Raw genomic sequence first — 281,738 nt, 5'->3', positions numbered from 1 at the left:
GTGAATCCGGCCTCGCAAGGGAAAAAATTCCATTTGAAAATTTAATTTTTTCTAAATTGTCAGTAAATAAATGTTTTGTTTTTTTTCTTAACCCCTAAGTTACCTTCCCCATCGACTTTGTACGTCCTGGTTTGCTTGGCTTAAATTTCCAAGGATGTAAAAACATGCTGCCTCTGGGGATTAAAGCCCTACAGGTAGTCGACGTGACAGCTCCATGCTGTCGGTTCCCAGGAACCCCCACCCCCCTAGTAACCTGACTGGTGCTATCCAATGGATAACACGGATCTCACAAATGTAAATAAAAGATTAGTTTCAGCTACCATCATGGATCTCATGTCCCGCGGCGATATAGTCCAGAAAGGACCTGGCAGTGCCTTCTGCGCATGCACGCCAGACATAGAACGTCACGCTGAAGCAGAGAAGGCCGGGAGGCTCAGGAGATTTGTAATTTGACTGGGGTTCTAGAACACTGAGAAATTATTTTGAAGTTGATCTCCTGTAATCTAAGGGATATACTCATTTTATGTCTCGGGGCATAAGATTTAGACCAGAGCTCTCTGGGAACAGGTCTCTGCAGTGCCCTTCTCCCATGTCCAAGTCCAGCCGGGTGCGGAGTTCCTCGTCCGCTCCTCCAGCAGAAGTACGTACACCAATGATATCACATGCAGAGGCGCATCCTTTCCGTGCATAAACGTTCAAAAGGTTTGAGGTTTACTTCCAGTTCAGAGTATGGGACAAGTGTAGATATATAGCTGCGCAGTTGGAAGTATAATAGCCAAGATCCCCTAGGCAAACAATGTTCCATTTAGGTCTATGAGAGTTCTCACTCACCTTGCTCCAGTGACCTCTCGCATACAAGGAATTTCCCCCTATTGCATAAACGGGATGAATGTGTGTGACATTGTAGATAAGAATTCGGGTTTCCCCACCAATGGTGTAAATGGCCTCAGTCCAGTTTCCTCTAGTCTATGTAGCAATCCCTATATGAGAGCTGAGGCACCAAGCTTCTGTAAGCCGTGTACCGGGGTGGGCTACCCAGGATACAGTGAAGTCACAGACAAGGAAAACGTCTCTGACACCACTTCAGATGCAAACCGAATTTTACTAAAGCCCTGTGGCCCACGTGACCACAAACAATGGGTAACCCAACAAAACTCACACTCAGCCAGGTGGCTGAAGCCCTTGTGCTGTACAGCGCTGTACTCCCCAAAGGCCAAAGGGCGCTACTAAAATAGACTATGCTTTTACCTAACGGGCAGGTTTAAATAAACCGGTCCCTTGTTACCTATTAATACCGCTACGCAGAACAAAGGAAAGGGAGAGTGATCTGAGTACCGACGGTGCAGCGCAACAGCTTACAGACTTACCCACACTGACTCTATCCCCCCAGACCCAATACAATAAGGAACATGTATAAAGACAGCGGCTATATAGCCAGGTGAATGTTCTCCAGAAGATTCTTACTGACGGCTGGATGTGGCCTGCCAGCCACTATCCCGATCCCGCTGAAGTGTGGCCTGACACGGTCCATAACCCTACCTAAACTAACTACAGGCCAAAACACAGTCCCAAGTAACTTGGTGCCAAAATATCGTGTCTTGCGTGCATGTAGACCGGTCTGCTATATGATCAGCCAAAAAGTCCAGACGGATGAGGGGCTCCTCCAGAAAAGTGAGCGGTACCGCAGAGAGCCGTTACTCACTTCCTCAGCGGCATCCAGTATTGTACACACAATATCCAGTCTCGCTCCCATTGTTCAGCAACATCCCCGACTGCAAGTCTTCTTCCATCCAGAGGGCACTGAATCCGCTGCAGCTCCGGTCCCTTCAGGATACGACCTCCTTCCCTCTTCTGTAGCTCCACTCAAGTTGTGTCTAGCTATGTCCCAGGGGATTGTTTGGAAAATGTATAGGATCTTTTCGGTAAGATATCCATTTCTTGCACGTTGATTCTCCCAAACCATGTAAGTGGTAGGTTCTGCCATTGCTTTAGCTTTGTCTCTAATAGCGAGATGAAGGGTGTGTAGTTTAATTCGAAGGTTGTCTTGGATCGGCTGGAAGCCGTATTCTCAGGTATTTTATGGAAGAATTCCTCCATCTAAAGAGGAAGAGTTCCCCGAGGTGTTCCACCCCCCCCCCCCCCTGCCCGGATGGTTAGATTTAAAATGTCAGATTTTTGAATGTTAATTTTGAAACTACTGATCTTGCTATATCTAGCGAATTCTTGTAGAAGCACAGGGATGTCTACTCTTGGAGATGTGACATAAAGCAGCATATCATCTGCGTATAGATCTAATTTATGAATTTGGTTATTACTATGGATCCCTCTAATGGAAGTTTTTTTTCTGATGGCATTAGCCAGAGACACCATTACCAATAAGTTCATATAGGGGGAGAGGGGGCAACCCTGCCACGTCCCATTTCTAATTTGAAAGGGCTGAGACCGTCGTCCACTTACCCTCACCTGCGCTGAGGGGCCACACTATAGTGCCATAATCCACTCGATCAATCTGGTCCCAAGCCTATTTTCCCTAATATAAAAATGAATTTTAAAAAACTTTTATTAATTATTAGAAAAATAAAAGGAAGTTGAATAAAACCCGCTGCATCCGTAAAAGTCCAATCTATCAAAGTAATGCATTTTTTTCTTCTGCATGTTGAACATCATCAGAAAAAAAAATACAATGCTGCAATTTTCCTTTTTTTTTTTTTTTTTTTTTTTTTGGTCAACCCGTCTACAAGAAAAAATGTAACAAAAATCTATCAAAAAGTTGGAACCACTCCAAAATGGTACCAATAGAAACTACACCACATCCTGCAAAAAATGAGCCCCTAGACAACCATGTTGACAGAGAAACAAATAAGTAATGGCCGTCAGAGGATGATGGCAGACAAATTTTTCCATATATTTTGTTTTTTAATAGTAGCACAGGAAAACCTATTTATAAATTTTTGGAATCGTCGTAATCGTACTCACTCATAGAAGAAAGTTATATCATTTTTGCTGCAGTGTGTAAACTGAAAAAGCAAGAACCCACCCAAAGCTGGTGGAATAGCAACTTTTTCCATTTCATTCTAATTGGAATTTTTAAAAAAGTTTTTCCAGTAAAGAAATTTGGTACATTAAATAGTGCTACTGAAAAATACAACTTGATCCATACCCCCCCCCCCCCCCCAAACAGCTACGTCGATGGAAAAATAAGAGTTTTGATTTTTTTGAAAGTGGAGAAGAAAAACTGGAGTGGTCATGACGAGGTTAATATCCATTCCTGCTTGTTAGAACCCCTTAGGCTGGGTTCACATGGGCAGATTCTCAATGGAAATTTCGCGGTTTGGCCGCAGCGAAAAAACGCGAGATTTCCGCCGGGAGAACCGCTGCTTCAAAACCCGTGGTGGCTTTGAAGCGGACCAGCCACTCGCTCTTCCGCTGCGGCCGGTGCTCCCATAGAGGAGCGCGCGGCCGCAGCAGAAAGAAATTAAAAAATGAACATGCTGCGGCCGGCAAATCCACGCCGCAGCGGCGGCTTCTGCCGTCTTAGCTGCAGCGGATTTGCCGTCCCGTGTGAAAGATTTCTGAGAAATCTCATCCACATGGCTGGCTAATCCCGGGATTAGCGGCCGCATGCGGATTTGCCGCGGCGAAATGCCAGACGGAATTTCCGCGGCAAATCCACCCCGTGTGAACCCAGACTTAGTTGGTGGCCATAAGACTTGTATTCTATTAAGCCACCGTTACATGTACGCTTAGGGGTGTTTCTATTGTATGGTTTAAGGAATTTTCATTTGGTGCTAAAACACTTGTAATACATACAAACTTTCTTGTCAAAGTGTTAATAAAAGGTTGCAGTAGGCTTTTTAAACTTGAAACCTAATTAAACAAATACTTTATTAGATTACATATAGAAGTGGTATTAATAATTCATAAAGGAGCAAAAGGGAAAAAAAGATTACTCTACACCTTCATGTAATATTACTTTTATATAGTCATGTGTAGAATGCAAAGTGACATGATTGCCAAGTAGAGCTGAGCGAACATACTCTGTCGAGCTTGATGCTCGTTTGAGTATTAGCGTACTCGATGGTGCTCGTTACCCGAACGAGCATCAAGCCGTGTCCGACCCGCCCCAGTTTTTGGCTTCTCCCCGCTATGACATGCCTGTTTTGGACCCTCCCTGCTGCGACGCAGCACGCGTCATTGGCAAATTTTTTTGTCTGGTAGGCAGGGGAGAGACAGACAGACAGACAGACAGACACACTGACACGAAGGGGGGGAAAAAAAAACAGCTCGGGACCCGGCGTCCCACATACAAAAATGCTCGAGTCTCCCATTAAAGTCAGTGGGGTTCGTTACTCGAGTAGAGCTCTTGAATTTTACGAAAAGCTCGACTCGAATAACGCGGACCTGAGCATTTGGGTGCTCGCTCATCTCTATTGCCAAACTTTAGGGCACATTCAGCTGGACTATAAAGTGTCAGATCCACCTCGGACATGGATCTCACACTGATCTCCATGCAGATTTAGTGACAGTAATTAGGCCAAATCCACTCCAAAACTAACATGTCCATTTTTCACATGTAACATGGAAAAATCTGCACCATTCATTCTATGCTGTAGATTTTGATAGCGTTGAATAGACTGCTAAAGTGGTGTGGATTTCGCTATAGACTTGGGTGCAAGCACTATTAAGGTTGCCTGACAGATCACAACCTGTACTAGCTTCTTCCCACAGTGGATCCCCCAGTTGCCATCTCCCAGGTAAGTGACACATGTATAAAGCCTTCCACATTATCAATCAGACCAGGCCACCATCGTCCATTGCTCCATGGTCCACTTCTGATGCTCACATCCCCATTGTAAGTGCTTATATGTAGTAGACACTGGTTATATGGCTACTGACTAAGTTGTAGCCACGCTTACTGCCTAAGGGTCCGGCCAAACTGTCTTCTGCACGATCCATTTCACATATGGAGTACAGCAGTTTCTCCTCGTACATATGATGCTTTGAGTTTGGCTCTGGAGACTTCTGGTCCGGTCAGGACTCAGTACGTGAAACGGATGGTGCAGAAGACAGTGTGGTCGGGTCATCGTACATGCCACTGCTAGACCACAGTTTTCGGAATGAGAATCGATGTTACTCACTTTGTCCTTCAGTAGTGTAACTATAGGGGATGCAGTTGCACCCAGGCCCAGGAGCCTAAGGGGGCCCATAAGGCCTTTCTTCTCTATATAGGGAGCCCAGTACTATGAATAAAGTATTATAGTTAGGGGCCCTGTTGCAGGTTTTGCATTGGGACCAAGGAGCTTCAAGTTACACCTCTGTGTTAAGGGGTTAAGAGAAGTTGGGGGCCCCAAGATAAACTTTTGCACCCGGGCCCATGAGCCTTTAGCTACACCCCTTCTTCAGTGGTTTTAATTTTCTGCCTGATTGGTGTATGGCATGAGCTCACTACTCACATATTGTCACACAGTGTACTACGGTATTAAGATAGGAAACGCCAGAGTTGCTGCAACTTTTTCCTTTACCCTTACCCCAGTATGCAGACACAGATTTCAGTACTTACAGTAGCTTAAAAAGTTAAGCAAACTTATATCTTTGTAATTTGACCAATGCGCTTTAGACTGAGGGCTGTATTGAAAATTTATTGTTTTGCATAGAGCATTACATGGTCATAAAATAGTTCAGAATCAAAGTTAAGCACTGCAAATAGTAGAGGCTAACTGCTTAACGCTCACTAGGGGGCACTCTGCACTATTGTTCGCTTGCTTAGATTACTTTGCTTTTTATGTGAAATTTATAAGAGCCTTTTACACTCCGTTTTTTCTGTTTTTATGAAAATACTTTCCGGTTTTCTTTAAAAAAGCAGAGAAAAAAAGTATCAGTGAAGTATCCTATTCTCTAAGGGCCAAGGTGTATAATTTTGACCTCACCTTTCGTGCACTACTCTGTGATATATATTTTTTTAGTATAGATTGTAATGTACTGCTTAATACTATAAATAATCTATGAACTCAGATATGGCATATTTCTGACATGTTTTTTGTACAGTTTCATAAGGCCAATTTCTCCCAGCGGTAAACCCTTGGGGTGCGTTCACACACAGCAGATAGGGTGGGGTTTTCTGCTGCGAAAATTCTGCACCAGGAGCTGCATCATTTGATGTGGATTTTGATGCAGATCTGAAGCAGATTTCAGCCCTTCAAGGTGAAGTATGTTGCAAATCCATAGCAAAATCCACACCAAATTGTGTGGATTTATCCCGTGCCGAAAATCCAAACAAATTCTGCTCCATGTGAAGACACCCTTAAAGGGTTTTTCCTGTTCTTAAAAATCAATGGATGATCTATTTACAATAGCTGATCCTTCCATCTGGCGTCCCACCCAAAATCAGCTGTTTGCCAGGCAGCTATCAGTGGACATGGATAGTTCTGTACATTGTGTAGTGGCCTGGTATGGCAATACAGGCACAGCACCTAATCAATTCAGTGGGAGCTGCGCTTGCAATACCACACTGGACCACTGCACACAGTATGGTGCTATCTGCTTAGTACACAGTGACATCAGCCCAACAAATAACCGATTGGCCAGGGCTCAGGGGGTTGTCCACCGGCAATCAGCTATTACTGATCTATCCTGTAGATAACTTATTAATTTTATTTATTTTTTTTAGAGCTAGAGAACTACTTTAATCATTGAGTGATGATGAACTGGCCAAACAGTTTATTTTCAAATAAAACTTTTCCAAACATAGAACATTGTGGTGTTATGATCCAAAAATTAATGGCAATTACACAAACACAGAATGTCAAATGTCTTGACCACAAAAGAGAGATACTAAGGTTGGCTTTAAACAGGGAGTATTTTGTGCGCAATACACAGAATAAAACCAATCCATTTCAATGGGTTCATTCACATTTCCGTAGTTTAGGCGCACATTTTGGTCACACAAAAAAAAACATGGAACATATTCTATTTTTTTTTACATATTTGCACACTAGAAGTCCCCGTAGAAGTCAATGGAGATGTGCAAATGTGTGCGTAATATGCACGGAGATGCATGAAACACTGCGTAATTCTGTTGGGAAAAGAACACATCTGGAACTCAACTATTTTAATCAGTGTGCTTGTTTGCTGCGCGCAAATGAGCATGCACTGCGGGCAGAAAATGCGCAGTACAATATGCCAATATGCATGCAAAAAAGCCTTATTCAGTGTGCAAATAGGTTGCATTGAGGCGCCTGCAGTTGCGCTTGCACTCATGTAAAGCCAGCCTAAAGCCGCGGTCAGACCACGTTCACGCGCAGAATTCCCTGCATGCAAGGAGCGTGGTTTACACATTGCTTAGCAGTGTGTAAAACACGCTTGTCTGACCGAGCCTTATGGCTGCGTTCACACCTGGCATTTTTGCTGCTTTTTTTTAAATTATTTTTTTTGCACTTTTATTGCATTTTTTTTCTTGCTGTAGTTCCAAAGCGCAGCAAAAACCGCCAAGTGTGACTGTAGCCTTATTGTGGTTTGAAATAAACTTTGAATTACTACAAGCTCAAAAAATTTCAGCATGGCGGACTCCGTGCGGCACGTGACCTTCACCGGGGGACGACACAGGAACAAAGCAGGAGTATAAAAAATGCATCACTCGGCTCCCTGTCACCTTCCCCAACAGCAACGTAACTTACTTTATGGTGTCATACGTAGGTGACAGGTACCCTTTAAAAAAGACGAATTCTCAGTGATGAGGTCTGTTTTAGTAAATAATTGTATTCACCCTAAAATATGAATTCTTAGAACTCTATTCTTCTGTTATTCCTCCTAGAAATGTATGGATGGACTGACAACTTGTCAAAAGGCTGTATCCTATACCGTTGGCATTGACTGAAAAGTGTCATAGTGTGTAGAGATACAACCCAACTACGGTAGTGAACACCCAATGGTCAGTTGATTCATATATTTTTTTTTAGGAAGAATAACAGAGGAACGGCATGATATACATTTATAAGGAAATATAAGAACGGTTATATGATGGGAAATACAAGGTATTTACAGGGATAATACAGACGTTTCAGGAGAGGTGATAGATACTCCTTAATATGAGGCAGGTTGTTTACTTCCTAATCACCTACAGACACACGACAGCTTATTCATATGGACGATAATCCCATGCGATATGGACAAAACTCACAAGAAAATAGAATCCATTCATTTGAATAGGTTCATGCACACCAGTGATTTTTTTTCCCTCGGACCAATGGTCCAAATTAAAAAAATCTCTGGATGTCCTATTCTTGTGGGAGTCTTATACAAGATTGGGACATGTAATGCATCCGGGCCAGCGTGACCGCGTGCTGTCTATGTGAGCTGCGTTGCACCTGAGAATCTTGGACATAACTAGCCCTCGGTTGTGTACATATAACCGATGATAGCCGGTGACCAGTTGTTCCTCCAAACTCCTCTATAAATTGAAACTTGGATCAGCCGAGCGTGCATATTTCATCAAGGGGAAAAGGAAAGGAACTGCTGTCAGCATGCTCTATTTATGTGCGACTCTGCTCACATTACATGGCCAAAATCCGTGAGTCTGAGTCCGCCCATCTTACCCTCCAGTGATATAACGGGTCTTATACGATTCAGGACTTAGTAGATGTCAATGCTAGTAGAGGTTTACTGTACCTGTATACAGATTATATGTACCTGTATAATATATGTCCAATGCATCTGTATACAGATTATTGAGGCCTCATACTAACTGATGAAACATCTGAATACATTTCTAATAGCATTGCTCACAGTGTTCATACTGCCTGCACTCATTTTTTTGGTGTTGAAGCTTCCTCTTTATTTCATTGTATATACTGAGCAATCACATTTTTTTCTTCCCTATAGTGACTGATGTAAAGGCCAGTTGGTGGACGTCGCCGTGAAGTAGGCTCCCAACGCATGAATAGCACTGGGGGCTTCATGAAAAGGCAATATCGGTATAGTCGCCTGCTGCATTTTCCCCAAAGGGGGGTAGAATTGGCCCCGTTAGTGTTTAACAGATTTCTTGGAATTTTCTGGGTTTTGATTGTCATCTTTAAAGTCTGCTTCATTTCTTCATCTCTATGTGCCATAATTTGCTATGGTTTGCCTTTTTTGCTGTTGAGAACAAAAGAACATTATGTGAAGCAAATGACAGCAGGCTGGGCCATCGTGGACCTTCATGTGTCCTATAAATTGCCATAGAAACATGATGTAAATGCCCTCCAAACTGTGGAAAATTGCATGGACTAGTTGTGCTTTACATCCACCAGGTTTGCTCCATGAAGAGCAGACTGATACCGGTGTTTAATAACTTTATAGAATTATATCTGCCATCTGTGTAGAACTTTGATTATAGTCTGTTTTTTCTTTTAGGTCTTCGGATTACTTCCCACAGGATGACACAGAGGAAGACGAGCGGTCTGACTGGTGGCATCTCCTCTGTGAGGGTCTTGACTTCAGAGAGACAGGAAAGCCCCGAAGAACTGGTCCAGCCCTCCACATCGGCTGCAGTGCCCCGCCTGGAAGCAGCAAGCTGCAACTCCGACTCCTGGATTACATCGGCTGCAGTGCCCCACCTGGATGCAGCAAGCTGCAACTCCGACTCCTGGATTACAAGTGGACCAAAACATCCTAGCCTACTTGCAATCGAGGAGAAAGGAAGATTGAGCCAACCTGTACTGCTGCAGTTTGGTGTATCACTTTCATGAGCTGCCGCCCCACAAGGTGCATACTATGCAGGCAGCCGTTATCACCTTATTTGTGGTACACTCACCAGGGATGAGGACGAGTGCTTTGATGTCTTGGCTGTGTGGAGGGCCAATCGGGACTGGGAGGTGCTTTACTTTGGGGAGTCTGTGAGCACAATCTGTAACTACCGTGTCACCCCAAAAAGGGCACAGTGTCTTATTTTCAGGGGTGGGGTGGGGGCCTTGTACTTACCTGGTTCGCGACGTCCTCCTCGTCTCACAGATGCCTTCTGCTGGCAACGGGGCTTTGAATACCCCACCTCCAGCAAAACAAGCGCTGTGATTGGCTAATCGAGTGCTGTCAGCCAATCACAGCCATTCAGTGATGTCATTCATCGCGCACCGGCTGTGATTGACTGCCAGCGCTAGATTAGCCAATCACAGAGCTTGTTTTGCTGGAGGCGGGGTATTCAAAGCCCTATCACCAGCAGAAGGCAGTGTGCAAACGTGTGTGCAATATGAATGGGGGTGCGTTATATTTTACGCAAAACTACAGGGAAAAAGAACACATATGGACCTTATCAGGCAAAATAGCCTTTTAAATCAGGGCACGGGGTGTCGCGCGTGCATATGAACAGACGCTATGTGCACAAAAAAAGTACGGTCCAATGCACTAATACGCATGCAAATCAACCGAGTTCACTGCGCAAATACGTTGCACTGAGGCAAGCGTATTTGTACATACTCTCATTTGAACGAGGTCTAACTCCATACTAGCTTGTGGCAGTTGTGACATTATAAACACAGCAGATAGGGGATAAGGTTTTTAAATTATTTAGTTATGTTATATACAAAAATATATTTATGTAGAAAAAAAATAAAAAAACTAGAAAACAAAAAAATATAAAGCAATAAATTATAAATATAAAAATATATTATAGTATAAAAATATAAAAAGTATCGAAATATATAAAATAGAAAATTAATTGTAATAAAAATGCACCTGTATACAAATTATATGTACAATGTACAGGTATACGGATTATAGGTCTGTATACAGGCGCATTGTACATATTATCTGTATACAAGTGCATTAGTTATATAATCCATATATAGGGGCATTGGACATATAATCCATATACAGATGCATTAGACATATAATGTATTCCTTGGTGCATTGTATGTGTGTGTATGTATATATATGTGCATTGGACATATAATCAGTATACAGGTCCATGCACAAAAAAGAATCTGTAAGGTTGTTTTCATACCTGCGTTCGGGGTTACACTTTTCTGCTCCGTTTGGGGATCAGGAAAGGGGAATCACTGCGCCCAAACAGCTCCGTCTCTAGATGGAACCGAACTGTGCTGGATGGATGCTACTGATTATAATGGGGTCGGCCTGCTTTCCGTCCAGCTGCCCTCGGTTTCTCTGTTATGTTGGAATTGTAGATCCAAATATGGGACATTGTTATGCATTTTTCTGAGTGTTCGATGCGGTCAGACGTGTGATAAATAACCTCTACATTTATGGATTACCCCTTACCTAAATCGCCTGCACCATTCCTGCTGCATCTCAGTGACATACCAATTCCAGTATACAAACATTTGGTGGTCCGCCATCTGGCTAACACAGTGAGGGCTTGTACTCTCACTTTATGGAGGTAGACTTCTCTTACGATAGCGATGTGGTTTAACAAAATAATAGATGCCATGAGGATGTATAGACTGGTGGCCTCAGTTAGGGTTACTCATGCCAAATTTCTAAACTCTTGGTACTTCTGGATTGAGTTTCAGCACTCCTCCAAATATAGGGACCTACTTGAAAGGTGCATGGTTGTATATCAGTCGGGTGGTGCAGTGCCTTTCTCTCCTCTGAGTTTGCTCTCTTGCTTCTCCTTGTTCGCCCTTGCTCTTCTTCTCCCACATTTTTTGGAGTGTTTCGGGTGGTTAAGAGAGATTGTATACATGTAGATTATAGTTGTAGAGATTTTTCATAGTCTGACTATTTCGACCGTGATCCGGCCTGAATGCCACTTTCACAAAGTTTTTTTGCTATATTTTCTAAAATGTTCAATAAGCATGAGAATTAAAAAGAAGAAAATAATCTTTCTTATCATTTGTTTGTGTGAAGAATTAATTATTACTTTGCTCGTTTATTTTTTTTGTAGCATCGTTGTATACAAAATGAAAGCATTGTGAATATTTCCGATTTTTCGAGCTCTCAATCTCTGGACTATGATCTTTGCAATTGGACTCTTTCCTGTCAAATTTTTGCCATAAAATATAGTGAATTAAATATTAATTTTTTCCACATCATGTGGATAAGATTTCCTTAAACCTTAACCACATAGCTGGTACTGTAAATACTGCAGATTATCCAAAGCAAATGCTGATGTGGGTAATCTGCAGCATATGAACATATGCTAAGGGTTATACAGTCTAGCAGAGGTTGCCCTCCATTTTTCAGTATGTTGTAGGGAGGCGAAACTCTTCACAGCAACAAAACAACCCCAACTCATCCCAGCAGAGACCCAGACATAGTCTTCAGTGATACCAGGGTCATACTAGTAGCACTGCACAGAGCTATCAGAAGTTCTTACCTCCTCTTGTTTGCTCCAGTCTACAGGTGTCTCTCACTAGTACTCCTACGCGTATATAAAAAGTCACTCTTCTTACCTGATCAATCAGAGGAATAGCCATAATGAGGGTTGGGTTTGGGAGCCTCTTTACTCTTTCCTAACCAAGTTCCAGGACCATCTCCATGCTCAACTAAGACAGAACACGGTCATACACAATGGAGATTATTTATTAAAGCGACGTGTCCTAGAGAAACAAAGACGGCCACACCATTTCCCTGACTACCTGATGAACACTGTTTATTAGTATGTATCATCATTCTAAGACTCTATGCGGTCCTTTGATTGGTCAGTGCTGCTCAGCCATCTTTTATCTAAACTAAATAACCCCAATTTTGATAACCTCTCTGGGTGTTGTAGTCCATTCCATTTCATTTATTACTTTAGTTGCCCGCTAGTGGCATAACTATAAGGGTCACAGTAGCTATGCCACCCCCAGCGCGCGGCCCTCCACACCGCAACTCCAGTTTATTATCTGCATTGAGGTGATCACATTTTCTGGCCTCACCATCTTGTGCTGCTGCTAAGCAAAAGGCAGCAGTGTATTCTCAGTGTAGGACATGCTGGTGGAGGTGTCGGGAGGTGTCGGGCAGTTACAGGTAACTAGAGATGAGCGAACGTGTTCGGCTCCGCCCCTTTTCGCCCGGACACCGAACTTCGCGAGGAATTCCGTGTTCGGGCGAAAAAAGTTCGGGGGTCGCCGTGGCAGCGCGGGGGGTTGCGGCGGGGAGTGGGGGGGAGAGGGAGAGAGAGAGGGCTCCCCCCTGTTCCCCGCTGCTGCCGCCCGCGCCGCCGCGCCTCTCCCCGCCCCCCGGCGCCCCCCGAATACTTACGCGCGAACACGGAAGTCCTCGGAAAAGCCGGTGTTCGGGTGCGTAAGTGTTCGTTAAGAACACGTTCGCTCATCTCTACAGGTAACCAATTTACTGTATGAGTGCTGGTATCAAAGCACAGTCATTAACAATCACTAAAAGAAGGAAGAATGAGAAGCATTTAAAGAAACCAGGATGGATGAGCACAAAACTTGCACACGCTAAGAAGTAAGAAAAATATGTTTATCAAATGAAAAGAGGGGGAAATATCTAAAGAAGAATATAATGCGGTCTGCAGAAACTGTAGGGCAAGTGTCAGAAAAGCTAAAGCTAATAATGAATTGAGGCTTGCAACAGAGGCCAAAAGCAAAAAAAAAGCATTTTCGAGGTTTGTCAAAAGCAAAAGAAAAGTCAAAGATGACATTGGATGCTTACAACAAGAAAAAAGTGAATTGGTTAAGAATGATGTTGAGAAGGCTGAACTTTTAAATTCTTATTTTGTATCTGCTATCTCTCAGAAAGTAGGTGTAACATCAACTGATCTTCCCTGTGTTATTGGGGAAATAAAAGAATGCAGGCTATCTATAAGCAAAGAGATGGTGAGGGAACACTTAGCTAACTTTAATGAATTAAAGTCTCAAGGTCCAGATGAATTCCAGATGATGACCCAGAAGATTGGAAAAGAGCAAATGGTTGTCCCTATCTTCAAAAAAGGGAAGAAGGTGGATCCAGGAAACTACAGCCCTGTGAGCCTGACTTCTATACCGAAAAGATCTTTGAACAAATTATTAAACAGCATATATGCAAGTACTTGGATAAAAATTGAGTAATTAACCAGAGTCAGCATGGGTTTGTAAGAAACAAGTCGTGCCAGATGAATCTAATTTCCTTCTATGGCAGAATCACCAACTGGATTGATTAGGGAAATGCGGTGGATATAGTTTTTCTTGACTTTAGTAAAGCATTTGACAAAGTATCTCATACCACACTTATTGAAAAAATGACCAAATATGGCATTAACAAGGCAACTGTTAAGTGGATTCACAACTAGTTGAGTGATCAAACTCAAAGAGTGGTCATAAATGGCTGCACATCCAAGTGGAAGAGTGTATCAAGTGGGGTAACACAAGGCTCTGTCCTAGGCCCAGTGTTGTTCAACATTTTTATAAATGATCTGGAAGAGGGAATTGATGGGAAACTGATCAAATTTGCCGATGGCACGAAGCTAGGAGGGATAGAGAGTATCCAAAAAGATCTAGAAAAGCTTGAACAGTGGGCGGCGACTAACAGAATGGTATTTAACAAGGAGAAATGCAAAACCCTACATCTGGGCAAGAAAAATGAAAAAAGCACATACAGAATGGGAGAAATTGAGCTAATCAGCAGCACATGTGAAAAAGACTTGGGTAGACTGATAGATTATTGACTGAACATGAGTCAACAATATGATGCAGCAGCCAAAAGGGCAAACACAATTCTGGGATGTATTAAGAGAAGCATTCGGTCTAGCTCACAAGAGGTAATTATCCCCCTCTACTCTTCCTTAGTCATCTGGAATACTGCGTCCAGTTCTTGGAATCCCACTTTAAAAAAGACATAGACAAACTGGAGCAAGTTCAGAGAAGAGTTACCAAGATGGTGAGCGGTCTAGAAATCATGTCCTATGAGGAATAGTTAAAGGATCTGAGAATGTTTGGTTTGCAAAAAAAAAGGCTGAGAGGAGACTTAATAGCTGTCTACAAATATCTGAGGGGCTGTCACAGTACAGAGGGATCAGCCCTATTCTCATCTATACAAGGAAAGACTAGAAGCAGCTACTGATTGACTGCTGTCTGCATATTACTGTGCATAGAGAGAGCTGCCAATCATTGGCTAGAGGGCAGGGTGCATGTCAGGACTTGAACCCAGGAGCTCTTGTGCTCCAGGGGGCAGCACTACCTGCTAAGCTATCCAGCTCCTTTCCTGACCTTGTCTTTGTCCTTGTTTCCTGCTCCGGACCCAGTTTCCTGTTTGGCTCCACAATGTTCTCTCAGATTGGATCTCCTATAAAAGCCTGGCCCTTCCACTTCCTCATTGTGTGATTATTTGTGCTCCAAGCCTCTAGTCAAGCTCCACCACCTGCCTGCTACTCTGACTTTCAAACTGATACTATCCATGTACCAATCTCTGTCTTTCCCTGACTACGCTATCTGCCTTTTCTTCCGTCCTGCCACTGATACTATCTGTGTACCGACCTCTGGCTTCCTCTGACCATTCTTTGCCCGCATTGGTTACAATACTAAAACTCTGAAGCCAAACTGGACCGTTACGGTGTGTGTTGCTAACCTGCACCTCATGCATATGCAAGTCTAATTCTTTGTCTGGGTGCTACTTATAAAAGGTAAGTTTCTCCAAAACTACAGTACAGATACATACAGCAGACATATCACTGGTGTCCACAAGCCCTCCAGTAATTCATTGCAGTCTGCAGGTTAGACTTTTACTATATACTGTATTGATCCGTCCAATCTACTCTCGCACATACATACCGTGTGAACATCTCCTGCAGTGCAGATGGTACTTTAGTACAGAACACAATAACATTCTTTAATGGAGCTGGTCTGTTCGCTTTGTCGCTGAACTCACAGTTTGTCCATGCAACTTGGAGTCTTCAGCTGAGTACTTAATTGGTTCAGTGAGCGGATATTTTGTTTTCTTTGCACCACACTTTGTTACAGCTTGGAAGATCACATCCAGAAAGCAGCGGCCTGGGCCATCTGTCTAATGTCTAATGTGGGTAAGATGTTTGAAGGGTTTCTAAGAGATGCTATCCTGGAGGACCGCAAGGAAAATAGCTGTATAACTCAGAATCAGCATGGATTTATGAGGGCACTCCTGTCAAACCAACCTGCATCTGGGAGAGTTAATGGATCTTTTATATCTGGATTTTTCCAAAGTGTTTGACACTGCGCCGCATAAAAGATTGGTATATAAAATGAGAATGCTTGGTCTGGGTGAGAATGTGTGTAAGTAGGTAAGTAACTGACTCAGTGATAGAAAGCAGAGGGGGGTTATTAATGGCAAATACTCTGACTGGGTCACCGTTACTAGTGGAGTACCACAGGGGGCAGTATTGGGCCATACATATATAGTAGTGCAGTACACAGAAGAGCCTGTAGATGGCTGCAGACAGGACTTCTGGTGCGAGGGTTAACAAAAAGGGGTGGAGCAGGAAGTAGAAAAAAAGGGCCAGTTCCTGCCAGAATCGAGAGAGAGGGAGAGGACCGACGCAGCAGAGCTGAGGTGCTGCAGGCTGGTGGCCTAGAAAAGGCCAGAGTCCGACAGGGACGACAACCCTGGACTCACCCAAGCAGAGAGAGGACCAGCGCAGCAGAGCAGAGGTGCTGCAGGCTGGTGGCCTAGCAAAGGCCAGAGTCCGACAGGGACGACAACCCTAGACTCACACCGAAGTTGAGAGAGACATTGGCTGAGAGCCAGGTTCGTGGAGCTGCAAGGGCTGCTAGCCCAGGGTCTAGTCCAGACCAGGAGTTTGACAGGGAAGACGACCCTAAACTCTACACCCAGGTGAGGTGCTCACATGAACTGTGTATTTCGTTTTCGTATGATGTGCTGTAAAAATAAAGGCTGGCAGGAGCCAGATAAAGAAATCCACATCTCCTGAGCAGTTTCTATGTGTGGTGCGCCATTTCCATATAAGAGAGGTCAACGATCCGCAGGCAAATGTACTCCGCTTGCTACAATATCTTCTCTATCTATCAATGACCTGGTAGAAGGATTGCACAGTAAAATAGTAACATTTGCAGATGATACAATACTCGTCCGACAGTGCTCTGATAGACTGCAGTTGTGACAAATCACCATTGCAGTTTTTTTGTGGAAGGACCACACACCGGGAAATCTGCAGCGTGGAATTGGCTATCCCAGGGCCTGCCTAGGTAAGAGGCCGGGTCGCTATCGCAACTCCTAGTGGTAGGCCAGTTTGCATAACCTTACACTTATCAGTGTTAAACCTCATTTGTCACTTTTCTGCCCAAGCCTCCAACTTATCCAGACCGGTGCAATGACGTATGTGAGTATATATGTATAGCTGGTATAAGTTACACTATACATATATAATTATATACAGAAGATACTCAGGGAAGACCAGCATGCTCCATATCACTATATACAATGAGATGTTTAACTTATATCAGCTGTATATATACACATATATACACTCATATATAATTATATACAGTGAGTACCCAGGCTATACCAGCATGTATATAGTGATATGAATCATATTGTCCATTCCACGAATAAACAGCGCTCAGGGGCGCACAAATGCACATGTGCTTGTGTGAAGGGGGCCTTAGGAAAAGGCATAACTTAATAGAGTGCCTGTCCATTACTACTTTCATGAGTATATCAGGACATTGTATGAAAGCAGTCCTCCAGTCCTGGACAAATAAAGATGGTCGCATTGCTTCTTTGACTACCTGATGCACACTGTGTATTGGTAATATGTCTGTAGTCTAAGGCTGGGTTCACACGGGGCGGATTTGCCGTGGAAATTCCGTGCGGAGTTTCGCCGTGGCAAATCCGCATGCGGCCGCTAATCCCGGGATTAGCCAGCCATGTGAACGGCAAGTCCGCTGCGGCTAAGCCGGCAGAAGCTGCTGCTGCGGCGCGAATTTGCCAGCCGCAGCATGTTCATTATCTTTTTACCGTTGTGGCCACGCTCGCCTCTATGGGAGCGCCAGCTGCAGAGGAAGAGCGAGTGGCCGGGCTGCTTCAAAGCCGCCGCGGGTTTTGCAGCAGTGGTTCTCCCGGCGAAAATCTCGCGGTTTTTCGCTGCGGCCAAACCGCGAGATTTTCGCCGAGAATCCGCTCTGTGAAAACCCAGCCTAAGAAACTCCATGCTGCTCTGACTGGTCCGTACTGCTCACATGGACAACACTGACCAATCAAAACCCAGATTTTTCAAGGGGTGCTGGAAATATAAGCCCTCCCCCGAAAAGAGGTCCTAGCAACACTAGGTAAAAAAACTCGCCTCGCAACTGGTGTCTGTGTCCCCCCGCTATGTTCTCCCTGGCAGTGCGGCGTGCTGCTCTGTAATCCTCCCTGCTGTTGTCTCTCTCTGGTAAAACAGGGCTTTGAATTCCCCCACCTCCAGCAAGTAAGCGCTGTGATTAGATCGAGCGCCAGCCAATCACAGCTGGCTTTTGATCATTCACAGCCATTCAGTGAATGACATCACTGAATGGCTGTAATTGGTTCATCGAGTGCCAGCTCTGATTGTCTGCGGCTCAATCCAATCACAGTGCTTACTTGCTGGAGGCGGGGGAATAGGAAATAAAATGCAGCTTGCAGTAAGGTCATTCTAGCTTTCTTTTCAAGTTTAGATAGGATCTCATGAATACTGGTGGCTGAGGGAATGGTAGATGTTCAACAAGTCAAGGGCCAATCAAACCTTTTTTGTAAAAGCCTATTTACACACAAAGATAATCGCTCAAAATTTGAACAAAAGATAAGAAGAATGACAGTTTGAGCAATCATTTTGCATAAGATGCTAATGGGCACTAATGCCTATTAGCAGCTTATTACCTTCATTTGCATATAAATAAGCTTCTGGAGCAGTAAGCAGAGAACAGCAGGTGGTCTGTTCTGTCCATACAGTTCCTTTGTTCTGCTGAGGGGCTGCCTGCTGAATACAATTTAATCAGCGCTCCTCATGGAGAACACAGCATGTGGTCCCTGCTATCAGCTCATGGATTTTATGCTCATCCAAAAATCATCCTTCAGCCAAAGAGTAAAAGATGCGAGCATTTGCACACAATGATTATTGCTCAAACGATGGCTTTTGAGTGAATTTTGAGTGATAATCGTTGCGTGTAAATCGTTGCAGAGAATGGCAGCTGTTCTGGAAAGGAAAATGGAAGCATCATGAATATCAATTACATAAATACATTGGAAACCACTCATTACTGACACATAAAAGGTAATCTAGCCTCTATGTCAAGTCCAGGTAGGATTGCCCTGAACCATCACTGGAGCCACGAACATTGCAAAGCATTCCCTTTTGAGCCTCTGTCTTGTGGCTAGCCCAGTGACTACAGTGGTGCTCATGAACTTTGGAGTATAGTAGTTTATGTGTAAGTGAAGGTTCCCTGTCAAATGCTACCATTTCAGTGTCATTGGCTATATGGACTCCCATTCTATGCTCATCAGAGCTCACTGCCACACAGCTCTGGGACCACCTCCACATATGTCAGATTGTAGAGAGTCTCCTCTTTTGGGCTGCGGCCTGTTGGCAGTAGTAGTACAGGACTCCCCGTCGGCTGCTGTTCTGAGAAGTCTGGGTCAGGTGCACAGACAGTGCTATTGCAGTGCGGCCCCAGCCCACACTTTTGCTTTGCAGGCTTGGTTACAGCAGTTACGTGAGGGGCTAGCTGGCAAATTTTAGCCTGGAGGGCAAGCAAACAGCACTGACCCATGACTAGAGGCCAACCCTAAGGTGGAAAAGCACAGTGGGATGATCACATGCATCCAAACCAAGCTCATCCACAGCACACAATGGCAGAACAAATTGGCAAAATTATGCAGCCATTGGCCATGATTTAGCTGCATGTGACCAGAGGACTTCATACATAGCAGAAAATTGTGCAGGTTTTTTACAACAGAAAATCTGTAACAAAATTTGCATCATTCTAGCATCAAAAAACCACATCAAAATCCACACCATGCGAATTTTGATGCTGATCGGCAGCTGATTTCACTACTTCTATTGATAGGAAGGATCAGCACAAGAATCCACTTCAAAATCCACACCACTGGTGCAGATTATGACAGTTTTTGCTAGGAAAAATAGTGTGGATTTCAAAGCAGATTTTCCGCTGCAGAATACTTAACCATTTATTTATCATAATCATGGCACTAGAAATAAATCACAGCAAGCCACATGCTTACCAATTTACTAATACAAAGGGGCAGGTAGAAGCATCACATCCGTCAACATGCAGACAGCCAAAATGCTAAATGGAGGAGCATTGTACAGATGCAAGGTACTGATGAACAACCACTCATACACCTACCTGATGCTGAGGGGGGCAGCTGCTTAGTACTATAATTGCACATAGATAAAGCATACGAAGGGTGTCAGGCCACAGGGTACGTGTAGTGCACCATGCAGGCTTACAACATAGAACAAGGACCCTTGACACTGGCTTGTGAGCTTGTGTATTTTGATTAAAACATTAACCAATACCTCATATTGATCAGTATGTATCAGTAACATGCAGTATGGCTTTTAATGCTGGGGGAAGCCCAGGGTGCCAGTGATAGTGTGCTTAACCTATGAGGTGCAGGGCAGACTAAAATATGCCACCATTAATAGGTTGTAAGTGCCACATAGACAGGCCAAACACCATTAAAGATAAGTGTGGAGGGAGGGAGTAGAGCACAATTAGCTCTGCTAAACTCCTGCTCCCATCGCGGGCCCTCCCCTTGCCGGCATGGAGCGGAGAGGGTGAGGACGTTTAGCACACTAGCTCTGCTAACCTCCTGCCCCCTCTCTTTGTCGGCAGCCAGCAACAGGTGGAGAGGGGGAGAGAAGGGGGAGGAAGTTTAGTAGAGCTGAACTCTCTCCCCCCGGCTGATGTATATACGCTGCAGCTTAGAATACCATCACACCCGGCTGTCTGAATGAGTGAGAAAACAGGAGGTGCAGCTGTGACTTGGTCGTGGCTGCTTCTCGTTCATGCGATTTGCAGTTGCAATTTGGGTGGCAGAAAATCGCAGCGTCCGTATGAAAGTGCCCTCAGAGACAGGATTGTGTAAGAGTAACTTAAGTGTAATGGTTTAACCCTTTCCAATCCAATTTGTATCCTGGTTTTCCTAGTGGGCTTACTCTTTTTCTGACATTATACAACGGCGCTATATGCTGGCTAAAGCCAGTACTGCATGAGGTGGCACATTGGATAGGCTCCAACAGCAGAGAAGCTGGCAATATACAGTAAGAGAACCCCGACGGATGTCTTCCAACATCGGAGCTGTACAGCCTTAAATCATAATGTCTTTAGACGTCAGACAGTGGATTAGAGAGGGTTAAAGTACATAATTTCTACAGTCATTTTTTTTTACACTTCACAAGCAGCAGATCAGCAGTGGAAAAATACAATTAATAATAATAACAATGAATTCTTCTTACAAACAAATGTCCTTGTATTCCTAATCATGCTTCTAGATATTTTGGCATTCATGTGCTAGATATCTTATTTCTAAAGCCCAAAGACCTTGGAAGTGAAACATCATGTAAGAATTTTCAGCTACTGAACATTATAATTTACAACTATGGATATATGCATGTGTACGAATGCATCATTTTGCTATCATTCGCTATGAAATTTTAATTGTATTTTGATTGGATGCTGTCGGGGTGATGGTAGCTCCTGATCCACTCTTGACAAGTGCTAGACATTTTGGCGATATAAACTATGCAATAACAAAGCACTTCGGAAGAGTTTGGAAACTTCACTTGAGTGTTTCTCGTGGTATTCTTTGTCGATGCATCAAATAATAATTAGGCACACCTGATTGATATGGCTACAATACCCATTGAGTAACACCTAAACTAAGTGATTTCTCCAAAAATTGTGTGATGGCACAGATCTGGAGAAGGCTACAAAAAATCTATTTGTGCTCCCAAAAGCACAGCGGTCTCCATAATTCTTAAATGGAAGAAGTTTGGAACAACTAGGATTCCTCCAAAGGCTGGCTGACTAACCAAACTAAGTACTGAGGAGAGTACTGAGGTCACCTTTCTTGGCCTAGCTAAGAAAGGTGACCAAGAAGCCAAGGGTGCTCCAAAAATCCTGTGTGCAGATGGGAGAAACTTCCAGAAGGTCAACCATCATTGCAGCCTCCACCAATCTGGGCTTTATGGCAGAGTGGCCAGGAAGAAGCCTCTCCTCAGTAAAAGACACATGAAAGACCACATGGAGTTTGCCAAAAAGCACCTTAAGGATACTCAGACTGTGATAAACAAGATTCTCTGGTCTGAAGAAACAGAGATGGAACTTTTAGGCATCAATTCTAAGCTGACACTGCGGACATGCCGCGGATTCGCGGGAAAGCAGGAGATGCTAAAAAAGAAACAGAAGCACGGCGCATGCTTGCGGCACACCGGCCGGCGTGCCGAGCGCATCCGCTGTGCAGAAGAAAGAAAATCCAGCCGTGACGGAGGAGACCTGCATAGCGTTCGGACAGGTGAGTAAATGTATTTTTTGATGATCATGCTGCTTCCCAAAAAACTATTACTCCAATAGTAGGGCTTATACACCCAGTTATCACTCTCATGCGCATTATGAAACAACAATGCACAAAGTCTAAGATGCAGGACCAAAATATAAATATGAATATCATCCTTTATTACATATTATCACAAAAAAACAAAAACAAAAGAAACATACATAAAAAGGAGAGACAGTGTCCATACAAAATCTTACAGGCTTTAAGATTTTGGGAGACCCACTTAAAGTTCTTGAGATGAGCGAGTTGAGGAGGTGACGTCTCTATGTAGGTAACGCGGATACATGCGGCATAGGATATATAAATGGAGGGGAGCAGGTGATCTTTGAGATTGATTACAGGTATGTTAATATGTTTTCCATTGGTTGTGTTATCTGATATATACTTATTCATGTATGTATGGCAGTACTCCCAGACAAAGCATATGTGCGGAATGCACGTTGGGGCGCGGCATGCGGGGCAATCTACATTGACCGTCTTTGTATTGATGTTCAGCATATCGTGTGATTAAGGCCGGTCTCACTTCTGTGTTGGAACCTTCAGTCCGAGGTTCCGTTGCAAATCCGGCTCAAAATAAAGTAAGAAAAAGCGCTAGCCAGCCCAGTGGAAACGGAACAGACCCCATTGTAGTCAATGGGTCTGTTCAACGCTGTTTCAGTTCTGTCCTGATATATTTGTACTCATGTATAGCTTTTTGTATGGAAACAGTCCCTCCTTTTTATCTTAATAATAATAATCGTCTATGGGGGTGCGCAAATGTGCGTACAATATGCAAGAAAATGCGCTATATGCTGCACAACTCAGCTAGAAAAAGAACACATCGGGAACTCATTAGACTACATAGCCATTTAAATTACAGTGTGTTTGTCTGCCATTCGCAAAATCAACCTGCCCAGTGGGTGCAGAAAGTACAGTGCCGACACTCGCGCAATAAAACCTCGTTCATAGCGAAAATACGTTGCACTGAGGGGTGTGCAATTGCTAGCATGAAGCTGACCTAACGGTCCATTTACCTCAAACGATTATCGCTTGAACAAGCGAACGGTGTCGGAGTTCGCTCGGGCAGCCTGTTCATAGAGCAGATACATCATCGTCTCGTTCAAACGAGAAATCGTTCACATCTGCTGTACGAGTGACTGAGAATGATCGGTATTTAAATGAATGAACCAACAATGATTTTTATGCTACATAAGATGTGCGATGAATGAAAAGTGCTAAATGATCGTTGGTTGTTGGCTGCATTTACACCCAACGATTATCATTCAGTTTCGCTCGTTTTGAACAGTTTTTTGAAGGATAATCCTTCCGTGTAAAAGGGCCTTTAATCAAAGCCGGTCATTCTGTACTTTCCTGTGGAGTAATCCATGTATAGGATTGCATCCAAGCCGGCTGAAAGTCAAACAAAGCCTGTTTCACTAGCTCATGAGAATGATGGCCACACAATGGAAGCTACTATCATTAAACAAACAGGAACTGTTTGCAAGTACAACAAGCTAAATGAAGGCTCACTAAAAATGCATTTACAGAATACCGCTTTGCTTCGAAGCACAACTGTCAGAAGGAACCGGCCGGCCACATAGAAAGTCCCTGTGACCATATAACATACCATTGTATTGTCTGCAGAAACCACAGAGTGCCGCTCATGCTAACATCCTGCTTAGAGGAAATCATGGAAAGTCAATCTATTGTACATTGTATTTAATGTTGGTATTCTAAGAGTCTTCCTTTGTTTTAGTTCCTTAGACTTCGTGAGAGTAATTACACAGTAGATTATTTAGGGTACTTTGTTTCTTGTTTGCAACCAGCACAAATTCTTCTAAAATCTACAATTGTAGAAATTACCTTTAGGGAGAACTGAGTGTCAATTTTTTGCCCAGACTACCGGCTTTCCACATCCCACACCCCTTTTTTACATGCGGTGACCATGTAGCGATTTGTAAGGCCATTCTCAAACATGTGCTTTTACCCGCAATTACAGCGGCGTTTTGAACGCCATGGTAATCACGGTACAACATCCCACAATATACCATTTTTGAGCGCTTTTTGCTCTATTTTGCCGCATTTTCATGCTTTTTAAGCCACCTCATCACCCATTACAATGATGGGGTGCGTTAAAAAGCGCTGTCGAGCGATGTTTAGTGCATTCAAAAATGCTGTTAAAATCGTGGCGTTTTGCAGACGCCGTGTATGAGAGTGGCCTAACTGGCAAAATCCATAGAGGACGTTAAAAGGGGACTTGATGTCTTTCTAGAGCGGAAGGATATTATAGGTTATAAATCTTAGGTTAATTGTTAATCCGGGTATACAGGCAGGTAGGAACTATTAGGGGTTGATCCAGGAATTAGCCTGATTGCCATTAGGGAGTCGGGAAGGAATTTTGCCCCCAAAAGGGCTAATTGGCTCCTGCCTCTTGGGGTTTTTTGCCTTCCTCTGGATCAACAACATAGGAGGATAATAGGCTGGACTAGATGGACATTGTCTTCATTTGGCCTTACATACTATGTTACTAAGTGCGATGGACGCCTGCTGCAGTGATCAGCTGATTTCCTCCGTCAGACAGAACACTTCTGTAAGAAAACAGTGAATGCCGTAACAGCCACCTGCCACAATTAGGTGCCCTTCACATCTCCATTTGAACTTCTAGTGAAAATCCGACATAAAACTAAAGTTGAAATAATGCAGCATGCTGTGCCATTTCGTCTTGGAAAACTTTGTCCAGCATGATGAAAGTGAGACAGTCCCTATTATAGTCAGTGAGGTCCGTACATTACTGCTCAGATATGGCACGTGCTGATTTCATTGTTCAGCTCCAAGGACAGAGCCGAACAATGGTAATCCCACGGATTCCAAACACATTCATGAAAGCGGTCTTACAGATCAATGATGGGTTTCTAAAGTGACCAATCTATGCAGCACATATACTCACTGTACAAAACTCAGCATGCCGTGAGTGATGAAACTTGACTGCTACGGAGTGGAACCGGGTTGTCTTCAGTGGCGAATCCAGGTTTAGTTTAGGCACGGATGACGGCCGTATTCGTTTTGGAGACCTTGGGGAGAGCGACTCAATCCTGCCTTTGCTGTTGAGCAGCATACTTCCCCCACTGCTGGTGTGATGGTCTGTGGGGGCCATCGCATATGACAGTCGGTCACTCCTAGTAGTGGTACGAGGGACAATGACAACAGCGATATGTTCAGGACATCCTTAAGCCACATATGTGGCAGGGCTTCCAAGAGGCATTTTCCAGCAGGAAATATGTCTTGGACTGACTAGGATGCCAACTTCAATGGACTATGAATTTGCATGATCTAGAGGCTCGGTTACAACAAATGTGGACTGATATGCCACAGGATACCATACAGAATCTGTATGCCTCCATGCCCCCCTGTATCACATCTTGTATCCAAGCTAGAGGCGGTACAATAGGTTACTGTAGCTTCCATGCCCACCTATATCGCATCTTGTATACAAGTTAGAGGCAGTACAACAGGGTACTAGAGCCTCCATGCCCGCCTGTATCACATCTTGTATCCAAGCTAGAGGCAGTAGAACAGGGTACTAGAGCCTCCATGCCCACCCATTTCACATCTTGTATCCAAGCTAGAGGTGGTACAACAGGGTTCTAGAGCCTCCATGATAACCCATATCACATCTTGTATACAAGCTAGAGGCGGTACAATAGGGTACTAGAGCCTCCATACCCGCCTATATCACATCTTGTATACAAGCTAGAGGCGGTACAACAGGGTACTAGAGCCCCCATGCCCACCCGTGTCACATCTTCTATGCAAGCTAAAGGCGGTACAACAGGGTACTAGAGCCTCCATGCCCACCCGTATCACATCTTACATCCAAGCTAGAGGCGGTACAACAGGGTACTAGAGCCCCCATGCCCACCCGTATCACATCTTCTATGCAAGCTAAAGGCGGTACAACAGGTTACTAGAGCTTCCATGCCTGCCCGTATCACATCTTATATACAAGCTAGAGGCCCTACAACAGGGTACTAGAGCCCCCATGCCCACCCATATCACATCTTATATACAAGCTAGAGGCGGTACAACAGGGTACTAGAGCCTCCATGCCCACCCGTATCACATCTTCTATGCAAGCTAAAGGCGGTACAACAGGGTACTAGAGCCTCCATGCCCACCCATATCACATCTTATATACAAGCTAGAGGCGGTACAACAGAGTAGTAGAGCCTCTCTTCAAGTGTTTAGTTTTCCACAATAAATTTTCCTTTTGCTCCAATATTGTAATCACTTACTTATAGCTACATTACAATCGCACAGAGAAAGTTTCATTCCATTGCAACAACTCCTAGGGGAAGGATTTTTTTGACAGTGAGTGTATATAACAGAGACAGCATAAGACAAATGTTATGACATATAGACTAGGAGGGACCGTAAAAATTTGTGGAGGTGCAACTCTCATAAAATAGTATTCAATTAGGTAATTTTACCCTGTTCTTGTTTATTAAATGTTGAAAAGCAGCCAACATTTAACATGTTTCGAGGACGCAGACCCTTCCTCAGAAAAGACTGTAATAAATGCTATATATGCATAACAGATAATAGGTGAAATGAATGGAAAGACAGAAAGAGGAAAAAAAGAATGCAAGGAAAAAGGAAATGACTTTACATCAGACATAAAACAAATACTTAAATTCAGTATTGTGCATGACACAGCTCATATTCCAAATTGTGTGCAGACAATAATAAATCAGAAGATTGTCCATCAAAGTTAATTACAAATATAAAAAACAACAGAGCACCAGCGAAATGAATAATTAATATGAATTATATAGGACATCATAAAATATTTTAGAATGTTTTTTTTTTAAATGCGGAAACTAGAGTCACACCATATAATAGAAAAAATATATAGGATGTTCTTTAAAAAATCATAAAAATACATATAAACACAAGTACACTTTTATATGATAAGGCACGAACCCCATTGGCTACAATGGGAGATTCGAGCATTTTTGTATGTGGGAAGCTGGGTCCCGAGCTTTTTTGTTTTTTGGTTCGTGTGTCTCTCTCTCTCCCAGCCAGCCAAAAAATTGTCGTTGACGTGTGCCGCGTCACAGCGGGGAGGAGCCAAAAACAGGGGCAAGGTCGAACACGGCATGATGCTCGTTCGAGTTACGAGCACCATCGAGTACGCTAATACTCGAACGAGCATCAAGCTCGGCAGAGTATGTTCACTCAACTCTAGTAATGTTCGCTGACTATCACATACAACATCAACAGTGGAGACAAATATAAAGGTCAATGGGGTATTGTGACATTAGACTTTTTTAATGTGTATAGGGTGATGTAATGTGTGCAGAACGGGGAACACCGCTGCACATATATCATATCAGCCTGATAGTTAAGTAGAGCTTGTTGAAGTTTTTGTGAAAGGTTATCATCTTCAGAGCCTTTTCAGAATATAAGCAGATCTTCAATATAATGGAAGTACGCTAGAGGTTGAACCATATAGGTTAGCATATTTTGGAGGCATTTTGCTGTTCATGGTGCTACCATACACTGCAGGTATATGTCTTTCATAAATGAAAAGTAATTGCGATAGAGCTTGATCAGTTGTAGGATTAGCTCTTTGGCTAGATTGTTTTTGAAGGAAGTAATAGCATGTAGTTATGGTGTAAGGCCAAACAAGGACCTTAACAAATATCTCCTTATCTGTGTACATATGTGTTCTGTAAAGCCAAACTGGGACATGAACACTCTGCAGAGTCTTACCGACACGTGAACTGCGGACCTGCGAACTGGACACGAAACTCGCCGGCAGGCAAACTCAGACTGAACCACAGGACAGAGAGATGGACTACATACTCGCAGACAGACACAAACCAACAGCTGATAAACGCCCTAAACGTGCACCAAGCATACCGCATGTAGAAACAGATGGCATAGATACAGGGTATTAGTTCGTATTTTGGTCAAGAAATTTAAGCCCGCGAGCCAACTTCACAGGTCCTCGTTGTCTCACGGGTCTCTATACTAACGAGACAGTTAACCCCAGGAAACCTGCGTGCAAGCAGGGCGATCATCCTATTAGTGACGACCCTGCGCTGGAACTTAAGGATCCACCTTGCTCTAAATGACAAAGGACCCACAGTGAGACACCGTTCACACAACACATACCGAGAGCCGCACAGACACGCAGGAGCATGACACTGTTCACATTGAACATTCTGAACACTGCACAGACACTTCATGTCCAGCCACATGCATAGACAGGCAGGAGCATGACACTGCCCACATTGAACAAGCAGAGAAATGGCCAGCAGCCTCTAGCAGAGGAGCTGGTATATATGAGCAGCAGACCTGGGGGATTAGCTGGCTGGAGAAATCTACACCCAGCCAGCTCAATCAACACCTGTGAATCTATGCTGCTGAAAACCCATGTAGTACAACAGACCCCAGCAGCAAACCTTAACATATGGCCTACTCATGGGAGATGTTAGAGTATAGGGGCTCTATGTCCATAATTAACAATATTGTGCCTCCCCAGCTATATATTTAGGACACCACAGTTTCTGCTATCTTTCAGCCCAAGATCCACTACCAGAGGACCTAGTATTACTTTGTGGGGGCACCATTAGCTTGTGGGGCACAGAGGGAGCACTATTAATTTGTTGGACCCCTATTACTTTGTGGGGCACAAAAGAGGGGCACTAATACTATGGGGGCAGCAAAAGGGGCATGTAGGCTAATAGCAGTACAGAGAGAGTGTACAGCTGGGAGTCGTCTTAAACATGACGACTAATATCTGGACAGTGGAGTCACACAGAACAGAAATAAAGGTATCCAGGGATTCCACTTAACATCATACATTGAATAGTACATTCAGTTTATAGCACAAAACATAGAGAGACTGCCTTTAACAATCTACACCTCCGATTGCAGACAAGGCTGAGGAGTGAGGATCTGTCCGCGGCCAGTTGTCTTACAGCTAGACACAGGATTGTGAAGAATAGGAGAAGGAGGGATATTGTCTGATCTTGGATACGTAGAGTAGATTTCTTTATATATTTCTCAGTTTGTATTTGTAATCTTGAGACCAAATGGGATTCCGCTTAATATCGCACAATGTGCAGTACATTTAGTTTATGGCACAAACAATAGGTGACAGACTCCCTTTAAACCCCAACCCTTTGCCTAATCCCGTCCCTCAACAGTTCACCAGATTAAAAAAAGGAAGTGATGAGTAGCAAAATATTCCTTGTGTTCCCTGCAGGATTTCTGCAAGTTGCTTCTTCCAGGATCATGCAGAAAACCCAGCAGACTTACAATGGCAGCAAGTTTTTCTAACATTAACTTTTATCATTCATTTCTAAATTGTTTAAATTTAATATACCGCGTTTCCCCGAAAATAAGACACTGTCATATTAAATTTTGCCCCAAAAGAGGCACAGTGTCTTATTTTCTGAGAAGGGCGTATACTCACCTTGCAGCCGGCGTCTGTGTCCCCGGGCGATCTCCCAGGCGCTGCGGCAGGCTGCTGTGTAATCCTCCCCGCTGGCAGAGGATTCTCTCTCTGGTAAACGGGGCTTTGAATAAACGATGAGCGATGAGTTTAACTATGACAGTGCAGTGTAAATAGCAGCCGTTCAGAATTAAACGGCCACTATGTTAACTAAATGGAGAGGGGTGGGGGAGGGGTGAAATATCCTCCAGCCGCCCCGCTGTGAGCCAGCGATACAAGCTCCTGTACAGGAGCATGGGAGCGTGTATGTGCGGGGACGAGTGTCGGGCATCCTTTGCCCAACATTCGTCACGTCTAAATGGGGCTTAAGAGAAAAGCTGTCCTTATTGTAACCAGTCACAGTGCAGAGAAACACTGTGACCACTTATCTTTTGGGGTCCCTTCTAAGGAAAGTAGTTTGTTCAGAGTGGACGGCCCCAAAGGAGATTCTCCACTAATTTGTATTTTTACATGGCAGTAGAAGCAATAGAGTAAAGCCTACTTTGAATACTTCCTAGCGTTCTAAGCTTAAAGCCGCCTGCAGACGGGCGGATCGGATCCGGCAGCGAGGATTCTCACCGCGGGACCCGACCCGAGCGCCTGCAGAGAGCAGCGCGTAATCACCCGCGCCAGCGGCTCCGGCTGTTTGATATGCCGGCTTGCTGGGCAGCCGGCGCATGTGCAGACCGGAGCCGGCGGCCGGGCAGTGACGTTTCTGTGTGGGGCTCTGCGAGCCCCGCAGAGAAATAGAACATGCTGCAGTTTGTTTGCCGCGCGAGAGTTCACGTGGACAAACCGCGTACGTCTGCCTAGGATTGCATTTGCTAACGCAATCCTATGGCAGCTTTCAAGGGCGGAAATTCTGCGGGAAATCCCGACGGCCTAAGACCTAATAGTGTGCCAAATTATTTGTAGCAGTTTTTGTTGCAGTTTTTTGTGTGCCAGTCCGTACTTGACTCAAAAGGAATAGGAAATATAAGCAAAGGACTAAAAGCAAGGTCCACAAAAAGGTGTAATATTACACAAGCTTATATTCAGATGGCGCACTAATGGGTTATATTGAATTCATGAATGTTCACAGTAAACTCTGCTACATAGGAATCATCAGTTAGGACTGATAGACCAGCTTGACAAAGACCCTTGTGGTCGAAATGTCGTGTTTCCAGCGCTGCGATTTTCGAGTGCTGTCTGTTCTAGTTTTCACATATAGCGCACCTCATCAATGATGGGGTTACTAAAGCCGCTGTCGGAGATAGGAACGCTGCCTCCGAAAACTAAAGTAAGATTGCGGCGGTTTGCCAGGCCATGTGTGAGAGTGGCTAAGAACACAAGATTGGTAGCTGCGTGTGGCTGAAATCACGCCCGTGGCCACACGATTGTACTGATAATAATGCAGCTTTTACTGTAAAACCACATAGCCGTTAATATGATTATGCATGGCTGCACAATTTGGGGCATTTCATATGTTCTTACCTTAATTGATTTGCTCTGTTGTCAGCTTCAGTAAGGTCTCTCTGCTGCTAATCCTTGGATGTGCTATCATCTCAGTAATATAAGTCACCAAAGTATCCTCCAATGCATGCAATCCATCTGTCACAAATTACTTCACTTTAGCTCATGTTTGATTGCCACTGTATTGCCACTAGAGAGGTGAAAAAGCAGCTGGTTATTAAAGTCAATCTGTTACCATCTTTTTGCAGCCCTTTCTGAGAGCAGCACATGGTAGTGACAGCCACACTAATTACAGTGATGTGTGTGCTATGTGTATCTCTGCAGTAGTTTGGGAGAAACTTACATTATATTAGATCTGCCGCGGGACTTCGCATTGCCCGTGGACAGGGGGCCTCATTCTACAGCATGTGTGATACTTCTATCTCAGTAAAACATAACAAAGGTTATGACAAAGCTGCCTGCTCAGCGTCTGAGACCCTGTTGTGTATGCACTTCTTGCTATGTAGACGACACCACTGCATAAAACATAATGCAATATTTTCACAATATAATTGAATACTTTCACATTATCCCCCACAGTATAAACATCACATGTTGACTGTATTTATGTACCAATGTTACATAGCTGGAAAAGTTCTTCACTGCTTACAGACTACATGCCGACTTCACACACCATTTATTTATAACAATTACAGATTTGTGTTTGCACATTGACAGAAGCCCGAGCCAAGATCGAAATTATGTGTGCTGTGAATTAAACTATTAATTCTTGGAGGACCTGTTAGCCTGATGACAGTTCTGATGCATTACAACTCTGGTGTCAGGCACGCATTGGAGTTCTGTAGAGAACTTGTAGCACAAACAAGAAAACAAAACATATGGAAACCTATGAATGGGAAGTTGGCTGTACATTTTACGGTAGATGCACTCACACAAGTCCAGACTGGTTTTTCTTGGCACAGACCCCACATTGATTCCCTGGCAGCACATAGTATCGCTATAGAGTACCCTATTGTAGTCACTAGTATCCTGCTGGATTGTAATATCTACTGTCAATTTATTTACCTTGTAAACTCGCCTGCTGCAGCACAGGGAGCTCTGAGAGGATACTGTAGCAGAGACCTTTTGTAGCTGTGCAAATATTAGACTGTTAGGAAAGACGGAGACAAAGGACTCTATTACACATGGGCATCGCTCAGCCAAACATGGTTTCACTTAGCAGCTCTTCAGTGTGTCCATAGCAGATGAAAGCCAGATAAAAGTCAGCTATCACAAGGGACCTGTGCTTATATTTACATTCTATCTAACTCGTTACTGAATAACAGACAGTAGAAGACGACCCCCTGTATACTATACACTCATTGTCAAAAAAAGAATGAAGCACCTAGAAGGCATTGTCTTAAGGAGAGCACCTGGAGGGTGTATGAGGAGACTTAAAGGGGTTGTCTCGCGAAACCAAGTGGGGTTATACACTTCCGTATGGCCATATTAATGCACTTTGTAATATACATCGTGCATTAAATATGAGCCATACAGAAGTTATTCCACTTACCTGCTCCGTTGCTAGCGTCCTCGTCTCCATGGTTCCGTCTAAATTCGCCGGCAGCTTGCTTTTTTAGACGCGCTTGCGCAGTCCGGTCTTCTCCTTTCAGCACGAGCCGCTTCAGTGTGCTCCCCGCTACAGCTCTTCTGCGCATGCGCAGACGAGCTGTCACTGCTCGGGAGCGCGCTGGAGCGGCCATTCTGTACCATCCTCTGTTAGAGGAAGGTGCAGAAACTGGAGCTGCCCAGCGGAGAAGCCCAGCCCAGCCCAGCAGCCCCGAGAAGCCGCCCAGGTAAGTGATGGGTCGGGGGGTGATCTTCTCTAACAGGTGAAGGTCCCGGGCCACAGCGCTAGGTTCCGGAGCCCAGCGCTAGGTTCCGGAGCCCAGGTGAAGGCCCCGGAACCTAGCGCTGGGCTCCGGGGCCTTCACCTGGGCTCCGGAACCTAGCGCTAGGCTCCGGAACCTAGCGCTAGGCTCCGGGGCCTAGCGCTGGGCTCCGGAACCTAGCGCTGGGCTCCGGGTGGCCCCGCTTGTCTTCTGCATCCAGCTATTCTCTGCTGAGGGCGCCTGGCTGTTATACAGCCGAGTGCTCCAAGCGGGGGATGAAGAACACAGGTGGACCACTCTGTTCTTCATACCCCGCCTGTCATCAGGGAGTGGGATAAAGCTGAAACAATAGTATCAACTGTATCCCACTGTGAATCCATGATAATTGATCGCTGATCTTTCACAATGCTGAAAAATCAGCGATCAGCAACGGCTTAACGAAAACTGCATAATGTGAGTGCAGTTAGATACAACGATTATCACTCAGAAGATGGCTTTGAGTGATTTTTGAGCGGAAATCATTGTTTCTAAAAGGGCCTTTATAGGAGAGATGATACCCTTCCCGACTCATGTCTAACCAAGCCAGAAACCTACCGCACACTGATGAGGGGCAAAAAACCTGAAATAGCTGTCTGTGTATGGATTCTGGCTTGGTTTTCAATTCCCAAGCATTATTATAAAGACCCGTATAAAGGGTTGGACATTGATTTGCAGGAATTCTGCCATCCAATAGGTGGCGCTGCAGAGGTATTATTCCATCTTCATTATTTAAAAAAAAAAAGTTGAACATGCTCTATTTTCCTTCACATCTGCACTCCAAAGGTCTCCATAGAAGTCTATAGGGGTGCACAAATAGGCAATGAGGTGTGCAATATACTACACTATTCCACTGAAAAAAGAACACATCTAGAATTCATTAGGCTAAATAGCCATTTAAATCGTTTGTCAGCAGCCCAGCGAACAGTTATTTGGCGAGAATCCAAAGTGGAGGACCCCAGCGATCCCGATCAACTATTTGCCTAGTGTATCCTGAGCATATTTCATCAGGGTGCAGAACCCCTTTAATGTTAGGAACTGTTCAGGTTGGAATTCATTGTTGATATTATGAATTTTCTTCTGCTTTTTCGTAAAGACTAAACGCAGAGACAAAGTGCCAAGGTTTTGTGCATTGTGCACTTATTAGTCATTGCCAATTAATACACGGGCATAGAGCTTATTTAAACAAAAAGAAGGTATGCTTTTCAACCCGCAACAATCATGACTGCCAACATTCATCAGTGTGCAGCAGCTCATCTACAGTGCACTTCTATAAAATATTGCTTTAAACACACAGGGTCAAAGAGAAGAAATATGGCTCAAACATTCTTATGCATCTAGGCCTAATGTCCACGGGTGGATCGGATTCTGCATGCGGGAGTCCACAGCGGAATCCAACCCTGCCTGCGGCTGAGGACACTGCAGGTCGTCATTTTCTTCACTGCGGATGTGTGCGGATGTGCCGGCCGGCGCGCTGCCGCACATGCACACTGGAGTTTTTTGTTTTTTTTTTAATCTTCTGCTTTCCTGTGGAATCCGCGGCCCGTCTGCAAATCAATTGCGGATAGCCTGCAGATCAGATGGCTTCTATTGACTTCAATGAAAGCCAACTGTTCGGGATCCGCACTGAAATGAGACATGCTGCAATTTTTTTCTGGAACACAAGGTCCGCAAGTCAAATCCGCATGGTTTATTTCATTTGCGGATGCCCATGTTGATTTGCGGATCTTCTGCGAATCAAACCCATCCGTGGACATTGGGCCTTATACAGCAGTGAACACCATTAAATAGTTAATTTAAAAAATTTGGTACCATGTTAGGGCCCATTTAGACGTCACGATTATTGCTCAAAAGCCGTCTTTTGAGTGAAAATTGCTGTGTCTAAACGCGTGTCCATCGTGCACTTTTTGTGCACTATTCGTTCATCGCTGACTTCAAGCCAGCTGGAACTCAGCAATGAGTCTTATCAGACCGCATGCTGCGTTCTCAGTGGGATAGCGCTGATAGCATTCTTTCATCTGCAGTCCCACTCGAGAACAATGGAGCTGAATGCAGATAACAGACCTTCAGCTGTTATCTGCATTCAGCGAAAGGCTTCCTTTGCCTACTAATAAACTACTAAAGTAGCTGTGTAGTAACTTAGTAGTTTATGCAAAATGATCGCTCAAAACTGCCGTTCAAGTTATCTTTTAAACGAATTTTAAACAATCATCTTTCCGTGTAAATGGGCCTTTAGCCAGTAGAGCAAAATGTGATTGTTCTCAGCAAGAGAAACCAAGTAAACTTGCAGATATGATACCTTTTAATGGCTAACAAAAATACATGATGTTAATGCAAGATTCTGAACCTAAGCAGGGTTCTGCTTCAGGCTTAAATGAAATAGATCCGAAGAGGCATGCATATTTATACACACAGACTTATGACAAGGCACAGACATAGATGTGATTAATGTCCACCTACAACAGAAATACAAACATCTTTAAATGGTCACTGATAAGGAAGTGAAGGTTTCATGGTCCCTGAATTAGTGTTGGGGGGTCACCAGGCTAGTAGTGTTATCTGTGCTAAAGATCTTCCTCATACTTCCCATTTACGTATGAATCCTTCACGTGTAGTCTTCACATGAGCGTGTTGCACTAAGATTTTGCACATGGGAAAAATCCCACAGGCAAAATGCGAAGAAAAGAACACATTGATTTTAATGGGTTCGTTCTATTTTTTTTACGTGCTTTTCATGTGCAAAAAAATAGGTTTATACAGGCAGATCGTCATTTGATTTTTATGCCTGCAGAAACTGAATGACGAATGATAAGTGAATGAATTATCATTCATTGTTCACTCACTACCAGTGTTTATACCAAACTATTACTGTTTAGATTCCCAGCTAGAATCGGAATGATAATTGTTCTGTGCTAGGGCTTCTTCAGATGAGCGTATGCACAAATACACTCGCCTCAGCGCAACGTATTTGCACAGGGAACTAGGTTCATTTGCACGTATATTGGTGCATAGCACTGTATGTGCATGCAGGGCCAGTTCACATGCGCGTGCAAAACACCCCCGCCCTGATTTAAAAGGCTACTTAGCCTAAGGAGGTCCAGATGTCTTTTGATTTTCACGGACTTGTGCAGCACATTACGCATTTGCGCACCTCCAATAGACTTCAATGGGGTCTTTGCTGTGCAATACGCAGAAAGATGAAGCAGGTCCTATTTTTTGGGGCTCTCATGAGATACATGCGTAAAAATGTTAATGAGAACGAACCTAATGACACAATTCTCTGTGCAGTGCATGGGTATATTTTACATGCACAAATACATTTGTTTGAAGAAGCCCTTAGTCTCTATTAACATCATGTTTGAGCATTGGATTTGGTGTATGTCAGGAAAATCTCTTGGTGTGCGCACTAAATGTGTCCGTAGGGCTGTATTCAGCTAACAGAGGACAAAAAAAGTGATCTTCTGCACCATCAGGTTGGTCTACATCAGTATGTAGTTAGATTTTTTGCTGCATAGAAAAGCATAGTCGACTACATTTTTCTATGAGCCTCGTGTGGTGCAGAGTGCTAAGGCAGCAGAAATGCAGTCCTAAGCTCTCTCTCACAACCTGAAGGTTGGGAGTTCATTCCCAGCTTGGGTCATGTAGACAGCACAAAGTCGATTCAGCCTTCCAAGGTCGATAAAATGAGGACCCAGATTGGTGGGGATAATAAATAAATTACCTGAAAGCGATGCGGAATAAGTTGGCGCTATACAAATAAGATTTATTTTATCTATGAGAGGTATCTCACAAAAACCATATACAATGTGCTATTCAGTATGACGGAAGGCTCAGATGTGATGCCAACAGAGCCTAAGGTGTTAAGTATGTATTTGCCAACAAGCTTGTCGATGTATACCCACAGCAGCCAACATAGTTGTATTTACAAGTTTTGGCTATAGTACAGGCTGTAACCAGACAAGATCTCGTTAGACCAGTTGAGCACTGTAAAAAGTTTTGGAAAGGGCAGTATATATGTGTCTCACTCGCCATCATGTACAAATTGTACTACTTTGTCAACGCTTTGGGCAAAACCCTAATACACATTCGCTTTGTAGCAGCAAAATCACCTTGTATGGATGTTGTGTAAGCAATAATGAAGCCGCGCGAATATTAATTCCCTAAAATAATTATTGCTGTTCCCTTTATCCATATGACCATGCTGATAATACTCTATAGGGCTCCAAACTCCCTATGTTCTGCCTTACAGATCTGTAATCAGCCCTGTAAATGCATTGCAGGCTTAGGTTGTTGTGAACTACTTTCAATCAGCCGTAACAATAATATCTAATGACTCATATAAGGTAGGTCCCTGCCAAAATAGGACCGATTGAAGCATGACACCACAAGACCTATAAAGGTGTCCTGTGGTGTTTGATACGAAGATCTTAGCAACAGATTTAAGCCGTGTAAGTTGTGAGATGAACCCTCTATGCATCAGACTTGTTTTCCCCGCACACCCGGCAGATATGCCATATCCTGCTTATGGGTTTACCAGTTGTTCTTCTTTGGACGACTTCTGGTAGCTACCAACCACTACATATCAGGAATACCCCACAAGACCTACTGTTTTGGAGATGCTCTGATCCAGTTGTCTTGCCATCATGATTTGGCTCTGGTCAAAGTTGCCCAGAACTTTAAACTTGCCCATTTTCCTGATTTTAACACATTAACTTCAAGATCTGACAACTTACTTGCTGCCTAATATATCCCACTCCTTCACATGTGCCATTGTCATGAGATAATCAAGGTTATTCACTTCACCTGTCAGTGGATAACGCAAAGAACGGGAATTATCTGTAGATCAGCATGTTCTTATTCGACGACTCATGCAGTTAAAGGTAGAGATCCTCCAATAATATCATGATGTAAGTACATAGAACAGACGGCGATGTGCAATACTTAATGATACCTTACTGTCATCTCAGATCATAATCTAACTTATTTCTAATTACTTATTATGTAAACACATACAGCAAATATCTGTCTCATTTTCAGATGGATCATGAAGACCATTCCGCCCATAAGAGGATGACCTTATACGTCAATATGGTCATTAGTAAGCAAGCATTCACACGGTTCCATTTATCTCAATGAGGTTTGGAGACATTCATATGCTGGCCTACAAAACAGCCCCGTCGGATGAACGGAAGAGATCTTCAATAATCTGTCTCTTGTGAATTTCCCCAACTGCTCCCAAAGAGGTTGTCGCTCACTTTTACTAGACTCCTGAATGTCTGCTCAAGTACTGTACTGATACGTAACTTCCCAGATTTGTCATTCAGGAATTATCACCTCCTTGTTCCATGTACTAAACTTAAAGGGGTTGTCCCGCGGCAGCAAGTGGGGTATACACTTCTGTATGGCCATATTAATGCACTTTATAATATACATCGTGCATTAAATATGAGCCATACAGCAGTTATTCACTTACTTTCCCTGCGCTGGCGTCCCCGTCTCCATGGTGCCGTCTAATTTCAGCGTCTAATCGCCCGATTAGACGCACTTGCGCAGAAGCGTCTTCTCCCTTCTGGTCGGTACGGGCACGAGCGGCATTCTGGCTCCGCTCCCCTTCTACGCGTCATCGCGTAGCTCTGCCCTGTCACGTGTGCCGATTGCAGCCAATCAGGAGGCTGGAATCGGCAATGGACCACACAGAGCCCACGGTGCACCATGGGAGAAGACCCGCGGTGCATCGTGGGTGAAGATCCCGGCGGCCATCTTGGTGGCCATCTGAGGAAAAGAAGGAAGAAGTTGCAGAGAGGGGATTTGGGTAAGTAAAATTTTGTTTTTTAATTTCACCACATCCCTTGGGTTTGTCCTGCGCTGAACGGGGGGGGGGGGCCTATGCAAAAAAAAAACAAACCCGTTTCGGCGCAGGACACCCCTTTAACCCCTTAAAAACCAGGATGTTTTGGTCCTTAAAAGGACCAGACACTTTTTAGCGATTTTACCCATAAGGTGGTTTTATGATCCAATTTTGTTGTTTCTGGCCTCCAAACATTCATTTTGCTGTGTTTTATTTTCTCATCACATACAGGGCTATTTTTTAATAACTTTTCACAGAAATTTTTTTTATTTTATTTTATGTGGGGTAATGTGTACAAAAAAATTATATATATTTTTAAACTTCTTTTTAAACTTATATTTACGTTAAAATAAAGTACGGAACAGGTTCATCATTTTGGATGTTCGGATACATCGTTTGTATAAACTTGGATTGCAGAGCAGATATGGCGACTGTTTATGTTGGCGTCAGCGGTTAGTCGTTTTCTATTTTTCACATTCATATTTTTTATTTCATTCTGTAATTTTTTTTAAACTTATTTTTGTAACTTTTGGCATCATATAAGACCTCTGGAGGACATTCACGCTGTATCTTTTTATTTCACTCTTTTCTACTGTAACCGGGGCATTCAGAAAAGCAGCATTCAGATGAGCCCCGAGCTACAGAAGAAAACAACCCCCCTAGTGTGACGGTAGTCACTGTCAGAGCTGGTAAGAGGTCTGCTAAGACCCTTTAGCTCTGACATGCTGTGGGCCGCCGGCAATCACGTGATCGCCGGGTCCCATACAGGAAATGGCAGTGCTGTTTCCTTAGTTCTCTACATAAGCGCTATGAAGTTTGTAAAGGAGGAGGCAGAATTGGGTAAAAACAACTTCTGTCTTCTCCTTCGGGTCTTTGACTGACATTCAAGAGCCCAACCTGCTCCTGACAGATTGCAAGAGCAGAAGCTTTAATACCACATCATATTTTTACTATTGGCCAGGATTAAGTCCTTTTTCACATGGGCTACAAAATCATTGCTACAAATCGCATGTATGTGAAGCTCATGGTTTCCAATGGGTTCTTTCACATCAGAGATGTTTTGTAGCCTGAAAGAACCCATTGGAAACCATGAGCTTCAGGCCTTGTTCACACGGGCGACAAAGTCGCGCGGTTTTATCGCATTGCTACAATGCTACAAATCGCATGTATGTGAAACCCATGCTTTCATTTGCATTAATTCACACATGCGATGTTTAGTAGCATGCGATATCCCAACACAAAAAAACTTCGCAGGCCCTGCGATATTCCCGCGGCTCACAAGGTTTTGTAGCCCTTGTTGCCCTATTGAGCCTTCCTCTGTGTTGCGTTGCATGAAAACGCGATTTTCGTGCGGTGCGATGCAACCTTGACAGTAGGAGATCCTACTGTCAAAGCCATAACCTAAGCCGTGGCTGCAGGAAAAAAGGAAAATAAAAAGTATACATCACCTTAGAAGCTCTGTCATCTCCGATGCGTCTTCTCCCCGACACTATTCTCTTTATCTCTTCTTGCCAGGGATTGAAAAATCCCTGCCTCCTGGAAGCGCTGCCTCTGATTGGCTGACGCTTAGCCAATTACAGCCATTCATTGAGTGCTGGCTATGATTAGTTAAGTGTCAGCCAATCACAACCAGCGCTTACAGGAGCAGGGATTTTTCAATCCCAGACCAGTAGAGATGAAAAACAGTGTCAGGGACCAGGGAGAAGCTGCAGCGGAGCCCCGGACAGCGCTTCGAAGGTGATGTATACTTTTTTAACAATTTTGTCTGCAGCTCTGGCTTATTTTCAGGGTAGGGCCTATATTTCAAGCCCTCCCCCGAAAATCCTTGCATGTGGTGCTACAAAGTCGCGCATTCCCAGCGGTCCTCTCTATGCAGAGAAAAGTGAGTTTGCTGGCGAACAATGTGTATACAGATAAGAAGTATATCTCTGTATCCACTCCTTAGGTCCCCTTATACTGAACAATTATCTCGCGGGAATCTGAATGATAACATTGTGTTACAAGAATATATTTTCAGTGTTCTTGCCAATATTCAGGGTGCTGAATCCAAATCTGGCAACCAACATGGTCTGTCAGGGAAGATAGTGAAGTTATAGACATAAAGTAGGATATTCAGGATTGTCCAACTTCATTACAGTATATTGGCTATTATAACCATGGGCCTCATTTATCAAAAACTGTCTAATAGTAAACCTGTATTTGTTGCCCACAGCAGCCAATCACAGCTCAGCTTTCATTTATGAAACTGCTAAGGTAAAATGAAAGCTGAACTCTGATTGGTTAAGGGAAACAAAGACAATTTTACTATTAGACAGTTTTGATAAATGAGGCCTCATATTTTCCTAATGAAACAATATGGCAGCCGAAACAAACCAGATAGCTTTTGCTACATATGTGGTGAGTTAACATTTGAGAGACATAAGAAGATGTTGTCTGTAATATGGAAGGCCTACAAACATTATTTTAGACGTGATAGTGGAGATGAGGACAAGACTTGGGACCCGCGTTTCTGATGGAAAGATACCAATACATCAGTGTAATTTGGGTTTATGATCTAGAGAGAATAAAAGAGACATTGTGAGGTGCTATCCTGTTGTTGTTACAGCCTGGATGTCTTCTGAAGGCCCCTAGGGCTGCCATGAGTGATTGGCTATCAAGGTGTGCCTATACTGTATAATGAGCGATCAACTGATTCAAATCTCCTGTGGGAACTGAAGAAAAATGTCAAAATAAATTAAATAAAAATTATTCTGTTTAAAAGAAGAAAAAAAAGGAATATCAAAAGTAAAAAAAAACAAAAAAAAACTTTTCCCACTTATAAAAAATTGGTATGGTTGTGTCCACAAAAGTCCAGATTATTAAAATGTCACATTACTAATCCCACGCAGCAAAGGCTGTCAGAAAGAAATATACAGAACGCCAGATTTGCGCTTTTTCGGTTACCCCTTAGCGAAGAAAAATATGGAATAAAAAGTGATCAAAAAGTTGTTTGTACCCTAATACAGTATTTTTAAAAAAAACTACAGGTCACCATGGAAAAAAAAATGACACTCACATAACTCGATCGATGAAAAAAATGTAAAAAGTTTTGGGGGTCAAAAGATGTCAGCAGGAAGCGTTTTTAAAGAGGTATTTTATTGTTATAGGTTGTACTGCTGAAAAGTTCTTAACATTTTCCAGCCCAATATATGTATTATTGAAACATACAACTCGTCCCGCAAAAGCAAGCAGTGAGACATGTAACTGGAAAAGTCTTGGTGTGGAATCTGGGGACATGATATTCCGCAATGTTTACGTGTGAAGGGTTTTTTTTGCAGCAATTTTTCAATAACTGCCGCAAAGAAGGGTCACAAGACACACTAATTACACCCTAAAAGCAACATACAAGTTCTTTTTTTTTTTCTTCAGCCCTAGATTATAGTTATTCATCAGTTTAAATATTTCTCCCCAATGACGGGCATTGCTATTGTTATTATGGTTGTGTTACGAAAATCGCAGCTAAAGACGCGTTTTGACAGCACTGTGTGAATACAGCCGTACAGGGGGGCTATACATCCCAGTTATCATGTAGTTCATAAGGACATTTAACTACAGAAGGAACCTGCAGGGTCAGAGGCTGGTAGTCAGGTGAGGGTTTGCAGAGAGGCTGCAGTCTGTCCGTGTGTCATATAGTGAGGCGAGTTAGAGGGGTAGAGGTGCCCACCTGCCGTATACCATAGGTGGCATCACCTGCCTAAGTCCTTGCAGGGGCAAGGACTTGTATTTATTACATGATCTCTTTCCATTGCTCCAGCAGTCTTCTTACTGAGGATGATGAGATTTACAAACAGGAGGGAACAGGTACATACATGGAATGCTACCTGAGATCCGCCCCTGGAGAAGGAGGAGGGCAGCAAGACTGCAGCTCCAACTACTCCATTGTATGCTTGTCTCTGGGCATAATTATCCTGGGCAGGAAGCGTTCAGCCCCCGTCTGTTCATTATCTGCACTTTATAACTGAGGTCAGGATTAAGGGGGTGATGTGAGGAACTCTCAACTCCGCTTGGATTTGTGTAGGAGACATGGAAGAGCCAAGACCCCGGTCTAACACTGTGACCACCACCAGCAGCTCCTACAGTGAGGCTTTCTCCACTAGTGCCAGCCTGTCCTATGACAGGAGCTTCCTCAGAAGTGCCCCTGGTGCCCTGCTGCTGGCAGAGATAGTGAGTACCACCTCTCACCTGTGTGTATGACGGCTGCTACACAATCAGATCTCTGTATATCCGTATGATATGTGTTTACTGGTTTAGATTTTATTTTGTTTATACTTTTATGTTAGTCCTATATATTTCTTAGTAGTCCTTATTTCGTGTGTGTTCGTTCTCCTTCCAGATACGTGTATTGCCAACACAATCCAAAATAAGCAGTGTTTTGTATACTACTTTTTTTTGCATTTTTCCTCCATTTGCACACTTAGTAATCTCTGGTTGATTCTGGTTTGACTCAAAACAAATATTTCACTAAATATACTCAGTACTGCTTCTTCAACAGTTGTCAGTAGCAGGATTACAAACATTCCTGAGTTGATGATTCTGGGGGCTGCTTGTCATGTTTTTGGGCTGCTTTCACATTCGCGTCGCAGGTTCCGTTTTCCTACTATGTTATTGGAGCAGGAAAGAGGAGTCCAGAATCAATCTTGATAATGATTATAATGACCGGCATTTCATCAGATGGAAAAGTCCTGACTTTTTCCTCCGGCATTTTATGACAGATCTGTGACGGAACCTCTGAACAAAAGTTTCTAAGACAAATGTGAAAGCTGCCTTTCTCACACATTTTCCTATGTAATTTCTGAAAAGTTATTTATCCCCAAGCTCCTCCGTGCTAAAATACTTTTCAATATTTATAATTTACACTACAAATGATGATTATTTCACATCTCCTACTACACAGCCAGGCTATATGTATATATATATATATATATATATATATATATATATAGTAACCAGGATCCAACAACAGGTATGTTTCCATGTTAGGAACGCAGGCAGCAATAGAGCCAGGTGACGGTAAATCAGGGTGGTTTATTGCCAAACTCTCAGTCATAAACAGGCTTTCTCCAGCAAGATAATGTCCATAAATCAAACAATATAACAGTCCTTGTAACTCTATACAGGGATTCTCACCCAACCCTTCTCCTCAGGGTTTAGCTTGCTTAAAGGGGTTGTCCCGCGGCAGCAAGTGGGTCTATACACTTCTGTATGGCCATATTAATGCACTTTGTAATGTACATTGTGCATTAATTATGAGCCATACAGAAGTTATAAAAAGTTTTTTACTTACCTGCTCCGTTGCTGGCGTCCTCGTTCCCATGGAGCCGACTAATTTTCGCCCTCCGATGGCCAAATTAGCCGCGCTTGCGCAGTCCGGGTCTTCTGCTCTCTTCAATGGAGCCGCTCGTGCAGAATGCCGGCTCCGTGTAGCTCCGCCCCGTCACGTGCCGATTCCAGCCAATCAGGAGGCTGGAATCGGCAATGGACCGCACAGAAGAGCTGCGGTCCACGGAGGAAGAGGATCCCGGCGGCCATCTTCACCGGTAAGTATAGAAGTCACCGGAGCGCGGGGATTCAGGTAAGCGCTCCGGTAAGCTTTCTTTAGGTCCCTGCATCGGGGTTGTCTCGCGCCGACCGGGGGGGGGGGGGGTTGAAAAAAAAAAAAACCGTTTCGGCGCGGGACAACCCCTTTAAGCTCTCCAGGTTACTTTCACTTGGCTTTTCAGGGACTCTGCACAAAGTCTGTCCTCACTTTGCTCTGGCTGACCACACTCTGCAACCATCTCTCTCTTACTGAGGTTTTGCCTGTTCCTTTCCCAATTAGGTTTCAGTGTTCCAGGTTCAGGTACTTCCTGGACCGGAGTGTACGCGTGATCCGGACAGCCCCTGTCTCATGCAAACCCCATATACACACCATCCAGAACTTGACCCCTTACTTCACTACAATATATACATATATATACAGTGGGGAAAAAAAGTATTTAGGCAGATACCAATTGTACAAGTACTCCCACATAAAAAGATGAGAGGCCTGTAATTGACATCATAGGTAAACCTCAACTATGAGAGACAACATGAGAAAACACATCCAGAAAGTCACATTGTCTGATTTTTAACGAATTTATTTGCAAACTATGGTGGAAAATAAGTATTTGGTCAATAACAAAAGTTCATTTCAATACTTTGTTATATATCCTTTATTGACAATAAGAGAGGTCAAACGCTTTCTGCAAGTCCTCACAAGGTTGGCACACACTGTTGCTGGTATGTTGGCCCATTCCTCCATGCAGATCTCCTCAATAGCAGTGATGTTTTGGGGCTGTCGCTGGGCAACACGGACTTTCAACTTCCTCCAAAGGTTTTGTATAGGGTTGAGATCTGGAGACTGGCTAGGCCACTCCAGGACCTTGAAATGCTTCTTACGATGCCACTCCTTCGTTGCCCTGGCGGTGTGCTTGGGATCATTGTCATGCTAAATGAGCAGCCACGTTTCATCTTCAGTGCCCTTGCTGATGGAAGGAGGTTTGCACTCAAAATATCAGTGTATCTTGACGCCACCAGAAGTGTGGGTGGTGACAACATACTAGGTGCTTGACAGGGGGGGGTGACGCCCCCTCTTCATGATAGGCTCTTATCTCTCACCCTCACAGCAGGTCCTGAATCCACAGCAGTCTAGTCAAGTGAGTATAGCAGCGCTTCAGCAGCAGCTTCCATCCTGTGTGGTGTTCTCCATGTCAGTGTTCGCAGCGGCAGCAGCAGCGCTAGCATGACCGTGGCAACAGCTGCACCGGCGGCGCCTTCCCTCCGGCGTTCCTGATGTTCCCCACGCCATCTGCGGCAGTGTGTTCACAGCAGCAGCGCTAGGCTGACTGTGGCCAACACTGCACCTGTGGAAGTGTTCCTGGCGTCGGCGGATTCACCCCCGCCGTCGGCTTCTCCCTGTCACTGTGATAGCACTTACTGTCTCCTGCGGCATCTGTGGCAGCGCCCTCCCTGTTGAAGCGCTGCACTGACTGTGCACTCCTGGGGCCCTGGTGACTATCCCTGGCGGCTGCAGTGTAGAATTTTTTGCCTCCGCTCCTCTGTAGCAAGGAAGCAGAGAGCTGTTGGTGCAAACATTGAACCGGTGAACAGCGCCGGTAAGGGCAAATGTAAAGCACTTGCGCCCTGCACACTAAGTCCCCCAACAGCAATAAGCAGCGTGTTCTCCCTCATAGCAGTGTGTTGACTTTTGGCAGGAGCCTTTGGGATGTTTTGGGGTTAGGCTACACCAATCCCTAGCCGTCCTGCCACGGCAAAAAGCACTACACACTCTTCAGCTAGGACCTTTCTGAAATCACCAATCAGAAGCTAGGGGCGTGACAGGGGCATGCCTGCATCCAAATCCTGTCAAACCCCTAGCTTCCTGGTGGCATCAAGATACACTAAAACCGGTATAGTGTTGGATCTGTCTTTTTGACGCCACCCTGTATATATTAGCTATATGTGTGTATATTCTAAAAACACCCATAAGGCTTCATGTCTTTACCTGATAAAGGCCAAAAGAGTGCCATTTTGGCCTCAGTCAGGGTGGAGTGAGTTGGCATACTTTTTTCAACTGTATAGGAAGCCGCAGCAGACTGCACTTTCTTACATATGAGGGCTGCCATAAAAAGAGCACATGTCGTCAACTTGCATTCTGTGACATGGGTATTTCAGCAGAATACATTCATAGCATACCAAAAGGATCTGACGGGTTGAGGTCCAATCACTGGGCCCTCACTGATGAGTAGAATGAGTGTCCCATGTCCTATGTTTCTGCCATGAAGCCTAAGTAAGCATTAACAGGGGATATGTACCATCCCTCTTCTTAAGGTGTATGCGACAGGGGGAGTCTGAAAGCTCAAATCCCCACTAGTCAAACAATTAAAACCTCTCCTATGGATATGCCATATCTCCTGGAAGCACATATTCTAACCTATGAGGCTATACACATTATTTTTTATACGAGCCAATAGTCCACATGAAAAGACTCAAGGCATCTCCTATTCCTGTCCTTTTCATGGATGAGAAACAAGACATGTCAATGCATGTGAATGTGCCATGTCCATGGATATTGATGCAAGTTGCACCCGAGTCTCTCGGACCAACTCCGTTATGGCTAGTGTGCAACTTATGGGATGACTATTAGTAGCGTCAGTGCCCGACAATCGTCCCAGCAATGATCGCTCCTGTGCTTTCACACAGGGGTGAGGATAAGGGCAGTTTCACACTAACGCGCAATTCAGTGAGACTAAAAGGGCCCATATGTAGAAACATACCCTGACTCCGCTCATATCCTGCCACGTCCGGCACAACACTCACCTATACGTATTTACATAGGATTCTTCACACGGTATTTGCAGTCTGTTCTCGCTCAGCATACTTTGTCCTAAATAAGAGGAAAAAACATGCAGCAGATACAATGGCTGAAGTTATCATTGTATGAGCAAGGTGCGTCTGTATGTCATGCCTGCCCCTGTACACCCTCAGGTGGGACCAAGGTCCGCATTTCGGTCAAATATTGACAAATTACATAAATAGAAAATTTCTAATAATTTTAATATTGAAATCATTACCTGAATTCGGCTCACCTGACATGTCTTTTTACTAAATACTTGCATGTCCCGTGAAATAACAATTCTGGAGCATTTTTTCCTAAGAACTCTGCATTCTGCCAATCCTCTGTTCTTCTTCCTGGACAAGTGTGAATAAATCGACCTCCGGTTATTATAATTTTCCTTTTCAGTTTGCAGGGATGCGCCTCACTTCCTATTGAATGGTGACACCCATAAATTTATAAAATTCCAGTAGGAATAATAGAGGAACAACAATTTTAAGAAACGATGCTCCAGAGTTGATATTGCAAGGGTGATGCAAGCATGTTCTCAAGCAGATATGTCAGAAGGACTGACTGATCCCTATTTAAACAGAAATGTTCCCATTTAGTCTGTTTCAGACAAGTTTATTGGCTCTGTATTTGGTCCGTCTTTTGCGGACCGTAATATAGAGCTGCTGTTCATCTTATATATCTGTTCACATGGCCGTATTTTTCACACAGCATGAACTATATTTACTTTCTGCCTCCGTATTGCTATTCTTTTGGGCGGATTCAGACGAGCGCGAGCGCAACTATGTGCGCCGGCACGGCACGTAGTTGCGCCTAAATGAGGGAATTTCTTCCTCTTCGCTGTTTTTTTAAACTCTGCGCCAAAGAGCAGGAGTCTAAAAATAATGGCAGGAACATAGGTGCTGCCTGATTTTCCCCGCATGATCATCAATTACCCTCCGAGAAAAGAGCTGGTGAAAACGAAACCACTGAAACCCTTTTGAAATCAGTGATTTTGTTTTGACCCGTTATGTGGCCGTGATTATCATAGTCGTGTAATAGGAGAAAAACATGTTTGTCTGAATCCGCCTTTTCTATTAGAAAAACACGGAAAAACATGGAAGTAGCAGCATGTAAAATATCCCAGCTTTCCCTTCTAAGGAAATTACAGAATAGTTTAATCTGCATTCATATCTGCGTCAGGGTTCCATTTTTCTGCTGCAATTGGCTCCGTCTCAAGCCGCTGCACACCACCGGGTTGCATACAGGATCCCGCAGGGGAATCCGACCTTGTGCCCGGCCAGTGACCCTCACGTACCTGTCCGGATTCTTCTCATTCTGCACTGCGGATGTCCTGGCCGTCCCGCCGGTGTACATGCGCCGTACAGATTATGCTGCACCGTCGCTAGGCAATGTGGTTGCGTTTTTATGTGCGGATTTACGCACTTTTGTGATATGGTAGCACTAGATCCTGCTTCTAACATCACACTGGTGAACTTAATCAACAAAACATCCACAAACATGGATTTTTAAGCTCATTCAGAGAGAAGGAGATTTGTAAAATCTCATTAAGCCTTTACAATCCAATTTGTACCCTGGTTTTCCTAGGGGGCTTACTCTTTTTCTGCCGTTATACGACGACGCTATCTGCTGGCTAAAGCTAGTACTGCATGAGGGGACACATTGGATAGGCTCCGACAGCAGAGAGGCTGGCAATATACAGTAAGAGAACCCCGACGGACGTCTTCCAACATCAGAGCTGTACAGCCTTAAATCATAATGTCTTTAGACATCAGACAGTGGATTGGAAAGGGTTAATTGCCTTCTAATGTAAATGCTGTGACAGTTCCGTAGATTTTACTGCGTCTGTGAAGACGGCCTTAATGTATTTCATTGAAAATGCCCATAGCCAGATATCAGAAGCTTAGAAACTAGTATGAAAAGCAGAAACGTCCAACAAATGTCAACACAAGAAGAAAAAAAGGAGTATGAAGCCAAAAAAATTAATTAATTAAGAAAACCCCAAATCGTATCACAAACAACACAAGAAGAGTGAAAGATATGAGGACAAAGACTCCGTTGTGATGCATCTTAATGGGCTCTCTGTCCTCATACCTATCTTTCACTTATTGCATTTATTGTTTTGCTGCATCTTCCTGGATTAATTTCCTCATATTCACCTTTTTTTGTATGTTTATATTACTATTATATATATATTGTTCTCCAATTGGCTAAATATTCTCAGTTTGACAAAACACGTGCGCTAAATAGCGTCCGTTTGTGCGATTGTTGTCTGGCTTCAGTTCTTACTCGGCGCACACCCATGACTGTGGATCTGTGCCTGTTCTGACTATTGAGCACCGAGTATCGCTCGCACTTTCTTCGTGAATTCCTATACATGCGCTGCCTTGTCTCCAGCGCTAGTTTCCTGAGATATGATCATTCGGAGGGGTATACCAGGAGGTGTGGAAGCGTTTGTCACCACTTCAGAAAGGAAACGTGCGTCGCGGAGTCTCCTCACTACATTGGGGGGTACTTTTTCAGTATGTGGTCTTGACTCAACTTGCACTTGGCTCACTCTACTCAATCTGTAGTATTATTTTATGTATGTGTTCCACTAGTCATTGAGACCCATATATTTCTCTGTTAGGCTAAATTCACGCGGGCGAGAATCTCTTGTGTGTTTTGTGCATTGCGAGACACCCAAAACTCATGAGAATATGAAATCTATTCTTTTGAATGGTTATACAGATGGGCGTTTTTTTTTTTTTAATTTTTTTCCCCTCAGAGCGATGCTGCGAGGATAAAAATCGTGGCATGTTCTATCTTTTGGCGTTCCCAAAACACCACGCCCATTGTTTTCAACGAGACCTTAAAAGGCATCGCAAAGCACTCGCTTGCCAGCAATGTGCATGCGAGTGCAATGTGATTTTTCCCATTGAAATTAATGGGAAACACTTGCGATCCTCTAAAATGCGTGAAACATGCACATAGGCAAGCGCAATATCAGGCCAAGTTCTCGGTCCGATATCATGCTCGCCCGTAGCCTTATACTTAGATTTGTTCTGCACTTTAAATTCCCATTCAATGGATGTTTGGTTTTATTTTAGTCTTCTTGTTTGGCTCCATCCTCCTTTTTTCTTGTGTTGACACTGAGCCTTATATTAATCATTACTAGTATATGGGGCATTAAGTTATAGTGCTGAATATACCTTGAACCTTTACTAGAAACTCCTGCATGGTTTTGTATGTGTTCATAATGTATAACACATGTAGCAATACACATAGAAGTACTGATGATGATGATTATCCGTTCAGTCGCACCCGTCCTTCGGTCACTCTGTGGATCAATGTTCTCCACACATTCCTCTCTTCCACCTCTTCTTTCAGTTCGGCGATTATCATGTTGTCGGTGGCCTTGATTATATCTAGCCATCTTGTTCTTTGTCGTCCTGATCTTCTCTTTCCACTGACCTTGCCGAGCTTCAGTACTGTTTCCAGTGAGTTAGCGCGCATCACGTGGCTTTTGTTGCAATGCTAATATCCTTGCTTTTCCAGATCTTTTCCATTCCTTGCATTGTATTCCTACCAAGTGTAATCCGTCTCTTGATCTCGGGTCCAGATTGCCCGCTGCAACCGATTTTGGATCCAAGGAAGATGAAATCTTGGACCGTCTCAACCTCTTCATTGTTGTTGATGTTTATGTTCACTGTACCGTTGCCTACCGTGGTCATGGCTTTCGTTTTATTGCGGTTCAGGTACAGCCCCATGCGTTCGCTTTCTTTATGCCCTCGTTGGATAAGTTATTCTAGGTCCCTCTCACTTTCTGCAAGCAGGGTGGTGTCATCTGCATATCGAAGATTGTTAACATTTCTCCTACGGATTTCTGCATACCGATTGAAAAGGACTGGTGATAGAATACAGCCTCGCCGTACTCCTTTCTCGATTCTGAATCAATCCGTGTTTCCATAAGCCGTCCTGACTGTTGATTCTTGGTTGTTGTAATGCGACCTTATAAGCTGTTCATTATGTTCTGGGACGCCCATTTACTTCAGACACTTCCAAAGCTTGTCATGTTTGACACAATAAGATGCTTTGCTGTAGTCGATGAAACACATGTACACATCCTTTTGATACTCAGGTCTTCTCGGGTACTAGGCATCAATAATACGTTTTCACTAGAAACAGACCCCTGTATAGACTGTATTGACTTTTCCAGAACTTTCCCTTGTACTGCCCTACTTGCTCCATCAAGTGCTGTATGCACGGCGCAATACCTTATTACACACAAAATCCGAAGGCGCGGGACATGATTTTGTTTCCGGCAGACGCATATGAAATTCAACAGGAAAAACTTCTGTATGTCTCCATATGAGATTGGAGGCTTACAAAGGTACAGTAAGGCCCCTTTCACATGAAACGCTGCGTATTTGCAACTACAATGATTATGTGTCATTGAAAAATGTTTCAAATTATTAAAGCTGGCCCTCTAGTCATGGGAAAAAAAATTTGCCCAAGTGTCGGAGAGTGTAGTAATATTAAGGGGGTATTCTGGAGACGGGGCAAAATCTCCCTAACATTTCCACTTACTGCCATTATTCCAAACACCCTTGTAACTCATCAAACTGAACTTCGGTACCTTTTTTTTGCTGACCTGCACCACCGCTGTTTTCCAGAAAGCGTCAGGTTTCCTCATTGTTATTTAAAATAGCTGCCGGGAAATGCAAAAACTACATCCCCCATAATGCCCCATGAGGTGCGCATTCACAACTGTACAAGCTTTCATCATTACAGAATTTGAAGGCACAGATCATGCCTGACCGATAAATCAGAGGAGCGTACAGGTCATAACCACTGGATACCAATGGAGACCTAATATTTCATATTGCTGCATCCCTAAATGCCCGATCTATCGAAGTAACATATTATTTCTCCCGCACAGGGAACGTCGGCCTGAAAAAAATTACACAACGCCAAAATTGTGCTAATTGCACATTTTTTTGTCATCACGTCTCCAAGAAAAAATGTAATAATAAGCAATCACCAAGTGATATGAACTTCAAAATGGTACCAATAAAAACTAAAGGATGTCCCATAAAAATTGAGCGCTAGCACAAGGCAAAAATAAGAAAACCATGGCGATCAGAAGATGGCAGCAGAAAATAATTTTCTGTCCATCCAAAGATACGAGTATTTTATTTTTTTAAATTGATACTGCACAAAAAAGTATATAAATTTGGTATTGTTCCAATCGTACTGATCCATGCAATAAAGCTATCATCTTCCCAAAGATGGTGTAATTTAGTTTTTTTCCATTTCACTCCACTTGGAAATGTTTAAGTTTTTCAGTACATTATACGGTGCATTACATAGAAGTTATGATTTTTTAAAGTGGGGAGGAAAAAACGAAAATGTAAAAAAGACAGCGTCCTTAAGGGGTTAAAGAATACTAAAGCAACTTTTTAGGCAGTTGCATGAACGGACATAAGATGTTGACATATATGAGTCATATTGTAAGGGCAGCTTCACACGGGCAAGAAAAGTTTGTGATTTTTGCATGATGTGAGAGTCAGTAAAAAAGCAGGTTACGAAACCAATGATTTACAATGGTTTCCTTCCCATTAGCGGTTTTCATGCATGCGATGTTGCGTGAGCAAAAAATAGCAGCATGCTCTATCTTTCTGCGTTTTTTTAACATTTTTTTAATCTCCCATATTTCCCTATGGAGCCTCCTTATTATCGCATTGCAACAAAAAGCATTGCGATGCGATTTCAACATTAGAAAGTCCTATTGACGTTCATTTAAAAAAAATCGCATGATAGAAACATGTGGAAAAATAGACGCGATTTTGCTATGATTTTCTTGCGGCAAAACCGCAATTGCCCCTGTAAAATGAGCCTAGATTGGCATTTTTGCCTGCTTGTCTGGTGACTAGCAAGGTTACCCACTCGCATTGTAGTGGAGCCTCCAGCGAAACAGAGACTACAGCGTCGGCTTAGTATTGACAAAATAGAATAAAGTCATTCCAAAACATACAGGCAGTTTTTAAAAGCTCCTCTTCTAATTGCTGCATAAATTACACTTGTATACGGTAGCTGTTGCAAAACTGATGTCATGTGTTGCACAACTCTTGAGAAATATTTGGTTTGAGCCCTTTTTTCTTAATAATGAGGAAGTTCTTATGTAGCATGAGCCGGCGAGGGGGAGGGAAAAAGGAGACAGCTAAGCTGTCTCCCCACACCCAACGCCATTACGGCCTCAGCGTATATGCGCCGGGGCTGTGCTGTCTGAATAAGCGTACAAACATTAGATTTGTGTGCCCATTCACGCGTTTTTACGGCGCTGGCGGGTGCACGTAAAAACGCCTACGGCCGTGTGAAAGCATCCCCAGGCTGTGTTATGGGAACAGGAAAACTGAGTCCCCTTGCTGAATGTATCCATCTCATAAAGGGACCAAAGAGTGCCGAACTGACCCCATTGACTATAATGGGGTCTGTTTAGTTTCTGCACTTCACCTGCATGCACAAGTTTTTTTATCCAGCAATTCACGTTGAATCTGCAACAGATGCTCTTAATGGAGCCTTCAATGCAGATGTGAATAGAGATGCTCTGAACGGAGACCTCTGATGTGTATCTGTGGAAGTGGCCTGTCTACTTCTGGTGACCACTTAGGGCATTAGTGTATCTTGATGCAGCCAGGAAGTCCGGGTGGAGTCAAGATTGACTGGGGGGGAGATGATGGGGGGGGGGGGGGGGGTGACGCCCCCTGGAGCTGATTGGCTGCACAGTAGCCTTGCAAATAGGTCCTGGAAGGGCACTAAAAGTGCAGGCAAAAGACTTTCAGCATGATGAAGCGGCTTTTCCATCACGCCCAACAGCGCACAACAAGAGGCACAGCCACCCAATTTGAGATTCACATACCGGCTGCTGCATGGTCGGGGGGACACAGACTGTTATGCAGGAGCACAGCCTACCCCCCTCCCCCAACCTCTTGCGCCTTTCTTGGCAGCCGCTGCAGCCTCAGTAGGAAAAGACCGTGCTATGCTGGATCACACGCCAGCAACCTTTCCCCCCCACCTCAGCCAGCTTAACCGGAAGCCGACGGGCGCTGCAGGCCCAGTGGAAACAGAGACTGCTATGCAGGAGCAGACACCGGCGGCCTTCACCCCACACCTCAGGCGGATTTCCTGGCACCCAAGCAGTAGCGTTGACGGCTTAGCCTCTCAGCAGAGGACCGGCCGGCAGCGAGCTGACTGTGCCGCCGGCAGAGCACAAGCGGTCAGCGGGGCAGCGGCCTTTACTGAGCAGAGAGCCACGCTGGAGGAGCAGAAGTGCTGGCAGCGGCAGCTGTGAGCGGGCCAGCGGGCAACAGGGAGCACACTGTTCCGGCGGCGGAACAAAAGCAAGAGGGCGGCAGATGTGAGCGGGAGACCTTAGGGTGAGGGCAAGATAACTTGTTAGGCTTACATTATTACATTTTAATGCTGCCATGTTACAGCCCTAACATGGCAGCATTTATGCACAGTGTCCTGCTAGGACCTTTGTGCCTTGACCCAATTGGGAGCTGGGAGTGTGAGAGGGGCGTTTCTCCTGTCAAACCCCTAGCTTCCGGTGGCGTCAAGGTACACTAATACCACCACTTAGTTGGTGTGAAAAGATTTTGACCATGCAATGCTCCTCTGGGTAATATGGTATGCAAATAGTGGATGGAAAATGCCTCTGCAGCGCCACCTATTGAAAAGTAGATTTCCTATCAATCAATTTCTCGCCTTCTAATATTTTTCATTTTTCGAAATGGAAGCGATTAGGAGGGTATTGCTGGGATATATATAATGTGTGAATTGTCTATGTTTAATGTTCATTTAAGATTTGGTACAGTATAAAGTTTTACATCTTAGTCTATAGCAAGAACGGTCAGTAACAGGTTGAATGTAACCGGTATACATTGTACAGTGCGGTGTTCAGGGAATCAGCAACTGAAGAGTGACCATCTGCCGATCAGAGCTCAACAATGCTCCTACAGTTTAAGAACTGCTCTTCTTGTGTATACAGATAAGTTGGTCTCGACGAGTGCTCCTCACTTCTCTGAAAGCATTCTTGTCCACGTGCCCAGTGATAATATCACAGTTTTGCTCATTGGCCCTGTATTGGTCTCTAGTTACTTTCTGAAACTTCTTGTCATCACCTTATAGAAATGACAGCTGCCCTTGTCATGTGAGACCAGTAGTGGTGGCCTCCAAGTTACCTTTGCAGAGGTAAAAAGGTGATACCACAATTTTTTTTATACCTCCTGTTTTCAGTGTCCTAGATTGTACAGCATGTGTCTATATACAGATGGTGACAAAAGTATTGGGACTCCCTCCAATCCTGAGCTGTCAGGCAAAGGGGATCTGAAAATCGGATGTGTGGGTATTTAGGTATAAAGGAGAGTATCACACAGGTATATCCCAGTATAGGAACCATCAGAATGCCACCAGGTGTAGAGCTTACAGACTTCCAATGGGGTATGGTGGTGGGATATCACCTGAGCAACCAATCAGTACGGACATCAGTGTGCTTTTGGACCCTCCAAAGTCATGGAAGTAATGTTATTCGGAAATGGAAAATTTTACGTGTGTGTAGTGCAGCTACATTCGGGGAGAACTTGTAAACGAACGCAATGTGAACAATGAAGCCTTGTATGAGCTGTGAAGGCAAATTATTCTTACTAGCGGATTGGAAAGGTTATGGTCATAAGTTGAGATCATGGAAGTCCCAGGAAAAGGTCAATGCCCTCAAGATAATTAGGACATTTTATTTTTCAAGAAGGAGGGAGCCTGGGGGATACTCTCATAGTGCATTACCACCGCAGGTCAACTGTTCCTGGAGCCTTGGTTGGCCGCTGCCATTCTGGTCTTCCATGTTGGGCTCTGGCTGTTCCCTGTCAAACCTCAGCTTGCTCTCTCTCATAGGACTTGTTTATTTATGCCCCCTCTCTTAAAGGGCCAGCATGCAGTCCCTAAATATGACCACCTCCAATCCTGACCATGTATCTCCTATAGCCATTGTGACAAAGCTCCTGTTTGTGCATATTCTGGTTTCTGACTCCTGCTTGACCCTTGACTACTTCTTTGCTCCCTGACCTCCACTTTGATTACTGGACTATGTTATTGTTTGTTCATACCATCTGGTACTGTGCCTCAGCTCAGTGCAGCTTTAGCAGCCACACAACAGGGACTAAATGTATGATTATCAACTTAGGGACCGTGAGAGAGTGAGGAGTGAAAACCAGGGTTCCCCAAGTGTTGCCTTCTCAGATACCTAAAGTCAAACCAGTATGTGGTAAGTCAGATCCACATCTGTCTGCCTGACAGTTTCCAAGGAGAAGCACCACAGTGGCCCCTGCCGAGGCTGTGAAACATCAGGGGAAGACAAAGGAAGGCCTGCAAAAAAGTGCCCACCGAGGAATGAAGTGCATATGAACTATCATGGCCAAGGACCCCGCAGTGCATGGGGAAAGAAGGATTCTCCCTCCCTGCTGTTATCCTAAGGTTAACTTTACACTGGCGAGTGCAATATGGGACAGTGAATCCCACCCCCATATCGAGCTGTCCACCATGTGAGGATGTGTGGCGTTTTCATGTCAAAACAGCCTTGCATCACTTTGGGGAAGAAGTAATCCTTGCTCTCAATGGGAGACCTCATGATGCTGCCGCCGGCCCCAGTGAAAACAATGGGTGCTGCGATGCAAGAGCACGCAAAAAGATAGAACATGCTGTGATTTGTTTCCTGTATCACATCGCGGTGCCATGCAGGAAAACATTGTTCATGTGCATGACCCCATTCAAAAGAATAGGGTTCATATTTGTGCGAGATTTGAACATCTCGCAACACACAAATCTTGCATAATTTTGACGCTCCTGTGAAGGCAGCCTAAGGCAAAGGGCGCTATATACAAGTCTGTGCAGTGACCGCTGTACAAACGAAGATAACCAGGAGCCATTGTGTAGCAGAAGTCTTCACAAGGACGGTGGTGAATGTACAGTGTATTGTGTAAAATCCCCGGCCAGGGTGGGGTCCTTGGACTTTATGAGAATATCCAATTGGGATTATTATTAGCGAAGAAAGTTAAATATGGCGCCAGTTAGTGCAAGGCCTCGCACAGGGATTTGTTAGGATAATGTAATGTTATATGTGTATGATGTCATGGGAAATGGTAATTATAACTGTTACAGTGCAGTAGATAATCCACGTAATGACTAATAATAAGTGATATTGTATATTTTGAGTTATGGAACATGCTATGATTCATCTAATGTGTGCTATTTGCTAAAAATATGTTACATACAAAAGCTGTTTTGTATTTGTATCTTCTGGAGACGATACAAAATATATGTAAAAGTTAGCAACTGTTAAACTAGAGGAGATCAGAGGGAGCAGCATGTAAAACACAGGGATTTAAGAGATTGACGTTACACCCAAACACTGAGGCTCGGTCTCAAAGTCTACGAACCCTTCTATGGAGTGATACAGTGTAAATGTTTGATCTGTTCAGTACTTTATTTTTCATAAACTTGCAGTTTCAGTTCCGTCTGTCATCACCACTCCATCACGTACTGTCCTCCGACATCCTGGTTTCCCCCAAGCTGTACTACCTACTTAAAGGGGTTGTCCCACGGCAGCAAGTGGGGTTATACACTTCTGTATGGCCATATTAATGCACTTTGTAATGTACATTGTGCATTAATTATGAGCCATACAGAAGTTATAAAAAGTTTTTCACTTACCTGCTCCGTTGCTGGCGTCCTCGTCTCCATGGTTGCCGTCTAATTTTCGCCGTCTAAAATGGTCGAATGGCCAAATTAGACGCGCTTGCGCAGTCCGGGTCTTCTTATCTTCTCAATGGGGCTCCGTGTAGCTCCACCCCGTCATGTGCCGATTCCAGCCAATCAGGAGGCTGGAATCGGCAATGGACCGCACAGAAGAGCTGCGGTCCACGGAGGAAGAAGATCCCGGCGGCCATCTTCAGCCGGTAAGTATAGAAGTCACCGGAGCGCGGGGATTCAGGTAAGCGCTGAGCGTTTTTTTTTTTTAAGTCCCTGCATCGGGGTTGTCTCGCGCCGAACGGGGGGGGGGGGGGGGGGGTTGAAAAAAAAAACAAAAAACGTTTCGGCGCGGGACAACCCCTTTAATTATAGCAGTGCTTTAGCCATTTAACCCTTTCCAATCCAATTTTGGACATTGGAGCTGAACAAGCTTCAATCAATGTAGGAAGATGTCAGACAGTGGATTGGAAAGGGTTAAAGTGGATCTGTCACCTGAGTATGTTGCCCTCTCTAAAGGCTACATATTACTGGGACTAGTCCACTTTTCTGTTAATCAAGTGGCACAAAAAAGTAATGTGCCGTTTGGCTCTTAGGAGCAATCACAGAATACAGTTCTGTAAAATTGGCAATTAATAGTAGATTGGTAGGCCGACTCTCAGCACATCCACTGATTAGTCATTTAAGGGTCTGCATTGCTCTGGCGAAGGATGCATTCCTTTCATTGTTTTACTACAACACTGTCCTGTTTAACTGTAATGTCTGTCATAGTGACTGTTGATGGGAGACATGCGCTGGCTGGCTGGGGTTGGTAGTGGGGGCAACAGTCCGCAGGGCAGGGGTACAGCCAGAGGAACATTATATCCTAGGTTTTTTCGCAATACTTCCTTGGCTGGCCAGGCGTCATCTCTCTGCTCCTCACTGCACCTTTAAAGGGCCAGTAGACCATAACACAAGTTCCAACTGGCGCAATAGACTGCACCCCCTTTACATTGCTACTAAAAGTACAGAGCTGCACCCAGAAAACAATTAAGTGGACTGCCATACTCCAAGCAGATGAACAGCAGGGGTGCCAAGAAATAGATTCCCACTGTTCTATTACTATTGGGCTATCTTGAACATAGGCCATCAATTTTAAAGAAACAGATAATCCCTTTAAGAGCATTCATATTTAGCTGGTTTCCCATCTGTGTCGGACCCTCCAGCCGCAGGTCCCATTGTAAATCTGGCTGAAAATATCAGAAGAAAAAATGCTGCATGCAGCGCTTTTTCTTCTATTCAAAAACCGGGCAACTGGGTGGAAAGTGGGCGCACCCCAATATAGTCAGTGTGGCCCATCGGTGCTGTTGGGTTCCTTCCACAGGTGGAGCCGTTCGGCTGCAAAGATTCCCCTTTCCTTTCCCCTGAACAGAGCAGAAAAGCGGAATCCCCAGCGGAGATGTGCATTCTTTTATGTAACATGCATTTTACTGTTATGTTTCATCTAATGTGTCATATTTACTATAAATGTATATTACATATAACAGCTGTTTTGTATTTGTATCTTTTGGAGAGGATACAAAATATATGTAAAGGTTAGCGACTGTTAAACTAGAGGAGATCAGAGGGAGCAGCATACAAAACACAGTGACAAAGGAAATCAGTGGGATACAGTGAGAAGGAAGTGAGAAGAAAGCTATACTTGGCTCCTAGATGAAAGGCAAATAGGAGCATAAAGTGTATGTTTAGTCTTGCAGAGAAGCAACAGAGAAGAAAGTAACAGAATTTTAAATGGCTTATAGCAAATCTGAAGCTTTTCTGTAAATGTCAGCTTAAAGGAATTTTCTGACATTTTTAACATTAGTGGCAGTGGGGAAACGAGGTGTGTGTAAAGCAAAAAACACACATACTCAACTCCTGCTGCTGGCCGCTACTCCGGTCCTTTCTTTATATCGGCGACAGTGGTCGTATGGGTTCTTTACCCACCTGACCGTTGCAGCCTGCTGGCTGGGTGATATCACCTGTCAGATGCTGCAATGTCGGACTATTGAAAGGGCGGTCCAGCACTGTGGTGAGTATATTTATTTTATATAGTTTTGGGCATGGGGAGCCCAGAACTATATGAAAGAAATAACTTGGAAAACCCCTTTAAAGGGTTTGTACCAGAATTTTAGGTTATCCCATATCCACAAAATAGGGAATAACTTGCATCGCTGAGACCCCCATTGATTTTAAGAATGAGACTCTTGTGTCCCACTTTCCTGTTACTGCAGGGGTTGCTTTTCCACCCCGCAGTGACATCACTGCATTGGTCATTCATAAGCGGTCAGCACTCCATTTATTTTAGTGGGTTTCTCAACAATTTCCCTAGATGAATTAACTCAGCATGCTGTGCTGTCTAGTCCTGTACTTAATGTTGAATTTGCATTGGAGGCTCCAGTTGAAGCCTTGGATACAGATGTGAACATAACCTAACTTGTGATGGAACATTTACATGCAGTCATAGGCATTCTAACCAGAGGTCACTAAATGTTTGAGTTATGAAGATGACAAATGGGGTGATCATATGCAGAGGGTGATATTTACATGTTTGACTTCTCACCTCTATAGTAAAGAAAAAAGGCCCCCTGCCAACAAATGTTAAAGTACATATCCTTCCTCTTTGGTAAGAGGGGTAATACAATTTCTGCATCACCCCCTTGTAGAGGTGGATTGGCCTTAGGCTCTATAGAAAGAAATCCTGGTAGACTGGACAAGTCAGGGGCCAATCTGGTAGGGTTCACTGCAGCTGCATTATGGTTGATACAAGCTGGAGCACTTGTTACAGACCCAGCTCTACTGTTGGCTCAAGGGGCCCAGGGAGCAGCTGCTGGTCGGCTATGCTGGGGCACCTTTAATTAGAAAATACTGTATGAGTGCATAGTGTGGAGGTGGCTTTAGAGCCCGTGTCCTCATCAGGCTGGTGCCTCTTTTAATTAAGACATCCCCCTCTGCTTCCTTTTTGGTGCAATAAAGAGCTGAGCTGGTGCCATTGTGCACTGTCCTCAGCTAATCCACACCCAGACAAGCAGGCAAAAAACAAGTAACATCTCAAAGCACAGATCCAGCATCAGGTAGGGAGAAGAGAAGGGAAAGGGACTTGTTATTTGTATAGCGCCAACTTATTCCAAGGAGCTTTCAGGTAATTTTATGTATTACTCCCCAGCAAGCTGGGTACTGATTTTACCGACCTTGGAAGGATGAGTCTACCTTGAGCCGACTGCCTGAACCTGCAACCTTCAGGTCGTGAGCGAGAGCTTAGGACTGCATTCTGCTACCTTAACACTCTGCGCCACACAATACTTGTGTTGGCCCTTTCTGCTAGTAACTTTGACCCATCTACTACATAAAGTCACTTTTACATTTTTTCCCAGGGCCATCTTAAAGGGGTTGTCCCGAGGCAGCAAGTGGGTCTGTACACTTCTGCATGGCCATAATAATGCACTTTGTAATGTACATTGTGCATTAATTATGAGCCATGCAGAAGTTATAAAAAGTTTTATACTTACCTGTTCCGTTGCTGGCGTCCTCGTCTCCATGGTGCCGACTAATTTTCGCCCTCCGATGGCCAAATTAGCCGCGCTTGCGCAGTCCGGGTCTTCTGCAGTCTTCTATGGGGCTCCGTGTAGCTCCGTGTAGCTCCGCCCCGTCACGTGCCGATTCCAGCCAATCAGGAGGCTGGAATCGGCAGTGGACCGCACAGAAGAGCTGCGGTCCACGGAGGAAGAGGCCATCTTCAGCGGTGAGTAGAGAAGTCACCGGAGCGCGGGGATTCAGGTAAGCGCTCCGGTGAGCTTTCTTTACCTCCCTGCATCGGGGTTGTCTCGCGCCGAACGGGGGGGGGGTTGAAAAAAAAAAAACCCGTTTCGGCGCGGGACAACCCCTTTAAACTCCCAATCCACCTTTGTCCACCCTCGGGTCACTGAAAGACTGTACTGGGGTACTGATTACAGTAAAGGGCTGTGATATTACATGTAGCTTTTCCCTCCCGCTCCTTTCTTACAAATACACAAAGCCAGGAAGTAAAACTAATCATGTTGCTCCTGACTTCGAACAAGTCCTGCACCCCAAATATTGCTCCTAAAGCCTGGCATATTTAAAAGATACATTTTTGAGCTTTAGGCCTGTTTCACAAGGCTGACAAAGTCATGTGATTTTCTCGCATTGTGACAGTGCTACAAATCGGATGTATGTGAAGTCCATGCTTTCCTATTGCTTCCTTCACATTTGTGATGTTTTGTAGCTTGCGACATTGCGAGTAAAAAACCTTGTGGGTTTCACGATATGTCCGCAACTTGAGATTATTTGTAGCCCATATTTCCCCATGGAGCCTTTTTCGTCTGTTACATCTTCCTCTCTCATTGAATCATTGATTATCAGTCATTGGTTCATCAAGCGCTGGCTCTAAATAGCTGAGCCAGCGATCGAGAACCAATCAGAGGCAGAGCTTCCTGGAGGTGGGGATTTTCAAAGTCCCGACCAGGAAGCTCTGCAGGAGGCTTCAAGTAAGTGATTAGGGGCTTCAGGGGAGATGAGTGGGGAGATCACAGCGCTGAAGAGGTGATGTATTCTTTACTTTGACATTTATTTATGCAGCAAGAGCTTATTTTCAGGGTATCTTCCAACGTGGTGCTACAAAGTCGCACAATATCGCATGGACCACTGATTTTCTCGTGGCAATATTGTGTCGCCCATGTGAAACAGGCCTTAATACTATGCGCAGATATAAATTCTAGCCCTATTTCCGACTATATAAAGTCATGATATATTACATATATTCTCGGCAGTGAAAGGGTTAAACTAAATTTTAATATTTGGAAGAGGGTAGAATTTTTATCCTAGTTCCATTTAAACCTTAACCCCGTTCAGTACCAGCTGCCGCCCCCCCCCCCCCCTTTTTTTCTTAACTTTCTTTCGACAATTATAAATTTTTTGTTTTTCCATTGACATTGTTTTTTGCGGGATGAGTGGTATTTTTTTAATCCCACCATTTAATGTACCCTATTATATCAGTAGACTATTAGCTATGTCCCCTTTTCTACATGCTTTTTAAAACTGTCTAGTGAGAGGCTCAAAAGCGATCTGGCATCATGCATGGACACCAGTTTTTTTGTTGCTGACTGAACCAGAATTCTGGTTCTCTACTTAGCAAATCTTCCCCAATGACTCTTGCAATGCTTTCTGGGCTGATTCTGCCTTGTGTTTTTCCTCTTTCATTGTAGTCATTATGAATAGGCATTCCAACATTTGTGCAAATCATTAAGCACCGATGCATTCAGTGTAATTTTTCTTTATACACATTTGTGACTTTTTCTTAAAGTTTGAGGTGTAAAAAAGCACTCCAAAATAAGGACTCTTTTACACAAGCGTATATCAGCCGCCGTTTTCATGTCCGGCCGACAGACGCTACAATCTGATGTATTGGATTCCAATGCATTAGATCACATGGCCGTATTCCCGTGGCGTGAAAGCACCCAGCCGGGCCAATATAGTGCCGAGTGCTTTCAGGCCGGCCCACAAAGATAGTCCTGGAACTATCTTTCCGGCCAGAATACGTTGGCCATTGCATGGCAATGACAGCGGCCGGAGAAGGGAGGTGGGAGGGAGTCTAGCAGCGTGACTGCTCAACTCCCTCGCTCTTCTCTCCTCCTCTCTTGCTGTTTGCAATGGGAGGGGGTGGGACAGGGCGGAGCTAAGAAATGCCCCCCCCCCCCCCATTGCTGGCTGTGGACAAGGGGCAGGGAGGGGGTGGGAGCTTAGCTCCGCCCCCTCCCATTGCACACAGCGGGACGGGAGGAGAGAGGAGGTGAGCCGGCGAGGGGAAGGGGGGGCCCAATGGCATTGTGGGCTCGGCATGTATGTGCTGGGGCCCGTGCCGTCTGAACGGGCGCACAAACATTAGATTTGTGCGCCCGTTCACACGTTTTTACGGTGCCGGTGGGTGCACGTAAAAATGTCTAGGACCGTGTGAGAGAGCCCTAAGCTGCATTGTGGCTCATCTCAAGTCTGCTTGAGATCACCTGGATGTTCTGCCCTGCTTGTGGGAAAATGCCTTACGGACAGAGGAGACAGAATAAGCATTTTTTGCTCAAATGCAATCTGCTCTATTTGAGAAAGAAGAACACGGTGCACCAACACCAAAACCTCATGCCATCTGTAAAGCATGGACGTGGGAGCATCATGGTTTGGGGCTGCTTGTTCCTCAGGGTCCGAACACCGTGTGATCACTGGCGGAACAATGAATTCTAAAGCGTATCAAAAGATTTTAGAGACGAATGTGAGGGCAGCAGTCTATGACCTCAATGCAACAAGACAATGACCCAAAGCATACAAGTACATCAACCAATGAATGGTTGAAAAGAAGAGAATTTGTATTTTGGAAAGGACAAATTAAAGGGGTTGTCTGGTTATCACCAACATTCCTTCGATAGGGCTGACATGTTTCCGAATTCCTAGTATCATAGCACTCAGTATGGGAGCGCCGATGCCAGGAGAAAAAGTGGTGCTGCTGCAGTCTCTGATTCCAGTAATGTCGGCTGCCACAATAAACGCCTGGACCACAGCGGACCTATTGAAACTGGACAACTCCTTTAAAGTTCTGACTTTAACTCTATCAAGACCGTGTGCTGAAAGTATCCCAGAAATACTGATGAGCTGAAAAAACACATTTGCAGCGAGTAATGGTACAAAATTTATACTCAAGATTATGCAAATCTTATTTGCAGCTACGGAAAATGTTTAGGGGAAGCGATTACTGCTAAAGAGGGATTTACAGGTTATTAAATTCAAGGGTTCACTTAATTATTCTCCCTACACTGTGGATGTTTGCTCAACAAAAGACATGAATGATGCAGCTGTTTGTGTGGTATTAGTTTAGCTAGATCGTGTTTGTCTCTAATTGTGACTTGAATAACAATCAAACCACTTTTTTTTTATCAGGAATAAACATAGAAATTCAGGTAATTCCAAAGGTTTCATTTACTTTGATTCCCTGGTGCAGGGGACTTGCCAAAATTTACTCTGGGGCTAAAAACATTTCAAGCCCCCATCCTATTGCCTGGTTGGCCATCCAAAGTGGGGCACAGGAGTCAGGAGTGGCTTCTACTGATCTGCCAGACCACTCACTGGATACAGCGACTGAAACTGAGAATTGGCATCTTGGCTCATGTGCAAGATCTGGGTCATCAATCCAGGGTAACGGGGCATTACAGTTGTAAAGATGGCTGACAACCGCCACCCGGACCCTGTGAGGGCCCATCACCCAGGTGTAAATAACTTATTCACCTGTCATCAGCTAATCAGGCAAGGTTGAATGTTCTAAGCTCCACACAGACATGAAGAGAGCAAAGACTTTATCTTCCTATCCTTTGTCTCTTATGAAACCATAATCCTAGCCAAAATCAAAAGAATTGACAACAACGGAATTGCAGTAAAATCCTTCCGCAGTAGCGGGTATCCAATCCCGTAGTAATCATTGGAGTTGGGCTGCTTGAACGTCCTGTTCCCACTGATAGTCTCTGTAAGCCTAGGTAGAGCTCAGTCCTGATCTTCTTGGGGATGTTCTGGTGAACAGGCACCCTTTGATGGACAGTCAACTTTACAGTTCACTATGCCAGATAGAGGTCGACTGAAGTGAAGGATAGGCTATGTAAAAGATTGCAAAAAGGGTGGAAGAAGGGTCCACACACAGCAATCTCATCTCCGCCTCAGGTCCTCCAAACTCTGTTCAATCTCTGGTCGGTTTCCAGACAAAGAGCAGAGCAAGACAGGCAGCCTAAGCAAGGAGATACTGAAGTTCTACAACTGCGGCCTAGGCCTTACAGGTTACCAGTGCCATTTGTCTTAAAGACACAATTTGCCTGCACACCTGCATTGATAAGAGGGTGATGGCCACAGACACCATCCTTGCTCCCCTTCTGGAACGTCTGGTACCCGGCACCTGTGGATTCTTCTCCATTTTTGCACAGGATCTTGCCGCGGTGCATTTATGTAGAAGGTATCGATTTCTCAGAAAGAGACTCTGCAACTTCACTGGGAAGCTACCAGGTGACTAACTTTATCTATGGTTACAGCACTGCATGCGACTAATTTCTACAGAGCACACAGCCAGAAAGGTCTTTAAACTGAACTGTAAATAGTTATTTACCAAAGTCTTACGGCCAAGTATGACCTTGGAATACCAGGATTCTCCTAGCACTATTACACCTAATCTTTGTTTCTCCACTGGATGTGGACTTTGTTTTGCAATAAGCAGCTTTACTAAAGTTTGTCCAGCATCAGCCAGGGGTGTGACCACAAAGTACCTTTTAGTCATCACACCCCTACTGAGATAGCTGCAGCTTCTAAGGCCCCATGTGTCACCAGTTGCACGCCTTGCAGTAGCTACCCTGGTGGATAGGGACATGTCTCATCCTCTCTCTTGGTTGACCCCTTCACGGACAATCTTGGAACCCTATGTGGTGATCTCAAGCTTATGTGTGGTTGCTTGGCCATGAAAACCCAAACCTTGTATTGTCATTGGTGTGAAAGCCATCTTGCTATGTGAGATCATGTAGCCTCCCTCTTCACAGCCACTTTACAATAATAACATACAAACACATACAACTGACCTACTGGCTGTCTTTTTATATGGAGACTGTATGGCTGTATGTTTCATTTTATGTCCCTATTAGCAGCATCAGACGTAAGTTCTTTGGGCCCAGCCTCCGGTAAAACAGCACTTGCGCACGTCAGTTTTTACTTTCCTTAGAATCTCTGCTCTCATTGCACACACGGGACATATTAGTAAGGTTTATCATTGGACCATGATCTGGTAGTCATTCTACCAAGCCATACCACAAGCATGGCTTAACAGACAATCAGACATGGCAACACTGGGGGCCTTTAGAAGCCACTTAATGGTAGCTTTGTGGCTGGGGCATTCGGGACTCCCAAACTTCGTTGGGGGATTTAAATGCTGTGGTGAGAATTCACAGTGACATTGTAATGGTTAACAGCCGCGACCAGCATTCACACTGGTTGCGGCTGTTGGCGGCGGGTGTCAGCTGTAAGAAATAGCCGGCACCTGCATTGTACGGAGCGGGATCAGCTCCCAATCCTCCTCCATACGAACCCCAAACACACAGGACGTAAGGGGTTAAAGATCAGTCGCTTAAAGTGGTTGTCCCATGAAAGCAAGTTATTCCCTATCCAGTTTGCTGATTGGTGGAGTCTGGCCATTAAGTCACCCACCAGTCCTTGGAACAGGGATCCAGTGCATCCAAGAGTGAACAGAGCAGCAGTCGCACATGCATGCTGCCACTCCATTCACCTCAGTGAGACTGCTGAAAACGCTTGAAATCAGCTATCTCCATTCATTCTTGTATACACCAGACCCCCATTCTTGGGATCAGTGGGGGGTCCCTGCGATCGGACCCCACCAATTAACAAGTTATACCTAATCTGTGGATAGGGAATAACTTGCTTTTGTAGGACAATCTCTTTAATAAGTTAGTCGTTTTGATTGTCTAAATTCAAACTGTTTGACTATTGCTCGCTCCAACGTCAAACCATTTGCATCAGTATCGAAAACAGAATTTAATCAGCATCTGTAAAAATTAGTGTTTTCTTTTCTCTAAAGTATAATGAAGCTTCTTGTATTGCGGGGCACATGCTTAATTACTCAATTTGACTGCTTAATGTTTCAGACAAGCATGTCATTGTGTAACTTCTGTGCAGCACCGAGAAATTAGCACAGCTCGGTAGAGAAATATCACCCACCACAGTTATTGATTTGTTTGAAAAACATTGCAAAAAGTGGCTTCAGTTCATAGGAGTGCAATGTATAACCTGCTGTTACAGGATTAGTACTGAATCAATACAGTCACCCCCAATGGCTTCTATTTCCAGCTTAGCTGCTTTGTGTAAAGGGCAGTTCATTTAATTTCAATTAACACTTTAAGTGGAGTTTCTATACAGAATATATGATAATAAACAGGGACGTAATGTGAAGACTGGGAGGGGCATAGTACCTAAAGTGAAAACCACCTACACCTCCGTCCCAGGCCGCATCAAAACAAAGTTTTCATTGGATGGCAAATTTACGAATCAGAGACTCTCATACTTCGTCCATATAATGCAAGGTAATTCATTCAAAGAATGCTTGGACTGGTCAGCGGCAAAACTAGACTTGGCCACCAAAGAACATGTTGTCTTGATACTATCAAAGCTGACAACATCATGCAAAGGATAGAACTGAAAGAAGCAGAACAATACAGAACTGCATGGAGAGGGCTGGTCCATAAGGTGTCCAAGAGTTGGCCCCGACCGAACGGATGAAGACAGAAGATAGATGAGGATATCCCAAAGCCGCACCAATCTGATAGCTAAGGTGGCGTTTTTAAGAGAAGCAGGTTGATGAGCCAACTGTTGTAGAAGTCACATAGGAATGCTAATATGCTTGCAATCTTTAAATGCCTGAAACCTGTAAGCAGCATGTATGTGTGATGGAGCCGCGGGCAGAACTGCCTGCGGACTCTCTGCACGGAAATTCTGCTGCAATTCCGCCCCATATGAACCCAGCCTAGGGGGTGCAAGGGATACGGTTGCATCCGGGCCCAGGAACTTGTGGTGACCTGTAAGACCTCTCTTCTCTATAGTGCTATCAATGAAGCATTATTGTTGGAGGCTCTATTACAGATTTTGCATTGGGCCAAGAAGCTTAAAGTTATGCCTCTGCCCAGCACTGCCTGGGTATCCCTTAATGTCCTGGCTCTTACCCTCTCTTTTTGAATTCTGGCCTCATGCTCATCTGGGTTCTCTGCAGTAGAGACATAACTTGAACCTGCTGTGTCCCATGCAAAGTCTGTAACAGGACCCCCAACTGTAATGCTCCATCCATAGTACTGGTATCCTTATATTGGGAAGAGAGACCTTATGGGCCCCTAAGGCTCAGGGCCCGAGTGTGACTTTATTCTGTACTTCTATTATAGTTATAATCCTGTTCTGCAGCCCTAGTTGCATTTTCCCACAATACATGAAGTCGGTTCTCACGCTATTCTGTGGTTTCTTAAGCCTTTAATGTCCTAGCTCTTTCCCGCTCCTTCTTAAGTCATTGGTCTCGTTGTTTGCTTGTCTCCCTCGCTCGTAGTAATTTTATTCTATAACTGGACTAGTCCAATAGGTTTCTGTTTTTGTGGAGGAATTCCAGATCCCTCATACATCCATCGCATGGGCCAGAGTGTTAAGGCAGCAGAAATGCAGTCCTAAGCTCGCGCTCACAACCTGAAGGTTGCAAGTTCAATCCCCGCATGGTTCAGTTAGCTGACTCATCCTTTTGAGTTCGGTAAAATGAGCACCAAGCTTGGTGGGAGGGTAATAAATAAATTACCTGAAAGTGCTGCAGAATAAGTTGGCGCTATACAAATAACAAGAATAATTCATTTTATTTTTTTTAATTAATCACCATGCTAAATCACAAAACATCTTATTTTACCATAGGTTATACAATATTTCTCGTTTTTTGAAACTGCACCAAAAACTATTGTACATAGCAACCAATCATCATTCCAACTGCTCTCGTAAATTGAAAGCGTGCTGTCTGTGATTGGTTACTATAAGATGAACGACTGCCCGTGTACACAGACCAATCAGCGTTTGACTTTTATTCTTGCAGAAACTGAACGAATCACCATTCGTCATTCAAGCGTTACCGGCATTTACACTCAACCATTAGTGGTCAGCTTCAGCGAGAATCTCAATGATTATCATAAAGCGGCTGTGAACATGTTTGTGTCTTGATATTGGTTGCACTACATAAACGTGGTAGTCCGGTACCGCCGGGGTACCACATGATTACTCCTACATGGATACTAATAAGGCCATCAGCCCTCGCTCATATATTAGGAAGGAATAATTCATATCCGGATAAAATAATTTTGTGTAGTAATAACTTGGCTCATTGATTAAATATGTTCAGATTGGTTTTAATAGAATAACAATTAGAGTCACACGCTTCTAAAGCGAAGTATAAAAATGATTTTCTGGCAATTAGATTTTTTATTGCAGTTAATAATCCCTCTTGGAGGAGACAGTGGTGGTAAATGACGGGGTACTCCTGTAGTGTTCTCCGGGGTAGGCAGTTAGTTTATTGTATATGTTGCAATTATTGTTTGTTAATGACCTTCCAGGTGCAGGGATGATTATATGGCTGTTATGATGTGCCCTCAGGAGTACAACAAGCCATACACAGCGTGCGCTCATTCGCTTTAGAAAGGCAATAAAACTCATGGCTGGCACACCGGGTATTAAATAAAATGTTCAAGTATTGTAGCAGCTCTGAAATAGAAGTACCACAATAAAAGACAACGTAGAATGGAAAAGTTGGCATGTTTTGGCTACAGTTTGGTTTGGTGCTCAAAAGACATGCAAGATGGTAGGTAGAGTGGATAGATATCACTGTATTTTGTGCCTTAGGGCTCATTCACATGAGCGTATGCGTTTTTTTCCGTTCGCTTTTGCGTGATGTTAATTCGAATAATTGGACAATTTTTTGCAATCAAGTCTTGAGCTTAATTAGTGTTTTCTCATCCATTCACATGGCTGGGTGCGACTTTTTAGCGAAAAAATACGTCGCAGCCCAAGAGTCCCTTGCTCGGCATAAATCCTTGGAATGACTTTAAATGCCTAAATAGAGGCACCTGTAATCTTTTCCCTGCACTGGTTGCTGCTAAACTGCCTCCCCCTCCCTTTTTTTCCAGGTCTCATTGGAGCTGCCAGCATATATTTGTCAAAAGACAGATCCAGAACTATCCTTAATGGCCGTGCGAAAAAGCACCCATCGATTTGGGTCACATATGCTTTTTTTTTTTATGGTGCTATGTTTTTACGTGCACCCAAATTCGCCCATGTGAACGAATGCATTGGAATTAGAGATGAGCGAGCATACTCACTAAGGGCAATTGCTTGAGCGAGCATTGCCCTTAGCGAGTACCTGCCCGCTCGAGAGACAAGGTTCGGGTGCCAACACGGGGGAGCGGTGAGTAGCGACAGTCAGCAGGGGGGAGAGAGGGAGAGAGAGATCTCCCCTCCGTTCCTCCTCACTCTCCCCCGCAGCTCCCTGCCCGCCGCCGGCACCCGAACCTTTCGTCTCGAGCGGGCAGGTACTCGCTAAAGGCAATGTTCGCTCGAACAATTGCCCTTAGCGAGTATGCTCGCTCATCACTAATTGGAATCCAATGCCTCAGATGGTCGTATTTTTCGGTTTAGTGTGAAAACTCAGCTACATAGCCACGTAAAAACACATGAATAAAGCCTTAAGGTGCGTTTGGACAAAAATTTTATTGTTCAAACGAGCGAACGTGAATGACAAATCGTTCAATTTGAACACGAGTCAATGACTGAATGAGAATCGTGCGCTTCGCGTACGCCGTTAAGTTGATGCAGAAATAAAAGTCATCGTTGGCTCCTTCACTTGTCATTTAGTTTAAACACTTCTCGTTCAGTGTTTGACATAGGGAATGTGAACACCAAATGAAAAGTGAACGATTCTCGTTGAACTGGTCAACAATTGAATCTGCCTGTCTAAATTGTTGCTGTGTGGAATCCTACTGCTCATTTGTTCAAATCCTAATCAGAATGTCTTGAGCGTGCGGCGAAAAAAGCAAGAGTATTGCGGATAATGGGCCTACTAAGGGCAATGGCACTTCTGAGAGTTGTGTTGCTAGTACAGTGGTAATCAGGTAACAAAAAGACAAAGAAGAAGAAAAAATGTAAGACTACTTCCCTGGGGACTAAGATGAAGTTGTTGAAGATGATGGCGAAGAAGGTGAACAATAGTGCATGGTTCTAGAGGGTGGGAATTTGTCAAGTTGACTAAAGTAGAACATTCTCGATCTACAAGGGCAAGGTCTAAGCAAAGGGTGAAAGAGATGAGGCAAGCAAGCAGAGAAGACTTGTAGAAGAAGCGGCAAGGTTGTGTACTCTTGCAAAAGAGGTTGACGGGCTATTGGCAGAAGAGAAACCAAACATAGGTCAGAATCAGGAAGCATCGTGAATGAAAAGTTGGCTGCCGTCAAGTCACGAAGTCAGAGGCTGAGATAGCCTTGACGAAGAAGGTAGCCGAGAGTGAGGACCTCAAGAGATTAGCAAAAGATGACACTGATCAATAAAAAGCACTGGAAGGGCGAACTGCACAACACAAGCAAAATATGGAAGAGAAAAGTCTGATATTGCAACAAATCTCTGAGAGGGGAAGGCGAAGGATGGTGAATGAGTCTGTAAGACGCAGGTTATGAATGGTGCATTAGCGGATGTATGGAGGCGACACAAGTTTTTACAGCACACGACAAAACTTTTACAACACCTATGATACACGTGGGGTCACTCCACAGGAAGGTAGAATTACTTTTAACATTGCAAACCATTCCGAACCAGTACAATGAGCCTAGTGTCCATCGACTACAGCTTCTTAACACATGGACAACAGGATATGGTCTCCTATGGTCCTTCAGGGACCTTCTGATACAGGGGCAATGATGGTGACCTCCACTCATGGACCTTTGCTCCTGATCGTCTACTCCGGCTTTGTCTGTAGTGTTTTGTGGCACACGTGGCTCTTCATCCCTCAGGCATGCACTCTTCTGGCTGGACTCTGGACCCTGCTTTCTGTAACCCATTAGGGTATACACCTCAATGTCTGTTCCTCTGTGGCAGTCTGTAACTCGGTCCCACCACGCTGGTTTAACACTATATTCTACATTTTTGTATGGCTTTCTGCAGCTATGCTGGTTCCACAGCTTATCCTTACTTTACTTATGATCCTACGTGGGAACATGTATTTTTAAATATATATATGTATTTTATTGTGAAAGGTGGTTATTATTTCATTGTGATGTTAATTCTTTACTGGTCTGCTAGGGTCATGTAAAATACTGTAATAGAGGAGTTAAGAACATGACCTTTTTTATTCATTTTTCATTTGCCTTCATCACACATGGATGAGATTCTGTTTTAATTATAGTTATTGTGTTTTTCCTGTTAAAATTTTTGGACGAAATAATAGTCTTTAAGTGAACACATTCCTGTAGAAGTGGCTCTGGAAATTTGCATTTCAATTTGGCTAACAATGATATCATCATAGTAGCAGGTCCTTTTAATGTTTTTTTTATATTTGTTTAGTTTCTCTACAAAATATAATCTGTTTGCTCCCCCTAGTGGTAAAACATGGAAGTTTAACTTCTGCAACATCACACTGTAGCTAATGTAAAAATTGATTTCCATTCTGATATAATCATATTCCTATTTTTTTTGTAGGAAAAGTCACTTAACCCCTTAAGGACCAGGCTGTTTTAGTCCAAATGGAACAGGCACCTTTTAGGGATTTTACCTATATGGTGGTTTTGCAGCCCTACTTTTTTTCAGCTACCTAGTTTTATTAGGGGTAAAATGCTAAAGAAATATTTTTTTTAACTTTTATAGTTATTTATTTTTAAAAATTAGCATAAAGTACAGGAATGGGTTCCTCATTTTGTTGTGGACGTTTATATATAACTTGTATAGACTCGGATTACAAGGCACATATGGCTACAGTTTAGGTTGGCATCAGCGGTAGGTAGTTTTCTTTTTTTATATATTGTTTTATTTTATTCTGAATTCTGTTTACCTATTGTTGTAATGGTATTATTGTATCTTGATGCCACCGAAGCTAGGGGTTCAATGGAGGAACGCCCCTGTCACACCCCTAGCTCCTGATTGGCAGATTGCTAAAGGTCCTTGAAGGTCCTAGCAGCATCTGCAGTGATCATAGCCTGTGCTGGAGGGTAAGGGTTAGGGGTCATTTTTGCTGGTAGGCTTACATTATTAGCTCTACATGCTCCCATATCTATTAGTCATCTATTTTAACTTGGGAAAACATTTTAAAGCATTATTCTACTAAGACGGAGATGTGATTGTAGGTAATCTTTATGTTCCCAGCAAGAAAAACCACGTAATCTTGTAGATATGATACTTTTTAATGGCTAACAAAAATATATGATGTTATAGCAAGCTTTTGAACCTCTCAGGTTCTTTGTCAGGCTTTGTAGGTAATCTTTATCAGGCCTTAGTCACACGGGTGTTTTTTCGCGCGATTTGCGGATCGCATGACGGATGCGCATCCGCAAATCGCGTGACCGATGCCCCAAAATTGCCCAAAAATCTGCTCCTAGCCGTGTTTCATTAGAAACGGGCCGGAGCTGTCCAGCGCATTGCATTCAATGGAGCCGGCAATACAGCTGGCTCCATTGAAAGCAATGCGCTGCGGGCGAGTGCGGGATGAATTGTCGGGAAGGGCTTAAATATATAAGCCCTTCCCTGCAATTCATCCAGAAATGTGTTAAAATAAAAAAAAAATATATACTCACCTTGTCCCGGCAGCCGGAGTACAGCGCGGCCGTCCTGCAGTGGGTGTGAAGGGGGTGTGACTCAAAGCTGCCCCTGATTGGCTCAGCCTGAGCCAATCAGAGGCAGGTCTCACTCACACAGATTCATGAATGGGTGTGAGTGAGACCTGCCTCTGATTGGCTCATGGGTGTGAGTGAGACCTGCCTCTGATTGGCTCAGGTTGAGCCAATCAGGGGCAGCTTTGAGTCACACCCCCTTCACACCCACTGCAGGACGGCCGCGCTTTACTCCGGCTGCCGGGACAAGGTGAGTGTATATATTTGTTTTATTTTTACACATTTCTGGATGAATTGCAGGGAAGGGCTTATATATTTAAGCCCTTCCCGACAATTCATCCAGCGCTGTCCGGCAGCCCACTGCTTTCAATGGAGCCGGCTGTATTGCCGGCTCCATTGAATTCAATGGGCAAATATCGTTCTTCTCTGCCACAGCTGTTACAGCTGTGGCAGAGAAGAATGATTTGTCTTCTATATGTTCTCAATGGGGTCGGCGCTGCTGCCACCGGCCCCATTGAGCGCGTATAGAGAAGAGAACAGGAATCGCAGATCGCAGATAGGTGCGATCCGCGATTTCTGTTCTATAATTTATCGGACGAGCGCATAAAAAGCGCTCATGTGTCCGATACCATTGCAAAGCAATAGTTTTTAACAAAATCGCCGGACGCATGCGCAAATCGCGCGAAAAAACGCCCGTGTGACTAAGGCCTCACTCTTGCTCATCTCTTTAAGTTACTTATTGAGACCACCGTGCAGTTCAGGTACACCCCCTGCTGAAGGAAAGCCTTCTCCCACTCAGACTCTCTGAGCTCTCCCTTTAGAAATTGGGAAGAGCGTTCATGAAACACTGATCATAGGGAAAACTGTGTATATGTTATATAAAGGCACAGAAATGGTGCGATTAATTTGCATTTCAAATAATACCAGAACATGATGAGTAGAGGAGTAAATACTTAATTAATCCACTGATAAGGGATGTGAAAGTTTTATGGTCTATGGTGTTGGAGGGTCACCAAACCGGTGTGTTATCTCTGCTCCAGATTTCTCATATTCTCCATGGTAGCGTGAAGCTGCTTGAGATGCATATGCCTACATTGAGAGTGTAAAAGATGGTTATAAAAACTTGTAGTCCCAAATTCTTCTATGACATTGAGATTTGCAGTTGCTTTTAATATAGTAACCTTCATATTCTGTGTTGTGTGAGTGGCTAGAAAAATACTCAGCCACGGGTAATTCTGTCTTACTTAGCGAGGCAGAGGTCTCATCATTACACAATTAAGTTTCTGTCCTGTTTCTCCAACATAGAGCCCCCTCTATTGGACATTTACTGCACAGGATCAGGTACACAACATCAGACATGGAACATGTGAATGTCCCCAGGATCTTATAGTCCTGCTGTGTGTTGGGGATCTGTATCCTGTCCGCGCTCCTTACATTACAGGGATAAGTTCCTTTTTGTGTGTTGGAGGGAAATGCACTCCTGATTATAAAGGTTATCAAATTTGCCTGTAACATAGGAGGGGGGGGGGGATTCAGGAATATGGTTTTCACATGGTCATCCTTGTGTAGGGTATGATGGAGTTTCTTTACAGTTTTCTTCCGTATATCTAGCTGTGAATTGTAGGTCACTACTAGAGGTACACGACCGATTTCTTCCTTCTCTGTGTATTGGAGTAGTTGACTTCTGGGCATCCTGGTGGCTCTGGTGATTTGGTCATCAATTGAGGTGGGATGGTAGCCCTGATTTAAAACTGTCCTTTTAGGATAGTTCATTTTGTCTGTTGGGTTGGAGCAGATCCAGTTGTATCTGATGACCTGGCTGTAGACAATGGAATTTTTAATATGTTTGGAGTTGAAACTGTCCCATCTGAGGTATGTGGGCCAATCAATAGGTTTTCAGTACAGGGATGTCTGTATTGAGCTGTTTAAAATTGTTATGGCGGTGTCCAAAAAGTTGATTTCTGGATACGAGTAGCTCAATGTCAGGTTTATGGTGGGTTGTCATAGAATTTTATTAGTTCCTGTTCAGAGTTGGTCCAGATGATTATGAATCAATGTCATCAATGTAGCAGAAATAGTTTGATGGAGCCGGAGGCCATGAAGTCATTCTTTAGTTCTGATATGAAAAGGCTGGCATATTGCGGTGCCATTTTACTGCCTATGACAGTTCTGATGAGCTGAAAGCTTTGCCTTTGCCAAAGGAGAAGTAGTTGTGTTTGAGGAGGAGTATTGTGAGTTGTTATATCGATTCAGAAGAAATCCCATTGGCCTCAAGGTGTACCTGTGAGGTGGTTAGTCCATGCTTGTGTGGGATGTTAGAATATAAGGATTCCACATCCATGGTGGCCAGGTTGGAGCCATCGGGCAGGGGACCTATGGTTGACAGTTTGTTCAGTAGGTCGGTGTCCTACAATTAGTCTGTTGTATTTCTCACCAATGGTTTAAGGACAACTTCTACCCATCTTGAGATTCTTTAAGTGAGGGTTCCCACACCTGAGACAATTGGCCTCCCTAGGTTGGCAGCTTTGTGTAGTTTGGGAAGCATGTGGATTATTCCAACCCTAGTGTTCCCTGGTATCATGGCCAAATGTTTTGTGGAATCCACAGACAGACTTCTGATGGCTCTTTTCAATTCCCTCATATATTTTTGAGTTGGGTCATGATCCAGTTTGGTGTATTATCTGGTGTCCATCAGCTGTCTGTCTGCTTCTTCCATGCAGTCTGATGTACTGATGAGGACTATAGCACCACCTTTATCTGCAGGCTTAATGTGATGTGTGACCCCCTGCTGTGTAGCTGTTCTAATCAAGCTGCTCAGTCTCCTCTCTATACCCTCCCTAGACTCATCTCATATGCTAGGAGAAGTGATCAGCCTCCAGTTACAGATAGTAGAATACTGGAGCCTGAATGAGTAAGTAATCCACTAATAATCCCTAAATGTAAAAGACTATCATCATTGCTGAGATTAAATGTTTCATTGCCCTAGACCACCAGGGATCCTGGTAGAAACCTCTCATTGATGTAGGCCACCAGGGTTACAGTCTTTATCCATTTAACTACCCTAGACCCATTAACTAACTTAGCTAATTAGTTGCCATTGTATAGCAATATTTACTTGCTACTCTTTAGATTGCCCTGGTTTACGGGCAACATACAGCAGATTCATTGTTGGCTCGTTCAAATGAGAAATCATTCAGAGCCATTTAGTCTTTCACATTCGCTGTATAAGTCAATAAGAAGGACTAAATGAGTGCTGTTTAAATGAACGATAAGTGAACGAGCCAACGATGATTTTCATGCCTGCATAAAATGAGCGACGAGTAGAGATGAGCGAGTATACTCGGTAAAGGCAATTACTCGAGCGAACATTGCCTTTAGCGAGTACCTGCCCGCTTGAGATGAAAGGTTCGGATGCCGTCGCGGGGGAGCGGTGAGTAGCGGCTGTCAGCAAGAGGGAGCGGGGGGGGGGGAGAGATCTCCCCTCCGTTCCTCCCCGCTCTCCCCCGCAATGTTCGCTCGAGCAATTGCCTTTATCGAGTATACTCGCTCATCTCTAACGACGAGCGAATAGTGAAGTTATCGTTTGTTATTCAGTTGTTGGCATGCGTTTAGACTGAACGATTATCGTTCACTTTCGCTTGGTTGAACAATTTTTCAAACAATAATTGCCCCGTCTAAGAGCACCCATAGTCACAGATGAGGACCCGGAGGAGAAGGCAGAAGCAGTTTTTAACTGGTAAGAAAAACGCTGCAAAAATAATCTTGGTACCTGAAGAAAAAAATATAGGGCCATAAAACCACCACATGGGTAAAATCCCTGAAAAGTGTCTGGACCAAAACACCCTAGTCCTTAAGGGGTTAATTTCCAGAAATTTCTGCAACAAATTAACCACGTGTAAATATACCTTAATAGTTATTGATCTGTATAGTCAAAAGCACTGTTTAGGCTGCCTGTCCACGGGCGTTGCGGAATATCACTAGTGATATTCCGCTACCCAGGAGCAAGGGAGAGAACTGTCAGTTCTCCATGGTGAGCCTATCTGACAGATAGGCTCACCACGGAAAATAGTGGCATGTCACGGCATGCCGCGATTTGCTGCCCGCGAGCGGAGAATCGCTAGAATTCTCCGCTCGTGGACAGGGGGGCTGCGCTTTCCATAGCAATGCTATGGAAAGCGTTCACTGCGTTCCCCCTGGCGGGACTATCGCCATGAGGATCGCAGTGCACAATTGCCCGTGTACAGGAGCCCTTAAGGAAAGAAAATTGCTAGCGACCACCATGTTCCCTTCACGTTAAAGGCAGGAATAACAAAGGAACCTCTTTTCTGTAGGAACTGAACAAAAGTCCCCGTCTTAGGAAACTGAAGCACTTATGACTTGAGTGATAACTACATGTAAAATTTTAGTTATGATTTCAATAAGCATTAAGTAGATCCAATATGTTAACATTATTTGCCTATAAATGTGCAGTCAAAAATTCCTAAGAAGTGTCCTTTGAGTGCTTTTGTAGAATAATAATTATCTCAACATTAAGTAAGTAAGAGGCCTGAGCCAAAAAAATGTAAATGATAAATATTTGTTGCGTTGGCTCAATGGCTCACACTAATGTTATGTTCTGGCGTTCATATGCTGATCTTGTATTCACACGGGTTTCCTCCAGATACTCTACATTCATCTCACTTTCTTGATTTAAATAGATGATGTTAGAACAAGCATCTGTTTGTTTGCATGTCTGCAATAATGAAAAGGGAATTGTGAGCTTCACTTTGGACAGTGATGACATTCTATAGAGTGGAGAATAAATGGGTAACAAAGAAAATATTTCTATAGTAGTATTGTGGCTGAAGGATAAAGAATAGAGATGAGCGAGCGTACTCGGGAAAAGCACTACTCGCTCGAGTAATTTGCTTTATCCGAGTATCGCTGTGCTCGTCCCTGAAGATTCGGGTGCCGCTGCGGCTGACAGGTGAGTCGCAGTGGGGAGCAGGGGAGAGCGGGCGGGAGAGAGGGAGAGAAAGATCTCCCCTCCGTTCCTCCCCGCTCTCCCCTGCAGCTCCCCGCTCCGTGCCGGCACCCGAATCTTCAGGGACGAGCACAGCGATACTCGGATAAAGCAAATTACTCGAGCGAGTAGTGCTTTTCCGAGTACGCTCGCTCATCTCTAATAAAGAAGTATAACACTCACCATGTATACTAGTGGTCCAGAAGTGGCATTCAACCCCCTGCTGTGTGGCTCAGCACAGAAATTCTGACTTAACATATTATGTTAGCCTGAATTATATGGACATATGTCTTCTTTAAGCCTATTAGTCCCCCCAATGTTGATCCAGAGGAAGGCAAAAAACCCAATGAAGTCAAAGCCAATTTTACTCAATTAAGGGGAAAAAATCCTTCCTGACTCCAATCCAGCAATCAAAATAATCCCAGAATCACCAACCCTTCTGTAGTAATTAGTGAGTATTATATCCAATATTGTAACACTCAAGAAAAGCATCCAGGCTTTTTTATTGAAGTCCTCAGGCAGAGAGTTCTACAGTCTCAATGCTCTTACAGTAAAAAATCCCCCTCTATGTCAGTGTAGAAACCTTCTTTTCTCTAGACGTAGAAGGTGCCCCCCAGTTACTGTCACAGTCCTGTGTATAAAAAGATTGGGTGGAAGATCCCTCTATTGTCCCCTGTTATATTATACATAGTTATTAGGTTGCCCCTCAGCTGTCTTTTTTCTAAACTAAATAACCCCAATTTTGATAACCTCTCTAGGTATTGTAGTCCACCCATTCAATTTATTACTTTAGTTGCCCGACTCTGAGCCCACTCAAGCTCTGATATATCTTTCTTGAGTACCAATGTCCAAAACACAATATTTCATGTGTGGTTTGACCAGTAATTTATAAAGAGAAAAAACAATGTTCTGGTCATGTGCCCGGAAGGGGCTAGTGGGGCATATGCCCTGGGCGCAGTAAGAGAGAGGGTGCTAGCATTATCACATAATGATACAGGTCTAGCAAGTCCAACCTATAATCCTACTGTGTTAAGCCTGACAGACAAAAACTCCCATGAGGTGGATGTGTATCGCTTCATTTTGGGGGGAAATTCCTTCCTAACTACAATTGGCAATCAGAATAAATCCCTGGCTCAACATCCCATCTCTAGAAATCAAGTTCCCATAAATTGTAATATTATATCTTCCAAGAAAGCAATTCAGACTATTCTTGAACTTGTTCAGTAAATGTACATTTTGTAGCAAAGAGTTAGTAGTCTCCTTGCTCTTACAGAATCCACATATGTTGGTGAAAGTGTCTTGCATGTAGACGTAGAGGATGCTCCCTCTATATGGTTACAGGCCTAGGTGTAAAAAAAAATTATTGAACTGCCCATGCACCTATTTGTACATTGTAGTTACAATAGATTGCCCCAAAGTTGTATTTTTTCCAAACTGAATAAGTTATCTTAATGGTGAAGTCCACCCTTTTCCTTATTTACTATGGTCGCCTCCTCTGCACTCGCTCTACTTCAGCTATGTCTTTCTTATATACAGATGCCCATATGACCACATGAACTGGCAATGTACATTATTGGTTTTATGGTTATCCTAGCCGTGAAACAGTGCCAGTTTGAATAATATCTAGAGATGAGCGAACACCAAAATGTTCGGGTGTTCGTTATTCGTAACGAACTTCCCGTGATGCTCGAGGGTTCGTTTCGAACAACGAACCCCATTGAAGTCAATGGGCGACCCGAGCATTTTTGTATTTCGCCGATGCTCGCTAAGGTTTTCATGTGTGAAAATCTGGGCAATTCAACAAAGTGATGGGAACGACACAGCAACGGATAGGGCAGGCGAGGGGCTACATGTTGGGCTGCATCTCAAGTTCACAGGTCCCACTATTAAGCCACAATACCGGCAAGAGTGGGCCCCCCCCCCTCCCAACAACTTTTACTTCTGAAAAGCCCTCATTAGCATGGCATACCTTTGCTAAGCACCACACTACCTCCAACAAAGCACAATCACTGCCTGCATGACACTCCACTGACACTTCTCCTGGGTTACATGCTGCCCAACCGCCCCCCCTCCCCCCCACAGCGCACACCAAAGTGTCCCTGGCCAGCCTTCAGCTGCCCTCATGCCACACCACGCTCATGTCTATTTAGAATTGCGTCTGCCATGACGAGGGACCGCAGGCACACACTGCAGAGGTTGGCACGGCTAGGCAGCGACCCTCTTTAAAAGTGGCGGAGCGATAGCCCACAATGCTGTACAGAAGCAATGAGAAATAGAATCCTGTGCCACCGCCATCAGGAGCTGCACACGTGGGCATAGCAATGGGGAACCTATGTGCCACACACTATTCATTCTGTCAAGGTGTCTGCATGCCCCAGTCAGACCGGGCTTTTTAATTCATAGACACAGGCAGGTACAACTCCCTATTGTGAAGTCCCTGTCGACCCACAGCATGGGTGGCTCCCTGGAACCCACCGGCGGTACACAGAAATATCCCATTGCATTGCCCAACACAGCTGAGGTAGTAATGTCGTGCTTAATGCAGGTGGGCTTCGGCCCACACTGCATGCCCCAGTCAGACTGGGGTTCTTTACAAGTGGACACATGTAGGTTAAACTCCCTGTGGACCCACTGCCTGGGTGGGTGCCAGGAAGCCACCGGCGGTACATAGAAATATCCCATTGCATTGCCCAACACAGCTGAGGTAGTAATGTCGTGCGTAATACAGGTGGGCTTCGGCCCACACTGCATGCCCCAGTCAGACTGGGGTTCTTTAGAAGTGTACAGATGTATTAAAAACTCCGTGTGCACCTACAGCATGGGTGGCTCCCTGGAACCCACCAGCGGTACATAAAAATATCCCATTGCATTGCCCAACACAGCTGAGGTAACGTCAGCTGTAATGCAGGTGGGCTAAAAATTAATTTGATTACACTGTAGGCGAGGGCCCACAAAAATTGCTGTATCAACAGTACTAATGTACATCCCAAAAATTGGCCATGGCCAGCCAAGAGGGCAGGTGAAACCCATTAATCGCTTTGGTTAATGTGGCTTAAGTGGTAACTAGGCCTGGAGGCAGCCCAGTGTAACGAAAAATTGGTTCAAGTTAAAGTTCCAACGCTTTTAAGCGCATTGAAACTTATAAAAATTGTTCAGAAAAATTATTTGAGTGAGCCTTGTGGCCCTAAGAAAAATTGCCCGTTCAGCGTGATTACGTGAGGTTTCAGGAGGAGGAGCAGGAGGAGGAGGAGGAGGAATATTAGACACAGATTGATGAAGCAGAAATGTCCCCGTTTTGGATGGTGAGAGAGAACGTAGCTTCCATCCGCGGGTGCAGCCTACGTATTGCTTACGTATCGCTGCTGTCCGCTGGTGGAGAACAGAAGTCTGGGGAAATCCAGCCTTTGTTCATCTTGATGAGTGTTAGCCTGTCGGCACTGTCCGTTGACAAGCGGCTACGCTTATCTGTGATGATTCCCCCAGCCGCACTAAACACCCTCTCCGACAAGACGCTAGCCGCAGGACAAGCAAGCACCTCCAGGGCATACAGCGCTAGTTCAGGCCACGTGTCCAGCTTCGACACCCAGTAGTTGTAGGGGGCAGAGGCGTCACCAAGGATGGTCGTGCGATCCGCTACGTACTCCCTCACCATCCTTTTACAGTGCTCCCGCCGACTCAGCCGTGACTGGGGAGCGGTGACACAGTCTTGGTGGGGAGCCATAAAGCTGGCCAGGCCCTTAAAGACTGTTGCACTGCCTGGGATGTACATGCTGCTCGATCTACGCACATCCCCTGCTACCTTGCCCTCGGTACTGCGCCTTCTGCCACTAGCGCTGTTGGCTGGGAATTTTACCATCAGCTTGTCCGCAAGGGTCCTGTGGTATAGCAACACTCTCGAACCCCTTTCCTCTTCGGGAATCAGAGTGGGCAGGTTCTCCTTATACCGTGGATCGAGCAGTGTGTACACCCAGTAATCCGTCGTGGCCAGAATGCGTGCAACGCGAGGGTCACGAGAAAGGCATCCTAACATGAAGTCAGCCATGTGTGCCAGGGTACCTGTACGCAACACATGGCTGTCTTCACTAGGAAGATCACTTTCAGGATCCTCCTCCTCCTCCTCCTCCTCAGGCCATACACGCTGAAAGGATGACAGGCAATCAGCCGGTGTACCGTCAGCAGCGGCCCAAGCTGTCTCTTCCCCCTCCTCCTCATCCTCCTCATGCTCCTCCTCCTCCTCCTGTACGCGCTGAGAAATAGACAGGAGGGTGCCCTGACTATCCAGCGGCATACTGTCTTCCCCCGCCCCCGTTTCCGAGCGCAAAGCAGCTGCCTTTATGGTTTGCAGGGAATTTCTCAAGATGCATAGCAGAGGAATGGTGACGCTAATGATTGTAGCATCGCCGCTCACCACCTGGGTAGACTCCTCAAAATTACCAAGGACATGGCAGATGTCTGCCAACCAGGCCCACTCTTCTGAAAGGAATTGAGGAGGCTGACTCCCACTGCGCCGCCCATGTTGGAGTTGGTATTCGACTATAGCTCTACGCTGTTCATAGAGCCTGGCCAACATGTGGAGCGTAGAGTTCCACCGTGTGGGCACGTCGCACAGCAGTCGGTGCACTGGCAGCTTAAAGTGATGTTGCAGGGTGCGCAGGGTGGCAGCGTCCGTGTGGGACTTGCGAAAATGTGCACAGAGCCGGCGCGCCTTTACGAGCAGGTCTGACAAGCGTGGGTAGCTTTTCAGAAAGCGCTGAACCACCAAATTAAAGACGTGGGCCAGGCATGGCACGTGCGTGAGGCTGCCGAGCTGCAGAGCCGCCACCAGGTTACGGCCGTTGTCACACACGACCATGCCCGGTTGGAGGCTCAGCGGCGCAAGCCAGCGGTCGGTCTGCTGTGTCAGACCCTGCAGCAGTTCGTGGGCCGTGTGCCTCTTATCGCCTAAGCTGAGTAGTTTCAGCACGGCCTGCTGACGCTTGCCCACCGCTGTGCTGCCACACCGCGCGACACCGACTGCTGGCGACATGCTGCTGCTAACACATCTTGATTGCGAGACAGAGGAGGAGGAGGAGGAGGAGGAGGAGGGTGCTTTAGTGGAGGAAGCATACACCTCCGCAGATACCACCACCGAGCTGGGGCCCGCAATTCTGGGGGTGGGTAGGACGTGAGCGGTCCCAGGCTCTGACTCTGTCCCAGCCTCCACTAAATTCACCCAATGTGCCATCAGGGAGATGTAGTGGCCCTGCCCGCCTGTGCTTGTCCACGTGTCCGTAGTTAAGTGGACCGTGGCAGTAACCGCGTTGGTGAGGGCGCGTACAATGTTGCGGGAGACGTGGTCGTGCAGGGCTGGGACGGCACATCGGGAAAAGTAGTGGCGACTGGGAACTGAGTAGCGCGGGGCCGCCGCCTCCATGATACTTTTGAAGGACTCCGTTTCCACAACCCTATACGGCAGCATCTCAAGGCTGATGAATTTTGCTATGCGGACGGTTAACGTTTGAGCGTGCGGGTGCGTGGCGGCGTACTTGCGCTTGCGCTCCAACAGTTGCGCAAGCGACGGCTGGACGGTGCGCTGAACTACACTGCTGGATGGGGCCGAGGACAGCGGAGGTGAGGGTGTGGGTGCAGGCCAGGAGACGGTAGTGCCTGTGTCCTGAGAGGGGGGTTGCATCTCAGTGGCAGGTTGGGGCACAGGGGGAGAGGCAGGGGTGCAAACCGGAGGCGCTGAACGGCCTTCGTCCCACCTTGCGGGGTGCTTGGCCATCATATGTCTGCGCATGGTGGTGGTGGTGAGGCTGTTGGTGTTGGCTCCCCGGCTGAGCTTTGCGCGACAAAGGTTGCACATCACTGTTCGTCGGTCGTCAGGCGTCTCTGTGAAAAACTGCCAGACCTTAGAGCACCTCGGCCTCTGCAGGGTGGCATGGCGCGAGGGGGCGCTTTGGGAAACACTTGGTGGATTATTCGGTCTGGCCCTGCCTCTACCCCTGGCCACCGCACTGCCTCTTGCAACCTGCCCTGCTGATGCCCTTGACTCCCCCTCTGAAGACCTGTCCTCCTGAGTAAGCGTTGCACACCAGGTGGGGTCAGTCACCTCATCGTCCTGCTGCTCTTCCTCCGAATCCTCTGTGCGCTGCTCCCTCGGACTTACTGCCCTTACTACTACCTCACTGCAAGACAACTGTGTCTGATCGTCATCGTCCTCCTCACCCACAGAAAGTTGTTGAGACAGTTGGCGGAAGTCCCCAGCCTCTTCCCCCGGACCCCGGGAACTTTCGAATGGTTGGGCATCAGTGACGATAAACTCCTCTGGTGGGAGAGGAACCGCTGCTGCCCAATCTAAGCAGGGGCCCGAGAACAGTTCCTGGGAGTGTTCCCGCTCCTGAGCAGGTGTTATTGTAGTGGAGTGAGGAGGCTGGGAGGAAGGAGGAGCAGCAGACAGAGGATTCGGATTGGCAGCAGTGGACGGCGCAGAACTGCGGGTAGACGATAGGTTGCTCGAAGCACTTTCTGCCATCCAGGACAGGACCTGCTCACACTGCTCATTTTCTAATAACCGTCTCCCGCGTGGACCCATTAATTGGGCGATGAATGTGGGGACGCCAGAAACGTGCCTCTCTCCTAATCGCGCAGCAGCCGGCTGCGACACACCTGGATCAGGAGCTTGGCCTGTGCCCACACCCTGACTTGGCCCTCCGCGTCCTCCGCCGCGTCCACGTCCTCTAGGCCTACCCCTACCCCTCAGCATGCTGTATTACCAGTGATTTGATTTCACAGGCAGGAAATAAATTGGCGCAAGACTGCAGGCCAAATATAATTTTTTCCCTTTTTTGAAAACGAAAGGCCCCACTGCCTCTAGTGAATGAATAATCTAAGTTTAATAACTGTGCTGTTTTCCTGCTAATGTGTCACAGAACGTGAGGGTAGCAGAGTTATTAACTGTGGCAGAGCAGGTATTTTTTTTCCCAATTAAGGAAAGCAAATGGCGAAGCCAGGAGTAAAACGTAGCTGGGTGCGTATGATTTTTACAGGTTGCACACGCAGCCGACACGTGTCCACCGGCGTTAGGACGGACAGAGGCAGGACAAATAGAATTATTTTCCGTTTTTTTGCACCAAAAGGCAGCACTGCGTATATTCTATGAACATGAGAAGTTTAATAACTGTGCTGTTTTCCTGCTAATGTGTCACAGAACGTGAGGGTAGCAGAGTTATTAACTGTGGCAGAGCAGGTATTTTTTTTCCCAATTAAGGAAAGCAAATGGCGAAGCCAGGAGTAAAACGTAGCTGGGTGCGTATGATTTTTACAGGTTGCACACGCAGCCGACACGTGTCCACCGGCGTTAGGACGGACAGAGGCAGGACAAATAGAATTATTTTCCGTTTTTTTGCACCAAAAGGCAGCACTGCGTATATTCTATGAACATGAGAAGTTTAATAACTGTGCTGTTTTCCTGCTAATGTGTCACAGAACGTGAGGGTAGCAGAGTTATTAACTGTGGCAGAGCAGGTATTTTTTTTCCCAATTAAGGAAAGCAAATGGCGAAGCCAGGAGTAAAACGTAGCTGGGTGCGTATGATTTTTACAGGTTGCACACGCAGCCGACACGTGTCCACCGGCGTTAGGACGGACAGAGGCAGGACAAATAGAATTATTTTCCGTTTTTTTGCACCAAAAGGCAGCACTGCGTATATTCTATGAACATGAGAAGTTTAATAACTGTGCTGTTTTCCTGCTAATGTGTCACAGAACGTGAGGGTAGCAGAGTTATTAACTGTGGCAGAGCAGGTATTTTTTTTCCCAATTAAGGAAAGCAAATGGCGAAGCCAGGAGTAAAACGTAGCTGGGTGCGTATGATTTTTACAGGTTGCACACGCAGCCGACACGTGTCCACCGGCGTTAGGACGGACAGAGGCAGGACAAATAGAATTATTTTCACTTGTTTTACAAGCAAAAGGCAGCACTGCGTATATTCAATGAATAATAACTGTGTTGTGGCCCTGCCTATACAATTCTTTCCCTGCAGTATCAATGGAGGGTGGAATGCTCTGCAGAGGCGATTTTGAGAAGCAAAAAAAAATGCAGCACAGCTAACAGCAGCCTGGACAGTACTGCACACGGATAAATATGGCCCTAGAAAGGACCGTTGAGGTTCTTGAAGGCTACACTCACTCCTAACACTCTCCCTGCCTATGCAGCACTTCTGTCCCTAATGCCGGGTGCAACGGTCTGCAGAGGCGATTTTGAGAAAAAAAAAATTGCCACTGCTAACAGCAGCCAACACACAGCTATCAGTGGCCCTAATAAGGACCTTTGGGGGGTCTTGAAGCCTACACTAACTACCAATTCTTTCCCTACAGCAGCTCCGGTACAAACAGCACTGTCCCTCAGCTAACTCACCAGGCATCTGAGCCGAACCGCGGGAGGGGCCGACTTTTATGTTCGGGTGACACCTGATCTTCCCAGCCACTCACAGCAGGGGGGTGGTATAGGGCTTGAACGTCACAGGGGGAAGTTGTAATGCCTTCCCTGTCTTTCAATTGGCCAGAAAAGCGCGCTAACGTCTCAGGGAAGGAAGTGAAAGTAACCAGAACACCGCATGGTGTTCGTTACGAATAACGAACATCCCGAACACCCTAATATTCGCACGAATATCAAGCTCGGAAGAACACGTTCGCTCATCTCTAATAATATCATACTAGCATCAAATTTTGATTTATTATGCCTTCTGTGGCTCCCGGTCATCACAAAAAATGAATATGGCCCTAAAGGTACCAAAGGTTGGGGATCTGTGATCTATACAGTGCCTCTACTAAAAGGCAGAGTTGTCGATTTATATTTTTTCACTGTAAACATTAGCTTATCGGTTATTTGATGTTGAAAAATAAACATAAGCTCTGTTCACATTACTTTAGACTTTATATTTGGCAGGTATTTCAGGAAAATCTCCCAACATACAGCACACCCTGGACATAAAGCCTTGACAAATGCCACTGTGTACCATGCAGTGGCATATATTGTGAGAAGGGATAATCTGGTCACCTGATGAACAATGCAGCAGCTTCTGCAAGGAGTAATCCCTAAATCCTTGCGGGTGCAGTCGATAAGGATAGCAAAACAGTCCGGCAAGAAAGGCTGCTATAATTCTCTATTTCATTGAAGAATACATATTGGGGGCACGCTATCAGTCTTTAGCTTTACTATTATTCACTCTTCAATAAAAAGAGAATTTTAGACGTCGACTGGAGTGTTTGTTTTGCTATTTATACAGTTGCATATGTAATACACATGTTAGAAAAAAATATATATCACACAATATTTTTTTCCCAGTTTGGATTTGTAAGTGAGGCCTGCCTCATTTTACTCTCTAGCCAGTCACAATTAATTATTGTAATATATACTGTAACATGTACAGATTTTTTTTATAACATGGGGTCCTAGGTATGGCACTCTCTTGGAAATCGTTCGATCTCTAGTGGTTTATATCCCAGCACATATGCTAAATGTGTACACTGTAAGCAGTATGTATATAGCCTTGGATTGTTTGTCTTTTGCATTATGAAAGCTATGACTTCTAAAGTGACAATCCCCGAAAATGCCAGGAATCCTATCTAGAAGGCAATGTATGACTCCAGCACCTGCCTTGTTGTTACATTGCTATGTTTTGCCTCAACCAAGTGTTAGAGCTTTAATATTTGAACATGTGTGCAGTGGCTCTGGAGAACTGCATGGGATTATATTTAAAGTTTTGCTCAAATTAACAACATGACCACCAATTCCAGGATTGTCCTGTTGGTGCTGCTCTAATATTTCCTTTTTAATTCCTTAGTGATGGCCCAATAGTCTTTGCGCCACCATCCCTCTAGATACAGCGCGGGCGTCAGCTGTGTATTATAGCAGACATCCACGGCAATAGCTGCAATCGGCCTGATAGCGGCATTTAAACCCCCCGACCGATGTTTGGGGGTCCTGTACGCCCCCCCCCCCACCTCCTCCCTCTCTGCGGTAAGCCATGCAGGTGTCATGGCAACCGGGGGCCTTCTGAAAGGCCCCATTGCTGTCTTGGCAGACTGCCCATCAAACCGTCCCCGTGAGGTGGCTTGGTAGGCTGCTTGTCAGAATGCAGTATGATGTAATGCTATGGCATTACATCATACTGCAGGAGTGATCAAAGCATCGCTGGTTGTGGTCTCCTCTGGGAACTAAAAGAAAGTGTAAAAATAAAAACAAAGTTTTAATAAATTATTTTAAAAAAAGTAATACAAGTTTAAAAAAAAACTTTTGCCATATTTGCAATTAAAAATCTAAATAATGAAGCAAAAATACGAGTTTGGTATCGCTCTATCCGTAGGAGCTACGATTTTTGAAAAGGAGGAGGAAAAAACTAAAATGGAAAAAAGCAAAAAAGCTCCGTCACTAAGGGGTTAATACTATTAGAAACAAATATATTGTCATTTGATATTTTAGGATTAAATACAGAAAATTATTGAATCCACTTTACTTTCTGTTTCTCCTTTCTAGGTTTTTGGATTATTGGTCTGGGCCTTAATAGCGGGCTCTGAATATTTCATTTATCCTGCTTTTGGCTGGGTGATGTTTGTAGCTGTATTTTACTGGGTCCTCACCGTATTCCTCTTCATAATTTACGTTACAAGAGCAAATACCAAAATCACTAGAGTGCCATGGACGTTAGTAGTAAGTATATTTTTTTAAATGGTCAATAACTTTGCATAAATCAAAAATACAAGTAAATGTAAGAAACTTTGTGATATATTTTATTAGACAAAAATGTTTATTTTTCCATTTATCGGGCGCCTTTCCTCCTCTCCCTCCTAAACTCTTCACTCACTATGAAAAACTGCTAGAATCCATCTTGGTAGACAAAACAGACTAACAGCTCAATAACAGGTTAGATTACATGCTGCCCATGGAAATCAAAGGGAGAGTACAGGAGGAAAAAGGAGGAGATAGGTACACACAGACATGCTGCAGCTTATAGTAAATGTTTTACTGTCTCACAGCTACTTGAATCCAATCTAGACTACTCAGTACTTCTCTATAATGTCTTCCATGTTGCTGATTCTCTGTATATGAAAGACACAGATAGGTGAACAGATCCCCATTTCTCTGTGTGTGCAATGTATTGGAGACATCAGAGCAGCTAGTCTTCACCCACTAGCTCAGGGAAAATTGAGAATTAGAGATGAAGCCTGAAGAGGGTATGTGCACCCAGGCTAGTCCCTCAGCAAATATTTTCAGCTGCCTGGCCTGGTATTCTGACTTTGCATTGCAGCCTCAGTCAAGGCCACAGATGTTTCCCCCACTGCTTTGCTTTGCCTTTGACTAGTCGTACCTGTGCGATGCTTTGCAGTCCCTGGACAAAGCAAGCAAAGAACCATACATATAATGTTGTTCTGAGTGGTACACTCATCTCATCTCACTAGGTTTGAGATGCTAATATTTGCTGCGGTGGTCTAGCTTTCACCTGTAAAAAAATTGAGTTGACTTATAATACTGAGGAAAAATATATATATATAGTGGCCACCTATTTGCTCTCTCAGATCGCCATCTTGGCACCACATACATAAAGGCTCAGGACCACCAGATTACTTCAAATTCTGGCTTCCACCAGTTTTATTTCACACACAGCAAACACATACTGGAACATAACACGATTTCAGGGTTCCCAACCTACAGAGTCCCTGTCACTATTCCCCACCCAGGGTGTCTAGAGGACGTCCTCCTCTGTCAAACACGTGATGGGCCCTAGTCTGGTTCTCACGGGAGCTCAGGCTTCTAGTTCCTGATGCTGCTACCACAGCCTCTCACTTTGGCTTTCAGCCAACTTCCCCTTGAGTGTGGCAGGAACTGATACTTTTATCTCACTTCCTGCAACATCCACAGGTGTTCTCTCATTTACCTAGTGCCTGAGAGCCTGAATGCCTTTGGACAGGCCATTCTGTGAACAGATTTGTCATATATATATATATATATATATATATATATATATATATATATTGTATTCAGTGATTTTCGACAATAGTCAGCCCGTGCTGACTAATTATACAGGAAAGACTGAGATCAGTAGTTGAAGCGCACTCCCTGATGTGCAGGCAGGATTCCGGCGAGGACGCAGCACCAGCGACCATATTGTAAACCTGCGATGAACCATGGAAAAAGCTTGAGAATACCAAAAGAATATCTACATGTGCTTCATCGACTACATCAAGGACTTTGACTGCCTCGACCATGACAAGCTATGGCGCACTCTACTAGAGCTGGGCATATCGGCACATCTAGATCAAAAAGCCACTGTGAGAACACAGTATTGGAACACAGATTAGTTTGGGATCAGTAAAGGTGTCCGACAGGGCAGCATCCTCTCACCCTTCTTGTTTAACCTTTATGTGGAAGTGATCATGCGGAAAATGGACTTAGACAAATTGGAAAACCTGGTGAGAATAGGTGGCAGAAACATCAACAATTTCAGTTATGCGGATGACACAACTCTGCTTGCAGAAACAGAAGCCAGTCTGAAGCAGCTGATAAGTAATATTAAAACTGAAAGTGAAAAAATGGGACTCTGCCTGAATTTAAAGAAGACTAAAATTATGACAACTGTAAAAAATGGCCAAATTCAAATCAAAATCGACAATGAGGTCATAGAATGCGTGCGAGACTTCATCTTCCTTGGCTCAAAAATTGACCAGGCCAGAGAATCTATGCCAGAGATAAAATGTAGGATAGCATTGTGGTGAAGCGCAATGCTAAACATGGACAAAATCTGGAAAAATAGGGATATAAGCAGAGCAACTCAATGAAGGATAGTGCAAACCACTGTTTTCCCCATAGCCAGGTATGGATGTGAAAGCTGGACTGCGGAAAAAGCTGACAGGAGGAGGATTGATGCATTTGAGCTGTGGTGCTGGAGAAAGCTGCTGTGCATGCTCTGGACGACGAGAGTAACAAACAGAGAAGTCCTGAATCATATAATCACTGGATAGGGAAGATGACCAGATTCAGGCTCCCGTATTTTGGCCATGTAATACAAGCAGAGTTGCTCGAAAAATCTATAATGCTTGGACAGATCAGTGGCAAAAGAAGAGCTTGCCTTTAGTGTCACCAAGGGTCATGAACGACTAAATGGCTAACAACAACAACAATATGCATGTTTGTCTGTCTATCTATCTCAGGATTAGTGGGGGTCCCAGTGGTTGGTGGGATAACCCCTTTAACAAGTGTAAATTGAAAAACTGAATGACAGATGAGTGATTGCAGCCGCAAGTTACCATATCTATGTAGCAAGACTGGTTCTCTTTCCATATCTGTGCACTAAGCTTGGTTCTGGTACAGTATTTATGTTATGAGCTTAGTTCTAGTGCTGTCTTTATGTTATGAGCTTGGTTATGATGCTGTATCTATTTACTGAGCTTGGTTCTGCTGCTATATTTGTTATAAGCTTGGTGTATATGTGCTCTATTTATGTCATGATCTTAGTACTGGTCTTGTAGTTATATTGGTTTTGGTTCTGTATTTATATTATGAAAGGCGGAGTAAGCAGGTTATGGATGGGCCGCTTCTCATTGGCCAGTGATGCATGCCTGCCCCCCAACTTAAAATTTACAGCCAACCCCTGGTGTGCATCATGCTTCAAAGCAAACAACCTTCAGAAGGCGCGTTCTAGAGATGGGAAGCTTGAAAAGGCTACAAAAGCATTGCTAAAGTCCTGGTTGTACTTCAATCCATAATTAGACAAATTATCTACAAATAGAATTCAGGAGAGTTGCTAATCTATCTAGTAGTGGACGTCCTTTTAAGATCACTCCAGGAACACAACAAACAATCCTGAAAGAGGTAAGAAAGAAGCAAGGGTAACAGCAAAAGATCTACAGAACACTCTACAAACTAGAAAACGCTTTGTTCATTGTTCCCACTGTTAGAAAAATCAGCATGAATGGTGTTCATAGAGGATAATCACTCTTGTCCAAAAAAACCATTGTAGTTCGCCTCAAGCTTGCCTGAGACCACCTGGATGTTTTACAATGCTTCCGCAAAAATTATCATAGAAAAATCATAGAATGATAGAGTTGGAAGAGACCTTCAGGGTCATCGGGTCCAACCCCCTGCTCAATGCAGGATTTACTAAATCATCCCAGACAGATATTTGTCCAGCCTCTGTTTGAACACTTCCATTGAAGGAGAACTCATCACCTCCCATGGTAACCTGTTCCACTTACTGGTTCCCCTCACTGTCTAATATCTAATCTGTGTCTCCTCCCTTTCAGTTGCATCCCATTGCTTCTAGTCTTTCCTTGTGCAAATGAGAAATCGGGCTGATCCCTCAGATCAGATATTTGTAGACCACTATTAAGTCTCCTCTCAGTCTTCTTTTTTACAAGCTAAACATTCATGAATCCTTTAACCATTTCTCATATGACACAGCTTGAAGACCGCTCACCATCCCGGTAGCTATTCTCTGAAATTTCTTCAGTTTGCCATGTCTTTTTTAAATTGGGGTGCCCAAACTGTACACAGTATTCCAGATAAGGTCTGACCAAGGAAGAGTAGAGGGGGTAATTACTTCATGTTATCCAGACTCTATTCCTCACTTAATACATCCCAGAATTGTGTTTGCCTTTTTTGCTGCTGCATCACATTGTTGACTCATGTTCAGTCTATGATCTATTAGTATACCCAGGTCTTTTTCACATGTGCTGCTACTTAGCTCAATTACTCACACCCTGTGCTTTTTTTCATTTTTCTTGCCCAGATGTAGGACTTTGCATATCTCCCTGTTAAATACCATTCTGTTTGTTGCAGACCACTGTTCAAGCTTGTCTAGATCTTTTTGAATCAGTGTTAGCCATCCCTCCTAGCTTTGTGTTGTTAGCAAATTTGATCAGTTTACGCTCTATTCCCTTGAACAACACTGGGCCCAGGAAAAAATCTTGTGGCATCCCATTTAAGACATTCTTCGGATTGGATGTGCAGCCATTTATGGGCACTCTCTTAATATGATCACTAAGTCAGTTGTGAAATCACCTAACAGTTGCCTTGTCGATCCCATTTTTTCAATATGTTTTATGGACAGATGAGACAAAAGTGGAATTTGTTTTTAGAACAAATGCACAACACTAATATGTTTGAAGGGAAAAGCACACTACACACCAAAACCTTACCCTGTGAAGTAGAATGGAGGGAGCATTTCAGTTTGGAGCTGCTTTGTTACCTCAGTGTCTGGAGTCTTTATGACCTTTGAGGGAACAATGAATTCTAAGATGTAGCAAAACATTTTACAGGAGAATGTAAGGGTAGCAGTCTATGACCTCAGGCTGAAAAGACGTTGGGTGATGCAACAAGACAATGATGACCCAAAGCACACAAGTAAATCAATTGTTGGAAAAGATGATTTGTGCTTTGGAATTGCCAAGTCAGAATCCTAACCTTAACCCTATCGAGACGCTGTGGCATGATCTGAAGCCGTCAGCTATCCAGATGTATGTCCCTAGGGAGGAAGAAGTCTATGTACCTTGAAATGCATTCACATGCGTTTTATTAATACATTGAGATCCTGTTGGCAAGTACCCAAGTTTGGTAATTTATGTCTGAAGGTTGCGCCACATTTACCCCTCTGAAATGTAGTTTTCTTTTTCTTGTCTGCTATTTACAGCTACAGGAAACATTTGGTAGAGGTGATTGCTGCTATTGAGGGATCGACAGGTTATTCAATTCAAGGGTTCACTTACTTTATCTTCCTACACTGTGGACATTTAATAAATGTTCTCAATCAAAGACATGAACACTATAACTGTGTTTCATTAGTTTGGTTAGATTGCGTTTGTCTAGAATTGTGACTTAGATACAAGAGCACATTTTATTAGTAATCAATGCAGAAATTCAGGTAATTCCAAAGGGTTCACTTGCTTTTTCTTGCAACTGTAAATACCCGATGGGTGCAGGTCTCACCTGTTGCCCACCACCCATTGGGAGAACAGGGTTCCCATGACCCTGGTTCATCCAGCTGAATTGGAGATTTCCCCATAGAAGATAAGGGACAGTTGGCTGTATTTAAAGAGTTTGTCTGGTGGGTACATTTATAAAAACAACAACGAAACATAGTGACAAAGTCGAAAATAATAAACCAAAGTATACTCACCCATTGCGTGCCTCCATCGCTTGGTCCCTTCGGTCTCTTCATCTTCAGGTCAAGCAGGCATGTGCCTGTCTAAGTGACTGACAGTACCACTTTGAGACCACTAATTGGTTGCAGCAGTCATGCACTAAGACTGGTACATGCCTGCTCAACCTGGAAGTGAGTAGAGATTAGGAGACCGGAGTGGCAGGGACATGCAACAGCAGCCACAGTGTACAATGTACTGTACTGTTCCACGTGGTAGGCCTTCCACCCAATCAGCCAGAAACCTACTGTACACTGCAAGAACCCCGAAATGGTCTGTCTGTACATGGTTATCTTTTCCATCTGGGGAAGGCTCTAGTTTTGGCTTATATTCCCAATCCTTTTACAAGGCCAACTTTTAAAAGGTTGTACATTGACTTGTAGGAAAGCTACCTTCTAATAGGTGGCACTGCTGAGGCATTGCAATATCTTCCATTTGCATGTCAAATTTCCCAGGGGAGCACTGCACGGCCTTCTCAGTTTCCTCATGGCTAGTAGGAGAAACTATACCCCTCTCAACCCAAGTCATAAGCTTCTCAGCCAGTCAGAAACTTACTATGTAAGTTCTAGGCTGGACCTGGTAGAGTCTATTGATCTGGTGTATCTGGACTTCTCTAAAGCATTTGACACTGGGCCATAATAGGCTCATATATAAAATGAGACAGCTCGGATTGGGTGAAAACGTGTGTATCTGGGTAAAGAACTGGCTCAGAGATAGAAAGCAGAGGGTGATAATAAATGGTTCGTGCTCTGATTGGGCCACCGTCGCTAGCGGGGTGCCACAAGGTTCAGTATTAGGCCCCATTCTGTTTAATATATTTATCAACGACCTGATAGAGGGGCTGCACAGCAAAATATCAATATTTGCAGATGACACAAAATTATACAATATAATCAATACAACGGAGGACAATGTACGGCTACAAACGGACCTAGATAAGCTGGGGGCTTGGGCACAAAAATGGCAAATGAAGTTCAGTGTTGATTAATGTAAGGTTATGCACATGGGCAGGAGAAACGGATGTCACCAATATACACTAAATGGGGTACTGCCAGGGAAAAGTGATATGGAAAAAGACCTGGGGGTACTAGTGGATTGTAAATTAAACTGGAGTAGCCAATGCCAGTCAGCTGCTGCAAAAGCTAATAAAGTCTTGGGGTGCATTAAAAGAGGTATAGGGGTGAGGGACGAGAACATTATCCTTCCATTATATAAGGCACTTGTCAGGCCTCACATGGAATACTGTGTACAGTTCTGGTCACCGGGGATCAGGAAAGATGTTACAGTGCTGGAGGGGGTCCAAAGAAGGGCAACTAAACTAACAGATGGAATGGGAGGACTGAAATACCTGGAGAGGCTATCAAAATTGGGATTATTTACCCTGGAAAAAAGACGACTAAGGGGCGACCAAATAACTATGTATAAATACATGAGGGGACAATACAAGGATCTCTCCCATGATCTGTTTATACCCAGGACAGCGACGGTAACAAGAGGGCATCTGCTACATCTAGAAGAAAGCAGGTTTCATTGCCAACACAGAAAAGGGTTCTTTACTGTAAGATGGATGTGGTGATGGCAAAATCCATAGAGGAGTATAAGAGGGGACTACATGTCTTGCTAGAGCGCTATGATATTACAGGATATAATTTTTAAGTCGCCAGCAGGTTGTTGATCCGGGTCCTACAGGCAGGTAGGAACTATTAGAGGTTGATCCAGGGATTAGTCTGACTGCCATTAGTGGGCAGAAAGGAATTTTTCCCCCAAAAGAGCTAATTGGCTTCTGCCTCTTGCGTTTTTTTTGCCTTCCTCTGGATCAACAAGGCGGTTAAACAGGCTGAACTAGATGGACATTGTCTTACATACTATGTTACAAGACCTGTTAAAAAAAATCAGATATTGACTTGTAGGAAATCAATTGTACCTTTTTATAGGTGGTGCTGCCGAGGCATTGTACCATCTCCCATTTGCATACTTTTTTTTTTAATTTACCCGCCTGATAACCCCTTTTAATACTTTGATTGTTACTGACAAAGCCAAGCAGTACGACAATAAGTTCATTGTTATGTCATTAGCCTTGGTATCAGGATGCATCCTAGGGAGAACCAACACAGGATTTAGTAAGCCATTTGACAGGATTACAATCACCCTACAATGTTATACAACAAGAGAACATTGTAGAGAGGATTGTCTGATTATCCAACAAGCACAAGCCGCTCCAACTGTTTTGTTGTCCACCATCCAGAGACAGGGGGCACCATCGTTACAGACCCCTGTGTCTGTTGGAACTATTTCCAGGAGCTTGGCTGAAGGACATTTGGTCTTCCCATTATGTATACTGCCTCTGACACCCACCATCGCCTCCATTTGCAGTGGTGTCATGAACGACTAAACTGGACTGCTACAAAGAGGAACAAAGTTGTCTTCAGCAATGAATTCAGGTTTAGTTTGGGCACTGATGATGGCCGAGTTCGTTTCTTCAAAACCTAGAGGTGGCTCCCTCAATCCTGCCTTTGCTATAGAGCGGCACACTGCCCCCACTGCTGGTGTGATGGTCTGGGGGGCCATCGCATATGACAATGGGTCACCCCTAGTAGTGATATGAGGAACAATGACAGCTCAGCGATATGTTCAGAACATCCTGCAGCCACATGTGTTCCTCTCATGGCAGGGCTTCTGAGAGGCATTTCCCAGCTGGATAATATTTGGTTGCACACAGCAAGGGGGTCACAGGAAGCCCCCACAACAATACCACATTTATTGCTATTAAAATATGTGGAGCAATATGCTGCAGGATACCATACGAAACCTATATGCCTATATCACATCTTGCATCCAAGCTAGAGGCGGTACAACAGGGTACTACAGCCTCCATGCATCCCCCATATCACATCTTGTATCCAAGCTAGAGGCAGTACAACAGGGTACTAGAGCCTCCATGCCCACCCGTATCACATCTTGTATCCAAGCTAGAGGCGGTACAACAGGGCACTAGAGCCTCCATGCCAGCCCGTATCACATCTTGTATCCAAGCTAGAGGCGATACAACAGGGTACTAGAGCCTCCATGCATCCCCCGTATCACATCTTGTATCCAAGCTAGAGGCGGTACAACAGGTTACTAGAGCCTCCCTTCAAAGGGTCAGTTTTCTGCAATAAATTCCCTTGTTGCTCTGATATTGTAGTCACTTACTTATATCAACATTACAATCACACATATAAAGTTTCATTCGATTCCAACAACTCCTTTAGGAGCTTGATTTTTTTTTTTGTCAATGTGTGTAGTTAATTTTACATACCTTGTCTCACAAAAAAATAATAAAAGTTCTATAATACATCGCATATACCTAAAAGTGATGCCATTAAAAAATACAACTTGTCCCACAAAAAACACGTTCTCATATGGCTATGGCAATAAAAAGTTCAAAAGTTATGTATCTAGTAAACTGAAAAAAATTAATTGGTCATTAGGGTCTAAAATACGCCCGTCATTAAGGGGTTAGAACAGGATGTCCAGGTAGTACTCAGGAAATTAAACAAAACAAACTTTCCTTGTCTTGTGTTGAGCTTTCATTGTTTTTTGGATGCTGCAATCCTTTTTACTACTTCGATGAGCTTTGCCACATTGTTTCATGAATAAAAAGTGATCCTCAGAGATCGGCACCTCTGAGTCTGAGATCTCAATTTCCCCATCAGATACACCTAAGGCTGCATTCCCACGAATGTATATTGGCTCGGTTTTCACGCCGAGCCGATATACGTCGTCCTCATCTGCAGGGGGGGAGGATGGAAGAGCCAGGAGCAGGAACTGAGCTCCCGCCCCCTCTCTGCCTCCTCTCTGCCCCTCTGCATTATTTGCAATGGGGAGAGGCAGAATGGGGCGGGGCTAATGCGGGAAACTTAGCCCCGCCCTGTCCTGCCTCCTTTCATTGCAAATAGTGCAGAGGGGTGGAGAGGAGGCAGAGAGGGGGCGGGAGCTCAGTTCCTGCTCCTGGCTTTTCCATCCCCCCTCTGCAGATGAGGACGACGTATAATGGCTCGGCGTGAAAACCAAGCCAATATACGTTCGTGGGAATGCAGCCTTATTCTGAGGATGAAGACAAGGTATTTCTACATTTCTTGTTGCTTGGAAGAGGAGCTTTATGTCTGCTAGGGGGACCCATTATTTAAGACTTGAGCCAGGAAGAAAATCTGTTCATTTGCCCTTTCATCTCTAAATCTCAATCTCTGCAGATGTCTGAGGAAAGTCAGTTATCTGATAATGGCTGAATACATTTTATGCATAATATAGGTTTTGAATTTCTTCCTTTTCCAAATGGAAATAAACCTCCTCCTATGGAGCCTCAGTCTCATTTAGGCACATGTTAAACAAATCTGTAAGCAAATTATCTGGAAGTGGTTATTCACAACTATTGCATGGCCTAGAGTTATGCATTTTTCTACAGCAGATTTACTGGAATGGCTCTACATCTGTAAAGAAATAATACATTTGAATATATAGTGACAACAGATAATGGGTGCAAGGAGCAAGCAATTCACTTTGACTGGTCAGCTGTCAAAATGCAAAATCAGCCCTGCAGCCATATTGCAAATTCCTCTGAATGCCCACACAAGTGCAGACAGCTGCTGGTCAGGAAGTAGCAGTAGTGAAGCCCTGCAGGCATCCCATTGGCAGGGAGATACAATGGTGTAATTCCGGGCTGATACACAAACATCAGAATGACAATGGAACACATATACAGAGCTAGCTGATATACCCAGCTTCGCCCAAGTTAATTTGATACAGCTGTTTACGTGTTGTTTCGCAGGGAAAATTTTATGAGTTCAAGGTTACTTTAGAGTAACTGAGGAATAAAATATGTATACATATAGAGGAGCGGTAGATTCTCCTCAGGCTGCATGTACCGATGTCCCTCTGCAGAATGTGCCACCCCTCCCACTCTCCTCATTTAGGACCTAAAAAATGCTTGCGCCAAATTTCACGCTTGTACAAAAGTTACGTTACATAGGGGTGCACTTACTTTTGTAATTAGCATTGAATAATCGAGTTGTGACCCCCTTACTTTTCCTATTTAGGACCTAGAGAATGCGTGTGCCAAATTTCACCCTTATACGACACCGGGAAGTTACATTACATAGGGGTGCACTTACTTTTGCAGGGGTGAAGGTCTGAAGCACATTAATTTGCACTCCAAATACTGGGACCAGTATGTACACTTCTGGGAGTGTGTGGAGTTGTGTTCCAACTCTCGAAAAATGTTGTGCTCCAGCAACTGGTGTAATCTCAAAACAGCTTATTACAGTCATGAAAAATATATAAAATCGATTACATAATCAGAGTATTATAAGTGAATTTGGCTCAAATGTAATAAAATAAATGATATGATAAAATCCCTAAATATATGTAAGCTTATTAATGAAAATAGTAACAGGAAAGAGGCGGGTACATACAAATATAAAAGTGAGGGACTGTAAGTGGATGGGTGAAATCAATATATAAAGATAAAATAGAATTACAACTAATAAATAAAACAATGTGAGGTAAGATACATAAAATAGGAATATACCAGGCACATACAACAGAAACGTGGGATATAAGATTAGTGTACTAAACTCCAAAAAGAGTAGGTTGGCCTAATAGGCGATAAGTGTATGTGTTGGACAGTTCAAGGTATAACAGGAGGAGAGGGAAAGAGAAGGGATCCAAAAAAAGGAAATGCTGGATTCCCCATAGTGTCCCACTTGAATTAGATTCTCTCCAGTACTTTGTTTAGGCGGTGAGGTGTCACTGTCGAAGTGTTTATTCGGAAAATCCAAAACATTACCAATAATCTCAATCTAGAGAGTTCGCCTCAAGGGATTTTCTTGTGCTGCAGCACATCCTTTTCAGCAGTTGAAACACAACTCTGCAGACTCCCAAAATTCCCCGTTTTGGTATTTGGAGGCAAATGCATGGGCTTCAGACACGTGGCTCACACAGGGACTTCTGGTGGACGGAGGTGTATGTGCGATTTGGCTAAGGCGGGAACATCAAGCCGCACCTCCTCTATTGACACCAATACAGATGGATGTAAATTGAGAGAATCTTTTACTGTGTATGTGTATGTATATATGTGTGTATGTATGTATGTATGTGTATATATTCCCTGTATTCGTTCATTATCTTTCTTGTATGTGCTTGATAAAGAAGGCTCCCTCCCATATTTTTATATGCACCCTGAATAAATTGACTTTACCTATCCTCTGCGGGCCTAATTCCTAAATGTGTCTCTAAGATTGATGGGGGGGTCTTCCCACTTGGATCTCAACTACGAAGTAAGTTCTGTCTTTTGTAGGGACAACCTCATGGCATGAGATGTACTTGGCATCACAGACCCCCCGCCCCCATGGTGTGTCACATAGGGGAAGTCAGGGACTAAAAAGAAAAAAATATATAAAGTTGGCTGTACAGGTGAGAAATGTCCTTCACCTGCCAGAATAATAGGCGTGATTCGTGCAGAAGGGTTCTTACTGTATCAGCAGTAATTATACCAGTGTTTGTTTCATCATTCTAGGTGCACTGGTTCTAGAACGGAGTCTGGGGACCAGATGTCTGTTCTGTGCCGCTATAGAATGATGAGGAAAGACCTATGTGCACGCTCTTTCCCTTACCTGGAGTTTTTATAACCTACAGTATCATTTACATACATATGAAACTTCCGTTTTATAAACTTTGCACTTAGTTTTACCGTCGTTCTCATTTATGTTCTACAATGCTGAATCAGATTGTTGTGGGAATTGTAGCAATTTCACATAAAAATACAGAACATATTTGTAACAGAACAGAAATCTATCAACATAACCTAAGCATGTTTTCAACATGTAAATGTATTTATTGTTATTGTCCTGGTAAGACAACATCAAATCAAGATGTGGTGGAAGGTTATCGAGTGGGATTTTCTGAAACATCCTGCACATAAATCTCATCTCTCTTGTATAGAAGGATTAGCTGTGGCACTTTAGGCCATGAGTCATTTGATGCATTATATTTAATAATTCACTCTCTAAGCTCTCCCCACCTACACAGAAAGTCTGAATTTAGATAGAAGCCAGGCAGTCATTAATTTAGAAGAAATGTGAACTTTGATGATGAATTTCACCTTTCTGTTAGATTTGCATACCACACACTTGTATCTGTATGTCAGAGTATAAGGCCTATTTCACAAGAATATTCGCATTAGTATTTTGTACTAGCATTTGTAAGCCAAAACCAGGAAATACAGGAAAAAAGTATCATGAAAAAGATTTGCATCTCTTAAGTACTGCATTTTGGACCCACTCCCAGTTATGGCTTAAAAAACAGATAGGTCATTATTAGTATAGAGTTGGACAACCTCTTTAAATCTGCATGTGAGGTAGAGGATATACTTAGTGTCATGTTGTGCTCTTGAGATCTGTAGTACTATGTACTTCCAGGAGCACACTGCTGCAGTGGTGGCTGATTTGGTGTTGATTTCTCCAGCTAACCAATCACCATGTGTCTGAATATATAAACACCAGCCCAGTTAACCCTTTCCAATCCACTGTCTGACGTCTGAAGACATTATGATTTAAGGATGTACAGCTCCGATGTTGGAAGACGTCCGTCGGGGTTCTTTTACTGTATATTGCCAGCCTCTCTGCTGTCGGAGCCTATCCAACATGTCACCTCATGCAGTACTGGCTTTAGCCAGCATATAGCGCTATTGTATAGCAGCAGAAAAAGAGTAAGCCCCCTAGGAAAACCAGGATACAAATTGGATTGGAAAGGGTTAAACTATGTCTGTTTTGGTGTTTATATGCAAGCCTGAGGTCCTGGGTGGGAATTCAGTGTGTCTGTAGATATGCAGACACCTGGTGTGAACAATGTCTTGTTCAGTGTCTGTCTGTAGGTATGCAGACACCTGGTGTGAACAATGTCTTGTTCAGTGTCTGTAGGTGTGCAGACACCTGGTGTGAACAATGTCTTGTTCAGTGTCTGTAGGTGTGCAGACACCTGGTGTGAACAATGTCTTGTTCAGTGTCTGTAGGTGTGCAGACACCTGGTGTGAACAATGTCTTGTTCAGTGTCTGTAGGTGTGCAGACACCTGGTGTGAACAATGTCTTGTTCAGTGTCTGTAGGTGTGCAGACACCTGGTGTGAACATGGTCTTGTTCAGTGTCTGTAGGTGTGCAGACACCTGGTGTGAACATGGTCTTGTTCAGTGAGTGTCTGTAGGTGTGCAGACACCTGGTGTGAACATGGTCTTGTTCAGTGTCTGCTTGTAGGTGTGCAGACACCTGGTGTGAACATGGTCTTGTTCAGTGTCTGCTTGTAGGTGTGCAGACACCTGGTGTGAACATGGTCTTGTTCAGTGTCTGCTTGTAGGTGTGCAGACACCTGGTGTGAACATGGTCTTGTTCAGTGTCTGCTTGTAGGTGTGCAGACACCTGGTGTGAACAATGTCTTATTCAGTGTCTGCTTGTAGGTATGCAGACACCTGGTGTGAACAATGTCTTGTTCAGTGTCTGTAGGTGTGCAGACACCTGGTGTGAACAATGTCTTGTTCAGTGTCTGCTTGTAGGTATGCAGACACCTGGTGTGAACAGTGTCCTTAAGCCGTGAGTCCAGCTTCAAGGGTCCTCCTGTCTTGCGGTCCTTACTCTAATGAGACCACATCAACCACAACCCTGCCTGCAAGCAGAGCGATCACCTCGATAAAGGTGGCCCTGCGCTGGGACCTAAGGGCCACACCAGCCTAGAGATGATACATGATCCAGCAGCACAGGACACAGTTCACACTCCAACTCACTAGGGCTAGCATGCAAGACAGAACAACCACAGAACAGGACTATCAACACCTGATGTCTGGCCACCTGCACAGACACTGGACAAGACACCGTTCGTACACCTAACACATATACAGGCATGCTGGACAAACAAACCCTAGAGAGAAGGGATACCAGCCTCCTCTTTTAGAGGGGCTTATGTATATATATTCAGCAGACCTGTGGGGATTGGCTGGTGGGAGGAACTCCACACCCAGCCAGACTTCCTTTAACTTACTAAGAAAAGCTCTGAGCATTTATTAAATTGTTTTCACTGTAATTAACACCAAAATCGACCAGAAAAACAGTCCCTCCTCTTTATGATGCAGCATTCAAGTCAAAGAGAAAACCAAAGTATGGAAGATTCCTTATTTTTTTGCCAAATTTTGCCCATGTTGTTTGTTTCAGGGGCTTGTAAAAGTCCCCAAAGACTGGCAAATATTCAAATGCTTGCATTCTGTTTTTATCCTGCACTCTTCACTTCGCGTTCCTTTTTAAAATGCCATTTTGATGTATTTTATATAAAAATGTATGTAATGCAGTCACAACTCATCCACTCTTTTTTTCTTCTAATCGCAGGGCCTGTGCTTTAATTTAAGTGCATTTGTTTTTTACCTCATTGCTGCTCTAGCAGATGCAACGTCAATACCCACAGAACATTACAGTCCTCATAACTACAGTAGTTGGACGGCTTCTGCGGTGAGTAACGGCACCAAGATTTGGATGCAAATAACTAAGACTTAAAAGTATTGTGTTCAAACCCGGCTTGGGCTACATTTACTTGGGCGAGCGCAATACTGGGCTGAGAAACTTGGCCCGATATCACACTTGCCAGCGTGCGTTTTTCACACCGATATGAGGCGCTTTTAATTAAAAAACAACTCGCATCACTTCTGTGAAATTGCGATCCTCAGGGGTGTGTTTCATGCGCATCAGAGCATGGCAAGTGCCATCCATTGTGTTTTAAGAGCCCGTGTGGCGGTAATGACCAAAGATAGAGCATTAGAGATGAGCGAACGTACTCGGTAAAGCACTACTCGTCCGAGTAATGTGCTTTATCCGAGTATCTCCCCGCTCGTCCTGAAAGATTCGGGGAGCGCCGCGGAGCGGAGAGCTGCAGGGGAGAGCGGGGAGGAACGGAGGGGAGATCTCTCTCTCCTTCTCTCCCGCCTGCTCTGCCCCGCTCCCCGCTGCGACTCACCTGTCAGCAGCAGAGCGCCCCGAATCTTTCAGGACGAGCAGGGAGGTACTCGGATAAAGCACATTACTCGGACGAGTAGTGCTTTACCGAGTACATTCGCTCATCTCTATAGAGCATGTTTTTTATCTTCGCAGGAAGAAATCGCTCATGTGAATCAGTCCATTCAAAAGAATGGAGTTCATATTCGTGAGAGTTTTGTGTGTCTCGCAACGCACAAAACCCACACAAGATTCTCGCAGTGTGAATAAGCCCTTTGGCAGCCACAAGGAAGTGCAGATCTACTGGGGTATGGCTGGCCAAACACATTAGATAGCCGTCAGCCAAAAGTGCATTCGGTCAACAGCTATCACTCAAGACCCCTCCATAAGCATGCATGCTCGCCAAAGCGTGCATGTGTCCTGAATGGGGAGAGGGGAGTAAGGCACTGCCAGACCCTTATTGGACAATATAGTGTTTTAGTACCAATCTTGCTCTGTTTAGTTGCAGCCTGTAGTCTGTTGACTAGGTAGAAAAATGTAAATATGTTGCAGACGTATTATTCAAATATTCCCGTTAGCACGTTAGGAACATCCCAATAACAACTGTAGTAAGGAATCACTGAAATCCGGGGTCAATATTCACTGCAATTCCACACAACAATGACTATAGTGGGGATCTAAAAATCCTCCGGGTACCACATTCCAAAAATATACTGATAGGCGATTATAGATTGTGAGCCCCAATGGGAGCAGAGCCCAATGTAAAGGACAACACTGGTCAACAAATCAAAAAAATGTTTCTGTATTTGGTTTGGAAACATGTTGATCCAACTAATTTTGGGGTGCTGAATTCAGTGAAAGAATCAGATTCTCTGCCACGTCACATTTCTGAGATACATAGCACTATTAGCCTGGGTTCTCACACTCCGGATTACCGGCGGAAATTTCGCGGTTTGGCTGTAACGAAAAACCGCGAGATTTCCGCCGGGAGAAGTGCTGCTTCAAAACCCGCGGCTAGCCCGGCCGCTCTCTCTTCCGCTGCGGCCAGCGCTCCCATAGATGACAGCGTGGCCGCAGCGGAGGAAGAAAAAGAATCAGCATGCTGCGGCCGGCTAATTCACGCCGCAGTGCCTGCTTCTGCCGGCTTTGCTGTGGCGGATTTGCCGTCCCGTGTGGACGAGATTTCTGAGAAATCTCGTCCACATGGCTGGCCAATCCCGGGATTAGCGGCCACAGGCGGATTTGCCGCGGGGAAATTCCGGACGGAATTTCAGCGGCAAATCCGCCCTGTGTGAACCTAGCCTTACATGGACAATAATACAGTATTGACAAGTATTGTCTGGTTTTAAATACAAGAAAAAAATAACACTCAGAACTCAATAATGTTTTTCTGGTAATGCATTTGTGAATGAAACTCCCAAAATACAGAGATTCTGAGGTCAGAATGAAGAGAAGTGCTTCATGCAGATTACAACAAACACTAAACAGCAGTACAGATAGGCTCATGTCTGTAATCTTCCTGCTCAACTGCATTGTTCTGCCATCTAGTGACCATATTTAGAACTTCATCCACTGTGTATTACCGTATTTTCCGGACTATAAGGCGCACATAAAATGCTGAGAATTTCTCAGAAATAGAAAGTGCGCCTTATAATCCGGTGCGCCTTATATATGAACCCGACAGTCCAGGTGCTCCCCGACTTGCGAACAGGTTCCGTTCCGGGAGCCCGTTCGCAAGTCAAACAAGTAGTAGTATGGAGCGGGATCGCGGGTGGATCCTGCTCCATACAACGTCGGGTGCCGGCTGTTCTTACAGCGGGCACCCGGCGGCAGCAGTTCCGACGAGCCGCGCCGCTTGTCAGAACTGTTAACACTTTAAATACCACTCTGACAGCGGTATTTAAAGTGTTAACAGTCCTAACGAGCGGCGCGGCTCATCAGAACTGCTGCCGCCGGGTGCCCGCTGTAAGCACAGCCGGCAACCGATGTTCAGGGGGCCCGTACAGCGTCCCACGATGAGATCGTGGGACGCTGTGTGGTTGCTAGGCGGCCGGGGACCTCCTGAAAGGCCCCAGGGCTGTCTATGCAGAGTGCCCATCTAGCGCACGACTTGCTAGGCGCTCTGCATAGACAGCCCTAGGGCCTTTCAGAAGGCCCCTGGCTGCCTAGCAACCGCGATCTGACCGGACAGGCTTCTATCAGGCTTGATAGAAGCCTCTCCGGCCCCTGCACAGCACTAATGTGCTGCGCCTTATAATCCGGTGCGCCTTATATATGAAGCAAGATTGCTTATAAGGCGCTCATAGAAGGTGCGCCTTATAATCCGGTGCGCCTTATAGTCCGGAAAATACGGTACATTCAAATAAAAAGTTTAGCTTAGTCACTGATTTAATTTTATAGAAATAATTCACCAGAAAATGAGCACAAACTCAAAAACCTTTTTGAAAAAAATAGAAAAAAAATCTAAATTGCATAAAAACCTTACGTGATGCATCATTTCTAAAGGTAAATAAGGATTCTACAAACAAAAATCCATAAGAATTGATATATCGCACACCAGATGCAAAAAATGCTGTTGAGCAGATTAATTTGTGCGCAGCACTGCGGAATATGTTTGCGCTATATATAAATGCATAAATAAATACATTTGCGACAAGCTCAGATTTCCATGCAGATTTTTTCCGCTACATGGGTAAATTCACACACATCCGAATTACTATCGCATATGAGCCAAAATTGCACAACAATGTAATTAACCTCTGTTAACTTGCAGCGGAGTAAATCCACAGTGGAAGATAGGTATGCTACAGATTTTGCAATCTGCAGCATGCTCTATTTGTTGCAGAAATGTTGCGGCTTTTCATCACGGAGTTCACTCCGCAATGCAATTAATGAATTATACGGTGAAAATCCACATGGCACTCCACATATGGATTCTGGTGGGGATTTACTCTGTGATCATACCATGTAAGGGGAACAATGATCAGCTGACGAATGAGCAGAGTCCTTTTTCGGACACAAAACCCCATAAACCAATTTCAAAGCCTTCGAAAAAACTTGAGTCTGTGCTAGCCGTAGCATCAGCAGCCATACATGTACTGTCTATGGACTTGGTGTCCGTACGGTTTGGAGCATTTGTCACTAAAGAAATGTCAAGTTTGACACAAAATTAATGTAACAAAGAAAAATGTTATTTGGAAAATAATTTTCAAGAAAGCACTAAGGCTGGGTTCACACAGGGCAGATTTGCCGCGGCTTCGCCGCGCGGCATTTGGCCGCGGCAACTCCGCTCGCGGCCGCTAATTTCGGGATTAGCCAGCCATGTGGACGAGATTTCTGAGAAATCTCGTCCACACGGGACGGCCAATCGGCTGCGGTAAGTCCGACTAAAACTGTGGCTGCGGCTTCAGAAGATGCAGCATGTCTATTTACCTTTCCTTTTTTGTTTATTTTGGTCACGGCCACGCTCTCCTCTATGGGAGCGCCGGCCGCAACGGAAAAGAAAGCGGCCGGGGCGGTTCTCCCGGCGGAAATCTCGCGGTTTTTGCTGCGGCCAAACCTCGAGATTTCCGACGGGAATCCGCCCTGTGTGAACCCAGCCTTATGAATCCGGTAACATCTACATACATTAAAGACGTAACCATTGGGAATTTGAAACCATTGGCAAAAACGCACGTCTAAAGCCGCCCTTAATTGGAACTGGGCAGCTCTGATATTAGTGTGTGTATATAGCATGGATACATGTTTTATTAAAAGACTGACAGTTCTTCTTTTTTTTTATCTCCACAGTTTTTTGCATTCTTGGTCACATTGTGTTATGGCGCGAGCACGTTTTTCAGTTATCAGTCATGGAGGACAAGGAGTTAATATAAAGGCTTTTTCACAGACTGTCAAATCCTACATATTGCAGAAAGCCGAATGGGTGCAACCTGCACTTTAAAATCATTTCAGCTGGGTAATATTTAGTGTTTTAGATTTACAGTGTAGTTATTAATATACAGAGGATGGAAGCGGAGGGCATAAATATCCGCAATACCTATTCCCTAAGCCCACAGACTGCTGGTAGGATGGATGTGTGTTTTAAGTTCTGTACTTTATCACCTAATGTGAAAAATTACTTCGCCCAAAGTATATATTGTGCCACAAAAGGCTGTAATAAAAGAACTGGGAAAAATGATATGCTGCCACTTGTATTTTTGATGTAAATGTACTCATTACATATTATGCATTTCAGTTTTATTACTCCGCATGGCGCGGACTGTTCCACTTACTAAAGAACTTGGGGAGGGAAAACATAAAATATTTCCTTTACAGTAAAGAAAAGGCGAATATTTCTTCAGATGTGCCTCAGTTCTGATCATTACAAAGTCAACATAATTAAGTCGATATGATGAAGAATGGTGTAATCAGTAATATTTGTTCAAAGTATAGGTAAAGGTGAAGTCCCCTGGTGCAAGCACCGAGTCATGACTGACTTCTAGGGGTGTTTTTGTGGGGTGGTTTGCCATTGCCTTCCTTGGGTACACCGACCTCGGAAGGATGAGTCAACCTTAAGCCGGCTATCTGAACCATGCGGGGATTGAACCCACAACCTTCAGCTCGTGAGCGAGAGCTTAGGACTGCCTTTCCTGCTGCCTTAAAGGGGTTGTCCCGAGAAAGCAAGTGGGGTTATGCACTTCTGTATGGCCATATTAATGCACTTTGTAATATACATCGTGCATTAAATATGAGCCATACAGAAGTTATTCACTCACCTTCCCTGCGCTGGCGTCCCCGTCTCCATGGTGCTGTCTAATTTCAGCGTCTAATCTCCCGATTAGACGCGCTTGCGCAGAAGGGTCTTCTCCCTTCTCTTGGGTCTCGGCACGAGCGGCGTTCTGGCTCCGCCCCCTTCTACGCGTCATCGCGTAGCTCCGTCCCGTCACGTGTGCCGATTCCAGCCAATCAGGAGGCTGGAATCGGCAATGGACCGCACAGAGCCCACGGTGCACCATGGGAGAAGACCCGCGGTGCATCGTGGGTGAAGATCCCGTTGGCCATCTTGGTAAGGTAAGTAAGAAGTCGCCACAGAGCGGGGATTCGGGTAAGTACTAAACTTTTTTTTTTAACCCACTTGTGTTTGTCTCGCGCCGAATGGGGGGGCCTATTGAAAAAAAAAAAAGGCGTTTCGGCGCGGGACAACCCCTTTAACACTATGCGTCACTCATCAATGTATAGAATGGTGCAGTAACATAGTATGTAAGGTGAAAAAAGACACCTGTCCATCCAGTTCAGATTATTACTAGAGATGAGCGAGTATACTCGCTAAAGGCAATTGCCTTTAGCGAGTACCTGCCCGCTCGAGACTGAAGGTTCGGGTGCCAGCAGTGGGCAGGGAGCTGCGGGGGAGAGCGGGGAGGAACGGAGGGGGGAATCTCTCTCTCCCCCTCTCCCCGCCGCTGACAGCCGCTACTCACCGCTCCCCCGCACCGACACCTGAACCTTCAGTCTCGAGCAGGCAGGTACTCGCTAAAGGCAATGCTCGCTCAAGTAATTGCCTTTAGCGGGTATACTCGCTCATCTCTAATTATTGCCGCTCAATGTTGATCCAGAGAAAGGCAAAAAAAACAAAGGTAGAAGCCCATTTAATGGTTAAAAAAATCCTTCCCAACTCCAATCTGGCAATCAGAATAATCCCTGAACCACCAAACGTTATAAATAGAGATAAGCGAGCACCCAAATGCTCGAGTCCGCGTTATTCGAGTCGAGCTTTTCGTAAAATTCGAGAGCTCTACTCGAGTAACGAACCCCATTAACTACAATGGGAGACTCGAGCATTTTTGTTTGTGCGGTGCCGAGCTTTTTTTTTCCCTCTAGGTTCGTTGCGGTGGGGAGGGTGTCCAAAACAGGCACGTCACAGCGGGGAGGAGCTAAAAACTGGGGCGGGGTTGAACACAGCTTGATGCTCATTCGAGTAACGAGCACCATCGAGTACGCTAATACTCGAACGAGCATCAAGCTTAGCAGAGTATGTTCGCTCAACTCTAGTTATAAAGCAATCAGTGACTATACCATATAACATTATAACTCTTAAGAAAGGTGTCCAGGCCCCTCTTGTACTCTTATCAAGTTCACCATCACCACGTCCTCAGGCACAGAGTTCCATAGTCTCACTGCTCTTACAGTAAAGAATCCCCTTCTATGTCGATGTAGAAACCTTCTTTCCTCTAGATGTAGAGGCGCCCCCTTGTTACTGTCACAGTCCTGGGTCTAAACAGATGATGGGAGAGATCTCTGTATTGTCCCCCGATATATTTATACATTGTTATTAGAGCACCCTCTTGTTACAGTCACAGTCCTGGGTATAAATAGATGATGGAGAGATCTCTCTATTGTCCCCTGATATATTTATACATAGTTATTACAGCGCCTCCTTGTTACAGTCCTGGGTATAAATAGATGATGGAGAGATCTCTCTATTGTCCCCTGATATATTTATACATAGTTATTCGGTCACCCCTCAGACGTCTTTTCTTCTGTTCAAAAGCCGGGCAGCTGAGCAGAAAGCGGACGGACCCCACTAGAGTCAATGGGGTCCACCTGGCGCTGTTCAGTTCTGTCCAGACACAGAGCTGTTGGTGAGGGCATCCCCCTATCATGCTTTTCGAATGGAGCAGAAAAGTGGAATCCCCTATCCTGGGTGCTTAATTATACATGTATAGCTTCTATAAGCTACGCATTTTGTATATAGTGATATACCAGGTTAAACCAGCATGGTCTATATCACTATATACAGAATGTACAGCTTATAGCACCTGTACATACGTAATTATATACAGGAGATATCCAGGTTACACCAGCATGCACCATATCACTATACACAGAAGATATACATCCCCCTGCATATAATGATATGGAGCATGCTGGTATAACCTAGATATCTCCTGTATATAATTATATGTACAGCTAGCATAACTTATACCAGCTAGACATACAAGATTACATGCGGTACATAGCTGGTTGTACCGCATGGTCTGTGAAATCCATTTTCCTCTTCACCATCAGTGCACTGCTAGCCGGGCCCCTCACAACTGCAGTCTCTGAGAGGAAGGGAGAGCCGCGCAATCGGGGAGTCTGCAGCCTGTAATTGGCTGCCTGCTCCCCAGGTAACAGTCCCTCCCCTCCCTAAGCATCACCCGGAGCGGGCCCGCAGTGGTGAAACGGTATATAGAGGGGGCCCGCAGTGGTGAAACGGTATATAGAGGGGACCTGCAGGCCCCTCTTCGCTAAGGGGCCCAGGTCACAGTTTCGACCACTAGCAGTGCACTGGTGATAAAGGTCAACTGTATTTGCAGTGTACAGTAGAGGAATACGTCAGGACTTACCTACTCTAATGTATGGTATAGTCTATGCAGACAAGAGGATTGCACAACTGCCACTAGAGGGAGTAAGCTGCATATGGATTTACAGTTTATTGCTCTCATTGACTTCTACGCACTACATACATGTATATGTGTTGCGCTGTCCCTAGTGGTGGCTGCAGGCAGACACGTTTATCATTGTATTCTATGTGACGGTAAGCTGGCAGTATTAGGTTACAATCACATTTATGGTTTAGCTTTCAGCCATAATTTAATCTCTCGGCAAACTGCGTTATTTGTTCAATTCTGAAAAAAAAAGAAACCAAATGGAATAAAAGCGAACACAGCTTTCTGTTTTTTTGAAAACCCATTAAAATCAATGGGGAAAAAACAGAACAGTTTATTTTAGTTTTAATTCCTTCTCACAATAGACGGAATTATGACTGAAAGGCAAAACGCAGATTTGAATGTATCCTTATGCATTTTACCAGAAACCTGCGTATTGTCATGTTTTTCACGCGTATGGCTGTGCATAAACAGTGTATTTTCCGCACACTGCCGTACACTGGCTTCCTGGTTTCCTTTTTTTTTTTTTACTTTTCTCATGTTTCCTAACAATATGTATTAAAAAAGATGAGCGATCACCTTGCACTGCCAGCGGGGGTGTTCCCGCTTGTCTTCTGCATCCAGCTGTTCTCTGCTCGGAGCGTCCGGCTGCTATACAGCCGAGCGCTCCGTGTCAGGTGTGCTGAACAGAGGTGGACCGCTCTGTTCTTCATACCCAGCCTGTTATCAGGGAGCCTTATCCCTGATAAGGCTCATCGCTGTCTTTCAGCACGCTGAAAGACGACGATGAGTAACGGGAGAACGAAAACTGCACGATGTCAGCGCAGTTACACACAACGATTATCGCTGAGAAGACGGCTTTTGAGCGAATTTTGAGCGGTAATCGTTGTCTAAATGGGCCTTTAGGCTGCTTCACACAGGCATAAGCGCATTTACGTCAGGTATTTGCATGATGGGTGTTGTGTTTTTCTGCGCTCCTCTGCATGATTTGCTGTATTTTTTTTATGCGCAAGTCGTGCGTATTTGTGCAAAAAAGCACGCAAACATTCTGCTGCCTCCTGCAGAATAATTCCATCCGTGTGAGGGGGCCCTGAGCAGGTTTAGGAGTTTGGGTAGAAAACGGGGAGCACTGGCCAATCTGTGCAGCTATTGCCTTGGTTGGACTCGTAGCTATCGCTCCAGGGGTGCAAGGTTAAGTCACAGGGCCACTTCACCGCACAATGTAGAATGAGATCAGAGGTGTTCCTCCAGACACAGCGCAATTAGCCATTATGCAGAAAATTCCACACCAAAATCTACAAGTCCGATGTAATTTGTTATTCAGTCCTATAGAGACACCTAGCAGAAAATATGTGAAAAAAACTTTAACAGAGCATGCTTTAAAAAAAGAAAAAGAAGAAGCCCTACTAACCCAAGAGTTAATGAAAAATGACACAAAACATGCTGTTTGTACCGTGTTTCATACTTCAATATTGGATTGGACAGCGTTTCTCGGCCCGATATCACGGTCGCTCGTGTGAATGTAGCCTTAGTGGTTGACATCGTAATATTAATGGAGTCTAATATTACCCAATGTAGGTGGTATGGAACGCCCAGCTCACACATTGAGAGCGCCAGGAGTCAGACCTAAGTGAGAATGGAAAAAAAGGGGATTGAGTCTGTGTGGGCACAGCTGCAGAGACATGCAGCCGACCCAACTGACTTTATCCAGTGAGGGCCCTTTAACACGGGATGGAATTACACCGCAGAATGCATCCAAATCTGCCGATACGGAATTCCACACCAAAATCTGCAGGTTTAACTGAGGATTTGGTGCAGAATTGCAGGCAGGTTTTAAGCCATTTTTCAATTCTGCATCAAAATCTGCAGATAGCCTGCTGAATTTACCGTGGCTTGCGGTGCGTCGCGCGGTCTATTCTGCCCCGTGTGAAAGGTCCCTGTCACACAATTTTCCAATCAAGTGACTTCCTAAATCGCATTTGAAAAAGTATCTGACGCCTAGAACAGAAAATTTAGGATGCAAGTTTCTGTGAAAGATATTGGAGAATACTCAACAAGCTGTCCAGTCCGTGGATCACTAGATACTGGGGGTCCAGTCAGTCACCAGATGGGCAGAGTGGGCATCATGCAAGTAGCCACTGTCTATTTCAATGAGAGTGCCAGAAACTGTTGGGCGCTTGAACTTTGCAATCTCCGACGCTCTCATTGAAATGAATGCAGTGGTGATGCGCTTGCACAAGCTCCACTCTGTTCATTTAGGGACCAACCGGAGCCTATTCTCTGGATCTGTGAGGGTCCCAGCAGTTGGACCCCCACTGATCAGCTAGTTATCCTGTGAATAGAGGATAACATAACACCTGCAAAATTCCTTTAACACCCAGATTTTGGTATGGATTTTGACATAACTTTTTTGAAAGGTCTCCAGGATAATGCCTCGCTCACATGGCAAAGAGGTAATCGTACGCACATTTCAAGGAGAATCTGCGACAGAAATCTATACAGTTGCTGCCCGCACAGATTTTCTTTTGGCTCCCTCCTTTTATTTCTAAATACAATATTAGTTTTTAGTTCGGTACTTTATGAAAATAAACATGATTTTTTGTGGGCTGACCCCTTCAACTCCAAACTTAGACACTTTTTATTTCTTGTGAGGGATATGAAACGCACCCCTACAGCCAACATGTAGTTCACACCATGGTCTAAGCAACTTTCTAAGAGTTGTATCAGAACTAGAGATGAGCGAACGTACTAGTCCGAGCTTGATGCTCGGGCGAATATTAGGGTGTTCGGGATGCTCGTTACTCTTAACGAGCACCACGCGGTGTTCGGGTTACTTTCACTTTCATCTCTGAGACGTTAGCGCGCTTTTCTGGCCAATTGAAAGACAGGGAAGGCATTACAACTTCCCCCTGCGACGTTCAAGCCCTATACCACCCCCCTGCTGTGAGTGGCTGGGGAGAGCAGATGTCACCCGAGTATAAAAGTCGGCCCCTCCCGCGGCTCGCCTCAGATGCGTTGTGAGTTAGCTGAGGGAAAGTGCTGTTGTGTTCGAGCTGCTGTAGGGAGAGTGTTAGGAGTGAGTGTAGGCTTCAAGAACCCCAACGGTCCTTCTTAGGGCCACATCTATCCATGTGCAGTACTGTGGAGGCTGCTGTTAGCAGTGTTGCACAATTTTTTTTTTTTCAAAATCGGCCGTGCAGAGCATTGCTCCCTGCAGTAATACTACAGGGACAGAAGTGGTGGTTAGGCAGGGAGAGTGTTAGGAGTGAGTGTAGGCTTCAAGAACCCCAACGGTCCTTTTTAGGGCCACATTTAACCGTGTGCAGTACTGTGCAGGCTGGTGTTAGCAGTGTTGCATTTTTTTTTTTTTTCAAAATCGGCTGTGCAGAGCATTGCGCCCTGCAGTAATACTACAGGGACAGAATTGTGTAGGCAGGGCCAGAAGACATATATTATTGATTAAATATAGTCAGTGGGCCTTTTCTTTAAAAAAAAGGGAAAAATTCTATTTGGCCTGCCTCTGACAGTCCTCAGCGTTCTGGGTACGTGTGTGGTGGGTGGAGAACGTAAAGAAATCATACGCAGCCAGCTACGTTTAACAGCAGGCTTGCGCCAATTTATTTCCTGCCTGGGAAAAATCACCGCTCTGCTGCACTTCATATAACACTGCAGTTCTGTGGAACACATTTCTTATCTGATTGAATATAGTCAGTGGGCCTTTTCTTTAAAAAAAAAGGGAAAAATTCTATTTGGCCTGCCTCTGACAGTCCTCAGCGTTCTGGGTACGTGTGCGGTGGGTGGAGAACGTAAAGAAATCATACGCAGCCAGCTACGTTTAACAGCAGGCTTGCGCCAATTTATTTCCTGCCTGGGAAAAATCACCGCTCTGCTGCACTTCATATAACACTGCAGTTCTGTGGAACACATTTCTTATCTGATTGAATATAGACAGTGGGCCTTTTCTTTAAAAAAAAGGGAAAAATTCTATTTGGCCTGCCTCTGACAGTCCTCAGCGTTCTGGGTACGTGTGTGGTGGGTGGAGAACGTAAAGAAATCATACGCAGCCAGCTACGTTTAACAGCAGGCTTGTGCCAATTTATTTCCTGCCTGGGAAAAATCACCGCTCTGCTGCACTTCATATAACACTGCAGTTCTGTGACACACAGCAGGGCCACAGAACACATTTGTTATTGATTGAATATAGTCAGTGGGCCTTCCCTTTAAAAAAAAGGGAAAAATTCTATTTGGCCTGCAGGCTTGCGCCAATTTATTTCCTGGCTGGGAAATCACTGGTAATACAGCATGCTGAGGGGTAGGGGTAGGCCTAGAGGACGTGGACGCGGCCGAGGACGCGTAGGCCCAAGTGAGGGTGTGGGCACAGGCCGAGCTCCTGATCCAGGTGTATCGCAGCCGACTGCTGCGCGATTAGGAGAGAGGCACGTTTCTGGCGTCCCCACATTCATCGCACAATTAATGGGTCCACGCGGGAGACCTTTATTAGAAAATGAGCAGTGTGAGCAGGTCCTGTCGTGGATGGCAGAAAGTGCTTCGAGCAAGCTATCATCCACCCACAGTTCGGCGCCGTCCAGTGCTGCAAATCCGAATCCTCTGGCTGCTGCTCCTCCTTCCTCCCAGCCTCCTCACTCCACTACAATGACACATGCTCAGGAGCGGGAAGACTCCCAGGAACTGTTCTCGGGCCCCTGCTCAGATTGGGCAGCAGTGGTTCCTCTCCCACCAGAGTTTATCGTCACTGATGCCCAAACCATTGGAAAGTTCCCGGGGTCCGGGGGATGAGGCTGGGGACTTTCGGCAACTGTCTCAAGACCTTTCAGTGGGTGAGGAGGACGATGACGATGAGACACAGTTGTCTTGCAGTGAGGTAGTAGTAAGGGCAGTAAGTCCGAGGGAGGAGCGCACAGAGGATTCGGAGGAAGAGCAGCAGGACGATGAGGTGACTGACCCCACCTGGTGTGCAACGCCTACTCAGGACAGGTCTTCAGAGGGGGAGGCAAGGGCAGCAGCAGGGCAGGTTGCAAGAGGCAGTGCGGTGTCCAGGGGTAGAGGCAGGGCCAGACCGAATAATCCACCAACTGTTTCCCAAAGCGCACCCTCGCGCCATGCCACCCTGCAGAGGCCGAGGTGCTCTAAGGTCTGGCAGTTTTTCACAGAGACGCCTGACGACCGACGAACAGTGGTGTGCAACCTTTGTCGCGCCAAGATCAGCCGGGGAGCCACCACCAACAGCCTCACCACCACCAGCATGCGCAGGCATATGATGGCCAAGCACCCCACAAGGTGGGACGAAGGCCGTTCACCGCCTCCGGTTTGCACCGCTGCCTCTCCCCCTGTGCCCCAACCTGCCACTGAGATCCAACCCCCCTCTCAGGACACTGGCACTACCGTCTCCTGGCCTGCACCCACACCCTCACCTCCGCTGTCCTCGGCCCCATCCACCAATGTCTCGCACCGCACCGTCCAGCCGTCGCTAGCGCAAGTGTTTGAGCGCAAGCGCAAGTACGGTGCCACGCACCCGTACGCTCAAGCGTTAACCGTCCACATAGCCAAATTTATCAGCCTTGAGATGCTGCCGTATAGGGTTGTGGAAACGGAGTCCTTCAAAAGTATCATGGAGGCGGCGGCCCCGCGCTACTCAGTTCCCAGTCGCCACTACTTTTCCCGATGTGCCATCCCAGCCCTGCACGACCACGTCTCCCGCAACATTGTACGCGCCCTCACCAATGCGGTTAGTGGCAAGATCCACTTAACAACGGACACGTGGACAAGAACAGGCGGGCAGGGCCACTACATCTCCCTGACGGCACATTGGGTGAATTTAGTGGAGGCTGGGACAGAGTCAGAGCCTGGGACCGCTCACGTCCTACCCACCCCCAGAATTGCGGGCCCCAGCTCGGTGGTGGTATGTTCGGCGGTGTATGCTTCCTCCACTAAAGCACCCTCCTCCTCCTCCTCCTCAACCTCTGTCTCGCAATCTAGATGTGTCAGCAGCAGCAGGACGTCGCCAGCAGTCGGTGTCGCGCGGCGTGGTAGCACAGCGGTGGGCAAGCGTCAGCAGGCCGTGCTGAAACTACTCAGCTTAGGAGAGAAGAGGCACACGGCCCACGAACTGCTGCGGGGTCTAACAGAGCAGACCGACCGTTGGCTTGCGCCGCTGAGCCTCCAACCGGGCATGGTCGTGTGTGACAACGGCCGTAACCTGGTGGCGGCTCTGCAGCTCGGCAGCCTCACGCACGTGCCATGCCTGGCCCACGTCTTTAATTTGGTGGTTCAGCGCTTTCTGAAAAGCTACCCACGCTTGTCAGACCTGCTCGGAAAGGTGCGCCGGCTCTGCGCACATTTCCGCAAGTCCCACACGGACGCTGCCACCCTACGCACCCTGCAACATCGGTTTAATCTGCCAGTGCACCGACTGCTGTGCGACGTGCCCACATGGTGGAACTCTACGCTTCACATGTTGGCCAGGCTCTATGAGCAGCGTAGAGCTATAGTGGAATACCAACTCCAACATGGGCGGCGCAGTGGGAGTCAGCCTCCTCAATTATTTTCAGAAGAGTGGGCCTGGTTGGCAGACATCTGCCAGGTCCTTGGAAAGTTTGAGGAGTCTACCCAGGTGGTGAGCGGCGATGCTGCAATCATTAGCGTCACCATTCCTCTGCTATGCCTCTTGAGAAGTTCCCTGCAAAGCATAAAGGCAAATGCTTTGCGCTCGGAAACGGAGGCGGGGGAAGACAGTATGTCGCTGGATAGTCAGAGCACCCTCATGTCTATATCTCAGCGCGTTGAGGAGGAGGAGGAGCATGAGGAGGATGAGGAGGAGGGGGAAGACACAGCTTGGCCCACTGCTGACGGTACCCATACTGCTTGCTTGTCATCCTTTCAGCGTGTATGGCCTGAGGAGGAGGAGGCGGAGGAGGATCCTGAAAGTGATCTTTCTAGTGAAGACAGCCATGTGTTGCGTACAGGTACCCTGGCACACATGGCTGACTTCATGTTAGGATGCCTTTCTCGTGACCCTCGTGTTGCACGCATTCTGGCCACTACGGATTACTGGGTGTACACACTGCTCGACCCACGGTATAAGAAGAACCTTTCCACTCTCATTCCCGAAGAGGAAAGGGGTTCGAGAGTGTTGCTATACCACAGGACTACTACATACCACTACAACTACTGGGTGTCGAAGCTGGACATGTGGCCTGAACTCGCGCTGTATGCCCTGGAGGTGCTTGCTTGTCCTGCGGCTAGCGTCTTGTCAGAGAGGGTGTTTAGTGCGGCTGGGTGAATTATCACAGATAAGCGTACCCGCCTGTCAACCGACAGTGCCGACAGGCTTACACTCATCAAGATGAACAAAGCCTGGATTTCCCCAGACTTCTCTTCTCCACCAGCGGACAGCAGCGATACCTAAGCAATACGTAGGCTGCACCCGCGGATGGAAGCATCTTTCTGTATCACCATCCAAAACGGGGACATTTCTGCTTCATCAATCTGTGTATTATATTCATCCTCCTCCTCCTGCTCCTCCTCCTGAAACCTCACGTAATCACGCCGAACGGGCAATTTTTCTTAGGGCCACAAGGCTCACTCATATAATTTTTCCAAACAATTTTTATACGTTTCAATGCTCTTACAAGCGATGAAACTTTAACTTCAACAAATTTTTCGTTAAACTGGGCTGCCTCCAGGCCTAGTTACCACTTAAGCCACATTAACCTAAGCGATTAATGGGTTTCACCTGCCATCTTGGTTGGGCATGGCCAATTTTTTCTAAGGTACATTAGTACTGTTGCTACACCAATGTTTTGGGGCCCTCACCTACAGTGTAATCATTGTAATTTCTATGTTCTTCGCCTGCACTCATGGTACAGAAAGGTGTGTGGGGTTGGCCTACACTTTTGCTACATAAATGTAACTGGGGCCTTGTCTATACTGCAGCTACTGAAATGTGAAAGAGACTGTTATCTCCCTAAACTGCTGCAATGGGAATTGTTACTGGGGCTTGTCTTGAGTGCTACTATTACTGAAATGGAACTAAGACTGCGCTCCTCCTATACTGCTGCTTCGGAATTGTTACTGGGGCTTGTCTTGAGTGCTACTATTACTGAAATGGAACTAAGACTGCGCTCCTCCTATACTGCTGCTTCGGAATTGTTACTGGGGCCTGTCTTGAGTGCTACTATTGCTGAAATGGAACTAAGACTGCGCTCCTCCTATACTGCTGCTTCGGAATTGTTACTGGGGCCTGTCTTGAGTGCTACTATTACTGAAATGGAACTAAGACTGCGCTCCTCCTATACTGCTGCTAGTGATATGTTAGTGGGGCCTGTCCCTAATACTACCGCTGAAATGTTAATAATTCTGGGCTCTGCCTATACCGCAGCTAATGGTATGTCACTGGGGTGTGGAAACAGAGGCTTCACAAAGACATGATGGCGGCGAGGCCATTTCCCACCAACGCTGTTACTGTTAAGGTGCATATAACCACGGACACGTGGAGAGGACACATAGTGCCTCCAAAACATCCCCCTCCTCCTCCAACAATGAAAACATTCTTGGCAAATACCTTTGCATTGGTCCGTCTGGTGGCAGTCCAAGAATTTCACCTTTAACGACACTACAAGAGAGCACCACCACCATCCCCCCGCCACGGCCCACTTAATCATGGCCACATTCCGAAAACCAACTACATAAAACCGTGCTACTAGGTCCGCAGTCACCACCACATTACCACCAACGAGGTTACTGTTAAGGTACATATTACCAGTCTGACTGGGGCATGCAGTGTGGGCCAAAGCCCACCTGTATTGTATCTGACGTTAGCTCTGCTGAGTAGGGCACTGCAATGGGATATATTTATGTACCACCGGTGGGTTCCAGGGAGCCACCCATGCTGTAGGTGCACACGGAGTTTAACCTACATCTGTCCACTTCTAAAGAACCCCAGTCAGACTGGGGCATGCAGTGTGGGCCGAAGCCCACCTGCATTAACCACGACATTACCTCAGCTGTGATGGGCACTGCAATGGGATATATTTATGTACCGCCGGTGGCTTCCTGGCACCCACCCATGCTGTGGGTCCACAGAGAGTTGTAACTGCATGTGTCCACTTCTAAAGAACCCCAGTCAGACTGGGGCATGCAGTGTGGGCCAAAGCCCACCTGCATTAACCACGACATTACCTCAGCTGTGATGGGCAATGCAATGGGATACATTTATGTACAGCGGGTGGGTTCCAGGGAGCCACCCATGCTGTGGGTGCACACGGAATTCCCATTGCGGAGTTGTACCTGCCTGTGACTATTTATAAAAAAACGCGGTCTGACTGGGGCGTGCAGACACCTTGACAGAATGAATAGTGTGTGGCACATAGGTTCCCCATTGCTATGCCCACGTGTGCAGCTCCAGATGGAGGTGGCACAGGATTGGATTTCTCATTGCTTCTGTACAGCATTGTGAACTATCGGCCCGCCCCTTTTATGGGAGGGTTGCTGCCTAGCCGTGCCAACCCTCTGCAGTGTGTGCCTGCTTTTCCTGTGGCAGACGCACTTATAAATAGACATGAGGGTGGTGTGGCATGAGGGCAGCTGAAGACTTTAATGGGGTTCGTTACTCGAAACGAACCCTCGAGCATCGCGAAAAGTTCGTCCCGAGTAACGAGCACCCGAGCATTTTGGTGCTCGCTCATCTCTAATCAGAACTCATCATGTCTCTTGACTAGAACTACATTTCAAAAACAGAAGATGAATTAGTAATGAATCCTCCTCATCACCTCATATCCTTCCATTAGTTCACAATGGAAGTGTTATTCATTTTAACGACCAACAACATTAGAGGTCTGGACTTAAAGGGCTTGTCTAGGGGAAAAAAATTGAAAATGTCTCATTACTGTGTAGAAACATAAAAGATGGAATACTCTCCCCATCTGCCCCCGTTCCCACCGTGCCTGGCGCCCCGCTGCTCGCTACTTTCTACTTCAGCGATAATGTCCTTACACAGGGACATGTAACTGACTTTGCTTCTTCGAGTGACTAGCGGCAGAGGTCCCTGTGTTGGGATGTCATTGCTTCAGCAATTATGAGAGCAGTGCGGGAATTGGGCAAGTTGAGTATAACGCCTTTTATGTTTTGGGGGCTGCTACTAGGGCTCCTACTTAGTAGCACTCCGTTTTAAAGCCCCTTTATATGCCCCTACTCATTGTTAATGCCCCCTTATGCTTTCTCATGTGTTGTAAAATAAGCAGCTGATTGAGTCACCTCTTGGCTGCTGCAGTCTGAGACACTTCTGTCCCTCACTAGCTTTCGCATAACGTGATTATGTCACGTGTTCGCTGCGGCCAATCCCTGGGTTAACCTACACTAAAACCAGAGATTGGCCACAGTAATCATGCAATCTGATCGCTCTACCAGAAAGTCAGTGGTGGACAAGAATGGCGCAGACTGCAGTGGCCCCAGGACTTGACCGCCCCACTGGGATCTGTCCCAATAGAATCAATGGTTCATTCGCTCCTGTGTGAATGTGAAGACAGTTTTTGCATATAATGGTATAAGGATAGGGGATTTGGAGGTTGCAATCGGCCCTTTTGTCTGATCTACTCCACCAGACCGGAGGACACGATATATACTGAAAATGCAGACGTGTCAACCCCATTCTTAGGCTCTCTCTCACCCAATCACCCTGTAGTATATAGTTTTCCCTCTGTTGCTGGGGAGAAAGGCCATAAATGGGGCGCCGATACAGCAAAAGAAAAACAATAGAAAAAACAAAGGCAGCCATCATCTATTGGAGTCATTAAATAAATAATGGGCTGTATACTTGCCTCTTCGCTCCCAGTTCTTGTTCGGCTCTGGGTGCTCTGTTCTGGGTCCTGACGCCATCTAGCATGAGGATGTTGCATGCCCTCCCACACACCATGTCCTGACACTAGATGGCGTCAGTGCAGCAGTGCTCAGAGCTGAAGAAGAGTTGGGTGTAAGAAGGGCAAATGGTCAGGGGTCTAAATATATTTCATTTATTGTTACTACTTCTGTTGCCTGCTGTATGGTTTGATAGAAATATAGGGGGTCTAGGGTCTACATATATTTAGAGGGTCTGAAATTAATTTAGGGGATGATATTAATACATTTTGCCCTACAGCTTGGAAAGGCCAATCCCATTTTTGCCCCAACCTTCTGCTCAAGTATCACCTTGTGAAGGGCGCTGCCAGGTTGGCATTATTGTACGGACACTTTTAAACAGGATAGAATATTCCACTGTGTCCAAAACTTCACATCAGAAGCCGCATAAGGTCGTATTTACACAGCCAAGAAAATCGTGCGAGTTCTGCATTTGCGCGATGCACAGAACTCGATCATTGTATTAACCCATTGTTTCCAATGGGTTAATCTGTGTGAGAGTTTTTATTCTCACAGTGTGTGAGAATAGGACTTGCAGTGTCTCACAAATCGTACAACACACGGACGGGTTTCTATGTGCTGTGCGATGTGGCTTGGTGCAACTCGCTATAGGCCATGTAAATACGGCTTAAAGAAATGAAAACGGCAGAATTCTGATGGCGATTCAGCATCAAAATCCGCATTTTGACAGCAGAATATGGTCATCCGTGAAGCCCACATTTTTACTCCAAAAACAGATGAAGACGTAGCGCTTCCTGGGTCCATAGGCTATAGTGCATACGTTTGACTACATATAGGCAGCAAATGTTTCTGTGTAGATGTTTTTGGTGACATTGAAAAGCGTAACGCACTATAGTTTTCTGTCCCACAAAAAAAGCTGATAAAAGCAAATACTAATTTTGCATTGCAGTCAACACGATCATGGCATGTAAAAGTCTGACAGAGGGAGGGGGTTCCCTCTGTAACCAAACGGACCCCCGTGATGTGATCGTGGGGTCCAGTTGGGTTACTATGACCCCTAAAGGCTTGAATAGGGCTTCCGGGTTTGCCAGCTACAGTGGCCTATGAGCCTCAGCATCGTAGGCTTTATAGTACACTGCAATACTGAAGTATAATAGTGTCTTAAAAGAATGATAAGGTGACATGGTGATAGTCAAGTCCCCTCGTGGGACAAATATAAAACGTGTAAAAAGTATTTTAAAAAAAGTAAAAATGTCAAAACCACACTTTACCCCCTATACTATGTAAAAAAAATAATTCAGAAATCTATTATTGCCGTGTTTGTAATAACCAATGCAAAAAAGTTAGTAAATTATTTAACCTGCCCCGCGCACGCCATGAAAAAAATACAAGAAGCATGGCGAAAATAGCTGATCTCGCCTTACAAAAAACGGAATAGAAAGCGATCAAAACATCAAATGGATCAACAAATGGTACAATTAAAAAGTACAACTCATCGCACAAAAACCAAGCCTTTAGGCTATTTACACGCAGGCGAGCGCAATCACAGGCCGAGAAGCTAAGCCCGATATCATTCGTTTTCAAGGTGATGCGAGGCGATTTTCTGTCAAAACCGCCTCCCATCACTTCAGTAAGGTAGCGATCCTCCGGCTTGTTTTCAATGGGAAACCTCGAATCGCATTCGCATGCACATCGCACGCTGGGCAATTTCTTTCTTCCTGTCTCATTGAAAACAATGGGCAATGTGTTCCTAGAAATGTGAAACTATAGGACATGTGTATGACTTCATTCAGAAGAATTGGGTTCATATTTGTGCGAAATTTGTGCGTCCGTGTGCAAACAGGCTGAGGCCGGCTTCACACAGGTGAGATTCCCTGGAAGATTTGTGGATTGCGAGACGCACAACTCTCATGCGAACATGTACCCCGTTCCTTTGAATGGGATCGTACACATGTGTTTTTTTTCCCCGTGGTGCGATGCAGGAAACAAATCGTGGCATGTCTTACCTTTGCACATGCCCTCGCATCACATTGCCATTATTCTCAATGGGGCCGGCAGCAGCATTGCGATGCTCCATTGAAAACAATGGGAGACACTCCGCTATCAGCCGCGGCGGAGGATCGCTACTTCCCCAAAATGATGTGAGGCAGTTTTGATATAAAAACGCCTGGCATCCGTGGGAATATCACGTTGGCGAGCGCGATATCGGGCCGTGATTCACAGCCCAATAGCGCACTCGCCCGTGTGACGTTAGTCTGATGGAGCTCCGTGGACAGAAAAATAAAACTGTTCTGGCTCTTGGCGGGCGGCGACACAAAAGCAAGACTTCAAAAAATGTTTTTAGCGTACAAAAATAGCAAAAAAAACTATTACAAAACTTTATAAACTTGGTATCGCTGGGATCGTGGCGACCCCGAGAATAACGTGATCACAGCCATTATATTGCATGATGAATGTCATAAAAATGAAATCCAAAAAACAAATAGCGGAATGTGTCCTTTTTTTTCCCAATCCCTTTCAAAAAAGACGAAAATAAACTTCCACAATCCATCACAGTAAAAAAATACAACGTGTCCCGCAAAAAACAAGCCTGGGCTTGTCAACGGAAAAATGTAAAAAATGATGGCTCTAGGAATGTGATGATGAAGAATCAGGCTTCGTCACTAAGGGGTTAAAATATATATGGCGCGTAGGATTTCATAATGTAATCGCATGCTAACAATACAAGCTGGCTTTTTTGCCTCTGTGACAATGCCAGTATGGCCGGCCCTAAGTCTGATACAGTAGGTAATGGGGGGGGCCTGGTAATGGCTGTGTTCAGGGGTGCTGGGGTGTTACATTATATGTTAGCATCCACCCCTTGAGCTCTTCTTACACCCTTGAATACTTTTGTGCTGCAGCCCCCAATACTAGAATAACTCGGTTAGTTTGTCCCTCAGGTAACTCTTCCTGGCAGCCGCCACACAGCAGGCGGAAGGGAAGCTGTGAGTTTTCGCCTGGAGGCAGGCGGGATACAGCGCTGCTGCGGGGAGGTGGCGGCTGCTGTGGGCGCAGGAAGGGGGCTGCACTCGGGCGGAGCAGCTGCGGGGTCAGCGCCGGCCCCTCCACAAGTGCGAGCAGCATCTAACCGTCTAAGCCCGGACGGCACGGAGGACCGGGGGAGCGGCATCATGCCCCAGCATAACGCCCCGGTGATCCGGACCACGGCCAGCAGCAGCAACGTGCTGCCCTCCAGCCCCGGGCTCGTAGACAAGGACTACCCGCGCTCCGGCAACGCCATCCTCAAGCTGTGCCAGGCGGTAAGGACGGGGGACGATGCCCGCTGTGTAGTCTGCGGCCGGGGGTGCGAGCCGTCTGTACGAGCGATGATCGGCAGACCTCAGTGTAACCACTTGTAGCTTCACAGCAGAGTTCTAGAACTTCCAGTGTTCCGCTACTACGTGTCCACTTAGACGGGCCGATCTATCGTTTGAACGAAGGATGTCACGAGTTGGCCCGTTCGGCCTTATACGTCCGTGGCTCATTCAACCCCATGTTTAACCCTTTGAGGATGCCCCCTCCCCACCCCGTGAGTTAAAAAAAAATATATATTTTCGGTTTTTTTTCTCCCCATTAATTTAATTTTTTTAAATTCTGGAGTGAATTGCGGGGAAAAAAATCACAATTTCGGCCTCCTGTTTCTATGGTGTACACACTGCAGCTAAAAATGACACAGCGTTATTCCATAGGTCAGTAAGACCCCTGTCCACGGGCGTTGCAAAGTCCCGCGGCAGATCTCCGCCACGGGAGCCGCTGCCCGGGAGCAGGAGCCCCCACCTAATCTGATAGGCTGACCGCGGAGAATCGGGGCAATTCGCAGCATGCTGTGAATTGCCTGCCGCGAGCGGAGAATCGCAATGATTCTCCGCTCGTGGACACGGGGCCGGCGCTTTCCATAGCAATGGTATGGAAAGCTTCGGCTGGCGTGATTCGCCAGCGAAATTGTGCCCATGGAAAGGCATCCTAAGGCTTGGTTCACACGGAATGGATTTGCCGCGGAAATTCCGTGCAGAATTTCGCTGCGGCAAATCCGCATGCGGCCGCTAATCCTGGGATTCTCCGAAATCTCGTCCAAACGGGACAGCAAATCCGCTGCAGCTAAGCCGGCAGAAGCCGACGCTGCGGCACGGCTTTGCCGACTGCAGCATGTTTGTTTATTTTTTTTCCGCTGCGACCGCGCTCTGCTCTATGGGAGCACCGGCCGCAGCAGAAGAGCAAGCGGCCGGGCCGCTTCAAAACTGCCACGGGTTTTGAAGCAGCGGTTCTCCCGGCGGAAATCTTGTGGTTTTTCGCTGCGGCCAAACCGCGAGATTTCTGCCGGGAATCCGCCCCTTGTGGACTTAGCCTTAGAGTTCTACGATACCAATTGTATATAGTTTTTTGTTTTTTGTTTTTTTTTGCTGCACTACTTTCGGAATCTAAAGTTTATGTTCTTCTGTCATGACATTTTTCATTTTTCCGTCTACATGGTTGTGTGAGGGCCTGTATTTTGCAGGACGTTCTATAGTTTCTTTTGGTGCCATGTTGGAGTACATGCAACTTTTTGATCACTCTTTATCACATTTTATTTCTTGGAGACGGGGTGACCCCAAAAAAGTGCAATTCTGATGGTTTGGGTTTTTTCTTTCTGATGAGTTTCACCGTGTGAGGTCAATAGTGCAGTACTTTGATAGATCAGATGCAGTGATTCCAAAAATGTTCTTTTTTTTGTTTGTTTTTTTTTCATAACATTTTTTTTTTATTAGAAAAGGGTTTCTTTCCCCTCTTAAAGGGGTTGTCCCGCGCCAAAACGTTTTTTTTTTTTTTTTTCAATAGCCCCCCGTTCGGCGCGAGACAAACCCGATGCAGAGGGTTTAAAAAAAAAAACGGATAGTACTTACCCGAATCCCCGCGCTCCGGTGATTTCTTACTTACCTTGCGAAGATGGCCGCCGGGATCTTCACCCACGGTGGACCGCAGGTCTTCTCCCATGGTGCACCGTGGGCTCTGTGCGTTCCATTGCCGATTCCAGCCTCCTGATTGGCTGGAATCGGCACACGTGATGGGGCGGAGCTACGAGGAGCAGCTCTCCAGCACGAGCGGCCCCATTCAGAAGGGAGAAGACCGGACTGCGCAAGCGCGTCTAATCGGGAGATTAGACGCTGAAATTAGACGGCACCATGGAGACGAGGACGCTAGCAACGGAACAGGTAAGTGAATAACTTCTGTATGGCTCATAATTAATGCACAATGTACATTACAAAGTGCATTAATATGGCCATACAGAAGTGCTGAACCCCACTTGCTTTCGCGGAACAACCCCTTTAAACTTTATTACCTTTTTTTTTTTAAATAAAACTTTTTGTTTTTGTAGTCCCCATAGGGGGCATGAACTTGCGATGGTTTGATCACTTCTGCAGTAAATCTGCAATGCAGCCTTGGGGGGACTTTTAGAAGGCCCCTGGCTGCCAAGGTAACTGAACGCACCCTGCAATGTAAATGCAAGGGGCCGTTCATGACCCCCGAACTCCAATCAGAGCATTTTAATGCCACCGTCAGAATTACAGGGTTAACAGCTGCAATCAGCGGTGGTGGTGATCAGCGCTGTTGCTAGCAGGTGTCAATTGTGAGAAACAGCCGGCACCCACATTGTATGGAGTGGGATCAGGCTCCTGATTTCTCCCTCCTTGATGTAAATGTACATCTTAGAGCATTAAGGGGTTAAACTGAACAAATTAGCAAACGAGCCAATAGTCATTCAATGGAACCTAATAGCTGCACTATTCCACCGCGGGAACCACGGGAAAAATCTGTCCGTGGGAATTAGCCTTCAGGGGATGGGAGGCATAATTCAGAGTGTAAGCGGGCACACTGAGGGCGCTTTTAGACAGAGCGATAAGTTGTTCGCACAAGCGGGCAGTGTCAGAGTTCGCTCGCTCGTGCAGCTCGTTTGTGCAGGCAGATACATTGTTTGCTCGCTAAGTCGTTCACATTCACTGTAGTAGTTACACGCTAATATGAATGGATCACTGACAATCGATGTACTTTCATGGACTCCGTTCACGGTGTCCTAGCAGGCGTGCGTAATATGCGGTGAAATCGCTCTCGTAGGCACGAGCCCTTACTTTTGGGGATGTGAGAAGTTTGCAGCTGCTGGGCTTCTGTCTATCGAAGAACATGTACAGCCCGGTCCTCGGCTGTCGTGTAACATGCTATAGTTCAGTGTTTGCATGTAGAGAACTTCAGCGTGTTGCGGTTGGCTGTTACGGCCCACACAGCTATATTTGGGTAAGAAAAGTGCTGCATCCCCTCCTTCCTCTTTATTCTGCTTACTCAACCGTTCCAGCGGGCCATTGGTTGGACTGCACAACTGTTTAGGCGAGAGCCGCGCACAGGAACCGTTAGTAAGAAATACTCGGCATCAAAGATGCTCACTTTATTGCCTCTCCATATAAAGTATGCCACGTCTCCACCACATCCGGGGCCTCTGCCAGGCTGGTACGGCTCCCCAAGGTGACTAGGCTTGTGTTGTGCTGATGGATACTTTCTACTTTGACTGTATAATTGTTTAGATCTGTCACTTTTCTGATTTGTACCAGAGCAGAATCCACAGAGATTCGTGTTTTGTGCAATAATAACTATTTTGCAGTGTAAATGCACAAAACTGTAAACAATAATACAATTAATCAAAACGTTGACAGTGCAGATGTGTTTGAAAATACGTATGACGATCGGGGTTGACAACAGTCCATAAAGAAAAACAGTCACTTTTTTCCAGTGTTCAAAAAATTGCTACATATAGGCCTAATGCCCACGGACGGAAATCCTGCCGCGTTTCATGCAGGGGAAATCCGCTGTGTTATTCCGCAGTTACTGGGTTCCATGGAACCGAATTGCTTTTTGCCTCGCAATGTTCACGCTGTAGAATTCCGCAGCGCGAAATAAATTGCGCCATGTTCTTTTTGCCACGAACAACATGCATCTGGCTTTCATTGTAGTCAATGGAAGCCATCCGTCACGTGATACTTCTGCTGTGAGCACAGCGGAAGTATCACTTGGTGACATGTCACCGCCCACCGCCGGCGCATGATGCACTGCGCTGTGCATGCGCGCTGGCTCACCTCATGGGAGTCTCACGGTGGATCCGGAGAGTCTGAGTCTGTGGTTTCTGTGGGGCACCGTGTTGGACTCCACTGCGATATTCCAATACCACAGTGTTTCACGCATCTCCACGTGTATTGCACACACATTTGCGCACCCCCCATTGGCTTCTATGGGGACCTCTGGTGCGCAAATTCGCAGAAAAATAGAGCTTGTTCGTTTTTGGGGTTTTTTTTGGGTTGTTTTTTTTTGTGCAACTTAAATACGTGCACAAAATAAGAAAATGTGAATGAGCTCATATAAATTAATGGGTTCTATTCTCTGCATATTGCTTGTTCAAATTTTGTACACGCAACTACGCTCATGTGTAGCCGGTCTAAATGAATGAAAACGAATGGTATTTAAACCAAAGGATCAGTGAATGAGCCAACAATGATTTGTATACCTGCATAAAATGAATGAAAAGCGAATGATTTATCGCTCGATTATTAGCTGCATTTACATTGAACGATTATCGCTCATTTTTGCTCATTTGAACGATAATCATTGCGTGTAAAAGGGCTTTTAGGTAGGTAAAGGATTAAACGCTGGGTTGTGTGGGTGAAGCTCGGTGCCTGTACAAGCAGTATGACTGCTGCCTGCCGCTTACCACCAGCATACTCATAGGCCATCAAGGGGTTAACAGACATTGGCGGGAATCCATTGTGTCTATTACTATTTCCTTTCGTCTTGTTGATCCACTTCCTTTTTTTTACCCCTTTCTTATAAACAAAATTGCCTTTTTAAGTTATTCTGTAGCCAAACGAAGTGCATTGATTTAGTGAATTTTGAGTTAATCGGCTGCGCCATGATATCTTGTGCGAAGAAGAAAAGTCTTTGCCTTCCGTTATTAACCATTGCCTTAAAAAAGATAAGGTAGACTTAGACTAACTTCACATAGGCAAGCGCGATATGTGGTCGTGAATCCCGCCCCCCATATCACACTCGCTATCCTTGTGAAATCTCCGAGGATGGGAGGCATCTTCAATGGAAGACCTAGCCTTGCGTGCACCTAGCATGTGGTGCAATACTGCAGCCGGCCCAATTGAAAACAATGGCGTGGCGTTGCGAGAGCACGCGGTATGCTAGAACCTGCTGTGACTTTATTGCCTGTTTGAAGCCAGCCTAAGACCAACTTCACCAGAGCGTATACGCATGTGTGCATGCATGAGGCTAGCGTTTTTACGTGCTTATTGGCGTATGTTACTCTACTATTCACGCCCCCAAAGCGTGTTGATTTGCACGCAGCAAACAAAGATGCACCCAGTTAGTCTAATGAGTTGCAGATGTGTTCTTTTTCCAGTGGAATTCCGCAGCGTATCATGCATCCCCTTGCTTGTAGCGCACGCATTTACACACACCCTCATAGACTTCTACGGGGATCTTTGACACACAAATGAGGAAGAAAATAGAGCATGCTGCGTTTTTGGAAGAGTGACTGAATTGCGCAGAAAAATACGCGTTTTCGCAAATATTGGAATCAGTCAATTCTATTCTTTGCATACTGCGTGTGCAAATACGTCCATGTGCATCTAGCCTAAAGCCGGCTATACACATGGAGGAAATTCCTCAGCATATACATAAGCCATACGGAGGAGATTTCAAAATTCTCCTTCACGTGGTGTGAAAAATTTCCGCAACAAATCTGCGCCTTTATTTGATTCTGAATCCGGATCGCGCCTTATTTGTGCTGCGGATTTCAACCCTTGAAATACAAGGCCTAAAATCCGTGGCAAATCCGCATCAAAAATCGTGGTCAAAGCTGCACCATTTAGGCCTCATGTCCACGGGCGGGTCGGATTCCGCTTGCAGAATCCCGCAGTAGGATTAGATCCTGCCCGCTGCAGAGGACTCTTTTTCTACCTGTCCGGGTCTTCTGTGGACCGGTGCGGGTCTTCTTCCTTCCAGACTGGTTCTTCCTTCTCCCTTACTGCGGATGCGACTTGTGCGCTGCGCACATGAACAGTCTTTTTTTTAAACTCCTGCTTTCCTGCAAGATCTGCAGCATGTCCGCAGTGTCAGCTGCGGGTGTGCCATGGATCAGATGGCTTCCATTGACTTCAACTGAAGCCGTCCCTGCGGGATGCGCAGAAAAATGGAGCATGCTGTGATTTGTTCTCCAGACCAAATGGTTCGCAAAACAAATCCGCCCGCTTAAATTCATCTGTGGGCGCCCAGGTCTCTTTGTGGGCGGCTTGATTTTCAGATCTCCCATGCGGGTTCCGCAAGTCAAACCCGCCTGTGGACAGTGTGGATTTGGTCACTGTGGTTTTCCACCGTGGAAAGCCCGCAGCGATTACACGAATGTGGTCGTGTTGTGACCCACAAATTACTGCCGACCAGCAGGTTTGGATTTCTGGCAACTCGCGGATCACAACACGACTAGTCTCTTTCATTCGGCTACTATGTAGTATGGCAATACTGCGATATTTGGTTGCGTGACCTGTATCGCATTCAGAGTCGCCGTGTAGCTCTAGCCTAATTGGAAAGGCATCCATTTACTCTGTGCCCATTGTGGTCATATGAGAAAATACTTGCTGTAAATCACGGCCTCCTTTCAGGTTCAATGTTAAAAATAAAATCGGTTTCCTGTACGGCGACATCATGTGACTGCGCACCTGTTTTATGTTACGGATGACGATTCTGAACAATGCTGTAGGAGGCACATCCTGTCTAGAGCAGTGAGACTCTCGTCTCCACTTGATGAGTTTTGTCAGACATGTAAAATAACAAGAAAAAACTTTTTGGGTTTTCCTAGTGATTAAAAGTGAACACAATTCTAATAGGGTTGTAAGTTTACTGTAGATGTATGATGATGGACTACTATGTTACCAATCGCGAACACCGACTTACCTCTCCAATCAGCTGTGGTACATGTCCTACTTATCTCTTCGGCTGACAGCAGCCAGAGGGTGTACGCTCTCTTAGAATGTCAGTTCATACTTTACAGATTCTTCCCCCTACTAATCATGTGATATCCTTGGCTATATCAGACATCCTCCCCTATGGAGAATCCCTTAGACCCCAATTACACTGACAGATGATCGTTTAAAAGTTGCTCAACAGTTTGAGTGACAGTTTTGAGCTATCATCTTTCCATAGTCTATAGTAGCTAAGTAGGTATTTAAGAGCTATGCAGGCGGAGCAGGACACTGCCGCTATCGCTCAGCGAACAATACAGCTGTTCTGCATAAGCAAACAGCTGTATTGTTCTCCACAATTATAGCTTGCTTCCTTCTGTGAACTACCAGCGGGACATGAGCTGAAAGAATCTTATGAGCGCTGCCGACTGTGATAACAGCCTGCTCCGCTGATAAGAGTTCATCGCTCAGTTCAAGAAAACTAGAATTGAGCGAGGAATGACTTATCCACGAAAACTGCATGATGTCCATGCATTTAGACGCAACGAATCTCGCTCAAAAGACGGCTTCAAGTGAATTTTGACCAAGAATCGTTGGGTCTAAATGGGCCATTAGTTTGTGGTCTGTGGGTTGGTACTAGTGCAGTATGTCTCCACCAGAAGTATGTGTGAAGACATGGGGTGGCCGGTCTGAATTACAGGGGACGGACAGGTCACACCCATAGCTGTGGCTTGGCTGCCGCACACACACCTCCCCAGACACACATGTATCTGTCATTCCCCCCCCTGAACCTAACACATCTTCTCAGTGGCCTCCAATCTCTGCTTTAGTTTTCAGCCACTTCAGCCACTGGCAAGGTAGCCAGCTGCGGGCATTCCCTGTAACTCAGGCTGGCCAACCATTGTCTCCACCCATACTTCCAGTGGAGACATACTACACTAGTATCCTTTTGGTCTTGCTTATGCCAGTTCCACATAGGGGCTGGTTTGCAGCAGAATGTCCGCAGTCGGTATTGCGCCACAGATCGGCTGCAGAAATCCTGCCTCCAAACCCGTTTGGTGTAGTTTTTGAAGCTGGTATTATCGTAAATTTCTCTGTGGAATTCAACCCCTCATTGGGAAGAGGTGACTTCTGAAGCAGAAATGAAATTGACATGCTGCTGAATTGATTTCCACATCGCATGTCAATTTCTGCAGCTTGTGAACGAGATTTTCAAAATCTAATCCACTTTGCTGGCCGGATTTTCCATGCGGAGAATCTGCACAGAACCTCTATTGCAAATCTTCCAGAGCTCCCCCCCTCTTCCTTCCTTAATGTGCTGTTTAAGTATATGCTGATTCTCTGTCCCCTGACTTTGGCTTTCCTATATTCCTATCTCCACTCCTGACCCCCTCTTGTACTGACCACACTTCTGCTGCTGCCTCCCCTGACCTCTCACCTGCTGAACCTATTGGCTTGTTCCATGTTCTGCTGCCTGACCCGACCCCCGATGGTCTGACTACACACTGTTCTGTGCCTAGGTTTGAAGTAGCATTGAAGGGTGAGGGGTGCCTTAGGTATGGCCTCTAGGTTTAGCCCTTAGCCAAATTGGTGTTTGGCACAGCAGGCCCACATCCGCCAAGCCTGATGGAATATCAGTACCTTGGAATATATGACACACCGAGGCCACAGTCTATATATTTGTTACATCATATCAGTTTTATACCGGCCATCTCTCAAGTGGGTATGTCCCCAGTCAGAGGCGTAACTAGAAGCTCCCGGGCCCCGATGCAAAACTTGTAACGGGGCCCCCAACTATAATGCTTTACTTATAGTACTGGGTTCCCTATATAGAGAAGAGAGGTCTTATGGGCCCCCTAAGGCTCCTGGGCCCGGGTGCAACCGCATCCCCTGCATCCTCTATAGTTACACCCCTGTCCCCAGTAATAGAAGTATCTGAGTGGTATATAGCAGTAGGTAATCAATAAGGTAGACAACAGTTGTAGGTTATACACCTGCCAGCCACCATACCGGACTCGGTGACTTCTCTGGAGCTCAGGTTGAACAATTGAACGTGGCAGCCATGGTATCCCACGATCTACAATCCCTATAGAAATAAATGGGATCTATTCTCTGCATATTGTGTGTGCAAATAGAGCCAAGTAAAGTCAGCTTAAAACGCCTATAAGAGCCGGTGTTGTACTTGACCTGACTTCCAGTACATAGATAACCCATTCATTTAAAGGGGTTATTAGAATAGCAAGTTATCCCCTATATACAGAATAGGGGTAACTTGCTGATCGGTGGAGGTCTCACTGAGGCCCCCTCAAGATCAGTGAGGGTCTTATCATTGAGACTCCCACTGATTAGCTAGTTATCCCCTTTAAATAGGCACTGTGTAATATATAAATACATCCAAGTATGATAGAACTGCACAGAATTTGAACATGTAGTCTGGTTTCACACGGCTGTGAAACTAGTGCGAAATTTGTGCATTTTGAATGATGTCCTATCTTTTATTCCTTGGATCGCATCGCTAAATTGGTTTTAATGGGACAGTAAAACACATTGCACAGCGTGTGATGTGCATGCTAGTTCGATGCAAGGTTTCCCATTGAAAACAATGGGAAACACTTGTCAATCCTCCAACACGGCTGAACGCTACTTCCTAGAAGTGATAGTAGGTGCTTTTTGTCCACAAAAATGCACGTTGGTGAGCGTGAAATCACCATCCTGTGTACAATGCTGCAGGTCTCCCATGAACAGCCCATACGCTCTGCCAGCAGAAAGCCGGCAGAGACTGCATACAGGTTGCGTATGGCACTGCGCATTCCCGAGAATGACATGGTCATGGACATGCGTAGTGTGTTGTTTTTTTTTTGTTTTTTTTTTTTTTTTTAAATTCCCTGCTCACTGTAAAGAAATGCTGGCCATACTCAATGCATGCATATCGACATTGACTTTCCTTGCCTCCATTCATTGCGTGTTATGCATGAGATATACGCATGCGTAATACACAGTGACAATACGCCCGTGTGAATGAGCCCGTGCTGCCAGATTTCCCCATAAAACTGCTGGAGGTGCAGTTTCTCTCCTTAGTTTTTTTTGTTTTTTTAAAGGTGGATAGAAAACTGCTGACCTAGTGAAACGAGGACCAAAGAGTCTCCGTCTGACCTGTTGCAGGCTACGGCTAGGTTCTGGTTTCTGTACCCACGTAGCCTTCTGCATGGACGACGGAACTAGTGCTGTCGTTGCAAAAACGCAGAGCCCCTTCTCATCTTTATTACATGTAGTCCCAGATGTCTATGGAATTGTCCGTGGCTGAGGAGGTGTTGGAGAAAGGTCTTGGACCTAGTTGGGTCTATGTGTGGTCCTGCCTGTTCTATGATTTCACTACTTTCTGCCTCTTAATAACTTTATACTAGCGTTGTTCAAGCGTAGGCGATGATACTATTCTTTGCAGCACAAATGTTGGAAATGAAGTAGAAACCCCACTTAGACCTCAGTGGTCTCTATTTGAGCATTGGAAGCCTAGGGTTCTGGTCTCAATGCAGTTTTTGGCAGTCCAGACATAACCTGGGGATGGAAGCAGAAACTGCCATATGTAGTCTGCAGCCTATCTTCAGGTGTAGCTGCCTTGCCCTCTACAAGGCATCCTATCCCCATGCTGTGCTTCTTATACGTAGCATAGTCTTGGGGAACCTTGACTTTGAGTAGGGGTCTCTTGGCTTCGGCATGATGAGAAACACCGGTGTACAGCATTGCGATCAGGCAGCTGAGGCAGGAGAGGTTACTTCCCAACAAATGTGCAGTACTGCTTCTGCAGTGGAAGGATCAGATTGCAGAATAAATGGCCTTTTGTGCGGCGCTGGAGGCCGTTCATCTGTGTTATTTATTCCGGTAAATTCGATCTCACAGAGCCCTCTGTCCAGACTTCTAGGTCCGTCTGGGTGGATCCGCAAAAGCCTTTTATTTCTCGCGTCTACCGGAGTAAACATGTTAGAGAACACGATGATTAGTTTGCGAGGAAGTAATGTTGGTCTGTGCTTGGCTTCCACCGAAGCTCTAGTATAAATATGTATCTATTCATGTTGCATTGACATGATGCTGACCATATTGTGTTTTAACATGGAGTGCTGCCAGAAGTTTGTGCTTTTGGCTTACTGCAATAAACACTCAGCTAATCCATCATACCTACCTATGGAGTGATGGTGCCGACCCGCTCACCTCCGTCCAGAACCTCTGTCACTGAATTCCAGTAAAAATGGGCCGAATTAACATGCAGCTCTATTTTGTCCTGTGAAATGCCAGACAGACAGAAACCAAATGGTGCCGTTCAGTTTCATCGTGTGACGTTGCATTTAGCAGTTTTTCCGCTCCTGTAATGGAACAACAAAAGGAATACTTTACTGCTAGTGTGAACTACCCCTTATGCACATGGCAAGTGTCACTTACGTTGGCGACAGTTTAATAGAACCAAAATTAGACTTCGCATATGTCCTGATTTTTAGTTTTTTTTCATGTGCTTGTGGTTATACAGAGTTGAAAGTACTATTTGTCACCACAGGGGGCAGTATTACACTTGTCATACTCGTATAAAGGAGGCAGTATTATAATAGTTATTCAGGGCTATTACAAATGAGCTTCCTAATTTGAACCGCGCATAACTCACGTTTAATGACCCGCAGTTACATACTTTCGATATCAGTGGAAACCAACACAAAAAGTTGTGTTGCACATCATCAAAAATGTTTCCCCATCAGAGATGATCGGTGTGGCCCCTTTGTCACTTGGCACACATCAAGCCTGTAGTCAAGCGCCTGCCATACATGTTGGTGCGTATCAAGATTGACTGATGTAATGGCTTCTGGGATGCATGCATGGTGGGTGGTAAGGGTGGCATGTAGACTGACGCTCACCCAGAGAAAAATATCAGAAGGTGTAAGGTCCGGGGAACGTGGGGCCAAGGGAGAAGTTCACTATCTTCACAACCTGCACAATCAATCCATCTGTTTGGTAGTCACCCACTGGGCTCTCTTCTGACTTCAATGTGTACAACTTCTTGTACAGAGGAGCCGTTTTAATAGTAATCTTCATTTTACATAGGGGGCAGTATTACAGTCTAGTCTTTTATAGCTAATAGCAGTAAGAAGCAGAAAGGGAGGAATCGGGAGGAGAGAGACGCAGGGCACTGCATGTAATTAGTCGTAATATAAGGTGGCCAGATGTCCCCAGTGTCAAACAAATGGGTGTGGTCAGGGGCGGGGCTTATCACAATGTATGATTTTTTTAATTTTTTTTTACCTCCGTTGTTATAAAAAGTACAGGGCTGGTTCAAAAAGACAGGGAGCAAATTCTGCAGCATTTCTGTGTTAAAAGAAAAAATGTCAAAATACTTATGATTGCTGTGGATTTTGACTGGAAGTCAGCCGTGTGTCCGCAGCTGATTTCATACTATGCGGCGCTCCCTCTCACCTCCACCGTAGGCTTTCCGCTGTCAGCGCTCACCGGCTTCCGGTTCCCAGCAGCCTGTAGTGGCCTCACCTGACCAGCATCACCTGACCAGGCTGCAGGAAAGCGGAAGCTGAGGAGCGCTGACAGCGGGAGGCGCCACATAGTATGAAATCCGCTTCGGCTGCGTGATTGATTTCCAGTCAAGATCTGCACCAATGGTGCAGTTTTTTGTTTTTTTTACATGCGGCATTTGCTGTGGAAATTTCCGCAGCATTTGCGCCATGTATAAACCACTCCTAAGTCAGCTTGAGGTACACTGCCACGTGCAGAGTGGCCTCAGTAGTAATAGTGTCCCCTAAGGCCTCATGTCCACAGGCAAAAGATTATTTTAAATCCGCAGCGGATCACCCGCATGCGGATCCACACCCCATAGGGATGCATTGACCACCCGCGGGTAGATAAATACCCGCAGATGGTCAATAAAAGTGATTTATTTATTTTTTTTTTTTTTCATTTTTTTAAATGGAACATGAAAAAATCCAGACCATGCTCCATTTTCATGCGGGTCTCCCGCGGGGACGGCTCCCGCAGGCTTCTATTGAAGCCTATGGAAGCCATCCGGATCCGCGGGAGACCAAACTGAGAATATACTCACCTGCTCCGGATCTTCTCTTCTTCGCAGCTTCATCTTCTCTCCGTCGCGTCCGGATCTTTTTTCTTCGTGCCGTGCACATCCGCCGGGCCGAAGAAAGAAAATCCGGCCACGACGGAGAGAGAAGATGAAGCCGCGAAGAAGGGAAGATCCGGAGTGTGCGGAGAGGTGAGTAATTGCTATTTTCATCCCTCATGTCCGCGGGGCAGGAGGGACCCGCTACGGATTCTCCATGGAGAATCCGTAGCGGGCATGATTTTCCCCGTGGACATGAGGCCTACAGCAGCCCCAGCAATAAGTGAACCCCCACAGTGGTCCAGTAGTAATAGCGCTCCCCTATACCAGCCCCAGCAATAGTAGTGACCCCCACAGTAGCCCCAATAGTATTAGCGCTCCCCTATATCAGCCAATCAGTGTGGGTTGTACTCCTGTATTATGTGGCGCACTTATCTATGGCGGTCATCCTTGGTATCGGTTCGTATTGTGCAGACTAGGTTTGTTAGCAGTCACCCCTCCCCCACCTTGGGGTGAGCTGAATGGATGCCCATTAGTCTGCACATGAACATTTTGCTCCTTTATATTGCAATCTGGCTTGCTGCATGCTACCAGGTTATATGGTGATTGAGCCTTCCCTGCAGTGTATCTTGTAAATGGCTTCATATTCTGTGAGTTGGCCCCTATATCAGCCCCAGCAATAAGTGACCCCCACAGTTGCCCCAGTAGTAGTAACGCTCCCCTATACCAGCCACAGAAGTAATAGACACCCCCACAGTAGCCTCAGTGACTCTTTAGTGCAGAATGAGCGGAGATATAAAGGAATAAAATGCAGTTTGGACAACACGCACAAGCTGACAAACTCCCTTTAAATTCGGCTTCTAAAAATTTAATTTGGCTCCTAAATGTTTCAGTTCCGGATCAAATGGCTCCTAATGGCACGTTAACACGTACCGACAGTCGTTGAAACGACTGCACTGCCACTGACATCACCGCTAAGGTCGCAGGCGCTTGTGCAGAGTGTTTACACTGAAAGACTTCTCTCTGGATTGTCGCTCCGTGCTTCGCCTTCTATGTGAAGTGGGGAGCGTTTACACGTAACGAGAAGCCAGCAATACAGCTGTGTGTTTTTTTTTTTTGTTTTTTTTTTGTGCCTTTACACGTAACTATTATTGCTCAGGTTTGTTCATTTGAACGCATTTTGAGAGATAATCGTTACGTGTAAATGGGCCATATATTTTTGTTTATTTTTCCTGGAGCCTTGTTGTGCCCAATGAGGTTAGTCTGATGCTTTCTCCAGAGTCTACTTATGGGAGAACCTTTTTATTTGGGAAAGGGTTCTCCAAATTCAATGAGCCTTTCGAGGAGTTCATGTTGTGTGAGGGTTAAATGGCTTATTTAGATCGGTGTCACACGGACATAAGCACATTTGCGCTGCGTATTTGTGCACTGGGCATTGTGTATTTGTGCGCATGTATGTTTTACTGTACATTTTGTGTGCTGATTTGCACGCACACAAAAAATCGACCACGCACCCATTCATTGAAAGGGGCAGTTAAGTTAATTAGTTCAGTATGTGCTATTTTCGTGCACAAATGCACAGGAAAATAGAGCAAGCCGTGTATTTTTTTGCACAAACGAAATATGCGCGTAAAATACGTTTTTGCGAGTGAACCTATTGGAATCAATGGGTTCTGTTCACTGCATACTGCGCACGCAAATTTTGCGCAAAACTCTGAATACTTTCATGTGACACAGGCCTTCATCTACAATCCAAAAACATACTAGCTGCTTAGATTGAAGGGGTTTTACCACTGAAGACAGATAATTGCCTAAGCTTTGGGGGTCCAACTGCTGGGACCTCCAGTGATTCCAGTGAATGGAGTGGCGGTTGAGCATATGCACCACTGCACCATGTGAGGTGCAAACTTTTTTGGGATCATTATGGCCCATTGTAGAATGCACACTCCACGTAGTGCCGCAGCCCTCAATTCACATGCAATTATCAGCATAGGTATACCTTTAGGCCTCATGTCCACGGTGTTTAAATCTGCAGCGTTTCTCCCGCACGCAGATCCGCGCGCCCATAGGGATGCATTGGACACCCGCAGGTAGTTAAATACCTGTGGATGTCACTTTTCCTGTCAGGTGCAGATCCGCGTGCGGGGAAAAAAATGGACATGCTCCATTTTCGTGAGTCTCTCTTGTGGGGACGGCTCCCGCAGTCTTCTACCGAAGCCTATGGAAGCCGTCCGGATCAGCGGGAGACCTGTACCAGAATTAAACTCACCTGCTCTGGACGATGCAGATCTTCCTTACTCTGTGGCCGTATCTTCTTTCTTCGGCCCAGCGGATGTGGCTGGCGCATGCGCACGGCACGCCGCCAGCGTGCCGAGCACATCCGCCGGGCCGAAGAAAGAAGATCCGGCCGCGAAGGAAGGAAGATCCACATCGTCCCGTGCAGGTGAGTTTATTCTGATTTTTTAGGCCTCATGTCCGCGGGGCAGGAGGGACCCGCTACGGATTCTACATGAAGAATCCGCGGCGGGCCTGATTTTCCCCGTGGACATGAGGCCTTAGATTATTGCAGAGCCACAACCCAGGGACAATGAACCTCCAGTCTCCTCTCACGTATGCAGTCTATCGCATAGAGTGGCACCATCGAAGGTGTTTAATAAAAAATTTTTATTAAACACCTATGGCCCGTTGTAGTCAGACCCCCAGCAATCAGACATTTACCCCTTATCCTGTCGGTAAGGAATAAAGGTTTTTAGTGGGAAAGTCATTTTAAAGGATGTTCCTAGGACTAAAATATTGATCAAACAACCTTGCGATGGGTCATCAATATAAAATCTTTGGGGGTCCAACTCCTCAACTGCTGCTGCCAATCATTTGTTTGTAGAGGCCCTGGCGTTCTGGCAACCTCTGCCTTGTGATGCCACTTCCATTGGTCCCATCACCTTTCTGCAGTTTTGTTCTATTCAGTAAACCTGAATTGATTGCAATATCGAGCATATGTACAGTGCTGTGCCTAATATACAGAGAAGAGGCGCTCGCCCCAACTCCACAGCCTCTTTACCCTGAAGATAGGGGATCGATATTTTAGTTTCCAAAAACCCCTTTGGGCTCATGTCCACGGCTGTGTTTTCACTGCGCATCATGTCTATACACTTGTATGGGCAGTGTATGATATGTTGTCCATACGCAATACATTCATAGCGGGGCAAGGAACAGAGTGGGGAATTAAGGGAAAAAAATCACACTGCACACTGATTCGCGGGCACGCGCTGTGCCATATGCGATCTCTTCCAGAGGAGTGTTTGTTTGCAGAATGGGTAAAACGCTGCGGGGAGACCTGCAGTGCTTTACGCATATGCCTGTGGGCATGAGCCCTTAAGTATAGAGTCTCGATCACGTGAGGTAACTATCCCCCTCTACTCTTCCTTAGGCTGCCTGTCCACGGGCGTTGTGGTCTCTCGTGGCGGATCTCCGCCGCGGGAGCCGCCACCCAGGTGCAGGAGCCGGCAGACGGATCTCCACCGTTAGTCTATTTGACAAATAGGCTGACAGCTGAGAATTGTGGCATATCGCAGCATGCTGCGATTTGCCAGCCACGAGCGGAGAATCTCAATGATTCTCTGCTCGTGGATGGGGGGGGAGAGCTTTCACTGCATTGCCTGCGGCCAGATTATTGCCACGGGGAACGCAATTCAAACTCACCCGTGGACAGGCAGCCTTAGTCAGACCCCATCTGGAATACTGTGTCCAGTTCTGGGCACCCCACTTTAAAAAATACATGGACAAACTGGAACAAGTTCAGAGAAGAGTTACCAGGATGGTGAGCGGTCTGCAAATCATGTCCTATGAGGAATGGTTAAAGGATCTGGGAATGTTTAGCTTGCAAAAAAGAAGGCTGAGAGACTTAAAGGGGTTGTCCCACGCCGAAACGTTTTTTTTTTTTTTATTCAATAGGCCCCCCGTTCGGCGCGAGACAAACCCAATGCATGTGTTAAAAAAAAAAAATGTTTAGTACTTACCCGAATCCCCGCGCTGCGGCGACTTCTTCCTTACCTTAGCAAGATGGCCGCCGGGATCTTCACCCACGATGCACCGCGGGTCTTCTCCCATGGTGCACCGTGGGCTCTGTGCGGTCCATTGCCGATTCCAGCCTCCTGATTGGCTGGAATCGGCACACGTGACGGGGCGGAGCTACGAGGACCAGCTCTCCGGCACGAGCGGCCCCATTCACCAGGGAGAAGACCGGACTGCGCAAGCGCGTCTAATCGGGCGATTAGACGCTGAAATTAGACGGCACCATGGAGACGAGGACGCTAGCAACGGAACAGGTAAGTGAATAACTTCCGTATGGCTCATAATTAATGCACGATGTACATTACAAAGTGCATTAATATGACCATACAGAAGTGCTGAACCCCACTTGCTGCCGCGGGACAACCCCTTTAATAGCTGTCTACAAATATCTGAAGGACTGTCACACTGCAGAGGGATCAGCCCTATTCTCATCTGTACAAGGAAAGACAAGAAGCAATGGGATGAAACTGAAAGGGAGGAGACACAGATTAGATATTAGATAAAACTTTCTGACAGTGAGGCTGGATTCACACAGGGCGGATTTGCCGCGGTTCTGCCGCAGTAGATCCGCCCGCAGCAAAACCGCCCGCGGCCGCTAATCTCGGGATTAGCCAGCCATGTGGATGAGATTTCTCAGAAATCTCGTCCACACGGGACAGCTAATCCGCTGCAGCAAATCCGGTTGAAACCGCGGCTGCGGCCGCCGCAGCCGCGGTTTCAAAAGATGCAGCATGTCTATTTACTTTTTTTTTTGTTTATTTACATCGCGGCCGCGCTTTTCTCTATGGGAGCGCCGGCCGCAACGGAAAAGCATGCGGCCGAGCCGCTTCAAAGCCGCCGCGGTTCTCCCGGCGGAAATGTCGCGGTTTTTGCTGCGGCCAAACCGCGAGATTTCCGACGGGAATCCGCCCTGTGTGAACCCAGCCTGAGGGTGATCAATGAGTGGAACAGGTTACCACAGGAGGGGAGGAGTTCTCCTTCAATGGAAGTGTTCAAACAAAGGCTGGACAAACATCTGTCTGGGATGCTTTAGTGATCCTGCATTGAGCAGGTGGTTGGACCCGGTGACCCTGGAGGTCCCTTCCAACTCTACAATCTATGACATGGATGTCTGCTGATTGCGCCATGTAAATGGAACTGAACGAGTAGTGAACGTTGAATGGTGCTTTTGTTTAAGGGCCTTTTACTATGTAAGTTGTCTCTAGTGTGTGGTAACTGGTGTGAGGAATGATCTTGGTGCTACAGACGTACTATATAAGCTACAGGAAATAAACAAGCGAAGATTAGGATTGGAGTTCTTTGGGTAATTATGCTTTTGTTCTCCCGCTCCAGCATTCTTATTACGGCGGGTAAGTCAGTGACTGCTGCCCAGTAAAATGTTAAAGATGGTTTCCTGCATTCTAGGGAAATGACGGTGATCTGGCTTTGGCGCACAGAGGTTTCAGCTAAATGCTGCCATCTGCCATGCAGTGATACAAACCGCTAGCAGAGAGGAAGTTTTCTCTCTGTAGATGTCCCGTGGTATGTCTAATAGTGTGTCTTGTGATAAACCGGTGGGCAGCCAGCCAGAGACTTAGTCAGCTTAGTCAGCCTCAAGTATACGTGGGGGTTATCAGGATGAATGACCAGTCTCGTAAGCCAAGTGAGAATACGTTTGGATCGTATTAATGGTTATTGCAGACCGGTCTCTGAGTTGGGCTTCATTCACATTGCAGTATTGCGTTGTAGTATTTGTAAGCTAAAACCAGGAGTGGAACCTACAGAACAAAGGCTATAATGTATGTACGTTCCTTAGAACTACTGACCCATATACTACATTGTGAATGAGGCCTTTACCTGGTGTCACACGAGCATATTTATGTATTCGTAGCATGGAGGAGCGTCCCAGCCAGACCACAGGGGCCTGACCCAAACTCGGAGCAGCATAGATGTCTGTAAAGCTCTTAGTTTGGGTCAGGATATTCGTGGTCGGTCCGGGACACCTGTCTGCATCCCACGTGCATAAATGCATCCATAATGCTCTTGTGTGAATCCAGCCCTATAGCGACTACAGAAGTCACGTATAGAATCTGTAGGATATTTCACCATAGATCTCTGGTCTAGTACGAAAGGTCATTACTGCCAGCTTGTGAACCAAGGCCGGTGGGGGGGCTGCCAGATAAACCAGCGGGATCTCCAGCGCAAGCATGAAAGCACCCTAAATAATCTCACAGTTGGGTGTTACTATTCTCTATTGATACAATTATGTATATTATTGACACAACGCAGAGTAACACTATAAAGTAGATATAAAAGGTCTACCCATCCCGATTAAAAGGGCATGTTTTTGTAATGTGAAAAAATCCAACAAAGGTTAAACGTTTCAGATTTAGGTCGAATGCCCACAGACTGACATCGCTGCAGAATTCGCGGTCAGACACCTGCTGTGAATTACGCAGCAATGTCCGTCCATAGACATGCCATGTTAAACATTGCAGTCAATGGAAGCCGTCCGTCCCGCAATACTTCCGCTGTGAGCACTGTGTAAGTATCGCGAGAATCTGCATCACTGCCCGTGGTGGATCTGGGCAGGTGAGTATGTGTCTTCGGGGGCGCAGGGTCTGATTTTGCAGTCGGAAATATGACCGTGGGCATAAGGCCTAAAGGTGGAAATAAATTTGATTGTTTTAGATTTTTTTATACAAGACAAAAACCTGGTATTTTAACGTGTAGAATTTTTCTATCCCCTGTAATTCTATAGGACTGTAATTAAATGGGCAACACAGAAGTAGAAAAACCTCCCCCAGAAGAGCCAACGGTCCTTTTTACATCTTACTTTCTAGTCTACAATATTGTGGTCTGTTTGGGGCTCAGTCAGATGAGCAAATTTTTCACGCATTATAGGCTCGGGGGGGAAAAAAATCACACATTGCATGTAGTAAAAAAATCACGGGACCGGGTGCATTGGAACTCACATGTTCTATCTTTTGCAGGTGCAACTGTTTTCCACTTCTAAAAAACGAACATGTGACAGCTTTCATTGGAAAGCATTGGTTCTAATAGATGCGAATCGCAAATGTGCCTAAAACGCGTGAAATAAAAAACCCGCTCATCTGTTGGATGATGGTGCAGATCTGCAACAGATTTCGCCCTTTCAATCGAAGAAGTTAAGGGCTAATGCCCACGGACGGATTTCTGCCGCGTTTCATGCAGCAGAAATCCGCGGCATTATCCCGCAGCTATTAGGTTCTATTGAACCTGACAGCTCAATGTTCACGCTGCCGAATTCTATCGCAGAATTCCGCAGCGTGAAAGAACCCGTACTCTAATGGCCGCTGAAAAGCGCATGGCCGTCTTCTATTGTGGTCAGTGGAAGACGTCCGTCACGCGATACTTCAGCTGTGAGCACAGCAGAAGTATTGTGTGATTACACGTCACCGCAGGCCGTGTCATCGCCTACTGCCAGCGCGTCATGTGCTTTCCCTGCGCCGGCGCGCCAGACAGGACTCTAGTGGTGGATTCGAAGAGAGGTAAGTAAGGGTCTTTGGGGGGCGCCGTTTTGGACTCCGCTGCGATATTCCGCTGGCGGAGTCCGACACAGCCGTGGGCATGAGGCCTAAGTCTGCTGTGGTCGCACATTAATATTTGCACCATATGTTATGGATTTTGCCACAGAATTTGATGTGGATTTTAGTGTAGATTTTCCACTGGAGAAAACCCAGTATGTGTGAACGCACCCTTGAGGTGGATTTTGTCAACAGACTATGCTGCCCTTTTACATGGAATGTGTTATTAAATGACTTATTGTTTAAATAAAGCTGTTGCTTGTTTAAACTTTTTTATTTATATATTTTATTTTCTATGTCACTGTATCTTTAAAAAAAATAAATAAAAAATTATGAAACCTTCCCCTTTCTCACACTGACCACTGAGCTTTAATAGCCTAAGGGCAGGTTCACATCTGCATTATGACTTTCTGCTATAAAAACAGACAGACAAATTTATGAGTGAAAGGGATGGGTATCAGTGTATCTTGACGCCACCGGAAGCTAGGGTTTTGACAGGGCCAATTGGCTCAATAATAATGCTGCTGCTGGCAGTGTAGTGTCTCCGTCGCTGTTCAGGGCGTGTATCTTGTCTCCACCCATTCTGCTGTGGCGTCAAGATACACTTATACCGAAGGGATGTAAACCAGAATTGGATGTTTGTTTTTTTTTTTTTTGTCCCTATTGAATTTCAATGTATTTTCTAGAAAACGGAAAGTTTTTAGTTTGCTCCTGTACCGCTTTTTTTGGTTAACTGAATAACTAGTGCAGTCTGCTGAGTTTTGTTTGGTACAGAAGTACACTAAAAGCTTTCAGTTTGCTTTCTGTTTTTATGAAGGCTCATTGAAATCAATGTGGTGGTGGGGTTGGGGGGGACACAGAAACTTTTATTTTCGTTTTGATTCCGCGTGTCTGTTCCAAAAACGAAACAGACAGAATTCTGACTCAGAGTCATGGGGCAGGTGGGAATTCATCCTGACGCTTCCTCTTCTGTAGAGGGAAGTTTTCAACAATCCTCTCACAGACCTGATTACACCTATATATAGATGAGAATGGATGATGGTCACAGCTCACCTCCTCCACCTCCTTGCACAATGTTATCCCTGCATATGTCACAGAGCTTGCCTGCAGCACTCTTTAATAGAAGACAATGAGCGCTCTCCATTCTGCATGTGCCTGTGGCCTATGTAGCAGCTGTAAAGCAGACCTGTGCATACTGTTAACAGCATCCGATGCCCGTATCATAATCCCGTGCAGAAAACAAAATCGGGACGGAATAGTATAGAGGCGGTCTGGTCTCATATTAAGCAGCAAAAAAATATTGTGCCGTTTGGCAAATAGCGGTGATCAAAAAATAAAGCAGAGTCCTACTTATTCATAGAAATACAGAGCCGCTCGTCAGTCACTGCTGCCAGGAGGTGAGGACGACTGTCACTAAGACTGTCACATCCACTCTATTATTTGATGGCTTCTATTACCTAAATGGAACAAAATTGTTTGCCATTTGAGCTAGTAGAAGAGTGGACCTGTCTCCATACAGTGCTGCCCTCCTTACCTCTGTTAGTGAGAAAGTGTCGCATAATGTGCTGTTGGGTTAAATAACCTGTTATATAAATCACATTGTGTTTAAACATTTTTATTAAAAGGGGTTTTCCGGCACTAAACTATTGATCACCCATCCTCAGGATGGGTCATCAATAGATGATCCGTGGGATCATCGCTCATGATTGAAGTGACACCAGTGCCCAGTCCGTACCAGCCACAGTGCCCTAGTGTTGATGTGTGGGACAGCTGCTTCCAGACCACGTGACACATGAATGTGATACGTTGCTGGCCTGAAAAGAGGCCACAGCACTCACTGGAGCGCCACAGTCTCTTCAAGCAGTTGATTGGCTGAGATCATGAGTGACGGACTTCCACCAAAAAATCATTGATGACCAATCATGAGAATGGGTCCTCAATAGTTTAGTGCCGAAAAACCCCTTTAAGAATTTTTGTTGATTTTTTTCATTTTCGGTCAAAATCTATTATTTTAAAAAATCCTGTATTTTTCACACTAACCACAGAGCTTAAGGGCTCATTCACATCAGCGTCGGAGGTTTCGTTCTGAACATCTCACTGATTTCCGCTAGAAAAACAGAACAAATAGCGGAGCAAACTACACTATTACGTCCTGTAAATTCCAGCAAAATGCCGACTGTTGGGTGGAGATCGAAAGGCCAGATTACAGTCAAGGAGGGTCCGTTCAGCCAGCGGGTGCTGTACTCCTGCTTCCCGACTAGAGCAGAAAAATGGAACTCCCGAACGTCCTGATACTAGTTTATCACTTCTGGATCCGTAGAGAGAACTTTTCAGCATTCATCTCACTAACCTCACAGGAAGATTACACCTATATAACACAGGATCCACCATTCATAGGTGATCAGCTATGACCATCTACTCCCCTCCCTGCACAATAACCACTGCACTGGTCACAGAGCATGTCTAGAACAGTCTCCATAGAAGTCATTGGGTCCCTCCTGCCCATTGTGTGAATGGCCCATGAAGCTGCTGTAAAGCCTCTTTCTGAATTATGTTAAATGTAGCTCAGGAAAGATGTCTGCCCTGCAAAAAATCTACAATCAGAAAATATGATTTGAGGTGAATGCGGACGGCCGTTCGGATCCCACTGCGAGAATTCTCGCAGCGGGATGCAACACGTGCCCCTGAAGTGACCCGCAGCTCACCTTCTCTGGTGTTTTCTCTCTGCTCTGCGATGTGCCGGCTGGCGCACAGCCACGCGTGCGCAGAGCAGGCGTGTCAGCCGTGACGTTTCTCTGTGGGGCTCGCACAGAAATAGGACATGCCACGATTTGTTTACTGCGCGAGTTTTCTTGCAGCCAAATCACTGCTGTCTGTATAGGATTGCATAAACCAATGCAATGCTATGACAGCGTGCACAGGTGGAAATTCTGCGGGAAATCACCCTTACAAAAATGTAAAATGTGTCACTATATGGTTTTAGTAAAACAAAACATAGACTTTCCATACAGGAATGAGACACTGATAAAAACTTTTTGAATCTGATTACTTGTGAATTTCCAGCTGTACTACACATGAGGTAGTGATGTAAGGTGTAGTCATTCACTTGCACACTTCCTGTTATGTGCCGACCTCATGTTCTGTTATTAGTAGATCTGTGTGTAGGATGCATAGTGATGTCCTAAGCTCCAAAATGTGCCCCCTAATTGGCTCTCTAGCTATTATAAGGGGAGCTGCTAGAAGTCTCCCGCAGGGCTCCTTCATGCATGTGGTCATCTCTTACAAAATAACGCAATCCAACAGTTTATAACAGTTTTTGGCTAAAAAAGAAAACTCTTTTGTATCTAATATATGTTTTCAAAATGTTGTGTTTGTAGCTTATGGCAACAGTGATCTAGGCACGCGGGAAAACAAAATGGCGGCGTCTAAGGCGATATTCACACCAAATGAGAGCAGAGGAGTGATAAAGTTCTTGTTTCTGCAAGAAAAGTCCGCAAGGATTTTCATGGTGATATGTCGCAGACATTGGGGGATCAATGCCCTTCATATTCTACAGTTAAGAACAGGGTTGCCAAATTTAAAACGGGCCACTTCAGCACCAATGATGAGGAACGTCCTGGACGACCGAGAGAGGTTGTTGTTGCGGAGATCGTCGATGCTGTGCACAACCTCATACTGGAGGTCGGTGAATCTCAGCTAAAGGAATAGCAGACATCATGGGGATTTCTGGTGAACGTGTTTGTGTCATTATCCATGAGGATTTGAGCATGAAGAAGCGATCTGCAAAGTGGGTCCCCAAATGTTTGACAACAGATCAGAAAAGCATGCGAGTGAAAACTTCCCAGTCCATTTGTCAGCGTTTCCGGACTGATAAGAACTTCCTGGATCGACTGGACACTATGGATGAGACCTGGATTTATTTGTATGACCCTGAAACCACGGAGCAGTCAGAAGAGTGAAGGCACAGTGGTTCCCCTCGCCCAAAGAAGTTCAGGGTGCAAAAATCAGCCACTAAGGTCATGGCGTCTGTGTTCTGGGATAAGGAGGTCATGCTGCTAGTGGACTACCTTCAAAATGGTTCCACCATCAATGCAAGGTATTACATTGAACTTTTAGACCAATTGAAGGCAGCTCTAAAGGCCAAAAGGCGCAGCAAGCTGTCCAAAGGAATCTTGTTCCTGCAAGACAATGCCTCCACTCACACTGCACAAGCGTCTACGGCAAAACTGGTGGAGCTAGGCTTCCATCTGGTTGACCACCCACCTTATTCACCAGATCTAGCTCCCTCCGACTATCATCTGTTTCAAAACCTGAAGAAACACCTCAAGGGTACCAAATTTTACACCATTTCTGATGCCATGGCTGCTACAGATGACTGGTTTGGGGCACAACGGAAATCCTTCTTTTTGGAAGGCTTACAGAACTTGGAATACCGATGTAAGAAGTGTGTTGCCATCAGTGGCGAGTGTGTGGAATAAAAGTAAAGTTTCAGCTTCCTATCTCGTTTCTTTCTGGGTAAAGCCAAAGACTTATCAGCAGCCCCTCGTATATCGCTATGGAGCCTGCATTTTATCGCAACGCAACAAACATGCGTTGCGACTTTAACATTAGAACGTCCCACTGACTCTTGCGATTAAAAAAATATCACGCAATTTCATCGTGGGCGGCAGTGATGCAAGATTATTCTCTAAAAAAAAAAGCATCACTAAAGCTCAAAATGTGATTGTTCCCAGCAAGAGAAACCAAGTAATCTTGTAGATGATACCTTTTAATGGCTAACAAAAATACATGATGTAATAGCGAGCTTGCGAACCTCTCAGGCTCTTCGTCCTGCTAAAAAAGATTTTTTTAGCCTGATGAAGAGCCCGAGAGGATCCTGAAAGCTCGCTATTACATCATGTATTTTTGTTAGCCATTAAAAGGTATCATATCTACAAGATTTCTTGGTTTCTCTTGCTGGGAACAATCACATTTTGCTCTACTGGCTAACGCAGTACCGAACCTTTTGTTTTCATTAAAGCTCAAAAATCGCAATGAGCAAAGACTTGATTTTTGCCGCGATTTTTTTATTTTTTTTTGGCAGCAAAATCCTGTTCGCCCATGGGAAAATGGACTGAAGGATGATTTGTGCTCATTTCACATCTGTGTTGGGCTAGTTTCACACAGGCGATCGCAATTTTGCCATGAGAGAGGGAGGGCCAATCATGAATCGTCTTTGCAGTGGGGCCTAAAGCTGAGGTAGAGGTGGAAAGGTCCCCGGGCTTCCGGAGAACGTGCATGAGGTTCTCATGACGAACTTGTAGGTGGAATAGAAATCCCCATGTGTATGAAAAGTTGTGTTGTTGTAGTGAATCTAGGAGAGGGCGAAGGGCTTTTCTTCTTTTTTTTTTTTTTTGTAGGGTAACCTGGGACAGGTCAGGGAGTAACTGGTGATATGACTGGCGTTCCCACTTTTTTATTTTTTTTAATGAAAGCCTCTTTCACTTGATAGTGGTGGACTCTGCATATAATGTCCCTTGGGCATTCTGGCTCATTCGATCTGGGCCCTAGGGACTGATGGGCAGGGTCTAATTCTAAAGGAGACTCCAGAGGAACCTCTAGAGTAGAATTAAAAATGTTGTTCCACCTCATCAGGGACAACCCGTATATTGTTTCTCCTTCCCCTGTTCACAATATTGTCCAGAGAGTCCATCAGAGATGGCATCTAAGGAGTATGAGCCACTACCAGTGACTCCTGTGCGTTAAGGGAGCTAAGGAAGTGTGGCTATGGTGGTGGCCCTCGTATCGATTTGTTGATTCTCCGTACAAACCGAGGCCAATTCGGTCTTGCATATCTTGCATATAGGCTTCCATATCTTCTTTGATAGGTATAGCTTTAATATGAGCACTTAGAGCCTTGATCTCTGCTAATTCTTCAGCTCCTTGGATAGGCTCAGTCGGACAAGCTAGGGACTCTCATGTCCGCCCCTGGGGTGGAAGGTACTGAGCAAACCTCCATGCTGGAAGGCAGTATTAGGCGAGAATGTATATCAGGAAACTAGGGAGAGCGGTGATGAGAAGAATAAGTGAGTACCTATGGACTGGCATCGGCACATATAGTTGAGCTCTGTGGAGTGCTCTCGCTGTGATGCACCACATGGAGACCGGGGCTTCTCCCCTCTAATCCTCTCTCCTTCCCCCTGTGACAGCGGGCTCTCCTGTTGTGTAATACAGACACCTACTGGATGTGCTTGTAGTGCAGCGGCAGCGGTTTCAGATGGTGCTGGAGCGGAAATGGGTAGGTTGGAAATGTCCCCTGCCAGCGATGTTGGCTCAGGCAGGTGTATTATTGCGGCCGTCATTTTGACCGTGGCCTACTGCGCTTCCGAGTGCTGAAAGCCAGCAAGAAAGCTCTGGATCCCTTGCGATGTCAGAGCTCCCACCGGGGAGGAGGTATGGGAAATCCCTCTTCGCTTTCTGTTCCCCAATATGGTTCTCCCAGCGGGTTTAGTGTCTGTATAATATGGCCTTATACCTGATGCAGAGCGAGAGCAGAGGATATGCATGTCCTCACTCCTGTATAGCCAGGCCACATCCCCTTCAAAATTTTGTTAACCATTGCTTCACCTTTTTTTTTTGCCTCACCAGAAACTTGAACGTGAGATTGCTTGCTTGATCTCGCTTGAGCTATATACTGCAGTATTGCACGATATATATACTTCTATAGTACAGGGCATAAGAGGCATGTATGCATGGCAGGCCTAGGAACCTTCATGTGAACCCATCGACACCCTGCAATTAACTGAGGTGTAGACAGCTATTAGCTGTTCAAAGTAACTGCCCCCCCCCCCCATGAGTATGGAGCAGGGTCTGCACCCAAACCTGCTCCGTACACTTATCACCACATGACACATATGTTATGCAGTTAGGAGTGACTTAAGCCTGATCTTACCATTTTCCTACAGTAAATTTGTAATTATTAATTATTATACATGTGTAATTTATGAAGGAATCAGAGCTGGAGTCAGTCAGGTATGGAAAACTAGAGCAGAAGTTTGGCTTACCAACTCCACAGAACTGGGTGATTTCAGGGCTGAGAGAAGTTCTCATTGACTGTGTACATTATTGCTTCATTAGAACCCTATAAATGCAGTCTTGATAGTAGACGATAGACTTTTCTTCTATTGACATTGCCCACTTAGGCCGCCTGCACACGGGCGGGTCGGACCCCCGCATGCGGGATTCCTGCAGCAGCGTTCCACCTGGTGCCCGGCCAGTGACCCCAGCTGGTCTTCTCTGAAGCGAATATGCCGGCCAGTACATGCGCAGTTGAGAGAACGCCACCCCGCCGCTATGGTGATGAGGTGGCTCCTGCGGCAATTCTGCAATGATGATTGCAGAATGGCCGCAGGACGGGGTCCTTTGAATTCAATGGAAGCCAGCCGTGTGTAGCTGCATGCTGTGATTTCTCCCCCGCGAGCAAAAATCGCAATCTATTTCCGCTCATGGGCAAGAAATCACGTTTTCTGATAGCATGCTATGGAGTGGATTTGCTGTGGAATCGCGCTCTGGATTTTGCAATGCAAATGCACCCGTGTGCAGAAGGCCTTAATGTATTTTTTCACTTCCTTATTACAGTATTGTTATGGAAGTAAAAACAAATCTAAGATCTGCCAGCTTGCAAAGAATAACTTCAGTGTTTGCTGTTTCTACGCTTTCTAAGATCTGAGGAACTGTATAAATAAGGCATGATACTATGGAGTTGGGCCCCTTCTTGCAGCCCTAAGTTTCTTCATTCCATTATCCTTCCAACCAACCTTACGGTAGGTGGCATACTGCAGGCATCTGCCAGAAAGTGAAGGCTGATTCTTCACTCCAGAGTCCATTGCTGCTACACTTGTCATTGTGCATGGTGATCTTGGACTTGTATGCTTCAGCTTGACCATCAAAACCCATTTCATGAAGCTCCTGACAGTCCTTTCTTGAACTAATGTCACTTACAGAAGTCTCTGACCTTTTTGTAGGTCACAATAATACCGCAAACACCTTCAAATACGGAAGAAATGTGTCAGAGCTCCCACCGGGGAGGAGGTATGGGGAAGTACCTCTTAACTTTCTGTTCCCCCATTATGGTTCTTACAGTGCTTTTTAGTGTCTGTATAATACGGCCTTATACCCGATGCAGAGCGAGAGGAGAGGATATGCATGTCCTCACTCCTGTATAGTCAGGCCACGTCCCCTTCAAAATTTTATTAACCGTCTTTTCACTTTTTTTTTTTTTTGCCTCACCAGAAACTTAAACGTGAGATTGCTTGATCTCGCTTCTGCTATATACTGCAGTATTGCACTATATATACTTCTATTGTACAGGGCATACACAGTGAATTTGAAAAGAGAGGGAAAAACCTATAAAGATATCGCTCACAGATATGACTTTTACCTTGGACTTACTGCCAATTATATGATTTTGACCCTAGGCCCAAGTTCTAGTAATGCTATGATAACCTGAGTGCACAAAACTATATACTGCTGCTAACAGGTGGGAGTTGCATGCAAGGTGGCCAAGAGCCACATGTGACAGCTGAACCCCTGGTTGGAGAAGACTGTTGTGGTCGGTGATGCGGCAGAGGATAGGTTATTTGGAGTTGCATGGTCTACCCCTTCCTTGCTAAAATGTTACTCATAGAAGCCTCTAATTCACAATACCTGGTGTCCAGGGTGTATCCAGCATATCGGACATTTCCTGAACGCAAATATCTATATTAAACCCTAGTTCGGCACTTACAATCGATGAGGTTGAATCTGGGAACCCAAACAACCAATGAGGTTGAATCACACAAGCCAAACAACCAATGACATTGCTGGAATTGTGAATCAGAACCAATGAGGTTGCTAGAATTGCTGCATAGTGCCGAACTGGGGTTTAATATAGATATATGCTTGGCTGTATAGTCTACATTCTGGTTAGGATTAGGTAGATGTATTAGTGATATTTCCCCTACTTTGGCTTAGTATTGGCCTTGTCAGAACTTAAAGAGCCACCCTGGCAAAAACCTACTTTTCCATGTCTGCTCGCCTCACCAGATTGTCCCACTCTGGACGTCTCTTATATGCATTGCAGTCACTTCCTTGCAGTGCAGCTTCTTATCTTGATGTTGAGATTTCTCCCTACCATAAGTATACAGACAGGGAGGCTGAGCCATTATCTCCTTAGGGCTCCTGCTCACGGGCGGATATTTGCTACAGAATCCACGGTCGGCTTCCGCACTGCAAATCCGCTGCAAATGCTGCCTGTTACTTCCTATGGAGAACCTCTGCTTCTTACCCACGAGCGGCTATCAATTGTGATTTCCACTCGCGGAGAAAAAAATCGCAGCATGCTTCATTTTCCTGCGGATTCCACGTGGTCAGCTTCCATTGAAATCAATTTAAAGCCATCTGACCAGCGGCCCATCTGCAATGAACATTGTGCACAGGTCACGGATTCAAAAGTTTTGAAAAATAAAAATCTGTTCTGCGCATGCACAACGGTAAGCCGCCGGGTCCATCCGCAGTACAGAAAGACGGTTGAATAACAGGTACGCGCGGACGCCGCTGCTGCCAGAGCCGGATTCCTCTGTGGGATTCTACAAGTGGAATCCGGCTGTGCCGTGTGCAGGAAGCCTTCATTATAACCGTGTGACAGGAGCTTCCGACCATCAGCAGCAAGGCTGCTCTCACACAGGCCGTTTTTTACAAGGTTTAGCATGGCGTTTGAAAGAGTGGATGAAGTTTGTTGCTAAAGTGTTTCTTGGAGAAACATGACTGTGATCTTAATAAAAGTGACTTTCACACACTAGTCTGCTGGTTTTCTCCTATTCTAAAAACCACTGATCGCATGTTTCAAAAACTTGTAATTTCTGTAGTGTTTGAACTGAAGTTACAAAAGTACCCAACCAGATTTGAATTATGGATTCTGCTATCGCCATCCGCGCAGACGGTGCGTGGTAAAAGGCATGGACTTTCACCGCTTTGCTCAGATGTGCAGGCAGAAACTGCAGCATGCTGTACTTTAGCGCAGATTCCACTCGTATGGGCTCCATTGATGCCTATGGCTGCGAGAGATTCCGAAAGCCGGAAGAGAGTGGGAGAGATTCAGTTATGCGATCACTCGCAGGTCTTCGGCTGTGGATATCCGCAAGCGGAATTCGACCAGTTTGTGTGAACCTGACCTTTTACAAGCAAAGATATGACCTTGCCCTGCATATGAATATCAGCAGGTGTAGTAAATTTTTCAGATACATTCTGTTATATGTACTTAGTTTGCCTAAAGAGGTTCTGTCCTTAAAAGAAAAAAAAATCCTATACTTACCTAATCCCCCCTCCTCCATCAGTCTTCTTGCTTCATCTTCTTCCCATCGATCTTCTGGCTCCTGTAGTCCTCTGGGTCACCTCACCTCCAGCCGGCCGTATCCTCTTCCTCCTGTTATGGAGCATCCATTCTGGGTAGTCTCATTCCTGCAGGTCAGTGGGCTGCCTAGATACTGCATGTACAGTATTGGCAATAGCCCGGCATAGGATTCAGCATTCCCTGCTAGGCAGTGAACACTACGTCCCTAGTGACCGAGTACACTGCCCTGCAGGGAGCAGAATGCTGGCAATGTACACAGAAAGAAGAGGATCCGGCCGGCTGAAGGTGAGGTGACCCGGAGGACAGGAGGAGCCAGGAGAAGATTGTTGAGGAAAAGATGCGGTAAGAAGACTGATGAAGGAGGAATACTGTAAGTAAGTATAGAATTTTTTTTCTACTGACAGAACCCCTTTAACTTAGATAATCACTCTCCTCGGACTCCACCACAAATATTCATGGTTATGTAGGTGAAGGGCACAAGTACGGCGACCCTCACGGACATCACCAAAATGTCAAACTGCGACATTGTAATGTCCACAATGGACCAAGATCTACGTGTACTCTATCACAAAAACCAGGGAAACCCAACATACAGGAGTGAGTGCGCTCCGCCTAATCAACATCAGTTGGAGGACCCTGCCTTAAAAGCAAGGTAATTGTCAAACTAGGGGACCTAGCTTCTAAATGGAGGGCAGGGAAAATTATGTAGCAGATAGAAATGCTTACACAGCTAGGCAAAGGTCCCTAATTGACAGGAATCAACTGTCACACAAAGCACTACAGAACGGACATGGTTCAGGTTTCCAACCACCATCGAACGGAGGAAACAGACAGGACAAGGATCAGGTGTCCAACCGCCATTGGACAAGGGGAACACACAGGACAGACCAGATATAGACGAAACTGATATAGACAAAAAGGTCTGCATTGCATGCGTGCATATGGGAGAATAACCAGCGTCCATGTAGAGGCTGGCCCTGAATAAATACAGTCCATTACAGCTGATTGGTTGGCAATGGGAAACGCCTCCCCCTACACCCAATCAGTCCATGTACCACAGCAAATATTGAAGCGAGGAGGAGGAGAAGAGAACATTAAACACTGAGGGATTCCTGAGAGACGACATCTAAGGGTCTCCTGCAGCAACCATTAAACACTCCCCAGTACTGAATGACAAGGTGCTTGCGCTGAAGGTATAATCATTTGAACTTGGGCTGATGTCATGATGCCACCTTGACTGCACTTCCTGATTGCAGCCGGCAGGTTGCGATACTCTCCATTATGTTCCCCCATATATAGCCACCTGTCAGCTGATCCTATTTGGGTTTCGAAGACCTTCTACCACTTCAAATAGTCTGCCACTAGTCTCACTTCTGCCAGTGAGGGCAGACTATTCTTACTTGATTTACATTGATGTGTGTACTACACCTCCTAGCTGGCATTATATTGTACGCACACGGGTCTCAGACTATTGCTCAGATTTTTGGGTCTGATCAGATATTCTGTTTTTCGTGCAGCTTGGTTGCAGATTGCTTATTAAAACCTGATTATAAATTATGCAAATTAGTGGTGAAGATGGATGATGCTTGTAAGGAGCTCAGACAAGCACAGCATATTTTGGTTTCGCCCAATATCTGCTGTTCGGGCTGCAGCCGCTACTGAGATAATAAATGACTGGTAATTATCATAAAATCATACCTATAAATTGCCAGCAGTGCAAGCTATGTGGATCAGATTTAAATAGTCGGGGCGAGGGCTGTGTCCACGGGAGCTTACAATCTATCAGGGGTTGGAGTCCAGCTACTTTTCTTTTAATATGGTAGTATACGGACTTATTATGATATTGATCTATCCTATTAACGGACTTCTTAGCATTTGCTGACCCTAATTACTTGTCTTGGAAAATCTATTGTGATCCCTACGAGGGGGCGATCTGCTATAGTGCATACTCTGTAGGTTGGAACCATGTATAGAACCGATAATATGAATGGTAGTAATACATAATGCCTGTGTGGGACATTAGCTACTAAGAAGAGGAGTTGCGACATGTCCCTGCAGCACTATTAAACTAGGTTATTCTAGTGATAGGGAGCCGGGTGACCCAGAGGTGTCTCCCTCAGAAATCAGTGTGCATCACGAAAATCCGACTTTTCAGAGTCCAATGTGCACGCTCTTCTACAAAAGTCTATGGGACTTCAGAGGGTGACAGCGCTGGATTGTGGGAGCGGGTGGGTATAAAAATAAAATGCCTCACCCGCTCCCTGTCACGTTCCCTAATAAAACTTAGTTTATGGTGCCATGGGGATGTGACCCGTTACCTTTAGGCCAGTTTCACACAGGGTACAAAATCGCGTGACTCTCTCACGATGGGACAGCGCTACAAAACACGTATGTAAAGCGCATGGTTTCCTATGAGTTCCTTCACATTAGTGATGTTTTGTCTGCTGCTATCTTGCAATTTATGATGTTTTTAGCTCATGTTTCCCTATGGAGCCTTCATTTTTGTTGCATCACGCAAATTTCAAAAAAAGGAATACTTACCTAAAAGGCTCAGGCCGGGTCCTCCCGCTGCTTTCTGGAGCTCTGCCACATGTCCTAGAGTCCTCAGCCGTCCACAACCCCTGCCCAGATGTCCTATTAGGGTATATGGGCATTGCAGAAGCTGGGGGGTGGTGTCCTGCTATCATGAACCCCTGTATGAGCAAGAATGGAGAGCCCATCTGCATTTCATTGACTGCTAGTCATTAGATTGACCAGCCTCTAATATTCTATTACTCCTGCAGCTGGTAAAATGTACATCCAGGAGCAGCGTCCTCCAGACAGGCAGGGGTTGGTTAGAGAAGTTGGACCAAAGGAGATTGGCCGCATAGAACGGCTGACATCAATGGGCTAAAAGCGGTTTGCAATGGCAGCAGTATTCCTTAAATGACCTTCCCTTACGTCTTTGCTACATTGTATCGGAAAGGCTCTAGCAGTAATTTGTTGCTCGTGAAAAAGACCTTAATTCTAAGTACATTGGTGGACCGAAGGCCGCCTATTATGATCTATTTTAATTTTGCTGCTATTACTGCTTGTATGCAGCCATAATCTACTTTGTTACAGAGGAGCGCGGTCTCGGAGGTCTGTGAGCAACAATCTGGTTTCATCTGCCAAATGAAATTATGATGCACAGTGATACAGCCCTGCTATGTAATGCCAACAACTCCTCCGACGGGCTAGGCGGTGTTCCCATCTGCACGGGGGGCTCTGACCCAACGTTCCAGGTGAAGTAGCGCGGCATTCTGCGCTGTTTTGTGCGGTAATCTACTGAAGCGGATGCCAGAATTGAAAAAAACACATTACAGTAAATGGAGTTTGGCATCTCCCGTTTTTTCAGACGTTTGGCTTCCGGGATGGAACACATAAGTGATGGTGTGAACCCGGCCTTACTTGTGTTCCTTTTTAGATGGAATGATTGTCCAATGCCTAAGCGCCTGACAGTCGTCTTGATAATTATCAATCCTGTGCTTTCGCACCACATCACCAATTGCAGTGATGGGGTGCGTTAAAACTGCAGTCGGACACGTTTTTGAACACAGCATTTTACAGCTTTTTGGAATGTCTGTGTGAGAGTAGCCTTAGGGACTGAAATGTCTGCGCGGACTACTTCCGTCCCGTGTGAAAGCTCCTAACTTTGCTCCAAAAATGGAGCTGAAACACTGTAAGCCCTAACACAGTCTGAACAAGCTCTTAGTGAGGTTGGCACAATGGGGACAGCAGGTGGCGCTATTGTTTCATCGGACCTGGAATATCTGGGGAGGGGAAATTTTTTTTATATATATATATATATATATATATAATTTTTTTTTTTTTTTTTTTTTAATGGAAATATAATTTTTTTCCGTTATCACAGACTGGAATTAACTATAAACAATATTCCTTGTGGGATAATTCTTACCTGTATGAAGTACATCATAGCCAACTTACTAAAAATGACTGTCCTAGTCTTTAACCCATGGCTCTCCACAGAATCCTGCAGCGGGTCCCTCCTTTCCCAGGGACATAATGCCTAAAAATCAGAATTTACTTATCTGTCCGGACACTGCGGATCTGCCCTCCGTCGCGACCAGATCTTCTTTCTCCGCCCTGGCGGATGTGCGTGTGCATTCGCCATGTACTCGCAATTTTCCCGCACACGCAATCCGCGCCTCAGGAGAAAATGATTTCCGCAGGTATTTAATTACCTGCGGGTGTCCAATGCATCCCTATGGGGCATGGATCTCGCGTGCGGGTGACCTGCTGCGGATCGGTCCTCGTGGACATGAGGCCTTGGCATGAGTAATAATTTGAGGCTTCTGGTTTGCAAATTCAGATTCAAGTCTACAAATAACGTTTCAATCCCGATCCTATGTCCCAGTGCTTCGCCCGCTGCGGTTACCGTTTAATGTGATTAAAGTTTAGGAACAGACTTGTAGATGACCTTTTCTGTAACTTTCATGCAGTTTGTTGTGTTTTTTTGTTCACTCTTGGTTTCCTGTTTTGTCTTCCAGCTGTGCTTGCTGATCGCCTTCCTCTGCGTGAGATTCTCCAACTGGACAGACTATAGTGCTTTCCACTATTTTGAAGTTGTCACAATTTGCTTCATGATACTAATAATCGTCCTTTACGTGGTGAACTTGTTCCGGATTTACAGAATGTGTACTTGTGTATCGTGGCCTCTATTGGTAGGTCAATCTCAAAAAGCAAACTCCATTTTAGATTCCATGAGTAAAAATGATTTAACCTTAAAATGACTGACCTCAGCTGGTAAAACTGCGCGGCGTACGTCTAGACGGCCGGCCTTTCTTGTATCCAATTATTTATATCACATTCACATTTTTGTTGCATTCGCTGTCGTTTTAGGAGTTGTTGCACTACGGCATTTGTACCTTCCTGTTATTCGTCGGCTCCATTGTGGCTGCTGTGAAAAGTTATGGCTTAAGTGGATTAGTAGCTGGATCGGTAAGATAATAATTCACCTATCTGTCTCGTACTCAATACTATCTGTAACACCCGCCTCCGGATTCCGCCGCAAATACCGCCCATAGCATGCTATTGAAAAAACCGCTTTTTCCTGCACACGAGCTGAAATTAAGTGCGATGTATATTTTTTTTTTCCCCACTTGTGGTGGAAAAATCGCAGCATGCTCTATTTTTAAGTGGATTCCGCATGGACTGCTTCCAATTAAAAAAAAAATACCAGAATTACTAGTTCTTTTTCCCACTATACCTCTCAAAACCAACTAAAAAAAGAGATCAGAAAGTCACATGCACCCCGATTTGGCATCTATGAATGTAATAACTCATCCCACAAAAATCACATAACTTTTTTCCAACTTTTGTCTATGGAGCTATGTCACTGAATATGGCGGTGCAAGAGAGAAAAATTCTGTGAAATCCACTTTTATTGTGCAAAAGTAGTAAAAAAAATATATATTTTTTTTTAACACAAACATAAATCTGGTATTGCCACAATCATACTGGCCAGATGAGTAAGCAAATTCATTCGCTTCTCGTTCGTCTTTCAGTTTCTGCATGTAGAAAACCAAACCAGGAAACGGGCAGACGATCACTTATGAATGACTGCCTACTTACTGTGAATGGAGGTGGCCAGCGTGATGCCCGGCCCTCTGGATCGCCATTCACTAGTGATGCTTGTTCTTGTGTAAAAGCACAGGAGTGATCAGCACTGGGACGACCGATCTTTTATATGCGCCTATATTGGCATTTTGGGTCCACTTCTTGAAATGACCATACATTCAGAAAGCTGTTGGTATCCTGTGTGTGTTTTTTTGTTTTTTTTTCATTTTTTGTTTTTGAAGCTTGGTTATAAAGTTACCATGTCTATTATGACTAAATACAATTATTGATAGGAGTAAATTGAAGTCTCCAGTCATTTAGTAAGATTACAAGGTCCAGAGCTTTGTTATTTTGTACCTTACGACAAAAAGAGATCATTAATGTAGGGACTCGAATCACCCCAAAAATAAGTTGGCGTGAAGTGAACGTGAGTCTTCATAGTTGTATCTTTTTTTTTTTTTTTTAAATTTGATGGTACATTTTTAAACAAATGTAAACTTATAAGTAAAGGCCCATTTACACACAAAGATGATCACTCAAAATTAGTCCAGATGATAGGATGATTGACCGTTTTAGCAATCGTTTTGCATAAGCTACTAATGGGCACTAATGCCCGTTAGCAGCTTATTACTTCATTTGCATGTAAATGAACCTCACGAGCTGTATGCAGAGAACAGGAAGTGGTCTGTTCTCTGCATACAGCTTTCTTGTTCTGCCGCGGAGCTGCAAGCTGGATACAGTGTAATTAGCTGCTCCCGTGGAGAACACAGCGTGTGGTCCCTGCTATCAGCTCTCCGGCTGAATGATGAATTTTATGTTCTCTTGAAAATCATCGTTCAGCTGAAATGTGAACGATGCTAGCATTTACACGCAACGATTATCGCTCAAAGCACATAATTTGAGCGAGTTTTCAGCGACAATTGTTGCATGTAAATGGGGCTTAAGTTTGAACTACAGCGTTCTCAGCAGGAATGAATGGAATAATGGACTATAATGGGGTCCGTTTAGTTTCCACTCAGCTGCCTGGCTTTTGGACAGAAGAAAAAGCTCTGCATGCAGCACTTTTTCTTCCAGTATTTTTAGCGGAATCTCAGACTTAAGGTTCCAACGCAGATGTGAAACCGGCCTAACATCTAGTGTCAAAAACGTTACATCTCAATATGTCAGCTTTGGAATTGTGCCACACATCACACCTCAGCCAGGTGATCATCATACGTGCCTTGGTGTCTGAATGTTTACTAAGGCAGGACTTGCGCAGGCTTGCAACCCTGGATCGTTTTCTGATGATACATTCCCTTTTAAATTCATACTGGTAAATATGTCTGGCCCAGTATCAAGGCTTATTACTTTGGCAATTAGGTCTAAAATTGGATTGAGTACCTGGAAATTACTTAATTTCCTGGTTTGCTTGCACAGATGCACATTAAATGACTATCCCTTCTGTTCGTTGGATCTGGATGAGGTTTTATTCTTGTGTGTAGGGATAACATAATGGTTTATATCATAGTTAGATTTTTCATAGCCCGCTCCGCAGTGTCCTCAGAATGCATCAGTTGTGTGTTGCGTGCTTTCTACATTTAGGAGTTTAATCTCTTAGTGACCACCCTATCGTGTTTTTACGTTCTACCATTGCAGGACGTGTATGGAGGGAGATAGCGCTGCCCCCCACACTCCCAAGGTGAGATCTGGAGAGCCGTGCGGGTGTCATGGCAGCCGGGGTCCTTCTGAAAGGCCCCAGGGCGGTCATGGCAGAATGCCTATCAAGCCATCCCCGTGCCTGTCAGAATGCAGTATGATGTAATGCTGTGGCATTACATCATACTGCATAAGCGATCTAAGCATCTCTAGTTGTGGTCCCCCTGGAGACTAAAAGAAAAAGTTAAAAATAAGAACAATAAAGTTTTATTAATTATTTTTTAAAAAAGTTGAAGTTAAAAAAAACCCTTGTGCCATATTTACAATAAAAATCTAAATAATAAGACAAAAATACATATTTGTTATCGCTGCATCCGTAAAAGTTCGATCTATCAAAGTAATGCATTACTTACCGCGCACGGTGAGCGTTATCTCAAAAAAAAAAAAAAAACTGCCAGAAATGTGCTTTTTTTTTTGGTCACTCTGTTGCTAAGAAAAAATATAATAAAAACGATCAAAAAGTCATTTGTATTCCAAAATGGTACCAACGGAAACTACAGGACGTACCGCACAAAATGAGCCCTCGCACAACTATATCGACAGGGGGGGGGGGGTAGTTATTGTGCGCAGAAAAAATATATAAGTAGTAGAGCAAAAAAAAAAAACTATACAAGTTTGGTATCGTAGTAATCGTACCGACCCATAGAATAAAGTTATGTCATTTTTGTTGCTGTTTGTGCGCCGTAGAAACAAGACGGACTGAAAGATGGCGGAATGTTTTTTGTTTTTTTTTCATTTTACTCCACTTAGTATTTTTAAAAAGTTTTTCAGTACATTATATGGTACTGTAAATAGCACCATTGAAAAATACAACTCGTCCCGCAAAAAACAGCCCTCATACAGCGACGTCGATGGATGAATAAAGGAGTTATAATTTTTTAAGTGGGAGGGGGGGATCGAAAATGGAAAAAAGCAAAAAAGTGTGGTCACTAAGGGGTTAAAAGACTTGGGACTGCGCGCCTATCTGGTCATACTTTCCGACCAATGATCAGCAGTCTTGTAAATGTACGTATATCATTTCTATTTTTTTTTTTTTGCCCTTCAGACCTTCGGCTTCATCGCCTCGTTCCTCTGTATCTTGGGCATGGTGCTATCCTATAAGGTGACGTTTGTAACTCAGTCCAGCGGTAAGTTAAGTTTACAAATTTTTATCTTTTCTCTCCAAAAGATTTGTCGTTTTTCAGTCATATTTTTTGTCACTTTTTGGATTTGCTTCTCAGGTAGTGATAGTGAAACTGTTGCTTCGTTAATGCATATTTTTACAACATGATGGGTGCGAATTCTGAGAAGCTATTTCAAAAGTGACACCAATATGGCGGCTGCATCCATCACCTTCCACAACTAAATAGAAAATGTCAATATTTCCGTAAATAAAGCGGTTATAAAACTTGGGCTGCTGCTCCTAACTTCCAATCTTCTAATAAATATCCTGTTCTTCTCGGCCTTCAGTTGAGTAACAAGTCATTCCGGAGCCGAAGACCCGCGCTATCGGCTCCCTTCACAGCGCACTCTTGTATTCGACGCAGGCTCCATCCCAACTTTGCGTCATCTACTGTGATGGAACCAGAGAGTTTCATACACTTTCTGTCCGTCCGGCTCTTGGGACGGTGCTTTTCTATACCGTTTAATAGACTCAAATGGCTTGTGTGAAGGCCACATAAACCAGGACCCTTAAACATAAAACCGTGTTCATTTGTTTAGTGCTTTATTATGCAGTGGCACTAAATTTTATTTGCAGAATCCGAGCGGGGAACCCGCTAATCAAGCCGCCTATGGAAAAGCATGGGTGTCCGCAAATGGATTATAGCATGCGGATTTGTTTTGCAGACCTTTTGGTCTGGAAACCAAATCGCAGCATGCTCTATTTTTGTGCGGCTCCCACATGGACAGCTTCCATTGAAGTCAATGGAAGCCGTCCGATCTGCAGCATACCTGCAGCTGACATTGCGGATGTGCCACGGATCCTGCGGAAAAGCAGATTTATGAGAAAAAAAATCTGTACTGCACATGCGTGACGGTGAGCCGTGGGACCATGCACCGTACAACGAACCCGGAAGTGGAGAGGTCCGCGCAGATGCCGCCAGAATAATACAGGTACACAGGGCTCACCGGCTGCGGGCAGGGCTGGATTCTGTGCAGGATTCCCCACACGGATTCCGACCTGCCCCTGGGACATTGGGCCTAAGGGTGGTACCACATCTGAGTCAGAATTTCGAGCCAGAGTTTCCATCCCAGATCCAACTGCAAATTACCAGAAGAAAAAGCGCTGCATGCAGTGATTGATTTATTTTTTCTTTCACCGGGCAGCTGGGTGGAAAGTGTCAGGACCCCATTTTAGTAAATAGGGTCTGCTCAGCGCTGTTTGGTTCCATTCAGAGATGGAACCGTTTGGCCGCGGGGATTCCCCATTCCTGCTTCCTGAACGGAACAAGAAAGAGGAATCCTCAGCGCAGGTGTGAAAGCAGCCTTTACAGGTTTACCAAATGGATCAACTACAAAACAAGGCTTTGGGCAGCTGCATGTGAATATACGAAGGCCCGGGCACATTGGGCACGTTGGATGTCTTAGCAGTTACTTTGTTTTACCTGAATTTCATGTCAGCAGCGGATTAAAGCTTTTTATACTCTATATAAATTAAACCTGTCATCTGCTCAGCGACTATAAAACCACCTATACTAATAAAACAATGAAAGCGCACTTTTTCAAAGTTGTAGCTTAAAAATCCTGATCGAATCCTATGTATAAAAAAAAAAACGGTTTCATCATTTCTTGCGCAGTATGCCAATTCCCAGCAAGCGGTTCAGTGGGTGAGCCAGACCATCTCTGCGGGCCTAAGTATGTTCTTTAATGCCGTCCCTCTTTGCCAGTGTGCCGTGGAAGCTGTAGTGTATCTTGAGCATGTGCTGGAAGATTCCGTTCCAGCGCATGAGCCGTTCCTCTAGCCCTTTTTTGGGCAGACTCCTTACACTCAACAGGGTCTGCATCGGTCCGGGAAACATGAAATTTCCTACTGCTTCCACAATACAATAACGGGGGGAAGATGAGATACACTTCAACGCAGAGACTACGTTCATCCGAATGAGCCCTTACAGCTATGATTTATTCAGAATTATTATTTTTTTCTATTGGCATTTAGGCCTCCTTCCCATGGACGGATTGCCGCCACGTAATACGCGGTGAAAATACGCCGCGTTGCCTGCAGCTATTAGATTCTATTGAACCTAATAGCTCAATGCTCACGGTGCGGAATTCCATCGCGGAATTCTGCACCGTGAAATCACCCGACCTCACCTGCGGCATGTTCCATTGTAGTCAATGGAAGCCGTCCGCTCACGCTATCTTCCACTGTAGCACAGCGGAAGATAGCGTGAAATTGCCTCTCCGCCCACCGCCGCCGCGTCATATGAAGCTGTGGGCGTGTCTTGTGACGTGGCCGGCGTGTCACATGACGCTGCGGCACGTCACGCTGAAGCGTCATGCGGGACCCAGGACGCCGGATCCGCTGGTAAGTATGGGGTCTCTGGGGGGGGGCGCGTCACGGCCGTGTGCAGCCGGCCTTAGGGAGAACATGCATGATCAGGTCATAATGGTTACAGAAAATCATGGTCACTTAATACACGTTACAATATCAACGTAAGCTTTCCAGTTTATTGCTTTCTGTGTATAAAGCATTAGCTTGCCCATGCATATACCTTCCATTTCTTATTTCTCCCATTATCCCCACTCCCATGGCCTCCAACAATCTGAATACCATATTATAGAAACAGTGGCCCGCTGCCTCATGTTATATGGCCTGCGGCGTGCTGATGACGCTCACCACTGCGGCGATTACCAGTTGGGGTGCTGCAGCTTCCTGCTGGTAATCATGCTGCTAGCCCTGATCCCGGCGCACACTGACGTCAGTGTGCAGCCGGGATCCTTCTCCCCTGAGTCCCCTGCTCTTCAGTTCCGCAGGAGAGGATTCAGGGAGGAAGCGTGTTGGGCGCACACACTGACGTCAGTGAGCATCCGGGCTCAGCGCGAACAGAGGGGGAGCGGCGCTGCGAGCAAGGAGGAGGTAAGTATATGGGTTGGGGGGCTTATTACTGAGGGAGGGGGCTTAGGGGGCGGCTTATTATTACCGAGGGGGCTTAGTATTATTACCGAGGGGGGGGGGGCTTAGTATTATTACCGAGGGGGTTGGGGGGGGGGGGCTTATTATTACTGAGGGGAGGGGGGCTTATTACTGAGGGGGGTTAATCTTATTACTGAGGGGGGGTTAATGTTGCTACGGGGGTATTACTGCTGGGTTAATATTACTAATTGGGCCACTGTGGGGGTCGTTATTTTTACTGGGGCCACTATCAGGGTCACTATTAGGGCTCATTCACACAGGCGTAATCATATTTCGGTCGCACAATTACGCTGTGTATTTGCGCAATCGAAAATCGCATTTGCCTGTATATTTGGGCACGCAAAAAAGAACGCAGATGGGCCAACTGAAATGGTGTACAAAATGCAGTGAATACACAGGTTTCCTGCGCATTCAACACGTATTTGCGCAGCCTATTTACTTCAATGGCCTATTGGGGTGCGTAGTACGTAAAAAATAGGTCATGCTGTGTGAAAATATCCATCATGTGAATGAACTCACTGAAATCAATGGCCTCTATTCACCGCATATTATGTACGCAAATACGCTTGTGTGAACAGGCCCTTACTGTACTGTCTTACAATCGGCCCTTTGAAGGTCACCATAAACCCGATGTGGCCCTCGGTAAAAATGAGTTTGACACCCCTGATCTAGGACAGGCTTGTAGCCTAGCCGGGCCATTTGGGGTTCTGTGGTTTGTCAGACCCATATATTGCCCCATGAATTATCCTAAAGTATGTTTCCCTCCATCTTTCATTTGACACCGCCGGCCTCACAGAAGACCAACTCTCAATTATTCCTTCGGGTAACTCTGGATCTTGGAGCTCTTGTGCCCATTTTTCGAATAAGTTAGACTTGCTCTTCATCCCCCATCCTTCTCTAAATTTGGTATACAATTTTGAAATTGAGTGTTTATATGAGTAATCTTTTTACAAAGGTATCTGTTGGGTTAAGTTTAATCAGAAATTTTAACAAAACAACTTTAAAAAAGTGCACTTCATTGTTTTACGATATTGGTCCCAGTTTCTCGGACCAATATTGCCCTCACCCATGTAAATACGGCCTTGGGCCTTATTCACATGACCGTATATATGCAGCTATTCAGCCACGTCAAAAAAGCTCCTATAGACTTCTATGGAAGTGGGGGGGGGGGGGGGGGAGGAAGTGTAGCTGCATCCAAAGCTTGGAAAGAAGACATCTGGCTCTGTTTAACCATTAGTAGTCATTGTGAGGATTTCTGCCAATCAATGGATTTCTGCGCTGCAGCGCATATATTTTTTTTTGGCGATACACAGTAGCCACCAGCAGAAAAGTGGGTCAAGAGGGGTGTCGTCTCTCCTTAAGGAGAGCACCCAAAAAGTGTGTGGAGACACCTAGAGGGTGAGATAGTTGAGGGGGGGGGGGCAACCCAGAAGGGTTATGAGAATACACCTGAGAGGTGAGTGAGGAGACTTATAAGGCCATGCATGCTCCTCTGGGTAATTCATGCAAATAAGGAAGATGGAACAATACCTCTGCAGCGCCACCTATTGGATGGCAGCATTCCTTCAAATCAACGTATGACTTTTTAACAAGTCTGTAAAACAATGATAGGGAATAGGAAACCAAGCAAGAAAACCATACATAGACAGCTGTGAGAGACGACACACCTCTTGACCCACATCACAGGGCTATCACCAGCCAAGCCAGAAACCTACTGCACACCGATGAGGGGCAAACACCCCAAAACAGCTGTCTGTGTATGGTATTCTGGCTTGGTTTCCTATTCTCAATCATTGTTTTACAGACTTGTTAAAGAGTCATACATTAAAGAATGCTGCCCTCCAATAGGTGGCGCTGCAGAGGTATTGTTCCATCTTCCTTATTTGCAATGGCAGAAAATCCGCAGCTAAAGTTTGAGCCTCAATTGCGGAAATTCTTCATTAACGCAATTTTTTACGGCGCGTACAGCCAAACACATAAACTCATACGGTTGTGTGAAAGAGGCCTTAAGCTCATCATTTTATCATACCTCCCTGGATCCATTACCACTTTAACTAAATTATTGCTGATATTACATGATTAGATGTTGTTAGAGAAGTTAAAGGGTATTTTGTTCCTGACACGTCTTTAATGATCTTTTCCAGCAACTACATTATGACTAACTGGTCAGCAGAAGATTCCAGAAATGAAGTGAGAATGGAAAAACCCTGTACATATACCTGTATCCGAGCACAGTTTGCACTGAGATCCCTTCAGTAGTCAGCCTACACCGACTATATTTGATGCACAGCTATGGAATATACAGATATCTGAGGCAGCTAATTTGTGGCAATGAATTATGTAATACACCGCTATCCTTGCGTTGCAGCACATTCTGTAGATGGACATTAGAGTAAACTGCATTTTTACTGCCATTTATGTGCTGAAATCGCTCTTGAAATGTGAATGCTGAAGGAAAAACTGTCAATGTGATTGTGTTGATCTGTAATTTTCATTCATATAACTTATATAATGAGGCATGGGGCAGCGATCCCCAACCGCTGCTGCAATCTGTCAGAGCATGCTGAGAGTTGTATATTGCAACAGTCGGACATTAGGGGTCGCAGCTATAGATGGTGATTTGGGTTGCTGTATTTCCTTTTAGCATACCAGATTACTTTTGAATAGTAAGTGCCTTTCTTGAAGATTAATTGGTAGATTGAAATACTTGTCGCTATCAAGAATCTTAATGGGCATCGTTCAGCGTCCCTGCAGATACTAAAGCAATAGCACAGCAGCGCTGCTGACATGGGGACAGGCTTCACCTACCCACTTCTATTCGGGCTACTTCAGGAGCCCCAAAATTAGTCTATGAAACCATAACGTGCCGTATGGAAATGATGCTAGAGCTTTCCATTGTTGGATGGTCCTGGGCATTTTGTGCATTTAATGATGAGCCCCTCCCCCTGGCTCTTGATTGACGGCTCAAGCATGACATTAGGAGCCAATCAAGAGCCAGAGAGAAGAGGTTGACTATTGCTTGATACAGAAAGCCCAGGACCCCTATCCAAGTATTTTACAGCGCGTTGGACCACTTTAGTGCCATGTAAAGTGTCAGCATCCCTGAAAGATGCCCTTTAAATAGGGGTTGTACCAGAATAGAGGCGATCAGTCTGATCGCCACCGATCCTGAGAGCAGGGATTCTGTGTCCCGCCTTCTGCTCATTAGGCTTGCTGCAAACCAACCCCAGTGAGGAGTAGATTAAGTGGAGCTGTGGTCGCACATACATGGTGCCATTCCATTATTTTTCAGTATGACTGCCCTGAGATAGTTGTGTGCTTGTACTCTGCTATTTTCATCGGCCCCATTGAAATGAATGGAGTGGCAGCCGAGCATGCTCTACTCAATCTGACATCACAGCATGTAGGTGCGGAGAGCCCGCAGTGACAAGGAGGTGGAGACACAGTACTCCGTTCTCCAGATCAGTGGCAAGACCCCCACCAATCAGACTTAATGCTTATCATATGATGAGTCTATTCTGGTACAACCTCTGCAAGGAGCCAGTGAATAATAAAACTTGCTGCCCTGAGTTTTTGTAGTTTATGTTCCGTTATTTTTAAAGCTTTATCGGTTGTCCAAAAAAAAATAATTCGCAAAACTGTAATTACCCAAAGTTCTAGACAATGCTACAGGCAGGAATAGAAAGTATTCTGTTACTCTGTTACTTTTTCTTGTTAAGGGCCCTTTACACGGTCTGATAAATCGTCCAGATTCCCATAACTAGCGGGAATCTGAAGGATTATCGCTTGGAGTAAATGCGTGCCCCAACTGAATGAACGACGAACAAGAAGCGAACAGATTCTCGTTTTTCAGTTTGTGCACACAGAAAACTGAATGATGGGACGGCCCATGGAAACGGGCAGCCTGTCGCTTCTAAACGACTGCTTGCTTACTGTGAATGGAGGCGGGCTGTAACGATCCTCGGCCGCTCCGCCTGCATTCAGTGTGATGATCGTTCCTGTGTAAAAGCTCAGGAATGATTATTGCTGGGACGACCTGTCGGGCATCTGTGCCTGACAGGTCGTCTTGTGTTCAAGGGCCCTGAGTCTTGAACAAACTCTTTAGAAGCAGTTGATAAACATGTATACTCTGATTTATGTAATGGTATGATTTTTTTATTTTATTTTATGAAGCTGTATATAATTGAAAAAAATAAGTATAAAAACAAGGTTTCTAAATATGAAATGATTGGTCGCTTTTGTGGTGATAATTTTATGAAACTATCATTATATAACAAAAAAAAACTATAACCAAAAAAACAGCAGTGTAAATAATATAGAGTATTACTGGGGTATATACTGCATTTCTTTGGCCCTTACAGGACTTTACAATCTGTGCTGTAGTTCACTGAAACAACTTATTCTGTGAACAGAGAGGACTTGGCAAGGTTCAGTCCCGGGCACTAAAGGACCAAGCATTCCCTTTTACAATTTTTTAGTACCGTGTTTTCCCAAAAAGAAGACCTTGCCTTATATATAAGGCACAGGATCTTCTTTTCGGGGGATGCCTTATACTAACCTGCAGGATACTGTGCAGTTGTTGGCACCAACAGAACATCTCTTGCTGGTAATGGGATTTGAAGCAAGAGATTGCTCTGATTGGTTGAGTCACGGCACTCGAGAGCCAATCAGAGCAATGTCTTGCTGGAGCCAATCAGAGCCAGCGCCTGATGCACCAATCACAGCCATTGAATGAGTCCCTCTGTATCAACTGTCTAGAAAGGCTTTACTGAAACGTATATATGCGATATCCACGGCACCGTCATTCACCAGCAGGGACCCACTAAATAGTTTGTCCTGAAGTTGGCTAATGGGCTTGTACAATTTGATCAAAATGTATCACAGAACCTCATGTTTATAAATGTTGCCTCCATGAATGTTATGTCAGCAGTTACATCATCCAAATCCATTAGTGCATGATGGTTCATGAATGAGTGTGGCCGGTACTATTTCTTCAAGTCTGCTGCAATTGCCAGCCCACATCCTCCTCTTAGTGGTCAAATTAGGGCGGCTTCACACAGAGGTGTTTGACACAGAGAATAAAACCCATTGATTCGTTGATTTCAATAGGTTTGTTCACCTTTCCATATCTTGTGCATGCATTTTGTTTGCGCAAAAAAAAAAATAGAACATGTTCTATTTTTCTATGTATTTGTGCATCAAATGCCCCAAAGAAGTTTTTTTCTTACTTGTTGCCCTGCAGCATCGGATGGAGCACACAACTCCCACCCACATTGTCTAACTCACTATGGTAAATGCAGGACTGCAACAGAAGTAATACATGTACACTGCATGAGTTATTAATGGTCCCTAGAAAAACCTTTAGGGTACGACCATTAGAGGCAGAACTGTGGATTATTCATAGTGGTGAAACCCTCACTAAGGCCTCATGTCCATGGGGAAAATCAGGCCCGCCACGGATTCTTCATCGCGGACGGATCTTCTTTCTTCAGCCCCGGCGGATGTGCTCGGCAGGCCGGCAGCATGCCGCGCACTCCATATTATTTTTGAACTCCTGCTATCCCACACTCCCGTGCTGGAGAGCAGGAATTCAGCTGCAAGTGTGCCGAGAATCCAGACGGCTTCCATAGGCTTCAATAGAAGCCTGCGGGAGCCCCGCATTAAAATGGAGCATGCCGCAGGTGTTTTCCCGCACACGCAATCCACGCCTCAAGGGAAAATGACATCCGCAGGTATTTAATTACCTGTGGGTGTCCAATGCATCCCTATGGGGCGCGGATCACGCGTGTGGGTGACCCGCTGAGGATCTGTCCCCGTGGACATGAGGCCTAAATGGTACGATTTCTGTTGCAGATTTTAATACAGGAACGATGCTGATTTCAGGCCAATTTGCAGATTTCTTTTTTTCAGTGAGGCCAGTTTCACAGAGGCGATCTCAACCTCACAGCTTCGTTCCTGCGATTTTTGAGAGTCAACAATGATTTTTTTTGTGTGTGTGTGTGAAAAATCGTGCATCGCGTCACTATTGCCTATGATAAAATCGCGCAATTTTATCACAAAGTTAATAAGAGTTTCTAATGGTTAAAAATGAATTGCATCACACAAAAATCGCAAGTTTGTGCGATGTGATAAACAAGGAGGCTCCATCGGGAAACATGGGTGCTAAAAAAAAAAATAGCACATCGCAGAAAGATACAGCAGGCCGCAAATTTTTTTTTCTCACAACATCGCATCAGTGAAAACATCGATTCTCAGGCGCAAGTCGGATCAGACAGCACACTCGCGTCATGTCTGGGTGGTGTCCAGTGTGCTGAATACGGCACATTTCCACATGCTATTCTCGTCTGAAAATCATACAAGAGTAGGACGTGCTGCAATTTTATTTTTAAACTTTTTTTTTTTCACTATTTGTCCAAGTTTAAAAAAAAAAAAAAAAAAAAGCCCTCCACACCCATTGAAATGAATAGGTGCTATTTCTGTCAGATTACGTCTGTCCAATTTTCGGACTGAAAAATCAATGTGTGTGTACCCCAAGTGGATGACATTTTTTAAAACTCTCATCCACACCGCTCGTACAGTAAAAACTACCCGCATTTACATTGTGTGGCCGTATTCTTAAAGGCTATTTGAATTAATAGAGATGAGCGAGCACCCAAATGCTCGGGTCCGTGTTATTCGAGTCCAGCTTTTCGTAAAATTCGAGAGCTCTACTTGAGTAACGAACCCCATTGACTACAATGGGAGACTCGAGCATTTTTGTATGTGGGACACCAGGTGCCGAGGTTTTTTTTTTTTTTTTCTTTTTTCCTTGGTTCGTTTTCTTTCTCTCCTCCCTCCTCCCCTATCACTGGGTTTACGTGTCCGACGATCGCCATCCTGTGATGTACGGCACCCAGGGGCAGACAGCAGAGTTGACTTATTTGCAGCTGCCTGGATCCTGCACCCGTACAAGAGGGAGCCCAAATCGAACCCTGCACAGCCTTGCACATCCTGACCCACTTTGCTGCCACCACTGACTATTTCTGACAGGTAGGTGAGCCACCTCAGTTTCCACCAGCCGATACACAACACACTTGGGGGTTATCAATCGCTTAAAGCGTTCAAGGATGACTAAATAAAGTTTAAAGCTTTATTCTAAAAAGGGTTAACAGTGCTTATGTAAAAATATATATGAAAGGAGATATTTGCAAAAGGGTAAGAAGCAAATAAAGACACACAAAACAGTAGGGTAATCGCAAATACCAGTCTATGAAGTTAATTCAGTAACCACTACTGAGCTGGGATCTTTGACGACCCATAATCCCTATGTCAGTGGAGGGAAATCGCAGCCAGCAAGTCTGGAGGATGCATACTGGAGGGGAAGGGAGACAATGGGATGTCCTGCAAATGGATCATTTCATTATCACTACTACAACAGGGCTTCCTTGTTGCAGCCAAAAGGAGCAAATGAAATCAAAGGCCCCTATAGCATTTCTTTGGACTTTTTGATGTGCTCTGTAACCTGTTCAGGGAGGTGGAGTAATAACCTGTGATGATCACCTGTGGGAAGTTTGAATGGAACTTGTATTTTATCAGTTCATGGAGCAGAAAATACGAATAGTAGGAAATTGAAACTACAGGAGATGGAAGCAGCCACTTTTTTTGGTACAAACCTCTACATGTGCCCCGTTGGTAGCTCAATCACTAACCAGTCCAGTCTGTACTCAATTGCTGCGCTTTCTCCGACAGGTCCAGTGTTACATTGGCAATTGTATCATGTATGCAGGTTTGGAAGCTCATTCACTGGCGTTGTGAATACACTGCTCTTTAGGTAAACTCGGAGGAAGAAATCCAGCGGAGTAAGATCTTGTGAGACGAGTGTCTAGTAAATTGTTCTTCCATGTCCAATCCAGCGATCGAAAAGGCTTTCAGTAATAATTACACAGCAGAAGAGCCAGTGTGAACAAACCCTTAGAAAGTGATCCCCATCTCAGCTGAGGTGGGGCAATCATTTAGAAAAGTGTAGGACCCCTATAGTCTGAGTCTCAATCATGTATGTTAGTAGTAATAGTTTTTCTTTTACTTCAAATGCTTTTTTCCTTTCTTGTTGCTTATTACAGATTCTCTCTGACTTTAAGAAACCCAATATCTACCTACCGAGTCCTTTTAACTGCCAGCACAGAGGCTTCTTTTATATTCTTTGTCACATGCCAACCATCATCATAGGGTGTAAAATACCTAACAAGAAATACTCCTCTGTATAAAGCTGCTCCCCGCAGCTGGAGAATTTGTACTTCTCATAAAAAAGTACATTTATTTAATCTTCTCTGACTCTTACAAATGTATTGATATAGTTACCAATCCCTTGATTTGTAGTGAAATCAGCACTCCAGGACTTGTCTTTTTGTATAAAAAGTAGAACTTTATTCCTCCATGAGATAGCTGCGACGTTTCGACCTTGAGGAGGTCTTTATCAAGCATGCAGCACATTTAAAAAGCACATACATGGGGGGGGGGGGGGGGGTGGAGCTACCTGATGAGGGAGTGAGATGCATCCGTGAAGGGCTCCACCGGCAGCGGCGTTCTCAAGGCTTCATAGGCAAAATCAGCGGAGTTGAGAACCGGTATGGGACGCAGGAGAGCCCAGAGCCCCTCAGGTCGCTTGTCAGACCCCGAAAAGAGCAGCCTCGAGCAGTTCCTGCGGCCGCAAACTGAGACGGCCAGCACCTGGGTGAATTCCAAGATGGCGCCGGCGGGGCACAGCGGCAGCATGCAGGGGGAGAGAGCCGATGAAACGGAGGACACAGGAGTCAGTGCGGAGAGCCACAGCCAGATACCCAGAGCTGGGGACCACACACAGCCTTCAGGAGGAGCAACAGACAGGACAGCCAGTGACCGCTCCGGTACAGTAAGCTCCCATACAGCACTACTCTCCACCACCTTCCCCAGTCTCAGCATTGGGGGAGGAGCGGCCCACATGCATAGTAAGAGAGACAGGGATCTCCTAGGAGTCCCTCAGCCCTCCAGGCACCTCTCCCCTACAGGCTCCTGGAACAGGTTTGCGGGGTCCACGCCAGCAATCCCCAGCAGACCTCCACTATGATGACGAACAGTTGGATTGGCGGGCACACTTACGCCCCCTATCCACAAAAAGAGACGTGGATGATTCCTTACACAGGTTGGAAAAGTCGCACAAAAGAGACATCGCAGCCCTACAAAAGGACATTCTACATGTGCGCCAGCGCCTGGTGGAAGTGGAGGAAATACAAGAAAAGCTAATTGACACTGTAGAATCCCACAGAAAGGTCATCCAGTCCCAGTCTGCGCAAATCTCAGAAAAAGACATTCAGTATCAGTGGGGCTACCCCTTCCAGCTGCAAGCCCGTAAAGGAAATAAAAGGGCTTCCTTCAGGTCTTTGGGGGATTTGCCCAGCTTTTTGAGCTCATTCGAACTCCCAATGATCAGCCTACCGGATTGGCCCCAGCGAGAGGGGGCGCTTGCCCCTGCCTTAGGCTCCTCGTGGCAGAGGGTCAGAGACAGAGCTAAGCGCTGATAGTCTGAGCCTCATCTCCTGCATTGCTCACTAACTGTCAATATGTGTGTACATATGCATACTTGTGTCTTTGCACGCTGCCACGTAAGGGTTTTCCTTAGATAGTACCTAGAAATGTTTGTTGGGGCTTTGCCTCATATTTTTTTTTTCTTTTCTGTCTGTCTCCTTTCCCTTTTTCTTCCCTCCCTCGCTTCTTACCCCCCCCCCCCCCCCCCCCCCGCCACCCCGTCCTAAGGTGCCGTGGAGGTTCGGGCATCAGACTGCCAAACATGTTCTTCTCACACACGCTGCTATGGCCAAGGTAACTGTATGTACATACAACGTTAAAGGATTGAATGCCCCGGAGAAGAGGAACCAGATATTCTATCACTTACATAAGAGGGGGATTATGGTGGCCATGCTACAAAAGACCCACTTCAAGGCTGTCAGTATCTCACGTTTTTCATCTAAATTTTACACCGCTTGGGTTCACAGCCCAAACCCCACGAAAAAGACGGGGGATGGTCTTGGTGGCATTGCACAAGTCCCTCCAACATGTAGTGCTTCATCAGATGGTGGACCCGCAGGGCCGCTGCATTTTCTTGAAATTGGAAGTTATGGGTTCCATAATGTCATTTGCCAATGTCTATTTCCCCAACCAGGGCCAGATCTCCTGTGGGTTGACAACTCTTAGGCCTCATGTCCACGGGGAAAATCGGGCCCGCTACGGTTTCTACATGTAGAATCTGCAGCGGGTCCCTCCTGCCCCGCGGACATGAGCGCTGAAAATAAGAATTTAAAAGCATTTACCTATCCGTAGCGGTCGGCGAAGCTTTGCTCTTCCTCACGGCCGGATCTTCTTTTTCGGCCGGCGGATGAATTCCTTACGCCGGCGGCACATCGCCGGCACGTCGTCGACGTGCCGCGCGCATGCGCCGGGCACATCCGCCGAGCCGAAGCAAGGGAGATGCGGCCGTGAGGAAGAGAAGAGCTTCGCGGTCCGCTGCGGGTGAGTAAATGCTTTAAATTCCTATTTTAGGTCTCCCGCGGATCCGGACGGCTTCCATAGGCTTCAATAGAAGCCCGCGGGAGCCGACCCCGCGGGAGACCCGCACGAAAATGGAGCATGGTCCAGATTTTTTCATGCTCCATTTTTTTTTAAATGCCTTTTATTGACGATCCGCGGGTATTTATCTACCCGCGGGTGGTCAATGCATCCCTATGGGGTGCGGATCCGCGCGCGGGAGATCCGCTGCGGATTTTAAATCACATTTTGCCCGTGGACATGAGCCCTTAGAAAGCTGGCCGACTTCACTGACGGCTCTGACGTGATCCTGGGTGGAGACATCAACCTAGTTTCCACTCGGCCGTACATAATAGCTACAGCCTGATAGACCATCTTTTCATCTCCCACAAACTACTGGACTGTGGCCCGGCATGCTCCATGGGCCCATTCCTATGGTCGGACCACGGTCCAGTCTATGGGGAATTCTCTAGTTTAGAGGGGCCCCCCAAAATATTCCAGAGGAGACTTAACGACAACCTTCTCAATGCCCCTGTTTGCGTCGGGGACGTCAAAAAAGCGATCGCGACATTCGCTGAGTCACACAGAGAGCATCCCACTAATGCCCCCATTAAATAGGAAGCCCTGAAGTGCATCCTGCGAGGCGTTTTTATCTCCCACGGGGCTTGCTTAAAAAAAAACAGATCAGCAAAACTAAAAAGGCTCTTGGGTAAGTTGCAGACAAAGGAGAGAATAAATAAGGGACAACCGTCAGAACCTATGAGAGCGGAAATCTCCATGATACGGCAGCAAATTCTCTCGATCCTCGATCAGAGGTCGATGGGATTCAGGGATAAAATGCGCAGATGCGCTTTTGAATATGGGGATAAATGTGGGAGGTGGCTTTCTAGGACTCTACACCCCAAAACTCCCTTGACACACATCCCAAAGATACAAAGACGGAAGGGGGGTGTCGCTCACTCGACCTCCGAAATCTTAGAGGTTTTCCACGACTATTATAATAACCTATATAATATCTAGCGGAACTCTGCCCAGGCTCGGGGGGACAGAGATGTGGAAGAGTACTTGGATGGCCTCGCTCCTGGACCTATGGATCCAGAAGCATCTGCAGAGATGGAGGGGGATTTCTCTCTCCCGGAGATCTCGGCCCTAATTAAGGAACTCAAAGTGGGCAAGACTCCGGGACCAGACAGATTGTCCTCGAACTTTTACAAACTTTTAAAAGATGAGATCGCACCGCTACTAATTGACTCCTTTAATGCGATAAACAGGGGTTGCCCCTTCCCGACCCAAGCCCTGCAGGCGCACCTGGTCATCATTCCTAAACCGGGGAAGGACACCACGGAGTGCGGAAGCTACAGGCCTATTTCACTCTTAAATGTAGACGTCAAACTCTTTGCAAAATTAATCGCGACCCGACTCCAGCCTTACATCCCGAAGCTGGTACACAGGGACCAGGTGGGATTTATCCTGGGAAGAGAGGGGAGGGACAATATAATAAAGTCTATGTCACTGATTTCATGTGCCCGGCAGGTGGGGTCCCCGCTCTGCCTCATGGCGGTCGATGCCGAAAAGGCCTTCGACCGGGTCGGCTGGAGATTCCTGGAGGCTACGCTGAGGAGAGTGGGGCTAGGGCCCAGCATGAGGGACTAGATAATGGCGTTGTACAGGGACCCCTCGACTAGGGTTAGAGTTAACGGGGCCTTGTTGGACAATATTTGTATACGGAATGGAACGCGACAGGGCTGCCCATTGTCACCTTTTCTATACATGCTGACGGTGGAGTCCCTTGCCGTTGCCATAAGAAGAAATGACGCTATAAGAGGCATGAGGTTGGGGCAAACGGAGCTCAAGCTCTCCTTATTTGCAGACGACCTTCTGCTATACTTGTCTTGTCCAAGAGTAGGAATTCCAGTTCTATTACAAGAATTCGATGGGTTCGGTGCGATGAGTAACTTTAAAATTAACCTCCAAAAAAACGAAATGTTGAATATCTCCCTCCCACGATCCGAGGTACAGTCCCTACGAGAGTTATTCCCGTTTAAATGGCGAGATAATTCTCTCAAATACTTAGGTGTGCAGCTCCCGGAGGACCCCGCGGACGTGTTTGATCTGAACTTCAAACCTTTTCTAACAAACTTGGAAAGGGACCTAGGGAAATGGAACCCTCTTTTCTTATCTTGGGGGGGTAGGATAAACGCGGTCAAAATGGACGCCTGCCGAGGTTTTTCATACATATGCCAGGCATTCCCCATTAAACTACACAGATCCTTTTTTTAAATACATCCGCTCCTTGGTCACAAAATTTGTCTGGGGAGGCCGCAGTCCCAGACTAAAATATAGTACTTTGGCTAGAAGCAAGACGAGGTGAGGTCTGGGCCTCCCAGACTTCTCTTTATACTATAAAGCCAATTTAGCAAACTGCATGCTGAATCTGCTCAGACACCGGGATTCCAAACTATGGGTTGAAATGGAGCATGACCTGGAGCCTAGATTGACCCAGGGTATTTTTTGGGTTCTGTAGGCTCTGACCAGGGGCCTCCCCAGGCTATCACCGCTGCTGAGCCAGCTGATGGAAGCTTGGTCGGGGTTTGCGAGGGGAAAGGAGCTGATCTCAGTACCCGGTCCTCTCACGCCTCTACTGACCAACCCCCAATTTAGGGCCTTTCTGCAGCGTAAGGCCCTAGCGACGGTCCCAGCGAACCCGGTGCCACGAGAGATGTGATGCGGAGGGCTGAGACCCCTGACGGAACTGTTTGTGGGGCGAACCGTCCCTCTGGGAGCTTGGCTGGAATATTTTCAGTTGAGGGGTTTGGTGGACTCCCTGGCCCCCGGGTCCCATATGACGAGGGATCTCACCGATTTTGAGACTCTGCATGTCCACAGACTCTATTAGCCACCCAATATCAGTGTTATACAAGATGATGCTTGATCGGGAGATGGGGGACGTCCCTCCAGGTTACGTGGGCGCGTGGGAGGAGGAACTGGGCAGGAGTCTGCCCCCGGCTGAGTGGGAAAAGGCCTTTGCTCTGACACATAAGGGGTCAGTGTACTCCAGACTTCAAGAGCTAAATTTTAAGATAGTTTCTCGTTGGTATAGAACCCCGGTCAGGTTGCACAAAATGCTCCCGCAACTCTCCCCTGCGTGTTGGAGATGTCCGGTCGTATTGGGAAGTATGTCTCATATTTGGTGGGATTGCCCGCCGATAGCTTCCTTGTGGAAAGATGTATCAAGACTCTACAACAAGCTAAGCGGCAGAGACGTGCAGTTCACCCTTGAAATGGTTGTGCTGTCCATGTTCCCGGGTTCTGTACCTAAGACGAAGAAAGGTCTGCTGCGCTTCTTTGTACAGGCAGTTAGACAGACAATTCCAAGGTTCTGGCGGTCTGATGCCTTTCCCTCTAGACGCCTCTGGGTTGAAGCCATCAATGAACTGGCAAGCTAGGAGGAGATGAGGGCGGAGGAGGACATGAACCCCGAGAGCTACTATGCGCTTTGGCGACCCTGGCTGGAATTCAGACCCACCCCAGGGGCCGCGGGGGTCGTTGCCTTCATAGGCTCTCTGTGAGTCCTCCTCCCCTCCCACCCGAAACTTGGGGTCCAGGGATGAGCCTGGCTGAAGCCTGATGCTGAGCGATTAGCCCGATATAACATGGGCAGCACGACCTCCGAGACTCCCCAACGTCACCAGACCCTAAGGTCAAAGTATGTGTGCAAGACTAGCGTAGTTGTTGGGCCCACCCCCACCCTCCTTCCCTTCCCACTCTCTTTCTTCTCCTTTCTCTGTCTTGTTTTACTTCTCCTCCTGTCTGTTATTTTGTTGTCTTATTATAAATTTATGCTCAGTTAGTTAGGTCATACTGTCCTAAAATTAAAAAAATTATCTCACTACTTATGTGAGAGCGGGGCGGGGGGAGTAGATGCTCATATTCTAAAGTGCATCAATTTGCAGAGGAAGCAACCACTGAGATACGGAAGGCCAATCACTAGTGCGCAGACTCCGTTGTGCATATGGGACGCCGCAGGGCTACTCACATAAGGTCTGTATACCATGGGCTCACTCATTTACGTAAGGCTCTGCTATCGGGGAGGCGACACCTGCAGTATGGTCGGCCACACCTTCTGAGGTAGATGTTTATGTGTTTTAGGTGTGTATATTCTATTGAGTCTGTGATTGGTGTAGGCTGTATATATATGTATGTGCTTTTTAAATGTGCTGCATGCTTGATCAAGACCCCCTCAAGGTCAAAATGTCGCAGCTATCTCATGGAGGAATAAAGTTCTACTTTTTATACGAAAAGGCAAGTCCTGGAGTGCTGATTTCACTACAAATCAAGGGATTGGTAACTATACTGATATGGGTTGTTAAGTCCAGACCTATTTTGAAATCCTGCACCACATTCGCATATATTTTCTCCCACCTTGTGGTATTGTGTTTGGGTTGTGCTGTTGCCAACCTCATTTATACTTTGACTTATAAAATGTATTAATGACATTTTGATAATACAAATCAGTACGTCTGATTTCTGATGCATGCAGAACAGTAGAATACTGATAATATGTGAAATTAAACAGCAAAAAATGATGAGAGAAGCAGCAGAGGGGCATGAATATTGATTAACTTGTTGGGGGGGGGGGGTGTTCCCATCTGCCCTGGGGTTCCACTTTCCTGTTCCGTTTGGGGAGTAAGTTAGGGGAATCCCCGTGGCCGGACGGACGTCATTGACAATATAATGTAGTCCATTCGTTTGCCGCTCAGCTGCCCGACTTTTAGACGGAAGAAACAACGCTGTGCTTCTTCTTCAGGTATTTTGAACCGGAGGTTCCAACGTGGATGTGAAACCGGCCTGAGGCTGCGTGCGCGTCGGCTGGAGGCACAAAATGTCGGACAGAAAAATCACAGCATGCTGTGCTATTTTGTCCAATAAAATGGCTGACTGAGCAGAACAGAAGGGAAAAGTCCTGATGTGAACCCAGCCTAAAACTTGCACCTGTTTATTAGGTACTAAGTGAACAGGCAGTGCTTGAAGTTGATGTATTGGAAGCAGGAAAGAATTAGTAATATCGGAGTGCCTTTGACAGGGACCAAATTGTTATAGCTAGATGACACAGTATCAGAGAATCTCCAAAACAGCAGATCTTGCTGGGCATTTCCAATATGCAGTAATCAAAAACAGTCCAAAAAAAAAGTATAACTGCTGAACCAGTATAAAGGGCATAGGCCCTACGGAGTTAAAGCTAAGCCATCTAGTCTAATCCCACCGAAGATACTGTATCACAAATTGCTGAAAAGGAAAATCTGGTTGTGATAAGTGTCAGAACACACAATTCATCACGGCTTGCTGCATATGGAGTGTATAGCCAAAGGCCAGTCATGGAGCCCATGCGATGGCCAAGTGAGCATCAGAACTGGACTATGAAACTATGGCCTGGTCTGATGAATGACACTTTAATTTACACCAGATGGACGGCCTAGTGTATATATGAGTGCATTACTTACTGGAGGACAAGGTGGCGCCAGGATTTACTACGGGAAAAAGTCAAGCTGGCAGAGGCACTGTGAAGCTCAGGGTAACGTTCTACTGGGAAGCCCCATTGACGTGGATGCTACTTTTGACACGTACCACCTAACTAAACCTTATTGCAGACCAAGAGGCAACAGGATTCTGCAGAATGGGCGTTCAAATGCTCCAGTTATCAACACGGCCGAGTACCCATCCACGTATATAAACACATTAAAAGGACAGAAGACAAAAGTCCTCAATCAGACGGCTGTAATGTGTCCACCTATTAGCATCCATATTACATTGTCAAGATCTGAACACCTTACGGTTCAAGAGAAGTGAACTCAGATCACCGGAGGGATCAATTCACTTCAGTTTGGTTCTTGCTAAACTATTTGTAAAGAAAAGAGCCAAGAGGTTAATTGTAAACTGCAGACATTCATTTTGTAGAGATGAACCATGAACCGCCATCAATTATTAATTCTTCAACTAGTAACCCTGTTAATGGACTAGAAAGCAAATTGACTGCTTTCACTCATTAAATGGAATTCTTAAAACTCAACCTGAATCGGACAAATTACAGAGAGACCTCAACAAAAGGGCTTCATTAGCGGTATTGTAAGGTAATGCGTGCAAGACACCGAAACACAAACTGCTTCATATCAAGCTGGTTACAAGAGTGATACAACGTTACAATGAACAAACCATCGTTTCACAGAAATATTTTATTGATAGATCTATGAATATTATAACAGCCACTCTGCCTTTTCAACAAACTTGTACAATAGCCGATGTGAGAACTAGCAAAAGTGATAGTCACTTGCTGAAAAATCACTCTAAAGTGCCCCACCTGTATGGACACAGGAGATGCATCACATGCCTTATGGCTTCCTTGGACCGCCTCTTATGCCTTCTCAAATGTTATGCCCATTCTATTCATATCTACATAAGTCAATTGGATGTCGATGGTAGTTTTTTCATAGTGTTGTTCTTTTCTGTTAATGACTTGATGTATAATTTGTGCAACAGCATTGCTGGTGCATATTCTGTTTCTAGAGCTCTATCTGATATATTTGTATATCTGCTCCTCTTTTTTTTCACTTGAACCAACAACACTACTCTGCAATGGTTGAAGTTTGCTGCTTCAATATATTTTCATAAAACGTCAATAAGAACCTTTAAAGACTGAATAACTGGCCACTAGGGGGTCTAACTTCCTTCTAACTTGTTGTCCACTGCCTGTTGTCATGTGGAATTCGACTCTATAGCAGCAGAGACTAGAAGACTGCAAGGCTTGAGGGACAGTTAGAAGGGAAAGCCTCATGGGATCTGGGAGCTTTATGTACATGATGGATGGATGATGTGTCGCCTTCTATGGAGCCTCATGGGATCTGGGAGCTTTATGTACATGATGGATGGATGATATGTCACTCTCTATGGAGCCTCATGGGATCTGAGAGCTTTATGTACATGATGGATGGATATGTCACTCTCTATGGAGCCTCATGGGATCTGGGAGCTTTATGTACATGATGGATGGATATGTCACCCTCTATGGAGCCTCTGGGATCTGAGAGCTTTATGTATATGATGGATGGATGATATGTCACCTTCTATGGAGCCTCATGGGATCTGGGAGCTTTATGTACATGATGGATGGATAATATGTCACCTTCTATGGAGCCTCATGGGATCTGAGAGCTTTATGTACATGATGGATGGATGATATGTCACCTTCTATGGAGCCTCATGGGATCTGAGAGCTTTATGTACATGATGGATGGATGATATGTCACCTTCTATGGAGAAGGTTTTCTGGTTAACCATGATATGTTCTAATGGTCATTACTGGGTCAGATGAGATGGCACAGAGTGAGTACTGCCCAGTGATGGACTGGTTGGCAGCAGCAAATGATTGGCTGTAGAAAAATGGTGGGAAATGCCTGTGGTTGTCAGGCAGAATCTGGTGGCCTGACAGTGGCTGGTGATTGGCCCAGAGGAACAAGCTGGGAGGAGCAGCAGTGTGATATGGAGGTGCAGAGATGTGGGCCATCATCATCTGGAAAGGAAGCAGCATGCAGCAGCCAGGTGACATTCTCCTGTTCCTGTCAGCTCCCCTCACAATTCCTGTCACAGTTTCAGACCCTCTGTGAAGATGAAGGACCTTCTGCAGCGGCTGATTGTCGGCGAGTATGAAGCGGACAGCGAGGGATAGCTGCTCAGATGTCTGGAATCCTCTGCGCTTCAGCTTAGGACTTGTCAGCAGCGCCGGCCTTGTATCTGAGAAGGACTTGTCAGTAGAAAATCACCAGTGAAGCGAATGCAGGGGCTGCCTTTACCTTCATCCGATCGTGACTGAAACCTGGCAGCGGGAACAGTGCCCAGCAGATGCCAACACCAGCAGGAACAGTGCCACCAGCTGACAACACCAAGTCCTGTGCTGCAGCAGGTTCAGGGTACAGGTGAAGCTCTACAAGATGGCGACGGCCCCTCTGCCAAGTCCTGTGCTGCTGCATTTGCGGGGTGCAGGTGAAGCTCTACAAGTGGTGAGACCACTGGTAACCAGGTGGTACCCCTGGTTACTGGCACCTGTGCATAGAAGGATTTAGCTTGTGTAGCAGTTAGGAGCGATTTCACACGGCGGTTTTTGTGTTCGGTTTTTTGGCGGTCCGGAGCCAGGAGCGGGTCCATTATGGGGAAGATATGTGAATCTTTCCATTATGCTTCCTCTCTGCTCCTGGCTTTGGCTCACAAGGTGCTGGGCATGGGGGCCGTCATGTGAGCGCCCCCTAAGGTAGATTTGTCAGTTTAAATGTGTTAGTGTTAACTCTTACTAGGCTGTAAAGAAAGGGCGAGTCAGGGTGATGATGGGGAATGTATGTCTGCTTAACTATTGTGATTTATTAATGGTATCATGTCTGAGCTGAGGTAACTGAGCGCTGCACTGAGGTAACTGGCCACTGTATGCAGACTGTCTGCTCTGAAGCAGACTGTCAGCTGTGAGGTAACCACTGTATGCAGGCAGTCAGCTGTGAGGTAACCGCTGCATGCAGACTGTCAGCTGTGAGGTAACCGCTGCATGCAGGCAGTCAGCTGTGAGGTAACCGCTGCATGCAGACTGTCAGCTGTGAGGTAACCGCTGCATGCAGGCAGTCAGCTGTGAGGTAACCGCTGCATGCAGGCAGTCGGCTGTGAGGTAACCGCTGCATGCAGGCAGTCGGCTGTGAGGTAACCGCTGCATGCAGGCAGTCGGCTGTGAGGTAACCGCTGCATGCAGGCAGTCGGCTGTGAGGTAACCGCTGCATGCAGGCAGTCGGCTGTGAGGCAACCGCTGCATGCAGGCAGTCGGCTGAGGTAACCGCTGCATGCAGGCAGTCGGCTGTGAGGTAACCGCTGCATGCAGTCTGTCGGCTGTGAGGTAACCACTGTATCCAGGCAGTCAGCTGTGAGGTAACCACTGTATGCAGACAGTCGGCTGTGAGGTAACCACTGTATGCAGACTATCAACTGTGAGGTAACCACTGTATGGAGACTGTCAGCTGTGAGGTAACCACTGTATGCAGTCTGTCGGCTGTGAGGTAACCACTGTATGCAGTCTGTCGGCTGTGAGGTAACCACTGTATGCAGTCTGTCGGCTGTGAGGTAACCACTGTATCCAGGCAGTCAGCTCTGAGGTAACCACTGTATGGAGACTGGCAGCTGTGAGGTAACCACTGTATCCAGGCAGTCAGCTCTGAGGTAACCACTGTATGGAGACTGTCAGCTCTGAGGTAACCACTGTATGCAGTCTGTGGTTGAGGCGGCTGCTGCTGTTAATCAGATTTGGTTTATAATTACTTGTTATTTTATAACGGTTACTTTCATATAAAAAATCAGAATCTAATGATGACCGAAGGAACAGAGATGGTTAATAATGGTTACCGCGATGTTGGTGTTTCCTCGGTGTAACTAGTTAGGTGGTTGTTAGACATCCTTGGGGCGCCTCACTACCTCGGTGTAACTAGTTAGGTGGTTGTTAGACATCCTTGGGGCGCCTCACTACCTCGGTGTAACTAGTTAGGTGGTTGTCAGACATCCTTGGGGCGCCTCACTACCTCGGTGTAACTAGTGAGGTGGTTGTTAGACATCCTTGGGGCGCCTCACTACCTCGGTGTAACTAGTTAGGTGGTTGTTAGACATCCTTGGGGCGCCTCACTACCTCGGTGTAACTAGTGAGGTGGTTGTTAGACATCCTTGGGGCGCCTCACTACCTCGGTGTAACTAGTTAGGTGGTTGTTAGACATCCTTGGGGCACCTCACTACCTCGGTGTAACTAGTGAGGTGGTTAGACATCCTTGGGGCGCCTCACTACCTCGGTGTAACTAGTGAGGTGGTTAGACATCCTTGGGGCGCCTCACTACCTCGGTGTAACTAGTTAGGTGGTTTATAGACATCCTTGGGGCGCCTCACTACCTCGGTGTAACTAATTAGGTGGTTGTTAGACATCCTTGGGGCGCCTCGGTGTAACTAATTAGGTGGTTGTTAGACATCCTTGGGGCGCCTCACTACCTCGGTGTAACTAATTAGGTGGTTGTTAGACATCCTTGGGGCGCCTCACTACCTCGGTGTAACTAGTGAGGTGGTTGTTAGACATCCTTGGGGCGCCTCACTACCTCGGTGTAACTAGTTAGGTAGTTGTTAGACATCCTTGGGGCGCCTCACTACCTCGGTGTAACTAGTGAGGTGGTTAGACATCCTTGGGGCGCCTCACTACCTCGGTGTAACTAGTTAGGTGGTTTATAGACATCCTTGGGGCGCCTCACTACCTCGGTGTAACTAGTTAGGTGGTTGTTAGACATCCTTGGGGCGCCTCACTACCTCGGTGTAACTAGTTAGGTGGTTGTCAGACATCCTTGGGGCGCCTCACTACCTCGGTGTAACTAGTGAGGTGGTTGTTAGACATCCTTGGGGCGCCTCACTACCTCGGTGTAACTAGTTAGGTAGTTGTTAGACATCCTTGGGGCGCCTCACTACCTCGGTGTAACTAGTGAGGTGGTTGTTAAACATCCTTGGGGCGCCTCACTACCTCGGTGTAACTAGTGAGGTGGTTGTTAGACATCCTTGGGGCACCTCACTACCTCGGTGTAACTAATTAGGTGGTTCTTAGACATCCTTGGGCACCTCACTACCTCGGTGTAACTAGTGAGGTGGTTAGACATCCTTGGGGCGCCTCACTACCTCGGTGTAACTAGTTAGGTGGTTTATAGACATTCTTGGGGCGCCTCACTACCTCGGTGTAACTAGTTAGGTGGTTTATAGACATCCTTGGGGCGCCTCACTACCTCGGTGTAACTAATTAGGTGGTTGTTAGACATCCTTGGGGCGCCTCGGTGTAACTAATTAGGTGGTTCTTAGACATCCTTGGGCGCCTCACTACCTCGGTGTAACTAGTGAGGTGGTTGTTAGACATCCTTGGGGCACCTCACTACCTCGGTGTAACTAATTAGGTGGTTCTTAGACATCCTTGGGCACCTCACTACCTCGGTGTAACTAGTGAGGTGGTTAGACATCCTTGGGGCGCCTCACTACCTCGGTGTAACTAGTTAGGTGGTTTATAGACATTCTTGGGGCGCCTCACTACCTCGGTGTAACTAGTTAGGTGGTTGTTAGACATCCTTGGGGCGCCTCACTACCTCGGTGTAACTAATTAGGTGGTTGTTAGACATCCTTGGGGCGCCTCGGTGTAACTAATTAGGTGGTTCTTAGACATCCTTGGGCACCTCACTACCTCGGTGTAACTAGTGAGGTGGTTAGACATCCTTGGGGCGCCTCACTACCTCGGTGTAACTAGTTAGGTGGTTTATAGACATCCTTGGGGCGTCCACTACCTCGGTGTAACTAGTTAGGTGGTTGTTAGACATCCTTGGGGCACCTCACTACCTCGGTGTAACTAGTTAGGTGGTTGTCAGACATCCTTGGGGCGCCTCACTACCTCGGTGTAACTAGTTAGGTGGTTGTTAGACATTCTTGGGCCACCTCACTACCTGGATGTGTGGTTACATTTATGGGATCGAGGTAATGGAGAGGTGTGGGTACTGCCATGAGGGCTCATATTGGGCCGCTCTCATCCATTTATGGTTGTTTTAGTCAGAAATTAGTACAAATTCCTTGCATCGAGGAAATAGAGAGTTTCCTGCAATAGGGCCAGACTCCAGTGAGGCCCTCATATTGGAAGTAGGCCCGGCTCATTAAAGAAGGCTCCCGGTACGGCTTACATGTGCATGAGTTAAAGGGACTCCGCTATGAAGGGGTTAATAACTTAATTTCAGTTATTTATGATCCTGAGGTAGTTAAATTGCTAATAACATAGCTGAGGGCAGAGTTGCCGGTCATTTTGATTCTCAACCCCCTTTTTTCAATTTGAGGTTGTCCCCTTTAAGGGTGATACCAAAGAAGGAGTCGATCTCCTGGTTATTTATCATCTATCTTACCCCAAGCAGTTGTCTCTGAATGTTGAGGCGCTCCTGATCTGCTGGCATTAAGCTATGCATCATGTGACTATATTGGCTTTATTATGGCACTTCGGTCATGTGATGCAGTATTTGGATAACTTCTTATTGGTTGGGGTCTAATTCTTTCGGTTTCCGGTTTGGCGTTACCGATGGGATCTAAGGCATCCCGCTATTATTTAGAACTATCCTCATTTTTAGAGTAGGTGGGAGGAAGGAATCTCCTGATGCTGGTGTAATACACTACTTAGATGATTGTTGTTTATGGGGCATCAGGGTAATGAGGGGTGCACAAGTTTTAGAGGGCATGTGGTCAGGATGGAGGATTTTGGGGTGCCGCTGGCGGACGGAAAAAATGGTATGGCCATGTACTCGGTTGGAGTTTTTAGGTATTCAATTGATAGCATTGCGATTGTTTTTCTAATTGCCAATGTCAGGGGTGTATAGTTTATGGGTTTAATTAGTCAGACATTATGTAAATAGTAAGATTACATGGAGGGAGCTGCAGCAGTTAGCAGGTCGGTTCTTCTTTGCTTCACAGGTGATTATTATTGGTCGCAGGTATTCCCGCAGGTCATGTGTGGTGAGGTGCGGTTTGAAGTCCCATACATCTGAACATGCGATGTCAAGGGGGCTAAAGCAGGATTTAGTGCTATGGTTGGTATCTGTGATAGACTTTAATGGTCGGTCAGCTTGGTGATGGGAGTTTGTGGAAGCGGAGGAGTTATCATGAGGTGCTGACATCAGTGGGTAATGGTTATGGAGTGATTGTTGGTAAGAGCTGGTCAGCACCAGTTAGTTCGTATACTAGTCAGATTATGTCTAACATATAACCTCTTACTGAGGGTTAGAGATGGTCAGTGGGAGATTAATGCGGCTGTTATATCATAGTCTTGTTTGCTGATGCAGCAATTCAGGGAAGAAGAGCCCAACATTTAGGATGTGGCGCTCATATAGCTCAGCTTGGAAGGTATTGTCGGGTATGGCTTTCTTTGGTACCTATTAATTCTGTTTTTCAGGTAGAGCAATTGATCAGGGGCTGTAAGGCAGTAGTGTACGCCGCTGATCAGGGGCGGTAGGGCAGTAGTGTACGCCGCTGATCAGGGGCTGTAGGGCAGTAGTGTACGCCGCTGATCAATGCTCTGCTATCACATTTAGCTTACTAGGGAAGTTGGTAAAAGTATTGCCTGAAGTGTGTAGAGTAGCTGTTTAGGTGTGACTTAAGGATGTGGCAAACCATGGGAGCTTTATAATACTTAAAAAAAAAAAAAAAAAGGCACAATGGGTAAAGGGGTGTGGATTTGCTTGTTTGCTCATTTACATGAGAATATATGCTTGCTTAGGAATTTGCAGGCGTTTGTGTCTGTGCCCGCAAGCACCAGGTTCTTTGTTGATTCATGTACCCTGTTTCCCTGGAGATAAAACCTACCCCGGAAATAAACCCTAGCAGGATTTTTCAGGATGTTTGAGGATGCTTGAACTTTAAATCCTATTCCAAAAATAAGCCCTAGTTAGTTAATAAAAAAAGTGTCAATGTAAATAGTGTCCAGGCAGCTATACATGGCAAAAGTATTGCCCTGTCTTGTTTTCGGGGAGACAGGGATGATGGACAGTCATTATCTCTCTTTTAATGTATAATGGTGCTTAAAACTATTTATAGGTGTGGTTTTATTGAAGAAAAGGTAGACAGATGGGGTTCATCTCGTGTTAAGTTGTGCATACGCCTGAATAATATGGTGTTTAATTCTTTTTTCATTTTAGGAATTAAGAAAAGTATTGTGTGGATTGTTGGACACTCCTTTGTGTACTGGGCTTGGAGAAGGCAGCGGATCACTGTTGTTCTGAAAATTTGGGATTCTACAGATCAGTTTGAAATTCTTGGTGCGGTAATAGATGTATGAGGTGGAGTGGATTAATGGCTGAACTGATCTATAAAGAGTCATGTGGGCTTGGAGAGTCACGTGGGCCCTGTCCAGATGTTTTAATTTTACACTTAGGGGTTAATGACATAGAGGAGAACACATTGATATGTCATGGGACATTGAAAGGGAGAAGTGGAACATTAAACAAGGTTCTAGATACAGTGATAGTTTTTTCAGATACTGTTCCTCGATTATTATGGTCTTTGCCGAGGTCTGTATATAGCGAGAGAATTCGCAGAAGGGTTACCCCGGTGGTAGAGGGCTCCATGCCAGGAGTGGGTTTTTGCTTTTTAGACATGCTGATATGGAAGGTTTGGTTCCAGGCTTCCATAGGAATGATATAGTATACTTGTCAGAGATTGCGTTGGATATTTTTAATATGGATTTGTGTAGATGACTGAGGAGGCTGCGGGTGTTGGGGGGGGGGGCGCATGTCATTAGTGGATGCCATGGCCTGGTGGGGGATTGTCGCCCGCATTAGGCGGGTGGGTAGGTAAACGTGGGGAGAGTTTGGTGATGGTAAACTCGTGTCTGTAAGACAGAGTTTAAATGAACTGTTATGGTTATTGATTGGTAATAAACTTGGGCCTGTAAAACAGAGTTTACAGCAAGTGTTATGGTTATTATTGGTTACATTTCCACCCAATGTTTGTAACCCCGTTAATAAACACCGCGGCCTTCTTTATCCAATATTGGTGACTGTTATTTATAAGAGTTTGGTAAGGTTTTAATAAAGCGTGAGATCCCCTGTTTACAGAAAGTGTGAGCAGGCGTTTGCTTGCTGCTGTCTCATACTGCAAATAGACGTCTATGGATAGGGACTTACACAGATGCAGCTGAAGCTTCCAGTAAAGGCCCTTTTACAGGCAAAAATGATCATTCAAAATCTGTTCAAACGGCCGAAAGTCAGCGACAATAGTTACATGTAAATGCACTATTCATTCAATTGTCATTCAGCGCTGGTTTTTAGACGGCATAAAATCCACCATTAAGCCACTCAGAAGTTGTTCCATTTGAATGCAATTTCTTTAATCTTTTCAGCAGCTTAAAGATGGCTTTGTTTGCTTTGCATACACAATGAGTACAGTGTTTACTCATGCCATATGAGGACAATGTACTCATTGTGTATGCAAGGGAGAAAGACAATGGACTCTGCCAGATAACCTCTGACACAAACACAGGGCCAGCTGCTACTGAAGTTTACTTAGCCATTGAGGTAAAATACAGATTATTAGGTACGAGTAATTTAATTAAAAAATACTGGCAGTTTGTTCAGTAGTGCGGTTGTTTAAGCTATAATCGTTGCATGTAAAAGGGCCTTAAGTGTTTTTTCTTACCTCTGTACTGAAATCCTACAACAGTAATGAGTAGTGAAGCTGTAAGGTCCACCATGATGCTCTTGGTGTGAGAAAGATATGGGAACAGGATCTCCCTTTCTATGTGTATGTAGTATATGAGAGACATTGTAGCAGCTAGTCTTCACCCACTAGTTCAGAGAAAACTGGTGAAAATGACATATACAAGCCATATAATGGCCAGAAAAAGAGCTACTTCTCATGTACACACAGCAATTTTGAAAAGTCATCTGAAAGGACAGGTACGCTTTAATAACTATAGAAAGGAAAGCAAGATAATGGCTGTGTATGAAGAATATGATATTTTAGAACAGTGTTCTTTAGGGCTCATTCACACGAACGTGATTTCGACACGTATTACCCACGCGATGCACGGCCTTGCGACACACAGTGAATGGAGTCAACGGAAGTACATGGACTTTTCATTGATCCGTTCACATCAGCGTTTTAATGCTGCATGTAGATATTGGTGAGAAAAAGATGGCAGCACGCTCCGTTTCAGCGCGTATCACGCAGCATAAGCCCTATTCTTTCGGCAGCGTATGCAATGCTGTCCATACGCAATACATTGCATGTGGGCGATGATACATAAAGAACCCTCTCAGCCTTGACACAGGCTGTGTGTGAATGAGCCCTTACAGTAAAAGCTTACTGCAATGAGGCTTTATGATGAAAGTGCAACAGGGTATGTATGCTATATAGGAAATGCAATGAACGGGAGTCAACTGATCAAGATATGTCAGACCAATACAGACTAACTATAGGGATGATTACAGAACTTTCAGCCACAGAGTGAGGGGGGGGGAGCATTCAGCCTCATGTGGTGTTACTATCCTGCCTTGTCTATGTCTCGCAGCAATACATTAAAATGGTCATTAAATCACTGCACTCTGCTGACCATGTCCCAATCTACACAGAGAAGCTAAAAAGTGAATTACAGAAAGTTTGAAATGTCAGTGTTTTGTGTGTGCTTTTAATGGTCATTGAGTGAATACAATCTTAGAATCCAGAAATTGAGTCACAATTCTACGGCTTTCAGTGGTGACATTTCTTGGCTGATTGTACTATGGGAAGTCTAGTAATTACAGACAGCACTGTACAGCAATCTGCAGGAATAGCTTAGGCTATGCTCATATCTGCATCAGTTGCAGGTTGTCCTTTTTGAAACTCGAAAGACCCCATTAAAAATCAATGGCTTCCATCTGGCACCATTGGTATCTCTAGTGTGCATTTTTTGTATACTCTATGTAATTTTTTTTTCCAGATATATGTGTGAGTGCTGAAGCATGTGTTTCTGTTACTGTATTTGTTGCAGACATGGCTTATGTGTTCCTGCGCATTTAATTTATTTGTTGGAAGTGCCTCCGCTTTCATCATGCACTGCATCCACCCATCTGTCCCAAGCCTTTTAACTATATTATGAAGGCTGGTATCCTACTTTTCATGGAATCTATTAAGGCTTAGGCCCAAAGAGAGGTGTCTGCTGGGCCAGATTCACTTGCACATACAATATAGAGAAAATAAATAAAAATAAATAAATAAATAATAAAAAAAAAAAATTATATATATATACACACACACACACACCAATATAAGAGTTACCTTCTATGCAGTGCACTCATTAACGCCTACTTTTGTGGAGCGTTTTAACCCGGCTTTCCTCCTTGCTATGTCTGCAGAGTATACACTACACAACATGGAGTTCATCACATTTCACTTGCTTTGATGGATGAATGCTACCAGTGTACAATACAAATATGAATACACGAGATCAAAAATTGTTTAAATTTATTCAGCATTTATGGCATAAAATCACTTTGATCTGCAAGACCAAAAACAGCCTAATAAAATCCTATCCCGCATAATATACAGTAAATAGAGATATGTACACATCAGCATCCGTGGACTCTACTGTTCCGATTAAGCAACATTATTACAACATCTTCATTCATGATGAGTTTTGTACAAAAACAAACAGAATTATCACTTATCTTTTCATGTATGCTCATTAACCCCTTAGTGACATTTTATGCCCTAATAACCAATTTTTCAACTTTTTTCTTTAAGTCATCGCATTTTTAGAGCCAGAATTCTTCCACTGACATAGCCGTATGAGGGCTTGTTTTTCACAGGACAAGTTGTATTGTTTAATTAAATCACTTTGGGGGTGCATATAACGTATTGTAGAAGTTAATTTATTTATTTTTTTTAAGGATCTGAAAAACAAAATTCTGCCATTGTGTTTCAGATTTCATTTTTACGGTGTTCAGCATGGAGAATGAATAACACGATGACATTATTCTCAGGGTCAGCGCGATTCCGGTGATACTAAAGTTATACAGTTCTATTTTTGTACACTAAAAACTTTTTCCTTTTTTTTAAGATTTGCTCTTTAAAAAAAAGAAGCCATAAAATTTTAATTTTTCCATCGACTGAGCTCTATGGGGGCTTGTTTTTTGCAGGATGAACTCAAGTCTTTATTTCCACCATTTTTTTTGGGGGGGGGGGGGGGGGGGGACATCAATATTTTATTCTGTTTATTTTAGAGGGAAGATGAAACAAAATCTGCAATATTTGTTTAAGGATTGTTTCACACCTGCGTCAGAACCTCCAGCCGAAGGTTCCGTCACAGGTACGGCTGAGAATACCAGAATGCAGCGCTTTTTCTTATGTCCAAAATGGAACAGCCAAGCATTCGCACGGCATGGGAGTGTGCCGGGCTTCTGATGCAGCACCGTAAAAAGGTGTATGTATCAGAATAAAGCCCCTTAATGGCTGCCGTAAAAAGGTGTATGGTTAAGGGGTTAACAATGCCACAAAGTGTTAAAAAATACATGTTGCAAAAAGGAACCGCAGGTTCTGAGCACAAAGCAGGATTATTGCCAGTAAGAATACATTATTTTATAGCTTTAACGCCCATACAGAAACATTAGAATCAAACAACTGACTACAAGTTACTAAAAGTTACCAACATAGTCTGCCAGTCCGCCGTTGTGACTCATTGGGGAAAGAATGGATTGTAGGGACCGGTGGGGTGGAGATGCCCGACAGTCATCCCAGCTCTTATACAGGACTGTTCATCACTCCGTGAATGGAGGCGGAGCGCGGCCGGGCGCTGTTAGGATCGAATGACATTAGGCAAAGTTTGTGGCAGCTTAAGAAGAAGGCACTGAAAGATCCTAAAAAGGCTAATTTAATTATTTTCATATTGATAGTAGAATAGGGTAGTAAATAAATAAATAATTGAAGTAATCATCATGCATATCGTGAACCATTATCTGGAATGAATAAAAAAATAACTTTCACATATAAAAGTTATCGCGAAAGGCATAAATTTTCCGGCATATCCACATAGTGTCATTAAGGATCGGATTCCCCCAAAATCGCGAATTATATTTACACAGGATAAAAAACAGACATAAAATCAGATGGATCTCAGGACGGATGGGTTTTCCGTGGCACTCTACCAGAATCTGGAGAATCAAGCAGAAGCCTGAACTGGTGTATTTAATGGTTCACGCTCAACTACGCCATTTGTTCCAGGTGTTGGAGTTTCCGTCTTTTGCGCTAGATAGCCATCTTTATACATAAACCATACTTCCAGTAGGAATGCAATGGAGGCCAAGAATCCAAAAGCCTAAAAGAAAAAAAAAAGTTAATTAAGCTGTGCTTCCAGTCATGTGATGCTTCCTTATATACTTTGTATGGTTGTTTTGCCCCTTTCCTGCCATAATCCAGCAGAGGCGCTCGGTGTCCAGGGGTTAATGTTGGTTTGAGCAACTTTTGAAAAAAAATCGTTCCCAGATAACTCCCTTAACTTGGTTATTACAGCTTTGCTTCCGCTTACTCGTATTACATTGAAATGATTTTTATTCTTCCTCCTTTGTTTTTGTACATGCTCTGTGCTTCAATTCATACATATATTTTGCTAGTAATTTTTGAAAAAAAAGTGATTCTCCCTCCATGAATACAACTTTATACACAATCCCAGACCTACTGGAAATAGTTTCCTATAGTTCTGACTTACCACAGATACTTTTCCCAGTTCACTGTTGTCCATTGTAGCCGCAAATACAATAGAAGCTAAGATGAAGAAGAAGCCAACGCCTATGGTAACGTAGAAGTCCTACAAAATAAATACAGAAATGTAATTCATCTTACATTCCTCTAGGTGGAGCTCAAGGTGAAGTTTTTGGAATGTTCACACAAAACTAGAAGGATCTTGTTTTGGTCGTTGTGCGGACCGTAGGAATGAAGAAGTGCTGGATATCTAAAAGGGCCCGATTCATATGGATAAATATCTGTGCACCAGTGAAGATGCACAGTTGGAAGCGTTAGGAACACAAGATTGGACGATACTAGAATGACTTGGACAGACGCTTGGATACAATGTAAAAGGAGAAACAAAAACAAAGTCCTCTCCCCCTGTAATTGACCCGATCGCAGCATATTGTCCATGTCGGGCAGTCGCAGTCCTGGTGCCTTGGGAAGCATGTGCTTTAATATGCGTTATCAGCAATGTGGGTGACACATGCCGAACCCCGTAAAACCGTGTGACCCTCAGGCAGAGGTTGAACCGAATGTATTCATTAGGGAGTTTGTAGCCTTCTCTAACGATTAAGCACATTGGGGAATTCCACTTTTCTCTGGAGTTTCCCCTAAAGTTTATGTAAAGTATTACTTGAGGAAACTGAAAAATTCATCCGATAAGTTGACTTACAATTTTCTTGAACTGCGGGATAGAAATCTTGCTCTTCAGCGGTGTCCAGTACACAACGAGCATGAGGACGGCGATCAGGAAGGCGCTGCAGCTAACGAACTCGAAGAAGTAGAGGCCTCCACAGGAGTCACACTGAGCAATGATCTCCTCACATATGAACGCCACGAAGGACAGCACCTAGGGGAGACGAACAGCGAGCGTTAGCGTATTTGATGGCTTTACAGGAGCGGCCCCTGACTGCTGGGGGGCATTTCCTATACGTGTTCTGCTATATTGCTGGTATAAACGATACTATTACGGGTTGGAGTTTTGGGACCCCAAGGCCGGTCTCACACAACCAGGTTTGAATTGCGAAAATAAAACGCAGCATGTTTTGTTTTACCGCGTATATCCGCGACACAGACCTTTTTTCTCTATAGTCCCTGATATACCAGCAGCTCATATGCAATTGTGTATGGGCTGCCGGTATCTGCGTCATCGCTAAATGATGGCGCAGAAATTATAAACAAAAAATCTGTCAGTATATGTAAGGCCAAAGCAGGAGCTGCTCACAACCTGGTTCTCTCCGTAGGCGTCAGTCCTGGTTGCGGCTCGGGGTCCTTCTGGACGAGCCGGTTCTTGTTTGAACTAGCGAGTGACGTCTCCGCTGTCTCACTCGCTCTCGTGCAGCCTGTTTACACCGGCAGATACATCGCTGGCTCGTTCAGAATAGGCACTCTGTCCCATTCGCTGTATAAGTGACTGAACGGGCGCCGCTTAAACCCAACGATCAGCGAATGAGCCGACGAAGGGTTTTATGCTCCACAAAATGGACGAACGAAAAGTGAACGATTCTCATTCGTCGTTGTCTCCCGTTTGGACTGAATAATTATCATCACTTTTGCTCATTAGAACGACTATTTGAATGATAATCGCTTCATGTAAAAGCCCCTTTAAGACGGTTTTCTACAGGTATGTGCGTAGGTGCACATGCATCAGTGCAACGGATTTTCGCTGCGAATAATTTTTGTGCGCAGGTCTGCGTATTTTTCTGTACTTTTTCCATGCAAGACACAAGCACACCCCAATTTAAATGGATCATTAGTCTAATGAGTTCCAGAGGTGTTCTTTTCTAGTGAAATTGCGCAATCTCCTTGTGTATTGCGCGTGCGCTTGTCACTCCCAATAGACTTCTATGGGGAGCCTCAGTTCACAAATGCATACAAAAATAGAGCATGCTGTGGTTCTTTTTCCACGTGCGCAAAACATGAAAATGCGAATGAAACCATTGACATCAATGGGATCTATTCTCTGCGTACTGCATGCACATTTGTGCACCCCCCGTAGACTTCTACGGGGAGCCTTTGTGTGCACAGAAGTAGAGCATGCTGCGTTATTTTCATGCGTGCAATATATGAACGAACCAACCGACATCAATGAGTTCTATTCGCTGTGTATTGCACACGCAAATACGCCCGTGTCAAGGGGCCCTAAGAAATACTGCTGTGTGAGAGAGGCGTAAGGCTCGAGGCCTCCGTGTGCGGCTGTAGAGTCTCCATATGCATGGCGATATTCGGCACTAGAACCACGGACAATACCTCCCAGCATGCAAAGGGTGATAGAACGCCATTTGTTCCTTGTTGGATGTGTACGCAGAATAGAACCCGCAGACCCTGAACAAACACCCCATAATACGTGTTCATACGAGGGAGTCTGGAGCAGAAAACGCAGGAGGGTGTGGAGATGGGAACAGCACCCTTTACATGCTGGGCTGGTCAGAGTCCCATCTCTAAACACTCTGCTCACTTCTAGGTGCCCTGCATGAGACGACCATGTGCGGCCGCACGCACACCTTCATACAGGTAACGATGGAGATCGACAAGACCCACAATGCTGTTTACCAGCAACAGACGTGGGAGAGGCTGCCACAACCTACAGCCCTCAGAGAAGGGAGTGGCTCCTATCTGGGCGCGGGCGCCCCTCCCTGCAGGCTGAGGGATCACTGCAAGTTCACCCAACTTCCTTCCTCTACTCCAAGCTAAAATGTCAATATATTCACCCTCATTTACATCAACGGAAAATACTGCGAGGAGGACGTCACCGGCATCTTGTCCTCTTCCAGGATGTTTTGCAAACTTTGAAGTTAGAGAAAAAACTAAAGATGTCCAAGAAAGTCCAAACAGACTTTTGGTATAATATGTACCAGCCCTGCGTACTGGGGAAAAATGGTGCAACTTCTAATGTTTTATGTGCAACTGTTAAGGTATTTACCTTTATTGTAACAGACCCTGTTGTGGCCCCCGCGGACGTGGTGTGGACGGGCTTGATCTTAGTTCCATGGCTATTTTATGGTCTACATAACTGATCACTTTGCCGTAAGTAGCCGCGCACGTACCTCTCGCGCAGGAGCACACAGCTAGTATGCAACGGCGCGCGCTTGCTGCGTGATGCCAATCCCCATACACTATCTTGGATTGCATGTATGTGCAATACACAGCAAAATATAATTTCTGAAAGACATTAGCGCTTCATATCCCTTGCCTTACTAAACATTCCTGCAATAATCAGTACATCCTACAACAACTAAGGTCATTTTACACGGCCCAACTAGCTGCAAAAACATAAAAAAAATTGACAAGACCTATGTTCTGTGTTAAAGCAGGAGCGGACAGGACAGCGCACGGAGGGAGAAATCGCTCATTAGTTGCTAGCCACTTCATTTCAGCTACCTATATAACGATGTGATGAGCATCTCGCCTTAAGTTGAGAGAATGATAAAAAGTTTTTAACCCTTTAATATCCCTGCAGTCACAATTCCCTTCCCCCAATCAGACGCCAGGCTGCAGCTGCAGCTCCTCAAACCTAAAGAAGTTTGGGAGGCCAGTTTAGAGGAACCTCCCTCACACCCCTATAAAGCTGCTGGCGGTGGGAGGCAGAACATGGGAACATTTCTCCCTGCAGTATTAAAGGAATGTAACAACATAAAATGACATCATTTAACCCAGAATCTTAGGGAAAACCTTCTCACAGATTATTCTCCCATCTTTCTGTCACTATCCATATACGAAAAGAAAAATCTGCGCTGTTAGTTTTTCCGCTGGTGACTAGAGCGCTCACAACAGACGGCCGCGTCCCGATGTAGGTGGCTCAGTTTGCCGTGGCGGAATCACCATCTCAGCGCTGCATTGGGCGGCGCTGCCAAGTAGTCCGCCTGTTATAATTAGTAGCGCTGCTCCATGCATTCAGCAGAGGCTTTCAGTGCTCACACCGGGAGTAGGCCGCCTGCAGATGGGCGGAAATTCCACGGCAGGATTTCCCACGGAATTTCCGCCCCTGGAAGCTGCCATAGGATTGCGTTAACAAACACAATCCTAGGCAGACGGCCGCGCGAAATTTCGCGCGGCAAACAAATTGCGGCATGCTCTATTTCTGTGCAGGGCTCGCACAGCCCCGTACAGAGATGTCCCTCACCGGCCGCCGGCCCTGCTCTGCGCATGCGCCGGCTGCGCGGCAACCGGCACATGAAAGAGCCGGAGCTGCGGGAGCGGGTGAGTTCTGCGCTGCTCTCTGCAGACGCTTGGATCGGGTCCCGGTGCTAGAATTCTCTTAGCCATATCCGACCCAGCCGTCTGCAGGCGGCCTAAGTGTAACACTTAGATCCCTGGACTCAGCGGGTCACCTACTTGTAGCTGAGAAGTTTAGCTCCTAGGGCTAGAAGTTGGTGACAGATTCTCTGATCTCCCGCATCTCTAGCCAGGTTTTCCAGTTTCGCATACAATGTAATCTTTCATCATGTGATGTAGCAAACTGCAATTCATCCTGAAATCGTGTAGAACTCTAGATGTAACCACTAGTCAGGGTCTGTTTACACCAAACCATTTATCGCTGAAGGAGCAGATGATGTCAGAGTTCGCCCCTGCAGCCTGTTTATACAGCTAGATGCATCATTGGCGCGTTCACACGAGAAATCGTTCAGTCGTTGTCATTCAAGTATATAGCAAATGTGAACAACTGCGCGATCGGTATTTAAAGCGAAGGATTAGTGAACGAGCCAACGATGGTTTTATGCCTACATGAAATGAACGATTTATCGTTCAATCGTTGGCTGCGTTTACACTGATCGATGATTGCTCATTTTCGCTCGTTTATATGATTTTTTTGAACGATAATCCTTCCGTGTAAAAGGGCCTTAAAGCAAACTTCTGCTTCCCACCTAAATAGCTCAGGCATAATAATTAGTAATAACATTTCCTCTAGTAATACGGTAACAGAAGGCTTACTATATACGGGGAATATGTAGTATGCTTATTTTGCAGCCAAAACAAATACTCGTGTAAATAAGCCCTGAGGGAAAACATCGCTCATGTTTATGACTGTAGACGTTTTCACTTGTACCCGCCGGCGGCGTAAAAATACGTGGAAGGGTGCACAAATCTGACGTTTTCGCTCCCGTTCAGACGGCACGGGCCCCAGCGCATACACGCCGAGGCGTCAATGCCGTTGGGCCTCTCCTACCTCCCTGTCGCCAACTCACCTCCTCTCTCCTCCCGTCCAGCTGTGTGCATTGGTAGGGGGAGGGGGCCAAGCTAAGCTCCCACCCCTCATCTTTTCTGCAGCCAGCAATAGGAGGGGGAAGGACAGGGTGGAGCTTAGCTCTGCCTCGGCACCTCCCATTGCAAACAGTCGGAGGGGAGGAGAGAAGAGGGAGGGAGTTTAGCAGTCACGCTGCTAAACTCCCTCCCTTCTCCAGCCGCTGTAATTGGCTCCCATAGGGTCCCATGCAGCGGCCAACGTTTTCTGGCCCGAAAGATAGTTCCAGGCCGCCGTAAAAGCGCTGGGCACTATATTGGCCTGGCCAGGCGCTTTCACGCCGCAACAATATGGCCATGTGATCTGATGCATTGGAATCCAATGATTCCAGAGATTGGAGCTGCAGGAAGATAATTTGCATATTCCCTGTGCATTCTGGGAAGAGCAAAGAATCACTGTAAGCGGGAAGATTGCTGGGAGTAGCCGGGTCTAGCTGCTCGGAGGACATCGCCTAACGGTGTGCGAAATTGTACACTTAGTAGTATTTTACAGGTTATATATCTTCACTACAATCCTTGACTTTTAGAAGTTTAGAAGTGGACATCAACGGACAAGATGGAAAAGTAAAAGAGCTATATGGTAACCTGCAATGTATGCTATATGTTTACAGACCTACCAGAGGAAAAGCTAAACTTCACCTGCCAGAAATGCAAGCTTGTCTCTACTGGAGGAAACGGTGCAGAGTCTTCAGGAGAGAATAGCTACATTGAATCGTATTACGGAAGATGAGGATTTCCTTGACAATGTAGAAGAAAGTCTTCAAAATGTTGAAGGAAAAGAAATGTCCAGTGTAGCTGTAGAAGCAGAGGAATGGAAGCATGTAACCCAAAGAACAAGGAAGATCATGAGTCAGCCAGCATCCATACTGCTCAGGAACCAGTACCAGGTTCTTGAGAAGGAGAAAGAGGTATAGCAAGAAATGACTCTACCCACAAAGAACAGAGCAGAGGAGAAAGAAGTCCAGCAAAAAAATGACTATACCCACAAAGAACTGTGTAGGAAGTGCACAGAGTCCTCTTGAATGGAGAAAAAGAAGTGCTGTTGTGAAGACGAAGAGGAGAGTGGCGGTTGTAGGGGATTCCTTATTGAGAGGAACAGAGGCCGCTGTCTGCAGACCTGACACCTAACGAGAGGTGTGCTGTCTTCCAGGGGCACAAATCAAAGATGTGTCTGATAGGCTGTCAAGACTCTTCATTTCTACAGAGCACCACCCATTCCTACTAATACATGTAGGGACAAATGACACTGCAAAAAAGGACCTTGCAACTATCTGCAGAGACTTTGAAGACCTTGGAAAGAAGGTGAAGGAACTAGGAGCACAGGTGGTCTTCTCATCCATTCTCCCAGTGGATGGCCATGGAATAAGAAGATGGAACAGGATTCTAGAAGTGAACAACTGGCTACGTCGATGGTGCCGTCAGCAAAGTTTTGGATTCCTAGACCATGGAGTGAATTACCTATATGATGGACTGCTTGCTAGAGACGGGTTGCACCTTACAAAAACAGGTAAGCATATATTTGGTGGGCACCTTGCTTCACTAATTAGGAGAGCTTTAAACTAGAACAATATGGGAAGGTAAGTGAAAAGCCAGGAAAAATATGTAGCTAATTAATACATTTGAGAACCTTGCTGTTAGAAGTGGAAAGAAAGAACAAAGACAAAAAATTCAGAAGGCAATTAGAGGACCAAGAGACACCGATCACAAACTAAAATGCTTCTACACAAATGCACAGAGCATGGGAAACAAACAAGGAGAATTGTAGCTCCTAACACAGGAAGAGAAATATGATGTCAAAGGCATCACGGAAACTTGGTGGGATGATACACATGATTGGAATACAAGGCTTGAAGGATACAACTTATTTATAAGAAACATGCCAAATAAAAGGGCAGGAGGTAACGCGTTGTATATTAGGAAAACATTCATCTCCACAGGGATTCAAGCTTCAGAGCATGGGAGTTCTGTAGAAACTGTTTGGGTAAGAATACAAGAAGAGAACAGAAAGGACACCATTGTAGGCATTTACTATAGGCCGCCTGGACAGGCAGAAGATATGGATGAACTCTCTCTACATCAGATGGCCAAGCTCTCAAAAAATCATGACCTAGTGATTATGGGAGATTTAAACTATCCAGATATTTGTTAGGAATCTCTCTTAGGTAAAAGTAATGGATCCAACAAATTCTTATCTGCTCTTGCTGACAACTTTATCTTCCAAAAAGTCGAAGAGAAAACAAGGGGATCTGCTATCTTGGACCTAATTCTTACCAACAGGTAGCAAATGGTCGAGGGAGTAAGGCTATCTGGGACTTTAGGAGTCAGTGATCAAGCTATCCTTGAAATTTGGATAAAAAGGGGAGGACGACCTGAGAAAACTCAGACCTCAAGGTTTGATTTCAGAAAGGCAGATTTCAACAAACTCAGAAAAAGGATAGGAAGAATCCAATGGCTGGATGTTCTGAGGAGAGAAATGTCCAAGAAGGTTGGGAAATATTGTGAAATGAGATTCTCAAAGCACAATCGTTAACAATCCCTAAAAGAAGGAAGAATGGGAAGCATTTAAAGAGACTAGTATGGATGAACGCAGAACTTGTACACATGTTAAAAAGGAAGAAAAATATGTTTATCAAATGGAAAAATAGGGGGAAAGAAGAATATAATGCGGTCTACAGAAACTGTGGGGCAAGTGTCAGAAAAGCTAAAGCTAATAATGAATTGAGGTTTGCAACAGAGGCCAAAAGCAATAAAAATAGATTTGGAGGGGGGGGGGGGTGTCAAAAGCAAAAGAAAAGTCAAAGATGCTATTGGATGCTTACAAGATGAAAATGGTGAATTGGTTAAGAATGATGTTGAGAAGGCCGAACTTTTAAATTCCTATTTTGTATTGGTTTTCTCTCAGAAAGTAGATGGAACATCAACTGATCTTCCCCTGTGCTATTGGGGAAATAAAAGAATACAGGGTATCTGTAAGCAGAGAGATGGTGAGGGAACACTTAGCTAACTTAAATTAATTCAAGTCTCAAGGTCCAGATGAATTACATCCTAGGATACTAAATGAAGCAGTGGAGGTAATTGCTGAACCACTTGCCATAATTTTCAAAAGTTCCTGGAGACCAGGAGAAGTCCCAGAAGATTGGAAAAGGGCAAATGTTGTCCCCATCTTCAAAAAAGGGAAGACGGTGGATCCAGGAAACTACAGGCCTGTGAGCCTGACTTCTATACCGGGAAAGATCGTTGAGCAAATTATTAAACAGCATGTATGCAAGTACTTGGATGAAAATGGAGTAATTAACCAGAGCCACCATGGGTTTGTAACAAACAAGTCATGCCAGACTAATCTAATTTCCTTCTATGATAGTATCACTGACTGGGTTGATAAAGGAAATGCGGTGGGTATAGTTTATCTTGACCTTAGCAAAGCATTTGACAAAGTATCTCATACTATATTTATTAAAAAAATGACCAAATATGGGATTGACAAGGCAACTGTTAGGTGGATTCAGAACTGGCTGAGTGATCGTACTCAAAGAGTGGTCATAAATGGCTGCACATCCAAGTGGAAGAATGTATCAAGTGGGGTACCACAAAGCTCTGTCCTAGGCCCAGTGTTGTTCAACATTTTTATAAATGATTTGGAGGAGGGAATTGATGGAAAACTGATCAAATTTGCTGATGACACAAAACTAGGAGGGATAGCTAACACTAGGGAAGAGAGAGTATTCAAAAAGATTTAGAAAAGCTTGCACAGTGGTCAACGACTAACAGAATGGAATTTAACAAGGAGAAATGCAAAGTCCTACATCTGGGCAAGAATAATGAAAAAAGCACATACAGAATGGGAGGAATTGGGCTAGGCAGCACATGTGAAAAAGACTTGAGTATACTAATAAATCATAGACTGAACATGCCCTATTCACAGACGTGACTTGGTTAAAAGTAATAAATTTTATTAAGTTTTATCTAAAAAAACACGATTGGGCACAACAAAGGACACAACACAAAATCTAAGTTGTAATGGAAAGGCGTTAACCCACCAAATAGTGGATAGAAAAATGATTGGTGGGTTTCAAAATTACAACTTGGTATTACTTCTGATACTCCGTATTTCTTAATGTCGCACGTCACATAGGAATACAGTCTGCATGGGGGCTGTTCATGGATTTCCCAAAAACCGGAACCCCAATTAGATATCTGTAGTTTTATTAATATAATGACAGAATTTGACCAGAGATACTCAGGTTGCGGAAAGGTGATGTTCAACCTGAGGAAGTGAATATCTCTGTCAAAAATACTGCCTAGTGGGCTGAAAAGTTTTTAACAGCTCAAAAGGACAGTATGTCAAGGAAATTGATTTTAGTCAATTTTTATTCCTTATGGCCAGTACTCCTACTCATGGCGACAATGTTTGAGCAGAAACTTTCAGATTGCAAGAAAGTGATATTCAACCTAAGAAGATAGTTATCTCTGTCAGAGCTTGTTGCCTAGTGAGCTGAGACTTGTGAACGGCTCAAAAGGACAGTGTGTCAGAGATTTTAATTTTGTCAATGTTTTTTACTCATTATAAACAGTACTCCCACTCTACGCGTTTCACCACTGAGTGTACGTGGATCCTCAGGAGACTTAGTACTTAGAGAGTAATAATAACAACAATAATGTTTACAGAGTTATGATGGTAAACAATTAGGGTATCACTCCATAGATAGAGTATCACTAAAATATTTAATCCTCAATCAGGAAATGAGCTCTTAGCGTTCAATTTGAGCTAGTAGGGTTTAACCTCGGTGAGGGGATAGATAAAGATTGTAGGTACAAGGTTCATTTCTTTCAAATGTTAAACCCTTCTTCTCTATCAATCCTACTTTCAATAGTCCCATGCCAGGTGTAATGGTCAATAGGATCTCCTTACAATGAGAGTAGGGATAAAGAGTACTACATGCATGAGATTACTGGGTTTGGAATTTTGGTCTGGAGGTAATAACTCTAACAGATCCAAATCCCCTATAATTGAGTGAAGGAGGTTTCAAGTCCTAAAGTCCTTAACTACTCATGCAAATACAAGCAATGAGGCCGTTAGCATAGCAGGACAAGGAGTCAATCCTCCCTAGGTACAGAGGAGTATTTTTCCCTACACCCTCCTTTCTTTTTTCTATCTTTTTTCCCCCTTTTCCTCTCTCCCAGTAAGCTCAAGGTTACTGCATGGACAGCAATCCCTACAGAAAGATAGAGTGCTCAAGAGGTCAGAGCATGACATAGGTTAGTTCCCATCGCCTTGATGGTAGGCTAGGGAGTCCTACATCTGGGCAAGAATAATGAAAAAAGCACATACAGAATGGGAGGAATTGGGCTAGGCAGCACATGTGAAAAAGACTTGAGTATACTAATAAATCATAGACTGAACATGAGTCAACAATGTGATGCAGCAGCCAAAAAGGCAAACACATATCTGGGATGTATTTAGAGAAGCATAGAGTCTAGATCACGTGAGGTCATTATCCCCCTCTACTCTTCCTTAGTCAGACCTCATCTGGAATACTGTGTCCAGTTCTGGGCACCGCACTTTAAAAAAAAGACAGACAAACTGGAGCAAGTTCAGAGAAGAGTTACCAAGATGGTGAGCGGTCTGCAAATCATATCCTATAAAAGGAACGGTTAAAGGATCTGGAAATGTTTAGCTTGCAAAAAAGAAGGCTGAGAGGAGACTTAATAGCTGTCTACAAATATCTGAAAAGCTGTCACAGTGCAGAGGGATCAGCCCTATTCTCAGCTGCACAAGGAAAGACTAGAAGCAGTGGAATGAAATTGAAAAGGAAGGAGACTAGGGATGAGCGAGTATACTCGCTAAAGCACTACTCGCTCGAGTAATGTGCTTTAGCCGAGTACCTCCCCGCTCGTCCCTAAAGATTCAGGGGCCGGCGCGGGGAGGAACGGAGGGGAGATCTCGCTCTCCCTCTCTCCTGCTCCCCACCGCGACTCACCTGTCAGCTGCGGCGGCTCTCGAATCTTCAGGGACGAGCGGGGAGATACTCGGCTAAAGCACATTACTCGAGCGAGTAGTGCTTTAGCGAGTATACTCGCTCATCCCTAAAGGAGACACAAATTAGATATTAGAAAAAAACTTTCTGACAGTGAGGGTGATCAATGAGTGGAACAGGTTACCACGAGAAGTGGTGAGTTCTCCTTCAATGGAAGTGTTCAAACAAAGGCTGGACAAATATCTGTCTGGGATGATTTAGTGATCCTGCACTGAGCAGGGGGGGGGGGGGGGGAGGGGTTTGACCCGATGACCCTGGAGGTCCCTTCCAACGCTACCATTCTATGATTCTATGAATGCATCAGATCATAGCGTATATCGTGGGCTGGTCGTGAAAACAGCGGCCAATATACGCTCATGTGAAAGAGGCCTTTCATAGCTGCGTATAAAGCTCTGTCTGTAAGTTCTGTCACAGATCCCACTACAAAGACCGGAAGAAAAAGCGCTGCATGCAGTACTTTTTCTTCTGTCCAAAAACCGAGCTGCTGAGTGGAAAGCAGGCGGACCCCATTATAGTCAATGTGGTCCGTTTAGTTCCATCCAGGGACTATGCCATTCGGCCATGTGGATTCCTTTTTTTTGGGCTCCCTAAAAAGAGAAAGAAAGCGGAATCCCCAATGCAGATGTGAAAGCACCCTAAAAATGTGCGATACTGGAACCCTACACGTTTTAAATTCTTTTTTATCCCCACTGGACCAAGAAGATTTAAAAAAAAGACAAAAAACAAAATAGAAAAATAACCAACTATCAGAAAGCTCACAGTAGTAAATCTCCAAAATACTAAATAATCATCTGCTAGTCATGCACAGATAGGTGACTGTACTACTGACCATAGGGAGACAATCCAATATATACCCTCTGTAGGAGTGCAGTACACACAATGGCCTGCAGAGGGTGGTAGAGAGGAATTCAGGCTGCAGGAACAAGAGGTAACACCTGTGGGTGTGGCAAGAGGCAGCATAAAAGTGTCAGTTCCTGACACTCAGGGAGAAGCTGGTCGCCAGCCAGATAGAGAGGCTATAGGAGCAGTTGTCAGGCACTTGGAGCCAGAGGTCCATGTGGACCAGCCGGGACTTGTCCTGAGTTTGACAGAAGAGGACACCCTCTAGATGCCCCAGGGGTGGGGGATAGTGACGGAGTCCCTGTCGGTTGTGAACCCGGAGGAACTGTATGTACCACACGTTTGCTAGTGGAAGCCAGATTTACCAGACATTCTGAGTCTCCGAAGCCTTTTCAGCATTTGATGCCCACCCATCCTGACTTAATGATGGCAATCCGATAGGCGAGTGACCCCAACTTGCCCCACTACATATTGCAGCCTCAACGTAAGCACTCTTCAGCCAGAGATTGCGGCTATAGGACACTCCCGCTGATGTCCTTATCTTAGGCAGTGTCATCTCCTTTCATAAGGAAGTGAAACCATTTGTTGGAATTTTTATAAACTTTTTCCACCTCCTCCCTTACAGGCCAGATGCGGAGATGGGGCAGTCTGCCAGATTTCCCAAGCAAACAAAGATTTAGAACATTTGCACATGGGAAACTTCTGGCGATGACTTCATGATGTCAACAAGTTCCTGGCATTCCTTTACTATGAAGTAACGGCACCTCCAGTCACTGCGGCGATTCCCAACCCTTTAAATGATCATATTGTCAAACTTCCCTGATATAAGATGGATATACCCTCATACTGACCAGGTCCATTCCTCTAATAGCCCAAGTGGCACTAAGATAGTGGTCATTTGGCTACTAAGAGATTTAAAGAATGTAGTGGACTCGTCGTTACGATGAGAGCGCCCCCTCTCGGTGGGGATTGGCAGGCTGTCATGTATAAAACAAAGCCGCAGATCCAGCACCGGTTCAAACACCACTTCATAGCATTCTTGTTGGTCTTCATGTTGCTATGGCCCCCTTCACACGGGCGTATTTGACCATGCAAAATTTTCGTGCGCAATACTTAGTGACTAGAACTCATTGATGTAGATAGATTGGGCTCATTCACATGCGCAGATTACAGCCACGCAAAAACACCGGCAGCATGGCTCTGCGTACCAAAAGTCCCCATAGAAGTGGGGATGTGGAGGAAATACGCTGGGAGATGCGTGAAACACTACGTAATTGTGCAGGAAAAATAATACATATGGAACTCATTAGACTAATTAGCCATGTCAATCGGTGTCTCTGTTTGCTGTGCGCAATTGAATGTGCCTTGCGGGTGCAAAAAGTGCAGTAAAATACGCTGATGTTTGCACAAAATAGTATCTGATTCTGTAAATACGCGTCTGTGAAAGCGGTCTAAGTGTGCTTTTAATCGTTAGAAGATTATCGTTAAGATTTTGGCGCAGATTTGATTGCAGTTCTGCAACAAATGTCACCTTTTCAGATGAGCTCCGGTCCACAGCAATAGCTTCAGATTTTTCAGCTGCGGAAAAGCGGCCACCTGTGAACACACCCCTAGCGCCCGGTCACAATGGCAATCACTATATTGCAGCGTGAAAATCGCGGCAAAAGCGCAACTTTTTTCCCGTGATTTTTGAGCGTCGAGCTGCTTTTTCCTGCAAACCCATCGCTGCCACCTGCGATTTTTAAGCACAAAAGTAATTGGACTTTCTATTGTTAAAAACACATCGCAAAAATCGCAAGTTTATGCTTGGCGATGCGATTAAAAGGAGGCTCCATAGGGAAACATGCGAGATAAAGAAAAAAGCGCAGAAAGAAAGGACATGCTGTGATTTTCTTTTTCTCACATTGCATGAGTGAAAACATCGCAAATGTGAAGGAATCCACTGAAAATCAATTGTTTCAAAATTCTGCGTTTTCACTCACTCGTGCATAGCTTAAAAACGCGTGAAGCCGCGGACTAGGCCATCACCAACTGACAATATAAACAGTAAATGAGCTGTTGCCGGCAGGAGTCAGCCGTCAAAGACAGCCGATACCTACCGTGTATGGAGTGGGATCAGCCTAAGGCTTCCAAACACGGCTGAGCGAGATATCGGGCTGTGAAACAATGGGCGATGCGTTCCGAGGGAACGGAAAAGATAGAACGTGCCGCGATCTGGGGCATGTGGGATTCATAATCATGCCAGATTTGTTCGTCTCGCAATGCACAAATCTGGTGCGATTTTCACAGCCGTGTAAAAACAGCCCAACCCAGAGATATCCACCTGCATGTATACAAGGTGATCGGCCGTAGAGCCCCTCCTCAGACAACGGGCTGTAAACCATTAACAGGGCAGCGGTGCCGGCAGGGCGGGGAGTTGCCTGAAGATCAGCTTAGAACACAAACAAAGCTTTTCCAGGAAACAGAAGCCGTGCGGAAGTCACCGGTATAAAACCGTCAGGGGGAAACTGTGGGCAAGAGCGAAACAAAAACTAGAGAGATGGCGAAAATCCGTGCAGCAAGCCGACGGCTCTCTGGTCTCTAATGTGGTATATGGTAAGGGGAACAAGCCAGATCTCACCCAGACGGTCACTTCTAGTTTGCCCCCCACATAGACTATTGTGGTTTGCAATTTCAGACAATGGACTCTGTAAGGCTAACTTCACATGGTTGAGCGCGATGGAAGCAGAAAAACGCGGCCCGATATTGCGCTCGAGAATGTGCAATTTACCTGTAGAGGCGAGACATTTGGGTAAAACCAACTTGCATCACTTCAGGGAAGTAGTGATGCGGGTTTAAAAAAAACAAAACAGAAAAAAAAAAAAATGCTCATGTATACGACCTCCATCAAAACAATTAGGTTGGTATTCTTGCGAGATTTCTGCTTTTCACAACATCTTGCGCCATTGTCTCGGCGTGTAATAGTGGGCCAAGTCATATGGTGGAGGATGTCTCATTCACCGGATGGTTATGGACGTATTAGTATAAAGCCGTCAAGTCTACAGAAATACGTATCCAGGAGACACTTCTTAAAGGGGAGAGGTGTCGGAATTTCCCACATGGATTTTGCCCGCTGACAGGGCTAAAACCGCGCGTGGATCTTCTGCGAAAGCCACGGCAGTAAGATGTGGATTTCGCTGCGGTCTTCAGAGGTGGGATTCACGTGGAAAATTCCACAGCAAATTGCGCACATATGTAACCTGCTGCTCTTTCCGCGTTCGTCATGTGCATTTGCGCAGGCAAAAAAAAAAAAAAAAAGCACTGACGCTCTGATTCATTGAAATGGTTAATGAGGTCCTGCAGAAGTGTTTCACGCATCACCAAGCGTATTTGCGGCTGCCCCCTGACTTCAAAGGGGGTTTCTGGAGCGCGAATGTACGGGATAATGGAGCATGCTGCATTTTATTTGCATGAGCAAAATGCGCAGGAAAATACGTGCAAATGAACAAAATCAATCGGTTCTATTTACTGCGTACTGCGCCCGCTAATACGCCTGTGTGAAGCCGGCCTAAAGCTGGTTTCACAGTGTCTTTTTTGCAAAAACGACTATTGCATTTTAACACAATTACTTGTTTTCTGTTAGGCCGCTGTCACGCGGCTGAGAAAATCGTGCGAGTTTTATGCGTTGCAGAATGCCTCGCTCATTGCTTTCAATCCGGGAAAAACATTACGCGGCGTGCAATGCAAAGTTTCCCATTGAAGAGAATGGCAAACACTCGCTGATTCTTTAACGCTCCTAATCGCTACTTCAAGGAACTGCTGGGAGGCGTTATTGCATGAAAGCGCATGTTGGCAAGCGCGATATTGGGCCAAGTTTCTTTGCCCGATATCGCACTCGCATGCATGTAGGTAGCGTGAAACTACCTTAATTATATTGCGTCTGTGCGACGTTTATATACGATGTCACTAAATGACAGAGCTGGAAATGGGGGGAAAAAAACAAAATAAAAAAACCAGACTGCGCATGACGCAGTCATGCGCAGTGAAAAAATCCCCAAAACACTGCTCTACGCAGCGACATGCCGCTCACACAGCGGTAAAACGCTGCGCCTTCCCACACGCTCGTGAGCCCGGCCTTAGTAAAACAAGGTCAGCACTTCTTGAGCCTCTCTGCTTAGACCTCTGCGTTGGGCCGTTCCTCTATTACTACAATTAGATGATATCATCTCTCATCCCTACGGAGTCGGCGCGGACTGAACGGCGTGAAGGGCGTCTCCACATACCCTCACAAGGCCCGGTCAGACCTGACGCTGTAGGGACACGGCCCGGTGACGAGGGGATCAGCTTCTTGGACGAGTAACAAATGTAACAACACAATACAAAGATCTACAAAGTGTTCCAAAAGTTGTCTGTTTTGATAAATACTAGTATTGCCTACAAAGTAACTAGTCGAGGATTTTACAGGACCGCACCATCAGCCGTGTATCTACACCCGGCGAAAGAAAAGGCACTATACGCCGATCCCATAGACTACGATGAGGACCGCAGGGATTCCACCTTGTAAGCTTATGGGACTACACCGCAATACCGCATGCAGGCAAGTCTCCGGGACGGCTGCCAGCTCCATGGATAACGCACAAAGCAGGTGTGGGGAGGACCGGGACCGCCTGGTAGTAAGGGATCGGAGCTATATCGGGATCGGACGCCGGAGACTCCACCATAATATACTTAAAGGGGGCCTCCATATTATATTTTTTCAGTAGAGGTCAGTTCCCCAAGCAGTAAAACAAATCTGTATAAACTCGCCCCTACCGTCTGTTCTGCGTTGGCCCTCTGACATTACATTTATAGGCTGCCCCGACGTCACAGAGGCGGCAGCCAATAACAATGCTCAATCGCTGAGCTCTGTTATTGGCTGCAGCACCTGTGACAGGTGGGACTGCAGTCTGTAAATAACCACAGGCACGGAAGGCTGAGTAGCGTAGCGGGACACAGTGGGAACGCGAGTCAAAGTGCTAATGACCACTTGTCCGTCATTCAGTGTGTGAGTTACATGTCAGTAACCGGCTCGTAGCTCCACCCCCTGATCACATGACAGTGACATCATCACAGGTCCTTTATCCTTCTTTTAAAGTGAATGAGGTATTACAGGCAGACTACATCCCCCACAAACTCTTGCGGACTCAGTTGCTATGGATACAGCAGTCATCAGTCTGGCAGTTTGTATGTTGTGAGACAGCTGCACACCTGTGTGGAGACTCCAATAAATGACACCTCACAAATTTACACATACATAGCTCGTGTGCTGACACGACCTGTGATGATGTCACTGTCATGTGATCAGTCACATGGTCTCTGAGCTGAGAGATTATGGACGGACTACATTCCCCACAATCCCCTGTGGCCTCAGTTGCTATGGATACAGCAGTACGCAGTCTGGCTGTTTGTAGCTAGTTGTGACACAGCTGGACACTTGTTGGTGTCATCTATTGGAGTCTCCACACAACATTGAAGCATAGTCCTTCACCACTATCTTCATATCGGACTGTGATATCATGTCATCTCAAAAGCTAATGCCGCCAACACCAGTCCAGCCTTCATCTAATCATCAACCGTTGTTCAGTGGTAAAACGAACAGTCGCTGTCATGCAAACATGTCACCACAGAGGGCAGTTTATGACACAGCGACAAGCCACTATGTCCCTTCAACCACCAGCTGAAGATTGTAGATCTCATGCAGCAGATATGCGAAAGCTATAAGCAAACATGTCTCCTCAGCGAGTGGCTGAAGTTCATAGATCACGTGAAGTTCATATGCGAACACAACGTAGCAGAGCTGTGTGTGTGGCGTGCATGTAGCAGAGCTGTGTGTGTGCGTGACGTGCATGTAGCACAGCTGTGTGTGTGTGTGAGACGTGCATGTAGCACAGCTGTGTGTGTGTGAGACGTGCATGTAGCACAGCTGTGTGTGTGTGTGAGACGTGCATGTAGCACAGCTGTGTGTGTGTGTGAGACGTGCATGTAGCACAGCTGTGTGTGTGTGTGAGACGTGCATGTAGCACAGCTGTGTGTGTGTGTGAGACGTGCATATAGCACAGGTGTGTGTGTGTGTGAGACGTGCATGTAGCACAGGTGTGTGTGAGACGTGCATGTAGCACAGGTGTGTGTGTGTGAGACGTGCATGTAGCACAGGTGTGTGTGTGTGTGACGTGCATGTAGCACAGGTGTGTGTGTGTGTGACGTGCATGTAGCACAGGTGTGTGTGTGTGTGACGTGCATGTAGCACAGGTGTGTGTGTGTGTGACGTGCATGTAGCACAGGTGTGTGTGTGTGTGTGTGTCGTGCATGTAGCAGAGCTGTGTGTGTGTGACGTGCATGTAGCAGAGCTGTGTGTGTGTGTGTGACATGCATGTAGCAGAGCTGTGTGGCGCCACCAGAAACACTGGTACTATAGTTTCCTAATAATTACTCGTCTACTATTTTCTACTTACAACCTAAACAATGGTTGTGCCAAACTTCATGTTTGTACAACACCGGGAAATTAAGAGAATTAGATGGTATCAGCGGAATATGTCAACACCGAAAGTATGGCTTGGGCTGCCTGAGCTAAAGGTAATGCCCAGGTCCCAGCCAAAAACTTCCCATTGGCTACCGGTAACACACCTTCTTCACACAGCCAGGCCCACCTGCAAGCTCTGACAGCATTTTCTCCCCATTTGTCAGCTGTGGATTGGCTCACGCGGTGGTACCAAGAAGCCGGCATGGAAGACTTCACGGCTGCAGACATCTCTGCTCTGCCGGCCGCAGCCTGTCACTCAGTGCTGCCACCGGGAGCCAGACTTCACCTGTGCAGACATCTCTGCTGTGGCAGCTGCAGCCTGTCCTGCCACCGGGACCCGGCTATTATAGAAGGCCGGACGGGCGTTACTTCACCGCTGGACACACATTTGTTAGCCAATCTGAATATAGGGCATGACCAGGGCATTTCCTCTAACTCAGGGCGGCCAACCCATGTCTCCACCCATACTTCCGCTGGAGACATATTGCACTAATACCGAATTAGATTAGGTACATTACATAGGGGGGCACTAACTTTTGCAATTGTATTAGCACATTGCGACCCTTTTACTTTTCCTATTTAGGACCTAAACAATAGCCGCATTAGTGCAAGCGAGTTTTTAAAAAATCAGCGGGAAGATATGTGCTGCCCCATCTTTCTCCCATGTAATATTAACAGGTGAGAATCCTGTTGGTGAAAACAAAACCATTGAAGTCAGTGGCTTCGCTTCGCCCCGTTATACGGCTGTGATGACCACGTCTGCAGAACAGGACAAAATCGCGCCCATCTGTTTAAGCCCTCCGTCAGCATAAAAACCATCGCTGGCTTCGAGTTACATGTAAAGGCTTCTCGCTCTGCACTTCACATAGAAGGTAAAGCGCCAAGTGAGAAACCCGCGATCCAGCGGCAAAGGGGCCGTTTACACTGAGCACTAATTATTCAGAATTTGTCAAATTCCTGCGGGTGTATGAACGTTCACCGCCCCGTGTAAGTGCATGCAGTGCTTGAACGACTGATGCTTGCAGTGAATAGAGGTGGGCAGGAAGGGGGGGGGGGGGATGCCAGCGATACTCGCTCCTGTGTAACAACACGGGAGTCAGCATTACTGGATGCGCTGATGGGCATCGTTTGCCCAACAGCTCGTTCCATCTAAATGGGGCAGAACTTTGCCTGTGTAAACTCTCTGCATGAGCGCTAACGACCTTAGCGGTGATGTCAGCGCCCGTGCAGTCATTTACCTGACTGCCGTTTGTGCTGGGACAACGGCATGCATCCCCACAGAGAGGGCTCTGAGCGCCCCCACTGGCACACGTGCCATAGGTTCACCACCACTGCTCTATGTACACATATACTCGCACACAGCAGATGAGTGCTGGTAATGTATGGAGCAGACCCAGAAGTTATACGTTATACAGCGGACACTGCCTGCAATAGTTGAGATTGAGGAGAATTCCAATCCTGGTCATTTAACCCCTTATATGCCATGGTCATTAATGACTGCAGCACCTAAATTGTTAGACAGAGTGACGGGGCTTGATCTGTCACCTGACTGCCTCACTTTTGCATCGCCAAGCACTTGTCATGCTCGCCCAGTTTCCTCAAAAGCCTGCCAAGTATGGAAGCCTATTGTCGGAGTATTGCAGTGTATTATACAATCAGCCATAATGTTCATGCCCCCCTGTAGGACAAAAGAAAAAAAAAGGGAAAATATAAGCAGCAGAGTCAGGATGACCAAGTTACCCAATGGTGATAGGACAGAGCGACGTTTTACAGTAGCGACCGGGCGACATGCTTACAGTCTAAGAAAGACCCTTCTACACAGGCAGGGGATAGGCAGCGCCTGAAATGCCGCTCTTCATACATTTCCCCCATACTATTATGTTTGACTCGGCATCGGAGATGGAAGTCATGGGGGGCAGCTCTTCTTGCCCATATCGTGAAGAGTGGCAGCTCTTTCGAGGGGAAGAGATCGGTCAGGCTACGTGCTGCGGGCGGCACGGCGCTGCCCCGTGACTTGAAGCTCCATGCCAGAGTAAGGCCGCCTGCAGACGGGCGGAAATTCCGCGAATACGCAAAAGTTCCACTAGCAGCACTTCAGATAATCCCACTTCAGGGTCAGGCTGGTAAGATGCAGAGCCAGGCCGGAGTCCAAACCAGGCAGATTCCACGTGATAAGCCAATAAGAAAAACAGTCGGCAGCATGCATGGATGTGAATAGCACAAAGACTTATTGCCCCATCACACAGACAGCGACGTTTCGGCCGTGGTGGCCTCATTCTCCGCAGAATTTCATCCCCTGGAAGCTGCCATAGGATTGCATTATAGCACGCACTCCTATGCAGACGGCCGCAGTTTGTCTGCGCGAAATCATGTGCAGCAAACAAACCGCGGCGCGCTCTAATTCTGTGAAAGAGCCGGAGCTGCGGGAGCGGGTGAGTCCGCGCTGCTCTCTGCAGGCGCTCGGGTTGGGTCTCGCTGCCGGATCCGACCCGGCCATCTACAGGCAGCCTAAAACTGCAAAGTTAGTTTTTTTTTAAATGCTACAATGTTTCAAAACGAGACCTACAGGGGGCGGTAGGCATACTCATCCAGGGACCATGCTGCACGTGGCTCTGGTGACACAGTCCCTCTAAGCAGGAAATGGTGTGAAACAGAAGAAAGTCAAACACTTCTCAGCCGCTGTACGACAGACAGGGCGGCGGGTCTCTGATTAGTCTGAAGGTCTCCCTAAAGGTGACTTACAGGAGTTTCCCTCTAACAAGCTTTCTACCCTCGGCTTCCCAGAGCTAAGGCCGCCGTCACACCTGCGTTAGGGTCAGTTCGGGGTTTGAGTAGAGGAACGGAAATAGAACGGATCTGTTTTTCCCCCATTAATTAGAATCGGCTTCCGTTACGCCAGCTTTGTGTTTTTTGGGTGGCACACTAAGGCCTCTCACGTTGGCGTTCGGCTCCGTCGGCGCTTTCTGTTTCTTCGTTCTATTTTTGGAACAGAGAAACTGTAACCAATCAGAGCGGAGATTTTTTTCCATTGAAATCAGCGGTAGAAAAACAAACATTTCAGTTAAATTACAGTTTTTTTCTTTTTACAGGACCAAAAACTCGCCGTCTGCAGCGGTATCGGTCCGGTAAGAAAAGAGAAAAACAACAGACGCTGAACGGATTTATACGGAACGCGGCGCTGATTTTTTTTTTTCTACCATTGAGTTAAATGGTAAAAATAAATAAATAAATAAAAATGGGATCCGTTTGGATTCAGGTAAACTTCAGTTTCTCGGTTCCAAAAACAGAACAGAGAAAATGAGAACCCCGAGGGAGCCCGAACGCAGGTGTGAGGGGTCAGCGTGCCGCAGCTCACCTGTAGGGGGGTGGTGGGGGTCGGCGTGCCGCAGGTGTGAGGGGGCCGCAGGCTACGGTCGTATCCGCATTAGGGTCCGCCGCTCGGAGGTTCCATCACAGATCCGGCACAAAATACCGGAAGACGACGTCCTGCATGGAGAGCGACTTCTTCCGGTAAACCGGCGGCCGGCCGAGCCGAGACCACATGGGCTTCATTAGAGGCAGCGGGGCCTGTCATAAGACCGATCTGTTTGGCCAGGGGGTCCCCCCTTCCTGCTTCCCTAACACCTGAACGCAGGCACGCTGTCCCCTTCCGCCCCCTCCAGGTGAGCCAGGCACGCTGCCCCCCTCCAGCTGAGCCGCAGAACGGCGCCCCCTACAGCTGAGCTCAGCTGAGCCGCGGCACGCCGACCCCCTCCGCCCCCTACAGGTGAGCCGCGGCACGCCAACCCCCTCCGCCCCCTACAGGTGAGCCGCGGCACGCCGACCCCCTCCGCCCCCTACAGGTGAGCCGCGGCACGCCGACCCCCTCCGCCCCCTACAGGTGAGCCGCGGCACGCCTGCTCCGTCCGCCCCCCTCCAGGTGAGCCGCGGCACGCCTGCTCCGTCCGCCCCCCTCCAGGTGAGCCGCGGCACGCTGAGCCCCTCCAGGTGAGCCGCGGCACGCTGAGCCCCTCCAGGTGAGCCGCCTCACACCGCCCCCTGTAGGTCACTCACCAGCTGCGCCAGCTTCAGGAAGAGGTGCTTCCGCTCCAGCTCGGAGCCGCAGTAGGAGTTGGACTTGCTGGAGATCGCCTCTGTGGTGGAGCCGTACGCCGGGGCCGTGGTGTCCGCCATGACCGTAGACGTGCAGTGCGGGCTGGGGTCTCGTCCGCCGGGCAGTGACGGCTTCTGCTGCTCCGTACTCTCCGCACTTCCCTTCTTCTTTACAGACTCCGAGAAAATGGCTCCAAAACCGAAGAGAAAGTGAAACTAGCCGCGGCGAGGCGTCTCCCGGGCTCCCCCTGCTGGCGACGCCCGGCCTCCTCCTGCTGATACTGATAGCTCCCGGGCCCCCCCTGCTGGCGGCACCGTGCGGTTCATCGGCCACTATTTCCAGGAACAAGAAAGTGTGACAGCTGCTGTGTCATTGTCACCTGGGCGGCCGAGCCTGTCCGGGGAGTTCCGGGCTACAAACGCCGCCAGTTGCCGCACCTAATAACACCTTCCCTCCTGATCTTCTCTTCTTTTTTTTTCGTTGTTTTTTTTCTAACCCAACTTTCAAAAATTCATAACTTTAGTATTTCCCGGTGACCGAGCTACAGGAGCGCTTGCTGTTTGCAGGCCGCGTTCTATATTTCAGTGGTACTATTTGAAGTTCCATATAATGTGCTGGAAAACTTTTTTTCTTTTTTTAAAGTGGAGTGAAATGGTAGAAAAAAAACACAATTTCTATGGGTGGAGAGAGAGAGAGAGAGAATTTTTATATTTTTTTTTTATAAAGGTAGATCTCATTTTTTTACCATTTTCCGACCCCCATAACTTTTTGTTTTTTCTTTCTGTTGGTGCTGTGAAAAAGATTGCTGCTGACAAGGGCGGATGAGTAAGTGAGGATAAAGGAGAGTGAAGGCCCATTTACACGCAACGATTATCACTCAAAATTCACTAAAACGATGGCTTTTGAGCTATAATCCTTCCGTGTAAATGCTACCATCCTGCACTTTTCGTTTGAACAATGAATTTTATGTGAGCTTAAAAACCATCATTCAGACCACAGGCTGTTCTCTCCAGGGGAGCAGGAGATAACATTGTTTTCTCTTAGCAGTCCATACCAGAACAATGGAGCTAATTGCAGAGCTTAGACCACCTGCTGAGTTTTGCAAGCAGCTCTGGAGGTTCATTTGCATGCAAATGAAGCTGATAAAGTACTAATGGGCATTAGAGCCCATTAGTACTTTATGCAAAAGGATCAGTAAAGCCCCATTAACATGCACAGATGATCGCTCAAATTTTGTTGAAAAGAACAGTTTAAGCAATCATTTTGCATAAAATACTAATGGGTACTGATTAGAGATGAGCGAACGTACTCGTTTCAAGTAATTACTCGATCGAGCACCGCGATTTTCGAGTACTTCCGTACACGGGTGAAAAGATTCGGGGGGCGGGGGGAGGCGTGGCGGAGCGGGGGGTAGCAGTGGGGAATAAGGGGGAGCCCTCTCTCTCTCTAACTCCCCCCCACTCACCCACGGCGCCCCCTGAATCTTTTCACCTGAGTACGGAAGTACTCGAAAATCGCGGCGCTCGGGTGAAAAAGGGGCGTGGCTGAGTAGGTTCGCTCATCTCTAGTACTGATGCTCATTAGTAGCTTATTAGCTTCATTTGCATGTAAATAAGGCTCCCTTCGCTATATGCAGATAACAGCAGGTGGTCTGTTATCTGCACACAGCTCCATTGTTCTGCTGCTGGACTGCAACTGAATACAATGTTATCCGTGCTCCTGTGGAGAACTCAGTCTGCGGTCCCTGCTATCATGAACGATGGATTTCATGCTCACATGAAATCCATCGTTCGGCAGAAAAGGAAACGATGGTAGGATTTACATGCAGCAATTATTGCTCCAAAGCCATCATTTGAAGGAATTTTGAGCAATAATTTTTGCGTGTAAATGGAGCTGAAAACTTCCAATTGTTTGAAAGATTATCTTTGCGTGTAAATGGGCCTTAAGTAAGGATATGTGAGTGAGTAAGGGGTCAAGCGGAGAGCCTGGTAACTACAGGCTAGTAATGCCCCATTTACATGCAAAGATGATCGCTCAAAATTTGTTTAAAAGATAGGAAAATGACAGTTTGAGCTATCATTTTGCATAAGCTGCTAATGACACTAATGCCCATTAGTAGCTTATTAACTTCATTTGCACGTAAATTAGGCTCCCATTGCTGTATGCAGATAACAGCAGGTGGTCTTTTATCTGCATACAGCCCCTTTGTTCTGCCATGGGACAGCAGCAGAATACAATGTTATCAGCGCTCCCGTGGAATCACAGCGTGCAGTCCCTGCTATCAGCTGTCCAGCCGAACGATGGATTTAAAGCTCAACATAAAATCATCGTTCTGCCAAAAACTAAACAATGATAGAATTTACACGCAACAAAAGACATTGTTTGAGCGATAATCGTCCTGTGTAAATGGGGCTTTAGTCTCACTTCAATAATTGGAAAATTATTCGAGGGGTTTCTGAGAGACACCATCCTAGAATACCTCAATGAGAACAACAGTATAACCCCTCATCAGCATGGGGTCATGAGGGGGCGATGATGTCAGACCAATCTGATCAGTTTCTACGATGAAGTAAGCTCTAGGCTGGACCAGGGAGAATCTATTGATCTCGTATATCTGAACTTCTCTAAAGCCTTTGACACCGTGCCGAATAATAGGCTAATAAATAAAATGAGACAGCTCGGATTGGGTGAAAACGTGTGTAAGTGGGTAAAGAATTGGCTCAGACATACAAAGCAGAGGGTGGTAATAAATGGTTCATACTCTGATTGGGCCACCGTCGCTAGCGGGGTGCCACAGGGTTCAGTATTAGGCCCCATTATGTTTAATATATTTATCAACGACCTGATAGAGGGACTGCACAGTAAAATATCAATATTTGCAGATGACACAAAATTATACAATATAATCAATACAACGGAGGACAATGTGCGGCTACAAACGGACCGAGATAAGCTGGGGGCTTGGGCAGAAAAATGGCAAATGAAGTTCAATGTTGATAAATGTAAGGTTCTGCACATGGGCAGGAGAAACGGATGTCACCAATATACACTAAATGGGGTACAGCTAGGGAAAAGTGATATGGGAAAAGACCTGGGGGTACTAGTGGATAATAGACTAAACTGGAGTAACCAATGCCAGTCAGCTGCTGCAAAGGCAAATAAAGTTTTGGGATGCATTAAAAGAGGTATAGGGGCGAAGGACGAGAACATTATCCTTCCATTATATAAGGCACTTGTCAGGCCTCACATGGAATACTGCGTACAATTCTGGACACCGGTGCTCAGAAAAGATGTCACAGTGCTTGAGGGGATTCAAAGAAGGGCAACTAAACTAATACATGGAATGAAGGGACTGGAATACCCAGGGAGGCTGTCCAAATTGGGATTATTCACCCTGGAAAAAAGACGGCTAAGAGGTGATCAAATAACCATGTATAAATACATGAGGGGACAATACAAGAATCTCTCCTATGATCTGTTTATACCCAGGACCGCGACGGTAACCAGAGGGCATCCACTACGTCTAGAAGAAAGCAGGTTTCCTCACCAACACAGAAGAGGGTTCTTTACTGTAAGAGCAGCGAGACTGTGGAACTCTCTGCCTGAGAGCTCTTTCACACAAGCACATATACAGTACGTTTTCATGCCCTGGCGTATATACGCGCCCATGAGAAGCATTGATTTTCAATGCATCCACTCACACCAGTGAATATACGGCGTGTAAATACGCCGGCAGCGTGAAAATTAGAACATATACGCAGCCGGTGTATATACGCTCAGCCAAAAGATCGTTCTGGAACTATGTTTTGGCCAATATACGCTGGCAGGTCCTATAGACTCCTATGGGAGCAGGGAAAGAGAAGGGAGGGGGAGGCTGAGAAAAGCTTACAGGTGCCTCTATATAACAAGGTGGTGGGGGGTGGGGGGTGGAAACAGGATGAACTGGATGGACGTTGTCTCCCTTCAGCCTAACATACGATGTACGAAGGGTCATTTTTTTGCAGGACAAGCCGTGGTTTCTATTGGTATCATTTTGGGGTGCATATGACTTTTTGATCACTTTTTATTACTTTTCTTTTTTTTTTTTAAATGGTGACCAAAAAAGCGCAATTCTGGCATTGTGTATTTATTTATTTTTTAGAATATTTACCGTCTGGGACAATAAATATGCCATTTTGGCAGATAAGACTTTAAGGCCGCCTGCACACTGCCTGGTCGGATTCCGCAGGCAATCTATGAAGGCGCAGGCACACTTTAATAGGCATTCATCCATGGCAGCCCTGGGAGCCTTCAGGAGGCCCTGGGCTGCCATAATGACTGAACCGCACCTCGCGATCTTGTCGTGAGAGGTCTGTTTGGGGCTCCTGAATGCCAATTGGGGGGATTTAAATGGAACTGTCAGAATTGAGTTGAGTTAACAGCCATAATATGCATGAATGCTGATCGCTGCTGTTGCAGGTGGGTGTCCGCTCTAAAACACAGCCGGCACCTGCCTTGTATGGACCAGGATCGGCTCCCAATCCTGCTCCCTACATACCCCATGCCCCCATGAAATACCATATTTTTCGCTTCATAAGACGCACTTTTCTTTGTCCCCCCCCCCCCCCCCAAAGTGGCGGGAAAAAGTTGCTGCGTCTTATGAAGCGAATGAGCTGAAATTCGTTGCATCGCCATTTGTTTGCGCGATAACGCTGACTAAATCGTGGTCACGCAAAAAAATCATGATCAAATGTGTGATCAATTACCAGTTCTCTCTCCTCCCCACTGCCGCCCATACGTGTCGCTGATTGGTGGTGAGTGCCATGGAAGAATACTGCTGCTGCTTCTCCGCCTCCACCAATTGGCTTTTTCTCTTCCTCCTGTTGAACGAGCGCCGCTGTGACACAGAGCTCCGGGAGTTCAGACTTCTGCTGCTCCTTCTGCTCCGTCGCCCAGCACTTTCCCTGGGCGAGTTAAAAATATTTTTTGCCCATATATCCCCTCTAACACGGGGGGTGCGCCTTATAAAGTGCAAAATACAGTAAGTACACCATATGTCCTTTGGAGTGAAGGTTTAAACATTTTCAGGGTGCATTCAGACGACCGTATATCGGCCAGGTTTTCACGCCGGCTGATATACGGCATCTCTCTCTGCAGGGGGAGGAGGCTGGAAGAGACGGGAGCAGTGCTCTGAGCTCCCGCCCCCTCTCTGCCTCCTCTCCACCCCCTCTCTGCCCCTCTGCACTATTTGCAATGAGAGGAGGCGGAACAGGGCAGGGCTAAGTTGCGGTAATTAGCTCCACCCCCATCTCGCCTCTCCTCATTGAAAATAGTGCAGGGGGGTGGAGAGGGGGCGGGAGCTCAGAGCACTGCTCCCGACTCTTCCAGCCTCCTCCCCCTGCAGAGAGAGACGCCGTATATCGGCCGGGCGTGAAAACCCAGCTGATATACGGTCATCTGAATAAGCCCTTAAGTGGGGGGAAAAAACAATTGCGCCATTCCTTTTGTTTTTATGGTGCAATAAAAACATGCTAGCTTTATTTTGTGGGTCAGTACAACTGCATTGATACCAAATTCTCAAAAAAATTGCTTTTAAAGAAAAATTGTCTTTCTGTCGCCACCTTTTGACCCATAACTTTTTTTTTTTTGTCAATGGCGGTCACTGAGGACTTGTTTTTTGCAGGGTGACCTGTAGTTTTTATTCATACCATTTTGTTGTACGTACAACATTTTGATGACTTGTAATCAATTTGTTTCTGGAGACAGGAAGGCTAAAAATGCACATTCGTGGCATTCCGTATATTTTATTTTTTGTTTCTCATTACTAATCCTACACAAAATGGGATAATTTAACAATTTTGACTTTTACAGATGCAGCGATACCTATTGTTACATTTTTTTTGTGAAGTGACGACTGTGAAAACTTTTAATATTTTATTTTAACAATTAAAAAAAAAAATCTTTTATTTATTTACATTTTTCTTCACATTAGCGTTTTCGCGTCCATTCATACGGGCGTATCACGGGAAAAATGCGCAACAGCGTGGAAGTTCTTCAGTCAGCAGAAATCCTCAGAATGACTTCTAATAGCTTAAATAGAGCGAGGCGCCTTCTTTTCCGAGCGCTGGGCGCAGGTAAACTCCCTGCCCGTCCCTTTTTTTTCAGCTCCCATAGGAGTCTATGAGAACTTCCAGCGTTTTTCGGCAAAAGATAGGGTAAGACCTATCTTTTCACGCAGCGAGAAGAATCGTCGACTGAAAACGGTTGTTGATTTATCGTTTTGATGGCGCAATTTTTTTCACGCAAATGAAAATTGCTCATATGAATGAATGCGGTTGAATCTAATGCTTCACATCGTAGCAGGTTTTTTGCGCGCAGCTTCAATAGCTACGTAAAAACGCTTGTGTGAATGAGGCCTAACAGAGACCCTCTTCAGAGACCCTCTTTCAACTCTCCTTAATCTCTCCATGTGTTTATATTAGTCTTTCATATAACCACGCTCCCTGAATTTGTCGCACAACTCTTCCAATCTTTCATGTGCCGGTGATTGGTCAGATATGGTTCTCATAAGCCATAGTGTTTTAAATGGTAAACCTCATATTGCACGCCCTGTGATATGTTTTACAGTCCCAATGCAAACAATGGGCCATGCTTTCCCGAGGAAGGCTAAAATACGCTCCGCTTAGAATTTTTAAATGCTTTTCAGTACATTATGGCCGCCTGCACACGAGCGGGTCGGATCCGGCAGCGAGAATTCTCGCCGCGGGACCTGACCCGAGAGGCTGCAGGGACGAGCGCGTACTCTCCCGCGCCTGGCGGCCCCAGCTCTTGCATGCGCAGACCGGAGCTGGCGGCCGGGTGAGTGCGTGCCCTGCAGAAAACTAGGACATGCCGCGGTTTGTTTGCCGCGCGAGATTTCGCGCGGCCAAACCGCGGCCATCTGCGTAGGAGTGCGTATTGTAATGCACTCCTATGCAGACTTTCAGCGGCGGAAATCCCGCGGCGGGATTTCCGCCCGTGTGCAGGCGGCCTATAGGGTACACTTACATGGTACCGCTGTAAAACACAACTCGTCCCGCAAAACATGAGCCCTCAGGCATCATGGTTAAGTAAAAGAGTTATGATTTTTTATTTTTATTTTTTTTAAGATGAGGGAGGAAAGCCTGAAACTGTCTCGTTATACCAACAATGTACAGTATAGGCCTGAGGGCTCAGACACACAACTAAGATATCGGCACATATTACGTACGCAATGAATGGAGTCGTGTGAATGAGCCCTAAACCTGATTCTTTTCACTCTGCCTTCTAGTGCCGTTAGATATTGGAAAGGTTTTCTACGCTCCTTTAACCCCTTCTCACTCCAGGGCGTAAGTTTACGTCCTGGCAGCGGGGTACTACCCGCAACAGGGCGTAAACTTACATCCTGGTGATAGCGCGAGATCCAGCAGCGGGAGCCGGCTGTCAGTCATAGCCAGCCAGCTTCCCACTGCAACAGCGGGGGTGCATGGGAGATGCGCCCCCCGCTGTTAACCCCTTCTCTGCCACGATCTATGTAGATCACGGCATGAGAAGGGTTCACAGAGGGAGTGCGCTCCCTCTGTGAACTTGCCGGGGTCTCGCGATATGAGAAGGGTTCACAGAGGGAGTGCGCTCCCTCTGTGAACTTGCTGGGGTCTCGCGATATAAATCGCAGAGAGCCCGGTTGGTTGCCATGGCAACAGGACACCAGAACCAGGCGTCCTATATTGCCAGTGCCTGTGATCGCTGTAAGGTGATAAGGCATTGCAGAGCAGTAGTGCTGCAATGCCTTATCACAGCGATCATCAGTACCCTGCTGCAAGTCTCCCATAGGGACACAAATAGTGTAAAAAATAAAATGAAAAAAAAAAAAGTACAAAAAAGAAAAATGTAAAAAAAAAACACAACCTTTTTTGTGCTTTTTCTAATAGCATAAGAAAAGGTAAAAAAATGAAAATGCCACATCTTTAGTATCATCGCGTCAGTAACGATGTGTACAATAAGCTGCACATCCTTTTTATTCTACATGGCAAAAATGCTAAAAAACTGAGGCAAAATGCTAAGTTTTAGCATTTTGCCTCCCAAAAAAAACGCAATAAAAGTGATCAAAAAAAGCCGTATGTACCCCCAGATAGTACCAATAAAAACTACAGCTCATCTCGCAGAAAATAAGCTTTCACAGAGCTCCGTACATAGAAAAATAAAAAAGTTACAGGCCTTTGAATGCAGCGATTTAGAAAAAAAAAAAAGATTTCCAAAAAGGAGTTTTATTGCAGAAAACCCTAAAAAAGATAAGAATTTTGGTATTGTTGTAATCGTCCCGCCCCGCAGAAAAAAGTGGATTGTGTCATTTATGCTGCATAATTAACGCTGTAAAAAAAACCCAAAAAAATCTATGGCAGAATTAATGAGTTCTCTCCCTTTTATCATAAAAAAAATAATTAAAATTGTTAAGGGGTTAAAGCCTCCACGTGTAACATGTCCATTTGTTAGACTTGACCCGGCGCCAGGTCTGCATAGATACTGGGTGCTGAACCCTATAGCTTTGTACATGTAAAGGAAGGCTACTGTTGCACTGAAAGGCATCGGGCTAGGACTATCTTCTATGGGTGAACAAACAACTGAGCGCTCCTGCATCACACGGGATTGCTGGTCTTCTTTCTTGACATTTTAGGAGCATTGTCTTGCTGGAAGCTCAGCTATGGCAAAGTTTGATCTTTCTGGCAGACACCATTCTCTATTGTTTCTGTATTTCTAGAAAATTCTTCTACCTCATGCCACTATCTATGTACTGGCGTGCAGTCAACCCCTGCTCTAGGAGCAATGGGAGGAGACAGGGATTAGATATTAGACATAGAGGGTGATCAATGAGTGGAACAGGTTGCCACAGGAGGTGGTGAGTTCTCCTTTAATAGAAGTGTTCAAACAAAGGCTGGACAGGCATCTGTCTGGGATGATTTAGTGATCCTGCACTGAGCAGGGGGTTGGACCCGGTGACCCTAGAGGTCCCTTCTAACTACCATTCTCCAGCTGAGCACTCCTAGAACATGCTGCTGTCGCCACACCATCCTTCACATTAAGGATATATATATATTTTTTAATTAAAAGCCTCAGCAGTTGGCATGAGCTGACTGAAGTGACAGCGGCACTTGAGTGAGCACTGTTTTACTTTAATTCATACCCTGTACATTGTATAGCAGCTGACCAACGAACCTAACATCAAGGGCCTGAAGAGTCCGCAATGCTCACCGCGCACACAGCCTCTTCAATCAGCTGATCGGCTAGGATCCCAAGTGACGGACCCCAGACTATCAACTACTGATGACCTATCTTGAGGACAGATCATCAATATTCTAGTACTGGAAAACCCCTTTAATTGTATGCTGCCACAATGGTGCATGAATGGCACTTGTCTAATACAGAGAATGGGATCAGTCTTGTATTACGGCCCGCTCACACAGGCGTATTTTCTGTCCTCATTCTGTGTATTTTTTACTGACTGAATATGGAAACATTGCTGTAAACTGGTGTCTTAAGATGTGTCCCCCCCTCCAATTCATGTAAAGAAAAAAAAAAAAAACACCACACATACTATTTTGGTCTGTGTTATAGACCTAAATCACCCATGAAAAAAATCAGTGAAAAAGAGACGTTACATGCATATAAACTGCTTATGCAAATGTATAGATGGAGCAAAATCTCTGCAGCGCCACCTATTGGAAGGCAGCATTCCTGCAAGTTAATGTTAGACTTTTTAAAGAAGTCTTAGAACAAAGGACAGGGAATTGTAATAAAAAGTCAGAAACCGTGTCCAGACAGCCGTTTTGGGGTGATCGCCACTCAGTGTGCAGTAGGTTTCTGGCTTGGCTAGTGAGAGGCCTAGAGATGTGGGTCAGGAAAGGTATTGTTTCTCCTTGAGAGCACCTAGAAGGTGAGTGAGGAGACTTATTCGGCCATTCATGCTTCTCTGGGAAATATGTATATGGAAAGATGGACCATGGATGGCCTTCTAAGTCTCCTCGCACTCCTCCTAGGTGCTCTTAAGGAGCAACAATTCTCTCTCCTGATACCATGCATTGAAAGGAAGGCGAAAAGAATAAACGTGACATCAAATTGTTATTTTTTTGCGTATGCAGACCCGCACATATACAGTAAAAACAGTGCGTTTTTCTCAGTCCAATATTCCATATGCCTGTGTAAACGAGGCCTAAGCAGTTCTTTAGAAATATTTAGGGATTCCCATTTTCCACCCTACAATATGCGGTAAGTACTTGTCATGAAATAAACCACACACCAATAGTTTTCATGGATATATTTTCTTTTTCTGCTGAAAGTACATTTTTGGGAGTTTCCATTTTGGTACAATTTCACTATATAACAAATTGTTGCAACTGAAGTCAAATGGTAGGTAAATCCATTCATATCCTTCTTAAAAGGCGAGAATTGGCACTCAAATACAGATGGAGCTGAGTTATGGGTCATATATATACAATCTTAGGAGGAAAGAAACAAAAACATTCTTAGTCCATAAAGCATGCACTTTTCTTGACAACTTCCATCAGAAACTATAACCCATCCCTTGCAAATTAATTACTAATTTGGAAAAGATGGGTAAAATTAGACTTGTGCGCTTAGGATACATTTGAGAAAGTGGAGGGGGGGGGGGGTGGTAGTAACTACCAGACTTAATTTATGGATCCAAGATGAGAAGAGACTAAACAGTTTACCTGGTCAACAATACAACTATTTGAAGGTCTTGTTCTAAAATCAGCAGAAAACGCGGTAAATTTGGGGCGGGGGGGGGGATTAAATTTGACAAAATGAGATTGTCGTTAAGTAATCATTCCCTGAAATTTACACCGGAGGAGCTTATACCAAAAAATGTGGAATATTTTGGTTTTAAAGCACATTAGGAGTACCGTTGAGAAAAAAAAAGTGGAGTTTCAGCATACGTGTATATCCGGTAATCCAGATTCTATCTAGAAATTATATCCCAGCTGATATTATATAGAATAATATTTCGCCAGGCCTCTCAGTAGTGCTAACTAAAGAAAACTAATATAAGGCCAACATATCAAAATATGTCAACTTAAATAAAAATGTTAAATCTATGCAGATAATAAATACAACTTTATTAACTGATTGTAGAAGACAGGACTCCGTGAACCACCAATATAAACCATAGCGGCTAGTGCAGTGCTATACGCGGCAGACAGACAGATCTGGAGACGGTCGCTTAATACAACACGGTGAAACTAATCTCTGCCTTAATGAAAACATACAAAGTAGTAATTCAGTGCTTGTAGTCAATTGGTAATAGAACCTGCCCATACCGTCGGTCATTGTATTGTTGAGCGCAGCAGCAATCTTTATTAATGCCAGTTTTCATTACTTAGGTTCAGCATTGAATTGTGTTCTACAAAGCGCACAAAACATTAAAATTTGCCCCCTTGTCCATTTATCTGACAAACCGAACCGTTTTTTTTTTTTTGTTAACCATCAGTACCCCATAGAATTGTGGCTTTATTCGGATTCATTTTCTCCCCCCAGAATTGGTAAGCAACTGTAAAAGGTGGCAGTTCTACCGAACAGTGGCTTAACAAAACAAGAGCAACTCAAAAAAGTCAATCTGTGCTGTAAAAAAAAAAAAAGAATTTATATATTTCAGTCCATTTCTATTATCCCACAACTATATTTTGTTAATTTGGGCTATGTCAAAACGATGAGTGTCTTCACACCAAAAAAAAAAAAAAAGTGGGGGGAAAAAAAAAAAAAGTTGGTCTCTGCCGTTTCCACAATCACTGAGAAAGTAAAATGCAGAGGCGATTATACACAACTCCGAAGGGGAATTTGCTTTGCAATCTTCAAGATGCTTCACTTTCTGTAGGGGAGGTTGGTGACGTAGGGGAAACCAGATCGGGTTTACGGGAGATTCTCTCCAGTTCTGCTTGGACATCTGTTAACACCGGCTTCTGGCCTAAAGGACAAGATTAAACAGTTAGCAGTGACATTACATAGAGCATGCAGAAGCATTTCCCCAATCTGTTGGGGCTCTGGTCACTAACACCTGAACTAAACAGAGGTATAGGGGGAATGGACTGCAGACCGATGAGCTTTCACCAGTTTTTAGCAGTGGTGCTCTGCCAGAAAATTAGTAAAATTATTGTAATTTACTGGCTTATATTATAGCACGTCTCTTGGGCTGAGGGCGGACATACCCCCTTCCAATAAGCCCGACCTATGGCTATAAGCACTGTAAAGGTGGTTTCACACAGGTTTTTGTGGTGTTTTTTCTGGCTTTGGCTAAAACTGCCTGAAGTGGATATATTTCCTTTAAATCCACTTCTGTCCCTGTTTTTATGAAAAAAAAAAAACCTGCCACAAAACCTGTAAGAGAAACTACCTTTAGGGTTCCTGCACACGGGCGGATTTGATTTGCAACAATTTCCGCAGCAAATACCGCCCATAGCCTGCTATGGAGACACGCTGCTTCCTGCACATGAGCTGAAATCCATCCGGACTTTAAAGAAAAAACACTCATCAGTCTCTTGGCTTACAGCAAGGACGTCTCTAACAAAACACATCATCGCTGGAGGCCAAGAGACTGGCAGGCGAGCCGGCAAGACTTCAGGAGAGTGGGGAGAAGGAGAGTACATTTTTGAAAGAATTATTTCTATTTTCTAATTTTATTAAACCAGTGCCGCCCCCCTCCCCCAATCTGAGGTCCTTGCATAATCTCCAGCAATATTAACAACTTGGATTTGTTGCAAATTTTGACCTTCCCCATCAAACTCAATTTACACTATGGGTTTCTGTAAATGCCATCGACTTTGCGGCCACCATGATACACCGCATGCTTTCTGAATACGAGTCCATGGTGGGAGATAAGCAGCTTATCCACCCATGTAAACATACTGTAAAAATGAAGTAGCTTATTCAAGTGTTAAGGCCGTTTAGCACGATTGTCCAAATGGCCTAGGCTTATCTCATCATTGTGGCTTTGTTGTGATTACCATCTGTAAGTTTGCTATAGCCATACAAGTGGTCACCCCTGAATAACCAAGTAAAAGGCCAGAGTTGAGAACTATGTAAATAAACTGATGGCGTGGCTTCAACCCTTCGCAAATTAGCTCCATTATTCAGCAAAGCCACGAAGCCATCAATACCTCCAAAATGTGGCGATCTCACTTCATAGAGAAGAACTGAATCAAAGATGCAATTGACTTTACAGCCCCATTGGATGCTGCAGCTGATTATGCTGTATGACACAAGCATATGTTCTACACCGAATTGCCACTTTATTGGAGACACCCATTTTTTTGGAGCTCCTTTGGCCTCTAGACCCGCAGTAACTTTAGCTACAGGAATCAAAGGACCCCGGATGTGCCAACAAACCATTCCCACACCATTACTCCAACTTCGGAAGCTTGATCGTTTCACATCTGGCAGGAAGATTTCATAAAATCATGCCGCTTGCATTAAATTCTGACCCTCCTGCCAGCGTGGTGCAATTTAAGTCTGGATTCATGTTACCAGGCAAGATAGAGGATAAGTGTCTGACCGATGGGGTTCAACCACTGGAACCGCTGCCAATCACAAGAATGAGGGTCCCTACTAACAGCCTCACGAATGCAGCGGCAGAGCATATGCACCGTCACTCCATTCATCTCTACAGGGCTACTGAGGAGAAGCTGATATATAGATGAATGAAGCAGTAGAGCATGTATTCGACTGCTGCTCCATTCACATACGGGGACATGGGACTCATTTTTTGTGATTAACAGGTGGACCCCTCCACTGATCGGACAATTACCCCCTATCCTGTAGATATAAGATTACTACCCTCCCCTTTTATTTACAGTTTTCCATAATCTGCAGAGAGAGAGTTTCCCAAGTCAGTAATTTGGTACGCCTCGCATAACGCCTCATTTTGCAATCCAAAGGTGGAGTAGCTGTTTTCTTTGGCAGCGGTTGGTATTACCTCCTGAATTGCCCGCAGGGCTGCCTGTTCCTCCAGGTCCGGGTGTCCCAGCTTTCTTGCTTAACAAGCTGTTGAAGAAGTTTGCTAGCACTCCTTCGCTTGTCGTTCCAGCTGTGATGAAAGCACATGAAATGGTTAATGCGAGCGCTTCACGTTGCAATATCATTTCTCTGCTAAAGTGTAACAGTCAGCACTTCCCATACCTTTCATATTGGGGTCAATTTTCTTTGTGCCAGCTGGGACTGGTGACACACTGGCAACATTAGAAGTGCCCGACCTGCTGGGTGTCCTTGGAGAGCCACCGGGGACTCTAGGAGATGCATCCTGTGATAAAGGAACATAAGAGTTAGCAGGGGGATCCAACTTAAGCTCGTTATGTCAAACGGTTGGTCCGTCCATGTATAATACATGAAGGAATGCCAGAAATAGAAAAATGTCATAGCGACAGCGCTGAACACGAGGGATGCCGGGAGCTCGACACCCTTCTTCTTTCACACTGGCGTTGCGAGTTCTCTGCCCCCATTAACCTCATCACGCCCCAAGGCGCACAGTTATGCCTTTGGGCACGCAGGGTATATTGGGAGCAGATCCCCCTCCATACACAGCGGGTGCCAGCTGTCTTAGACAACGGACATCCACCTGCAACAGCTGTGATCAGCGTTTCAGTCCGAAAGTACAGCCTTCTGTTGCTGCAAAAAGGCTGACCCAGAAAAAAAAAAACAACAACCGTAAAAGTGTGTATTGCGTTTCATCAAAATACTAACGACTAGCTGTCCGTCCGTGCGTGGGTTTGTGAGTGACTTACATGCTCCGCCTCTGATCTCATGATGGTGATGTCATCAAAGGTCCTTCATCCCCAGTGAGGGAGTTACATGCTCGTCCCTTGATCACATGACAGACATCACAGGTCCTGTCCAGCTGCATATTATTATATTCCACAACACTTCTGCTTGATTCGCAACCTGATTGGTTGTTTGGGTTGGCTGATTCACAGCGATTGGTTGTTTGGGTTGGGTCGAGCAGAAGTGTTGTGGAATATAAAAATATGCTGTCCGGCTAGACGTTTGTTAGTATTCCATAGCAACTAAAACCACAGGGGGGTTGTAGTCCGCCCGTAATCTGCACAAGAATGCAGGACCTATGATGATATCAGTCATGTGATAAGGGGCGGAGCATGCAAGTCATGCACTCTGGATGAGCATCACCGTCATGTGATTAGGGGCAGAGCATGATGGTGACGTCATCACAGGTCCTTCCTCTCCTGTGCTGTGCTGCTTCTGATCCCTGTTGTATGGGATGAACAATGTATGTATCAGAGCTGTGTGTGTGACGTACATGTAGCAGAGCTGTGTGGTGCACTGCGCCACCAGAAACACTGGCCTATAATTTCCTAATAAATACTAGTATTTCCCTATTGATCTGTAGTGAACATCTGTCCGCAGCGCTGTATGTACAAGCAGCCTTATTGTCTTAAGCTCTCCTGGGTCATTAGTTGCTTTATGTATGAGTGATTGTCAGCGATTTACTAAGAGAAAAGATGTCAGGACTGGAATGTGATGAAACAAGTTTCCAATGGCTGCATATAAACTAGAAATACGCAAGCAAGTAGCATAACATACATGAAACTGCGCCATGAGTCAGAAGCTTCACAATCTGGATGGTTTACCATAGAATGTGCTTGGAGGTCATGTAACTAAGATCTTCTTTAGGAAATCCTGCACCTCTCCACTTTTTGTGTTTTGCGTGCGGTCCATTTATTTTTCGCTCTCACACATAGTATACAAGCAAGGATTTTTTTCCTAAAATGTGCCAATACGTTCCCTACATTTACCGGAATGTTTATAGTTATGTATGTCCTTTATTACAATAACGTTTATTAATGTCTCCAAATCTTCAGATTCATGGAACGTGTTTTTTTCAGTCTAGAATTGTTGCATTATTTACACGTCTCCTTAGAATATTGGTAGGAATGCTCATCGGGTTGTTGACTGACTCATGTGCATCTAAGGGCTCATTCACACTAGTGTTTAGCCTGCGTCCAGGCTTTCCTTCTCTCTGTTCCGCTCTTGGATCAGAGAGATGTAATTAAAGGGAACCAATCATGACCTTTCAGCCCCATCAGCTATGTTAGGGGGCTCAAAGGTCAGGAAAGGGGAGCATTGTTCAATACTCACTGGGCGCCCTCTTTCTGTGCTGTGTCCCCATGCGACTCTTTCCAGCCAGCTGTGCGCACGCTCCCCCATTCAGCTCTATGGCAGAGTGCGCACACAGAGCCGGCTGGAAAGTGTCACTACGTGTGCGCATGGCAACTACATTGGGACGCAGTGCTGGAATGGTGCACCCAGTCGGTATCAAGCACCACTCCACAGACTCCCCATTCCCTAACTTTGAATTCCTATAACAGTTTGTGGGGCTCAAAACATCATGGCAGGATCCCTTTAAAAAAAATCCCATTTTTTTTACCACCATTGATTTTAATGGGCTTTTTAAAAACCCATTGAAATGAAACGGTGGTAAAAATGGAACCGTTTACCTGTGTGTTAATTCTGTCTTTCTATTCCAAAAACAGAACAGAGAGAAGTAAAGCCTGAACACTTTACTAATACTAGTGTGAATGAGCGGGTCGTTTGTATTCAGAGGCCGACAACACATACTGACTTCTTTCTCATCGCTGAGGCCTGTGTCACACGGCCATATTTGTGCATGTGATATGCAGAAAATAGAACCCATTGATTTCAATTAGTTCGTTCACAAGCACACACTGGCGTGTGCAATTCGGTTGCGCAAACCCGCCCCCCCCCTCCCCTAAACCCCAGCATGTTTTATTTTCCTGCGCATTAAACTAATTGGCCGTTGCAATGGCTGAGAGCATTGGTGCATGTTGTTTTGCGTGTGCAATTGCACATGCAAAAAGTATAGTAAAAACAGTGCTGCGCAATTTGCAAACAGGCATACGCTTGTGTGACAGAGGCCTGAGGGTTTGCTACAATGACATGAAATTAAGGCAATTCTTTGTGTGCCACACCCATCAGCAGAATAAGTCTTTCCTGTCCAGTAAAAAGGTTCTCATTTTCAAGCAGCAAGTAGATATCCTGCAGCACAGTATGTTACAAAGTTACCCATCTCCCTACAGACTAACAGAAACCCCCCTGTAAGTAAATGGTCCCGCCACAGAGCATTAGACACAATAACACTACTTACTGGACGCCCTGCAGACGATGGGGGTTGTTTTGCCAGCAGTGTCTGGTGAGGAGCATAAACAGTTCTACATTAGAGGACGTGTCACAATGACAAACATGAAAATAACAAAACTTGTATTCACCGACACCGTGTAATAACTAAACACGTATCCTGCAGGAGCCAGAAACATGTAGACACTTACCTGCAGCTTCATAAGGAATACTTGATCATCCTCTGCAACAATCTCTTTCTCATGAACAAACTGGAGGGGAAAATAGTAAAGTAGCAAAATAAGGAGAGTTTACCCTGAAAAGATTGACTAAATCTACAAATAGCAGTGGTATAAATATGTGATATTCAATGCTAAGAAAAATACCCGTCTTTTACCCGTTTCCATTGGGTCCACTGCTGGCTACTTCCCTCAATGCTTCTAAGGGCTTAGCAGTCTGCAGCTCTATTACATACTTCCAGGCCACTGCAATGCAAGCAGACTTATACACCGCAATAGGACTGCAGAGAGCTACTGCAATACCAGCCATCCACTATAGAAGTTGTACAAATGGCACAAGTGTGGTGACTGCTGATGATCGCTGCAGTGACTAATCTTGGCTGTAAACAAGCAGGGCGGCTATACTAGGGGAGCAGGACGGCTATACTAGGGGAGCAGGACGGCTATACTAGGGGAGCAGGACGGGTATACTAGGGGAGCAGGACGGGTATACTAGGGGAGCAGGACGGGTATACTAGGGGAGCAGGACGGGTATACTAGGGGAGCAGGACGGGTATACTAGGGGAGCAGGACGGGTATACTAGGGGAGCAGGACGGGTATACTAGGGGAGCAGGACATTGTGGTTCGTTGCTGCAATTTAGTAAGTTTATCATATTTACAGATAGGATTCGACAGGATGAAATACCGCTTTAATACAGAATCATTCAGGAGATAGAACTGTAGCTACTAACAGCCAGTGGTTTCTGCCAGTGGCTGACACATTAACCCCTCGAAGACCTGAGTGTTTAGGTCCTGAAAAGGACCAGACACTTTTTATAGATTTTACCCATGTGGTGGTTTTAGGGCTTTTTTTTTTTCCTTGACTGATAAAATTATTTTACTGTGTTTTTTGTCACATAGGGGGATATTTTTTAACACCCTTTTTCACAGAAATTTTAGATTTTTTAAATTTATAAAATTCTGCATTTTTAATTAACTTTGACCATTATACATTATTTTGACATAAATACTTAAGTTTCTTTATCTTTTATTTATTCCAAGACATTGGAAGTCACCCTCCTTTCCCTCAAGACTGACATGGATGGAGGTCCTCAATTCCCTATGGTGTTTTCCAGCACAATACTATTGATGACCCATCCCCAGGATAGCTCATCAACAGTTGATTGGCATGGGTCCACCGCTTGGGACTCCTGCTGATCAGCTGACTAAAATAAGAGCAGCACTCTTGTGAGTGTCACTCTCATTTCAGTCCAAACCGAAGCACAACGCCGTACATTGTATATAGTGGCAGTGCTTGGTATTGCAGCTTGGTTTCATTCACTTGAATGAGACAGAGGTGCTCTCAGGCCATGTGACCAATGTACATGACGTCACAAGCCCATCTGCATCATCAAGGTGAGCACATCAATCCCAGCACTGTGACATAAAAAAAAATATATAGGATACAAATGTTTCCCGAGAATTGTAAGGCAACACTGAGGCTGGCATTGTCGAGGGGTTTGGGTCACTAGCCGCCTTTGTAGGTGGGACAGGCCCACCTTGACTGAAAAAAAAACTGAAGCCGTTCTTGATTAACCCCTTGTCCAGCGAAACAGAAAAAACTGACAACCAAATCAAAAATTATATAATCTCACTGAAAGGTAAAGGGGTAGAGAATACTTGAATACATTCCTAGTATCAGGATATGCAAAAACCAAGACTGACTCTAATCCGGCCTAACAAAGATAGTTATCTATGGTGTGTAATATTTATATCCATGTCTTGTATCTTACTCACGACCTGAAGGTTGCGGGTTCAATCCCCGCTTGGTGCAGGTAGCCGGCTCAAGGTTGACTCAGCCTTCCATCCTTCCGAGGTTGGTAAAATGAGTACCCAGCTTGACTGAGGGGGTAAAAGATGACTGGGGAAGGCAATGGCAAAGCATCCCACAAAAGCGTCACGATGTGACGTCACCCTAGGAGTCAGGCATGACTCGGTGCTTGCACCAGGGGACTTTACCTTTACCTACCTTGTATGTAAGGTTTTGCCTAATGCTATAGAACTATACTTGTCAACTTATTTTCACAAGAAACATAAGACTTAAGTGTGAATTACCTTTCGCACTGGTGGTTTAGTGACAATATCTTCAAAAGTGTCATCTGGTTTTAGTGTTTGGAAATTTTCATGTAATATTCCTATTTTCTTGTCATTGTCCCATCCTGCTGGACTGGAGAAAAATAAGAATTTCAGACAATAGAAAAGGATAATGCTTGAAGAGCAAAAACAAACCCCAAAAAACTCACAATCGTCTACTGCCAATACATACATTGGCAATCTCACATCACTACCCAGACATGACATACAAGTTTGGTGCAGAAAGGTGGCAGAAAAGTCAATGGAACAGAGTTTAGATCTAATATGTGTTTAGTTTGTTTACTCAAAATAATTTTTACCATCTGACTGCAAATTAAGTTCTAGACTTCAGTTCCTAGTAGCTTTCCAATACCGTGCTAGTTTTTGGGCAGACCCAAGTGTCTACTGGTTTCAGAAACACTATATTTTCTTCTTAGGGAGAGCACCTAGATGGTGTGTGAGAAGACTTATAAGGCCATTCATGCTCCTCTAGGGTAATATGCAAATAAGGGAGATTGAACAATACCTCTGCAGCGCCACCTGTTGGAAGGCAGCATTCTTTCAAATCAATATTAGATTCTTTGTACAAGCCTTGTAACAATGACGGGAATTGAAAACAGTCAAAATCCAGAAACTCTTTTGGTTTCAGAAACACGCACATCTTAAATACTGGGCACCTGTGCAAAGATTTTAGTGAAAAATCCCTCCTTTTAATTGGAATAGAAATCCATATACGAGATGGTCTATTGCCCACTTACACAAGGGAATTTATAGTTTAGATGCAGCGATCTGGGGATTAGTAGAATCAGTGAGTACTTACATAAATACTGCATCTTTTTCCACAACCACAGCAGGCATGTTGAAAGGAAATCCGTATAATTGTTGAACAATATATTTATATACAATGTCAATGTTTTTGTTCTCTTTTATTGATGTATAAATTAGTGCAGCGCCATCTGAAGGGAACCGGTCAAGGAAGTAATACATTATAGAAAGAAGCACTTGTTCAATACCTGCAATCCAACAGGAGCCTTTTTCAAACCAACATAGCCCTTCGGCCAGTCTCACACAAGCGTATGTAAAAACAATGCTGCGTTTTTTACGTGGCATTTTACTGCATACAGAGCTGCATTTTATGCGCATGCATGCATTTTTTTGTACAGTAACAACGCAAGCAAGATGACGTCCCAACCTCTTTCTCCCCGCCCAGTGGCGTAGTGACCTGCATGAAGAACACAGTATTACACATGCAATTACTGCGTTTTTCACGCACTGCATTCATGTCAATAGATTCTGTATGTAAAATACACGCTGAAGTGCTGAAAATAGGACATGCAGCGCGTAATTTTGCAAGCGTGAAATACGCTAGTGTGAGTCTCCAATAAAATACATGGAGCTGTAGTGCTGTCAAAAACCGCACAATGCGTGGTAAAACAATGGTTGTGTGAGAGTGTCCCTAAGCCCCATTTACAGGCAACCATTATCGCTCAAAATTCGTATAAACGATGGCATATGAGCAATAATCGTTGCATGTAAATGCTACCATCATTCACTTTACAGCTGAATGATGTTAAAGTGAGCTTAAGGCTGCATCCGCACGGGCAACAAAACATCGCTCGTGTGAAAGAACCCATTGGCAACCATGGGTTTCACATTGTAGCGATCATTCTTTTGCCCGTGCGGATGCAGCCTTAGGGCTTATTCACACGTCCATATATCAGCCGGGTTTTCAACCCTGGCCGATATACGGTGTCCCTTTCTGCAGGGGGAGGAGGCAGGCCGGGCTCGGTGCACTGAGCCCCTCTCCGCCCCTCACCACTGTTTACAATGGGAGGGCCGGGATGGGGACGGAGCTAAGTTCCACCCCGTCCCATTGCAAATAGTGGTGAAGGGCGGAGAAAGAGCGGGAGCTCAGTGCACTGCTCCTCGCCTGGCCTGCCTCCTCCCCCTGCAGAAAGGGACACAGTATATCGGCCGTGCTTGAAAACCCGGACGATATACGGATGTGTGAATAAGCCCTAAAATCCATCATTCAGCCGGAGAGAAGATAACAGACCACAATATGTGTTCTCCAAGGGAGTACTGATTACATTGTATTCAGCTGACAGCCCCTGCAGGAACAAAGTAGCTGATTGCAGAGCTCAGACCACGTGTTGTGTTCTGCAACCAGCTTCTGGAGGCTCATTTACATGCAAATGAAACTGATAAAGTGCTTATGGACAGTAGTGCCCATTAGCACTTTATGCAAAATGATCACGGAAACTGTCAATCTTTCAATCTTTGAAATATTGTCTTTGCTTGTAAATAAGCCTTTTCAGAAGTACACTACTAGCTGACAGTAGGACACAAGAAAACTCACAAAACACATTATTCTCATCATGGTTTTGAGACTTGTTCTCGGAAAAATACAAACTATTCAGTTAACTGTATCATAATTTGAGAAAGTAGCCAGTTAACTGCAGTATTGATGGCAGCTAAGCTTACTTCTGCCTTGAATAACAGCACCCAAAAGTGTCCTATATATCAGACTCCTTACAAGGAGTGTCTGCAATAAATATATGCATGTCGTTCCATTGCTAAATAATTTCTAGACCAAATGACAGTATGTAGAAAGCCTAATGCTTGCCCAGGGATATAATGCTCATAGCTAACAGGGCTGTACAGCAGTAATCTACGCTAGCTAACTTGCACGCGAACTTTTTAGATTATGAAAGGCCTTATTAAATGTATAATGCACATCAGTTATGCCAGCCCCTTGTGTTAAAATACTACATGGTATTCTACAGGGTTTGTCCTACTAAAGAAAGTTTCTCCCTAGTCACTGGATCTGATCAGGACCCCAACCAATCCCATGAACAGGGGTCCCGAAGTTCCGTAGAATAGTGACTATTCATGCGTAACGGCTACTCCATTCATTTCAAATATGGGATACTGGAGATCGCCAAGAGCTTGAATGCAGCGATCTCTAGAGTCCCAATGAAATTAAAGGCACCACTCCAGCAAAACCAAGTTTTTTCATCCCTGCCTCCCTCACCGGATTGTTTGTCACCCTCTCTGGACATTATGTATATTGCAGCTAATTTCATGCAGTGCAACCTCTTGTCTGGATGTTTAGATTTCTCCCGGTTTTCTCTTCATCTATGCAAAACTAGCAATCCCATGATGCATTAGCACAGCACCACATGACCAACTAAAGCCAGGACCATGCCTGCTGGGAGGACAGAGTGAATATCATTACCCTATCCTAAATAAACTAAAGACCACAAGTGTGCAGTCATGAGAATGAATAGTCATTTCCTTCATTATAACTGTGACAGGAGCCTCTAATCATCAGCAGCAACTGTAAAAGGAATTTAGGTCTCCCTCTGTGAAGAGCTTGTGCGTTACAGTCCAAGTAATAGGAAAGAAAAATTATGCGGACTGAAAAAGTGACCTCTAGAGAGCACAAAGCCAAGTAAATGTCAGATGGTCAAAATGAGATTGTATGACCACTTGTGGAGAAAGACAGAAAGGAAAAATTACATAAGGAAATACTAGCTGATTTATATATATACTCGAGGGCTAGTCATAATAAAGGGAAAATAATTCACTGGAGTGACTCTAATGTTGCTGCAGCACACATGCATGACTGCCGCTCCACTCATTGGAAAATCTTATAGGACCCCTATTCTCATGGCTGGCAGGAGGGTCAGTGTTAGAACAGCACTAGTGGAAAGGGGTAACCATTTCATGAGAAAACCGCTTTAAAGCTACTGTAGACACAGTTTTACACTTGCCATTGCTTCTTGTCATTGTGGAAAGTGAGACAAGAAGCAGCCAGATACTTCTAGCAGTGGCTTATCTTCTGGCATAACAAAGTATTAGGCATTTTAAAATCCATCGGCTAAATGTACTAAGCCCGGCATTTCCTACACCGGACTTAAGGCCCATTTACACGCAAAGATGATCGCTCAAAATTTGTTCAAAACATAGGGAGATTGACAGTTTGTGATTGTTTTGCATAAGCTGCTAATGGGTGATAATGCCCATTAGGAGCTTATTACCTTCATTTGCATGCAAATGAGCCTCCAGGAGCTGCATGCAGAGAACATCAGGTGGGCTGTTCTCTGAATACAGCTCCTTTGTTCTGCCGCTGAGCTGCAAGCTGAATACAATATGATAAGCTGCTTCCGTGGAGAACACAGCGTGCGGTCCCTGCTATCAGCTGTCTGGCCAAACAATGGATTTTATGCTTACTCAAAAATCATTCTTCGGACAAAAAGTAAACAATGGTAGAATTTACACGCAACGATTATCGCTCAAAAGACATCTTATGAGCGAATTTTGAGTCATAATCATTGCGTGTAAATGGGCCTTTAGTACAATTTCCCTGGGCGCACAGTGCCCTAAATACATGAAAAGGCACACACCTCTTCATGTATTTAGAGCTTTCCCAACTTCTTTATACGGCTTCACAGAAATGTACGCCAGGTTCCATCCAGTCATACATTTCTTGCATAATTTACACCAGTTTCCGGCACAACCATACATAAGTCTGTCATTTTGGGGAGGCCCTATTCCCTCCAGACAAGCCCTGCCAACTTTTCAAAAAAGCATCAGGGCCGGTGCAGAAGGCTGAAAACCCGCTAAATGTCTTCCCAAGTGGCCCTTATGCAAAATTTTGCAAATTATCTGTGCCAGAAATAAAACCGCTTACGACCTTAAGTGTACCCCATGTAACATCCTCATTTCCCACGACACCTACCACTGGAAAACTGCTGGATAGGCCCATTAGATTATTGGTGTAAATGGCCAACTTTGTTCTGTAAACTCATGTAATGTATCAGGTTAGGCAAAGCTTTGAACGCTCTTGGAAAAAAGGATACATTGTAAACAAAACTTCCTGATATGTGACTGAATAAAGTCGAAGTGCTCATCTGTATAGTCATGTTCTTTTTCCAAAATACTAATGGCATCACACTGAAAAAAATAGAGAGAAATTAATGAAATAAGCTATTAGCAGGGAAGAGCAAAAAGCTAAAACTCATAACAGCAGATGATTTTATTTTTACGAAGAAGAACCTGAAGTAATAAAGAGAATCCCAGGAACAACGGCAGCTTTCTAATATACTTTTAATCTACACTCTTGTTTATGTCCCTCACTGTGGTCAAGGCATTTATTTGATTTCAATCAATTCACTAGGCGAAAATCTGCATAAGGCCGGTCTCACACGAACGGATGGGATTCCGCATTCGTATTTCCGCAGCGGAAGACCTGAGATCATTCGCGGAAAGTTATTGTGAAGTCGTGGAAGATCGTGGATGCAAGCGCATCGTCCGCGTGGAAGAAAGATCTCGCTCCTCCCCAGCTTTTCTATCTATTTTCCTATGAAGTAGCGAGCATTTCTGCTGCTAATACGCAATATTAATTGTATATCGGCGACAGACCACTCGCATCTATTGACTTCAATGGAGGCCATTCACGCGGAAGCCACACTAAAATAGAGCATGCTGCAATTTTTCTTCGGCTTGTGAAATCTGCAATTCCCATCCGCACGTGTGAGCGAATGGGCGAAAGTTCATGCCTTACTATATATATATATATATAAATATAAATTTTTTTAAAAAAGTCAGTTAAAAGCAGAACAAACTTCAAATTTCAGATTTCTCCCTGCTAGCTCAGCCATCCATGAACTACCATAGTTATTTTCCCATACCCTAGTTATGTCATGCCCATGTCCATTGACTTGAGCAGCCCTCATTAAGCTATGCCATACAGCCTAGGGCATTACTGTGCATGAATAATTCAAGGAGTGATTATAGAATCCTCTCTTTACTATTGTTTATAACCGCCATCAACTTCCAGGGCTCTACATAAGAAATACGGAGAATGTAAAATACATAGAACTATAAAAACACACAAGTCTGCTGTCAAAGTTCATTTCAAAACAGGAAGTGTTGACAAGTCATGTGACAGAAAAAGTAAGTTACGGGTCACCTGAGATAAAGGTGAGCGCACACGCTGTGTGACCGCAGCTCTGGTGCAGGCGGAAACCACCAGCAGATATTTTTTAAGTGCCTCAATTGTGAGAAAATTTATAGACCAATGGAAAACAAGTCAAGCGGCTGAGAGCAGATTTCTAGTGCCGTTGTCTAAATGACTCTTGGAATTTCTCCAACCTTTGATCAAAACATGAATCTAATGTAGACCCCCTTTCCCTACTGAGAGCATACACGTACGCCCGCAACCGGTGTGGAGTGTATGGAGTGGACTTAAGAGCCAAGCCCGCTTCACGCCCAGCGACTGTCAGATGTGCATTGTGCCCGTAGGAATGAAGACTTCAGCCATTCGTGGCAGAGTCTGGCTGTGGCTGACAGCTGGTGTCCCGATACAACAGATACACACTGTTGACCCCTTAAATCAATGTCAATCACGGCATGCATGTACTTAGCTCCTCCCTTCCTCCGCTCTGTTATCTATGTGACATCATTGGCCCTTCTCCATGTAATTACTGAGGGCTAATGGGTTGATATTGCAATAGAACACCAGTCAACGGCCTCAAGGTTCGCCATGGTTTCTAATGTGAATGAATAGAAACAATACACTGCAGTGCAGAATTACTACAGTGTATTAGCAAAGTGATCATAGGATCACAGGTTCAAGTCCCTTACAGGGACATAGAGGTAAAATAAATAACCAATACATTTATTAAATTACACAATGCAAGAATTGCAGTTTTTGGTCACCCCACCGTAATGATATAATTAATTTACCAGTTTATTATTGGAAAGAGAATTGGTGGAATAAGTGAAAATAGTGGATAAAACAAAATGTCATCCCATCAACAGACCTTTGTGCAAATAACGACTACAGGAATGCCAAGGTTATGTGTGAGCGTGTCTTCTCCTAAGGGCAAAATCACACTTTCATCCCGATCATCTTGTGAGGATGTACTTCTTCTCTGAGGAGAAGCAGGGAATTCATCTCCAGGCTCTACATACTCTTGGAAACTTCTAACCACTGGAAAGGAAAAGAAAAATATATACATATTGAAGAAACTATCTGGACTTTGTTCATTTTAAGGCATTTCATATAGGACTCTTTCAGATGAGCGAGAGCAATAAAACCGCTACAAAATTGTGGCGATATCGCAGCTGTCAGTGATGCCGGGTTTTTTTTTTAAGTTACACAGCACTGAATGAACCAATGATATGGCTCTGACTGGCTGAGTAGTGCTGGATGAACCAATGAGAGCCATCGCTTCCTGGAGGGCGGGATTTATGATAGCATCAGAGAAAACAGCAGTAATGTGAAGGAACCCATTGGAAATTATGGGCTTCACTTACATGCATTTTTTTGCACGTTAGTGAAAGCGGCCTAAAGGGGTTGTTCTTCATCCCATGTTTGAAAAGAGGGAGGCTATACTTATCTCACCTAATCCCCAATTCCATGCTGGTTAGTCTTTTACTTCCAGCTACAGAAGCAAAGGCATCCCAACACAGGGACAGCATCATTGGCTTAGTGCACTTGGAAGGTAAGACCAGTGGGGAATCAGACACCAGTAGGATAGGAGTGGAATGGGATTGGGCGAGGTAAGTATGTCCAATTTACAACATTTTAAGTTTGTTTGTTAAAATAAAAAAAATAAACAAAAAAAAATTGTCCCTGGACAACCCCTTTTTAAAATGAGTCAGATGACATTGATGAGGGTTATGATCTCCACCAATTGCTACAAGCAAACACATCTCTTCAGCTTCAACATGGGCAACTGAATTTCCAAGGTGTGCCAGCGAGTTCCCACTTCATTCAGTCACCTAAACCGCTAGTACACGGACTCCCAACTACCGACATCTACCTGTCTTGTGCTTTATAACCTGCTTGGTAGAAGGCCCTGCGTGGCAATTTTAAAAGGATGAGATAACATTTTCATCTTGAACTGAAACCATAAATTGGACAGCAGGCTAGAGATGAGCTGGGAATAAAGCATTTCATAGGTTTATTTAGAATACGTCTAGATGAACACAACTACCACCATTTGGGTGTAAGCCCTTTATCAAGCTAGTACAAACTTAAAAACCCCTCTGGCACTACCCATACCATCACCCATAGGCTAAAATGACATCTGTTTAATGGGTTTTTTCCCCCCTTTTTTTTTGTAAAACAGGATGCCATTTTATCCTGAGGCCGCCTGCACAGTGGTGGATTTTTGCACGGAAGCTGTCCGGACAGGTTCCGCCAAGCGACGGTACAAGGGGAAAACATTTTGAAAAAAGAAATATATATCTGTACAGCACATGTCTGATGGCAAGCTTCCGGGTCCATCTGCAGTACAGATAAAGAGGAGAAATGACAGGGTCGGATCCTGCTGTGGACTCCCGCTTGCAGTATCCAACTCTGATGTGTGCAGGTGGCCTATCTGTGACGGATATCATTATCTCCATGGTGGAGTCACTTGGACAACACAGTAAATGAAAGCCAATATGATGGCGAAGATCAATCATTTTCTGATTACAAAAAAATAAAAATTAAAACAAAATCTGAAGGTTACTGAAGTGTTTAGTCATCGAATCCCAATTGTTTTGCTCCAATACATTCTCATATAGCAGCCCCAATTGTGGAATCGTGTTGGGACATAGCCATTGGGAAAATACTAAACGTACTTTTCTCTTCCATGTCTTTCATCTCCTCCGGTGCAATCTTCAGCTTGTCCATATGTTCCCGGACAACACTCGCCCATTTCTGTAGTGAATCCAAGGCTAACCACGGCCGTGACATGTCTACAATCAACATAACTAATGTGTCCTTCACACTGCTGGGATCCATAGTGAACTTCAGCAACCCTTTGTAATAGAGATCACCATCCAAGATCCACATGTTGCATCTGGTCTGATCTGAAGTAAGAGACAAGCAGTCAGTACATTGAGAAAGTGGGAAATAGCTAACTGTAAATACCTAATTAACAAAACAAATATGATAAATGTAACAACTTTTGGCCTGAGACATCCAAGTCTGGGATGACTTGCACCCACTCAGAGGCCATAGGTGACTATTGTCCTGGGAAGGGCGGTCCAGGTTGTCTATCAGTTACATACAGAGAGCTTGTCTGATCTGGACCTTTGATCACTCGGAATCTATACCACACTGTACACATTTACAGCTTATACTGTATAATGTCTGTAGATACATTGCTTTACTTATTTTTTACCGATATGATAAACACCACATATTTTACACCTCAGCAGCATTCACGTTTTTGTATATCATCCAAAACAAGTTATTGCAGCCAAAAATCTTATTCACATCAATGAGAAGGCTGCCTGCAATACCAAGCCTGGCCACTGCAGTAGGAGTGGCACCATCTGCTTCCTGTAGAAATCAGTGCAGTGCACTGGCCCAGAGAACACCCGATTGGCAGGGATTCCTAGCGATGGACAAGCGCTCTTTCTAAGGATAGGCCATTAATAGTTTACAACTCAACAACTCCCTTAAAATTAATGTGTCATGTATTTAAGATTTCATTCATAAGCCCTTAAATGTGTAGGGTTGTTTACCCTTTCACATGTACATGCATGCCCTCTGGTGGCAGGAGATGTATGGAGCGGGCCTGGGAGCTGAGCCCACTCCATAAGAGTCAGTGACAGCTGACAACCGTGTGAAGCAATCACCATCGGAGCAGACTCCAATCATGGCAGTTAACCATATAAATGCCACTGCTAATTTGGACAGAACAGCGAGTCAGTGGTTAGCCAGGTTGCGTTGCAGCGCTGGGTTCAAATCTGCCAAGGTTGACATCTGCATGGAGTTTATGTGGATTTCCTCCGGGTACTTCGGTTTTCTCCCACACTCCAAAAACATACTAAATGGGTGACCTTAGACTGTGAGGCCCATTACTTGCCATCTCGGTCTTCATCGTGAACATTAATGTACAGGTACTCCAGTCCTCTTCCTTTCTTGTACTCCTCAATTCCCTGAAGTTTTTTTATCAAGCTCGTCTTCCCTGCTCCATCCTCTCCTATAAGAGGCAAAAGTTGGTTAACCCCTCGGCTACCAAAACCGGAAAAGTGTCATTATTCCAAAGCTGCATACATCTTCACTCACCAAGCACTAGCACGTTCTTCCCGGATGGCAACTTGGAGCGCGAGCGAGTGGAGACTTCACTTAGGATGGATGACCTGTGGAAATACAGACATGGGAAATTGAATATGGCAATCAGAACACAGTGGATACATAAAACCAACAACTTCACTGAGGGAAGCATCAAGGATATCTGTCGGAGCCTGATGGAAAATAAAAGGCCTGAACTTCTCGGTGGAACTTCCACTCAAGTTTATGTAGGCAAACAGGCATCAGTGTACCTGAGGAGTTCACATATGTTTGACGTTACAACATCCTAGAATACTATAGGTCGTGCAATCTGTTCCCCAATACAAAAAAAGAGTCCCACCAGACAGCTGCACTTTTTAGACCAAACCATTAAGTAAGATGGAAAAATTCTTCTATACAATAAGCATCTTTAGAGATCATCTTGATGTCACATGTAAACGATTATGCAAATAAGGGAGATGGAATAATACCTCTGCAGCGCCACCTATTGGAAGGCAGTATTCCTGCAAGTCTATGTTCGACTCTTTATACAAGCCTTGTAACAATGACTGGGAATTGAAAGCCAAGCCAGAGGAATGCTGCCTTCCAATAGGTGGCGCTGCAGAAGTATTGTTCCATCTCCCTTATTTGCATATTACCCAGAGGAGCATGAATGGCCTTATAAGTCTCCTCACTCTGCTTCTAGGTACTCCCCTAAGCAGAAAAGATAGTGTTCCTGACCCGTGTAAACGATTTACATGGACACAAAGTGACAACTGTCAAATGTTTACTAACATCAGTATGAATGTTGCAGGAAGACATTTAGGCCCCCTGTTTACGGGCGATGCGAAGTCCCGCGGCAGATCTGCACCAGGGGAGCCGCCGATTAGCCCTATCTGATAGATAGGCTGGCCGTGGAGAATCAGGGCAATTCGCAGCATGCTGGAATTGCCTGCCGTGAGCAGAGAATCGCAATGATTCTCCGCTCGTGGACAGGTGCCGGCGCTTTCCATAGCAATTCTATGGGAAGCATCGGCCGGCGTGATTCGCCTGTGGACAGGCACCCTAAAAGGGGTTTTCTGACTCCTAAGCAGTGGCATAGCTATAGGGCAGTGGTGGCGAACCTATGGCACGCGTGCCAGAGGCGGCACGCAGAGCCTTCCCTGCTGGCACGCGCCACATCGGCCGCTCACCACTTGTGAATACCAGCAGGGGCCGCGGCTCCCCTGCCGGCATTCACAAACGGCACTGCTAGCCGCGCTGATCCCGGCACACACTGACTTCAGTCTGCAGCTGGAATCCCCCTCCCCCCTGCCCCGACGTCTCCTACTACTTGGTTCCGCCGGGAGGGGGGGAGGCTTCCAGCAGCGTATGTGTCAGAGTGTGTGCCGGGAGCATATTAACACTTTCTTCCCCACTTCTGCAGCAATCAGCAATTCCCAGCAACCTGATTGGTTGCTTGGTTTGGCTGATTCACCAAACAACCAATCAGGTTGCTGGGAATTACCTATTGAGGCAGAAGTGGGGAAGAAAAAGTTAATATGCATGCCGGGACCATCGCTGACCAGAAGAGGAGCTGAGCTTACAGGAGGAGGGGGAGGAGGAGGAGGAGGTAAGTATGTGGGTCTCGGGAGGGGCACTGTGGGGTGTCACTAATGCACGGGGGGGGGGCGCTGGGAGGGTGTCCCTAATGCACTGGGGGGGCCGCTGGGAGGGTGTCCCTAATGCACTGGGGGGCCGCTGGGAGGGTGTCCCTAATGCACTGGGGGGCCGCTGGGAGGATGTCCCTAATGAACTGGGGGGCCGCTGGGAGGGTGTCCCTAATGCACTGGGGGGCCGCTGGGAGGGTGTCCCTAATGCACTGGGGGGCCGCTGGGAGGATGTCCCTAATGAACTGGGGGGCCGCTGGGAGGGTGTCCCTAATGCACTGGGGGGCCGCTGGGAGGGTGTCCCTAATGTACTGGGGGGCCGCTGGGGGGGGGTGTCACTACTGCACTGGGGGGCGTCTCTAATGCACTGGGGGGGCCGCTGGGGGGTGTCCCTAATACACTGGGGGCCACTGGGGGGTGTCCCTAATGCACTGGTGGCCGCTGGGGGGGGGGTCACTATTATCGCTGTGGGGTGGGGGACACAATTACCCCTAGGGCCGCTGTGGGGTGGGGGTCACTATCACCGCTGGAGCCGCTGTGGGGTGGGGGTCACTATCACCGCTGGGGCTGCTGTGATGTGGGGGTCACTATTATTGCTGCAGCGTGGGGGTCACTATTACTGCTGGGTGGGGGTCACTATTACTGCTGGGTGGGGGTCACTATTACTGCTGAGTGGGGGTCACTATTATCGCTGGGGGTGCTGGGGGGTGTCACTATTACCGCTGGGGGTCACTATTACCGCTAAGGCTGCTGTGTGGTGGGGGGTCACTATTACCGCTAAGGGCTGCTGTGCGGTGGGGGTCACTATTACCGCTGGGGCTGCTGGGGGGTGTCACTATTACCGCTGGGGCTGCTGTGTGGTGGGGAATGTTTACATGTGGCGGACATGGGCAGGGCTGCTTCAAAATAGACAGCGTGCAGATTTTGACTACTTTTTGGATGCGGAAATGCTGCAGAATTTTCCACAGAAATTTCCCCTGAGGACATTCTGCAGTATTTCCGCATCCAAAAAGCAGTCAAAATCTGCACGCTGTCTATTTTGAAGCGGCCCTGTCCTTTTTAGAACGACGGAGGTAAAATCATACGTCGTGATAAGCCCCGCCCCCTGACGTATTGGCACTTTGCGATAAATAAGTGGGTCTTAGGTTGCAGTTTGGGCACTCGGTCTCTAAAAGGTTCGCCATCACTGCTATAGGGGTTGCATCAGTCCCAGCGGTGACCGGGCCCTCAAACCCCTCTCACTCCACTAAAGTCCGCTGTAATCAATTGCATCTCTCACATAATGAGCCGAGTGCCATCATGCGAAAGGATGATTAAAGTGAAACACGCTGATACTCGGCACACTATGCGAGATGGAGGCAAACTAATTACAATTGTATTCGGGGCCACAGAGGAGAGATATCATAGAATATAATGGCACTATTACAGAGTGTGTGAAGGCACACTGGTATTATTACTGTGTGGGGCACAAAAGGGTTGCACATTACTGTGTAGGGGGTAGTGAGAGGGAGCTTGGGTCAGCAGGATAGCTGTGCAGAGACGAGTCTATGGTGGAAGAAATTGTCATGGTGGTCTGAGTCTGGGTGAAAAAAAGGAAAGATGATGACTGATCAAATGAGACATAATCTGTGATCACTGGAGGTAACTGCACTGTAAACACTATTACTGTTTAGAGCTGGTATCTATTATATGGTGACTGCATTAGAGGTATACTAGAGCTGTGCCACTGTGTCTAAGCCTCCAGTGATATAAAAGTTGCATTATAGTTATACAATCTCCAATGAATACATTTATCGTTTTTAACATTTTTTTGTGTCGAGATGAGTGGGGCATTTTAAGAATATTGCTGAAAAATAAATGCATATAGCTATATATATATATATATATATATATATATATATATATATATATATATATATATAAATAAATATAATGCTAGTTATACCGAATCTTCCCTTTCCACATTTCTCCCCGGCCAAAAAAATAAACCCTCGCACACAACACTATTTGTCACCCTGCCCAGCTTCCCCTGCACATTCCATGTGACAGGCTGCCTTTACCAAAGGATAGGTCAATAATATGCTAATCCCTGAAAGCGACTTTAAAAAGTGAAAACATTACCAAACTCCAGACAACTCCTGTAAGACAGAAAATCATCTGCACGACAAACAGCAGCCTTCTAAGAGGGGATGTGTATGTCTGAAATTGTATATGCTGGTTATGCTGAGGCAGCAGAAAGCAGATAATTATCTACAGTATACAAGGTCACTCATCAGGAAGCAAAGTGGCAGCGTGTGCATATCTGGATACTGTTCAGTAATGCCAAGATCAGGTACAAACTCAGCAAAATGTTTTCACACTTTATAAATATAGGATATAAAGCATTTTGCCAAAATGCAATGAAAAGTTCTGCAACATTATAGTAGACTCTGGGGATCTCTGCTTGCTGCCCTCAAACATTAGAACTATTTGTCACTGAAAGTGCCTGAAACTAAAATATAACCTTTATTAATATTAATGATAAAAAACCATTACTGCTAAGGCAGGATGGTTCCGACCCAAACGGACACAAAATGACAGACAACCATACAAAACAACCACAAAATTAATTGCCTATGGGGTTAGCGCAATTTGCTTAAGTAATTAGAATGACTCAAATACAGAATTTTAATATATTATTTAAATTGATAATGATAAGAGGGGCTACCAGATAAGATGGTGACCGTAGCGGGCCGTTATCAGGTATACAAGGGACCAGAAAGTGGTAGCGCCTACTGAGATAACTCCATGTTGTTATGCATTAATAAGAACATGCCTATTGATGGAAAGTGCTCCTGTACAGTGCTCCTATAAGCGAGTGTACTAGTATAATATTTGTCTAGTGTGGATGATCTAATTGTCATTATCCACCACTTAGGGTTTTATGAGTGACGCTCTCTAGTTGTTTTGGAACAGTGTCTTTCCATCAATAGGCATGTTCTTATTAATGCATAACAACATGGAGTTATCTCAGTAGGCGCTACCACTTTCTGGTCCCTTGTATACCTGATAACGGCCCGCTACGGACACCATCTTATCTGGTAGCCCCTCTTATCATTATCAATTTAAATAATATATTAAAATTCTGTATTTGAGTCATTCTAATTACTTAAGCAAATTGCGCTAACCCCATAGGCAATTAATTTTGTGGTTGTTTTGTATGGTTGTCTGTCATTTTGTGTCCGTTTGGGTCGGAACCATCCTGCCTTAGCAGTATTGGTTTTTTATCATTAATATTAATAAAGGTTATATTTTAGTTTCAGGCACTTTCAGTGACAAATAGTTTAAATTGCTCGAAGAGCCTTGGTTGTCACAGTGATTATTACCTCAAACATTAGAACATGCAGGAGCTGAAGAGCAGACCTAATCTCTCACCAAAGGGGCATCCCGGGGCTTAGAAAGAGTTAACGATTGTGTCCACCAGGTCACCAATAGACGGTTGGGACGGACCGGCTGCTCCCATCTACACTTTTCAGTGTATTCACGATGCTGCTATCGCTATGGCCAAAGGAAGAAGCAGAAAGCGTTGACAATGGGGCAGCAGCTCGCCTCGACTTCAATGGCAGCTGAATGGGATCTTTTAGGCCTCCTGCAGAAGGGCGGAAATTCCGCTCGTGGAAGCTGCCATAGGATAATGTTAGCAAACGCAATCCTACGCAGACGGCCGCGATTTGTCTGTGCGAAATCACGCGCAGAAAACAAATCGCGGCATGCTCTATTTCTGTGCGGGGCTCACAGAGGCCCGCACAGAAATCCCACTCCCCGGCCGCCGTCTCCAGTCTGCGCATGCGCCGGCACATAGATCAGCCGGAGCCACAGAAGCAGGTGAGTACGTGCTGGTCCTTGCAGGGGCGTGGGTCGTGCCCCGTTGCGAGAATTCTCGCGGCAGGATCCGACCCGGCCGTCTGCAGGCGGCCTTACCGTGGGAGTTCTGCGCCGTGATTTAAATTGAGGCGCTTTTAGCAGCGCCGCAGCAACGCCTGTGTGAGGGAGGCCTCAGGGACCTTCACATGGGACAGAGTTGTCTGCAGCCGAGATGCAGATTGTGTCAATTCGTGTGGATTCTGTAGCTTTTAGCTGCGGAGTGCGTTCTGTGGAAAGTGTTGCGGAACGCCTTGCTTGTTTTTTCACGCAGACACTAATTGTAGAATTACATCTCCTGCTCATTAGAAATCTGGAACAATTCCACAAGATGCCGTAAAGAATCAGTGCGCAATTATTTACCCCAAGTCACATAAAAACAGACAACTTAAGAAGCTCATTCATCTAACAACTAATGCTGCACATTTATCTCATCGCTTTAGTCTGTGGTTATTGCACGCCTTAACTATCAGCACCTTGGAGAGAAGTTGGTCATACACCATCATTCAAAAGTAATTGGACACCTAAGTAAGAATCTATAGTAGTATTTATTCCCATATGTTAATACTTAGTGGGGCTCCTTTGGCCCTAATGGCATCAGACACTCTGCAGTATACTTTCTACTAACATCCGATACACTTCAGCTGATATTTCCCTCCATTCATCCTGCAAACATCTGGCAAGTTCTCTCACAGATGACAATGTTCATATTTCCTAAAATGACATTCCAGTTCGTCCCAAAGACATTCAGTAGGTTCAAGCCGGGACTCTGTGCAGCCAGTCCAATCATGGAGCATCCATACCCTCAAACCAACCTAAAACAGTGTTGGATGTGTGATGAGGCACGTTGTCTTGTTGGAAGTATGGCCGACCATTCCCAGAGTATTGCCACATTGTCGGCAGCACATTATTGTCTAGAAGGTCAGAGTACACACCTCTGTGTTTATGGTTCTTGTCACTACAACCAACGGACCAAGACCATGCCATGTAAAACATCCCCAGACCATTACGGAACCTCCGCCAAACTTATCTGTTGGTACAACACACTGAGGCAAAAGGTGTTCTCCACACCCAGGTATGCCCATCTGATGTGAAGATGGAGTAGTGTGATTGATCACTCCATGGAACGTTCTTCCATTACTCAACTGTCCAACAGCAACGCACCTTGTACCACAGTAAATGGACCAATGCATCTTTTTTGAGAGAACTAACCAGACGTTTGCAGGATGAATGGAGGGAAATACCAGCTGAGGTGTATCAGATGTTAGTGGAAAGTGTGCCACGGAGAGTATCTGATGCCATTAGGGCCAAAGAAGCCCCACTAAGTAGTAACATATGAAAATAAATACTACTCTTGATTCTTCCTCAGATGTCCAGTTACTCTTGGTAGGACAGTGAATGTGGAAAGAATTAAATGTGGGATGAATAATCCAGATTTTAAATCGCAAATATTTGTCACAATTGCTTTAATTTTTTTGCCGGGGATCTCACTAGGGCGTGCCATCACTCGGGCCCCATCTAAAGGGGGTATTTGAACTCCGAATTACGGGAGTATTTTTCACAAGTGTAATTTAGAGAGCTGAAACCTATCATTCCACAATGGGGTATTCAGACATGCATCATTTATTTTTACACACATGTGGGGGAAAAAAACAGACCACCACGTCCTATTTTGGTCTGTATTATGGACCGAAATAGCCCATTAAAGGGATTTTGCCATAACAACAAATTATTCCCTGTCCACAGGATAGAGGATAACTTGCTGATAGCGGAGGTCTCACCGCTGAGATCCTTGACAATCTGCAGAATGTGACTACCATGGGGGGTGGGAGTTGCTTCCTCCCCAGCAGTGACATCACTCTGACCGAGCATGTGTTGTTAGCGCGCCATTCAGTGACGTCCCTTCTGGGGAGGAAGCAACCCCCCATCCCCAGACATCACACACACAGCTCTATTCCATCCAACGCTACTTCCCCGTAGTGATGCAAGGCTTCGCTACATCCATCCTGATCTCCAGACATCACACACAGCTCAGCTACATCCATTGTCATCCCCAGACATCACACACACAGCTCTATTCCATCCATCCTCATCTGCAGACATCACACACACAGCTCCGCTATATCCATCTTGATCCCCAGAGATCACACACAGTTCTCCTACATCAATCCTGATCTCCAGACATCATACACACAGCTCCGCTACATCCATCTTGATCCCAAGAGATCACACACATAGTTCTCCTACATCCATCCTGATCTCCAGACATCACACACATAGCTCCACTCACTCACTCCATCCATCCATCTATTTATCCATTGTGACCCCCAGAGCTCCACTCCATCCATCCTGACCCCGACAGTGACAGGAGAATGGGAGTTTCAGTAGTGAGACCCCCACCGATCAGCGAGTTATCCCCTGTCCTGTGGATAGGGAATAATGTTAGTTATTCTGGTTAGACCCCTTTAAAGTCAATGGGATCTGGTAACTACATGGTGGATATGCAGCATATTTACACATGAGATCGTTTTGCTTTTTTGTGTGTATGAAGAATGCAACGAACACGTGCGCAAAACAACCCCATAATAGGCCGGGAATACGCACAGTTTTGGTCCTTGAAAGCGCTACGTGTTTCATTGGCCGCCATGTGAATGAGCCCTTCCTGTGTGCTGCAGATACACGGATCCTATAATGTGTCCCCCCCCCGGACACCCGCCTGCCCCATGGGCTACAGTGCTCTGTACAGTGGGGGTCCAGGACTATTGGGGGTCCCACCCACACCGACCAGAAGGTTATGTAGTATCACTAGAAGTGCCATAAGTTGTAAGGCCTCTCCTGCCCCTGCTCATAGGGGCCGAGCAATGAAAATGCCGGATGGCAATACACAAGACCTGGCAGTTTACATCAAAGGGGTTGTGCAGTTAAAGGGACGCTGTCACCACAGAACAGCACCCCAACTTTATGGTTCAGCTCCGCGGCGACGGTTGTGGCTTTAACTTTAGAAAATTAGATCCAAATGGTTTAAAACAAACGTTCCTTCCTCATTCGCAGCCCTGGCGATCCACTGCTGCAGCCCCGCGGTAGTCAGGTGACCACTACCTGCCAATCAGAGGCTGCAGTGTCACCAGCACTTACATCCTCGGCACCAGAAGTGCGGAACAGTGACGCTGCGGCTTCCGATTGGCAGGCAGTGGTCACCTGACTACACACAACGAGAAGATAGCGGGGTGGCAGCAGTGGATCGCCGAGGCTCAGGACGGAGAGGTAGCCTTCATCTTATTGTTTAAGACCTTTTCCATCTGCGGCCGCTCTCATACCGGCGTTTTATTATGCGTTTAACGCTGAGTTTCCAAGGCATTACTGACCACTGTCCATCACTGCCGCCGATGTCACCGAGGCGTCTCAGGAAGCGCGGGCTGGTCTATGGTCATGGTTTGCCCATTTAAATGGACGGGGTGCGGCGTTAGCGCTGCTGAAAACGAGGTAGAATGTGGTTACTGCGTTTTTTACGCTTTCAAATGCGTTTTATTTCCGTTCTGGAATTCTCCGCTTCGTTGGCTGCGGTTATAACGGGGCTGAAGATGCTCCGGCCTCCTCACACGGGGGGCGCTGGAAGCACCGCCATTAAAGTAGTTTTTGGCCGCAGGACCTGCTTCTAGCGCTCATCATCGCCTCGGATAGCGTTTTGCGCTGCACTGAAAAAAAGGAGCCCGCGCAGACGTGACCGGCCTCATGTCTAACCGGTCGGGTTTTATCCCGAGGATAAAGGGGTTTTTTTTAGCCGCTGGACCCATTTAAATACGAAAACAGATAACCCGTCCCTCTCCGCGGACCCCCACGGTCGCTCGCACTGCCCCGGCTTCCGGGTAGACGGTCTGGCAAAAGAACGTGACAGCTGGGACCAATCAGAGGCCGCGGCGGCACGTCCCCAAGCGCTTGGCATCATGGCGGCCGGGATATGAGCGCCAACGGCAATGCTGTGACCTCCGAGCCGTCTGCCCGCTACAATGTAACTGTCTCCGCTCTGAGGAAAGGGCAGTTTTATCCCTTAGATAAATCCCCTTTAAGGCGGTCTCCTTAACCCCTCATACCCCCGGCTGACAGGGCACTAATCACAGCACCAGCACTGGACGTGGCACCCACAGGTTCTCTTATCTCTGCCACCACCTCCAAGCACAGGAAATGAGCGTCTAATAAACCCCAGCCATGACTTCCAGCCTCCCCTCACACCCAAACACTGCAGGCCGCACCCGCCACCACCATAAGCCGCTGCGCATGCGCAGCCACCTCAGCCGTCAGGTACAGTGCGCCTCTGCCCTCCCAGGTGGCCTGGCCCCGCCCACTCCCACAGGTAGGGCGCCGGGTCCTTGTACCCGCCCGCTCACTCCCTCGGCAGTGATACATGGCAAGCCAGCAGCAGCCGCCGCCTCGTGCGTCTAGCCACGCCCACTCTCGTAACCAGCAAGCCAGTGTGCAGCACAGAAGGGGTTAACGAGACAGCAGCCCTCCCTCCCTGCTGTATGTCACAGGCTCCTTCTAACGGTCCGGCCTCAGCCTAATGAATGAGTAGTGGCCTCCGCCGCACGACACTGACCAGAGGTTCTGTCCATCCTCGTCCTCGCCGGCCGCCGCCCCGTTCTGGCTGTTCCCATAGCCAGCATTGAAGCTGGAGGATGGAGATGAATAAGAGCCGGCTCTGACCGCTGCCATCCTGGGACTACTGACAGCGCTCAGTACGGTTGTTAGGACCACTCGTCTCAGGGACACCCCCCTCTCTTGGTTTTGGTCCCGGCCACCCTTCCGCTTGACAGACAAGGCGCGGTCCTTGGGAAGAAGAAACAGGAGCCGTGGAGAGGGGGGGAAGCAGGAGGACGGCGGGAGACAGGAGGAGGGGCGGAGTCAGGCACTAGGCATGGCGGAGGTGACGTCACGGTGGTAAATTAGCCCCGCCCACCCGATGTGACGGCGGTACCTGCTGAATCACTGGCCATATACCGCCTGCCGTCCTGCTGGATAGAGGCGGGCAGGCAGTTGCGTGTAGTCCGCTGCCACACAGGACGGTTGGCATTTACATAATCGATTAATCGCGTGAAAATGAGGAATAATCGTTCAGTAGACACGTGACCAACGATTGGTGGATGAATCGTTACCGGGATAACGGGACATAAACTTTCATCCTGTGGATGGCATGGGCTCAGAAGTGAACCTGTGCCATACCGCTGCGGAAGCCGATTGCGAATGTCGCAGCCAGCCTCCCGCTACAACAGCGGGGATCGATGACGACACCGATCCCTGCTTTTAACTCCTTACCTGCCACAATCAATGTACATCATGGCATTTAAAGGGTTCACAGAGAAGTGTGCCGATGATGGGACGTCATCAGCCAATGGGTTGCCATAGCAACCATAACACTGGTGTCCTGACCTGCCATGGCCTGTGATCGCTGTTGTGAGCGATGAATTCACTGCAGCACAGAAGTACTGCGATGCATTATCATAGCGATCAGAGCTTTTATGGTTCAAGTCCACTACAGGGACATAAAAAAATGTAAAACATAAATAAAAATAGTGTAAAAACAAAAAAAAAACCTTTTTGCTCACTTTCCTCTGTTTGTATTTAAAAAAAACATATTTGATACATAATATCTGTAAATTTATCTGTGATTTGGTTAAAAAAAACCGCAGCATGTCCTATCAAATGGGGCCGGTGGTGGCATCGCATCACGTGCTAGGTGCACATGCATGCAATGGTTTCCCTATGATCCCCCGCTGCAGCTGATCGCTACGGCGCATGCGCACTGGTCACGCACACGGATGCTGGGCGGGGGGGGGGGGGGGGGACACAAACGCCATCACATCTCCAGGCTCAGGTGAATCCAACTACCAATGATAGCGGGTAGACACCAACAAGCTTTACTGTGATTTGCTAAGTGATTGTTTATTATGTGTATATAAGTATCTACATGTTTGTAATCTCTTCATACTTGAAAAAGACTCTCAGTCGGTATGTTTTATCGTTTGGAGGAATAAAGGAAATCCTTTTTTAAACTGCACCTTGGATGCTGTCACGCTCCTCTTTATATTCAATGCTACTTCCCCATAGTGATGCAAGGCTCCACTACATCCATCCTGATCCCCAGACATCACACACACACCTCCACTACATCCATCCTGATCCCCAGACATCACACATAGCTCAGCTACATCCATCCTCATCCCCAGACATCACACACACAGCTCTATTCCATCCATCCTGATCCCTACACATCATACACATAGTTCTACTCCATCCATCCTGATCCTCAGACATCACACACACAGCTCCGCTACATCCATCTTGATCCCCAGAGATCACACACATAGTTCTCCTACATCCATCTTGATCCCCAGACATCACACACACAGCTCCACTCACTCACTCCATCTATCCATTGTGACCCCCACAGCTCCACTCCATCCATTCTGACCCCCACAGCTCCAACACACACACACCAAGCACAGCAGAGTCCTACATTTAGTGAGCCCCCCACCCGTGGTCATGTGATCCCTGACTCCTCCCACACAGGGTATCTCATGATCACCACAGCTCCTGGAAGCTGCTGACTCTGCAGGTCTGTCTATCCCCTTATGTCAGGACTGCAGGGGGAGGATTAACCTGCGCTAGGGGGCAGTACAGGCTTTGTGAGGGGCTTCTGGCAGACTGGGCTGTACGGGGAAGCTCCACTGCAACCAATCAGCCGCACCCAGCTTGCTACGCCACTGTGTCTAAGAGCTTGTTTTTTGCGGGATGAGTTGTATTTTTTAATGCTGTTGCCCGCCAGTCAGTAGCACTTGCTAATGTTAAAATCGCATGAAAATCACATTTTCGTGCTTTGTGATGCGATAAAAAGGAGGCTCTATAGCAGTGGTGGCGAACCTATGGCACGTGCCAGAGACGGCACTCAGAGCCTTCCCTGCTGGTACGAGCCACCGTCGGCCACTCACCACATTAGTGAATACTGCCAGGGGTGCCGCAGCTCCCCTGCCAATATTCGCTCAGCAGCGTTGCTAGAGGTGTTGACCCCAGCGCACACTGTGACGTCACTGTGCAGCCGGAATCCTCCTCACCTCTTCCCTGACGTCTCCTACTTGGTTCCGCAAGAGCAGGGGAGGGGAGGAGGCGATCGGCAGCATGTCACAGTGTGCACCTAGGATCAGTGGTGGGAGCAGTGCTAAGCAGAGGAGTGTGTGTGTGGGGGGGGAATATATGTTTTGGGAGGGGGGGGGCGCTATTACTACTGGGGCCACTGTGGGGTATCACTATTACTACTGGGGGCCACTGTGGGATGTCACTATTATTACTGCCTACTGTGGGATGTCACTATTACTACTGGGGATGCTGTGGGGTGTCACTATTACTACTGGATACGCTGTGGGGTGTCACTATTACTACTGGAGACACTGTGGGATGTCACTATTACCACTGGGACCACTGTACGGCGTCACTATTACTACTGGGGGGCCACTGTGGGATGTCACTATTATGACTGGGGCCACTGTGCGGTGTCACTATTATGACTGGGGCCACTGTGCGGTGTCACTATTACCGCTGGGGCCACTGTGGGGGGTCTCTATAACCGTTAAAGCCACTCTGGAGGGGTCACTATTACTGCTGGGGCTGCTCTGGGGGGTCACCCTTACCACTGGGGCCACTCTTGAGGGTCAATATTACTGCTGGGGCCACTCTGGGGGGGTCACTATAACTGCTGCAATATGTTTACACGAGGTGGAAATGCTGCAGAATGTCCTCAGCGGAAATTTCCGTGGCAAATTTTACAGCATTTCCGCATCCAAAAGCAGTCAAAATCTGCACCCTGTCTATTTTGAAACAGCCTTGTCCTTTTAAGAATGACAGAGGTAAAAATCATACGTCGTGATAAGCCCCGCCCCTGACATATTGGCACTTTGCGATAAATAAGTGGGTTTGGGGTTGCAGTTTGGGCACTCGATCTCTAAAAGATTTGCCATCACTGCTCTATAGGGAAATATGGGAGATAAAAAAGTTTTAAAAAATCTCCACATAACAGGAGTGAAAACATCGCAAATGGGAATAAAACCACTGAAAATCATTGGTCTCATAATTCTGCATTTTTTACTCGCTCTCGCATTGTGCGAAAATCACATAATTTAATCGCAAGGGTGGAGGCGCTCTGAAAGTGATCAAAGCAGCTATATGTACCCCAAAATAGTACTAATAAAAACTACAGCTCGTCCTGCAAAAAACATGCCCTCAGAACATGACCCACAGAATAAGGCCTCTCTCACACGAGTGTATGATCACTGTGTATTACACGTGTAGGCTTTGTGTGCGTAATACGGCGGACCCATCTACTATACACTTTAACTCCGCCTCTCAAATACCACCCAAGAAATGCGTGCGCAGAAATAATTGGGCATGCACTATCTTGGCGTGTATTACACGCGCATATACCTGTCCTCAGAATAGGCCATCAATATCTGATGGGTAGGGCTCCGCTGCTTGGGATCAGCTGATTAAAAGAGCCCCAGCGCTCATGCGACTATTACAGCCTCTTCGGTGTTTACATCTCAGCACAATCCTGTCCATATTCCGTATCATTTGTAGCGGCTCTTCTGAGTACTTTGCCGTGAATGGAACAAGCCTGTTATATTTGGAACGGACGCTACAAATTATACGGCATTCCGAGTATGAACACGATCATCGCCGTAGGGTGACCCCGGGGCACATGGCATACGCTGAGGAGCTGGGAGGGCAAGATGCTGGCTTGTCACGGCAGCGGGATGCACGCAGCCAAGACCAGGACAGCGCTGGGCCTCTTCCGGACACCTCCGGCATGGGGATGCCCAATAAACATTAGGACAGGTAAAGGGGTTGTCACGGGTGACGCCACCTTTCCGGCACCCACCGGCACAAATATCAGCGGGAAAATAACTGAGCCACAGACAAGGTTATAGTACCTCAGGTCCCTGGGAACGGTAAGGGCCTGAAATAACTTTACTGAGTGATAACTTCAAACAATACAAGGCGAAAATCAGCACTATTCCAAGTGCAGGCAAAAGGAAAATTACATACAGACAGATTTGACGAGAGTACCTCCACCCAGCGGTACAAGACTTCAGGACGCCTTCGTGTGTGACAACTGTAGACGTGTACCTCCACCCAGCGGTACAAGACTTCAGGACGCCTTCGTGTGTGACAACTGTAGACGTGTACCTCCACCCAGCGGTACAAGACTTCAGGACGCCGGCATGTGTGACAACTGAAGATGCATACCTCCACTCCAGCAGTCCCAGACTTCAGGACGCTTGGGTGTGAACAGTTGAAGAAGAAAAAAAAGAGTACTTCTGCACTGGGCCTTGAGAAAGTCTTACTGATTGCTCAATTTCTCTCTTGGGGGCTCACTCAATCTTCATGACAAAGACAAGCATTCAGGGAAACCTCCCCTCCTCTTCCATCTTCACCACATAAGGGCTGAAGGTGCCCCCATGTGCCTGTGTACTTTAGGTGGAAGCCAGATGGAACCCAAGATGGAAGCCCTTTTCCTGCTCTTTAGCACTTACCCTCTTTTATTCCACGTGACAGGACATACATTGTTACATTTACAGACAGTCAGCTCATACGTTGCAGACATTAACCCATCACACTCTGCAGCTGTGCAATACACATAACAGAATGACAAGACAGTTTTGCACAGTGCATCCACATAAGTCCGCCTGCAGATGGTCGGGTCGGATCCCGCTGCGAGAATTCTCGCAGCGGGATCTGACCCGCGCCCCTGCAGGGACCAGTGTGGGTCTCATGAGGCACATGCTCAGAGCGGAGCCGGCGCGTCACCACTGACATTTCTCTGCGGGCCTCTGCGAGACCTGCACAGAAATGGAACGTGCCGCGATTTGTTTTCCACATGTGATTTCATGGGGACAAATCACGACTATCTGCCCCGGATTGCGTTTTCTAATGCAATCCTATGGCAGCGTCCACGGGCGAAAATTCCGCCCGTGTGCAGGGGGCCTAATTCATACATGTATGACATTATGGAGGGGGCCAGGAAAGCATGTACTGGGTCACTACATGACAAGATGACAGGAGTAGTGGTAGATGGGAGGTAAATTTCTCCCTAAGTCCTGGCATTCTGTGGAAACGCAGGAAGCAGACTTGCCTGGAGGTACCTAATTAGAAGTTCCAGCCAGTGGATGTTAACCCTTTCCAATTCAATTTGTATTCTGGTTTCCCTAGGGGGCTTACTCTTTTTCAGCCGTTATACAACGGCGCTATATGCTGGCTAAAGCCAGTACTGCATAAGGGTGCCACGTTGGATCGGCTCCGACAGCAGAGAGGCTGGCAATATACAGTAAGAGAACCCCGACGGATGTCTTCCAACATCCGAGCTGTACAGCTTTAAATCATAATGTCTTTAGATGTCAGACAGTGGATTGGAAAGGGTTAAAAGGCACAAAGAGATGTGTAGGTCTGAGCTTTTCTAACCTGTTAAAGCCTGTAAGTAGAGATATCAAAACTGGCCTTGTTTTTGTATATGTGGTTAGGCTGGGAGGGGGTGGCCCACCAGTCAGTAGTGAGGGCCACTTATGTAAAAGATAGTGCTGGACCAGCAGGTTTTATTTTTCGTTACTATCTGAAGTGGTAAGTTAAAGGGGTTTTCCACTGAAATACTATTGATGACCTATCATCGGAATAGGTCATCAATAGTTGATTGGCTGGGGTCTGCCGCTCGGGACCCCGACTGATCATCTGTGTGAGCGCAAGCTGTCAGCTCCACAATAACACAGAGATTGGAGCGGAAGCCACCGTGTCCACCTCCGTGTAGTGGTCGGCGCTTGTAACTGCAGGCACGGCTCCCGCAGGATCAGTACAGGATAAGTAATGTATGTACATAGTGACTCTACCAGCAGAATAGTGAGTGCATCTCTGGAGTAAGGCTGTGTGTTGGAGAGCTCTGCTGGTTCCAGGGTGTGGTCGCAAGAGGAAGGTGTAGCTCTTGCTGGATCCCAGGAGCAGTGCACTGTTTCTGGATCCGTTTGCTATGGAGTCCCGTGCTCCCCCCCCCCCCCCCCCCCGGGCTCCGGTCGGGAGGGGGGAGGAATGAACCCCAGGAGGGGAGAGGATCTAGCCGGGGTACAGGCAGCGTCACCCAGACTCCTCAGAAGGACGTGGAGCACAGGAAGACCAGAAGCCAGACTAAGAGCAAGGTAAGTGCTGCAAAGGCACCTACAAGTGCCAGCTGGGGAGAACACAAGAGGGGTGAATCCGTTACTGCCATGGCGTCTCGGATAGCTGTGAGTTTGAAAGACTTTAAGGAGGTTGGAAAGCAGCTCCAAAAATATCGCAGGGAGCTACAGACTGCCCTCAGCGATTTGGATAAGGCCCCACATGGAAAGAAAAAAATTACTGCAGCGGAGAGAGTTAAATCCTGCAAGGAGGCAGTAGATTACTACAAGGAGGAGAGGTATAGGATACTGCAGGCCAGCGGCCCATTTAAAGAAAAACTCTTAAATGATGAGCGATTTTCTGGAATGGCGCACGTGAGCAGCGACAGCAGCTCTGATGAGTCAGAGGATGCACAAGAGGGGATGCCAGTATGCTCAGGGGAGCAGCCGTCCCTACAGCAGAGGGGAACTGCAGGGAGCAGCATTCCTGCTGAGCAGGTTAGCCTGCCCCCCACATCGGAGGAGTCCAGTGCTGAGGACGCGGACGGCGACAGCGACAGCAGCAGCGATGAGGGAGCCCTCATAATGCAGCAAATTATGCTGCAGGAGTCCCCAGAAAGGATGCAGAACATGTATTTTGGTGACGACATGCCTGAAACAACATCTGCGGGCAAAAAGAAACAAAAAAAAAAGATAAAGAAGACCACCATGCAGGAGAGGTTTGTGTACGTCACCAAGCACTCCGGTCCGGCTGCAAAGTCAGATCGGGGTGCTAGCCCTGGTATACCCCTAGTCCCGGGCTCTGCAGTGGGTCCGGTGCAGGGGACTGGGGAAGAGAGGGTTAATGCGGCCCAAAACTCCATTTCTGCTTGTGCCAGTAGTGGGAATGGAGGCGATAAGGAGGCAGAGAAGGTTCGTGGGAAAGATGGAATGAGGGGTCGCGGCCAATCCGGAGGTGCTGGTGCTGATCGCTGCCCCCCAGTGGGAGGGGGGGGGGCAGTCCGGCGTCAGGTTCCACCAGTGGCGGCTTGGCTGTCCCTCCTGTGTCCCTAAAACGCCTGTCAGGTGTAGAGGGGGCGCAGTGGGTGGTGGCCAAGTCTCCCGGTCCTCCCACCCATCATGACGGTACCGTAATAAAAAATAAGCAGGTAAAAAGAACTGCAAGTCCCAGAATGGCCGGGAAAATGGACGGAGCTAGAGCTGCAGAGACAGCTCCTACAGAGCATAATGTTGGACTTAAGGCTAATTCTTTCAGTGCTTGTCTCCAGCCTCATCCAGCTGGAAAGTGTAGCATTAAGAAAAAAGGTGAAGCAGGTCCTGGTCCAACAAAAGCGAAGAAATGTCTGAATGATGTGAATGGGACAACCGTTAGTGCTGCTCCTGCTCCCGCTCCCGCAGAGGCTCCAGGAGCTCCGGATGCCCCCAATCCCCCGGGAGGTATGCCATCAGCTGTACAGGAGGGTGGGGCTTCGGGTAGTAGTCATGGGATGGGCCAGGATCCAGTCACCCCTCCAGCGGCGACAACAGCTGGTAGAAGTTATGCCAGTGTCGCCGCTGGAGGGAGGGGGGATGCGTCCTCCTTGTCTTTGGGCTCTGGGGATGGCGTTTTGCAACGGCGCCTCCTGGAGGCCTTGAGGAGGGGGGAGAGCTCGATGAATGTAGGGGGCAGAGTTGTGGATTTGTCCCTCTGGGTGGAGAGACATGGTCTTGGTGCCTTCCGAGAACAAAGGGGGGAGACTGTTTGGTCCCTGCCGACAACCGGGCAGGACATTGGCCGTAGGAATGTGGCTCGTCTTCAGTGGAGAGGCAATGACGCGTGCCCATCCAGGAATAAGGTGGTGGAGCTTCTGCTGAAGATGGGTTTCAGGGCAAATGACATCTACGCCCTGATCCATCCTTACGGCACGTCTGAGTTCGACATCAGCTTTGTTCGCCCAGAGGGCCTCGAGCTCTTTTGGGGGAACTACGAGTTGATGAAGGACGAGCCCGGCTGGCGCGGTTTCGCTGCACAAGTGGTAACCCGCCAGACTGGAGTCAAGAGAGTGACCGTTTTGACTCGTAACGAGTCCCTCTCTTGTTACGATATCATGACTTGGATAAATCGGTACGGAGAGGTGGTGGATATGCCCAATAAGAACCGGGACGAACACGGCATCTGGTCCGGAGCCTGGACGTTTACGGTGAAACTTAAGCGTTCAGGGAATTCGGTGGCCCACATACCATCCGCGGCCTTCCTTGGCAGGGATCGTATCTTGGCCTTCTACCAGGGACAGCCGAAGCTCTGTCACAAGTGCGGCGACCCCACACATTTGAGTGCAGCCTGTAATGTCATCAAGTGCACTCTGTGTGGCGAGGTAGGTCATCTTGTACAGAGATTAGGTGTCACCTGTGTGGTGACCTCGGTTACCCATTCAGTCGCTGTCCACGCTCTTTCGCCAATGCGGTCAGAGCCCCAGCGGAGGAGAGCCATGAGGTTGCTTCTGCAGGGGAGGGGACCAGCAGAGGCGATGGAGCCCAGGAGCCAAGGAGGAACAAACATGCTGGGGCAGCCAAGCTAAGGCGCCAAGAGAAGCGCGGAAGGGGCAGGGAGCTGGTGGAAACCCAGGTGGGTCAATGCGGGCCCCTGCTCCCGATGCAAATCATGTGGCTGAGGCTCCAGGGGACAGGGAGCTGGATGAGGAGGTCAGGAGGATCCAAAGGGAAGAGGATGCCACTTATTCAGATTCTTCCCACTATGAAAGTGTGGGTGAGGGCAAGGATGAGTGGCAAAAGAAAAAGCGCAAGCAGGGCTCCAAGAAAATGAAAAAAGGGAAGGGAAATCTTCCCCTGCAACGGGCCAGGTGCAGGAAGGCAATCCAAACTCTCCTCTTGTGTCCAACAGGTACCAAGCTCTCTCGTCCTCGGAGGAGGCAGAGGGAGAGGTGCCTAGGACAAGCGTGGGGCCTACAGGGGGTGCTGAGCCTTCCTCTTGTGGGGGTTTGGTGACCTCCAGGGGGAGGGCTGGCCCAGAGCCCAGTGGCAAGGAGGACGAGGTTGAGGAGCCCCTTGCCATGGACCTTTCAGTGTCCAAGAAACGTGGCAAGGGGTCGTCCTCAGACCCTGATGAGAAGGGGGGGTGGGAAGAAGAAAGCCATCTAACTCAATCACCAATGATGGCGGCACCCGCTCCGTTGACGCTGGCATCCATTAATGTTGCCAGCATTAAATCTGATATGGCTAGATTCGAGGCCTTTGATTTTCTCGGCCGCGTTGAAGCCGACATTTTGTTTTTGCAAGAGACCAGGCTGCCAAATTTGGCAGCTGTGCATAAGGCAAGGAGGGAATGGAGGTCTGGTCCATCTTACTGGTCTCTTGCGGCTGAGCCATATAGCGGAGTGGCAGTACTTTTTACCACAGCGGTTGAATGCCGACGGGTTATCGAGTTAGAAATAGGGAGGTGCCTGATCCTGGATATTCTCATGAAGGGGCAAGAGCTTCGGCTAATCAACATCTATGGTCCCCAAACCAAACGGGACCGCAAGGATCTCTTTATGAGGATCAAGCCGTACCTTTTTACCAGTCGGCAGGTGATCTTTGGAGGTGACTTTAACGCAGTCACGAGGACCCGTGACGGGAGGCTCCCTAGGCAAGCTGACTTATGATAGCGTCGCGCTTAATAGCATAGCTAGCGAAGCTCGCCTGGTGGATGTCCACATCCGGCACACCCCAGGCCACGTGGGTTTCACCTATTGTAGAGGCAAGTGCAGGTCTAGAATAGACAGGTTTTATTTGAAGGAGGAAGCCATCTCTTCACCAGTATCTGTTGTTGAGGTGGAGTTCTCTGACCACTGTCTGATTTTGTTTTCCCTGAATGTTGCAGAGACCCCCCCAGATGGGTAGAGGCTTATGGAGGCTGAATTAATCACTCCTGGAGGAAGCAGAGATAAGACAGTCCTTTGAGGATTTTCTGCAGAGCCAGGTACCATTACTGGATCTTTGCAGCAGTAAGTCAGAGTGGTGGGAGATGCTCAAGATCAGGGCGGCGAGGTTCTTCCGCCAGCTCTCTAGCCTTAGGAGCCTGAGTAAGTACTGTCTTTATCAGGGCCTGAGGAGGAAACTCGAACATCTCGTCTCGACTGGAGGTAGCCGAGAAGATATCTCAAGAGTGAAGTTTTTGCTCAAAGGGTGCCAGTATAATAGGCACGCATCTTTGGTTTTTGAGAGGGACTTCGGGAAGTACCACTCACCTGACCCTTACAGAAACTGCAAGATGTCAGTGAATCGTAAAGTTGTCACTGGACTGATCGATGGTACGGGATCTCTGAACAGGTCCAGATCAGGGATTCTGGAAGTCGTCAGATCCTTCTACTCGCACCTCTTGAGAAAGAGGGATCTAGATCGAGATGTGATGTCGGCTTTCCTGGCTGAAGCTGTTCCTCAGCCAGGGGATGACATCTCCCTTAATGTTTTGACAGAGGAGATCAAAATAGAGGAAGTTAAACTGGCGATTGATGGGCTTGCGCTCAAAAAATCGCCAGGACCGGATTGCTTAACATCCGAGTATTATAAAACCTTTAAGGACCTCTTGAGTCCCCTCTTGACGGAGGTTTTCAATGAGTGTCTTTCCTCGGACACTCTCCCAAAGTCAATGAGGAGGTCGGCTTTGATCCTTCTGTCAAAGGGTAAAGACTCGAGCTGTATTGAGAACTGGCGTCCCATAGCGCTTCTCAATACGGACAGGAAGGTTCTGGCAAAAGTGCTGTTTAATCGGCTGGTCAAGTTTGCACCCCGGCTTCTCTCGGGCGCCCAGCATTGCTCTGTTCCAGGCCGTAGCACCTTTAGTGCTGTTCTAGGTGTCTGGGAGGCAGTGGAGCAGGGTAGGGCTGGTCACTGGGAGGGGTACCTGCTGTCCTTGGATCAGGCCAAAGCGTTTGATCGGGTTAATCACGAGTACCTCTGGTCTGTTCTTCTGAGGTATGGCCTGCCAGTGGGGTTTGTCAATTGTCTCAGGACATTGTATGCGGGGGCTGAGACTTTCCCGCTAGTGAACGGTTGGGTCGGCCACCCATTTGAGGTTGGGTCTGGCGTCCGTCAGGGTTGTCCTCTGAGCCCCTTGCTGTACGTGTTTGCCATTGATCCTTTCCTTAGGATGATTGATGGTGGGCCTATGGCGGGGGTCGGAATGGATCGGGCGGTGCCGGAAGCCGCCCTCAGGGTGGCAGCGTACGCTGATGACGTCACCGTCTTTGTGTCCTCGAGGGGGGAGGCAGAGTACGTGATGGCAGAGGTGGATCGCTACTCGGAAGCATCCGGGTCCGGCATCAACTGGCATAAGTGCGAAAGTCTCTGGTTAGGAAGGGGAGATCCTACATTTAGTCTCCCGGACACCCTTCCAGTGCCCCAGGACTCGGCTAAAGTTCTCGGCATCAAATTTGGCCGGGGAGATTACCCCATGCAAAATTGGGTGGTCAGGCTCGATGGTGCCACTCAGAAGGTGGCCCAGTGGAAGGGTTGGTCTTTTACCCTTCGGGAAAGGGTTAACCTGATCAAAACATACCTGCTCCCTTTCTTCATCTATCTGGGCAGCGTATGCATTTTTCCAGAGCCTCTCTGGACCCGGGTCTACAACCTGTTCTTCCTAATGTTGTGGGGGAACAGGCTGAACCTAATTAGGAGAGATGTCACATATCGCACAAGGAGACTAGGGGGGTTATCTATGGTCAACCCCGTGGTGTTTCTCGTAAACACCTTTGTTAAGATCAATATAGGTAACCTCTGGCAAGAGAGGGCTCCTCCGTGGGTATTCTCCTGTTGGGGATTGCTTCGGCCTTTCTTCCAGGAATGGGAGACTGGAGGGCGAGTGAAGGATCTTTGCACGCCGCACGGGCATCTTCCGGTGCGGGCGTGGCCCTCAGGCTGCGGCGGGCAGGGTGTAGGTATGCGGTGCAGCTCGGCTCGTCCTGGACATAGACATTGAGCACGGACTTGGGATGCAGGCGTGGCTCCCAGGCTGCACCGTAGGGGGTTGTTTGGGGTGTGTGGTGGTTTGGTCTGGGTATAGGGTTAGTTTAGGATTATGTAAGGTTTTATTCTTTAGGTGGTGGGCATTAAATAAAAAAAATAAATAAATAAAAATTAATAAATAAATGGCAAAAAAAATAAAAAATAAAAAATATAAAAATTAAAAAAAAAAGGTATTGGGTTGTTCTTCTTATTGTTATTATTATTACTTTTTGTTATTGTTGTTTGCATTATTGTTATTATATAATTGCTTCGGTTATTAGTCAAGTTTTCTTTCTTCTTTTTTTTAGGATTTCAGGCTGGATCCTGTGAGTTATGAATATGTTTTCTTACATGTGGGTATATTGTTATATGTAGTATGTAGCGTATATGTATTGGTGAGGATGAGTGAGTGTAGTTTTGGAGTGCAGGTTGGTGTAGTGTGCTGTGTGTATTGTTTGGACCAGATGGACCTTTTGCTTTTGTTCCTTTGTCCTGAAGTAAGGCAAAGTACAGTTAATATAAGTGATGATTTGTTTTTGTTTTATGTTTGTCTTATGCCAAGTGAGCGATATTTATGTTCTGTTTATTGTAATGTTTTTCACTTTTATAATAAAAAAGATCTACAGGATGTAGCTCAGGATCAGTACAGAATAAGTAATGTATGTACACAGTGACATTACCAGCAGAATAGTGAGTGCAGCTCTGGAGTATGATAAAGGCTATAACACAGGATCAGTACAGGATAAGTAATGCATGCACACAGTGACTCCACTAGCAAAATAGTGAGTGCAGCTCTGAAGTATGATACACAATGTAACGCAGGATTGGTAAAAGATGTAACCACTACAGAAAGAATCCCAGAGACTCTGGTGAAGACAAGACCCCCTGTGTCTTCTGTACTCAGTTGCTCTTCATGTCACAGTTTTCAGCCATTTTGAGGGTAGTCTGTTGTGTAGATGCCTGGATACAGACAATGTTAGCGCCCCTATCAGAGACTGAACCCCATAACACTTGTAGCTGGAGGTAGGAGCTGACATGATGACATTGCTGTAGGTGGAGTTTTAGGTTCTCTGCCCTCTATATGGAGCCCTTATAGTTTGTGCCCTGCAGCAGCTGCCGCCGTGTCTTTGGGAGATGATACACTATATTATATGCAGGATAAGACTACTTCTGGAATATTGGGCAGCAGCGATCACTCCCATCATGGTCGCTGTGTAAGGAGAAGTCCAGACAAAATGCAAACACCACGATATTTATGATTAAAATTCTATTTTATTAGAATAGCAGTAAGCAACATTACTTGGCCTACACAGGCCGTCGCCGCCCTCCGCCTCCGGGCCCCAGGCCTCCTTAGACTGCCGCCGCCCTCCGCCTCCGGGCCCCAGGCCTTCTCAGGCCGCTGCCGCCCTCCGCCTCCAGGCCCCAGGCCTCCTCAGACCACTGCCGCCCTACGCCTCCCCAGGCCGCCGCCGCCCTCCACCTCCAGGCCCCCAGGCCTCCTTAGACTGCCGCCGCCCTCCGCCTCCGGGCCCCAGGCCTCCTCAGGCCGCTGCCGCCCTCCGCCTCCAGGCCCCCAGGCCTCCTCAGGCCGCTGCCGCCCTCCGCCTCCAGGCCCCAGGCCTCCTCAGGCCGCTGCCGCCCTCCGCCTCCAGGCCCCAGGCCTCCTCAGGCCGCTGCCGCCCTCCGCCTCCAGGCCCCAGGCCTCCTCAGGCCGCTGCCGCCCTCCGCCTCCAGGCCCCAGGCCGCTGCCGCCCTCTGCCTCCAGGCCCCAGGCCTCCTCAGGCCGCTGCCGCCCTCTGCCTCCAGGCCCCAGGCCTCCTCAGGCCGCTGCCGCCCTCTGCCTCCAGGCCCCAGGCCTCCTCAGGCCGCTGCCGCCCTCTGCCTCCAGGCCCCAGGCCTCCTCAGGCCGCTGCCGCCCTCCGCCTCCAGGCCCCAGGCCTCCTCAGGCCACCGTCGCCCTCCGCCTCCCCAGGCCGCCGCCGCCCTCCGCCTCCAGGCCCCCAGGCCTCCTCAGGCCGCTGATGCCCTCCGCCTCCAGGCCCCCAGGCCTCCTCAGGCCGCCGCCCTCCGCTTCCAGGCACCCAGACCTCCTCAGGCTGCCACCGCCGCCCTCCGCCTCCAGGCCCCTGGCCTCCTCAGGCCACCGCCGCCCTCTGCCTCCAGGGCCCCAGGCGTCCTCAGGCCGCTGCCGCCCTCCGCCTCTATGCCCCAGGCCGCTGCCGCCCTTCGCCTCTAGGCCCCAGGCCTCCTCAGGCCGCTGCCGCCCTCCACCTCTAGGCCCCAGGCCTCCTCAGGCTGCCTCCGCCTCTGTGCCCCAGGCCTCCTCAAGCTCCCACCGCCCTCCGCCTCCAGGCCTCCTCAGGCGGTCTCTCTGACGGGGGCTCCACTGAGGGGCGGTCTCTCTGACGGGGGCTCCACTGAGGGGCGGTCTCTCTGGCGGAGGCTCCAGCGACTGGCGGTCTCTCTGGCGGAGGCTCCAGCGACTGGCGGTCTCTCTGGCGGAGGCTCCAGCGACGGGCGGTCTCTCTGGCGGAGGCTCCAGCGACGGGCGGTCTCTCTGGCGGAGGCTCCAGCGACGGGCGGTCTCTCTGGCGGAGGCTCCAGCGACGGGCGGTCTCTCTGGCGGAGGCTCCAGCGACGGGCGGCCTCTCTGGCGGAGGCTCCAGCGACGGGCGGCCTCTCTGGGGCTTGGCTGCTGCAGTAACAGTTGACTATGATAAACGGGAGAGAACAGAAGATGCTGATGGTTTTGTGGGCTGGAGCACCTTCAATGTCATTTGTGTTAATGTTTCCTGATAGATATTTATACACAGTTGTGCTGACAGGTTTCGGGGTCAGTATACCACCTGAGGATCGCCCGTCTGTTAGTCCATGAGGAAAACGGTAAAACTTGTTCTGATGTTTCTATTGCACGTTGGTATAGCATATCTCCTTGGTCTTAGTGCCCGGTGAGCGCCATCACAAGTGACCCACTACATTATGCCCCCATGTTTAGGGCTGATAAGTCGATTACCCAACATCTCCTTTTAGAACGTTTTAGGTTGGATTAATTGCCCGTGGGATCTTGGATCTTTATTTAATGGGGTTTTCCAGGCAGCACCCGCTGTCAGTGCCAGGATACACTATGGTTGCAGCCGTGATCCCTGTGTGATGGTTGGTGCCAGTTTTTGCAGGCATAGCTCTCATTAAAATTAGTGGGAGTTGCGCCTGCAATTACAACCCCCAACCACTACAAAGGGGTCGGAGCAGCGGCTTCTGTTCAGGCCCCGGTGTATCCCGATGTTGATAGTGGGCGCTGCCTGGAAAACTACCTTATGGTCAAGCAGATATATGTTAAATTTGCTGTCAGCAGCGATGTGCGTGGATGTTTCTCCCTAGCTGCTTTATACAATGGCTTTATTTTGGCTGATTTTCCCCTAATGGTTGTGTAAGGGAGGTTTCACATCTGTGTTGAGGATTCCGTTCTAGGAGCAGGAAAGTGAAATCCCTGTGGTCAAGCGGCCCGGGCTCTGTCCAGAGGCGGGGCCAACAGCGCCGGACCAACCCTATTGAGTATATTGGGTTCTACCTGCTTTCCGCCCAGCTTTTGGATGGTATGTAATAGTGGTCAGGGGTATAGTATGGTATAATACATTTCTGGGGCCCGGTGTGTATTAGTGGTCAGAGGTATAGCATGGTATAATACATTTCTGGGGCCCGGTGTGTAGTATTGATCAGGTGTATAGTATGGTATAATATATTTCTGGTGCCCGGTGTGTAGTATTGATCAGGTGTATAGTATGGTATAATATATTTCTGGTGCCCAGTGTGTAGTATTGGTCAGGGGTATAGTATGGTATAATATATTTCTGGGGCCCGGTGTGTAGTATTGGTCAGGGGTATAGTATGGTATAATATATTTCTGGGGCCCGGTGTGTAGTATTGGTCAGGGGTATAGTATTGTATAATATATTTCTGGGGCCCGGTGTGTATTAGTGGTTAGGGGTATAGTATGGTATAATACATTTTTGGTGCCCAGTGTGTAGTATCGATCAGGGGTATAGTATTGTATAATACATTTCTGGGGCCCGGTGTGTATTAGTGGTCAGGGGTATAGTATGGTATAATACATTTCTGGTGCCCGGTGTGTAGTATTGATCAGGGGTATAGTATGGTATAATATATTTCTGGGGCCCGGTGTGTAGTATTGGTCAGGGGTATGGTATGGTATAATACATTTCTGGTGCCCGGTGTGTCGTATTGATCAGGGGTATAGTATGGTATAATATATTTCTGGGGCCCGGTGTGTAGTATTGGTCAGGGGTATGGTATGGTATAATACATTTCTGGTGCCCGGTGTGTAGTATTGATCAGGGGTATAGTATGGTATAATACATTTCTGGTGCCCGGTGTGTAGTATTGATCAGGCGTATGGTATGGTATAATACATTTCTGGTGCCCGGTGTGTATTAGTGGTCAGGGGTATAGTATGGTATAATATATTTCTGGGGCCCGGTGTGTAGTATTGATTAGGGATATAGTATAGTATAATACATTTCTAGTGCCCAGTGTGTAGTATTGATCAGGGGTATGGTATGGTATAATACATTTCTGGTGCCCGGTGTGTAGTATTGATCAGGGGTATAGTATGGTATAATACATTTCTGGTGCCCAGTGTGTAGTATTGATCTGGGGTATGGTATAATATATTTTCGGGGCACAGTGTCTTGGGTTGCCACCCTTCCATAAATTTACAGACCTTCAGTAGTGCCCGGTAGAGAAAAACACTGTCTGTGATTTTGTGACTTTTTTTTCTTTTATGCAGTGCAAATAAGCCGTCTCTGGGCAGAAAAGGAAGGGGGTTGGAAAGAGGGCGAGCGTTTTAGAAGTGGAATCCCCTGTGCCACCTGCAGTGTCAGCGGGCTGATCAGAAGGGGCACTAGTGGTGGGTATTCTGGCCTCTCTTCGCTCCCAGGCGGCTCTTTATTGCCACTTCTGGGAGTTACAATAAAGACACATTTTGGAATATTTTGACCCATGAGTGACACAGCTGTGCCTCCGTGCCCCTTACATGCATGAACACGTCACTATATATGTATAATGCAGTGTGGATATATCCTACATGTAGTAGAGCGGAGTGTGTCATATGTATATCTGACACGATATGCTACATGCAGGCTCTATACACACATGGCTCTACTGCATATGTACACATCATGAAGAACATTGTATTATCTGCTCAGACACTGGAGACCGGCACATCAGACATGGCTGCCATATCCTGATTCCTCCCCATCACATGGCCATCACACAAGGTCCTGAGACTTGGGAGAAGAGTGAGGGGTCCTGCAGCTGCAGTGGAGGAGGGTCCCTGTGTATCAGGGCTGATTACTGCATTCAGTGTCTCAGGAGCTGCGCTCTTCTCTTGGTCTCAGTTTTAGAAGTTGGTTTGTTATGTTCGACGTTTCCAAACCCGACAAAAACGTACTTATGTGGGCGATGTACAGCTTTTTCACATGAAGCAGCATTAAATTGTGGGTGTGGCCTCTAAAAAGTGGTGTGGTGTATGTCCTCAAAAATTTTGGACCATTCCTGACTCTTTTTTTTTTTACAGTTGTCAAGAAAAAAATTGAAAGGTAAGTTGGCAGCTCTGCTGTGTATATTATAATATATTTTGGAGGCGTAGTGTACATTTAATTTTGGGGCACGATGCATGTTAGAATTTATTTCAGAGGAACCGTGTGCATTATATTATACCGCACCCCTCAAATATATTATAATACACCCTGAGCCCCAGAAATGTACTCTGTGCCCCTAAAATATACTATACTGTTCCCCTGGAATATATTAATAGAGCTTCTGGGACAGTTTACATAACTTCATTATTCCAGAAGTGCAGTGTGCAATGCAATATATTTTGGGGGTACGGCGTTTTGGTTCTGGGGCACAGTAATGGAATATAGTTTGGGGGTATGGCGTTTTGGTTCTGGGGCACAGTGCAGTGGAATATATTTTGGGGTACGGCGTTTTGTTTCTAAGGCACAGTGTAGTGGCATATATTGAGGTACGGCGTTTTGTTTCTAAGGCACAGTGCAGTGGCATATATTTTGGGGTACGGCGTTTTGATTCTGGGGCAAGTGCAGTGGAATATATTTTGGGGTACGGCGTTTTGGTTCTCGAGCACAGTGCAGTGGAATATATTTTGGGGTTACGCCATTTTGGTTCTGGGGCACAGTGCCGTGGAATATATTTTGGGCGTACGGCGTTTTGGTTCTGGGGCACAGTGTAGTGGCATATATTTTGGGGGTACGGTGTTTTGGTTCTGGGGCACAGTATAGTGGAATATGTTTTGGGGTTACGCTGTTTTGGTTCTGGGGCACAGTGCAGTGGAATATATTTTGGGCGTACGGCGTTTTGGTTCTGGGGCACAGTGTAGTGGAATATAGCCTGGCGACACCGTTTATAATAATTTCGAGGTGACGGTGTAGTACGTGTCCCGGGAGTCGCTTAGTGTCATTGTGTATTCTGTGTCTGACTGCATCACATCAGTTTGTGGAACTACAACTCTCAGCATGCCCTCGCTGTTCTATAGGTCCTACTGGGATCTGTAGTTCCACAGGTAAAGGCTTTGTGCTGCTGGGAGTATTTGGGGCCTCTTGGTATGGGTGGCACTACTAGGGAGGTATTTTCACTGCACTGTGGGGTCTGGTGCTGCAGGGGGCGTTGTGCGATGCAGGGTATCTAGGGTAATTTGGACACCGCAGGGTGGTATTTGGCCCTGTGTGATACTACTTGTTCGCTGGTGAAGCCAGAGTGGAAACCTCTTGAGGAGCCCTGATGTATTGCATCTACCCAGCAGATAACAGTAATATTATCTCGCAGCGACCCGCTGTTCTTCTGCAATGTGGCTGGGGGTGAGGGGGCGATATTGTATGCGGGCTGGGAGTGATGTGCCCCGGGGTCTCCCAGTCCGCCCCTCATTAGGGTATATTTCACACGGGGTGTAAATACTCCAAATGTTTTGTGCAGCATTTACTATACAAGCCCGGTTGATGATATTGTAATAAATCTACATCGGGGGATTCATGAGTATATCTAAAGGAAAAGCTATCTCCGTTGCCCCCGGCAACCAAGCGCAGCTTTCATCTTGTATTCTGTGCTAGTAAAGTG

At 45.8% G+C, this 281,738-nt stretch overlaps 4 protein-coding genes across 5 annotated transcripts; 2 read left to right on the top strand and 2 right to left on the bottom strand.

Moving 5' to 3' along the window:
* The first annotated feature begins 43,002 nt into the window (after positions 1 to 43,002).
* CMTM8 (CKLF like MARVEL transmembrane domain containing 8) lies at positions 43,003 to 110,100 on the top strand. 2 transcript variants are annotated; one of them, XM_066584486.1, is made up of 4 exons: positions 43,003 to 43,330; positions 90,263 to 90,436; positions 105,324 to 105,443; positions 109,713 to 110,100. In XM_066584486.1, exons 1-4 carry the CDS (start codon positions 43,190 to 43,192, stop codon positions 109,788 to 109,790), a joined length of 513 nt encoding a protein of 170 aa, XP_066440583.1. In that variant the 5' UTR covers positions 43,003 to 43,189; the 3' UTR covers positions 109,791 to 110,100. The 2 variants fall into 2 exon arrangements, with proteins under 2 accessions (XP_066440583.1, XP_066440584.1); XM_066584487.1 differs by lacking the exon at positions 90,263 to 90,436.
* Positions 110,101 to 127,211: 17,111 nt separating this feature from the next.
* On the top strand, positions 127,212 to 173,937 carry CMTM7 (CKLF like MARVEL transmembrane domain containing 7). Its single transcript, XM_066584634.1, has 5 exons — positions 127,212 to 127,500; positions 162,835 to 163,008; positions 163,187 to 163,285; positions 166,644 to 166,725; positions 171,857 to 173,937. The coding sequence occupies exons 1-5, from the start codon at positions 127,372 to 127,374 to the stop codon at positions 171,868 to 171,870; spliced, it is 498 nt and encodes a 165-aa protein (XP_066440731.1). The 5' UTR covers positions 127,212 to 127,371; the 3' UTR covers positions 171,871 to 173,937.
* A 23,352-nt stretch (positions 173,938 to 197,289) lies between these two features.
* Positions 197,290 to 222,534, bottom strand: CMTM6 (CKLF like MARVEL transmembrane domain containing 6). Its single transcript, XM_066584462.1, has 4 exons — positions 222,273 to 222,534; positions 200,239 to 200,415; positions 199,546 to 199,644; positions 197,290 to 199,155 (listed from the first exon to the last, which is right to left on the bottom strand). Exons 1-4 carry the CDS (start codon positions 222,390 to 222,392, stop codon positions 199,000 to 199,002), a joined length of 552 nt encoding a protein of 183 aa, XP_066440559.1. The 5' UTR covers positions 222,393 to 222,534; the 3' UTR covers positions 197,290 to 198,999.
* A 10,072-nt stretch (positions 222,535 to 232,606) lies between these two features.
* Positions 232,607 to 262,309, bottom strand: DYNC1LI1 (dynein cytoplasmic 1 light intermediate chain 1). Its single transcript, XM_066585631.1, has 13 exons — positions 262,019 to 262,309; positions 251,891 to 251,964; positions 251,688 to 251,804; positions 250,453 to 250,683; positions 248,643 to 248,812; positions 246,678 to 246,771; positions 242,633 to 242,768; positions 241,795 to 241,906; positions 239,673 to 239,732; positions 239,492 to 239,533; positions 236,494 to 236,614; positions 236,291 to 236,401; positions 232,607 to 234,286 (listed from the first exon to the last, which is right to left on the bottom strand). The coding sequence occupies exons 1-13, from the start codon at positions 262,132 to 262,134 to the stop codon at positions 234,174 to 234,176; spliced, it is 1,497 nt and encodes a 498-aa protein (XP_066441728.1). The 5' UTR covers positions 262,135 to 262,309; the 3' UTR covers positions 232,607 to 234,173.
* Between the last annotated feature and the right edge of the window lie 19,429 nt (positions 262,310 to 281,738).

The sequence above is a fragment of the Eleutherodactylus coqui genome, chromosome 12 (genome assembly GCF_035609145.1).
Source record: "Eleutherodactylus coqui strain aEleCoq1 chromosome 12, aEleCoq1.hap1, whole genome shotgun sequence".
Classification (NCBI taxonomy): Eukaryota; Metazoa; Chordata; class Amphibia; order Anura; family Eleutherodactylidae; genus Eleutherodactylus; species Eleutherodactylus coqui.
Note: the sequence above shows the minus strand (reverse complement) of the source record. Positions and strands in the feature narration are given on the sequence as shown.

Excerpts from the sequence above, each read along its gene's own strand:
- DYNC1LI1 (XM_066585631.1), bottom strand. The coding sequence starts at position 262,134 with ATGGCAGCGGTCAGAGCCGGCTCTTATTCATCTCCATCCTCCAGCTTC. Across the intron at positions 246,772-248,642 it reads TAGTCGTTATTTGCACAAAG|TGTGATGCCATTAGTATTTT; the intron begins GTCTGTTGATGG and ends TATTTTTTTCAG. Across the intron at positions 239,534-239,672 it reads TATTCCTTATGAAGCTGCAG|ACACTGCTGGCAAAACAACC; the intron begins GTAAGTGTCTAC and ends GCTCCTCACCAG.
- CMTM8 (XM_066584486.1), top strand. The coding sequence starts at position 43,190 with ATGGAAGAGCCAAGACCCCGGTCTAACACTGTGACCACCACCAGCAGC. Across the intron at positions 90,437-105,323 it reads GAGTGCCATGGACGTTAGTA|GGCCTGTGCTTTAATTTAAG; the intron begins GTAAGTATATTT and ends TTCTAATCGCAG. Across the intron at positions 105,444-109,712 it reads GTAGTTGGACGGCTTCTGCG|TTTTTTGCATTCTTGGTCAC; the intron begins GTGAGTAACGGC and ends TTATCTCCACAG.
- CMTM7 (XM_066584634.1), top strand. The coding sequence starts at position 127,372 with ATGCCCCAGCATAACGCCCCGGTGATCCGGACCACGGCCAGCAGCAGC. Across the intron at positions 127,501-162,834 it reads TCCTCAAGCTGTGCCAGGCG|CTGTGCTTGCTGATCGCCTT; the intron begins GTAAGGACGGGG and ends TTTGTCTTCCAG. Across the intron at positions 163,009-163,186 it reads GTGTATCGTGGCCTCTATTG|GAGTTGTTGCACTACGGCAT; the intron begins GTAGGTCAATCT and ends CTGTCGTTTTAG.
- CMTM6 (XM_066584462.1), bottom strand. The coding sequence starts at position 222,392 with ATGGCGGACACCACGGCCCCGGCGTACGGCTCCACCACAGAGGCGATC. Across the intron at positions 199,645-200,238 it reads TCCCGCAGTTCAAGAAAATT|GACTTCTACGTTACCATAGG; the intron begins GTAAGTCAACTT and ends TTTATTTTGTAG. Across the intron at positions 199,156-199,545 it reads AACTGGGAAAAGTATCTGTG|GCTTTTGGATTCTTGGCCTC; the intron begins GTAAGTCAGAAC and ends TTTTTCTTTTAG.